General features: G+C 39.4%; 11 protein-coding genes and 2 long non-coding RNA genes across 15 annotated transcripts; 5 read left to right on the forward strand and 8 right to left on the reverse strand.

Moving 5' to 3' along the window:
- The first annotated feature begins 3,751 nt into the window (after positions 1–3,751).
- Positions 3,752–4,836, forward strand: LOC134203718 (trypsin alpha-3-like). Its single transcript, XM_062678578.1, has 4 exons — positions 3,752–4,116; positions 4,183–4,413; positions 4,481–4,584; positions 4,644–4,836. Exons 1-4 carry the CDS (start codon positions 3,814–3,816, stop codon positions 4,834–4,836), a joined length of 831 nt encoding a protein of 276 aa, XP_062534562.1. The 5' UTR covers positions 3,752–3,813.
- Positions 4,837–27,623: 22,787 nt separating this feature from the next.
- Positions 27,624–28,734, reverse strand: LOC134203705 (trypsin alpha-4-like). Its single transcript, XM_062678568.1, has 4 exons — positions 28,397–28,734; positions 28,102–28,332; positions 27,934–28,037; positions 27,624–27,868 (listed from the first exon to the last, which is right to left on the reverse strand). Exons 1-4 carry the CDS (start codon positions 28,694–28,696, stop codon positions 27,676–27,678), a joined length of 828 nt encoding a protein of 275 aa, XP_062534552.1. The 5' UTR covers positions 28,697–28,734; the 3' UTR covers positions 27,624–27,675.
- A 25,131-nt stretch (positions 28,735–53,865) lies between these two features.
- LOC134203700 (trypsin beta-like) lies at positions 53,866–55,249 on the forward strand. The gene is made up of 4 exons (XM_062678561.1): positions 53,866–54,040; positions 54,103–54,377; positions 54,555–54,874; positions 54,935–55,249. The coding sequence occupies exons 1-4, from the start codon at positions 53,986–53,988 to the stop codon at positions 55,125–55,127; spliced, it is 843 nt and encodes a 280-aa protein (XP_062534545.1). The 5' UTR covers positions 53,866–53,985; the 3' UTR covers positions 55,128–55,249.
- A 10,358-nt stretch (positions 55,250–65,607) lies between these two features.
- Positions 65,608–74,494, reverse strand: LOC134203706 (chymotrypsin-2-like). The gene is made up of 4 exons (XM_062678569.1): positions 74,348–74,494; positions 73,992–74,281; positions 73,409–73,740; positions 65,608–65,905 (listed from the first exon to the last, which is right to left on the reverse strand). The coding sequence occupies exons 1-4, from the start codon at positions 74,415–74,417 to the stop codon at positions 65,710–65,712; spliced, it is 888 nt and encodes a 295-aa protein (XP_062534553.1). The 5' UTR covers positions 74,418–74,494; the 3' UTR covers positions 65,608–65,709.
- Positions 74,495–85,231: 10,737 nt separating this feature from the next.
- On the reverse strand, positions 85,232–91,244 carry LOC134203721 (glycerophosphodiester phosphodiesterase 1-like). Its single transcript, XM_062678582.1, has 5 exons — positions 90,850–91,244; positions 90,603–90,775; positions 90,161–90,359; positions 85,751–85,935; positions 85,232–85,683 (listed from the first exon to the last, which is right to left on the reverse strand). Exons 1-5 carry the CDS (start codon positions 91,171–91,173, stop codon positions 85,521–85,523), a joined length of 1,044 nt encoding a protein of 347 aa, XP_062534566.1. The 5' UTR covers positions 91,174–91,244; the 3' UTR covers positions 85,232–85,520.
- Positions 91,245–108,611: 17,367 nt separating this feature from the next.
- On the forward strand, positions 108,612–109,459 carry LOC134203714 (uncharacterized). The gene is made up of 3 exons (XR_009977679.1): positions 108,612–108,754; positions 108,822–109,039; positions 109,141–109,459. It is a non-coding gene; the product is annotated as an uncharacterized LOC134203714 (long non-coding RNA).
- Positions 109,460–115,757: 6,298 nt separating this feature from the next.
- On the reverse strand, positions 115,758–117,200 carry LOC134203702 (putative nuclease HARBI1). Of its 2 annotated transcripts, none has more exons than XM_062678564.1 (4): positions 117,018–117,200; positions 116,518–116,956; positions 116,313–116,457; positions 115,758–116,199 (listed from the first exon to the last, which is right to left on the reverse strand). In XM_062678564.1, the coding sequence occupies exons 1-4, from the start codon at positions 117,134–117,136 to the stop codon at positions 115,829–115,831; spliced, it is 1,074 nt and encodes a 357-aa protein (XP_062534548.1). In that variant the 5' UTR covers positions 117,137–117,200; the 3' UTR covers positions 115,758–115,828. The 2 variants fall into 2 exon arrangements, with proteins under 2 accessions (XP_062534548.1, XP_062534547.1); XM_062678563.1 differs by having other exon boundaries at positions 116,262–116,457.
- Positions 117,201–120,066: 2,866 nt separating this feature from the next.
- LOC134203711 (uncharacterized) lies at positions 120,067–132,105 on the reverse strand. The gene is made up of 7 exons (XM_062678574.1): positions 132,054–132,105; positions 131,884–131,985; positions 131,349–131,821; positions 131,121–131,289; positions 130,569–130,756; positions 120,852–121,011; positions 120,067–120,792 (listed from the first exon to the last, which is right to left on the reverse strand). The coding sequence occupies exons 1-7, from the start codon at positions 132,103–132,105 to the stop codon at positions 120,326–120,328; spliced, it is 1,611 nt and encodes a 536-aa protein (XP_062534558.1). The 3' UTR covers positions 120,067–120,325.
- On the forward strand, positions 127,956–129,822 carry LOC134203698 (uncharacterized). The gene is made up of 3 exons (XR_009977678.1): positions 127,956–127,988; positions 128,045–128,353; positions 129,693–129,822. It is a non-coding gene; the product is annotated as an uncharacterized LOC134203698 (long non-coding RNA).
- A 6,548-nt stretch (positions 132,106–138,653) lies between the features above and the next one.
- LOC134203709 (uncharacterized) lies at positions 138,654–186,106 on the forward strand. Its single transcript, XM_062678570.1, is given in 6 exon segments — positions 138,654–139,709; positions 140,021–140,670; positions 144,279–145,337; positions 180,435–181,895; positions 181,898–182,459; positions 185,656–186,106. Coding segments are annotated over 6 exon segments (4,602 nt in total). The 5' UTR covers positions 138,654–138,922; the 3' UTR covers positions 185,739–186,106.
- Positions 186,107–186,279: 173 nt separating this feature from the next.
- LOC134203710 (bifunctional 3'-phosphoadenosine 5'-phosphosulfate synthase-like) lies at positions 186,280–242,228 on the reverse strand. Of its 2 annotated transcripts, none has more exons than XM_062678573.1 (4): positions 241,837–242,228; positions 193,322–194,804; positions 186,774–186,925; positions 186,280–186,702 (listed from the first exon to the last, which is right to left on the reverse strand). In XM_062678573.1, the coding sequence occupies exons 1-4, from the start codon at positions 241,873–241,875 to the stop codon at positions 186,490–186,492; spliced, it is 1,887 nt and encodes a 628-aa protein (XP_062534557.1). In that variant the 5' UTR covers positions 241,876–242,228; the 3' UTR covers positions 186,280–186,489. The 2 variants fall into 2 exon arrangements, with proteins under 2 accessions (XP_062534557.1, XP_062534556.1); XM_062678572.1 differs by lacking the exon at positions 241,837–242,228 and adding an exon at positions 217,438–218,154.
- Positions 242,229–252,453: 10,225 nt separating this feature from the next.
- Positions 252,454–253,560, reverse strand: LOC134203720 (uncharacterized). The gene is made up of 4 exons (XM_062678580.1): positions 253,495–253,560; positions 253,048–253,175; positions 252,891–252,984; positions 252,454–252,787 (listed from the first exon to the last, which is right to left on the reverse strand). The coding sequence occupies exons 1-4, from the start codon at positions 253,558–253,560 to the stop codon at positions 252,596–252,598; spliced, it is 480 nt and encodes a 159-aa protein (XP_062534564.1). The 3' UTR covers positions 252,454–252,595.
- A 3,688-nt stretch (positions 253,561–257,248) lies between these two features.
- LOC134203699 (UTP--glucose-1-phosphate uridylyltransferase-like) lies at positions 257,249–263,049 on the reverse strand. Its single transcript, XM_062678560.1, is given in 4 exon segments — positions 257,249–257,941; positions 257,944–258,305; positions 258,647–259,272; positions 262,933–263,049. Coding segments are annotated over 4 exon segments (1,611 nt in total). The 5' UTR covers positions 263,035–263,049; the 3' UTR covers positions 257,249–257,420.
- Positions 263,050–271,630: the final 8,581 nt, after the last annotated feature.

Consider the following 271,630-nt stretch of genomic DNA (forward strand, 5'->3'; position numbering starts at 1 on the left):
TTTAAATGGGTGTTGATACTTTTAAATCCGGAAAATTCCGAATTAGCGAGATCCGGACTAACGAGTCGTCAGGCTAGCGAGGTCCGGATAAGCGGGGGGATACTGTACTGTTAAAATAATTTCTATTGTAATTCTTTTGGAATTTTTATCAGGGTGGCTTAAACTTAAAATAATGCTTTGCGCCAAGTGCTTTCCTCAACTTGGCCACCTCCCGAGTTACGTTACTCAAACTCAAGAAATTATGCAAGGTGAAAAACCGAATTAGATGACGAAACGGACCGGAAAGCAATCGAAGCAATCTTTCAGCGATTTTTTCAACTACAAGGAACTAAAACAGAACTACTCGATCTTCTTACTATAAATTCATGGGGTTTATTTGTTTCGGGTTGAACACATATTTGGAATTGGTACGGAAATGTAAATGTTTCTCTAGATCATGGCCATGTCTACACACTAGTCACATACCTGCGCAGGTTTTCTTCTTCGTCGACTTGCTGGGTTTCGCCGGTGCGATGGCGGCGAACCGGTTCGGAACGGTGGTGTCGAACCTGTTCGTGGCGATGGCGGCAAAACTGTCCTTAGTGAAGGCGGCGACAGAAGAATTGCCTAGCTACAGGGTGGTGCGCAGCTGATGAGCACGTGCAAGTATGGCCGAACTAATGTTGCGAAGTGGGTGTCGGCTGGACGGAAGACCTCCGATTTTCTCGTGAGAGCTGCGTCGACGGATGTCGCGCCTCCCGGGTTGATCTCCCCTCCGGACAAGGGCCAACGTACCTCCGCACGGCTTCGCTTTTTACGGCTATGACCTCCCGTGATGGAATGAATCCGGCGCTGTGGTACGCTATTGGCGACATATTCCACGCACCGAGGTCTCCGAACGGTCCGTAGGATTTGGAACGTTTTGGACCACCGTCGATTAATTGGCGATCGTCGGTACACTTTACGCACGAAACTTCACCATACTTTGTTTCGCTACTCCGAAGGGCGGGCCTTGACGAGCACAAGGACTCCACAAAAACTCCTCTAAACGATCAAACGGCGAAAATGCCGCAAACCCTTTTCGTCGACTCCGAAATTCCAGCCGTACCAAAAAAATCGAAACGCCATGGAAGTTCAACGCGAAACATAAATTAACATTTAAACAAATAACGAGTAGTTCGACAAAAAATTACCTTTTTTTGGTACACTACACTTTTTAAAATAGAAATTTGCGTGAGTCGGCTACACCGACAACAGAATGAAATCTAAAGGACGAACGAAACAACTAGTTACAATCACGTACGAGATCACGGCAATCGCTTTAATTACCTCGACAAACTGAGCTGTCCTCGGACTCTTTAATAGAAATACTTAGAGCTCGCAAGACTTCTAAATGCCAGCCGTTATGGAAGCGAAGTGAACGAGTTTGAGTTTGTTCTTGAACAAAAAACCTTCTGCAACATTTAACTCATTATTTAGCAATTGCGCCAATTTAAATTTCAAATGGTGACATAGAGTTCGCGCCTTCGGAGACATCGAGCTAACTTTACTACATTGAACATTACAAAGTTTCGTTGCCATATTGAATATGGTTGTCGTCATAGTACTCAAATATCACAACATATAGTTGAGACACAAACCATGTCGACGAATTGCTTTCTCGTTAACACGTACCGAATTTAATTTGAATTTGAACATTTACTTTTTACTTAAAAAGAAAAAACGTCAAAAGCTACAAATATTAAATTCAACTAAAACAGACGACACGTAAAAACTATCAGACTCAATAACAATAATAAAAATTAATTTCAAAAACTTATATACACTTGATTTTGCTTAAAAAGATAAAAAAGTCTGAAGATACGAATATTTACGTAATTTAAAACGGTAAAAAAACGTAAAACGTTACAACGCATCTTACTTTCTTATAAACATAAGAGAGCAGATGCGTGTTTTGGTTGAAAGATCATTTAAGATTACCTTTGTTTGGGTCCCATCTCACTGCTCAATCTCTGGTAATGAGAAGGCAGACTCGCTGGCAAAGGTGGGCGTACAGGAAGGTGAGCTTTATGATAGACAATTCTCCAGCAACGAGTTTTTCCCATTAGTCCGTCAGAGTACTCTTCAAAGCTGGCAAAGGAATTGGACACATGACGAACTATTTTCCATATTTCCCAAAGTTTCTGCCCGAGCGTGGTTCAGAGGTGGGAACTAGGGTTGTGGTACCGGTAGTACCGGTTTGAAAAATACCGGGAATACCGGCGATTTTCGGTACCGAAAATACTGGTACCAAACACCAACACCATGGTGTAGATCGTTGGGGCAAGTGTGCATAATTTCCTGAAGCATGTTCCCTCGATTGTAATTTTAAAACTACTGGAAATTCGGCTGAAAAAGGTTGAAGAAGGTGAAATTGCGTATTTCAATCTTCGGATGCTTTTCTGATTCTCATATCTCTAATTTTTACAGATTCTAAAGCTTACTCAGCCCCTACCCATTAAGATCATTATCATACATAGTTTCAAGAATATCTTCATATATTTTTGATATTATGATTCCATAGATCATATAAATCTTTAATATTTCCAAATTCCTTAGACCCTCTAGGCTAGGCTGTTCAAATGCTTCAATTTCCTAATGTTTCTGCGTTATTTAGAGTCTAATAAACTCATTTTTTGATCTCCCAGAAGACCTCGATTCATTATTGATAACAGAAATTGTCTACATTTCATACAAATCTACATGTCATACAAATTATTCATCGGACCCTTTTCTAGACATCCCTTTTACTACAGATTTCATAGATTCACCATATTTTACTGATTTATTTATTTATAGGGTTAAGGCAGGCATTTTAGTCTTATGGTCATAGTATCAAATATCAATAAAATAGAAGCTTTTTTGCCAAATTCATCCGTACCCAATCGTAAGCTTGGGCGAAACGTTCTGCTATAGTGGAGTTCTAGCAAAATGACGTTGCTTTCATTGATTTTATCCCCTATGACGATGGACGGAAATACCTACCGTGTCCCCAATAGAATGTGTGATGTTTTCCAGAATACCTGAAAATGCGGGATAAGTAAGCTGAATCCGTGACTGTCCCGCATAATCTAAGCGTTACGTAATTTATGGATGTTGTTGTTGATGGATCCCGAGGTAAGAACCATTGATCACACTTTCTAAATAACTAATGAAAATAAATTAGGAAAACAAAACAATCACCCCAGCAACGAATCATTAAATTTGTAATAGGAAATATCCTATCCTAAACCAGATAGATTAAAGCAATTTTGGTAGCGGTCAAATGGCATATGAATTTCTATTTCTAAACGCGCAAAACTATCTGAATCGATTAGAAATTGCCAAAAGTTATACACATAACGTTCTGCGTAGTTATTCAGGTTCCATTTTCAGCCTTTCAATTGGTAAAACAAGACATACAACAATCCATATAAAAGGGTAATTAGGTATCGACAATAATCCCAACATGATTCTAAACAATTTCATACTTAGTGAATACGCCAGCACCCAGTCCACTGAACGCACAATCCAAAGTAACAGTGCTACTTAGGATTTTCCAAAACCCGGGAGCTAATCGACTAACAGATGATGAATTTGGGAAACCCATACGGAAAGGGCAGTAGATTTGAGAGATGACATCAGCTCACATGGATGTATTTTCCGTTTGCAGTGCATATCTAATCTCCACCAGAAAACCGAATTACATATAATTGTAATTGAAATCGTGTCACCTTAGAATGACGAAAATTCATATAAATATAAATTCGCCTATTTCTTAAGTATCATTAAGTAGTAGAATTGAGTCAAAGTAAGATGACGAAAGTACTCATAGTTATTGCATTATACCTTGCAACAGTAGCTGCAGGTCCTGAGGAGGACATTTGGTTGCAGTTCAATAAACGTATGCCAAATGCATACTATGGATTGAAGGAACCCATTGTGAGGCCTCCCATTACTGGACGAGTTGTCGGAGGTATTGATGCCAACATTGCGGACTTCCTGTATCAACTTTCGTTGCGCTACAATGGATTCCATGCCTGTGGAGCTTCGATCATTTCTAACCAATGGGCTCTTTCGGCTGCTCACTGTACTTATCCGTTGCCTAGTGTGGATATTGTAAGTTTCCTTGAAAACCTAATAAATCCATAATCTAATAAATACGACTTAAAATTGTTATCGTAGGTAAGCCTTCGTGGAGGCACCGCTAACCGCTTGCTTGGAGGCACCATATTCAGTGTTGATTTGATTATTAACCATCCTCAATACGTCGATGAGACTCTTGAAAACGATGTTTGTGTACTTCGCACTGTGCAAGCTTTGCAAGGATTGGATATTACTCCCATTCAGCTGGTGCCAGCTGAAACGTATTATCCGCATGGAACTCGCGCCGTCGTGTCAGGCTGGGGTCTCACGGTAAAACAGTATTCTTTGTTAAGCATTTAAAAGCAATTATTCATAAGATATCCTGAATTGTCCACAGAGCGTACCTGGGTCACTGCCAGTCACACTACAGATGGTTGACATCCCAGTGGTTGATCAAGCAACATGTCGCGCTGGGTGGCCAGAAGGATGGGTGACCGATGAGTAAGTGCCGCGCTGTGAATCATCGAAGTATGATGAATAACATAATTTTCTCATTCCAGTATGATTTGCGCCAGTGAGCCAAATCGTGATGCCTGCGATGGAGATAGCGGTGGCCCACTTGTTACTGGTGGACGACAAATTGGTATTGTTTCATGGGGCGCACTAAACTGTCTTGGTAACGAACCTGGGGTATATGCCCGAGTAGCTTTCCCGCTTATTCGTAACTGGATCACAGAAGTCACCGGAGTGTAAAAGCTTTTATTTTGCCAAGAGTTATTGAATAATAAAATGTATTTAATTTAAACACGTAAACACGTAAACATTCTTACATGAACTTGACCTGTCTTTCAAATTAATGTTTGCAAAAGCTTTCCACAGTGATCATTGAAAAGCTTTCTATGCATATAATAGTGGGGTATCCAGTTAGCCTTGCGAGCAAAAACGTAGGATTGCCAACCCAAAAATGACGTGTTCGTTTCTTGGTCTGGTTTATGATGTTTTCGGGTGGGAAATATTATCGACTCCCTGAGCATATTGTATCTATTTAACTTGTCACACAAGATACATACTCCTTCAAAGGGGCCATCGGTTGGCATAATCATAATCATGCAACGGTAGGGAAGCATGTAATTGTATGAACTAGTATGCCATGCATTCGTTCGGAACCAACCAAACATATTTCGAAATCGGTTCGAAATCAATAAGATATATGTTTTATAGAACGGGTTTTGAATAGGAACAAATTCTAGAATTAGAGGTGTGAGCCGCCGCGCCATGCCGCCCTGACTGTTTTTGGTATCGCACCGCCGCCGAAATTTTTGCATCGGCGCGTTGCTATTTAAAATCTGTAACGCCGCTGATTTTTTATTTTCTGGAAATCCTATGAAAATTTCAGTAATCCAGAGAAAATCCCATAACTTTTTGTTTGTGTAATGACAAATAATTTCCTTGAAAATTTCTTTACAGTTTTCCGTTTCCTCCTCACACACACATACACAGAGCTGCGAAAAGGTGAGTTGACATCTGGGAAGAAGCGACCTACACAGCTTCGGTCCTCACAAGTTCCAATCTCATGCTTCCACGGGTCTTCCGATAACAATCGACCGCCAGCTAAGGGTTTTGTACTTAGCTGGTAGTGCAGCCTGAGCACTATTGTCCTTCTGACATCAACTAGAGTGAGGGGGTGCGACCAAGAGGGATCAAGAAACATCGTCCCTAACCCCTAATTCCAAGGCGTTAAGCGACCCGTTCCGAAGGGATGCATGGCCAAGGGAGTGAAATACTGAGCTAGGCCTTTAACGGAGCCTGTGGGGTACCTGGGCACCCTCCACAGTAATTGTCCCTAACCGCGTCATGCTGGGCTCTGGCGTGATGGCCCTCGTTTCCCGAGCAACTCGTTGGTTAAAAATGGAAAACCAAGACAACTCTTCACTTAGTGTAGGCGACAATCCCTACGCAAGAGGTGGGTTGTTCAGGTCTCCGCCTAGGAGGCTGTTCCATTTACGGACCACTACATTGGCGACGAGGATGAATCAATTTTCATTCTTGTCAATTTTCAAGTCAAAATGAAGAACAGTAAAGTGAAGTCTAAACGTTGGCTTTCATATATGAAAATATTGAAAAAAAACGATGGATAAGGTAAAGCTGATTATTAAAAATTATGTCTGTATTCTGAATCACTAAAAACAACTAATGGAATAGAGAATAGTGATTATTATGTTGTGGAATTATAAAAAAAAATCCAGGATAACGAAGAGAAGACGTTTTCTAGTCCGTATACCTGGTAGTTGTGCGCAGGGAATGCTGAATTCCAGTCCGCAGATCAAACCCAGTGAAACGAAGAGAATGAGAGCATTCTGGTCCGTAAAACTGGTAGCTAGGCGAAGGGAATGTAGAATTCCAGTCCGCAGAAAACCCAGGAAAACGAAGGAGTAATTCAGTCCGTACACCTGGTAACGTTGCGCAGAGAATACTAAATTCTAGTCCGCAAGTGAAGAGGGAGACGAAGAGGGACCATGTGTAACCCTAGTCCGTCAAAAGACCAAATGTAGGAGAACCTTTGTTACTCAGCCCATTTGGCACCTGAAATTGAATTTTCAAATTTGTTAGAAAATTTTCATTGGCTACCATGGTTACAGCGAAAAAAACTGAAACGTCTGAAAATCCTGTGTTGATCGCAAACGAATTAAAATATTATTCTATTCTAGCAGTAAACTTAAGCACTACATGAGCGACCCATGTACTACTAAAAATGTTGATGACTATATAATAGGTAACTATCAAGCTATAGATATCCCACACTATTGGCTGGAACACAATGCACCTCCACTACACTGGTCAGGAAGCTTATTGGCTCTATATGTTCCGAAATGGAAATAGGATTGATATCGACGTATACATTTAAGGAACCGGTAAGTTTTAAATTGTTAAATTTAAGAAGTTCATAAAGCTCTGTAAGTCATAAATTATTTATATTAGTTGAACGCGTTTGAAATACTTATCTAACAAAAATGTGTATTAAATTTAAATATACAATCTAGGCATATTAATGTGCCTCCCCAACAAGTCATAAATTTTGTTGTAGCGAGTTTGTGATGGGCAAATGTGATTAAAAAAAACCTATGATTTGATAATGAAGAAAATGAATTAAATTAACTCAAAAGTAACAATAAAAAAATGCGAATACGAAAAAAAATACAGCAATTGACGTTTGTTTAAATGTTCAAACGAACGTAAATAAGAACGTTAGTTGGTTTATGTAAAAGCATATATAAAATGGTTTTGTAAAAAAAATTAAAAATTCAAGCTTAAATTAGGAGCATAGAAATTAAGAAAAAAAAAGATGATGTGGGCCAACTAGCCAACAGGAATACATGATTAACACTGATAGCTATCGATTAGTGTAATGGTTTGTGTACAGAGTTGATCATCAAGATTTTTGTTATGAATTAATAAATAGTCTCTCGTAGCAGATTTTTTTTTTTATTTCCAAACTTTGTTGAATGGTAAAATGCCATTATTTATTATTTATTCATATGGTGAAGTATAGAATAAACGAGGAGAGAAAGAGAAATTAGGTTTCATCAAAAAAGAAAATTAGTGTGCAACCAATTACAATGATACATGCAATTACTTACTTGTAAGGAAAGCCACCGTTTACAACGCAGTGATGACATTCGTTAATGATACCTATTTGTCTTTTCAATCATATTCTAAAATCAATATCAACATTTTAGACATCCTCTGCAACTGACTTCAATTATTAGGTCAAGCGTCTTATTTCTAGGAGTTAGGAAATCGTTATCGAGGCAACTGTACTCAACAAGAAATACAACATTCATGTTTAAAGTTCTAGCATCTAGCATGTACCAATAATATACAACGATGCTCAAATTATATTTAAAACTTTATTAAAACAAAGGAGAGATGTAGTAGACTAGATCACCAGAGTAGGCTACTTGGAATACATCACTCACTTGAAGTGTACTGACGAAGACAACGGTTGTGTTCCATTTACGGACCACTACAGAGGCCAGAGGCAACAGTCGGCAGCTCGGTGCGCAGCGCCAGCGTGGGCTTAACCTTCTCCCCGGCTACGCCGGTAGAGGTTATGGACGGCCCGTGGCTTGTGAAGGCGATGAACCGCAAACGCGATGGGCTTTCGGCCTTCAAGGTGGCGACGGAACAACTGGGCGCCATCATCGACTTTGCGTCATCGAAGCATAATATCAGTAAGGACCTCAAGGGGAGCTTGCTTAAACTTCGAAAGTCGATATTGGACCCCTAGCTGGAGAGGGCGGTCGGGACGGATGCGAACCCGTGAAATCCGTGGAGTCGAGGGCTACCCAGACTGAGGCTCAAGTATTCGCGTGCACGTCGGGGGTGACTGCTCCAACGGAGAAGACACAAAAACGGGGGAGACATTCTTCAGGGGATGAGCTCCCTGGGGGCCGCTCCAAAACGTGGAGGGTTACTACCCCGAACAAGGGTAGTGGGGCTGGGAAGCAGAACCCCGGCAAGGTACCTCCAAACCGGGGGAGGGAGGACCTGGAAAGGTCCGTCCACCCATGAAAGACGGTGGTAATGGATTACGGCAGGCTGAGAGCTCTCAGCCGCCCCAGACCAGGGAAATAGAGGGAGATGATGCCTCCTGGACCCTGGTCAAGAACAAGAGGAAACCAAAGACGCCAATCGCTCCAGGGGCGATGCCCTAGTCATCGAGACGGACGAGGCTAAGTACTCGGCGTCTTGAAGGCGATGAGGAGTACGTCGAATAAGACGTACCCGGACGGGCGAGATGATCTTCGAGCTGAAGCGGGGCGTCTCGCAAAAGGACACCACCTACAAAAAGTTGGCAGAGGAAGTCCTAGGCGAGACGTTCAAAGTGAGGGCACTCACAACGGAGGCGAATCTAAGGGTTAAAGACCTGGACGAGATCACCTGGTCGAAGAGCTCGTCACGGCACTGCGGCGACAGTGTGAAGTGGAGACGCCCACCGCAGCCGTTTGGCAAAGGTCCGGCAGGGACACAAGTAGCATTGGTTCGGCTATCTGCAGCGTACGCCTCCAAGGCAGGCAAGTTAGCGAGCGTCAAGGTATACCTTGTGGGCATATACAAGCAACTCGAAGTTTGCTTCAAGTGCCTGGAACCGGGGCACAAGCAATGGGACTGCAAAGGGCCTGACAGAACCAAGCTCAGCCGACGCTGCGGATTGGAGGGACATAAGGCACAATGCTGCAAGAACCCTCCCAAGTGATATGGACAACGGGGAAATACCAAATCCAAGAGTTGGTGTCTTCGACACACGAGGGCTTCGTCATTGCCAAAGTCAGCGGGGTCTTCTTCTGCAGCTGATATGCGCCTTCTCGATGGTCGATCGAGCAGTTCGGTCGTATGCTGGATTGTTTGACGGCTAACTTGATGGGGCGTAGGCCGGTGGTGATAGCGGGGTACTTCAACGCTTGGGCCGTGGAATGGGGAAGCCGTTCCACGAATCAACGGGGGCAGATCCTGCTGGAATCACAGGTCATGTGAGATGTGGACTTGGCCAATGTCGGTACCAAAAGTACCTACAGCTGGAACGGAGCCGAGTCGATTATCGACGTTACGTTCAGAGGGTAGATGATGACTACACTCACAGCGACCACCTGGCGGTTCGCCACAGTATCGACTATACGACCAGCATTCAGCGGACGGAAGAAGGGGCGAGGCCTAGCCCTCGTATGTGGAAGACATCTTACTTCGACGACGAGGTGTTTAAGGAAGCGCTCCGCCGCGAGCACAATACTCTCGGTCTGAGCGACGAGCAGCTGGTAACAGTATTCTCGCGTGCATGCGATGCCACTGTGCCTAGGAAAGTCCACTCTAGGAATGGGAGGCCACCGGCTTTCTGGTGGACTCAAGCAATAGGAGATCGTCAGTTGCATTCTAGAAAAAAAATCCGCTTGGGGCCCTTTCAAAACATTTTAACAACAGCCACTACACCTGATGGTATAATTGCAATATTTCCGTTATCAGGCGACAGGTGGTGTGCTGCGTGTTTGTATAAATGTAATATTGCATATACACTAGTGACATCTGCTGTTCGATATCGTAAGCTTTCAATGTTCCTTCCACACACACGAGGTGGAGAACAGTCTTGAAAAAATTGAAAGTATACAGCTAGAATTTAGTATGGAGGTACAATGAAATCTCTTCTATTGTTTAGAACTGTAAAACAAGTCGTGGGTACAAAAAATCTAAAAATTATTTGTTGCTCTTTGACCTAGCTTTCATATTGATGCGATGCGTAGTTGATGAGAACGGATGATTTGTCCATACAAGGAAATTCATTTTACTTTAAATGTTGTGGCGCCATCTCGTTCAAACGGCACCTTTGTCTTTGCCTTATTGCGAACCTGCGCCGCCCCTGCCTACGGGCACGGAGGCGGATGCGACGAGCACGCACAAAAGAGGAGCGTGTTGAACGACGGGTGGCGTTCGTGGCTGCTCGAGTCGCTCTGAAGACTGAGATTATATCAAGCAAAAAAGCCTACTCGAGGGCCTGTTTCAAAGTGCCAACGCGAATCCATGGGGTGACGCATATAGGGTCGTAATGGCCAAGACACGTGGGGCGATGCCCCCACAGAGCAGTCTCCAAAGATGCTGGAGAGGATCATCGCGGGGCTCTTCCCATGGCATGACCCTTTGTGGAGCTGTCAGGGGCCAGGGTGGCCGACGAGGGAAGAGTAACCGTGGTGGAACTTACGGGGATTGTACAGTCCCTTAGTGTAGGTGTAGGACCGGATGGTATTCCGAACCTGGCCATCAAAGCGGCGAGATGTTCAGATCTGTCATGCAGAGATACCTGGACGAGGGAGTCTTTCCTGAAGAATGGAAAAGGCAGGGGGATCCGTCGGCATATAGACCAATATGCCTGCTTGATACGGCGGGGAAGGTGCTCGAGAAGATCATCCTCAACAGGTTGTTGATACGCACGGAGGGTGCGGATGGTCTATCGAGTAACCAGTTTGGCTTCCGAAAGGGTAAGTCGACCGTAGACGCTATCTTGTCGGTTACCAAATCCGCGGAGATAGCTATCCAGCGTAAGAGGAGGGGAGTTCGCTATTGTGCAGTAGTGACTCTCGACGTGAGGAATACATTCAACTGGCAGTTGGGCAGCTATTGCAGATGCGCTCCTGCGTCTTGGAATTCCCGAGTACCTGTACAAGATTCTCGGAAGCTACTTCCAGAATCGAGTACTGGTATACGACACGGAGGCGGGTCGGAAGTGCGTTGACATAACCTCAGGGGTTCCGCAAGGTTCCATACTGGGTCCGGTGTTATGGAACGTCATGTACGACGGTGTCTTGAGGTTGAAGTTCCCGGTGGGCGTGGTGATCGTCGGCTTCGCTGACGATATTACGCTGGAGGTCTACGGCGAATCGATCGAAGAGGTGGAGTTGACTGCAGCCCACTCGATCGCAATTGTGGAGGAGTGGATGAGTTCCAGGAAGTTAGAACTGGCTCACCACAAGACTGGGGTGGTTGTTGTTAACAACCGAAAGTCGGAGCAACAAGCGGTGATAAGAGCAGGCCACTGCGCGGTCACCTGTGAACGCTCCATCAAACTCTTGGGGGTAATGATCGACGATAAGCTCACCTTTGGTAGCCACGTCAATTACGCCTGCATGCGTGCCTCCACAGCTATAGTGGCATTGTCCCAGATGATGTCCAATAGCTCTGCGGTTTATGCCAGCAGCTTCTGGCTAGCGTCGCTCTGTCCATACTGAAGTATGGGGGGCCAGCTTGGGGCATGGCCCTGCGTATTAACTGCTACAGAACGAAGTTAGAAAGTACGTATAGGCGCATGTGCCTAAGAGTTGCGAGCGCGTACCGTACCGTGTCGCACGATGCACTTTGCGTCATCACCGGTATGATGCTTATTGACATCGTTATCGGTGAAGACATAGAGTGCTTCGAAATGCGCGGCACGAGAGGCATCCGTAGAACTGTGAGGTTGGCCTCAATGGTCAAATGGTAGCGTGCGTGGGACAGTTCCACTAAGGGTAGATGGACACATAGGTTGATACCGGAGATAGGTACGTGGGTCAAGAGGCGCCATGGGGAAATCCCTTTCCACCTGACCCAGGTCCTTACAGGCCATGGTTGCTTCAGACAGTACCTACACCGGTTCGGACACTCGGCCTCGCCCGTGAACATTATACCATTTCGATAACCTTTTGTATACAGTACTTTATGGTGCAGAACACCAATCAGGTTGGTTTTCCAAGAAGTCAAAACCATTACTTGAATTAATTTTGGGGCTGTGGGGTAAAAGTACGCAGGAACGGGTGGGGCAAGAGTACGCATGTGAATCTTCAAGTTCTGATGTCAAACCCGTATCTCCCGCCGAAATAAGACTACTTCATAAGCGTAGGGGAAGGTGCGTAGACTTGATCCCCGGGGAGACTTGATCACCCCCTGTTTTATCGAGAACTAAAGTAGTTTTGTTCTAGCGTATTTTTTAGTATAGATCCTCTAGACAAATGACCTTTATGTGGTGAGTTATTCTTTGGATTGACAACCTTGTTTATTCTGCAGGGCGGTTTGTATGTTTTGACCTTCCTAAAGATTTTTTTATTGGCCACGCAAAATTTGAACAACTTTTCATAACAATGACCAAAGTCTTTCATTTTTTCACAGCAACAAGCCATAAATATGCTTATTGATCTGTACTGATGAAAATATCAACATTCCATCAAAGTTTTGAGATATTAGGATTTGAAGTTATTGCCTCAATATGGGGACACTTGATCCCCCATTATTCTTCCGTACAAAAAATTGGCGAAAAAATTCAAAAAATATAAATCTGTTCTTAGGCTTCTAATTTTTTGTAGATTTGACGGTTTATATGAAGTGTTGGCAGGAAAAATTATTTATTGTGTAATCTCATAGAAAGGGGATTAAGTCTCTCCAAATTTTAAAATTGCATGTGCTGTCGAATTCAATAACAAAAATCGTTCATGTATACGCACAGCAACTCGATAATTCCGCGTATTTTGAAGGGAAAATATTTAAAAAATCTGAGGGCACCTTTCTAATTTTATCAAAGCAAGTTCTTGGAGAGGGATCAATTTCCCCCGAATATTTTCAAAGTCGATTATTGACAGCTCTCCAAAAAATCGATTGTGTATCAATAACAACAATAATTTAAGGACTGTCATACATTAGTAAAGTTAAATACAATATATCTTAGAGAGTCTGTGTGGAAATCGCATATGTTTATTTATATTTGGTTGTAATACATCGGAAATCAGAAAAGGGGATCAAGTCTACCCAGTCTCCCCTAGAGATCCTCAACTAAGAAAAAAAGGACATAAATCGAAAATTATCACAAGTTTTAAGGTTAAGTTGAAGTAATTTGGTGTTAGAAAAGACTCAGCGAACAAAGCACTGAAGCGAAATACAGTTAAACCTACATGAGTCAATAGTGAAAGGACCATCGACTCACGGAAATATCGAGATGTGGAAGAGAAAATCTTTGGTAAGCTGTTTGAAGGGACCATCACAGTAACCCAGAAAATCTTTTTTAATATGGCATAATTTGCTTCCATGAGTTGATATCGAGTCATAGAACATCGACTCATGGAGGTTTGACTGTAATAAAATTGCATTAGGACTTGTTTTACACATAAACATAGTAGGTAAGCACAATTTCATATAAATGATAATTTCATTTACAATGATATGGAAATGCTAATATCATCTTCCAAACTTGGACGTACATGTTCATGATAGCATTAGAGGCGAAAGTATAGAATTGATAGTTCCTACCCCTTAGGATACAGGAGCTTGGCAGAAGGGAAGGTCGTGATATGTGCCATCACAAATATTGCCCTCCGCTCGCTTTCAAATCGACTTCTATAAAAGCATTCTTCATGCCTGCCGTATCCTAACGGAACTATCAATTCCATACTTTCGCCTCTAATGCTATCATGAACATGTACGTCCAAGTTTGGAAGATGATATTAGCATTTCCATATCATTGTAAATCGTTTAACTTCACGTAGAAGTAACACACACGAAATCATTAATTTAATTTCATTTAATCAAAAGTAATATCCATAAATTACGCAACCCTTAGCTAGGAGGGGTTGCGAGATGTATGACGTACATAAAAATTTTAGAGGATTCATACAAAAAGTGTAAGATGGGGGGGAGGGTGATGAAATGGCCAAATTTTACGTTACGTGATTGGTGGACTTTCTTTAAGGAAGATTCCTTTGTTTACGCCACGCGAAACCTGATATATTTTTACTTCTGCAGTTTTTTGTATATAAAAAAACAATGGTTTTTCGTATAAAAGTTCACATTTCTAGGACCCCCTCCTCCTTTACGAGTTACGTAATCTTTAAACATTCCCGGATTTACTTTCTTTAAAGATCCATTAAATGTTATTAATTCTTATTTGTGTTAATAATATACCTAAAACATGATTGGATGAATGCGTACTCTTACCCCACCCGATGCGCACTCTTACCCTACCGGTGGCGTTTTTGACGTGTCTTGCAATAAGGGTTCTACTAAAACGAATACCAATAATTTCAATATTTTTTCTGCTGGGAAACATATAGGAAGAGACGAAGAGTATATGAATCATCGACATTGATTTGATATACAGAGGCTTGCTTCATAAGAGCCACATGATCGATTGAAAACTAAGTGCGTACTCTTGCCCCACTCTACTCTATTGTGCTAATATGGTTCAAAGTACCATTTTCTTTTTAACTTTTCAACCCAACCGTCGATCGTTATCAAATTCAATAGTGATCAACTATATATTGATCAACTATCAAGCTTTGCCCTCTGTCGAATGAAACTTGTTGCGAGAAAATCGGTTGAGGATTACTACATGAAAAGTTGTCTAATGTTTTTCGTAGCTTTTGTGTACACATACACACATACACACACATACACACGGACAGACAAACATTTGCCCAAGTTCCTCGAGATGAGTCGATTGGTATATAATACTATGTGTCCCCGAAGCTTCTATAAAAAGTTCGTTTTCGTAGTGAAATTCAACGTACTTCAACAGTATAAAATGGCAATGCGGCCCTCGATAGCAAGCATGCTGGGAATCACTGAACCAATCAACCAATGTATTATTGTATAGCATAATATATTCATGTAACGGTCTACGATATGGTTGACGACAAATGAAATAAAAATTAGGCAATTTGTTTGTTACTCGGTGCGCAGTTGATAAATTTATTACTGTAGAAATCAAATGTCATGAACTCAACCTGGGTTTCCCTCTCAAAGGCATCCTATAGGGTTAGGACTTTCCAACAAATTAAAAACTCAGTGATGATGACTTTGGATAATTCCATCGAAAACAGAAATACCGATTAACTTAACCTTATGAACGCGTAATTTCCATGTACATATCTAATCTCAAACTGGGAAAATCGGTTCCACTTGATATATGGATGTCTTGTCTTAATATAAATATAAATAAATAAAAATTCATCACAGAATCAAGTTTCAGATAGTAGTGGAATTTTGACCATGATGCACGCGTTCTTTTTGACACAGTACAGTAACTGGTTGCTTTATTGAAGTATTATGATGCCAACATCGAGAACTTACTTGTTCTGTGCGGCACCAATATGAATATAATTCCAGTTCGATAAATGCTACCTTAAACAAATGGATTATATTTGGATATTTGGATGATTTTTTGACTCCAAATCTGCTAACGCTAATCGAGACTTACTATCTTCAGTGCGACTCGTGCCATCGTACTAGGTTAGGGCCTCACGGTAAGTCATATCATTTTTATGGAACACTAAATTCAGTGTTCAATGTTTATCAATTATCTACATAGCGCACATGGATTATCAGTCATTTTGCAAATGGTATACATTGCTGTGAATAAATAGAAATCTTGTCGAGCTGTATAGATAACGAATGGGCAAATATTATACCACCACCAGAGCTTGATGGGGGTCCTGATTGCATCAAATTATCAAATTTCTAGCAAAAGGTTCGAGATGCTACGTTTTTTTTTTTATTTCCAACGTATCGGCCTGTGCTCTTGCCCTACTTCATGAAGTTAAAAGGGTACCGTACTACCGTCTCTCATAGAGTAAAGGAAGCCATGCAATTTTTGTCATGTTTTTTGCTTCCGGAGTATCGTACAGTTATCGCAATGGAGAAATGTTATTTTTATGTTCCACACTTATTAGGTCTGTCACCCACTACCATTAAATATGGGCAATCGAAGTTAATTTTAATGCTTAACGTTTGGTTTATTTTAACGAAATTTTGAGTAAGTAGCCTCATCGTATGTTATTTACACCGTGTGAGTGTCATTGCGAAATTTACAGTAGTTTCGAAAATACAGTCAAAGGCACGTGCGCGATAAAATTGTGCACACTAAACTCAACAATCTACATCTTATGAAAATATGTTAGTAATTCAAAGTCGTGCCAATTATCCCGGAATACACCAGAGTTTGGACAATACTGGGCAAGAATGAAATCATGAGCTTTAATATTCGTTAATAACACTAACGTTAGCTTTTTTATTCGTTAATAATACTTAACGATAACAATTTCGATTACTGGACTGATTTCAGATCAACTTCCAATAAACCCACATGTTTTGGTAGAAGCGCCAAAATAAAAAAAAAGTGTTGAAATCTAATTTTAGACGAATATTTTCCAGAATTTGGGAGACCATGCCAGAATTTGGGAGACCAGCTTGTTCTGAAGGTCGGATCACACTGCAGCACCTTTTTGATTTTTTGTTTCCTATTTTTGAAATAGGTAGTTAGGAGCGTAAAAAACCATGGGTTCTTTGGGAAAGTTGACCTTAGGTAAGGCAAAAAATCGACTGAGGTAATGACGTGAAAGCAGAATAAAATACAAAATCTTTAAGTGCATTTAAGAAAAATGTTTAAGCATTTGGCATTTTCGTTCTAAGTGATTCAATTTAACTATGAACTGAACACTCCTTAGCCGTGCGGTAAGACGCGCGGCTACAAAGCAAGACCATGCTGAGGGTGACTGGGTTCGATTCCCGGTGCCGGTCTAGGCAATTTTCGGATTGGAAATAGTCTCGACTTCCCTGGGCATAAAAGTATCATCGTGTTAGTGGAACTGTGGAAGTGCTTAATGAACACTAAGCTGCGAGGCGGCTCTGTCCCAGTGTAGGGATGGAAGGACAATAAGAAGAAGATGAACACTTTTTAGTGGGTATTTTGTAGAAATACTAGAATAAGAGATAGGCAGAGACACCATCTTGTCAATAAGCTTTTAGTAGAATGTCTTCACCGTCAAAAACGATTCTAGAACGGCCACAAAAAAAAACAAAAAAAAAATAAACTTTATCATTTCCATCAATTAGGGGATAATTTGTAAGAAGATGCACGTGCGTTCAACAATAGGCGAAGAAATTAGACGTTCAACATTTGGCGAATTACCCTATGTCTAAATAATTCTAAAACCTGCATAGTAACTCAAATTTATCCGCCAGTAGTGATGATGCCTTTCTTTATTCAATATATGTTGAATTCGAATAATGTTGTAAATGCAGTGCTTATTGAATACATTTCAGCGGTTAAAAGATTTGGTGCAATTCTAGTACAATGCTCGAGGAGGACTTGCAAGCACTCGGAGTATTCGAGAGACGGGTGCTTAGGACCATCTTTGACGGTGTGTGGCGGCCATGAGCTCGCCCAGCTCTACGGCGAACCCAGTATCCAGAAGGTAGCTAAAGCTGGAAGGGTACGATGGGCAGGGCATGCTGCAAGAATGCCGGACAGCAACCCTGCAAACATGGTGTTCGCATCCGATCCGGCAGGTACGAGACGACGTGGAGCACAGCGAGCGAGATGGGCAGTGAGTCAGTGAGTCAAGTGAGTCAAGATGAGCTATTTACAGTGAGTCAAGATGAGCTATTTATTTTTGTTTTGTGGAAAATTCCTAATTGTTTATGGAAATTTTGCATTATTTGTGGAAACTTTATATTTATTTGTTGCTTATACCCTGATTTCTTTATTGGCAATTTCCTGATTTTTTATGGAAAATTTCTAATTATTTATGGAAATTTTATTTTGCTGCCACTTCAAAACTTTTTAATGTGTGGCTCCAAATGGCTGGAGCGAAATGCGATGACAGCAGCTCTCGGTCGGTCCGTGTGCACGCCACGGAGATCTGACAAGAAAAAGCAGAGCCATGGCTTGCTGCTCACCGATTGACACGCTGATGGTAACTTACTCAAACCCCACAGTTTACTGCGAGGTATCAAATGCAGCGTACATACGGTCAAGTAGTTTGACCAACATTGACTCCACCCCTCTTCTAGTCAAGCATCGAATATGTTCTACAAACCGCGACACGAACACTCAATCTATTCGACCAACAACACACACGAACAACCGCGTGCCAATTTGAACACCAACCATCAAAAAATATGTGGAGGCTTGTGCGACTTCACTACAAACGGATAGGTCAAACCAAAATCAAACCGCTTTGATTCTTTCCAACCGAGCCGCCAACTGTCAAAATTTGATGGTTGTTCGAACAACACTCAGCGAACTGGACTATCGAAATTTATAACTGCAGCCTTAGGGAGCGTCAACAAATTACGTAACGCTTAGAGGGGGAGGGGGTTTGATCGAAGTGTGACGATCCATACAAAATTTTCAAATGTTTCATACAAAAAGTGTGACATTTTTTTATTTTGTTTATTTGTCAGTGTGTTTAAAAACTTGGGTTATTTTACAGTTCAGATGGAATTCAAGTGCATTTACATCAATAATATTATTTGAATGGTTAATAAAGCAAATGTAGTTATCAAACCACTTTGAAATTCTAATTCGTTGAGTTCGTCTGGTCCTGTCCAGCATTGGTCTCAAGTTCATTGAAAGACAGTCTCCGCCAGCCTCCTAGGGTTGTCGTCATTTCTTGCTGTAGAAAATTCCATGCTGCTTGTACCCTCTGACATTGGCTGTATTTGTGTTCCATGCACCGTTGCAATGCAGACAATACGACATTGTTGTTTCAAAAGGGCGAAAGTCGCAAACGTAAACAATGACTTATTCTGCAGATTTCAGGAAGATTAGAGACTTCTGGCGGTATTTTCCACTTCCGTTCGATAGAAGGCGCGGAGCGCCACCAGTTCCAAGTGCTTGTTAGCTGGGAGCGGTCCTAGTTGTTGAGGAATTTGCAGGAAAAGGCATTGTTTACGTTTGCGACATTGGCCCTTATGAAACAACCGTGTCGAATATTCGTTATCCGCCCTTCCGATAGTGTGTAGTGTAGAAGCTAGCGATATTATCCCTTTTCATTTACGATGAGATAAAGGCTACTTTTCTCTGTTGTAGAAAAGCTACGAGAATGAAGAGTGCTTCAGTTTTTTCTCCAATCAAATTCTGGGGGAAGTAGAACCACCCTCGGCATTTCGATTTGCTCAATATAGTGGTGATGGATGATAGCGAATGATGGATTTTGTATTAGCTGAGGGGAGAGCTGTTGCCAGATTAGCTTGAGATCAGGAAGATCAGCAGGAATGATTGTGTTGTTGAGATTGTTTGTAGGGGCAAGGGGGGTTGGAAATGCTCAATTTTTGCGTTTTGCAATTAATGGATCTTCCCTTATGAATCTTTGACTGACTATTACACCAACAGTGCTTCTTATACGCAGTTACCTTCCCGAGGATTCAAGCGTCGACGGGCGCGTGGTATACATACCGGCTTAACGACCCCAACGTTCATGGTTCTAACCCAGGATGCGCACTTCACTTTTTTTAAATGAAAATCATCATTCATACATACCGGCTTACCGACCCCGATGTTCAAGGTTCGAACCGTGTATTTGTTAATTGTTAATTTCTTTAGATTTTTGCCAATAAAAATGTGTGGGTTTTTATAAGTGTATCGAATCCTTGTGGTAAACTTTCATAAAGGGTTTGATTCAAAATCATACGTCTATTTTGCTCAGTGAACTTTTTTTTAATTCTTTATTATCGAGACTTTCAGTCTGAGGCTGGTTCGTCTCGCTCAGTGAACTGCACACACGGTCAAATAAAGCAACAACCGGGGCATTTTCTTAGGGGCGGAGTCAACGTTGGTCCAACGTGTTTGAGCGTGTGTACGCTACATAAGCCGAGTTACCATTTTTGCATCAGTATATCATGAAGTTAAGACGATGATATAATTTTAGCCCAAGGAAGTCAAAAAACTTCCAACCCGAAAACTTCCCAGACCTTACCGGGAATCGAACCCAGCCACCTATGGCGTGGTCTTGCTTTGTAGCTGCGTATTTTACCTCACGGCTAAGAAAGTTAAGTAACAAACGATTGTGTTTTTTCGCACTTGTATACAAGTTCGGGCTATGTCCAAGGGCTTGTCGATCCCTCCCCAGGCCATCTGCAAGTTGTGGGGCTTGCCTAGGATGTGGTGGGGTTTGACAGTGGGCCCTGTTAAACTCCTATAAAAAGCTACATGTATCCGCTAATAGGCCCCACCAAAACGACCTTGTGCCGCACAAAGCGCACATGCCCGAGTCATGGTGTCTGGTGGGACACAAAACAGACCTGACACGACGGCCCACCGACTTGGCAGGAGGTTTGCGCAGGCCTGTAAAATCAATAATTACGAACACCATAAGAGATAATACGACTCATTATAATCGTCAAATACCTAGGCGACGAATAAAGGATCACGATTGGAAACTTGGAACATGGAACTGCAAGTCACTAGGTTTCGCCGACTGCGAATGGATGATCTACGTTGAATTATATCCCCGAAACTTCGACGTCGTGGCGCTGCAGGGGGCTGGACAGGACAGAAAGTGTGGAAAAGCGGGCATCGAGTGGATACCTTATACCAAAGCTGTGGCACCACCAACGTGCTGGGAACCGGCTTCATAGTGCTGGGTAAGACGGCCCAAACGTGTGATCGGGTGACAGCCAATCAACGCAAGGATGTGCAAGGTGAGAATAAAAGGCCGTTTCTTGAACTATACCCGATCAAGAATGCATAAAAAATTATAACAAGGGGGAGTTATTTATTTCAGAAGAATAATGTAACAAAATGTGTTATAAAATTGGCTGGTTAGTTGTTAAAATAACAAAAATTATATCAAAATTCCCTCTAGCCGTAACATGATTATATCAGAGGTTGTTACCTTCATTTCAACATTATAACAACCATTGATATGATTATGAGGTACAAAAATCTACTTTCATGGTAATTGCCTACATCACGTATAAAAATGTGGTACGCTACTACCCGATCAAGAATGCATAACAAAATTATAACAAGGGGAGTTATTTATTTCAGAAAAATAATGTAACAAAATGTGTTATAAAATTGGCTAGTTAGTTGTTAAAATAACAAAAATTATATCAAAATTCCCTCTAGCCGTAACATAATTATATCAGAGGTTGTAACCTTCATTTCAACATTATAACAACTGTTGATATGATTATGAGGTACAAAAATCTACTGCCTACATCACGTATAAAAATGTGGTACGCTACAACGCCGGCTTTCCATCCATAATGTAGGCAATTAACTTTTTACTAGCTATTATCATCGAACATTGATTCAAGTTATACTGGAGGTGATTACCTCCGCTTTTTTTCAATATCAAAAAATGAAGGGAATTATTTTGTGTAAATATACATAACTAATGCTGTTATAATTTTGATATGAAATAAATCTGGCTGAAGACACATTTTTATCGAATTATCTAATTATAACACACGTTGTTTTAAATAACAACCATTGATAGAATTGAGTTATAATTTTGTTATGTATTCCTGATCGGGTACGCTACGGATTTCCATCCATAATGTAGGCAATTAACTTTGTACTAGCTATTAACATCGAACATTGATTCAAGTTATACTGGAGGTGATTACCTCCGCTTTTTTCCAATATCAAAAAAATGTAGGCAATTATTTTGTGTAAATATACATAACTAATGTTGTTATAATTTTGATACTGGCCGAAGTCACATTTTCATCGAATTATCTAATTATAACACACGTTTTTTTTAAATAACAACCATTGATAGAATTGAGTTATAATTTTGTTATGTATTCCTGATCGGGTAGCATCACAACGTGCACTGTCCAAACGAAGGGAGACCCGACGACGAGAAAGAAGCGTTCTACGCACAGCTGGAGCAGACATACGATGGATGCCAACTCCGGGACGTCAAAATCGTCATCGGCGACATGAACGCACAGGTAGGAAGAGAGGAAATGTATAGAAGAGAAGAATGCAGCATGGGCGAGATTCCTGCAACACCGCACGAGGGTGAACGAGGCACGATATGAACGGGCGCGGAACAGACAAAACTCGATTTTCCGGAGCAAAAAGCGTCAGCAGGAAGATCGAGACCGTGAAGAGACGGAGTAACTGTACCGCGCTAATAATACACGAAACTTCTATGAGAAGTTGAACCGTTCACGTAAGGGCCACGTGCCACAGCCCTATATGTGTAAGGACATAAACAAGAACCTTCTTACGAACGAGCGTGAGGTGATCCAAAGGTGGTGGCAGCACTATGAAGAACACCTGGATGGCGATGAGGCAGACGAAGATGGCGGTATGGTGATGAACCTGGGAGAACGCACGCAGGGCATAATTTTATAGGCACCGGATCTCCAGGAAATCCAGGAGGAGATTGGTCGGCTGAAGAACAACAAAGCCTCTGGGGAGCTATTTAAACACGGTGGTGAGGCACTGGCTAGAGCGCTACACTGGGTCATTACCAAGATTTGGGAGGAAGAAGTTTTGCGGCAGGAGTGGATGGAAGGTGTCGTGTGTCCCATCTACAAAAAGTGATAAGCTGGATTGTAGCAACTACCGCGCAATCTCATTGCTGAATGCCGCCTTCAAGACTCTCTTAAATTTTATGCTGTCGACTAGCACCTATTGCAAGAGAATTCGTGGGACAGTACCAGGCGGCTTTATGGGCGAACGCTCCACCACGGACCAGGTGTTCGCCATTCGCCAAGTACTGCAGAAATGCCGCGAATACAACGTGCCCACGCATAATATATGCATCGACCTCAAAGCCGCATATGATACAATCGATCGGGACCAGCTATGGCAGCTAATGCACGAAAACGGATTTCCGGATAAACTGACACGGTTGATCAAGGCGACGATAGATCGTAGTTCAAGTTTCAGGGGCATTCTCGAGTTCCTTCGAAACGTTCAAAGGGTTACGGCAAGGTGATGGTCTTTCGTGCTATTCAACATCGCTTTGGAAGGGGTAATACGAAGAGCAGGGATTAACACGAGTGGTACAATTTTCAATAAGTCCGTCCAGATGGAGGAAGCCTACATCAGCCTGAAGAGGGAAGCTAAGCGAATCAGACTAGTCATCAACACGTCAAAGACGAAGTATAAAACCAACGTGACTCACAACGATGGGAAACTACTGTATTTATCGGAACGGTGATTGTTCTCGCTCGTCAGCGATATGTGGGTTTGTGAATCTCTTACGGCTTCTTGACTTCAATCGAATGATAGGAAGGCGTCCTGCCAGCGACAGGATAATGGATCATTCAACAGTTAATGGTAATCGGAGAGTGGATCCAACGTTGCGGAGTGCTCAAACAATGGGATTCATAATGGCGGCGAGGGGGTCTCCAGTAGCCTTGCTAGCAAGGATGTAGGATTCCCAATCCGGAGATGGCGAGTTCGATTCTCGATCCGGTCTAGGATGTTTTCGGGTTGGAAACTATCTCGACACCCTGGGCATAGTGTATTCATTGTACTTACCACACATGATACATACTCAACTCATGCAATGCACTATGGGGGATCCCCATACAAGCGAGCGGTCAAAAATAAAATTGGACTTTTAAAGTGATTTTCCACTTAGTTTTAGCTGTGTATGGTCGAAATAGCATGAATATACAATTTCCAACCCCCCCCCCTTTGGGGATCGTCTATGAATTACGTAATTATTTTTTTCATAGGTTCGATTAACGTGACAAAGCAAACCTATTTGGGAAGTTGAAATTTCGTGCGTTTTCTTAAGGAGAAGGAAGGGGGCTGTACAAAAACTAAGTTCAGCAATTTATGGACATTATGGCGGCGATCATGTTAAATGACAGTAATTTCATGACATTCCGTGATATTTTTTTGTTCTCACTCTCATGCCTCACAATTTGTATTTAGAACAATTTGTTTGACAAAGTACTAGGATCTGAAGGATCATAAAGCATTAAATGTTAATCAAATAATCAGAATTGAAAATAACTTTTGAAAAAGGGTATTAGCAAATTAGAAATCGCAATCCCATGACATTTTTACGTGTACAAGTTATTCAAAAATGAGATTAATATATTCTCAAAAATGTGGACATTCATTGTGGAATGTAAGAATGCTCCATTCTTCCGAAAAGCAAAATTCTTTTAATTTAAATAACAACACTATTTGAATTACTTTTGATTTGTTTTCATGATTTCTACAAGTTATATACAGCATCATTCTTTTTCTGTGTCAAGGTTTAAGTCTTCAATGATATTTTCTTCAATTCCATCAACGATGGAAGATGAGATAAATTCATCTAAAGTATTAGAAGATAAAGAACTTTTGAAAATCTTCAAATATTACAAAATTACGCATGGCATAAGAATAACTAAGTGAAAAATTTTTTCCAACGTCTCCTCGTTATCCAAATCGAGCTTAAAATGGATCTGATTCATGTAAGGCACGAAGGAAAATGTCAACATTTGCCTCTCTTGATCATTTTCTTGCATTATGAGTTCTAAATTTCTTCAACTGTTTATATTGACTTTCCGCTGGTTGTTCAGCCAGTGAACCTCAAAGTGTAGATGAGTGAATAAATATTTCCCTACCATTAGCCAGACATTCATGAACACTAGCAGGAATTTCATACGCTCCGTTCTAACTAAGATATTGTTCGTCTTTACTTTTGCAATAAACATGTCGGGAATTATTGATTCCAGGAGATTTATAAATATTTACATATTATGAAATCTCATATTTAGTTCTCCATCAGTAGCTAATGAATAGCTCAGAAAATTAGGTTTAGAGAATGACTCAAACCACTCAAGCCCCAAACGCATTTCAGCGGAATGGCGACGGAAACGGTAAAATTTGACAGGAAATATATGAGCGAACTGTTAAATCCTTCCGTTACCGTTGTGCTGCATTGCATTGGGGGTTTTATTCATTTACTCCTTTGAAAAGTTAATTAAATGAGCTCAAATGGTTATAAATAAAGTCGAAGTTATTACCAATAAATGTATTTTGACCATACCCTTTGAGCGCATAGTTCAGTCTGACCCATTTTCAATAGGAAACGATGGGACTAGATTTCCGTCGAATGAAACTTGTTGGTGAGAAAATCGGACACAAATAAGTGTCTAAATGGCGATTGCGTTCTTTTGCGCACATACATACAGACGCGCATGCACACACATACAGACATCACCTCAATTCTTCGCGCTGAGTTAGTTGATATATACCACTAGGGGTCTCCGGGCCTTCTATCAAACATTCGTTTTGGAGTGAGCATACACCTTGGAGTACGAGAAAGGCAAAACACGGTAAAAAACAAATAAACAAAAAAATCAGAGTGACTTAACTCTGTTAATTGCAAATTCTGGCAAAAAATTCCTTCGGGACATTTTAGTCGAAGCTTTGTCCTTGATGTGTATCATAAAAGAACCCGGGGATTCCTTGAGGAAAAAAAGTTCTTCACTATCAAAGTTGAAAATAGCGTCGTTTTTGAAAAATATTGCTTCCGCATTTTTTCAATTTTTTTCACAGTGTAACCATTAGTTTTTGCACACCATTTAAAAGCTTATACAATAACCTTTGTAATGATGTATTAACATTGAAGAAAAAACATTTAAAAAATATTTCAATAAATAGTTGAAAATAAAATATTTTTTCAGAAAATTTGCTAACTTTTTTACCCATTTCTGACTTTGCCACCTTATATCTTTGGAACTAGTGCACCTAGAGACTTCAAATTCAGAATTTCTCTTAATTAGAGTATTGACAATGGAGAGAAAATATTTTAAAATAATTCGGAAGACATGACATTTTCGATTAATGACCGCCCGAAATCCTATAGTGCAATGGTGGGCATAGGGAAGATTTCAATCAATAACTGGGGAAATACTAATAGTATACTAAGTTGAAAAGCCAGCCAAGTGCCAGTTGGAATGTAGAGCATTTGAAGAAGAAGAAGAAGAAAAATGGCGGCGATCATACAATGGGGTACTTTCGTCTCCTATTGCTGCCAATGTTGAGGATTTATTCGTCTGTAGTAGGGGAGTACGGGGCAAAATGGCATCACTCATAAAATTACTTATATAATCTTTTAACAGACATTTATGAAAGAATATTACCGTTGCAATTCAATATTTGCTATTCATTATTGAGCTGCAAAGGAAAAAAAATAAGCAAAATCCCTTCATTTTCTCGAATTTTACGAGTTGCGATTCTCCCACCTAACCCGTAAGATTGTCGTTCAATCCATTAAGACAAAACAAACAACCATGCGTTCACCATTATATGCAAATGAGTCATTTTACACCACATATTTTAAATACGTTTGATATTAATAAAAGCTTGTTGTTTTCGATAGGAGATCATTGTTTTGTAAATTTTGTAAAAAAAAAGCCGTCAGTATCAGTATCAATTCGATAGTAATCTTAGATTAACTTTCCAATTTATACATATCACGATCCACATGAAATTTATTCTATTCAACTTTCCCATAGCATCCTACATTCAACATATTGATTTTTAGGTTAAGGTTTATTAACACTTCTAACATTTTTTAGCTTTATTTAGGTTTTTTTTCTCAACTTACATCTCTTTTTACCATTAATAAACTTTGGCTAACGCTTGACTTTGTTCATAACCCTTATAACTTTATTAACACTTCTAACATTTTTTAGCTTTATTTAGGTTTTTTTTCTCAACTTACATCTCTTTTTACCATTAATAAACTTTGGCTAACGCTTGACTTTGTTCATAACCCTTATAACTTTTAATGAATAACAATTAACACTAACCGATAAAAATGAATCAGCTGTCACGTGGCGAAAATCAATCGGACAATAACTCGGCGAAACTGGTTCTCGACAGCTATGCAACGGGCACAATGAGGCAAGTTTTGCAGTGAGCAAGTTAAATCCATCAGGTGGCATATTGGCGGACCCTACATAGACTGCGTGGTTGACTGTACTACGGAAGCCATACCTTAGTCTGAATGAATAAATAATAAATTACAAACTCCTCCTCTTCTGGAACTGACGTGATAGGTAAATGAAACGGTAAGTACTTTGGAAGTGACAACATTGGCATTGTGATGACTTGTTTTGCTTCCATAGACTACAGTGGAATCACAATAAAACCTGGAATGTTATGTTACCAAAAGTTCAAAAATATCGGTCAATCGCTTCGCATTCCCCAAAGGTTTCAACTATGGTAAGTCAATACACTGATGTCATCAATATAAAGCATTACATTACATTCATCCATTATGTACATATTAAATTTAATTTTATTCTGCTAATCTGTCAAAACTTTTAAACTCCGGTAATTTCAGTAATGAAGTTGCGAATAGCAGGATAAGCAACACGAGCGTAAACTCCGGGCTCATTGCCCAAGCAGTTGGATGCTCCCCAAGACACGAGACCGATCTGGCGACCTCCGGTTACCAATGGACCACCGCTGTCTCCGTTGCAAGCATCGCGCCCTGGCTCACTAGCGCACAGCATACTGAAAGATTGGAAAACGTGTTAGCTCACTTTGCCCAATATCGCTACATAAACTCACAAACTTACTCGTCAGTAACCCAACCAGCTGGCCAACCCGCTATGCAAGTTGCCTGATCAATGACTGGGATGTCCACCATTTGTAGAATCGTGGGAAGCGATCCAGGGACACTCTAAATAATTGGAAAATTATTTCACACCACAAACTTATGAACAGTATTTCGGTTAGTGTCATACCGTCAAACCCCATCCGGACAGCACAGCACGCGTACCTCCTGGGTAATAAGTATCGGCCGGTACTAGAGGAATGGTTTGGATATTCACTCCCTCTAGTGGGTCCACAGTACGCAGCACGCAAACATCCAATTCAATGTTCCATGGGTTGTAGTCCGGGTGGTTGACGATTTCTGCGACCGCAAAGACCACACCTCCATCAAGACGGCTGGAGCTACCGCCGAAGAGAGTAATCTGTAAAATTCATTGCACTTAGAGTTGAACACATCGAAACCAAAGTAGAAGAACTTCTACTTACTATGCTAACATCGGGCAACGGGTGAGTGCAGTGAGCAGCAGATAGAGCCCAATTAGAAGAGATAACCGACGCACCGCAACTGTGAGAACCGCCGCGTCGCAGTGAAAGCTGGTATGGGAAATACTGAATATCGGCATCGATGCCTCCGACGACTCTTCCGGTCACGGGCTCTCGCGGGATCGGTTCCTTCAGAGAATAGTAGGCACCTGGCATGCGCCTATTGTACTGCAGCCAAAGGTCCTCTTCCGGACCGGCAGAAACCGCGGCGAAGCACAGCGCCAAAATTGCGAAAACTTTCATCTTGTCGAAGTGCTGATTCCGACTGTGAGCACCTATGTTCGATTTCTTACTTATTTATAACGTTTTGAGTAATGTGCCTCGATTGAACAAATTAATCTGAATTGTAACCGTCGATAAGATATTGAAACTTCCTGGCTCGAAGAGTTAATTCGTAAAATGATAAACTATGTATGACTTATTGATTACATCCCCCACCTGGAACATTGTCGTTCTCTACTCAATGCCCATTAACCACTTTCAAAGCCATGCACTGTGAAGTTCTTCAGCCAAGTGCATTGTTGTAGAATTCATACATTAAGTGCTAAATGCATTATGCTCACAGAAATCAAGAATGGGTTTCATCCCGTGAAATTCACACATCGAACCCACCCACTTTCAACTCGGTCTCGACTCGAGTCGCTAATCTCGCAGCTGAGCCACGCAAGACCCAGATAAACTATGTGCTCACGACCTAATTGGGGGATTTCCAATCAGTGCCTACAGGAGCTGAAATCCGAAACAACACTTGAAATTTCACTATACATATGTCAACTTCGCAATCCAAATATTTAGGGTGGTTGCACCAGTTGTGGTAAGAACACTTAACGTATGAATAATAGATTCGATTATGGCAACACGCTAGACATTTTCATGTATCGAGGACCCGAGGATTAGTACCCATATACTGCGTGTTTGGCGACGTGCAGTACTGAAACGAGGTGAACGGAGAAGACTTTTATTTACTGTTCAGGCCACGCCGGCCTTAGCCTGAGTAAATCTATATATCTATCTATGTACATAAAAATGAATTTCTGTCTGTCTGACCCTTATAGACACGGAAACTACTGAACTGATAGGCGTGAAAATTTAAATGCAGAGGTTTTTGGGACCGGAGAAGGTCTTTAAAATGGTTCGAGACCCCTCCCCGCGCTATAATAGATGGGGAGGCTCCCATACAAATTAAACACACATTTCTGTATAACTCTTTTATCTGGTTCACTCGGTGAACAGATTCAGGACAAGGGTTCCTTAGATATTGAGAACTTCTGCAGTAAATTCAATGCCGTCGTGGATAAAGTTCCGAAGAGTAATATGAAGATCTGGATGGACGACTTTAATGCGAAGATCGGATCCGATAATTCGAACTATGAGCACATTATGTTAGCGTCTCGGAGCAATGAGCGAAAAAGTAGAGCTATTTGCAGAATTCTGTGTTTTGACGATATGCTGATTGGGGGATCGCTGTACCCCATCGACCAATTTTAAACGCCGCGTAGGTCTACTCGTGGAGCGTAAAAGACCAATGGACTGCCATCAATAACACCTTTATCGCCAACAGCGAGAATAATCTGGAAAAACTACTCACCCAGAGAAAACAATGGATCACCAAGGAGGAAGTGAGACGCTCCACGGGAAAAGTAAGCGTTGGCGGAAGGAAGGAAATAAAGGTGCATTAACAGGGAGAAATTGCCTCCTCTTTTGACGTCTTTGACGTCCTCTTTTGACGTCCTCCAGTGGGCATCCATCATATGTCTCCCTTCGTGTGAGCAGTGCACGTTGATGATGCTATAATTGAATAAACGGCTTTTATCCTCAGCTTGCACATCCTTGCGTTGATTGGCTGCCACCCAATCACGCGTTGACGCATCTTGGCCAAAACTATGACGCCGGTTTCCTTCGGTAGAATGTAACCGCTCAATACCCGATTTTCCACACTTTCTGTCCTGTCCAGCAGATTTCCTGCAGCGCTTCGACGTCAAAGTTGCGGGGATGTAATTCATCGTAGATTACCCTGTCGCAAACTGCGAAGCCTAACGACTTGCAGTTCCATGTTCCAAGCTTCCAATCGTGATCCTTTTTTGTCGCCTAGGTCGTTGCCGAATGTATCGAGTCGCATTCTCTTCTATGTTGTTCGTAATGATTGTTTGTAAAGACGGCATATTGGGCCTGCGCAAACCTCCTGTTCCGTCGGAGGGCCGTCGTGTAAGGTCTGTTTAGCGTCCCAGCTCACACCAGGACTTGGCCTAGTGCGCTTGTGCACGGTTGCTTTGGCGGAGCCTACTTGCGGATACATGTAGCTTTTTATAGAAGTTTAACAGAGCCCACTGTCAAACTCCATCAAGGCATGCACCACAACTCGCAGATGGCCTGGAGAGGGATCGTCAAGCCCTTGGACATAGTCTCTGCTGCCCCTGTGTGTACATAGTGTACATCAACAGATGCCTGCGATTCATAATGCGAGCATGGTGGCCTTCCAATTGGATCTAAACCAACGGGCTCCATTATCGGTGTTACCAGAGGCCGCTAGCAAGGAAAATTCGGTCGTTCACATTTAACTAAGTGGCGGAATCGGAATCTTCTAACAAGCATTAGGTTGGAACCCAGCAGGACATCAGAAGCAACAGAAGTTGACCAAGATGTCCATGGCGGTGTTAACAAATAAATAATAGAAAGCAACCAGATCCTATCAGGCAACAGGTTCACGCGGTAAAGATAGTAGGGGAAGGAGGGGGGGAGCAATATGCCCTTGCTAAGCAAACACTGCTTTATTTTCTTATTTGTAAGGCTGTTCATTGGTATTTTTACATTATGCAACAGTTAAACAAGATAGCTAGTTGATGCCATTCAACAATTGACAAAAATCTCAATCATATTGATAATATTCACATTTCAAAAAGGTGGTGATATTCTGTTGCCGGAAAACTCATGAGGCAAAACGCCTTTTAACTGGCAGCTCCTAGAGAACAAAGCATCACGCGTCGGCGAATGAGCATTCTGGTATGGATAGGTCGTGGAGACGAAAGTACATTGTAGGTTAGTGCCACTAGGGCGTTTTGCCTCGCCAAAATGTTAGATGTTTCTTCAAAATGTGGAAATTTTCGGTTTTTCCGACCTTCCCATACACTATTTTGAAACTTTTTTCGCCTAACCTACATAATTTTAGATCTAGTTTTGTTACGGCCATCTTAATGACGCTAAATATGAGGGAAACCACAAAAGGCGTTTTGCCTGGGGGCGTTTTGGGGCCTTTTCCCCTGCGGACTTCAAAAGTACTGCATAAATAGGTAGGACACGAAATGATCAAGGAATGATTCCGCTACCATCGTCGGGGGTGACTGTGGAAAGCTGCTGTCATCGTATTTCGCTTTAGCCATTTGGAGCCACATATTTTGGCGATCCTGTAAGGCTGTTTTTTATGAGAGTAGAAGGGGAATGTGGGGTTTAATTAAGTTACCATCAGCGTGTGCTCTTTTTGCCAGATCTCCGTGGCCTGCACACGGAGACGGAAAGCTGCTGTCATCGTATTTCGCTCAAGTCAATTGGAGCCACATAGTGACAAAGGGTCAAATGGGGGTAAGCACGGGCCACTGTTTGAACAACTTAGAATGCTTATGAAATATATTGAATGTATCTGATGGCAAAAAGACTAAATTATAAGAGACTTCACATTGTCGGTGTGAGCAATGACCCATTCTCACCTCCCAAACCAATTGTAACCTCCGATGGAGGTACTGATTGTTTTCGAACAGTACGGAGCTGGCAAGTAGAGAAAATTTCGTAACGCCAATAACGCCTGCTATGTAAAGTGAATGGAGCTGAAACTTTTCCGCATTTCTCCCATAGGGTAAATCACTACTTGGGCCTATGGACCCGGTTCCCGGCTCACTGCACAGAAAACTAATGATTTACACTGTTTGGAAGCCGTAGGCTTAAGATTGATAATTTTTAAAAAGTCTCCCATTTATTTTTCACAATACTCAATTACTCAATATTTTCCAATCACTTATTTTACTCCTAATTGATCCAATTGTAGAAAATAAAAATGTCGGTTTCAAAATTTTGCTCTCCGATGCCACACCACTGAGCCGAAGTGATTCTTTCAACTTCTACAAAACGGTATCATCAAATAAACACCTACCTGAAAATCGTCACAGTGCTCGATACAATCATTGCTTCAAGCTTTTAATCACCACACCATAATGCTAAACACACGCACTTCAATCTTATCACTAGAATCACTATCACTAGAACTTATATAAACATACTAGAATACATTTGAAAATGTATTCTCAAACCGAACAAAAATTCACCTCGGCCCAAGAACTTCTAGCCGCACCGTGCTGCCAAGAAGCCAGGATTATGAAAATGATCCTTCATCGTTAATAGGAAAACTGTCTAATACGTTGACGCTATCATGTTATTTATAATTCTCTCGATTGCAAAAGGTGAAAAAAATATTGTTTTTAAGTATTTGGAAGAAATTTGGATGAGTAAATATATCTTTTCAACCAAATAAAAATGATTATGAATAATACCATCTGGCATCTTGTTGTCGTGGAACGTGCATATTTTTGTTTACGTCGCATTTTCTACCGTCCCGAGAGAGAATGAGAGTAAAATGTTGAGAGATTGAGTAAAATTTTGCTTAGGCCGGGAACTGGTTTTTATGTATGCCGGAATGGCAAATCACTACACGTAAAAAAAATTAATGTTGTTTATTATTAATATTTCTAATACTTTTTTGCCAGAGCAGGCGCTTAATGACATGTATAAGAAAAAACTTATACATCGCATTGGTCACATACATTCGGAAACTTATACTTTTCATTAACTTATGAATGTTATAAGCTTTTTGATATGGGATCATTCATTAGGTGGCATAATGAAGAGTATAAGTATTTTCGAATGGTTTTTTGCCATAACATATAAGGTTATTTTTTTACGTGTATGCCTGAAATGAGTGCTGCACCTCGTTTATTTAAATCAAATAAAAGCTTTTTTGAACGATATTTAGCACGAATAGCTATTTTTTAAGCAGAAGTGAACCCCATTGCAGTATTATACAGCCCACAAAATTCAGGTCTGTTGCTTCCTGTCATAAATATCAAATCAAATATCAATCAAATAATGCAGTCGTACGCATGTTAGGCCGGGAATGGGGTAAGAAACCCTACTTGGTCAGCTGTCGAATTTACTTAGAGAGTAAATTCCTTGCCGATCAATGGAAAGGAATTGGTTTTCGCAAGATAGGACAAGAAATGGTCAAGGAATGTTTCCGCTACTGACCTTCCTTGAGCAGTACGGTGCTGACTCCGGAGCCCAATAATTGCACTAATAGCATGATTATGCGAGGACTTGAAGGGGAAGGTCTATCCTATACGCTATATACTAAAATATAGGAGAAAAAAAATACTTATTTTTTATTAAAAGTGGGACAACTCTAAATTTTGAGTAATCGTTTTTTTGACGAAAATTGAGTAAAGCTTCCTTGGAAAAAAAAGTGACTGCAAATTGCATCACAATTGTACTAAGTCGCTGAGTAGATGAAGTTTAGAGTGAATATGACCTCAAGGGGACGTACACTAATTACGTAAGCACTTATGGGGGGAGGGGGGTCTGGCATTTTCTTACGTTCCATAAAAAAAATGATTTGTATGGGAAAAATCATACATGGCGGGGGGGGGTTGGGTTTTGAAAAAAAACAGAATTAGTGTACGGGCCCAACTCCTCGAAATGATCGATTATTAGTCCTCAAGAACTAAGCACAGTTCTTAACCCCGTTACAAAACCAACAATATTAGTTTGGGCGGAATAGAAATCATATCGGATTATCGCATACGTCCTATGTCATAATCATTACGTACGATATTTGCCACAATGAACACGTCAGCCGTTCCGTATTTCAGGGGATTAGCTTACGAAATTGGAAAACACGCCGTTGCATGTACACGAAAAGATAACACCTGCAGTTGGGTTGATAACGAATCGCAGACAATCGACAAGCGATTTGTCAAAAAGACTTATCACGGTTGTAACTTAATTGCCACCGTTCGGTCCAGTTACCCTCGTATTTGTCTATAAACCTGTCTAGAGTCCAATCACAAACCAGATATGCAACTCATAACAAACTGTAAATTTCAAAGTGGACAATTTTAGACGATATATTCAAGACGATAGAAAACGACAGAAAAGCATGGCCTGCTGCTCTAACTCATGCTCGGTACTCATTTAAGCTCGTCTTGGCCTGAGATGTCTTGACCACTCGGTTCGGTAGTGTTTTAAAATCAAGGGTGAACCACATAAACAACAAACATGCCTATCTGCTTCGTGGTGTAATAGTTACGCTGTCTTGTATCGGATTTTAATGAGGTGAACTTGGTGGTCTATCATTTATCAGGTATAATAAATTTAGCTCATAAGATGACGTGTTCACATCCATTTGAGGGTTATGCTTCGCTTCTTCATAGGCGTTCTTATCACCTACTTGATGATGTAAGAATGCGAAAAGAAGTAAAACCGCAAATTGATCAAATAGATCTTGATCAGGGATTGAATCCAAAAGATAATGAAAAAGTCTCTCACTTATCATCACTGTGTACATATACGATATGTATGTAAACCGTGAGAGATTTTAAGATAAAGAACTGATCCGGGAGGCTATGAATACTGAAAGGCCATGCCAAGTTATCATATTTACATTCATATACATATCATTATGATACTTTTTATGCCCAGGGAAGTCAAGACAATTTCCAATCCGAAAATTTGCCTAGACCGGTACCGGGATTCGAACCCAGCCACCCTCAGCATGGTCTTGCTTTGTAGCCGCGCATCTTACCGCACGTACGTTCGTGACGTACTTTGTGGATGGCCCCTCAGAAAGGATAATCCTCCGGAAAATGTTTGGTGTCAGACCCTGCAAGCCATCCTTTAAACGAGGACCGCAAACAATCGACGAGGACCGCAAATTTAGGACGGTTTTAAATCGCTCTATTTCTCTACTTAAACAATATGTACGGATACCTAAATATGCTATTCATATTGTTTTAGGTTCATTTCCTGCCAATGCGATGGTAATTTCGACTGATTTCAAAATGGTTCATACCATGATACGCTTTTCACTAGTTCAAACCATTATTGGATACCCAATCTAAATATCGGGGCCAAAACAGAAAATTTTCCGAATTGTGAACAGCCGTTCATGGTTCTTGCTTCTTGTTTCTTACCGAATGCCCATGTTTCTTGTTTCTTTCCGAATGCCCAGGGAAGTCGAACAAGTAAGTGCAGTGCGTGTTTTGGTAGCCGCAAAAATAATTTAATATCTATTTGGTGTTTTGTGGCACATGCGCATGTATTGCGTTTTGCTCCGGTCGAAACAAGCGCGATCTTGAATAGTTTGCAGTAGTTATCAAACAAGTAAGTACAATGCCTGTATTAGTCGTTGCAAAAATGATAAATTATCTAAAATTATGCAATCGAGCAAGTGTGTGCACTATTTCTTTTAGTCGTCGCGAAGTTGTTAAGACATCGAATCAGTCTTCGGAAAAATACGTTAGACACGCGTTGATTTTCCGTTTTTGTATCATTATAAATATGGCATCGTTCAAAAGCAATAATTAGTCGCTTACCATGGCGATTTCCAATATATTTCCTTCCCAACTAACATACTATTCCTTTCCAGTGCGCTCATGGAGATGCAGAGGATTCCTCGGTTTCTTGTAGCAATGAGCGGCAAAATAATTTTCCTCCCCTTATCCTAATTGACTGTGAGGACGTGGTCGGCATCGTTCTTCTTCTGCTTATTGGCATTACATTCCCCACTGGGACATTGCCGCCTCGCTGCTTAGTGTTCATTCAGCATTTCCTCAGTTATTAACCGCGAGGTTTCTAAGCCAAGTTACCATTTTTGCATTCGTATATCATTCCCAGGGAAGTCGAGACAATTTCCAAACCGAAAATTACGTAGACCGACACCGGGAATCGAACCCAGCCACCCTCAGCATGGTCTTGCTCTATAGCCGCGCATGTTACCGCTAGACTGAGGAGGCCCCGGCATCGTATTGGTCTTGAATTAAAGAAACTACAAAGCATGTACAGTGAGAATAGCTTTCTAGTCCCGAGAAAACTATTTAATTTGTGATCTGTACATATTTGTTGTTTCTCGGCCAATCACGACTAGCAACTACGATGGGTAAGTCAATCAAGCTAAGCTAAGCTGCTTTCTCCGTTTTTTCTTCTTTCTTCTTGTTTGTTTTCTTTCATTTTTCATTCTTCTTTAATAATTCTTGGTTCTTTTTCTTTTTTCTTCTTCTTTTTTCTCAATTTTTAAAAGCAGTGGTTTGAATATTCTTGTTACAATTCACAATAGGAAAAAAAGAAGGTACTTATAGCCAAAATTATAAATAGGTAAAATTATAAATGGTGGTATTCATCACAGTGGCGTAGCCCAAGGGGGATGGTTTGGACTGAATAGGACTTATTAAACTAACAAGGGAGGTACAATATATTCAATAAGCGTCATAGTGTGCCATCAATAAAATAAAATTTCATTTATTTGATATTTCGTTAATAATTCTTTAATAATGATAAAAGGTATTGTGTAGGCTGACCATACGTACCGTATTTAACGGGACAGTCCCGTATTTTGGATTTTATTGTGCTGTCCCGTCGTAATTGAAAAAATCCTTAATTTGTCCCGTTTTTCATTAATTCTTCTAAAGGGCTCCAAAAGATTATTCAAACAAATTCAATATTTTAGGCAGGAATCTAAAACTAAATACAAAGGAAGTGGACGAAACCCATCTAAAAAGTGTGAGATGCTATGTTATCATTTTTGGTTTTAAAAAGAATGCTATCTATGCGGTTATGCATTTTACATGGATCGACTTTTCTTAAGGTTTTTACCAATTCTAGACCAACATTTGAAAAGGGCGTAACAGCCAAAATTTATTCCTTCTGATTCTTTGTCCACATATATAGCTGTATATGTAGACGAAGAATCAGTTGGAATAAATTTTGGCTGTTACGCCCTTTTCAAATGTTGGTCTAGAATTAATGACAACAGACGTTTCTTCGAGAGATTTTTTTTATACAATTTGATTTCAATTACTTTTTTTACTTATTCCGAAGGCATTAAAATTTGCCAAACTTCATCAGTGGATTGAACAGAACCGGTAACTTGGTAGAAAAGTATATCCTGAAAATCAGGAGCAAGCATTCTAATTTCCAGATTAAGTTCATTATCGATTTTTTTAATCTTGCGAAAAATCTGCACGCATATTTTTCAATCGTTTGATTCTTTGAGAAACATTAAGAATCTGAGTCTTTCTAAATAATTATGAATATCTCGAAATCATCCCCTGTAAAAAAACGACGACATTAAAAAATAGTTTATAAATCAGCTGATCAAAATCGAGCTTAAGGCAGTTCCAAACCGATGGAAAATTTTGTAGGATTTCAGTCTTAACGTACTTTAATGCTTGTTTACAGATCAAGAGCTCGTGGGATCACATTGTAGAAAATTAGAATTTTAGCCCGATTTAAAATTTTTTTTTTTTTTTTTTTTTTTATCTTTATTAGAGTGATTTTTCATATGAAATATAAGTTCATCACTAGCCCGATTTAAAATACAATACGGCGGAAATCTCCGAGAGTTACTTTTTGCGACAAAATTGTGAGATGGGGAAGTTTCCGAGGTGTGAGCCTACTTTTAGCGACATTTAAATCTATTTCGCTCAAAAAGGACTGTGAATTGATTAGATTAGTTGACATTTTTTCACATGCGTCAACAATATTCATGGAAATAATCAAAATTACAATGTTCTTTCCTTGTTGAGATTCTTGTTATTCTTATCCGCAGATTGAGCCTCACTCATATTCATGGAAAGGGTTTGACACAGGAAATCAATAATCACTATTTCTCTTTTCGAATTTGTCCTTTGACATTTTTTTCTCTTAAAATTATTTTTTCTTATCTCTCTAACGTCCAGACCGGCCTTAGGCAGGGTACTTTGACTATTTTATGTTATTTTCAATTGTTCAGAATTATAAAAGTTTTTGAGTATGGTCAGTAATGAAATCCTTAATGCATGTTTAAGAGTAGATTAATATAAAATTTTAAAATTCCATAATTTTTTTTTAAATGTTGAAGAAATGCGTATTTTTTTGTTCCTTCGTGTTTTTGTCTAAACCCCTTTGAAGAGTGAAATATTTGTATAGTATTTATCTACAACTAACTTAAAACAATAGAAGGTTATAGTGGTGAATGATTCACTCTAAATATTTTCTTAAATTTTACACGGAAAATGAAAATTAAGCCCATAAATTTTCAAATTTCTACAACTCTTGCATTTTGTCATTTGGTTTTTTACATGTCCCGTTTGGCGAGTGCGTTTGTCCCGTTTTTTCACCGAAAAGATCTGGTCAGCCTAGTATTGACACACTAATCATCTAACACGTTATGGTTAAATCTATAATTCGCTTATATTATGTAGTAACGTCAAAATTGTTAATTTTGAACCACTTCCATTTCTGCATAACACTTTTTGTATGAAAAAAAGATTTTTTTCTTGAATTAGGCGCAACGTTAAGAAATAACCCTCGTCTTTAAAACGTCACGTAAATTGTGTTCGTCTCCAAATTCATTAAAGTGGCATTTTTGGAGTGTATCGCGGCACTGAACTCTCCATTATTATTGAGTAACTAAAAAAATGAAATATTATCAAAAAACCTGATTAATCCCCCTGGCGGTAATGTTGTCTTTCTCGTGCATTATAAAAAATGTATTTTGGTCATAACTTTTGAGCCCATAGAATGTTGTTCTATTGTTGCCTATTTTCAATAGGAAACAATGAAACAAGATTCTTTGACGATTGAAACTTGTTGTGAGTAAATCGGTTTAGGATAATACACACATACAGACATTTACACAAACGTACACACAGACATCACCTCAATTCGCCGAACTGAGTCGATCGGTATACAACACTATGGGGGTTCGGGCTTTTTTTAAATGCTTTTGGAGCAATCATTCAGCTTCTGCGTTTACTTATTATATGTGAAAGGCAGAAATGGGCAATTTTCCAAATTCATGTTTCTCACAAAATGGTTCATTTGGCAGAATTTTATTTATGGGCCTCAAAGCTTAAAAGTTCAACAGTGTAGTACATGATTTTTTTTTGTTGGGGCGTAGAACCACTGCGTCCATTGAGTTGAACTTTTGTGGTATACCCCTAATTACTCTTAACTATGTATTCGCATCTTGTAGGTTGAACACCATTTGTCAAGTAAACAACCTAAGACGCGTCTTTTCCTAGTCCGGTATAATTGAGTTAATAAAACCCACTACCTTTCCAGGATTTGCAGTCCAAATACCTCCTGGTTGCATAAAGCCACTATTTAGAAATTTAGATCAAACCTTGTACAATGCATCACAACTGCAAAGCAGATGCTCCGAGGTTTCACGTTCCATGTTACAGAAACGACAGATATCATTCTGAATCTGGCCAATATTTTTCAAGTGATGTCTGCTCGGGCAGTGTCCTGTTATTAGGCCAGTGAAGGTGCAAAGAGCTCTCTTGCTGAGCTCCAAGAGCTTTTCGGTTACTTTAACATTGGGAATTATAAATCTCTTTGATTGAGCACACTTTTCGGCAACCAACCAGTTGGTCATCAACCTTTGTGCTTCCCAGGATTTCAATTCCATTTTTATAGTACAGTATGATATACCGCAGAAAGGTTCTGGGCCAATAAACTGTGTGTTTGAACCTCGTTTTGCAAGCTCGTCTGCCTTTTCATTACCTTTAATGCCACAGTGTCCTGGAACCCAGTACAGATTTACGGAGTTCTCTTGACACACTTTTCGCTATGGAAGAATGCAGTCCCAGACAAGTTTTGATGTACATTTAAAGCTACTCAATGCTTTGAGTGCCGCTTGACTATCTGTGAAGATACAAATATTTGCATATCTATATTTCTTCTCTACACAGATATTAGCACATTTTATTATAGCAAAAATCTCCGCTTGGAACACCGTTGGTTAGTTTCCCAATGCCACTGAGATCGATATCCCAGCCCCAGGGCCGAAGATTCCTGCTCCCGTTTTTGTTCCTATTTTTGAGCCATCTGTGTAGAATTTTGTGGAACCGTCCCGAACAGTGGGACCTCCGACTTCCTAGTCCATACGTGATGGCTCACGTATGTTATAAGGAATGTCATAGTTCTCCACAGGTTTCATCCAGTCTCCACTCATATTCATCACTGGCCCATATGAAAAATTTTGTGAGATACTCAAGTGGCCCACTAAATTGCCTGACTTGAATAACTTCAATCGTTTAAGTTTTTGCATATTCTTCTCCGCTTCTAACTGCACGAATTCATACAATGGTAGCAGATTAAGAATTGCATCTAACGATTTTGAAGGAGTGCTACGCATCGCTCCCGTTATAGCAATGGACACTAACCTTTGCAGTTTTGTCGGCTTCTTCTGTACAGTAGCCTCTTTTGTTTTTGGCCACCATACAAGAGCAGCATATGTCAGTTTTGGACGAATAATGGAAGTATAAATCCACTTTATCATTTTTGGTCTTAAGCCCCATTTTCTTCCAAATGTTTTAGAGCATATCCAGAAGGCACTAGTTGCCTTTCCGATCGCACACTCAATATGAGCATTCCAGTTAAGTTTAGAATCCAGAATGCTCCCAGGTATTTGACCTGTTCACTAAGCTGAATTTCTAGTCCTCCAAGCTTTAGAGCTTTTAGATCAAGTTTCCTTTTCCTAGTGAATGGTACAATTACAATTTTTGACGGAGTAATGCTAAGGCCTTCCTGAATACACCACGATTGGGTAAAATTTAGAGCCCATTGCATTCTTTCAGAAATGATATTGTCGAATTTCCCCCTCACTATAATGACAATATCGTCAGCAAAGCCAAAGCCAAACCTCGAAACCTTTTTCTTCTAAGCTTCCTAGAAGATCGTCTACAACTAAGGGCCACATTAGTGGTGAGAGGACCCCTCCTTGAGGGCAACCTTTTGTTGCCCATACTGTAAGAGACGAACTTCCCAGCTCTGAAGAGATTTCTCTTTTTGCAAGCATGGTGTGAATCCATTTGATAATGTTCGTGTCGAAGTTTCTTTTCTTCATAGCACGATCCATTGATGAATAAGAAGCGTTATCGAAAGCTCCTTCAATGTCCAAGAAAGAACAAAATGCTATTTCTTTTACCGAAAGTGCTTTTTCCACTTTAGATACCACTGTATGAAGTGCCGTGATTGTTGGCTTACCGGACTGGTAAGCAAACTGGAACTTAGACAGTAGATGTTTAATCATGTAATTTGAGTTGATATAAGCACTCAACACCTTTTCCATAGTTTTCAACAGAACTGATGAAAAACTAATGGGCCTGAATGATTTAGGATGCGTCTTATCTCGCTTTCCTACTTTTGGTATGAAAATAACTTTTACTTTCCTCCATGAAGATGTAATATAATTGAGTCTTAGACTTGCCTTGAAAATCTCAATTAACGGCGGAATCAGCACTGATTCTCCGTATTGAAGCATTGCTGGAATTATTCCGTCCGGTCCGGCAGATTTATAAGGCTCAAAAGATCTCACTGCATTCTCTACCCTGACTTTCGTAAATATATCGTCAGCCAAGGCTTGTGCAACATTTTTCGCATCATCAGACATTTTAGTTGTTCTTGCTGAACATCTTTGACTTTCAAACGAGCCACTTAGTACATGATACCAACGCCTAATGCTCTACCGATGTGCATGTGCTAAACAGCAACTGTTGAAAAGCAGCAACTTTTTGACAATCATAATCTAGATGAAAATCTAGTGTTGACTACGATAAATATTACGATGCCTATCACATTTATATGATTCAAGTACTATGTTGTTGTACATACATATTCCGTGTATAGTAGAAAATCGAAAATTTGTTTTCAATAAAATGAAATATCTGCAGTTATCAGACGTCGCAACTCATTTCTGATTAGTGCGCATGATAGTACATCCATGCGTGCATGATGCGCACTACTAATGAAATATTTCAAATTGTCGCGACTCGCGTCGCAGCGCGAGTGCTCAATCGCGCGGTCCGGTTTGGTGCCGGCCCGACAATATGTAGCTTGAGTCTTATATGGAAACTTTTTGTAATTGTTCCGATAATGTTTATACACGACTGGTATGACGGCGAATGTGAGCAGTTAGTGGAAGAGAAGAATGCAGCATGGGCGAGATTGCTGCAACACCGCACGAGGGCGAACGAGGCACGATATAAACAGGCGCGGAACAGACAAAACTCGATTTTCCGGAGGAAAAAGCGCCAGCAGGAAGATCGAGACCGTGAAGAAACGGAGCAACTATACCGCGCTAATAACACACGAAAGTTCTATGAGAAGTTAAACCGTTCACGTAAGGGCCACGTGCCACAGCCTGATATGTGTAAGGACATAAACGGGAACCTTCTTACGAACGAGCGTGAGGTGATCCAAAGGTGGCGGCAGCACTACGAAGAGCACCTGAATGGCGATGTGGCAGACGAAGATGGCGGTATGGTGATGGACCTGGGAGAACGCGCGCAGGACATAATTCTACCGGCTCCGGATCTCCAGGAAATCCAGGAGGAGATTGGCCGGCTGAAGAACAACAAAGCCCCTGGGGTTGACCAACTACCAGGAGAGCTATTTAAACACGGTGGTGAGGCACTGGCTAGAGCGCTGCACTGGGTCATTACCAAGATTTGGGAGGAGGAAGTTTGCCGCAGGAGTGGATGGAAGGTGTCGTGTGTCCCATCTACAAAAAGGGCGATAAGCTGGATTGAAGCAACTGCCACGCAATCACATTACTGAACGCCTCCTACAAGGTACTCTCCCCAAATTTTATGCCGTCGACTAGCACCAACTGCAAGGGAGCTCGGGGGGCAGTACCAGGCGGGTTTTATGCGCGAACGATCCACCACGGACCAGGTGTTCGCCATTCGCCAAGTACTGCAGAAATGCCGCGAATACAACGTGCACACACATCATCTATACATCGACTTCAAAGCCACATATGATGATACAATCGATCGGGACCAGCTTATTGCAGCTAATGCACGAACACGGTTTTCCGGATAAACTGACACGATTGATCAAAGCGACGATGGATCGGGTGATGTGCGTAGTTCGAGTTTCAGGGGCATTCTCGAGTCCCTTCGAAACCCGCAGAGGGTTACGGCAAGGTGATGGTCTTTCGTGTTTGCTATTCAACGTCGCTTTGGAAGGGGTAATACGAAGAGCAGGGATTAACACGAGTGGTACAATTTTCAATAAGTCCGTCCAGCTATTTGGTTTCGCCGACGACATAGATATTATGGCACGTAACTTTGAGAAGATGGAGGAAGCCTACATCAGACTGAAGAGGGAAGCTAAGCGGATCGGACTAGTCATCAACACGTCGAAGACGAAGTACATGATAGGCAGAGGTTCAAAAGAAGACAATGTGAGCCACCCACCGCGAGTTTGCATCGGTGGTGACGAAATCGAGGTGGTAGAAGAATTTGTGTACTTGGGCTCACTGGTGACTGCCGAAAATGACACCAGCAGAGAAATTCGGAGACGCATAGTGGCTGGAAATCGTACACTGAAATCAAACCAGCATTATATTTTATGTGCGTGAATCATATAAAAAAGAATCGACTGGAGTTATCACGATTTCATGTGCTGCATTTGAAATTCAATAATCAACAGAGATAATTAATAACTGACTATATGCAATATAAAAGTTATCTATTTACATACCATTGGATCTACCAATAAGTTTTATGTGCAATGGCCGATGGTTGATTACTATCAACATCTGCATTTAAAACTCAATAGCGAACTAATAATAGACTTCTTTATGTTGGAATCGAGGTTGGAATGCTGGCGGTTGGATATTTTTTTCTCTGGCGACAAAATGTAAGTAAATTCAGTTTAGCATCCAAAATATCTTTTAAAGAGTTTTCATTTTTAGTTTCGTTGCAGTTCCCGCCTTGGACGTCTGTGCCCATGTTTCACAAGCACCAAGAGGAAAAAAATGCATACCAGGTTGTTGCCTGTTTTTGGTCGATAAACTGAAGAAGATCCCGAAGAAGTGCTAGTGAATAGAGCAACTTTACGATTGTCGATTGGATCGAGAAGCATACCTGGTGGTGGAGCATGTTCGTGCAGGAAGTGTCTATGGAAATTCTGGAGGACATGTTTCATCAAGTATCAGCAATCAGACACCGAGTCTCCTCCAAACAGAGGAGTTGCAATCCTTCCTTTACATCAGGGATAGCCACGGTTCATCGGTTCCTTCCTTTACATCAGGGATAGCCACCAACGCAACAGCCGCCCAACAGTTCTACGGGTTCTTCTCCTTCGGGATCGATTCTCTCTCAGCCCTGGCAGCATTCCCCATAGCTGCACTCCAACAGTGGATACCATCCAACGCCCGACTATACAAGAGATGCTTTGCAGAACCACAACGGCAGTTTTGGTTTCTCTTTTTCTTGTTGCTAGTGCCAATCTGGGAACTGTGCTATGCAAGTAATTATATCATCAATTGATTTATTTAGCATGATAAAATTAATAAAAATATTTATTTGAATACATTGTTTTTTATTTGTTTGTTTTGTAATCGAAAAATAAATTCACAATGCGTTTGGTTTATAAAGCAGGGCACACGAATAATATTTGCAGTTGCATTTAAAGTATATTGGAAAGGCCAAATAATTTATATTTGATGAGCATTTATTTTATGTGTGCTTTGCACATAAAAATGAAGGGCCACCAAAATTTCAACTTTTATGTGCATGATTCATAAAAATTATTTGCAAAGCTTGATTGCAAAAATATATGTGCGTTGCACATAAAATTTAGATGGTAATTAAGCTCAGTGTACGTACTTTGGACTCCGCAAGACGCTCCGATCGAATAGAGTTCGCCGCCGTACCAAACTGACAATCTACAAAACGCTAATTAGACCGGTAGTCCTCTACGGACACGAGACCTGGACGATGCTCTTGGAGGACCAACGCGCACTTGGAGTTTTCGAAAGGAAAGTGCTGCGTACCATCTATGGTGGGGTGCAGTTGGCGGACGGTACGTGGAGGAGGCTAATGAACCACGAATTGCATCAGCTGTTGGGAGAACCATCCATCGTTCACACCGCGAAAATCGGACGACTGCGATGGGCCGGGCACGTAGCCAGAATGTCGGGCAGTAACCCGGTGAAAATGGTTCTCGACAACGATCCGACGGGCACAAGAAGGCGAGGTGCGCAGCGGGCAAGGTGGATCGATCAGGTGGAAGATGACTTGCGGACCCTCCGTAGACTGCGTGGTTGGCGACGTGTAGCCATGGACCGAGCAGAATGGAGAAGACTCTTATATACCGCACAGGCCACTTCGGCCTTAGTCTGAATAAATAATAAATAATAATGATAATGTTTATACATAAAACGATTGCACAGTATCCCAAACGATTCTGCCAACATATTAACGATGATGAAATGTCAAAATCAACATTTCGCCACTAGAGCTGAGTTATTTTCATTTGTTTGAAGTTTAATTGTTTTTTCAATGTTTTTGAGAGATACGGAGCATAAATCGGCAGGATTTATAAAACGGGAAATAACAGCACTTATGCTATTGGTATCAAATCACATCGGATAGATTGAAGTAAGTAGAAATGAAATTTATTTTATCGCTGAGATTTGGTCAACGCGCAGAAGTGAAAACTATTTACGTACAACGCGCTTTCGTATACGATTTTTATGACAACACGTAGGGACACGGCAGGTATTCCGTCCATCGTCATAGGGGCTAAAACCATCGAAAGGAACGTCCTTTAGCTAGAACTCCACTATAGCAGAACGTATCTCCTGAGCTTACGATTTGATACGAATGAGTTTGTCAAAAAAGTTTATCTTTTATTGGTTTTCGAGACTATGACGAACAGACGAAAATACCTGCCTGAACCCTGTGTGGGTATACGATATTTGCGATTCAATCTGATTAACTGGATATTGTTTATATTATTTTACGATTTTTTTTAACACAATCGTTAATATTCCATATGCAGGTATTACATACGATAGTAATCATATTTGGGCTATTTTTATAAGTAATCATTTACGAGTGCGATCAAATATGCTGCCCAAATGGTCCCGCTCCCTATGTTACTTTTGAGACGAAAATATGGCAACGCTGCCCGTTTTCTCCAAAAACGGAAAAATGTCATTTCTAGAAGGAACCAGTTTGAACGTCCCCTACCATAAACATATTTGTTATAAGCTGTAAATTTAACACGCTCAAATCAAACATTTGCCTTTTGGTAGTTTTGGCCACTCCTTTATACGGAGCTGTCAAAATCTATCAACAGATGATAGACCCGTCGATTGGCCTAGGATCAGCTTTGAAAAAATCATTAGCTGAAGCAAAACTAAAAACTACGAGCATTAACTCTCAGCATTGTTATTTAGTAGAAAAACATTGTGTCTCTTTCTCTCTTATTGCACTCCATTTTGCTTCCCGGATAAAAAATACAATAGACACATTCCAGTGTAACGCGACACCATGAGGAGTCGACTTTCAGTGAAAAATTAGATCGGCATGCGAAAACTAACTTCGGGGACAAATGATTAAACAGGTTTAAAATTATCCTCACTAAATTTCCTTTCTGATGGTATATAAATTTTAAAATTTTTCGCTTTGAATATGATTTATTTAACGCGCTGCATTTCGTAACGCGACACCATCGCTGAAATGCACTTTTTTGCAATTGGCAATGCAAGTGCGTTTTTCAGCTCTGGTATAAGGTTTGGAATCTCGGTTTATTCCAAGCATTTCTCGTATACATTAATAGAAATGAGAATGTGAATTCAAATTACGGATAAAAACGGATATTATATGAAAAATTGCTGGATTGATTTAAAACCCGCCGCGTTACGCTGATCAACAAACAGTGTTCTGCAAATGGTGTCGCGTTACGCGAACGTGTTTATCGTTGATGGAGTACAGAATTTCAGTCGATCTCGATGCGGCAAGTTGCGTTTGACGTGGAATATTATCACATTATCTATCGTTGAATTTAGTTCGTGTAAGTGGTCGCAATCTGGAGTTTCGGCTATTAAGGTTTTAGGGACTAATCGGCCCGAATTCGGTACTGAACCAAAACCATTCACGTTACATATCCAGTTTTCAAAACGAAATCAATGCTAATGGGTTCACTGATTTTTAAATAAGTCACACCCAGGTATGATCAGGATCGGTTTTTCAATACGCGGTCAGATGATCGATCCCCCTAGAATCCCCCATTTTGAAAGGTGATGATGACCCAAGCAAATCAGAAATGTTGAAGATGCACCTTTCTGTCGTTTTTTACTCTTCGTTTCTACTGGAACGTGGTCTATTTTCAACTTTTTATTTTTACCCTTTCAAAGACATTGGTGTATGTTTCATGCCTCAACAAATGTTCATTACAAGAGAGTGCACTACTTGCGTGCATTTTAAATCTTTACGCTCTAGAGCTTGCTCTAGAGTCAATACTTTAAGTAAAATGAGAATTGCCGATACCTCCCATTTAAATTACACGGTCTGTCACGTGAGACGTGTCAGATTCGACAATTCTCGAGTCATTCAAGACGCATAATTGGCACAATTGTTGTATATTCAAGTTCAAAGTGAAATTCATTCGAATGTCTAATATAATTTGTCTTTATTAAGGACATTCCTCAAGGAATCCAAAATTAAATGCCCTCGTGTTTACAAGGGCACCCCACTCAACAATAAAGCAACGCACAACTGCCATGTCCGTGAAACGATAGAAGGAAACCGTGTTCAGGAGCAAATTGTTCGTTACGTATAGACGATTGCACGAGCCAAAAACTCCATATAAAAAAAATGTAAACATTGCCCTCATGAAACTTCACTCGCCATTTGAACACGGGTAAAAAAAATTGTCGATGACGTCATGATGCAATGGTTCATACTCTTATGAGTACCTGATAATGTTGAGTGCGAAGATGTGTGAGAGATGTTTAAAAAAGCCTCACAATCTATTCAAACAAAAAATAATTGAGCCCTAGTTTCACGGGGGTTATTTATGGACGACCCCTATGAGTTCTACGAAACAACCAAATTTGCAATTTCAATTTTTCGTAACATTTCTTATATGGGAACTCGTTTTTTTAGTATGAACAGAACCAAATGACACACCCCGTTCCACCCCCTATTTTGTTACGCTACTCATGTATAAACCCTAACATACAAAATAGAAACTTTTTTCACATTATGATCCATTATGATACTGTATACATAAACCGAAAGCCGTATATCCCTCATTCCAGAAGCACACTGAATTCGCGAAACGCGACACCATATTTTTGTACCTAGTGTAACTACATAAATAATGATCCGGTTTTGGATCTTAATATATGAAAAGAAAGCTTTTGACGAGTACTAAGAGAATCCAAAATTATCCAATGTGTGTACTTTTTGTATAGTATCAATAATACGACTATTTTTGTAACGCGATACCATTTGAATGTCACAAAAATATAAATATTTCATGAAAACAAAAATATTCGAAACAATACAATTGGTACAAAAAATGTCATTATCAGCTCTACTTTCTCATGTATTCATTAATACATTTGAACCCAAATAGGTACGATGGAGCACATTAAAAAAAATGATTACGAAGTCTTTTTCTCATGCTAATAGTCTATTACTTTGATTGGCTGTTAAACTATGTTCCTAAACCAATTTTCAGTGGAAAAATGTTTTTTTTTATAATTCAATATATATGTTTTCGTGTCATTTTGATACTGGACCTTAATTTTCAGTTTGAAATGTTGGTCCTTTGGCATAGAAGCGCGTGGAACGTGTCAATAGAGTTGCAATAAAATATCATAAAAATACAATAAACTTTAGTGATGAACATTAAGATATAGAGATCGAAGTGTGCCACGCTCGCGAATTGACGCGTTTATTTTTCCTCTAATTTGCTCCCGTCACTTTTTTCGGATGTTGAATGTTTTTTTTTTTTGGTTTTTGTAATACAAATGATTGAAAAAAGAATTAATAGAAGTGAAGTACGCGTTTTTTATGCGAAAGTGTGATATTATGTAAGAGTCGAAAGACCGAAGTGATCCTGATACTTGCAGTTCCAGTTCAAGGAAACCATAAAGATAAGTTTTAAATTTTCTTTCGTTCTACTTTCAACAGCAAACATTAAACAAATTATTTGGTTGCATTATTGTTCTGCTTAATTTTTGATACAGCCTGTGCTCAGGCCTCAAAGTTCCTCAAAACACGGGTGGCGCGACTTTTGCTGTCGCTGAGCGATTGTCGATGTGACACACACTTCCATACCAATGACAGAGTCGTAGTCGCCGGGCGATCGCTTCGCGTGTGTTTGGGGGAGCCCTCAAAGCGGTGGGCCCATCTTTGGCACGGGGTAGCCAAGTTTGATATGCTGTTGCTTTGCTCCCCAATGATCGATTGAGTTGAGGTTTTGGGCGAAACCTATAGGAAAGCCGCTCGTTAGGAGGGTCGCTGAGTCTGGTTGTTTGGGTAGCGGCAGTTTTTGATTATGACATACTGGCCAATCCAAATGTCATGTCCTACAATTCGTATTTTTATATAATACCCAACTATACATTACGTACAACTGATACACACAACTGATCATTTACTCATGTAGGGTAACCACAGCTTATATCGGCACCATGAACATTAAATTTCCATAACTACACAAAATAAGTTTTGTCAATTTCATTATAAAAGGTTCATTTATTCTAGAATTTTCGGAACTGATTTAGAACGACCTCTGTATGTGCAGCTACGTGCATTGTAGTTACAGTTTGAATGGATGTGACGGAGCCTATAGGCCTGTTGGCAATATCTGTCGCTAAAAACAAAAGTTCAAACAAACAAAATTGGTCGCTCTTTTCATATATTGTCAATATTTTGATTTCCTTTTTTTCATGTATGCTCTATATATTTAACAAATTTTGTTTTCTAGTTTTCTATCAACAAAGAGGAATATTTCGTAATTAAGAAATACAAGCTTGGTGTATTTTGATATATTCATGCTCTTCTTTTCAATGGCTGTAGATATAGAACTCATGTTTGATAAATTAAACACGATTCATATATGTTAAATATATTATATACGGAATAATACATAATAAAACACGTACAAATTCAATCTGGATTTCTAGAGAGTATGATTTAAAAAAAACTTTTTCAAGACTTCCCAAGCAACCAGAAGTTCAGATTGTACTTAAATATGTTCCTATTGAGTTCCAAGCACCTTAACAGAACTTAACAGAATTAAAGCACCGAAGCCTCTTCAATTTTTTTTTACAAATTATGTAGTTATGGTCCATGTCACTATAATAGATGTTAGTGGCTCCTTTTGTGCTGTAATTGCTTATTTAGGATATTTGAAAATCAAACATTTATCTTAGATGTAAACATTTTAAAGTAAATACAAAACTGGGTCATTCTTTCTTTTACTTTTTATCTTTTTCCAGGCTATTTGTTTGAAAGTATCCTGACAACTTTCTAGTTTGGAGTCAATAGTAGGAACATTTAGAGTCTGAAAAGGCCAAACACTGGGAAATAAGACGCTTTGTTTGTTAAAGTCAAGCTTCATCTTTTTTACGGCTTTCCACAACATCTGTAAACTTTCTATATTCGTATAATACACATTGCATTTTTTTTAAATAATTAGAGTAAAACTAAAAAGATTGTCTGGTTTCAAGCATTTTTCTCTTTTTCGTATTTAAAAAAAATCTTTGAATGGTTCGTTATTATAACTAACGACTTACGTTAGCATTAAAATCTTGATCAATACAAAGCATGCTTTTTTATCTTTTTGAGGTTGCATGGGTCGCATCACTTACCAAGGTGAATCCTGATCTGTGCAACTACTTACCCCATCCAACTAGCATAAATCCCTCCTGTGACAACTGTGGAGATGCAGAGGTGATCTCGGTCTCTAGTAACAACAGATGTCACACCAACTATTCCTTCCCATCCCAGATGACCGTAAGGACGTGGCCGGCGCCGTTATCGATCCATTAATTACTGAACTCTCGACCTGTGTACATTGAGGTTGGAGAGCTAATCCCAAGCCCCAACTATTGGTTCCCTGTGCAATTTCGATTGTTCTGATCAATCACGGAGTAGCAACTACGAATTGTGCGGTCATCAAGCTCAAGCTCAAGCTCAATAAACTTTAGTGATGAACATTAAATTCTATTGTTTTAATCTTCTTTTTATTGGCATTACATCCCCACAATGGGACAGAGCCGCCTCGCAGCTTAGTGTTCATTATGCACTTCCACAGTTATTAACTGCGAGGTTTCTAAGCCGGGTTACCATTTTTGCATTCGTATATCATGAGGCTAGCACGATGATACTTTTATGCCCAGGGAAGTCGAGACAATTTTCAATCCGAAAATTGCCTAGACCGGCACCGGGAATCGAACCCAGCCACCCTCAGCATGGTCTTGCTTTGTAGCCGCGCGTCTTACCTCACGGCTAAGGAGGGCCCCTATTGTTTTAATATCATACCAATTAAAATGCCATATTGTTATTTCAATAGGCGTACAATAAAAACTATTGCCAGTAAAATGTTGCCAACAGAATTACAATAAATTTAATTGTAATGGCATAAATTTGTTCGAGAAAAAATCGATTTTTTTTTATTATAAAGATACATAGCAACTCCTATTTTCTATTGTAAAACTGCCATTTACAATAGGCTTTATGGTGGAAAACAATATTCTTCAATGTTATTCTATTGTGAGCCACAATAGAGTTTACCGTAATTACAATTAATTTCAGCGTACTGTTACAATAATTTCTATTGTAATTCTATTGGGATTTTTATTAGGGCGGAAGCCTCCTTTCAAGAGGCCCGGAAGCCTACTTTCCAGAGGCCCAGAGGCTTCCTTTCAGGAGGCCCAAAAGTCTTCTTTCAAAAGTCCTGGAAACCTCCTTTCAAAATGACCGGAAGCCTCCGTTCAAGATGCCCGGAAGCCTCTTTTCAAGAGGCTCGAAAGTCTCCTTTCAAGAGTTCTGGAAACTTCCTAAAAGGCGCGAAAGCCTACTTCCAAGAGGCTCGCATGCCCTCAAAAGTCATAAAAGTCCTGTAGGATGTTTAAACTAAATTTGTACTGGGAAGTTGCTCGGAATAATGAAAATTTGAGCCAACTTCACGAAGAGCCATATATTCCGTTAGTTTTAAGGTCTATTTTTCATATCTCTTATAAGTTACGCTTCTTTTCATTCACGGAAAAAAATAGGGGATACCTCAATTAATGCGAAAGCTCCGCGGGGTACCTCTCAAGAAAAAGGTTGAGAACCACTGGTCTAGGTGATTGACGTTGCTAACCGCACGGCCACGATGCCCACAATGTGATGGAATAGAAATCTATCCGTATGCGCGTGAAGGGCACCACCAACGCTAGGTGGATTAACCTGGGTGTTATATTTTGCATGGAGCGCAAGAAAATGTTATAGCTCATACCCCCAAAAGTTATTACATAATTTGTAGACGGCCCATAATCAAATATATTGTGCCACTTTATACAAGTGATGTATAAAGTGATTCCGCCCTAATGTAGACTGAAACATGTGCAGCACATTGACGCTCTACTCAATTGCCTGCTTAACGTTGTGCCTTATCTGTGGGCAATTAAATAATTCGTTGCAACCCATTCAATTCCAAAATTGGGATTGTGTCTTATTCTGAGATCATAGATTGTCTAGTCACCATTATTATCAGCATTCAGTTGTACATATACAAAAACATTAATTCATTCGTTTTATTTCAAATAAAAAAAATTAAAAAATGATTAAATTTGGTTGGAATAATGTTCTATATTGATCGAGAATAATAGTGTAACAAGTTGCCATTGTACATTAGACACATACACATGATTCGTGGTTAAAAATCAATAAACTGCAAGCGCTCAAAGGGCCCATCCACAAAGTATATCACGCCTCCAGTGGGAGGGAGGTTCAGAGTAACGTGACGGTCCAAACAAAAATTTTAGAGGTTTGTTACAAAAAGCGTGACGTGGGGGGGTGAAAATCACCAATATTTGTGTGACGTACTTACGGATCTTCCCAAAGATACGAGTTTCATCTTCGGTTTTCTTTGTTAGCTGGATCATGTGATAAAGACAATTACCGAATGATTAAACTCATGAACAAAGCTAAAATCATGTTCGTTACCTGTTTGCAAATTAAAAAATTTAAAATTCAGTTATCAGCAAGTTTGGCTCTAGTATTGTATCAAAAATGCAGTCAAATATTACCGCATTAGATGGGGGTTTCAAAAACTAAACCATTGAGCGCCAATGGGCGATTTCTTTCTCGTAAATTAATCTTGAACAAATAGTTTCCTCGGTCTCATCCCTATCTTAGTCCACGAAAATCTGCCAAACGAATAAGTTGTCTTTCTTTCGGTTGATTATCAGAATAATTTGTGAAATCGTCATGCATACCGTGTTTCTGGTTTTGTGTCTAGCATCGCTAGTGGGAGGAAATAGTCGTGAGTGAATTCATAAAGACATATGTAGTTTACAAATGAAATATTTATTTCCTAATTGGCAGAGCTAACTATTGAAGAGGTGTTGGCTCGAGTGAACCGTCTTCCCCAGGCATTGGCGAATGTCGTATCCAGAGCAACAAATGAGGTCCATCTAAAGTCAATCGAAATCGATAACAGCAATAGGATAGTTGGTGGGGAAGAGACTACCATCGAAGAATATCCATATCAAGTCGCCCTAATGTATCAAGGTCGGCAGATTTGCGGTGGTTCGATAATAGCCGATTCATGGGTCCTTACTGCAGCACACTGCTTGGACTGGGCGCCACTCAATGCCGATGTAAGAATAGCGATGAGAAAAAAAATACTAATTTGCTCTTAATAACAAAAAAGTATGTTACTACAATATCAACGCATAGAATTATTATCATCAGTTTTTTCTCTAGAATACTAAGTCTTTTTAATTAAAGATATGCCTAAAGATCCTCAATAATTCAAATCCATAACTTATTTTCAGCTATCGATACGCTCTGGAAGCTCCTCACGTTCAAGGGGAGGCACTATCCATACCGTATACTACTACCACATCCACGAGGAGTACAACCCACTGGATTATCCAAGGGATGTTGCCACAGTCCGCGTTAGATTTCCATTCAGTGCAACAACAAGTGCGGTCTTACCAATTGCAAGCACAGTATGGATTTCCGGAGAGGCTACCGTAACTGGATGGGGAAAGAACGCGGATGGTTTAATTCCTGACAATTTGGCAAAAGTAACGATCCCCGTGGTCAGCCAAGCAACTTGTAACACAACGTGGGACGGACTGATAACAGACGAGTGCGTCAACTTTTGTGATATAAATTTTTACCACTCTTTAATAAACATCCATTGTTTTAGCATGATATGTGCCGGTGATATGGGAGTTGACTCGTGTGACGGAGATAGCGGTGGGCCCGCTGTTCAAAGTGGTATCCAGTATGGCATTGTGTCATGGGGTGCCACCACTTGCGGCACTGGACTTCCTGGAGTATATACAAATATAGCGCATCCTGCAATTAGAAATTTTATCAAACGAACAACTATGAAGTGAAAATAATACTGTCAAATTTGTCTGAACTGAACAAAGATTTGAAATCGTATTCTAGTAGGGCAAAGGATTATTTCGGCCACTTAGTTTTGTATTAATAGAAAGTTGAAGGAACATTTTGCTGTACCTGAAAATGTACTCATAAAACTATTACCGCAAAAACTACCAGAAAACCCACTAAGAATTAATTTGGACATTCATCCTTCAGAGAACCTCTTTGTAGGCCTTTGTATTTTTCTCAGAAAATCCTTCGGAACTTCCTCCAGGAAGTCCTTGAGGACTGGTTATTCCTTCAGTAAACAATACAAAACTCCTGTAGGAATAATTCCGGAAAGAATTATAATTTGGAGGAATTTTCATAGAAACTGTTGAGTTTGGTAGTCATATGGCTACCCTTTCTGCCTCATGCGCAGGAGGTCGTGGGTTCAATCCCAGACCAGTTCCTTATTTTCTACTGTGTATCTTTCCATATATTTCTCATGTTCTAGCAATCGCTAGAACTGAAAAAACGCTTTCATTTTCATACCATTTCCATCTTCTTTCCTATTCCTACAAAACTTGACATGTTCTAACAGGTAACTACACGGGTAAAAATCCGTTCCCGGAAATGAGAAAATAATTCATGATTTCATGAATCCAGCGTGTTTTCATGTTATAAAAATACACCATGAATATAAATCATGATTTATTTTCGCGTAACGCAACCAATGCGTTACGATTTGGTTGTTGAGATCGAAAAATAAAAAAAAAAGTTCAACAGGAGTTTTGAACTCGAGTGCACTGAGTGAGAGTCCGGCGTGCTACCTTTCATCCGTTCTCCTTTCTTAGGAAGGGAGTGTTCGAAGTATAACCGGTTATGCATTTTGTCGACTGTTGAAAATTGCGTAGTACCATGAAAAATGTTCCTGAAATCATGAATTATAATCATGATTTCATGAACTGGCATGATTCATGATTTCATGATTTTTTATTCATGATTTCAAGATTTTTTATTCATGATTGTGGGTATGCATTTGTTTCCATGTGTAAGAATTCGAAATGAACGAAAAAGCTCGTTTCGGCATCCAATAAGAACATACGCCACCCTTTCATTACTATCACATTGACAGCCTGTTAACCAAGACAACCCTCAGCCATAGAACAAAATTCCAATAAAATTCCACATGAGCTTGTGGCAAGTGCAGAGGGGCTCTCGGCTTTTAATGGGCGAATGACCATGAGGACGTGGCCAGCGCCGTCTATCGACCATGTAAAATACTAGAGCTCTCGGACTGTACACATTGAGGTTGGAGAGCAATTCCCATCCATGCGTTACTGTACAATTGCGATTGTCCTGGTCAATCACGGAGTAGCAACTACGAAATGCACGGTCGTCATGCTCATGCTAATTTTTCTAAGGGACAAATCCATCCATTGGTTACTGCACAATTGCGATTGTTCTGATCAATCACGGAGTAGCAACTACGAAATTCACGGTCATCATGCTCATGCTCATTTTTCAAAAGGAATTTGCGAAGAAATTTCCAAAGGTTTTTGAGAGTTACACTTGTTTTCAATTAAAAAAGAACACTTAAACAAAGGTTTTATAAAATTGAACGAATTTACGAAATTTCAGAAGTTTCCCAAAAGAATTTCCGAAGAGATTCCCGAAAAAAATCATAACAAAAATTCCAAAACAAATTTTTGAAGGTCTACAGGAGTTTCTAGGAGAGTTGCTAAAGGAATTGCTACAGAAAATTCGGAAAAAAAATCCTTGAGATAGTTCTAAATAAATTCCAAAGGGAAATTTCGAAAGAATACCAAAAATATCTTCCTAGAGTTTCCGAAGAAATTCTTTGAGGAATCACTGGAAGAATTTCTATTAAAAATTCCTAAAAGAAATTGCCGAAGGAATTTCTAAAAAAACTCCTGAAGGAGAAATTTCGGAAAGATTTTCCGAAGAAATACTTAAAAGTAAATTCTTGGAGGAAGTCCTGAATGAATTCATTAGGGAAATTTTAAATTAATTCTTAGAATTCCTTTTTCGAATTTGCTGAGGAATATCATGAGGAATTTCCAAACGAACTTCCGAAGTACTTTCCAATGAACTTATGTGCTGTGATGCGGCAATGTCATAATGGAGGATGTAATGTAAACTTTTGCTGTGAACGTAGGGTAGAACGGTCCAAAATGCACCCCTTAAGCCTTTCCGATGTTTTCGCCCATATAAACAAAAATACCCAACCATTTCAACGTATAGGTGCAACATTTACAAACCCAGCTACATTTCACATTGATCTCTCATACAAAACAACAAGGTTTTAATGACTTTCTAAATCATTTGAAAAATATTTTAAAAATGGGCCTGGGGCAAAACGCCCGAATGGTGGTGTAAAATGACTCAATTGCATGCAAAATGATGGTGAACGCATGGTTGTTTGTTTTTTCTTAATGGATTGAACTACAATCTTACGGATGTGGCGGAAGAATGACAAATCGTTAAATTTAAGTAAATATGAAGGGATTTTGCTAAATTTTTCCAATGGAGCTCAATGATGGATAACTAATTATGAATTGTAATGGTAATATTCCTTCATAAATGTACTACAACAGATTATATGAGTGATTTTATGAGTGAGGCCATTTTGCCCCAGGGGTGCATTTTGGACCGTTTTCCCCTACAAGCTACTAGGATGTTCACCCCACAAGTCTAGCAGTAGCTAGCAATTGTACAAAAAACCATGATACCGTCGTTCGGGGTGACATTGGGCCTAGGGGGTAAGATTGGGCCAAAAACGAAAAATGTTTCCACTCCTAATATCTCAGAAACTGTTACGAATTTTGATGAAAACTTCAAACGGTTCGAAATTATAGTAAAATTCACGTCTAGGAAATCACAAAACAAATTCCAAGAACTAATTGTGCTCGTACCATAATGCTTGGAATTTGAATGTAAAACTATTGATCGAATGAACCCGTATTAAAATAGTGTCAGTAATGCCCCATAAATCTATTACATAACCAGTTTTTAGATCGATGGATACCTGGCTATTATGTTACGATAATCTGTTGTTGTTTTATCGAATTTTATGAACATTTATATAGCGGTTCTGGTTTTTCGTAGCAACGAGCAATGCACGCTGAAAAGGGGTGAGATTGGGCCAAGCCTTCGGTTGATTTGCCATACACAGTTGGTAAGAGCCGTAATGTAGGCAATTATTTTTAATGAACGATTGAATCGTTGCATCGTCACCGCTGAATTTTATTGTACTTGGCCCAATGTCACCCCCTGTGAGGGGTGAGAATGGGCCAATTTTAAACAACATATAACTTTGAAGAATTTCCCTCATTTATTATTTTTTCTCCACACAGTGGTAAATTCATTGTTCAAGTTTGTACCAAACTAATTAAAACTTGATTCCAATATTAACTACTAGAGCTTTGTAACATTTACTTGGAGCATACCACATTTTGGCCCAATGACACCCCCGTTGGCGGTATTCATAAAAAGCATGATATGCCTTGCTGCGTGAATTTTTTTTTCTCAGCTCAAAACTTTTCACGCCGATTCACGCCGCCACCGCCTCCGAATTGCTTACGGCGTGACTTCGCCGCCGCCGATGTAAAAATGGCCTTACGCCGCCGCCTTTCACGAAAACTTCGGCGCACAGGTCTATTAGTGAGTAGGTGCATTTTTTTAAAGAAAATCGGCCTTTGCAGAACCAGCATTTTATGAAAACTAAGGGTTTGGTAGTTTTATTTGATTTTGTTTGGATTCTGATTTTGGTTTTGTTGCTGTTAATTATTAAACAGGCTCATTATTGAAAATAAATCAGTTCTTTTCAGGACTACCATTTTATTCAAGAGAACCGAGACGAATTTTGATCAAAGTGCCAAATCGCTTGGCGATGGCAGAAAATTGCCGTCTGTATAGCTGAATCACTGGCGCTTGTCGGAGGCGGACGCTGCAAAAAATTATTTGAATGGATGAGTTTTGATTTTGCTGCGCATAATAGGAAATAAATCGATCCTTTTTTCTTACCACCATTATATATAAGGGAAAGTTGGAAGAATATTTTTCAAATTATAAAACACAACCGCAGAGAATTCATGACGTCTAGTGAAAGATAAACATTTTCATCTCTAATATTAATTCATGCCGCATGGAACGCCTATTATGGGCAGCAGGGACTATGTCCAAGGGCTTGACGATCCCTCCCCAGGCCATCTGCGAGTTGTGGCGCCTGCCTAGGATGTGGTGGGGTTTGAGAGTGGGCCCTGTTAAACCTCTATAAAAAGCTACATGTATCCTCAAGTAGGCTCCACCAAAGCGACCGTGTGCCGCTCAAAGCGCACAAGCCCAAGTCCTGGTGTTAGGTGAGACGCTAAGCAGCCCTGACACGACGGCCCTCCGACGAGACAGGAGGTTTGCGCAGGCCCAATAAGCCGCCTGGAAAACCAATAATTACGAACAATATAAGAGATAATATTTCAGTAAAAAACGGCTACTCAGTCTAAATTTAGTAAAACGAGTTTGTTATTTACCCAACGTTTCGACACGGGAATTGTGTCTTCCCGTGTCGAAACGTTGGGTAAATAACATACTCGTTTTACTAAATTTAGACTGAGTAGCCGTTTTTTACTAAAATACAAAAGAAACAGTCGTCACACAAACAGTATAAGAGATAATGCGACTCGATATAATCGGCAAAGACCTAGGCGACGAATAAAAGATCACGATTGGAAGCTTGGAACATGGAACTGCAAGTTGCTAGGTTTCGCAGGTTGCGACAGGATGATCTACGATGAATTACATCCCCGCAACTTCGACGCCGTAGCGCTGCAGGAGATTTGCTGGACAGGACGGAAAGTGAGCGGGCATCGGGCGGCTACCTTCTACCAAAGCTGTGGCACCACCAACGTGCTGGGAACCGGCTTCATAGTGCTGGGTAATATGCGCAACGCGTGATTGGGTGGCAGCCAATCAACGCAAGGATGTGCAAGCTGAGGATAAAAAGCCGTTTCTTCAACTATAGCATCATCAACGTGCACTGCCCACACGGCCACACGAAGGGTGACCCGACGACGAGAAAGAAGCGTTCTACGCACAGCTGGAGCAGACATACGATGGATGCTCACTGCGGGACGTCAAAATCGTCCTCGGTGACATGTACGCGCAGGTAGGAAGGGAGGAAATGTATAGACCGGTCATCGGACCGGATAGTCTGCACACCGTATCGAATGACAACGGCCAACGATGCATAAACTTCGCAGCCTCCCGCGGAATGGTAGTCCGAAGCACCTTCTTTCCCCGCAAAAGTATCCACAAGGCCACATGGAGATCACCTAACTAAGAAACGGAAAACCAAATCGACCACGTTCTAATCGACGGTAAATTCTTCTCCGACATCACGAACGTACGCACTTACCGCATTGCGAATATTGAATCCGACCACTACCTCGTTGCAGTATGCATGTGCTCAAATCTCTCGACCGTGTACAACACGCGTCGAAGTCGGACGCCACGGCTTAACATTGGGCGGCTACAAGACGGTAGACTAGCCCAAGAATACGCGCAGCAGCTGGAAGTGGCACTCCCAACGGAAGAGCAGCTAGGCGCAGCGTCTCTTGAAGATGGCTGGAGAGATATTCGATCCACCATTGGTAGCACCGCAACCGCTGCACTTGGCACGGTGCCCCCGGATCAGAGAAACGACTGGTATGACGGCGAATGTGAGCAGTTCGTAGAAGAGAAGAATGCAGCATGGGCAAGATTGCTGCAACACCGCACGAGGACGAACGAGGCACGATATTAACAAAAGCGGAACAGACAAAACTCGATTTTCCGGAGGAAAAAGCGTCAGCAGGAAGATCGAGACCGTGAAAAGACGGATCAACTGTACCGCGCTTATAACACACGAAAGTTCTATGAGAAGATGAACCGTTCACGTAGGGGCAACGTTCCACAGCCTGATATGTGTGACGTAAGGACATAAACGGGAACCTTCTTACGAACGAGCGTGAGGTGGTCCAAAGGTGGCGGCAGCACTACGAAGGGCGATGTGGCAGACGAAGATGGCGGTATGGGGATAGATCTGGGGGCACGCACGCAGGATATAATTCTACCGGCTCCGGATCTCCAGGAAATCCAGGAGGAGATTGGCCGGCTGAAGAACAACAAAGCCCCTGGGGTTGACCAACTACCAGGAGAACTATTTAAACACGGTGGTGAGGCACTGGCTAGAGCGCTGCACTGGATCATTACCAAGGTTTGGGAGGAGGAAGTTTTGCCGCAGTAGTGGATGGAAGGCGTCGTGTGTCCCATCTACAAAAAGGGCGATAAGCTGGATTGTAGCAACTACCGCGCGATCACATTGCTGAACGCCGCATACAAGGTACTCTCCCAAATTGTATGCCGTCGACTAGCACCAATTGCAAGGGAGTTCGTTGGGGAGTACCAGGCGGGTTTTATGGGCGAACGCTCCTCCACGGACCATGTGTTCGCCATTCGCCAAGTACTGCAGAAATGCCACGAATACAACATGCCCACCACACATCATCTATTCATCGACTTCAAAGCCGCATATGATACAATCGATAAGGACCATCTATGGCAGCTAATGCACGAAAACGGATTTCCGGATAAACTGACACGGTTGATCAAAGCGACGATGGATCGGGTGATGTGCGTAGTTTCGAGTTTCAGGGGCATTCTCGAGTCCCTTCGAAACCCGCAGAGGGTTACGGCAAGGTGATGGTCTTTCGTGTCTGCTATTCAACATCGCTTTGGAAGGGGTAATACGAAGAGCAGGGATTAACACGAGTGGTACAATTTTCAATAAGTCCGTCCAGCTATTTGGTTTCGCCGACGACATAGATATTATGGCACGTAACTTTGAGAAGATGGAGAAACCCTGCATCAGACTGAAGAGGGAAGCCAAGCGGATCGGACTAGTCATCAACACGTCGAAGACGAAGTACATGATAGGAAGAGGTTCAAGAGAAGACAACGTGAGCCACCCACCGCGAGTTGGCATCGGTGGTGATGAAATCGAGGTGGTAGAAGAATTTGTGTACTTGGGCTCACTGGTGACTGCCGAAAATGATACCAGCAGAGAAATTCGGAGACGTATAGTGGCTGGAAATCGTACATACTTTGGACTCCGCAAGACGCTCCGATCGAATAGAGTTCGTCGCCGTACCAAACTGACAATCTACAAAACGCTCATTAGACCGGTAGTCCTCTACGGACACAAGACCTGGACGATGCTCGTGGAGGACCAACGCGCACTCGGAGTTTTCGAAAGGAAAGTGCTGCGTACCATCTATGGTGGGGTGCAGATGGCGGACGGTACGTGGAGGAGGCGAATGAACCACGAGTTGCATCAGCTGTTGGGAGAACCATCCATCGTTTACACCGCGAAAATCGGACGATTGCGGTGGGCCGGGCACGTAGCCAGAATGTCGGACAATAACCCGGTGAAAATGATCCGACAACGATCCGACGGGCACAAGAAGGCGAGGTGCGCAGCGGGCAAGGTGGATCGATCAGGTGGAAGATGACTTGCGGACCCTCCGTAGACTGCGTGGTTGGCGACGTGTAGCCATGGATCGAGCCGAATGGAGAAGACTCTTATATACCGCACAGGCCACTTCGGCCTTAGTCGGAATAAATAATAATAATAATGGAACGCCTATTACAGCCACCTTAGCGTCAGTAGACATATTCAGAATTTCAAAATAAATAGTTTACACTTTCGAAGTAATCCTACGTGGTGTCCTTAGTATTATGTTAAATTTGGAATCTTATTGGCTCACCCGAAAGATTATTAGTGGAACTTGGACAGTAGGTATTCGATGTAATATATTTCATTTTATGCAAAAACTTTAATTAAAATTGCACATTCTGTCCAAAACAGATTTGAATATTTTACTCTCAATTTCTGAACAATAAAACGATTTTCCGGAGGAAAAAGCGTCAGCAGGAAGATCGAGACCGTGAAAAGACGGAGCAACTGTACCGCGCTTATAACACACGAAAGTTCTATGAGAAGTTGAACCGTTCACGTAGAGGCCACGTGCCACAGCCTGATATGTGTAAAGACATAAACGGGAACCTTCTTACGAACGAGCGTGAGGTGATCCAAAGGTGGCGGTAGCACTACGAATGGCGATGTGGCAGACGAAGATGGCGGTATGGTGATGGACCTGGGGGAACGCGCGCAGGACATAATTCTACCGGCTCCGGATCTCCAGGAAATCCAGGAGGAGATTGGCTGGCTGAAGAACAACAAAGCCCCTGGGGTTGACCAACTACCAGGAGAGCTATTTAAACACGGTGGTGAGGCACTGGCTAGAGCGCTGCACTGGGTCATTACCAAGATTTGGGAGGAGGAAGTTTTGCCGCAGGAGTGGATGGAAGGGGTCGTGTGTCCCATCTACAAATCGGGCGATAAGCTGGATTGTAGCAACTACCGCGCAATCACATTGCTGAACGCCGCCTACAAGGTACTCTCCCAAATTTTATGCCGTCGACTAGCACCAACTGCAAGGAAGTTCGTGGGGCAGTACCAGGCGGGTTTTATGGGCGAACGTTCCACCACGGACCAGGTGTTCGCCATTCGCCAAATACTGCAGAAATGCCACGAATACAACATGCCCACCACACATCATCTATTCATCGACTTCAAAGCCGCATATGATACAATCGATAAGGACCATCTATGGCAGCTAATGCACGAAAACGGATTTCTGGATAAACTGACACGGTTGATCAAAGCGACGATGGATCGGGTGATGTGCGTAGTTTCGAGTTTCAGGGGCATTCTCGAGTCCCTTCGAAACCCGCAGAGGGTTACGGCAAGGTGATGGTCTTTCGTGTCTGCTATTCAACATCGCTTTGGAAGGGGTAATACGAAGAGCAGGGATTAACATGAGTGGTACAATTTTCAATAAGTCCGTCCAGCTATTTGGCTTCACCGACGACATAGATATTATGGCACGTAACTTTGAGAAGATGGAGAAACCCTACATTAGACTGAAGAGGGATGCCAAGCGGATCGGACTATTCATCAACACGTCGAAAACGAAGTACATGATAGGAAGAGGTTCAAGAGAAGACAATGTGAGCCACCCACCGTGAGTTGGCATCGGTGGTGACGAAATCGAGGTGGTAGAAGAATTTGTGTACTTGGGCTCACTGGTGACTGCCGAAAATGATACCAGCAGAGAAATTTGGAGACGTATAGTGGCTGGAAATCGTACATACTTTGGACTCCGCAAGACGCTCCGATCGAATAGAGTTCGTCGCCGTACCAAACTGACAATCTACAAAACGCTCATTAGACCGGTAGTCCTCTACGGACACGAGACCTGGACGATGCTCGTAGAGGACCAACGCGCACTCGGAGTTTTCGAAAGGAAAGTGCTGCGTACCATCTATGGTGGGGTGCAGATGGCGGACGGTACGTGGAGGAGGCGAATGAACCACGAGTTGCATCAGCTGTTGGGAGAACCATCCATCGTTTACACCGCGAAAATCGGACGATTGCGGTGGGCCGGGCACGTAGCCAGAATGTCGGACAATAACCCGGTGAAAATGATCCGACAACGATCCGACGGGCACAAGAAGGCGAGGTGCGCAGCGGGCAAGGTGGATCGATCAGGTGGAAGATGACTTGCGGACCCTCCGTAGACTGCGTGGTTGGCGACGTGTAGCCATGGATCGAGCCGAATGGAGAAGACTCTTATATACCGCACAGGCCACTTCGGCCTTAGTCGGAATAAATAATAATAATAATGGAACGCCTATTACAGCCACCTTAGCGTCAGTAGACATATTCAGAATTTCAAAATAAATAGTTTACACTTTCGAAGTAATCCTACGTGGTGTCCTTAGTATTATGTTAAATTTGGAATCTTTTTGGCTCACCCGAAAGATTATTAGTGGAACTTGGACAGTAGGTATTTGATGTAATATATTTCATTTTATGCAAAAACTTTAATTAAAATTGCACATTCTGTCGAAAACCGATTTGAATATTTTACTCTCAATTTCTGAACAATAAAACGTTAAATTTTAAAAACAAGCATGGGAACAAAACTCAGAATCTATACTTTTTTAGCATTTTTTTTTTTCAAATACGGGGTAAATCTTGATATGATTACAATTGATTTAATAACGGAACACCTGTATGACTCACATATGTATGTAATGTACGCCAAAAGTTTGAGTGCGATATTGTGTATCCGGAATAAATTTATACCGCTTTTTATACCGAAGTTGGATTTTTCTCCAGATACAGGCAACTTTCCCAACTTCGGAAGTAGTGCGCTGGATTTGCCTAAAGATGCGCTAAACAACGCATCAATTAGTTTGACAAATAAAACTTCGGAAGAAAGTTCGGTTCGGAAGTCCCGACTTCCGAATTCTAACTTGGTGCTACGCCGACAATATATGCCCTGGAGTCGACGGCCTCTTTGAAATAATTATCAGTCATTTCTTTGTTTACATTCTTTTATTTATATGCCATATCAACCACCACCTGTTATTATTCATAGAGATAAAATGTACTCATAAAAAGTTGGTCATCTGATTCCGGTATATCTATACGCCGGTATTTTCTCGAATAAAGCTGCGAATCTCAGGATCGGCAATATTGGTAAACACTGCTGGCATAGCAATGGCACAAGCTGTGGATCCCCATGACACAATACCCATCTGGTAGCCGTCACATATCAGTGGTCCTCCGCTATCCCCATTGCAGGTGTCCTCGCCAATCACACCTCCAGCGCATATCATACTGCAATACAGAAACATTATTTTATGATTGTAAAAAATTTAAATTAGTAAATGGATCAACTTAGTTGCATTAAATTGTGAACAAATTAGGAGGCATATGACGAATGACCATTCATAATCAACATTGTGAAGCTATTACCACGGCATGGATCTAAGGTAGCAGTGATCGTGTCTTTCCCAATTACAACCAATAATGTAGGGGAAGAGGCCCCAAAACGCCCCCCGAGGCAAAACGCCTTTTGTGGTTTCCCTCATGTTTACCGTCATTAAGATGACCGTAACAAAACTAGATCTGAAATTATGTAGGTTAAGCAAAAAAAGTTTCAAAATAGTGCATGGGAAGGTCGGAAAAACCGAAAATTTCCACATTTTGAAGAAACATCTAACATTTTGGCGAGGCAAAACGCCCTAATGGCAAAAACCTACAATGTACTTGCGTCTCCACGTACTATCCATACCAGAATGCTGATTCGCCGACGCATTGTGCTTTGTTCCCTAGGAGCTGCCAGCTAAAAGGCGTTTTGCCTCATGAGTTTTCCGGCAACCGGATATCACCACTTTTTTGAAATGTGAATATTATCAATATGATTGAGATTTTTGACAATTTTCGAAAGGCATCAACTAGCTATATTGTTTAACTGTTGCGTGAGGTAGAAACACCCATGAAAATCGTTATAGCTAAGGCATAGAAGCAGTCTATGCTTAGCTAGGGCATATTGCCCCTCCTTCCCCTATCTTTCTAGGGGTAAGATTATGTCTTCGCTACACAGGAAGTGTGGAGGTCGGATAACATTTAAACAGGTCTTTTATAGGGTATTTGTTCCATTATTGATAACATGCTTCTATATCAATAACATTCGCAAAACAGACAATTTGTGGCCTGTTCACTGCTGCCCGAGCAGGAGAAATTGACTCAATAATACCGAATTCTGTTATGGATACCATACTCTGTTATGAACTATGCCTGCATAAAAGGTAAAATACCAAAGAAATAATACCAAAAACTGCCTGCTGGAACCGTTCCCAGTTTACTCGGTGGTAGTTTCGTCGGGTAGTGATCCGCCACCACCGGGTAGTGATCCGAGTTGAGCTCCTGGTAGACGACTGGCTGCGGCTGCGAAATGTGGTCGTTCATGTTGGTTATGTACAGCTACGGGTCGATTGTTGCATGGACTCCGGACTGACTCAACCGAGTGGGGGAATCCGGATCGTATCGTGGCCTTCCTCCATGTCGTTGCTCCAGATGGTGCCGTGTCATAGACTGGAATTGATTCAATACAAATACGTTTGGTGTGCCTATGCGGCCTATGCAGATCTGTTTAAATTTTGTTACATATGTCACAAATATTTTAAAATTGACCCCTGACTTTATATTTGTTAAGTTTTTCTTTGTAAGCATAAATATCATTCATATTCATATCATGTCTAATGAGAGCTCGGAATATATTTCAATCGCTTTCGAACTCATGTTTGGCGTCCATTCAGCTAATTCAACCAACGTAAAAGATATTTTAGTAAGAAGATAAATAAAAGCTGGAACTCCGCAAAGGAAGTAAAGTTAGTTGTAAATAAGCTTAAAGGCTTCCCCAGACCTAAGCGATTTTATCACCGCGATGGCGACAACTAGTCGCTGCAGGCAATGTTCTATTTACGCTTCCATACCAACGGCAACAGAATCGCTGTCGCTAAGCGCTAGAATCGCATCGCGAATGTCGCATCGCGTGTGTTTGGGGGAACCTTATTTCCAATAAAATTCCGCATGAACTTGTGACGAGTGCAGAGGTGTTCTCGGCTTGAAGTGGGCGAGTGATTGCATCATCATTTCTTTCCCATCCCCGATAAACCGTGAGGACGTGGCTAGCTCTGTTATCGGCTATTTAAAATACTAGTGCTCTCGAACTGTGCACATTGAGGTTGGAGAGCAAATCCCATTCTTCCATCCATTGGTTCCCTGTGCAGTTGTGATTGTTCTAGTCAATCACGAAGTAGCAACTATGAAATGCACGGTCATCATGCCTATAAACTGGCCCAGCTTAGTACGGGGAGAAAAAAATGTTATCGAATTTCACTTGGCAGGATTGTGTCTTTTGGTGAGAAAATCAATCTCTCAAAATTTAAGCTCAATCGCTTGTTGCATAAGCTGGCGCATTTGATTTGAAGTTTGTATGGGGATTTCTGTCAAAATATATGAGAAAATACACCTCCGTCACTCATTAGATCTGGTAATTGGTTCTGATTGCTCGATTGGGCTCAGAATTGCAAAAAGGGCAGTTGGTATGTTACATAACAATTTCACAGAACATTGTACGATGATTAAATGAACTTTTACTTAGCTTTCGGCTGTTTTATTTGGAGCTGGATTGCGTAATTTTGGATTTATTTATTGAATCAGCCGAAAACTATATAAAAGTTCATATAAAAAGGCGCCGTTGCTGATGAAGCAAGTGTGTAGGAGCCGGACAATACTAAATACTCATCCTACTTGGTTGGCATTTGTACAAGTTAGTTCTGAAAATGTATTGCGAGAGTTCGGCTGGTGCCCGGTGCTGGGAACTTGGTTTCATCAGTACCCGCTAAGCTGCGGAGGACGACGGAGGTCCTACATAGCTTAGTAAGGAAAGCACCGGTCTAGCGTACTGGTTTCGTGGGATCAAACCCCACCGAAGGGGCGGTTACCCTCCAATACCTTTTCCGAACTAAATCTATCACATGTTGTGCATATGCATAATCGAGTTTCAGACAATGATATGTTCGACAAAGTTCTAGGATCTTTTAAGCATTAAATGTCAATAAAAATTCGAATTGTTAATAACTACTGAAATAAGTTATTAGCAAATTAGTAATTGCAATCCCACGACATTTTATTGACATTCCCCGTCACTGAATTCGCCTGTGACATACTTATGGATTTTCTTATAATTTTGAAACGGCGACCTTTTGAAGAAAAGTTTGAAATTCGACTAAAAAAACATTACAAAACCGGGAAAACCACTTAGAAGAAGCTATAGTCATACAGCACCAAATCAATAGCTATAAAAAGTACACTACAGGGGTCGTACACTTATAACGTGAGATTTTTTTCTGGGTTTTTTGACCAGCCCCCCCCCCCCCCTTCCCCAATGTACAGCAACGTGGTTGTCAATGCGTGGGTCATTACTCCATTTCTTTAGACCCGCGTTAGGGGACCACTTAGCAGTATTGCACATCATTCAAACTTCGGGATTTTTAGTGAGCACATATTTGTCGTATCACAGCAGCCGAATGTTACTTTTCCGCCTGAACCGCACAAAACGAACCGACCACTTCAAAATTCGTCAATAGACTGATGATCATCTCGGGGATGAATTTTCATCTCGCATCGCATGATTCAAATAGAATCTCTAACACTCACACATGCAAGATCTTGCTCTTGCTTGGTCAAATTCCTCTATGTGACACAAAAACATTAACCCATGCAAACGTTAACTCTCCCTCTCTCTTGAATATTCGAATTGGGGTGCATGCATACTTGCATTTCGAATCATTCATCTTGTTCTAGCTTATGTAAGTCCATTCACTACACTGATTCGAATCAATCTGTCTCGTATGGGAAATATTATACTTGTTCAATAAAATTGGGCGTTTTCTATTTTGAATATCAAATTAATTCAAGGAATTTCACATATTGTCCTCATTAAAATCAACACTCGAATCTTGCACTCACCATAGACTCTACATTCGTCCCCTTCTGTACTTATAAGGCTTAGTTAATAGTGTTCCATATATATGCTCCCATAAAAATAACATACAAGTAAACACAATATACTTTATTCCATTTTTGTTTTGTTTTTTAAACAAAACAATAGGATTTTTCATTTATTCTATCATCTTTTTTCCTTATCATTGTGTACTCACTCTGGTCAAGTCAAGTACAGGACACTGGAAACGGACCTCTCTTGAGGTCGCAATACGTATCTGTAGATATTACAATGTGGTGCTCTAACAACTTTCTTCCAATTTTGTATATTTTGTATTTTGCATATTATAATCATTTAAATCCTACTCTTATTCAATCCAAAACCAAAATAAATGTATATATACTACAAAATCAATCCAAAAATAATCCATTCGAACTCATCCTGGATTCAGCTCAAATTTCAATTTAAACAAAATTATATATGAGTTCAGAGACAACTAATCAATGCAATAGGATTCGAATTCAATTTAAACAAATCAAAATTAAACATTATTTCGACTTTTCACAAAAATGACTAGTGTTGCATGGATTTATTCCAATCAAATCGGATTCAATCGTAATACAAGTCTCTATATGTCTTTTATCATCGTCATTTTGTAAAACAATATGTTTTAAATATTCGAAATTAAATAATTATATGCTGTTTCTGCGATTAGCAAATAAAATCGCCAGTTTTGCGCGGAATAATTCAAATATCATTCCAAAATCCAGTATAGTAAATCCAATCCATCCCGAATTCAAACCAACTGACTTCAATCCATCGGAATTGAAATATAAATGTAATAAAACATATTTGTAATTCGAATACTTCTTTCTGATTACCATGCAATCATGCATATCTGTTCATTTTATCTTAATCCAATTTAAATCAAATTTAAATCAATCTAATTCATTATAAATTATATACAAATTCATTAAATCCAAATCCACTTCAAATCTCGAATCGAATGCCTAATTCAACAATACAAGTCCAACCGAATCCAAGCCGATTATAATGTAAGTTTTATCATAATATCTTAATTAACTTAAAAAAAACAAAATATTTTTTGTTCAAACTAATTCTAGGAACTTTTTTCAAATGGGCGGAATTTATTCTGACCTTGATTTTTGGAATGACGATTGTGCTCTTAATTCAAACTATTTTAGTCAACTAACGTACTCAACAGAAAGAATAGATTGCGATCTATCAGGTAGTAACGTCAGTTGCACGAAATATGCTGAATAGAGAGAGTAGGAGTCGTTTCAAATTTCAAGGTCAAATACAGTTACGCCTATTTGAAAAAAGTTCCTAGAATTCATATTCAATAATTATTATGCGCTGTATTTCTGGTTAAATTTAATCAATATTAAATTTGCATATCGAAGCTTCTACATCGAGTTTCAACCACAAATGATATTAGGAATTCAGATCCTTTACTGTGAAACAAAACACTTTTCATCTTCTATTCAACCCCTTATCCGTATTCAATCCCAACATACGAACTTTCAGTTTTTCATGCAACAATCCAAATCCAACGTCAAGACGATATCTGTGTATACATCCAACACAAACTCAATGAAACTTCAACTCAGAATTAAATTCAACCCACAATAAAACCAGTTATATTTTGAATCTACTTTAAAATCAATCCATACTCAACAAAAATATAGTACAATGTTTTTTTCACAATCCAATGTCATCAAGCTTTGAACTTAAACCTCATTCGCCTGCATCTACGCCTTACCATCAATAAACTTGCATTGCAAACAATGCTCAAATTCCAATAACTGTACACTCTCTTAGCTCCCACACATGTTGTGTGACACAACCTTCCGCCTTGCATGAATTGATTCAAACCGACACCAATCCAAATGCGTTCGGACTTGGTCGAAGTCGTACGCAACAACAAAATTACCATCCGATTATCTTAAACTGCCTACCAGCTTTCAGGCTACTTACTTTCTTTTGCCACTTTATCCTGGTTCAACGTTCAATGTGCAACTCTACATTTTTTTTAATGTGACAGGATTCTTAACATCGATCATCATTTACGTTCTACTATTTAATTCACCTACTGCTCTTGATCATAGAATTTCGAATTTTGCATCAGTGCCCACTCCTCTGCACAACTTCTTTATTTAACCATTTTGAAACACGCAGGGCACCTACTCGTCCTGCGTAGTGCTGGATCCCACTCGTCCGCACAATAGAGGTAATAAACTATAGAGGACGCTTGTCGCTGTCGTCACTGGCGAAACATCTTTTGCTGGCGAGGATAGGGCACTAAATGTCAACAAAGGAAAAATCAGAACGTTTTGACAGTTAGGTACCCAACATGTTTGGGGACGATAACAAAGGGAACCGCAGCGACAATCGTCCTCTATAGTTTATTACCTCTATTGTCCGCACATTTTCTCCATTTTACTTTTTTTTTTCCTTTTTATTGCAAACGGGAACCCACTCGTGCCGAATGCTTTTTTTTAAACAGGATCCCACTCGTCCTGCATTTTAAATTTCGTGCCGGAACCCACTCGTCCGCACTTTTTTTTCTTTCTATAATGCAAGGAACCCACTCGTTCTTGCATCGTGCTGGATCCCACTCGTCCGCACATTTTTTTTTATTTTTTTGTTTTTTTTTTGCAAACGGGAACCCACTCGTGCCGAATGCGATATTCTCTTTCATATTTCTTTTTTTTTTAATCATAAATTGTAGTAACCTACCGTCCACGCTATGTCGTATCACAGCAGCCGAATGTTACTTTTCCGCCTGAACCGCACAAAACGAACCGACCACTTCAAAATTCGTCAATAGACTGATGATCATCTCGGGGATGAATTTTCATCTCGCATGATTCAAATAGAATCTCTAACACTCACACATGCAAGATCTTGCTCTTGCTTGGTCAAATTCCTCTATGTGACACAAAAACATTAAAGCTATCAGTACACTGTTTGTCATAGACGAATCCAAGTAAAAATAAGAAGAAGACACACGACGGTGTTAACTTTGACAGATCCTACAGCACAGCATAGGAAGATCATTTTAAAATGCTTATAATAAATTCTATACAAATTGTAATTAAAATCTGAATAATGTAGGGTTCGGAAAAAGTTCTGAATTACATATTCGGAAGTTTATCTCATTTTTTTGAATATTTTCCAAAAATGTATCTATCATACAGTTCAGAACTTTTTCCGTATCATGCTTCAATCAGATTTTAATTACTTTTTATCTAGAATTTATTATAAGCATTTTAAAATGATCTTCCTATGCTGTGCTGTAGGATCTGTTAAAGTTAACACCGTCGTGTGTCTTCTTCTTATTTTTACTTGGATTCGTCTATAATGACAAATATTTGTCAAGTCAGCCTGATATCCATGTCGATTTCTGGTCAGTCTGACAGATATCCGGATAAACTTGACAAATATTTGTCATCATGACAAACAATGTACTGAGGGCTTAACCCATGCAAACGTTAACTCTCCCTCTCTCTTGAATATTCGAATTGGGGTGCATGCATACTTGCATTTCGAATCATTCATTTTGTTCTAGCTTATGTAAGTCCATTCACTACACTGATTCGAATCAATCTGTCTCGTATGGGAAATATTATACTTGTTCAATAAAATTGGGCGTTTTCTATTTTGAATATCAAATTAATTCAAGGAATTTCACATATTGTCCTCATTAAAATCAACACTCGAATCTTGCACTCACCATAGACTCTACAATATTTACAAAACAAAATAGTAATTCCGAGAAGTTCTGGGATAGTGATTGGCCTCACCTGTCAGTAATCTTTTCAATCCACATTTTTCGGCAAATATCAGTCGGCTGAATCAACACTCGAAGCTCTTGGAGAATGGTCGGTATATAGCCATTCACATCCATGCCCCATCCAATTACCACTGCCAGCTCATCAGGACAGCTCACCGTAATGCTACTATCTATTAAGGAAGCTGCACTTAGGGAGTCTACAAAAAAATTCTCGGCAATTTGTACAACCGCCACATCGTAGACAAATGTTTCGGAATCATATTTTTCGTGAAGAATCAACTGCACTGCATGAAAAATATATCCACCAGCCAACCTATGCGGGCTGCCACCACGAAATGTTATCTGCATCAGAAAAGAAACCATGAATTATGAATTCTGTTAAGTGTAGTTTAGTAAAGTAATTGAACAACTCAGTTGAATTCAATTGTTTCCCCAAACGATAATAGTGTTCAATTTTTTTTAAATTCAAATGAGTTTAATGCGGGTGTTAAATCGTAAAATTCGCATTTAAGTGACTTTATCGATTCACCTGAATTCTCCACTTCGGTTGTTATATTCAATATATCAGTTCTTTTTTTTAATATCCAATTTACCCAAGAAGCCGAACTTCCATCATCTAGGCAGTGCGCTGCGGTAAGAGCCCATTTATTTGCAATAATCGTAGCACCACAGATATGTACTCCACCATTTCTCAGCGACAATTGGTAGGGATACAGCTCGATAGCGGTTGAGTCCCCTCCTACAATGAAGGGCTGTGTATCTGTCGAGGAATCGTATGAAACAGGGTCCGCGATCACCGGATTTGGAGGCCACAATGAGTATTTGCGAAGAAGTGTAAACAGAGCCGGTGTTCTTCGATGATGTTGTATATATATTGCGTCATCTATGGTTAGAAAACAATTCACTTCATACATCGACACGAACTTCACAACATTAGATATTTAATTACCGAATATAGAACCACGAATGCTGGTACTAACAGTTAAAAGCAACACACAATAGCCGATCCGAAACTTCATTGTAACGTTGATAATGAATCGCAAGCGCAAACCTCCTACCGGCCGGAAAATTTGCGACTAATAAGTAGTTCAGCAGATGTTCCATACCGTAGCCTGAGTATTTTTTTTTTAATTGTTGGGCGGCCATACAGAGTATCCTATAGATATCCCATTCCCCGGTATTATTCAGGTTATCTATGGTTTATTCAAACAAGGTGCAATAAAGCGTCTTAAATAGCTCTCGTCACTGTTTAGTGACCATGCGTAGACATTCCAGCTTCACCAGTGAATACATAATGCCGTTCAAACCCCCACAGGAAATAATGTGTTGGGTAAATATTTGAGCGGCTCGGTTGTATGAGACAATAAGACTTAGCTGAAGCTATGAATGAACGAGCAAAGTTGTCAGACCGTATGAAAATGTACCAACTTAAAATACAAAAATTAAAAATTTAAAAAAAATCTTTCGAATGCACCTCATTTGTTCGAATCGTTTTCCCAGTTGATTTTGCTGCCGTTGTAAACGAGAATGTGGATTCACTTTCGTTCGGAAGACCATATAAACAAGAATATTGGTGATATGGTGAGTACTTTCAGCAGAGTCGCCTTTCGGTCTCATGCAAAGGTTTTGAGATGAGAAAATTATTTAGAGCTTTTTAGTGGTATGTCTTCACTTGTCATAAGACGATTCAGTACTAGTTATCCTATTAAACCCTCTCTTTCCACTACTTTTTTCAACGATTTCAATAGGAAGGAATCATCTATCTAAAAATGCTGGAACAAAAGTTATTTGGTATAGCTAAAATTAGTGGAAAACGAAAAAAAAGGTTTTGATTGTAAATCAATAATTACTTGATTGTTTTCAATAGTCTCACTATTTTTGCTCAAAATTGATTATATTTGCAGTCTAATGAAACCATAAAGTTGTGCCAAATACTGCTTTTTGTTGTTGAAATAATTTAATGAATGTTGGAAGGTGCAAATTTGATGGAGGTCTACAGCTACCATGTGCAGGGAAAGGTTAAGTCCACCATTTGAGTGTAAATAACATTACAGATGCGCAGCGCCGTAGCGTGTGGTGAAATACCCCCTTCTACAGGGGGCACCCAATTTGAGATAAATTCACACAATTTATGCATACAAAAAGGCCAGTGTCTTATCCATTCAGCACGGTTCATGGCTCCACGTCGCCAACCACTCAGTCTGTGCGCCTCGCCGTTTTGTGTTCGTCGGATCGCTGTCGAGAACCATTTTCACCGGATTACTGTCCGACATTCTGACTAGGTGCTCGACCCACCGCAGTCGTTCGATTTGAAAGGTGTGAACGATGGGTGGTTTTATCAACAGCTGATGCAACTCGTGATTCATTCGACTGCTCCACGTACCGTCCGCCATCTGCACCCCACCATAGAACGTACGATTTTCTGCCACAATGCTTCTCCGAATTTCTCTGCTGCTATCGTTATCGGAGGTCACCAATGAGCCCAAGTACATGAATTCTTCAACCACCTCGATATCGGCACCACCAATAACTCTATTTATTTCCTACAGGTGGCTTACAATGTCCTCTCTTCAGCCTCTTCCTATCATGTACTTCGACTTCGACGTATTGATGACTAGTCCAATCCATTTAGCACAGAGAAACAGACGTCTCACTCAACACATGTTCCATCGTTCACCTTTTAAACGGTGGATTCAAATTTTTGTAGGTGGTCAATCGGCCACCGATGGCGCTTCCATCGGATTTGCTTGTGTTTGACGTTTGCACTACCGCCATCTGGTTGCCGTTTGACCACAATAACACTGCATTTAGCACTGGGCGATAATGCTTCCGTGACGATGATTTTGATTGCATTTTGTTCTAAGTGAGACGTCTGTTTCTCTGTGCATTTAGCTTCCCTTTTCAGTCTAGTGTAGGCTTCCTCCATCCTCTCAAAGTTAGACCGTTACAAATTTCCACGCCCGTTTGTATCATGCCTTGTTTGCGATCGTGCGGTTTTGCAGCAATCTCGCCCGTGCTACATTCTTCTCCTCAACTAACTGCTCACATCCAAGAAACGACTGGTATTACGACGATACCAGTCGTTTCTTCGATCCGCGGGCATCATTCCTAGTGCAGCAGTTGCGGTGCTGCCAATAGCGGATCGAATATCTGTTGGAAAAGCTGCGCCTAGCTGCTCTTCCGTTGGGAGTACCACTTCCAGCTAGCCTACAGTCTTGAAGCTGCTCAATGTTTAGCCGCGGCGTTTGACGCGTGTTGTACACGGTCGAGAGTTTTGAGCGCAGGCATACTGCAACGAGGTAGTGGTCGGATGCAATATTCGCACTGTGGTAAGTGCGGACGTTCGTATGTCGGAGAATAATTTATCGTCGAATCGATACGATATGCAGACTATCCGGTCCGATCACCGATCTATACATTTCCTCCCTTCCTACCTGAGCGTTCATGTCACCGGGCAGGGGGCATCCATCATATGTCTGCTCCAGCTGCGCATAGAATGCTTCTTTCTCGTCGTCGGATTTCCCTCCATGTGGGCAGAGCACGTTGTTGATTATATCTTGCACATCCTTGCGTTGATTGGCTGCCACACGATTATGAGTTGGCGTATCTTCCTCAGCACTATGATGTCGGTTTCCAGCTTGTTTGTGGTGCCACAGCTTTGGTAGAAGTTAGCCGCTCGATGCCCGCTTTTCCACACTTCCTGTCCAGTCCAGCAGATTTCCTGCAGCGCTACGACGTCGAAGGTGCAGGAATGTAATTCATCGTAGTGTGGATGTAATATCCTCTCGCAACCTGCGAAACCTATTGACTTACAGTTTCATGTTCCAACCTTCCGATCGTGATCCTTTATTCGTCACCAAGGTCCTTTTCGATTGTTTCGAGTCGTATTATCTTCTATGTCGTTCGTAATTATTTGTTTTACGGGCGGGTTATACTACCGTCGGACGCATGAATGTCACATGTTACAAACGAGAAAAATGAGAAAAACGCATTTGAAGTTTCAAAATGCATTCATCCTATTATTACAAAATTTCGCTTTTTTATTGACTTTAACTCAATAATCCAAAGAATATTCATATTCGTTGGGACAGACTCAAACATTGCCAAAAACAACCATTTTTTCCACGTTTTTTCAATCAAAATCCGAATGTCACATTTATGCCGCGAAATTCACTGGCCAGGCGAAACATGTACGCATATTTGTCACACCGTGAACTGAGAGATAGTTGTTGTTGATTTGTTTTTACATTTCGCGGGCGACGATTGTATTTCTTTGGTGTGATTTTTCGCTGTAGAAGTGGAACCGGAAATGGAATATCCAATACAGATGGCGAGGAATCGGAAGTCCGATTTAAAAAATGACACATGTGAGGTGATCGTTTTCCGTTTGCGGAGCCGGCAAACGTTCCATTACCAGTCCCAGAGGTTGACCAACCGGTTCTTAGCGGCAGTAGCGTAGTTTCCTTACCAAGGACAAGGACATGCACTGCATCTTCAACGTCCAAAGGAATCATGACTATCTTATTGAGATGATGTTGACAAAATGTTACCAGGTGAAGCAGTTTTTTCTGTGGATTTGCAAAAAGTTCTCAATTATTTATAAGTTATGAACTTATGTTCCATTAGGTCATACAGCTTCCACGGTTGGTTGGATTGGATTGTTCAAGAGCATTATTATCAATTCAGTAGAGAACCGAATTATAGCCGCTAATGAAGATGGGTTTTTCTCACAAGCCATACGTTAAACCTAACTTCGGAAGTGGTGCGCTGTTTTCATTTGGTGATGCGCTATATAGCGCACCACTTCCGAAATCAGCTTTAACGTATGGATTGTGAGAAAAATCCAACTTCGTTAGCGGCTATAACTCGGTTTTCTACTGAATTGATAATATTATCTCGTAAAGGCTGCTGGTCTTTAATAAGAGCTTTACGCCTGTTGGCCCCTACATACGAGCATTCCCATTGTCTGCGTGCATTTGGTCCGAGTCAATTAATGGTCGCACAGCCAACGAAATCCCTAGCTGTTTTTTTTTTTCAAAGTTATTATGAAGTACGCTGACCTGAAGACCATTATCTTTTGGCTGGACAATTGTTGTTCGCAAAATAAGAACTGAAATTTATTCAACACATTACCCTACTGATAAACAGTAATGAAATTCAGGTCGAGCGCGGTCGAGGTGGAGGCCGTTCATGTTATACTTGGAGAGGTTCTAGACAATATAATACCTCCCCTCTTCTTTCATAGACAACCGTCCTTATAAATTCTGAAAGTAGGTAAAGACCTTGCATACTTACCAGCCATACCCTTCTAAACTACCCACGTGTATTGTGGATAACCCTAAAATAATGGAATTTTTCACGGACGGTCCTCAGGACACATCACGCAGTGCTACACGGAGAAAAAACTTTGGTAAAATCAACCATATTCACGTTTACTTCAACCAAAAATTTAGGTTGAATAATGCACAAGCAAAATTATAGTTTGATTTAATCACTTTGATTGGTTGAAACAAACTAAAATTCAATATTGTTGATTTGGCAGCTTTTCGAATGAAACAAACAAACATTGGTTTGAAACAACCAACATGTTGGTTGTTACGTTTGACAGCTTTCGAAACAACCCAAAATAATGGTAATTTTAAACAAGAAAATCAAAGTTGAACCAACCATATATTAGTTTAATTTAATGAAGGCGATATGGTTGAAACAACCAACCGGTTGGTAGGCGAGCTTTTTGTTTTTTATTTATTTTTCATATTAATGGATACAAAGAAAACAATTTACAAAGTTTATTTAAATTATTTAATAGGAAAAAAAACTTACACATATTTAAAACAAATGATATTTGATGGTAAATACAATAAAACAAAATAAAATATTAATATTGATTCCTCCGATGTGCACAACAATCCGTCTCATCATCTGTTTCCTGAGGTCCGGAAAATATTTCACCTTTGAGAAGAGAGATATAATTATTCGTCGTTGAACTACACTTTGTTCCGTTCATTTTTTACCTGATTCATGCACATCCAGATGCACACATAATTAATAACACATATATGTAACACATCGAACCGAGTACAATCCATTTTTATTTCAATGCTGGAAAAAGATAAAAAATCTCATTGTATTAAAGAATGATCTTGTAAGATAACAAAATACATACTTACAACAAGCAACGAGTCGAAGAACATAATTTTTGAAAATTTCATAATATACTCACAACATTTTTCTACTTGAACTAAAAGGCATTTTGTACACGGTTAGAAAAAAGTACCTAATATTAGGTACTTTTCACTCAAATCGGGGGTTCAGTGTGGGAACCCAAAATTAAGTATTTTTTTCTTGAAATTAAGTGAAATTCACTTAATATTAAGTAAAATATCCAGTTTTCCGCGAGCGGTAATGGCCGCCAGCTTGCTTGCGGTTCAGTCTCTGATTTGACGTGTCTGGAGGTCAACTGCACCCACCGCTCCGAGCATTCTGACCAATGTTGCGTATAAGAAGGTGCTGATTCAGTGAATTTAAGCCTTCTTATACACCACATTGATCAAAATGCTCGAATGGTGGGTGCAGTTGACCTCCAGAAACGTCAAATCAGAGACTAACCCGCAGGCAAGCTGGCGGCCATTACCGCTCGCGGAAAACTGGATACTTAATTTTAAATTGAAATTAACCAAAAGTTAGGTAAATTTCACTCAACTTTTGTAAACTTGAGATTACTCAACGTTGGGTTCCCACACTTTAATGCCCTTGTTGAGTGGTTTTATTTATTTATTTATTTATTTATTTAATCTTCAACTTATTGTTGTACAGATTGAAACTTATACTATATGGAGGATCCTTCGTTTATATGTAGACTTACTTAAGCCGAAATCATACACTTCACTGGTTTCATTAAATGCACGGCAGCACGAATTCCACGCTTTGTTAAAGCTATAGTTTGTGCTACGGGTAGATTGCCTTAGGAGCGGGTTTTGACTTAGTTGTCGTTGAGGAGCATGAAAGTTTACTTGGCTTAGAAGAGCGCTGCATTCAACATCCCCGTTGAGAAGTCCATAAACATAGAGCCGTTGTAGAAGTTTTCTCCTAGATGCCAATGTCTCCAGAGAAATTAGCCGGCATCTTTCTTCATAAGGTGGTAAGTTGGCGAAATAATTCCAGGGCAGCACACGTAAAGCGTATCGGATAAAATTCCGTTGGATAGCTTCTATTCGGTCGGTTTGTGTGACGTGGTAGGGTGCCCAAACAACTACAGCGTATTCCAGCAGGCTACGAACGACGCCACAATATATAGATTTGAGCGCGTAAACATCCTGGAAAGCGTTTGTATTCCTTTTAACAAAGCCTCAACAGAGCATAAGCTTTAGCTGTTACCGTCGTGATGTGCTCATTGAATCTCACTTTGAGTCTATTACTACTCCCAGGTCCTTAACCGTGCTAACTCGGAGAAGATTGTTGTTTCCCATTGAATAATCAACATGCAGGGATTACGCAAGCGGTTGAAAGAAATGACACTACATTTGGAAATGTTAACCTGCATGCCATTCAGAGTGCACCAGTAAAGGAGAGAGTCTATGTCTTGCTGGAGTGCACAACAATCAAGATTAGATCTAATCACACGAAATATTTCCAGATCATCGGCAAACATAAGTTTCGAGGATTTCAGACGAGTTGAGAGGTCGTTGACAAATAGGATGAAGATTAACGGTCTTAAATGACTTCCCTGGGGAACCCCTGATGGTATTTCGAAGCTGGGCGAACTGATTCCATTGATACTGATGAAGGCGATCAATCAAATACGACTGCAGCCATTGTGTAGCCCAGTCCGGTAGTCCCATACGTTTCATTTTGTCGACAACGAGCCCATGAGGAACCTTATCGAACGCCTTGCTAAAGTCCACGTAGATGCAATCGACTTGTCGTCTTTTCTCGATTGACTTAATCAATGAGTTGACAAACACCATGAGGTTAGTGGTTGTAGATCGTTTCCGCATGAATCCATGTTGATGCTCGGTAATCATTGGACGAATCGCGTGGTACATAACATCATAGACCATTTTTTCGAGCACTTTGGGTAAACAGTTTAGAATAGAAATTCCACGATAATTCTCCACGTTATGTATATTCCCCGACTTGTGTATAGGTGTAATTGATGCAACCTTCCACGCTGACGGGAACACTCCACTGTTGAGGGAACGGTTGAATATGATTGAAACTGGCGAAGCTAAAGGCGCAGCAAATTGCTTGATGAACGATGGCGGTAAACGGTCAGGGCCGGGGCATTTCGAAGCATCCACATATGAAAGAACTTTCTGGACTTCATCAACTGAAACATTCAATTGCGGCAGATGAATATTGTAATGTGCTAAACTACTCATCCAATCCCGATGTTCTTCAGGTGAATGAGCAGGGGGGACATTCGAAAACACGTTCTTGAAGAATTCAGCGAATAGGTTGGCAGCACCTTCCGCATTATCGGCGTTGGTTTCCTTGAAGTAGACATTCTGTGGGACACCGTTATTCCGTCTAAGCTTTTTCACATATGACCAGAACGACGACGGATCTCGTTTTGCATTTGATTCGTTGCGCTGTATGTATTCGTAGAAAACTCTGTTCAGCTGGGATGAATAGTGCTCTTCATTTTATGACAACAAGGGGAAGAGGGAGGGAAATGCAAGAGAAAAAAAGTACCTAAAATTAGGTACTTTTTTCTAACCGTGTATAGCAATCTTAAGATTGAATTTTGTTGTTGTAACCAAGAATTTTGTTGTTTCAAACTCAAGCGATTATTCTCCGTGTATGTGTCTTTTTGTGTGATTGTTATATCTGTTTTTTAGTGTGACAACAGGGATGGGAAAAATCAAATTTTCAAAAACGAGGATGATCAACACTCTCAACACGCGATCTTACTTTTTAATTATCAAGTAAACATTATTAAATTAAACATAGAATATAAGTTATACATTGCGTGTAATAAAGAAATAAGAATTAAGATATAGTACCAGCTCTCGTCTTATCGCAAGCGAATTTATTTTGTCTGTAGCACCGTATCCTATAATATTTCGGTTTTTACCTGTAAGGTTCCTAAGCAGATTTATTTACTTATTACCAGACTAAGGCCGGAGTGGTCTGTGCAATACATAGAAGTCTTCTCCATTCAGCTCGGTCCATGGCCACCTTGCTCGCTGTGCACCTCGCCTTCTTGTTCCCGTCGGATTGTTGTCGAGAACCATTTTCACCGGATCACTGTCCGACATTCTGGCTACGTGTTCGGCCCACCGCAGTCTTCCGATTTTCGCGGTGTGAACGATGGATGGTTCTCCCAACAGCTGATGCAACTCGTGGTTCATTCGCCTCCTCAATGTACCGTCCGCCATCTGCACCCCACCATAGATGGTACGCAGCACTATCCTTTTAAAATCTCCCAGTGCGCGTTGGTCCTCTACGAGCATCGTCCAGGTCTCGTATCCGTAAAGGACTACCGGTCCAATAAGGGTTTTGTAGATAATCGGTTTGGTACTCTATTCGATCGGAGCGTTTTGCGGTGTCCAAAGTACGTACGATTTCCTGCCATGATGCGTCTCCGAATTTCTCTGCTGGTATCGTTATCGGAGGTCACCAGTGAGCCCAAGTACACGAGTTCTCCAACCACCTCGATTTCGTTACCACCAATACAAACTCGTGGCGGGTGGCTTACGTTGTCCTCTCTTGAGCCTCTTACTATCATGTACTTCGTCTTCGACGTCTTGATGACTAGTCCAATCCGTTCAGCTTCGCTTTTCAGTCTGATGTAGGCTTCCTTTATCCTCTCAAAGTTACGTGCCATAATATCAATGTCGTCGGCGAAAACAAATAACTGGACGGACTTATTGAAAATAGTACCGCTCATGTTGATCCCTGCCCTTCGTATTACAGTAGACGTTCGATAACTGCAAGTCATTTAACTGCAATGCTTTTTAACTGCAATTCGATAGTTGCAACAGTTTTGCAGTTATCGGACCCCTAAACTTCAAACTGATGTCAAACTCAATGACAGCTGCATCGCGCTGCACATTCAGATGCACTTTTAATGCATATGACGTCGATTGATAACCGTTTGACGTCCAGAATGCGTTGCAGTTATCAAACGGCTACTGTACCCCTTCCAAAGCGATTTTGAATAGCAGACACGAAAGACCATCACCTTGCCGTAACCCTCTGCACGTTTCGAAGGGACTCGAGAATGCCCCTGAAACTCGAACTACGCACATCACCCGATCCATCGTCGCCTTGATCAACCGTATCAGTTTATCCGGAAATCCGTTTTCGTGCATTAGCTGCCATAGCTGGTCCCGATCGATTGTATATCATATGCGGCTTTGAAGTCGATAAATAGATGATGTGTGGACACGTTGTATTCGCGGCATTTCTGCAATACCTGACGTACGGCGAACACCTGATCTGTGGTAGAGCGTTCACCAATAAATCCCGCCTGGTACTGCCCCACGAACTCTCTTGCAATTGGTGTTAGTCGGCGCCATTAAATTTGGGAGAGTACCTTGTAGGCGGCGTTCAGCAATGTGATTACACGGTGGTTGCTACAATCCAGCTTATCGCCCTTTTTGTAGATGGGACACACGACACCTTCCATCCACTCCTGCGGCAGAACTTCATCCTCCCAAACCTTGGTAATTACCCAGTGCAGCGCTCTAGCAAGTGCCCTCTCCACCGTGTTTAAACAGCTTTCCTGGTAGTTTTTCAACTAGTTCTAAGCATATAATAACAGCTTGATCTAATCGAGGGATACTATCTTCATTTGTGCAAATATATTATCAATCCAAAAGCGTTACGAAAGGATGTTAGAATGTGTTTCATACAATTAATTGTGTCCTTCAATAATCCAACTACTGTCATCTTTTAAAACATTAAAACACATATTTACAGCTTTATTTTTTCATATATTTTGATACAAAACAAATGTGTAAACGTCAGCTTGAAAAAGAATACTATTTTCAATATATTTTCTGCACTGTAAATTAAAGAGGGAGATGACATGTGTGCCGAACGCCGTACGTTGGCAGTCTTCTTCTCATCGTTTTGGTACTTCTGATTTTGGTATCCACTCTCTGGCTGGTGTACCCTACTTCAGCTTTTTATTTAGTACGGATAGTTATGCTACGTTGCTTCATTCAAACTTCGTCAATTAGCAAATCAGTTGAATTCACTCGCCCAGTCAAAATGTAGCATTAAACATTTACTGATGAATACTTGCTAATATTGGCTAACGGGTTTTCAAGCCTTTTTCATTTTACATAGCAATTTTATGTCCAACAAAATCTATCGAACCCTCCGATGATTTGTGATTAAAAATTGAAGTAAATTGAAAACAAAATCATCGGATCATTGTTGGGTAGACGAATATTTCATGATTTCAACTCCCTGAAACTGAACAAATTTATAAAACCTAAACTGTATTTTTTCGTAAATTTATTCGAAATCGTAATTCGTATGAGTATAGTACGGTCTAGTTAGGTAAAAGAAAAAAGAGAGGTGATGACAATATCTTATTTTCAATCACACAGGTGTATAGCCTTAACACAGAGAAACAGACGTCTCACTTAGAACAAAATGCAATCAAAATCATCGTCACGGAAGCATTATCGCCCAGTGCTAAATGCAGTGTGTGTGGTCAAACGGCAACCAGATGGCGGTAGTGTGCAAACGTCAAACACAAGCAAATCCGATGGAAGCGCCATCGGTGGCCGATTGACCACCTACAAAAATTTGAATCCACCGTTTAAAAGGTGAACGAAGGAACCTGTGTTGAGTGAGACGTCTGTTTCTCTGTGGCCTTAACTAATCCACATGAATATCTCTTCAGCGAGACTCTCATCGATAAATAGTAAAATGGTCTTACAATTAAACATAAATATACTATTAAAAAAAAATCAGCTGCTTAAAAAGGAACACAAAACTTTACATAAAGCTTCCAAGAAATGCTTATCGAGATGGCCTCTAGAATGGATGATACACACTACGTCTCACACGCTGCACTCGTGTTTTTTTTTTTCACACACTATTTTGACTCGACGATGCTTTACCACTATGTAAACCTACTTAGGCAGTAGCTGAACCTTCAATTACTTGCGCTTCCCTCGAAAAATCACCTGAGGTTCTGAGCGTAGTGAATCGGTCAGATATTGAGTTTTCGTTACTTGCTGGAAATATCGCTTCTCGTTCGGTGAGTTGATCGTGTAAACTATGGGCCGGACGCCCACGTTGTGCCATAATGTCGATATTTGCCTAGAACGGGTAAAAGGTGTTTTCTTCAAATGGAATTTCCAGTAACAAACAAAAAAAACTCGCTTACGCATTGAATTCGTCTTTGTGAATGAACACCAAGCTGATTCCGATAACTGGAGATATTATGTTACGAAAGATTGCCCCATAGACCGACATCAGAATAGTGGAAGCATTGAGGTATTGCTGGGTTGTCGAAAGTGACGACTTTTCCATCCATAGTCCACAAACGAGATCAGGGCAGTGCTGTCGCAACTAAAATACAATGAATGTGGTAATTATTGGCCTTTTAAAATAGGAAGCTATGCAAATTTCAATTTTGTAACCCTACAAACACACACACACACACTTAAAATAAATCGCCGAATTCGGTAAAATTTTACCGAAATCTCAACAGCAGAACTGTTCGGTAAATAATTGAACTGATTTTCGGTGATTTTGACAGTTGAGCAATGGAAAAAATTACAAAAAATCAGTAAAATGAATTACCGAACAGTTCTGGTGTTGAGATTTCGGTAAAATTTTACCGAAAACGGTGAAATGAGTTAAGTGTGCACACACACACAATTCAAACAAGTTTTTAGTACTCATTATTATTATTATTATTTCTCAGATTAAGACCAGAGTGGCCTGAGCAGTAAATAAAAGTCTCCTCCATTCAACTCGGTCCATAGCTGCACATCACGCTTCGACTTGAAATGTGTAAAGATTTTACAAGTAAAGAGAAGTGTATTAATTCACACTCGAGAGCGTTTACACGTGCGTGTGGTTAAAGCCAGAAGAAACATCGATAAGACGATCCCCACCGATGTGTATCCAAATGAGTGTCTAGTATAGGAACGAAATGCGTTCATATTTTATTTATGCACTTGTTCTCGCACCGGTTGTTTATATCAAGGTTGTTGAAGTGCAATCATGCTTCGCACCGGTGGTGAATATCCGGTTGCTATTGAGGCAAACACGGAAATAAATAAAATCAGGAAAAAGTTATTATTTATTTTCAAATCTTTCAGAACGCGCTCCAACTTTTGTAATATAAATATGTGCGTAATGCATTTTGTGATTATTAGATTAGCTAGACACACATCTGATAGGTGGCACTAGCTTATATGCAATAATTTAGTGAGGTGGATATCTCGAGATTTATAAGACTTAGAAAGATTTTGTCTTCTACAAAGTTGTTCGGGTAGCCATAACATTTATGATGGAGACTAGTTTAGTTTGGAATTCATACGCATAGCGGCGCTAGTGTATGAGAAATAACCTGTGAGGTTAAATATTTCTAAATCCGTTAGAGTTAGAATGTGACCATCTTCTACAAAGTTATCCGAATTATCTGTTAGGTTGGTTATTATGTAAGATTTAAAAGGGTAGTCCAAACCAGAAGTTTAGTTTGAAACCGCAATACTCGCTGGCGATCGAGTTGAGTCGAATCCAGTCAAGTACGAGACACTGAAGATGGCCTTACTGTAGAAGTCGAAATAAGTATCTCTCAAAGGTACAACCAAGTGGTGGAATTAAATGGAATTGTACGAACTCGTCTTATGGCAAGTAGCTTTGTAGAATACGGCAATATTCTGAAAATTCCAGATTTTGAGATATTTAACCTATCAGTTTATTTCTTATACACTAGCGTCGCTAAGCGATTGTGTTTAAAACTAAACTTGCTCGCATCATGACGGTTTTCACCACCCGAACAACTTTGTGGAATACGGCAATATTCTAAAAATTTCAGTTTTCGAAATATCTAACCTAGTAGGTTATTTCTTATACACTAGCGCCACCAAGCGGTTATATCTTAATCTAAACCTGCGTTGGTCATAATGGTTTTGACCACCCGAACAACTTTGTAGAAGGCGGCAATATTCTAAAAATTCCAGATTTCGAGATATCAAACCTATCAGGTTATTTCATATGCACTAGCGCCGCCAAGCGGTTGTATTATTAACTAAACTTGCTTTCGTCATGATGGTTTTGACTACCCGAACAACTTTGTAGAAGACGCCAATATTCTAAAAGTTCCAGATTTCGAGATATCAAACCTATCAGGTTATTTCATATGCACTAGCGCCGCCAATCAGTTGAAATCCAAACTAACCTGACCTCCATCACAATGGTTTTGATGATGAATAACCGAACAATTTTTCAAAAGACGGCACATTTTTTATTTATGCGTTACTCTATATTTCCGTGTGATGGTTTGGCAACGGTTGGAGCGGGTCGCCAAATTTGCCAACTCGCTATTCACCGAAGGTTGCGTTTACATTTCCCAAACCCGTTTACCAACGACCGGTGCAAGTTCGCGTCATGATAGAGGTTGCTATTTTGGCTTTATTTACGCACTGGTGGGGATCGTCTAAAGAGTGATTTTCGGTCGCGTGTGTTTTACTGTTGTATGTAGAAAAAGTCTATATTTGGGCACTCACAACAACTTATTTGCATGGAAGCCTAAATGTATGCATTTTGGTAAGCAGCATATTATCATTTTCCTGTACTCTTTACACTTGTGGGTTTGTGTGATGAAAGTGGGTATTACGCACGCTCTTTCATACAAAGTGAAAATGTATTTCTACACGATATTGCGCAGATTCCGCCTTATTAGACTCCTGCGCGAAAATTATTTGCGTGAATATTTTCCCCGTGTCAGACACACAAATGAATTAACATTGTTTGCTGTTTGTTTTAGTAAACAAAAACACGTGTCCGATGAATAACAACCACAAACAAAACAATTACAAAGATAGCTTGAATGTATTGGTGTGCACGCTGAAAATTAAAAGCAAAACGAAGTTGCGCCAGAGTCTAAAAATTGATGCAATGGGCAATACACTCGGAATAGTTTTTACACTTTCACTTAAATACTCGGTCGAGCTCGGTGAACCAAGCCCCGCAGTCTCCGATCTATCCTCCTTGCTCAGTGCACACCTAGCATTCTTGTGTCGGTCAGATCGTTTTTGAGAAACATTTTCAGTGGATTTGGGACCGCTGGCTCTTGGTACGCCGTCGATTGTAGCGGCTATCTATCGTACTGCTCCAATCTTGTTCTTCTTCTTTGTGGAACATCTTTTACTGACAAATATAGGGTGCGAGTAATCTGGTAAGAATGCATCCCCATGATTAATGCTGTCCAATGAGCAGCTTGAAGTAACTCGGAGTTATTCCCATCCCGCTTATGTTTATTTGTTGACAAAAAAGAACGAGCAGGACGAAAGAAACTTCGAGCTACTTCAAGCCGATTCTGGATATCGTGCAACAAACTCTTTTTGCTAGCTTTTTGCCAGGAGAAACATGTTAAACATCTTAACAATCTATTCATCCAGATTTTATCCACTGCTGCTCTACCACACAAACAACAATTAATATCCCATCCCCATTGCACCTAACTGTTTGCTGACACGTAGCAGGTGCTGTCGGTCCGAATGCCGGGACCATTGGTGAGACGATATCTTTCTTTTTCTTTACTGCATTCAGAACGCGCCTTATTCGAGCGCTTATTTCTCCGAGCTGTAGATATGCGTTGTTACACGAACATTCATACTACATTTCTGCCGCCTGACGTTTCTTGCACTGTATGCTCCATATGGATTGCTCCCGAGTCCCTTTGCTTGCTGGTTAGATCACTCACGTTGATCGTCGTGTCATGGGCTCGTGCATCTTCGATGCGGCTATTATACTGCCCTTCCTCACGATGGTCAGGTTCTGGTGTCGATTATCTGCCTTGTACTGCGAGTAATGAATAAGTGAATGTGCAGGAAAACGTCCCAGTCGCTTTCCACGCCATGTGATTCGTTCGGTGGACTGCATGTAAGGTATTTAATTACCTGATAATATAACGGGTGGATCAGTTCACTTTGTTCCATGCTTTGTTGGATTTCGACACATCACACACCACGTCCGACTTACAAACCAGCTGAAAACGTATGATTTTCTGAGGGCCCGTTCTGGATATTTCTATGGAAGTCATTCTTTTCTGTGTTCGAGAGTGTGAGAACTTTCGTGTAGTTTTGTCGAACTTGCTTCATTACAACAAAGTCTTGTTGTGTCCCAGAACAAAAATACGTAACACGTTACAGGCGTAACATGTTACAGGCGCACAGTCTGCACGACTCATAATGGTTACATTATGGTGCAGCATTTCTTCCAGCTTTTAGTACCAGCGAAGTATTAGTTTACAGCTTCACTATAAAAATAAATTGCCAAGATGTTGCCTTCAGTTAGTAGTTTGTCGAGTGCAGCAAAAGCATTTTGTTAAATACTCGAGCAGCTCTCTGAACGACCGTAATGTAGACATAATGAAATATAGCTTAAAAATGAGTAGTCACTTATCAACTTATCCTAACTGAGATCCATTAGCACACTCATTCCCAATACTTCATCATGCTGAAATTTCGTGATACGTACGCTCTTTTCCGAAAGAGTTTCCGCCAAGAGGAGTGTTTTGCTGAGAGGGCAGTTCAAGCGACATGATTAATCAACCTACCTGATAAATAGCAATCGGTGATGAACAGCAGAACACAATACGTTTCGTTAGAAGTGAATTGTTTCCAATGGCCTCTCGAACAAGCTCTATCAGTTTAGCATTGGTATGTGATGCTAGCAGAAACACGGTCAACTCATTAGTCTCCAACAGTTTAAGCAACCTCTCAAACGTAAGTATCTTCTCTGATTGAAAATGTTGCCTGAAATTAATAAAAAATCATTTCAATACACGAAAAATTGTTTGGTATAGTACAGCAAACATATACTTTGAAGCAAGGATAATTAATGTTTGCATCCAAGGGTCAAAGATTGTTATTTAACCATGCTAATCTTTTCGATCACATTCACATAGATCGATGACTTGTTTTACCGTATATTTTCGCATTGCTCAATTACTGATCTATACTCATTCTTCTATCTGTAACACGATATAAACTGCTTACCCTAAAGGATGATGTTCTGAAATATTGAAGTTTTCCAGAGCACTCAACTTCAACTTATGAATGGGTTCATTTATATTAGCTTTCTCCAAAGTCGTTCGGCTCAGCACTATCAGATGTCCATCGCTTGTGATGTTGAGATCAAGAAGTATATTGTAGCACTTCTGTGACAAGCACTGGAAATACACAAATTAATTTAATCCTAACCGATTGAAAGTCACATTGTGCTAACTATGGAAATGACTCATACGTGATTTATGGCTGCGAGAGAGTTCTCAGGAGCATCGAAAGCCCCACCTCTGCTGACTATCGGCCAGTACAGCACCTCAGATCCGACGAGTTTTTCACTTCGGTGCAACAACGACTGCACAATTTCACTAGCCGGACATTTCAGCTTAACAAATTTGGAAGCTATGCAAACTAAGAAAAAGAGCAGCATAAGCCACGGGATTCCAATCGAGGCAAAATTGCAGCAAAGCCACAGTGCGTTGAACAGAAATGTGAGGCATGTTGTTAAGAACCAAAATAGCTGGTAAATCATCTTCAAAGCTTTCAAGATTGTCGAGAAATACATGCAGACGAGATTTCGCTCGGTGCAATACGATTGTATTAAACAGTGAAGCTGGTTTCAATTCAAGAACACCACATTTTATTTTCCTATGCGAATTTTTTGCTTTTCTGTGCGAGAAGTAATTGAACACTATTTCCCGTTAATGATCTATGCTAAAAGTTATTTAGCTTCTGTCAAGAAGTATTGAATAAAATGAGATGGACTACATTTTTGCAGTATCTTTCTAATCACGTTGAAATGAAACGAAGCTATATAATCACTGCGCATGTTTGTCAAGCAAACAAAACTTGCTAGTGCTCACTTTGTATGTGTGTGCTCTTTTTGCAAAGCTACACAGAAAAAAATAAAGTACCAAAAAAAGTTTTAAAAAACTCATCTTTGAGTACGAAGTTCACTTTTTTAACTCGCTAGAAGGTAAAAAGCATCATTATCGATCGCAAGCATTTTAATTACCCGCGCAGCGCGGTCATCTTAGTTTCGTCACTCGTTCCCGTATCGGTCAATATTTTCGGCTCTCAATTTGGTTGCTGTATTCCGTAGCAGTCACGTTTGACAATTGACAGTTTATCAAATAATAGCAGCGCTCTTACCGCGCTACCAAATTTGGTCACCTGTCAGTCGCGCTACTGTTATAGCAGCGCGTTTAGTAGCGACAGGTATTGCGCATAAGCCCCAAAATTTTATTTCCACCTTTGGGTTTCCGCGCCGAGCACTCAGCGCCAGACTCGGCGACAAGGAGATAGTGGTCAAGTTGGTACTCCTGATTTTTTGACAACTGATGTCGATTGGTTGTGTGAGTGCCCCGGTGTCAAAAAATAGAGCTTTTAGCTGAAAATTTAGTTGTCAAATGCGCGTTTTGACAGAAATATAGATGTATAAGTGAATAAAATGTGCAAATGCTCTATCGCGGAAGCAGTCGCTGAAGACAAATGTCAATGGTTTCAGTGTCGAAACGAAAAGTTTCAATGTAAAAAGCAATAAATAAAGTGTCAAGTAATGATACTGCGCTGCCAAACGGCTAATACTCGCGCCCAGCATTGGCGTAACTACAAGGGGGCTAGGGGTGGCTTCAGCCCCACCTAGGATCTTGCTAGCCCCCCCTAGAAAATTTGTTACTTTGCATAAGTAAATGCAGTAAATGTAGAAAATGAATTGTATTCATTATCCCTCCCTTCGAAACACTACAGCAATTTGAATCTATTCGATCAAGTTTTTGAACTTCGGGCATTGTTTGGGAAAATATTTTCAAGATTTTGAAATTTCTAAGACTTTGATTGAACAAAAAAAATTCAAATATAGAGAAAACGTGAAATTTTGGTCAAGTTGTTTTGATTTCAAATGGCATATATTTCTTAGGTTACCGTAGATTTTCTAACAAATCCTGAGTTTACAATGGAATCGGGTCTTAAAATGAAGAATCGATATTCGATTTTCTTTCAGGGAACGACGAAGTTAATCATCCTAAACGCGTCAGTTTTTCCTTTGACACAAACATCGAAAGGAACATTGTTTAATTGGGTCCTAAAGCCTTACCTCGTTTATAGTTGCAAACGATCGTGCAACGGCCAAGAATACTTGAACCGATGTTATAAAAAATCTGGTAAAAGTCTAAATCAGTGAAAATAATATTTTTTATGTTTAATACATTTTGAGGCAAATATTGGCCTGTGCACCATTTCAGAACGAATCAACCATCAGCCCAAAACGTCAGGCCCATTACACGCTTAGTTCACTTTACCTATTTATGGGTACTTGATTCACCCATATTTAGGTACATCATAGTTATGGATAAAATATACCAATAAAGTCAGTAAAATTCACTTATAATGTTGGTGAAGCAGCATTTACCTACACTGAAAACAGCGATGCGGTTAAAATTACCATTTTGATGGTTTAAATTAAATGCACAACACCACTTGATTTGTGCAGACTACATTCTTCAGTCATTTCAAACGGAAGAAATTGTTAAATTTACTATGGATGTGCAAAGCGGGTTGACAGCGAAAATACCATGTCCATGGTTAAAATAACAATGAAATACAATGAAATTGACTATTACTCTGCTTTGAAATTGACGATGGATGTGTAGTCGATTGAGAACCAAAATAAATAAACAAAGTAGACAAGAAAATTCAATCAAAATCACATGGATTTGTAAAAATGCGTAATATCATATGTTTTCGGGTTGTTTATTAGTTATTTTTCCATAAATTACTAAATGCTGAGTTGTAAGTTCGTATTTCGACGTCATCATGTTTCTCATGATTGTTTCTCATCAGCGCATAGATTCTCCGAGGGGAACATTCTAAAGATTATCCTCCTGAATCCTTTGCAAGATTTGTGATTCTGGAAATCCGAACGCAAATATGTTACTAATAGTTAATAACAACAGAAATTATACATTCACTGTCATAATTATAACTTACCAATCATATTTTTAGAACCTATTCAGCGGTAGCATTTCTCCTATTTTAAGCATGTAACCTGTAAATGATTTTTTTTCAGCCCTAACAAAAGTGCGAAATGCCGAAATCCTAGGCTTAAAATATCCATACGTACCTTGATGTGGTATAGTTTTCAATTCGCCATGAATAATTTATTTATTTTTCCCAATTTGAGCAATTTTAAAATGGTTTTTCTGCAGAGCTCCTAATAATGTAAATAATATGGCGTCTTCTGCACTTTTTTCCAGGCGACCGCAGTACCATGAATTTTTGTTAATAATACCATGGACTGTCAACAGCATGGTATTTTTAACAAACATGCAGTCAATTTAATTGCATTTCTATTTAATATAAACACATTTCGAAATAGTTATTTTAACAATAGTTCCATAGTTGAAATTACTACAAAATTTATCTCAGTGTATATATGTGTAAATGAACTTACCCATATTTGGATGAAAAAAATAACATTTTCTTTCAGTCGAGATCATCATGGACCAGTGTGAACCTCGGTGTGATTAATTTGAATTATTCGATTCCTCTTTATTTGGCATAATTGCATCTAAATATGTGTTTTATTGGCTGGTGAGTATTTAACTAAGTATTTAATAATTGTCTATATGGCGGAGGCACATTACTTTTACCTTTCATGAACATTTTCTTTTTGAATTTCAGATTCTGTTTCCGCCCGAGCATTGACCGCCGCGCAGCAGTGGAAACGAACATGTGGATTTATATTTATCGACGGCCACAATTAAGCGACAGATATTATTCTAATGACAAATCATTACACTGTATGGTGTGCCGAATATCTGCGTATTTGAGCTATCGTGGTCAACAATCATCGGGGCCGACGATGCCGGCCGCGGAAACATCAGCAGCACAAAACTGGACACAATAAGGCACAACATCAGCTATGTTAGGCTCTGTCTCATTTGGAGAATTAAACTTAAAAGTGACAGTTGGAAAATTAGCAAATAACCCAGTCATAAGAATGGTTGGTGCTACCCAGCAATTCCAATAGGACATCGATGGAAAATGATTCGATATCTGTCAAAAGTAATCTTGCTCTGCGAGCAGGGTTATTTGATAATTATTGAAATGTCACTTTTGAGTTTAATTTCAGTTTAATTATCCAATTGAGACAGACCCTTAGCAATAAGTCGCCAGCACGAGCACCACTACTGATTCTGGAAATTAAATCCGTAACGGCCTTTTTAGATTGTTCTACATAGGAAGAAGCCAAGAAAATTACAACATAAAACATCTCCCACACGTATTATTAACCCTTTTAATCAGTTTATTATTGTATTGAAATGTATCTTAAACATAACACAAATAAAAATGATTTTTATCACGTATAATTGTATAAACTTTTTTTGCAATTAAAAAGAAATCGAAACATACAAAATGCAATTTTGAGTCCCTAACAAAAACGATCCCCAGGTAAAAGCTCAAGAAAGTACCTAGATTTGGGTAATATTCACTGTTCCTAACGAAACACCCAAATATGGGTAAATGGTGATTCACCCATATCTAGGTATGTGCACTTTTTGGTGATTTTAGGTACTCTTCACCCATATTTGGGTGAACTGAAGTAAGCGTGATTAACTGTCAAAGGTTGAGTCAAGTGCCCTGCGGTGTTCTACTAGTGCGTTTGAATCCTTACGTCAAACAAGACCGAAAATGTCGAGGAAGCATTTTTCATCTATTTTCAAATTTCAAATTAAACAATGTTCCTTTCAATTTTGGGTCAAAAGAAAAACTGACGCATTCAGGATGATTAACTTCATCGTTCCCTGAAATAAAATCGAATATCGGTTCTTCATTTTAGGACCCAATTTGAAATTTAAAAATAGGTGAAAAATGCTTCATCGACATTTTCAGTCTTGTTTGACAAAAGATATTTTAGTTACTAGATAAAGATTGTCGCTACGGTTCTCTTTGTTCTACTGTCCGAAACATGTGTGGTACATAGAGTAGAGTGGGGCAAGAGTACGCACTTAGTTTTCAATCGATCATGTGGCCCGTATGAAGCAAGCTTCTGCATATCAAATCAGTGTCGATGATTCATATACTCTTCCTTTATGTTACCCAGTGGAAAAAATATTGAAATTATTGAGATTCGTTTTAGTAGAACTCTTATTGCAAGACAAGTGAAAACGCACCTCTTACCCCACCGGTGGGGTAAAAGTGCGTATCGGGTGGGGTAAGAGTACGCATTTATCCAATCATGTGCTTTAAGTATATATTAACACAAATAACAGTTAATAACATTTAATTGATGTTCAATGAGCATATATTAGGGAATGTTTAAAGATTGCGTAACTCTTCTAGGGGGAGGGGGTCCTAAAAATGTGCACTTTCATACGAAAAACCATTGTTTTTTATTGTATACAAAAACCTACAGAGGTAAAAATATATATCAGGTTTCGCGTGGCGTATACAAAGGCATTTTCCTTAGGGGCAAGCCAGAGTAAACGCGACGTGCGATGCGACGCGACGCGACAGTGCAATTTGACAGCCTGTTGATAATGATTGTTATTCTTTTACGTGAGTCGCGTCGCATCGCATCGCTCGTCGCGTTCACTCTGGCTTGCCCCTTAAAGAAAGTCCAACAATCACGTAACGTAAAATTTGGCTATTTCAGCACCCCTCCCCCTATCTTAAACTATTTGTATGAATCCTCTAAACATTATATGGATCGTCACACATCTCGCAACCCCTCCCAGCTAATCGTTGCGTAATTTATGAATGTTTCTTTTGATGAAATGAAATTATCATTTAGATGATATTGTGTTTCGTACTATGTTTAGGTGTACAACAAGTAGGGGGGGAGGGGTGATGAAATAGTCAAATTTTACGTTACGTGATTGGTGGACTTTCTTTAAGGAAAATGCCTTTGTATACGCCACGCGAAACCTGATATATATTTTTACCTCTGTAGTTTTTTGTATATGTAAAAAACAATGGTTTTTCGTATGAAAGTGCACATTTTTAGGACCCCCTCCCCCTTTAAGAGTTACGTAATCTTTAAACATTCCTTAATATATGCTCATTAAACATCAATTAAATGTTAACAACCCTTATTTGGGTTAATTCATACTTAAAGCACATGATTGGATAAATGCGTACTCTTACCTCTACACCTGATGCGCACTTTTACCCCACCGGTGGGGTAAGAGTGCGTTTTTCACTTGTCTTGCAATAAGGGTTCTACTAAAACGAATCTCAATAATTTCAATATTTTTTCCACTGGGTAACATAAAGGAAGAGTATATGAATCATCGACACTGATTTGATATGCAGAAGCTTGCTTCATACGGGCCACATGATCGATTGAAAACTAAGTGCGTACTCTTGCCCCACTCTACTCTACTAATGCAATTTCATTATTTCGCTTCAGTGATTTGTTCGCTAAGTCCTTTCTAACACCGAATTACTTCAACTTATCCTAAAAACTTGTGATAATTTCGAATTCTGTCCCTTTTTTTCTTAGTTGTGGATCTTTACGCTTTGGAAGAAGTCTTATTTCGGCCGGAGATACGGGTTTGACATCATAACTTGAAAATTCATATGCGTACTCTTGCCCCACCGGTTCCTGCGTACTTTTACCCCACAGTCTAAAAAATTATTCAAGTAATGTTATGGAAACTCATATGTGAATATGTACGTTATGTGGAAGATATTGATTTGAAAAATGTATTGGAGGTAACCACTTTCCCTTCGATGGGACTCGAACCCATGACCCTACAGTACGCTAGACTGGTGCTTTAACCAACTAAGCTACGAAGGACCTCCGTCGGCCTTCGCAACCTAGCGGCTACTGAACGAGCTCGAGATTCCCAAATTGGACGCATAGTCAAATCACTCGCAATCCATTTCTCAAGCCAATACTTCCACATGTGTATTGTACACGTCCACATTAGAGGAGCGTGAGTATTTAGAATGTCTGGCGGCTATACACATTCTTCATCAGCAACGGTACTGATCAAGTGAGGTTGTGTAAGCATTTGCCAGTCGGTCGTCAAGCTCAGACCTGACCGCATTGCGTAGGCAAGAGCACGCAATCCAGCATCTGGGACGTTCCACTTCACGTTACACTGCAATGTTCTCATGGACGCAATCAGGTTCACACACTGAAGTCTGAACAACTGTTGCATGTTTCAAGTCGGTAGTCGAACAATCAGGTTCAGTTCAATCAAAGCACTGCCTATTTAACTTTGATTGAACTGAACCTGAGTTGCGTGCTCTGCCTACGCAATGCGGTCGGGTCTGAGCTTGACGACCGACTGGCAAAATGCTTACACAACCTCACTTGATCAGTACTGCTGCTGATGAAGAATGTGTATAGCCGCCAGACATTCTAAATACTCACGCTCCTCTAATGTGAAAGTATTGGCTTGAGAAATGGATTGCGAGTGATTTGACTATGCGTCCAATTTGGGGAATCTCGAGCTCGTTCAGTAGCTGCCAGGGTTGCGAAGGCCGACGGAGGTCCTTCGTAGCTCCGTTGGTTAAAGCACCCGTCTAGCGTACTGTAGGGTCATGGGTTCGAGTCCCATCGAAGGGAAAGTGGTTACCTCCAATACATTTTTCAAATCAATATCTTCCACATAACGTACATATTCACATATGAGTTTCCATAACATTGTAAATTAACGTCCAAGTCGGGTGGTTTAATCCCCTGAAATAGGCAATTAACTTTGATTGAACTGAACCAGAGTTGCGTGCTCTGTTCTACGCAATGCGGTCGGGTCTGAGCTTGACGACCGACTGGCAAATGCTTACACAACCTCACTTGATCAGTACTGTTGCTGATGAAGAATGTGTATAGCCGCCAGACATTCTAAATACTCACGCTCCTCTAATGTGGACGTACAATACACATGTGGAAGTATTGGCTTGATAAATGGATTGCGAGTGATTTGACTATGCGTCCAATTTGGGAATCTCGAGCTCGTTCAGTAGCCGCTAGGTTGCGAAGGCCGACGGAGGTCCTTCGTAGCTTAGTTGGTTAAAGCACCAGTCTAGCGTACTGTAGGGTCATGGGTTCGAGTCCCATCGAAGGGAAAAGTGGTTACCTCCAACACATTTTTCAAATCAATATCTTCCACATAACGTACATATTCACATATGAGTTTCCATAACATTGTAAATTAACGTCCAAGTCGGGTGGTTTAATCCCCGGAAATAGGCAATTAACTTTGATTGAACTGAACCTGAGTTGCGTGCTCTTGCCCACGCAATGCGGTCGGGTCTGAGCTTGACGACCGACTGGCAAATGCTTACACAACCTCACTTGATCAGTACCGTTGCTGATGAAGAATGTGTATAGCCGCCAGACATTCTAAATACTCACGCTCCTCTAATGTGGACGTGTACAATACACATGTGGAAGTATTGGCTTGAGAAATGGATTGCGAGTGATTTGACTATGCGTCCAATTTGGGAATCTCGAGCTCGTTCAGTAGTTGCCAGGTTGCGAAGGCCGACGGAGGTCCTTCGTAGCTTAGTTGGTTAAAGCACCAGTCTAGCGTACTGTAGGGTCATGGGTTCGAGTCCCATCGAAGGGAAAGTGGTTACCTCCAATACATTTTTCAAATCAATATCTTCCACATAACGTACATATTCACATATGAGTTTCCATAACATTGTAAATTAACGTCCAAGTCGGGTGGTTTAATCCCCGATAATAGGCAATTAACTTTGATTGAACTGAACCTGAGTTGCGTGCTCTTGCCTACGCAATGCGGTCGGGTCTGAGTTTGACGACCGACTGGCAAATAGCTTACACAACCTCACTTGATCAGTACCGTTGCTGATGAAGAATGTGTATAGCCGCCAGACATTCTAAATACTCACGCTCCTTTAATGTGGACGTGTACAATACACATGTGGAAGTATTGGCTTGAGAAATGGATTGCGAGTGATTTGACTATGCGTCCAATTTGGGAATCTCGAGCTCGTTCAGTAGCCGCTAGGTTGCGAAGGCCGACGGAGGTCCTTCGTAGCTTAGTTGGTTAAAGCACCAGTCTAGCGTACTGTAGGGTCATGGGTTCGAGTCCCATCGAAGGGAAAGTGGTTACCTCCAATACATTTTTCAAATCAATATCTTCCACATAACGTACATATTCACATATGAGTTTCCATAACATTGTAAATTAACGTCCAAGTCGGGTGGTTTAATCCCCGGAAATAGGCAATTAACTTTGATTGAACTGATTCAAGTAATGGTTTTGACTTCTTGGAAAACCTACCGGATTGGTGTTCTGTACCATAAAGTACTCTATATACAATAGGTTATCGAAATGGTATAATGTTCACCTGATTGAACGTATATGTGGTAATGAAATACTAGTTGCGGAAACCCAATTATTTTTAGCAAAATTACCAAAAAGTTATCTAACTCCATATCTCCCTTGTTGTTTATTCAAATCGTTAACAATTACACATGATAATAGTTGGCCAGAATACCTGTCAAACTGATGCAGTGCTGCTAGTTTATCTTTTTTTATTACTTCAAAAAATCGAAAACGTACTCTTACCCCACGCGCACTCTTGCCCCACTCTACTCTACCTGTCAAATCGTAATTTTTAATTTTTAACACAAATCTGAAGGGAGCGGAAAGCAAGGATGTTTATATTTAGAAATTATATTCAAACATAGGCAACATTATTTATTCAAGTTTCGTTTATTTTCATTATAAAGGCCCAATGCCCATGTATAAAGACGCTATAAGTGCATGCTGCGCAGGTATGCATCGACCCGGCTTTACCGCTTTTTCCCGGTGCACACCTGCGTCTTTAAATTTGATTCAATTCATTTTTCTTCTTTATATTTCCTGATTTCCTTCACTTTTGATGAGGTATTTGGACTGTCAGTTGCCTCGAGAAATGGATTCCTTCCGCTGGTGGAGAACTGCCGCATGCTGTTCAAAAGAAGTTCCCGAAGTATATGTACACAGAGCCAAAAAAAGTTGTGTTTTTAACATTTTCTAATTTTATTTTAAAAGTAAGGAAAATATGGTACTTTTGAGTGCTAAAATAATTAAATTAAATGTTAAATAGTTGATCTGAAAGTTTTTTCTCTTTGTGAAATTGTGATTTTTCACAGTGAGTTCAATCGAAATAACATTTGCAAAATTAATCAAATCAACTTCCATATTCCATGTTTCTGGCAACCATGACAACAAGAACTGGCAGCCCACAACAATCTGTCATCAGAAAAGGAAACGAGAAAAGTTGTTTATCGAAAACGGCAATTTTATTTCTGGTGAATGGAGAACCATTTGGGAGAAAAGCAAGACCCATCGGAAAACGATCGTGATTAGCGTCAGGAGAAAGGATCATCATCGTAGCCCAGTTCGCCTTACATCCATCCAGCCTGCTGAGCCGACGGCTTTTGAAAATGTCGAAACGAAGCAGCGAAAGGGACCCAAAAAAAAACGACAAGCTACAAATAAGCATCTAGCTTGAATTATTGTTTATTTGTGATATTCGTAGCTGAATAAAATGTATGCTGAATAATTCGCTAGACGGATTTCATTTCAGCATTTAATCTAACTAATATTCGACATGACCTATTTATTTGTTTACTACCTTTATTTGAAGTCAAACTAACGTTTTCGTTTTATCACATTTCAGCACATTGGGGAAGTTTAACAGTGTGCTGAACTAATGATTTTTAAAGTTCTCTGTTCGACTATGATGTGATGCTCTGAAAGGGTGGTCGAATTGAGTTTGAATAGTAAGTTAATAAGCAAGCATTTAGACATCCTTCTTAACCTTTGTCCTTCTTAACCATTGGATTTCCCATTTATCTGATCTATCGCACAGTGGAAAAAAACATGCTTTTTCAGTTTGAGAGAAAATCTGGATTCTAGATCTGGAAAATTTGATTTACAGGAAAAATAGATACTGAATAATACAAATAGACATAAATAAATCAATTAAGACAATAAAAAGACAATAAAATAATTATTTATTTTCAAGACATGCTTTTTATATTCGTGATTTATTAAGCTGTCGGAGATTATAACAAACAAAACTGCTAGAGCAATAAAAAAATCATGCATTCATGCGGAAATAAATTTACTAAAAGCCGGATATAACGCCGTTGAATAACGTCGGAAAATTATTGAATCTTTGATGTGTGGTATCAAAAGATATTTAGTTACCAGATAAAGATTGTCCCTTCGGTTCCGTTTGTTCTGCTGTCCAAAACATGTGTGGTACCTAATTGTCAAATCGTATGTATTTTTCAATCATTGACATTTAGATCCACTATCCTCGCCATGAAAGATGTTCCGGACAGCGACGACAGCGATAATCTTTATCTGGTAACTAAAATATCTTTTGTGGAATCCCAATATCATCGCATGGATGTTGATCTTTATTGGAATAATCTTAGCATTTGACAATCATATCGCAACCGTTTATCAAGAGCTTCTGAGGAAAGCCTAATAGGTATACAGTGATCGTTCGCTAATTGGGGCACGACCTCACCCCAACTAGCGAATGCCGTTCGCTAATTGGGGCGGTTTGACAAGCGTCAATGTTGTTTACTTTTTGCATTGAACAAAAGAAAATTTTACGCGCCAGAAAATATCGATCCCGCCAAACACGGAAACAAAACGTCAACGCGTTTTTGACATCACATTCTGACGTTTAGCTGCTTTTTAATTGGGTTTCGCCCCAATTAGCGAACCCCCAACTAAAAAGCGCCCCAACTAGAAAAACCCCAATTAGCGAACGTTCACTGTACTTTGATTTTATTTTCATAAATTCATAAATAGCATTGGGAATGGATTTTATTTTATCGTTTATCGACATTATTTTTACGTATCTTTCCTAGTGTGCGAAGGTTATGACTGGCTGAACAATGGTTGAAATAAAAATCTTGTTCAGTTATTTACAAACTGTAGTTTGACAGATCGACTTATTGAATAAGAGTCCAATAGGAGATCGTCAGTTGCGTTCTAGCAAAAATTCCGCTTGAGGCCCTTCCTAAATATTTTAACAACAGCCACTACACCTGACGGTATAATTGCAATATTTTCATTATCAGGCGACAGGTGGTGTTGCTGTGTGTTTGTATCAATGTAACATTGCATATACACTAATGACATCTGCTGTTCGATATCGTAAGCTTTCAATGTTCCTTCCACACACACGAGGTGGAGAACAGTCTTGAAGAAATTGAAAGTATACAGCTAGAATTTAGTATGGAGGTACAATGAAATCTCTTTTATTGTTTAGAACTGTAAAACAAGTCGTGGGAACAAAAAATCTAAAAATTATTTGTTGCTTTTTGACCTAGGTTTCATATTGATGCGATGCGTAGTTAATGAGAACGGATGATTTGTCCATACAAGGAAATTCATTTTACTTTAAATGTTGTGGCGCCATCTCGTTCAAACAGCACCTTTGTCTTTGCCTTATTATGATTCATATTCAGCAATAAGATTATTTATGTTATGCATTGAGTTAGCCATATCTAACAAATCAAGGATGGCGCGGATGACAACGTTACCGGCGGATGATCAAATGACAGCAGTTCGAGACCCGATTTAGGAAAATTTTAAAATGATTATATGAAAATAGCAATTGCTTCAAAATACGCTCATTGGAGATCTTGATGATGTTACCTTCTATGCATTATTATTTTCGAAGAATTCACATGTAGCTGAATTGAGGCTTAGTAAAATGCATATTAAAGGTTTAACGAATCAGTTAATAAAGTTGTTTTTCAAAATGAGATGTTGTAGTTGTATAACTTCGCCAAAATTGTGTGAACAAAGCTTGAACAGATGTTGTGATAAGAAATAGTACAGACATAATTCAACACAGCGCTGAATTAAATCATCACACTGATGTTAGTTCAACTAGTGAATGTTTGTTGGGGACACAGTTGGCCGGTCAAGCCGAACTGCTTTTTCCAACCCGGCCATCCCGGCCGACAGCTTCAACAACACCGGCGAGATGGTCTACTGGAAAAAAACATCCGTTTGCATAATTGGGTGCTGACGATGACACCACGTCAAAGTACTCGTCTACTGACATCGACGGAAAGGAACCACCGCGGTTGGGTGGCTGACAAGGCCGGCGCTACGTTGTGCAAAAAAGTGATGCACACTCTTTCCGATGATCACGACAATCATAACGGCGGGGGTGACAAAGGACGAGATGTTCAGAGCCAAGACGAATAAAATGTGCACAATCCTGGTGCCTACTCGAACCGAGGCGGCTGAGGTATGACGGCGATTTCAGCGCAAACAAGAAATGAAGGCAGATTTATAATAATGTAAATAGACACACGAATGAAATGATAATAAATAAATAAAATTTGAACATGTAATCAATTTTAAAAATGTAACAGTTTTTATAGTACTGTATTCAAATGGAGAGCGCACACCAGTTGTTGTTTTGAAAATATCACTAGTTGATTCTAGAGTAAAATACGCATTTAGTTTTAAGAGGGATATGTCATTTTGAAAAGTTGACTCTTGTCGAAATTCTTACCAATGTGACATTTTTGATGTAGTGGATTTAACAGTCTTGTACTTTCTACTGAAAATCACTAACTGATTTTCTTGATTTTACCAACGTTTCTTTTAATTTTACCAACGATTTTTTTTGTGTGTACCTGATCCAACCTGATCCGTTGAGAAAAAAAATGTAAGGATCGAAGAGATAGTGAATCTTGAGGAAAATGGAAAACCATGAGAATCAAGATGAGAATTCATTTTGGTTACTTACCGTTTAGTCAATTCCGCTTCTGATATAGTAAAGATGATCAAATTCGTTGATAATCCGACTAGCAGATTTTGCCGTCTGACGCTTTTTGTTGTTATTTTTGCCTTATAACAAGCTTTTTAAATTGTATACAATATGTGTGCAGCATATTATTTTCTATTCAATGCACTTTAAATTCATTCAACTCAATATTGCGTTTTAAATAGCTTAGCCATATTTTTTATTAGGCGCATATAAATCCTAAATTACACTCAGCGAACTGGACTATCGAAATTCATAACTGGCGCCTTATGAATCTTCGACTGATTATTCCACCAACAGTGATTCTTATACGCAGTTACCTTCCTGAGTAATCAAGCGTCGATGGGCGTGTAGTCTACATACCGGCCTCCCGACCCCGACGTCCATGGTTCGAACCCAGTCTGCCGCACTTCACTTTTTTTCAAATGAAAATCATCATTCATAAGGCAACTTATTGAAATTCATACCGATTCCTTGTGGCAAATTTTCATAAGGCGTTTGATTGAAAATCATACGTCCATTTTCCTCAGTGTATGCCTTCAGTTAAGGTTTCAAGTGCGAATCCATTTAAAATATATCATTTGATTTATTTGAGTGTAGGCTTCCTCCATCCTCTCAAAGTTACGTGCCATGATATCAATGTCGTCGGCGAAACCAAATAACTGGACGGACCTCGTGAAAATCGTACCACTCGTGTCAATCCCTGCCCTTCGTATTACTCCCTCCAAAGCGATGTTGAATAGCAGACACGAGAGACCATCACCTTGCCGTAACCTGGGTGGTGCGGATAGAATCGATTTGGTTGTCAAACTGAAGCCAAAATTTTCTATTGTGCCGGAGCCAAACATTGAAGATTGTGGTTATGTTCGTTTCTGATCTAATATTGAGAAGTATTGTAATTATTTGGGGAAAAAATAAAAATAAACTTTGTTTGAGTTTTGTTTTCTTTGTAACAAATATTCTCACATTATATTTCGAGTGGAAAATTAGTAGGAATGCAACTAAAAAGCACTCGTTATGAAATTTCATGAGATTCAGCAGCTGATTGGAGCACGAATGTATGTAAATAATCGTAAAGTCATGTAGAGTCTAGTGCATTTGTGCGCCCTCACGCAGCGTGGAAAGAGAAATTCGAAGAGCGGGAAATGTTTGACAACCAAGTAACTGCAAAATAATTTTGTTTATGGGAGTGATTTCAAAATATCCCTCTACTCGCTTGAGGGCAGAAAAGCGACTCTATCCGCAGCACCCAGGCCGTAACCCTCTACGCGTTTCGAAGGGACTCGAGAATGCCCCTGAAACTCGAACTACGCACATCACCCGATCCATCGTCGCTCAAAATGTATTAAACACAAAAATATTGTTTATACTGATTTAGAATTTTACCAGAATTTTTATAACATCGATTCAAGTATTCTTGACCGATGCACTATCGTTTGCAACCATAAATGAGGTAGGGCTTTAGGACCCAATTCCCCCATTGGCTTCAGGAAATTAACATTGTTCAGCATCTATTTCACTGGTTTTCCGTGCGAAAAAGCGATATTTAGATGAAATTTCGAGGAAATGAGTTTGTTCAAGAAGACGAGCGTTACAATGCGTTACGCTTAAAAGTATACATCACTGAAAATCTTAGAACGTACACAATAAATTTTTGTCGAAATTGTGAATTTAAAACGCAGGAATCTTCTCATTGATGCATGCCAATCGAAAGATAAACTTGGCTTCGACTAAATTTACCAGGATAAATTAGAAATTCGACTTTGAAGAGACTAAATTGGGGGTGTCCAAAATGTGTACATTTGGGGGTCCAACATATGTTGCACTGTCCAAAACGAAAAAAAGAAAATTTTCATTTCAGAAAATGGCAAATTTCACTGATTTATCAATAACTGAAGCTCATTTCGAATTTCTATTTCATAAAAAAAAACTTTCATCTTTGAAATGGTGTCATTTCCGCCCATATAGAACCTGTGTTTCAAAAGATATAATCATATATTGAGATGCACTTCCTCTAGGGGTCCAAAATAGGACAGTTACCCTAACGCTTGAGCAGTGCTTTATTTTTGTCCAATGGTACATTGTTCTAAATATAACATCTGAGGCTAGAGAGTGAAATCTCTCCAAAATGTCACGTGTCATTTGACATAGGCTGTGAACCATTCCACCGATTCGTTTAACTTTTAGTTAAAATTTGACAGTTCGATGATTATTTCGCCGTGGTTAAAAATAACCCTGCTCCGGAGCATGGTTAGATTTGACAGTTCAATAGTTAAACTTTGTTCGCGAGAAAATTGGAGCCAAATCCATTTCGTTCCGAATAACTATCAATCTGTCAAAACTCAAATGGGTCGGCTTCGGAGTAAAATTTTAACCACGATGGGAAAATAACCATCGAAGTGTCAAATTTTAACTAAAAGTTAAACGAATCGGTGGAATGGTCCCGGTCCCATTTAAAACGCACGGGGACCAGAATCCAGCGGAAAATTTTCCCGAGGTGTAAGGTATAGCCTTTCGTTTTTAATTAAATCATTGACGAATTCGTCAATGATTAAATTGCTTCTAGAATATTTGGGAAGAGTTTTAAAAACTTTTTCGTATGGTTTCCCGTGGAAATTTTTTCGATTATCATATTTCTGCTTCTTCTTCTACATGCAACATCAAAACGCCAATGGAATATTCCATATAAATATTTCATATGAAAGAGATCCCGAATAAAAAATACAGTAGAATAACAATACAATTTATTGTAACACTACTATTAATAACATTAAATTGGCAATAGATTATATTGTAAATGAAACCATAGAAATACATTAGAATGCATTGTTATGAACCATTTACTCAAATGTAAATGAAGTTTTCGCAATAGAATGTACGGGTTGTTAAGTATCGTAACTATACAAAATCTGAGATTTTTCCATACATTTTTTTCGTCACACAATAGAGTGTATGGTTAATATATTGTTGAAATATCTAAACAAAACTGTTCAAAATACAATGATTTGTATTGTATTTGTATAGTAAAACAATACGATTTTTGATTTCTCAGTAGTGACAGCTTTACTGCCCGCATAATGAAAAACGACATACCATGCAGTCAAAATTACATATGCGTTATAAGATATATTGTCACTATTCACTTCATTGTTAGCATACAATTTTAAGCTTGATTTACCATACCAACCCTACATCAACACTTACTGTTAATACATAACATGCTGTCAATGTGTAATTATATAGTTATTCAATTGTACATCTACCAACTGATGTATGGTACATCGAAAATTTTGTTCGAAAAAACGACCGGATTTGAATGTTAATTATACTTAACCGCCCATTACCCATATGGTCGTTTGGCCGTTTACCATCTGAGCTACTGTTGAAACAGTATATGAGACTGTCCATTTATGGTTAACTACTATTAGTGAGACAATCGCTGCAATAACACTTATTCTCTTCAATTATAACAGATGCAGTCTACGTATGGTCCATGATTATGCGGGTGGTCAACAATGCAATTCAAAGGGAAAAAATGCACATTTGGCGCTATGAGGCAAATATTGTTGTATAGTTTATATGCAATGTAAAGAAACGTTTCAAAAGTTATCAATGTATGTATCTTACGTATACGAAAAATATACGAAAACGTTTCAAAAACAATTGTAAGTACAGTATACCCCCGCTGATCCGACAAATGTATGGCCGGACTATCGAGGTTTCTCTCGTTAATCCGACTGTCAAATCCATACAAATTAACCAAAACAAAATCACAGCACAAATTTGAAAACTGACAGCATAATGTGTTTAAATGGGTATTGATACTTTTTAATCCGGAAAATTGCGAATTAGCGAGATCCGGACTAACGAGCCGTCGGATTAGCGAGGTCCGGATAAGCGGGGGGATACCAACAATCAATATGAAACTGGCGATTTTTTTGGGATTCCAATTTCGTATGCTATGAACGGTCTTCGGTACCCAGTCATGAAAGCGTCGCTTCAAACGTAATCTATTGATGCCCCTTTAGAACAAATTTTAGCACTGCTGTCATAGCAACATTTTCGTAGGTTGTTTTTTCTTCAAACAAAAACAATCCACAAAAATGGAAACTGATGAAGGCAGAGACCATTACTTACATGGAGTAGTGGCCATTTTCAGATCTCGTGGAAGTGACTGTGTCTGTACACGGGATGTGTGACGAGTTGTTCACGGGGTTAACCGGATGTTGAACTGCAGCCAATACACTGACGGACTCGCCATCCGAAGATTCGGCAGCGACTGAGAACGCGGATGATGGGCACCGAACTAAAACACCATAATCTTTACTGCAGATGCCTGTGCTGAGCAGGATGAGAACAAAGTATTTTCTTTTTTCAATTGAATAGTAAAAAATGATTGTGAATAAGTGATTTTGATCTATTTTACAGAGGTTGATGAAGTGCAATCCAATATACAGATTGATTTACTCGAGAGCGTAAAGCAATAATCAATCAATCGGCCATTTGCATAGAGAAGAAATGTTTCTCACAATGAAGGTATTAGGAGTGTTTATTTGAAGAAGATTCTGACGTTCGTGCTTTGTGAGGTGGTGCTTCGGACAGCGGCTAGAACCGATCCGCGTAAAATTCTTGAAATTACCACAATGGTGAGTTAAGAAGGGGTAATCCTCGGGGTAATCGATTACTTCGATCCAGGGTGTATGGTGAGGAAAGTAATTTTATTAACCTAACGCATTTCTGTTTGTAGAGCGTCCAAAACTTCACTATGTGTATGGCATTCGAACTCAGGTCATGACATATACCGTTTTCGAGACCAGAGCATGCACCCCAGGCAAGTGCACACACCATGATTTGTGTCGCCGCAATACACGAGGAAGATTCGCCAGGAAGTGCTATGCCTAAGAACATCACGGAAAGGGTCAAAGTGGTCATTCCGGTGAAAAGTTTCAATTCGTACTGAAAGCTGAACGCTGCGACAATTAATGACCATTAACGTTCATAATTGAATTGCATTTCTTAATGTACAAGAATGAAAAGTAGAATATAAAATTAACCATTTCATGGAACAAAACAATTTATTTTGACTTTTTTAAAAAGACAGAATCACCGTCTTCGACCAGAGGTCGCACAGACTGAACACTTAACATCTAGCATTAGACAACGGACAAGGACATTTACACAACACCCAGTGGACCACAATTTAATTTGACTTTTTTAAAAATACAGAATCACCGTCTTCGACCAGAGGTCGCACAGACTGAACACTTAACATCTAGCATTAGACAACGGACAAGGACATTTACACAACACCCAGTGGACCAGTGGAGAACTTTTCGCTTTACGAAAAGTTTTCTCCTTACCGGGGTGAGAATCGAACCCACACTCCACAGCACATGCGTTTATACGATTGACGTCGCTAACCGCACGGCCACGGAGCCGTGTAGCAATATATGTAAATGAAAGTTTATACATCTTGTTTTTTTGACAGTATTTTGTTGATACAAATATAAAAACACGTTTAGTTTTAAGGGTCTGTCTCATTTGGAGAATTAAACTGTAAAAGTGACATTTCAATAATTATCGAATAACCCTACTCGCAGAGCATGATTACTTTTGACAGATATCGAATCATTTTGTATCGCTGTCTTATTCGAATTGCTGGGTAGCACTAAAGTAACTACACAGAAAGAAAAGGTGCAGTGAAAATTACTATTATAGAGGGTTAAATTAAACGCTACACACCCACGATTTTCAGCTGACAATTCAATTGTTTTATTAGAACTAAAAGAACAGTAATATCTACTATGTTGGAATATTTCTACTTCCAATGCTTTTTACCATGTTTATGGTAATTCTGCCTTTTGTGCGGCATGTGATTCTACTATGAAGGTATTTAAATTTACAATAATAGTTTTTACTGTTACTCTTCGGTTTATGGTATATTTAAACGCATTTGTTACATTACATAACACTATTGTATTGTGATGATGAATTATACATTTGTTCGAATTGATACCAAAAATTCTCTAGTAATTACTTAGAGTAAAATAACTTATTGGATATAGCAATTTAAATTGAATTTCTAACTGAAACTTGATTAAAAAAAATTTCCAAAATATAGATTGTTATTATATTCATGGTATTTAAATTCTATTTAAATTCTAATATGCTGTTCAATTTGATATTAGAAAACATTTGATATCAATTGTAACACCTGTATTATCATACATAATAGTAATCGAAAGGCTTTGATTTATTTCGTGGTTTTTATTTGCAAATTTATATAAAAAACTTCTTTAGCCTTATAAATTTCCTTACATCTACATTATATACGTGTATTGGTGGACCATCAAACAATGACACATTACAAATTTCAAAAGTGTTTGGATTTCATGCACTTCAATTGACGCGAAATGGTATGAGTAATCACCAACATACCATTCTTTACAAACCAATAATAGTTCGTTTTCAAATACAAGCAAATCTTTGATTTCATATAATTCAATTCTGCGCATGTTATGTTCAGATTTAGTAACAAAATCTCCAATCTTATACTCTGTACCTTTGTATGTTGCAACTTTACAAATGTAAAATGCATCAGAAATCAAGTTTTCTGGACGATATCGCATTATAATAAGGTAATTCATTTATTTTAATATGCAATGCATTTTTATATGAAATGTTTTGCTTGGTCTCTCCCATATTTATCATATTTTGCATAAAGAACAAATTAGCCTTAATACATAATGTACGACATATGTTTTTTCTTGATGTGATGTTGCGACTATATTGCTTAAACATTTGATGCATGGCCTCGAATCTAAAACTCCATGTATACCTAGGAGGACCAACCTTTTTAATGACATCAACATAATGCAATAGTATATGAAATTTTGGCTTCAACTTCGCACCGAATAATTGCTGATAGTGCGTATGGTGGTACATAATCTGTTCATGTAGTATGCTTAACATTTCATTATTGAAACGTGGGAGTAGCACTATATCTACTAATTCAACTAATGACATCATAAAATTCCAAACTTTGTCGTGCTGTGGAATCAAATCTCCAAAACTTCATGGAAAATATCGAACTAAAAGCATCATCTCACGTGCGGTCATTTTGTATGAGGATAATTTAATTTGTTGGTGTGTAATAGTCTTGATTGTCTTTTGTTTCTCAGTCCTGCCATAATCAAACATTTTTATGCGATAATTGATTATACTCAATGAGATTCTTAGCGTTTTAATCATATGTTCAAAAACAAGCGTGAGATCGTAAGCACATATACCATGCGAGAAGAAATCGTGCATGACGTCAACAGCAACAAAGTCTCCAGCATGATAATGCTGAAGCCTATTGAAGCCACATTCCTCTTTAATTCCTGACTCTTTGGAACTTTTAGTTAAATCAATAGCATAATTTTCCTTATTACGGATTAAGTTGGGATCTAAAATGACAGTTGTCTTGCATTCATTCTTATTCAGTGTACAAAATCTGCAGTACAACAGTGAGTTGAAAGATGTGACATACCCCATAAGTTGGTTTATACCTAAATTATCACCCAGAATAGCCATTAGCACGAAGTACACTCTTACAGGTTTATTCTCTATATTTAGTTCAATGCCATCCTTTTCAAGCTCAATTAATATATTTACAAGGTCCTTTAATGCTGTCGATGGTCCACGTTCTGCAATGTCAGTAGCTTTTACGAATCCAGCAATGAAAATACAACTTAATCGCGATAAATAATGAGATGGTGGCCCTTATTACGAACGTCACTTCACGGTGAAAACGAAGTGGAATGAGCACACCCCTACTACGGGAATCACCCAAGTGATGAAAAATAAAAAAGTTCATCCAAAGTGACAACTGGATGAACTCGGGGCTATTATGGTTGCCACGTCACCCGCATTTTAGCGAAAAAAATGACATGTACCGTGGAAAGTTGTCACCTTCGTTTTCAAACGTGAAAAGCAGTCGCATATAATGGAGTAAGTTGAAAAATGATTGTTTAGCAATTATATTTAGATTATTAATTATTTAAATTATTACAGGAAGAAAAAGACAAACAAACGCCAGTTTTCCCGGCTTGTGTCCTTCATGGAGGAAAATCCCGAGCTGGCTAGAGGAAGCAAATTCATAGCGCGGGATTCGGTTACTTCCCTATGGTGGAAGATAACGGATTCCTTGAACAGTTTGGGCCCTCCAAATCGTTCCGTTGCAGCCTGGCAAAAGGTATTTGCTTATATTTTGCTGAAATTTTGGACCGGCAATTTTGTTTATCTTATAATAGGTTTGACTGACAAAAAATTGCAACTGAGACGAAAGTTGCAGCACAACAAGACCGAGCTGACGGCCACTGGAGGTGGGCCAAATAGCCTGCATTCTTTCAACGATCTGGAAGAAACCATAATTCGCCTCCTTTCGCTGGAGAGAGCAGTTAATCATAATGGTAATATAATAGAATATTTCATAATTTATTAACATATCTAATAATCTCTTTTCTAATAAATTTAGGGTCTGTTTTCGGTACGCAGTTGGCATCCGGTCAAGCACCCGGTTCATCTGGAATGGATGAAAACCAAAACTTAGCCGAGGTATCAACTGGCGAGCCGCAGGCTATGGAAGACGAGGAGCCTGCACGGGACAATGCAGCTCGACAAGATGAGTCAAGAGGTCAGTCGATTGGATGAGGACGTGGACGTGGACGAACAACCAAACGTAATTTCCGAAAAGCAGACTGACGATCTCTGCAAGATAAAACGCCATGTATCGGATTGCGCACGATATGCGCGTAAATCGTACGATTTGCACGAGAAGCGATTTGCGCTTGAAACAAACCGATTTGAGCTGGAAGAGGAAAAATTTCGATTCAAAAAGCAGATGATTCTGGATAAGGAGAAGAATAGAAATCAGCAGCTAGATTACCAGTTGCAGATGCTGCAATACAAAAAGCAGAAGCTCGACTTTGAGATGAGACGAAAGTCTGAGATACCTGAAGTTAGAGACGAAAGTGACGATGAGTAGATTACTTCTTGCTTTGTTATTGTTCTCCTTTTTCTGTAATAATTTAATTTAAGCAATTAGTATTTTAACGTCATTGTTTTGAAGACATAAAAATAAAAATGAGAACGCTGAAAACTTTTCATACTCACTGTAATATTTAGTACTATTCCTTACTATATTTATTCAGTTATGAACTCTCTAAAATACTAAAAAAACATTTTAATAAAGAATTTAAAAAATATACTATTTTTATTATTTAGTATTTTCTCCGATATTTTGCTCTGAACGATATTTGCTCTGAACGGCGTATTCCTATCTCGTTTCCTATCCACGTTTCCGGGCCAAGAACATTATTTACACGCTTTAAATAAATCACAGATTTCTATGACGTTGATGCAAAAACGAATTGAATTCTGATCTTTGTATCACTGGGAGTATGTATCATATCATAAATGCTGACGTGTTTTTATTTATACGTGTAGATCCAAAACCACTCCAGTTATATCTAGAATGATCATGAAAATAAACTTGATAAAACTCAATTATCCGAAGGAAAAAACGCCAGCACACTGAAAATAATATAAACATTCATACTACTGGTTTCACACATGAATCTGCACTTATTGAAAAGTATGTGGATGTAACGTGTATTTCCAGTCGCATATGTCAAAAAATGTAACGCGTGATATTATTGGAGAACAACATGAATTGAAATGCGAAACACGTTAAATTTATATGGATTGCTCTCGTTGATAAAATGAAAGGAAGCGTTTTAGGATTTAATCCTAACATAAGGCAAATCGTAGATAAACATCAATAAAACAATGCATGTAATATATTGAACGAATAATTTATTGACCAGCTTATTTTTTTCTAAACACTGACAGTTATAAACAGTATAGCTCACATGATGTAATCTAATGCAGCGAAGAAGTGGCAGCGGCAGGAGTTTGTTGGAAATTTTGAGCTGGCTGGCCAGACATACCTTTTCCGTGGCCGTCTCACTGCATTACGATAGAGGTTTTGCCGGATAAATATTTAACGTTGACTCGATGTGGCTGGTCACAAGGGATTCAAATAGATCTGATATATGGCTGAGTAGATGCTGACCTGTGAAGTAAATTATTCTTCAACATATTTTCCAAAAATACGAACGGAAGCTTAAACTTACCTTATGCTAATAGAATATATTATAACTTTGTAATGCTGTATTTAATAACTAACTAAATCATTGTTTAAACTAAACTTCAGGCAGGCGCCATGATGTTAATTTCTTAAATCGATCGTCAACTAGATCGATGTTCTAAACACGTTAATTTCGGCAGTGATAACTAGTGGTGTGGATTCAAATTCATTTCTTAAAAGTATAACGTGTATCACTAGTGAAAATTCACAGTGAAAAAACACGTTAGATTCACGTTCAAAAGAACATTATTCTAGCGTGTAGATTATTTTCAGTGCAGGAATAATGCACGAAGATTCTATGAGAAGTTAAACCATTCACGTAAGGACTCCACAAAACGCTCCAATCGAAGAATAATCGCCGCCGTATCAAACTGACTATCTACAAAACGCTCATTAGACAGGTAGTCCTCTGCAAACACACCTGGACAATGCTCGTGGAGAACCAAGGCGCACTTGAAGTCTTCGAATGGAAAGTTTTGCGAGCTATCTATGACGGGATGCAGAAGGGACGATACGCTTCATGGAGGAGGCGAATGAACCACGAGATGCATCAGCTGTTGGGAGAACCTTGGTACTAACCGCAAATATCGGAAGACTACTACGGGCCAGGCAAGTAGTCAGAATGTCGGATAATAATCCGGTGAAAATGGTTTCCGACAACGATCCCGCACAAGAAAGCGAAGTGAGCAACTAGCAAGGTGGACGGACCCTCCGTAGACTGTGTGGTTGGCGACTTACAGCCATGGACCGTGCTGAACGTAGACGACTGTTATGTACTGCAGAGGCCACTCGTGTCTTAGACTGAATAAATATAAATATTACGCCGAACAAGAAACCAACGATGGGAAGGAGCGATGCTATTCTAAAAGTAGGGGCGCTATTATAGGGATAGCGATGAGGACTCCCGTGGATGTAGAATAAATAGTCTACATCTGGCATGATATTTAAAAAAGGACTATGTTATTTTTATGAACAAAATTGTGTATGTCAATGGAGAGCTTATTTCAATCCACCAGTACAAACTAACAGATCAGAGTTCTCTTTTCCTGCAGGTAATGTTGGTTTGGATTGGTGAGTGTATTGAAATTTTTGTTTACAAAATATAGATAGACCCTTTTAACATGTTACGCCAGACATCTCCCTCAGAATATAATGATTGGACTCGAAATATGTATGGTTGAATAATTAGTTTTAATTTTATCCTTTTTTGTTTGTATTCAAGAAGCAGCAACAACAAGGCAGTTCACAAAATGTTATTCAAAATTTGTTCTCTGATTCTTACTCCCTCATTTTGATTTCCGTTAACATCACGCAAATCTAAATCTTCTCCTTCATCTGCTAATTCCGGTTCGTCGTAATCCATTTTATGTTGAATGCGGAGATTATGTAGGGCAACACAAACGTTGATAATCTGTGTGGCTTTTTCAGGTGTATAATGAAGTTGTCTTGCTCCTAATAAACACCGGAACGTATTCTTGGCCACTCCAATGGACCGTTCCACGGTGATTCGGGTTTTAGAATGTATGTCATTGAACCTAGTGTGTCGTTCGGTGGTATTGGCACCTGTACGGAAAGGTGTTATGAGAAATGGTTTCAAAGGGTAACCAGCATCACCTGTAATTATTAAATTATAGATTTAATTTCACAAACATTACATTATTTACGTTGTGCGTTACGATTAGATAGTTTTGTATCCATTTCAATATATTCAATAACTAATTTATTACCGAGTAACCAGGAGCTCCTCTCCCCGTTGTTGTACCTTTGTAATAACAGCTGATTTAATGAACTGCCGTTCCATACAAAAGAATCGTGGGAGGATCCTGGATGATTAGCATCGAGATAGCGGATCATTAAGTTATTATCACAAACCTGTAAAATTTGCAAATATTAGCATGAGAGAATGAGGTCTAAAGCATTGATTCAACTTACCAACAAAACATTCAGACTGTGAAATTCTTTCCGATTATAATACAGATGTTTATCGCGAGCCGGTGGGATGATGCTTATGTGGGTTCCATCTATGCATCCAATTACTCCTGGAAATCCAGTTTTCTGGTAGAAGGCCAGTTTAATGGCATTTGTTTCTCGATCTTCGGACGGAAACTGGATAACAGTAGGACACACTTCATTTTCAATGATGTCCAATACAATTTGCAGCACTTTTGACATTGTTGGTTGTGCCAAGCCAATATATCGGTCGTTTCCCACACCTTTCTGGTAATTACCTTCTGCAAAAAATCTCAACGATGCCGCTAACATGACCGTTGGAGAAACAGACGTGGACAATTGAACTGGGTTGATTTTTGCAGTAATGATTTCCAGAAGGTATACAAAAATATCCTTTGAAACTCTGAACAGTCGGATGAATCTGGGGGATGAGTTTCAATGTACACTTCCGATTAAGCTAACAAAGTATTTTCAAAACTTACGATTTTTCTGTTTGATCAAGCGGATTCGAGTTATCCCTGATCCGCCTACGTTCTGCTGCCAGGTTAGCATAATCCTCCTCGTCCTCACTGTCGGTTTCGAACCACAATTCTACACTCATTATTGAAAAATAATTTCCACAAAGTTGAACTTTTAATCAATATTCAAATCAAAACATCAGCTAAAGAAATGACAGCTCATGTAGCCGATGTCACTGCTTCTTTTTTTTTTTTTTTTTTTCTTTTATATCATCAACAGACTACAGTTAGCCCTAATGATGTATGTAAAAACTAATTAATACTAAAAAACGCACATAGTCAAGAAAATATAACATAGTAGCATTGTCAAGATAAAAAATTAAAACAAATAAAATGCAGCCTTATCACATACAATCAACGAAAAAATTCAGAAAATCTACGACGAAGAACATTCCGCGTCAAGTTGAAGTCGAACATGGAAGAAACTCTATTAAACGTTCTCTGGAGGCCGTAGATTGCAGTTTCTGCACCGTAGTTAGTGCGACGAAAGGGGAGCCTCAGCATCGAATTGTTCCGTAGCGGTCTTGGTTGAACGTTCATGTTCACTTGTTGTAAAATTCTTTCGCAATCTATTCTTCCTTGAAGTACATCAGCTACACATAGGGCTCTGCCCACATCCCGGCGGATACGCAGTGGCTCTAAGGCAATCAAGCGACAGCGCTCTTCGTAACTAGGAAGATGCAGCGGGTCTCTCCAGTTTAGTCTTCGAAGCGCAAACCGCAAGAAACGCCGTTGAATAGATTCAATACGTTCTACGCCGTTGTTGTAATACGGGCTCCATACTGACGAACAATACTCTAGTGTAGAGCGCACCAAAGAACAGTACAGCGATTTCAGACAATAGACGTTCGTAAAATTTTTCGCCGTTTTCATGACAAAGCCCAGGGTTCTAGACGCTTTGTCGACAACGTATGAAAGGTGGTGTGAAAATGTCAGTTTTGAGTCTAAAACCACACCCAAATCCTTCACGTGATTCACTCGTTCGAGTGTAGTTCCCAGCAAATGGTAATTGAAGATAATCGGCTCTTTTTTGCGTGAAAATGTGATAACGGAACATTTTGTCGGATTAACAACCATCCGGTTCGTAGTGCACCAATCAGCGAAAGCATTGATTTGACCTTGGAGAGTATGACAATCAGTAACCGAGCAGATACGTAGGAATATCTTGAGATCATCGGCAAATGATAATCGTGGACCCTTAACAGCGTGATGGACATCATTGAAGTACATGATAAAAATCAGCGGTCCTAAATGGCTGCCTTGTGGTATACCCGACGTTGCACGAAAGTACGTTGATCGGTTGTCGCCTAATGCGACCGTTAATTGGCGGTCAGTAAGATACGAGCGAAACCATTTCAAAAGATCCCCACCGATACCTAATCGGTCCAGTTTTGCGATCGCGATGTCATGATTCAGCTTATCGAACGCAGCAGAAAGGTCTGTGTAGATCACATCCGTTTGGGCCCGAGTGTTCATACTTTCCGTGATGTACGAGGTTAGACACAGTAAATTCGTAGTTGTGGAGCGCCCAGTTACAAAGCCATGCTGGTCTGTGTTGATGTGTTGCTTGCAGTGTGCACTGACGTAATCAATGATAACAAGTTCAAAAAGCTTCGATACGGCGCATAACGATGTAATTCCCCTGTAGTTATTAACATCGCGCTTGTTACCCTTTTTATATACAGGGAACATTTCGGCTATTTTCCAACAGGAAGGGAATACTCCGCTGGAGATTGAAAGCTGGAAAATCTTTTGAACTGGAGCCAGTAGCCATTCGATACTTCTTTTAATAAAACAGGATGGCACCCCATCAGGACCGGGCTTATAAGAACCCTTGAGTTGAGATGCGGCTTTAGTAATAAGTTCAGCACTCACGTCAATGCTAACCAGCTGTTGGTTAGCCAAGCGGACGTTCTCGGCTGCGGAGTTGATGGAGTCGGCGGACAGTAGCTCTTCTTCGAACACACTGGAAAATTTAGCCGAAAAAAGGTTGCAAATGTCCTGTTGCGTGTCAGCAGTTTCGTCATTGAGAAACATGGATGAAGGCAATCCGCTTTCCTTGCGCTGTTCATTTATGTAATTCCAGAAAGATTTCGGGTGAGTTTTTAGGCGTTGTTGGATCCTTCTTTGATAGGGCTTCAGGGCTATTCTGAACATCACATCACTGTCGCTGTCACTTCACGGAGTTCATTTTGATCACTTCACTGTACGTGACAACGATAATAGGTCTAACAAGGTGAAGTGATGTGTGTATGGAGTGCAAGTGAACGTGAAAGTGACAACGATAATAAGTACCGGTATTGTTGGTAAACTGTAATACAGACCACACACTTTGTGGGTTCCAGAATGAGCTCCTATTGCATCATTCAGCTCTGCTTCATCAGAGTACAGGAACAAAGGAATGACCAATTGTTCACCGTACATAGGCTTTATTGCTTTCCATAACGTTCCATTAACAACATTCGATATGTCGTTAGTCTGCTCTAGTTTTGTCATATTATGCATCGTTTGCTCTAACATGGATGATGTTTCAAAAAACTTTTTTAGTTGGAATTTTATTGGCGCCAGGCAACCTTTCGACACAACGTTCCCTTCTTCATCTTTATATTGAATTTCTTGAGGAACTTCTAGCATATTTAAATTTTCTAATTGGGTATTCAACCTATACTCCGTGCATATGAAATTAAAAGGATCTCGCAAATCACTTAGAAGCTCAGCGTTCATAGGATCTTCTCTAATATCTGCTATTTTGCTAATGGCATCTAGTATTGGTACAACAATGTCTTCGGTAATGTTATGTTGCAGTTCGATGGCATCTTTCCTAGTAAGATTTTTTTTGCTAAGTAAACTTATTGTAAAACTTAAAAAGAACTCTCTTAACCCACTTCTTATTTCTAATATTTCTTCTTCTTTGCATTTTAATGGCCTATCGTTATCATTATCATCTACTGTATTATCTCTCGTAGCGTGATCATCTTCAATCGCTTTACTCGATAGTACTTCTGTTACGTCGCAACTTTCAGGTTGATGAGTCGCGATAATATCAACTCCATCTTCAGGATGTTTTTGTACACAAGCGCTGCTTGTTTGAAACGGCGAAAAATGACGAGATGTTATGTGGCGTTTGAAGCGATGCACATCTTTGAAAATCGTTGTAGGTTTACATGCAGTGCACTTAAAATTCGCAATGCTGGGAACTCCATGTTCCACTTGAATATGTTGCAGTAAATTATCGACGTTGGGAAAGAAGTTGTGGCAGAGGTAACAGTCCATTACTTATCTCCTCCGTGGAGAGATTCTAAATATGCGATTAATTGAAGCAGCTGATTATTCTTGGACTTCCTTCTATATTCGATTCCGTAGAAGAACCGGGTTACGAAGCCCCAGAATGCTTCGCAACTATCTGGAAAACGATAGTCAAGCACGTGCTTCAGCTTGATGATGACATCCAAGCTACGCAAAAGAGACGGCAATTTATACTCAAACTTTCCGGTTACGACATAGAATGCTTCAATGTGTTCAATGCTGCCTATAGCATAAATGCGTGGAGTCATTTGAACTTTTGCTGTTTCGCATTCCTGTCGCAGCGCACGGAGATCTTCAATATACTCGTCGTAGGTTTGCAATAGACAACAGACGTCAAATTGTGCCTGTAGTATTGTTGGAAGCTTTCTACCACTGCTTCGTGTTGGTTTGACAACAGCTTGAAATACGTAGCATACGACCAAATCACGACTATCTGAAACGGGTACAAATATTTAATTTTCAATTCAATTTTGATTCTCAAACTACTTTTACCTTGATAATGGAAATCTGCTAGAGAGTCAAGAAGCTGTCGTGAATGGTCATCTTCAATCTCGATGTTTCGGATGTAGTTTAAGAAATGATCGGAGAACAGGTTCCATTCATTGAACAATTTCTCAGAATTTCCGAAAAGATAGTTAAAGTCTGAATCGATCTGTAAAAAAAGGGTTTTTTTTAAATGATGTAATAGTATTTTTTTTTAAACTTTATTAATGTGTGTTTTTTAATATGTAATAGTATTGATTATGTTATAATTATACAATTTCTTTCAATAACTTGTTCAGATGACGAAGTTTTTTACAACTCAACCGATCGACGTGAAAATGTGTATGCAGGGGTTTTTGACTCGTGCCGCAGCGCGAGTGCACAATCGCACGGTCCAGTTTGGTGGCGGCGCGACAATACATCGTCTCTCTCGAGAATGAGATTTCAGTGCGATCAAATGAAATCGAACCGTAGAGCGGATTAATTGTAAATACAAAAAAATGTTTGTGCGTTTTGGCGTGAAGATTTGTTGTGGTGCAAGCTCGTGTTATATTGAAGTGGGCAGTATCAAAATGCAAAATTCACTTGTGAGAAAATTGAAAGCAATCAACCTGAGTCAGGACTTAATTTTCAAAAGTAGCCCTTTTAAAGATGCTTTGAATTTTGAATATAGGATAAAGGGCCATTAGGGCAGCACCCTCCATACCCGTTCATTACTCGAACTAGATATTTGGTTTTTAGTATATGCTTTGTAATTATAGATCATCAAAACAAAACAAAACAAAAAATCAAGACATTTGGTTGGCCGAGTTATTAACGTTGCCGACGAGAATCGGGAGTGACAGGGAATGATCTGCTTATTTATGACTCACATATCAATATCAAATTTTTGCAAATGCTCTAAGGAGGCATCTTCGAGCTTGTTGTTAAGGCACTACCAAAGCACTTTTCTAATTACTACAATGATTAAGATTAAAACTATCCTAGGTGGCCGCAGTAATCCTATAAGCAGACGTTCTGAAGGGTCATATATATGATCGATTTTAGGGCATGGAGATCATTGCAATTCATGCTGCTTAAAAAATGTTCCATCACTTCGTTTTGTTCACAATATTGTTGGATTGCTCAGATGTGGTGCTGAAGCTGCAGATCGAGCCCATGATGTTAGATTATTTGTAATATTTAAGTGCCTCTACAGTACATCACGAACTTTTACCAAAACAAATCTTCGCCCTAGGAGTTTTACGGGCGCAGCTTTCTTAACGCAACCGGAACTATTTAACTTGAAACTACATATTCAAATGCTGCTGGAAGTCAGTACGGATTTATTCCCTTTCACGAATGGCTTTTGAGCTGGATTTTTAATGGACAATTACACAATATACAATTTCTAGTATCTCACATCGTAGCTCGGAAAGCAGCATTTTATCCACTATCATCCTGATTTCGCTAATGCTCATGAATAGTTGGTGTTGTTCTGAATGATTCACGAGCCAGGAATGATTAAATTTATTACTATATTTAAACAAAATTAACTTCACCGAAAACTAATGACCAGTACGTGTCATTTTGTGAACTTAATGAAAACAATTTTGAACTGTCACTCTGAAGTTCAAAAAGGGGTATTCAAATATTACGTTGCGCAATAGGAGGCACGGGTTGGTTTGATTTTTGTAATGCTACGTTTAGATCTGAATATTTAAGCAGCTATTTATACGAAATTAGGTGTTTAGACGATAATGCTATAACGTTGAATTCAATTGAATTGCCAAAATTTTAACTTATTTAACTTTCTTTTCGTTTAAGTGAGTTGAATGACGGTGCTTAGACATAGATATAATTATCAAGATGTTGGGGTCGGAGCAAATTAGTACTCATTTCATGGTTCCTGTGTACTAAGCTCTTTGGTACCCATCGGTACCCAGTAAAACTAAGCAATCCAAATTGAATTTAAATTTGTTCTAATTTTTTACCGTAGTCATGGGTATTTGTCGCATTTGTTTATTTATTATTTTGGTCGATGTCGGTGGTGTTTTAGGAACAGATTGGAGATAAATTTATGATTTGCTTCGTCATTTAATAGTTTCGCTTTCTTTTAGGTTGAATCATTGGCCATATGATATAGGGACAAAAGGACAAAGACAAAAAGTATGCCACTACAGTGATTATCTTCGAAGCTGATAAGCAACTTTCCACAGTGCATATTGAATTCTTCGTGGTTTCAAAACGAATTACAGCCAATCTATATAACAAATTAATCGATTTTAGCAGTTGATTCAATTAATGGAAATATCCAATTATGGAATATTTACCGAAGTTAAATCCAGCAGAAGCTTTTACAAGACTGGACTGAGAAAACCATGACCTGTTCGGGCGGAACTCAATTGCGGAATTCACTGATCAGGACCAACTTATTCGCTTTAATTCTTCTCGGGATGTTTTCGGGAGTGACGAGTGCTTTTCTGTTCGCAACTTGGCCACTTATTTCTGGAAATCCCACCACTGGTGAACTGATCTCGTAACGCTTCACTGATTACGTAGTTGTTTAAACTTGAAATCCTAGTCTGAAGCAATCGATGTCTAATTTGTTTTGAATCGTCGTCTCAAATGAACAACCACCTAGTTTCCGAATTGTCTTTATATATGTTCTTCGGAAATTACACACAAAAATTCTTGAAATATCATTTATAGATTTTTGAAATTGAACTTTCTTACTCCTAACTCTATTACCTATTCTTCTATGGTCTTTACGTAGACTAGTTTTATGTGGGCAACGGAGCTATTCAAACTCCACTCAGATGTGTGTACTGTGTATACATCGCTTATTAGAGGTCAACTTTTCAACTCGTGATCGGTACCACTACAGTGCATTATAGCTCAAAACCTATGGACACGTTCGATAGCTTACATTTGCTCCTACTGCCTTTATACCTCAAATAACTTGTTCAAATGTTTCCATACCTTCGGTGCATTACAGTAGCAAGTGGATTTTGCCCCAAAAATAGAACTACATAAGGCTGAGCTACTAATGAAGCGCCTCAGAATCACCCTCAGAACAGTTAGTTACAAGTAAAACTAATCTGGATTGAACAGCATACGGAAAGATCGAGGAATTTTCGAAGCCATACCAGCATTTCCCTTTGTATATTTGTTCTGGTTTTCAAGATAGGGTACTGTACAAAATTGTAAAGGAATAAACTAATCAAGGAGACAACGGAACGCACGACTTCTTGTATGTTTGGAAGAGGCTTCCTATTATTTTGAATTCCCAAATTACATACGATGACAGAGCATTTACTAGAGCAGTGATTGAAGTAAACACTATAGCTGTACGAAAAGGTTTGATAGCAACTAGATGCATATGTGCCCAAGAAAGAATCAACGAAGTTCAACCCTCTATTAACCTTGTCTCATCTAGCCACCCTATAACCAGAGACCGGCGGAGTGAAAAACTGTCGAAATGGCAACGTATGAAAATGCATGAAATCGTGAAAATAATATTGGCATCACTTGAACTTTTTGCTTGCTTCTTATGGATGCAAAAAGTAAACAAATCGATTTGGAACCGCTTTTGACGGTTCGATTGGAAACAAGATGGCGTCTTCGCCGATCTCTTATTGTAGTATTTCTAGTCTCATCCATTGCAAACCGCAAGATTTGACAGATAGCTCATACATTTTCTGTTATATCTATCCAGCTGCTTCGTTCGTCATTCCATTGCATTGCATTTTCTGCAAGCTGCTGTCATGCTATTGTTTAGCCCATCGCCAAATCGTAGCCAGGATGTCCCGACCACATTTTTTTTTTCATACTAATTTTCAATGATGACAGCGGTCTATGTCTATTGATGATGATGACACCGCGCTTGTTACAGGCTCGATTTTCTGGCTTAAGTGTTGTTTACCGTTGTTACCGTTGAGACATTTGATTCCTAGCCGTATTGTACAAATAAAAATCGATTTTAATCGGTCACAAAAAGTTTAATAGATTATGTATACAGGAAAAGAAGTTGTTGAACCTAAAAATGAAAAGACAACATATTATTTGCATGCGCACTTCAGAACTGATGTAGAAATAGTAAAATTAAAATAGAAACAATTTCAATTGTTTTTAAAGACGCGCATATACTGCCGATACTCTGCCAAATAGCAAAACAGATTGCCATATGTATAATAGTATACTGCCACAAATAGAAGGAGGTGTGAGTTTAACGTAGTACAAAAAACTACTAGGGTCGCAGAAAGTAAGATTTGCTTCACGTCTTTTCCTCCAATTTTTCTCTTTAACCGAAACTTTTCCTATTGCAAGGAGCAGAAGTTTGTTTGTAAAGTGTACTGAAACTTGTTTAACACTTAAAGAGTTAAAGATTCGCTACACGTAATTCGATTTGGTATCGAATGAACGAGTCCGGTAGGGACACAAACATTAATTTCCCTCTAGTAACCTTCTAACCTCATTTTTGTACCCACCAACTAATCACGTTGTTAGCATTCAACAGTGTTATCTGCAAGGTTAACTGCCTAATGAGAGTCAGAAGAAGCTTCTATCCGTTAGCATTAGCCTGAATCTACAGAGCCACTCAAATCATCTGACAATTGCATCGCGGCCCTCTTGACCCGAGAGTCCGGAGTATCATCAAGTACCGGAAAAGGCGCCCTGCAATATCCGCTGTTTGGAATCAACATCTACCGTGACATATCTTGGAACCAAATACGTTTCGGCGTCAGCTCCAATACACACACGTTATAAAACGACAAGTCTAATAAATATTGAAAATCTCAATCGCAATCACAAATTAGACTGGGACGCTTTCTTCTGGTGAGTTCGGATGGCTTGGCTTATTCCACGCGGTCAATCGTTGTCGACAACCTGGTCGTAAATTGAAGAGCGTTATCCCTCATTGACTTATACTTCTCCGTGACGTCTCAGGCGGTCAACATAGTTGAACTATGAACCTCCCAGGTAACCAAAAGTTCCAAGAGTACGTTTTTCGCTTAAGGTCACTCCTGACGGAATCCAAGATTAAAAGTGCTCGCGTATTCGGGGGCACACCACTCGATACGGAAGCAACGCACAACTGTCATTTTTATTATTTAACGCATGCTGCGACGCAGCAAAGCTAAATTAACAAAAATAACAGTTGTGCGCCGCCTCTGAATCGAGTGGTGTGCCCCCGAAAACGCGAGCACTTTTAATCTTGGATTCCGTCAGGAGTGACCTTAATCAGTTTCACTGAGCTGCTTAAGCGAAAAACGTATTTTTAAAGAAACTTTAGGTTACTTGGGTAGGGCGGTTGTATAACAGCATTGCCTTTGTAAGGACTCCATAAAGTTTATTATGGGAAGGTAAGAAGGAAGTGTGTGCCATTGAATTGATCACGATCTTAGTCTCGCGCACATTAAGAGCCGGCAAACTTGAATTTCCTTCCCATTTTATTCAACAAAGGCTCTCTTTTTGTTCGTTTGAAGCTTCCAAGTTTTCGTCTAGAGAAAAATAAATATTTGGAGAGTTAATGTCCACCTGCAAGACTGTAAATTAAATTAATGAATAGATTCACACAATGATCAATTTTAAAGATATGTATCAATAAATAAATCCGGCAACGATTTGCAGGCATCGTCTTGATTTTTTTTGTTTTGGCCGATTGTTAATTGAAAAAAACAACCCATGAGACAACCATGGTAACTGTACTAAAACCGATTTGAAAGGGACTTTCAATAAATTACGTACACTGGCAGAAATAAAATTAGGATTTTCATAACTATTGCCTTATGAAACCGCATGAGTTCATTAGAAATCGATTTCATAAGGCCCCTACGAAATTGTTATGTTTAAGTATGAATTTCATAATATACCTTATGAAATTCATTGGTCAATATTGTGTAAAAACTTAAAAGAGCTTATGAAATTATCTTGTGGTTTTGGTCGTGTTCATTTTCTTCTTTCAAATAACTGTCACATTGTTGTTCATTTGTCGTTGATTTTATTCAAGTTTTCTCCGTGATTTTATAGTGATAAATCGGGTTGAAAAAGAAATCTTAAATTCCGTATGTTGGAAACGGGTGGTGAGTGATGTAATGGAAGAACTGCATGGAATTCCAGCAAAGCTCACAGCAGGAACTGCCAATATAAACCATCTGGTGCACATCCTCTATCGTGACCCGAATGACTTCCTCTTCAATTAGTATGGCGGAAATTGGATTAGGTTCGTAACGCCATGGCCCTAGCGGCGACGGTACCGGTTATATCCGTTATACCAGTGAACAATCTCGCCCGAATCAGTGGAAGTTGCCAACCGACAAAGATTTGGAACACGATCTGGTTTCTCTTGTACAACTATAACAACAGCCAAATCCACACTTTCCACTATTAGATCATGTGGTTTACAATGAGATAAGTGAGTATTCTCGCAGTTATTACCTGATGTTATCTAACTACATATAATGCAAATAACAAATTCCCATCATTATCATATTCATAGTAGGTACTTGGTACACCGGTAGTGGAGGATGGAGAGAGATGGCCAGCTTCCTAGACCCATGCTGCACGTATAGATTGACCTGGTAATCAAGATACATCTGCCTGTGAAATACGAATATGAGACATATTTTCAGACTACTAATGAAGAATTGTCACACCAATATCTCAGCCGTCTATGACCCGATTTGAACTCTTTTGGGCTTAAACAGAAGCTGTGATATTGCCATTTAAGGCGGCAAATCAAATCTGCAGTCTTTTTGTATTTTTTAAAAATTGTTAAATTTCCAGAAATATCCCTTTTTACCCTTCTTACATCCTAAGAAGGGTATAAAGATCGCTTGAAAAACCGACTTTTTATCCGAGGCTCGGAGACCGAAGTCGTATATACCAATCAACTCAGCTCGACGAACTGAGCATATGTATGTATGTGTGTGTGTGTGCGTGTGTGCGTGTGTGCGTATGTGTGTGCGTTACAAAAATCTCACACCAAGATCTCAGCCGTCCGTGGACCGATTTACACGATTTTAACACTAAACGAAAGCTATGACTTTGTCATTGTACGAGTTCAATTTTTTTTGCAATCGGACATTTGGTTCCAGAGATATGTGAGAAATACGAACATGAAGTGCATTTGTCTCTGAGTTTGGACCTGGAAAACGATGAAAGGTTCGTATGCTATTTAGTAAACAAATTGAAAATAATAATTCGTTATATTTCTTTAGGGTACTCAAATCGAGGAACCTGGACGTACATTGTTTTGGCAAAGGATTCAAACTTGTTTGCCAAAAGCAGCAAGCCAATCTCAACCGATTCGATCAGCTGGTGCTTGTTTATTTGGAGCTTCAATCCGAGTATCAACAATTGCTCGAGTTTGATTTTTAAGCTTGGTGGTAATCAAAATACTTGGTCCCATTCCGGAGGCTCCGATTGATGCAGAATTGGTTTGGCCAGCGGCACTGGTGGTGGCAAAACTTATCGTGCTCAAAAGTAGCGCACTAGTGGTTCTGACCAGTCAAATGTTCGTTCAACAGGTAAGCAATCAGTCTTGAGAGTAATTTTGAAATCATATAACAAGCTTCATTTCAAAAGGCTAGTATCCTAGGCTTATGAGCCCCGCACATAGGATAGAATTGCGTTGTGTTTGACACATTTCCCATGGGAAAATTGTCAAACGCAACGCAAACGTATCCTATGCGCGGGGCTCTTTAGGGTGAAGCCAGAGTAGACGCGACAGTTCATTGATAATTATTGTTGTTCTTTACCGTGAGTCGCGTCGCGTCGCATCGCACGCCGCGTTTACTCTGGCGGGCACCTTATGGCTGCGACAAGCGTGCAAAGACAGTATAGAAATAGTTATAGAATCATGCAACCGTTTTCAGTACTTGAATGTATGGCCAAATGATCCTAATTTCATTATGATTATTTTTATTTTATTTATTTTATTCCAAACGGTCTTTATGCCAAAACATTGGTGTACCAACTCGTCTTGTGATAAAGTCCACTAACGTACTATCTATTCCTTACGAGGCGAACCGGTCCAGGGCCGAAAACCTCATTAATAAAGATATTAGTAGTAGCACAGAGAACAGACGTTGAAGCTGCACTCGCCATGTTGTGATAACTTTTTACTGTTCATTTTGAATTAACTTTGGAATGTCGCCGTTTTCCCGTGCATAATTAGCGCTAGCGTCATAAAAAAATGCCACTGTGCGCTAGTGTCGTTATGCATGTAAGAGCATACCAGCGCCATCGTGTTGTCAAAATGAGATTGTGAGTTGCAATGTCGACGTCGATGGCGTTGAGGTTCGGTGTATTTGTTTACACATGTTTTGCAAGAAATTTTGTTCGAGCCTCCATGTCTGTTCTCTGTGGTAGTAGTACTATCTATTCGTTTTAGCTTTACGGGGCTTGCATGGTTTGAATAATTTATGTAATATAAGTACAAGGTGCATGGGGTACAACAAATCTGCAATTTGGCCAGTGTCGTACGTTTTACAACAATGCGATTATATGCTAACAATGAAGTGAATAGAGACAATATATCTTATAACGCATATGTAATTTTGACTGTATGGTATGTCGTTTTTCATTATGCGGGGTCTGTCTGTCTGGGTAAGGAAAAGTTACTCACGAGGTCACTAATTTTTGGGCAATTGACCTCAACCTATTTACTCACAATAAGATGCACCTATTCGGCATCGACGGGGGTCCTTACAATGTGTATAAATGAATGCTGCTATAGCATTATAATAGGATCTACCCTCGGATCTACCCTACTATCCAACTATCAGTACTCTTCTTGACTTTTATGCAATCGAGAAACGCATTATTACCGCTAGATGGATGATTCAAGATTTGTTTATATTTCAGATGCTAGTGTACCAGTGTGCCGATGTACCAATACCGACGTCCTAGTGGGAAACATTTTCGTGTAATATTATAAAAAAAATAGACAATGGTTTCAATTATTTAATTATTTATCTGTAATAAAAATGTCTAAAGTATATTAAAACTATAATTATTTACTAAAAACCATATATTTTAATCCGATGAATCATGTATAAAAATATATTGATATCGTAAGAATTTCATAAAATTAACTTATGGAATTTCATAAGGTTGCTTTATGGAATTAGTAAGGTAAACATAAGATAAACATATATGTTGATTATGAACCTGGTTCATCCAAAGTTCATTCTGGTTCATAAGGCTACCTTATGTTTTTCAAAGTGATTCCTTGTGGCTAATTTTCATAAGGGAAACTTATAAACATCGGAAGGTTATTTACGTGAGTGTACTGCCTACTGATGACATTTCTGGGGACCGTGGGTCGTTCATAGTCTATGAAACTGGAACCATTAAAAATCGCCAGTTTCACATTGATTGTTGGTTTAGATGTTCAATTCGAGTGACTTGTTCAATTCTCCTGCCTTGTTTAAGCTTGACATAAATTTGAATTCTAATCAATTGTCTTCCCTTGGCTAATCTAAACGTAACATCACATATGGGAGGATCTATCCTTACTAGAAAGTGGGTGGCGGTAGAAAACTGACAACGATACGTATTTTGGGAATGCATTTTGTGCGATGGTATACGAATACCACAGGTCAGTAACAATAGTGTTACTAAATGTAACATCTATGTACTATAAAACAGAAATAAATGACAGACAGCTATCAGTGGAATATGTTTCAACATATGAATGTTGCAAAGTATTCATCGTTTAGTCAGATTTTATATCCTTACCAACAGATATCCAGTTTCATCGAGGATTCTAGGCCATTCAGATAGTACATCTGCCTTTTCAATATCAGCTTCATTGATAATTGAACGCAAACGCAATGACACTGATTGTTTCCACTTAATCTGAACGTCCTCAGCCGGAGCGAAGTTATTGCGAAGCCAGTTCTTCAGTACTGTTTGCTTTGTGATGTCTACAAATAGGAAAATGTTAAATGTTAGTGTGTTATAATGTTTGTTAATGATACAATACAGCAGTGATTTACTGGTTGGGTCATGGCTAACATTAAATCACTTCGCTAGTAGAGCCATGACACTAAAAGCTTGTCAAAATTCAGGCTTAGCGTACTTGCGCTGGGATTAACTTTAATAAATATAGTTTGTAGGCTACAAATCATGTACTTAATTAACTAGCATGGTCTCATTGAATTCAAATGATGACGGTGTCAATCGGCGAACAAAATTCCTCCGTAAACCAATCAGTTAATCAAGGTACATCAAATATAATTTTATCTATGGATATTTTATATAGATCAATATATACATTAACTTTCTTACCGTCTTCAGAAAGATGCAGTGCAGCATACTTTGCTTCTTGAAAATTGCTTTCCGTTTCCTTAGGAACCTTAACCAATCTTTTCTTATTCCGATTGTAAAAGCGATCGTAGATTAATCCGGATGGGTGTTTTTTATCAGCTTTGGCGTCCCGGGGATTATAGTAGATCACCTGTTAAGATAAAAACTTCAAATTCAACTGAATTATATGCAACTATTATAGAAACTTACCGCTAGCTCTGTTGTAAAACGCGCAGCTATTAGTTGAGCAAATTTGGCCATGTCAGGTAACGGAAAATACAGCTCGTTGGCGATGTAATAATCGACAATCGTGTGAGCCAAATATTTTCTATGGGTAGCATCGAGGCACTGGTGATTATGGAAATGTTTTACAACAATTTTACCTTTCTCATTGCGACTGAGAATGTCATTGAACAATTCCGTTGTTACTGTAGTCGGCAATAGACGATGTTTCAGTTGGTTTGATTGTGATAGCAATGTTCTTGGGACTTCCACTGTGTTTACCTCCGGCGAATTTTGTTGTGCGCTTGATGTGCTTGCTGTTTGGTATAAAACGCTGTCTTGCCACAAAACCAACTTTTGTCGAAGGGCACACTTATGCCCGGTCCATTTGGCCACTGAAAAAACGTCGTCCAACGACCTATCGTCCATTCCTTTCAGGTACTCAACTGAGAATCCATGTTCTGTAGACGGATTATGAAATTTTTAATCATATTTATCTAATAAAAACTTGATATTTACTTACGGATGAGAATGGCGTAGATTGATGGGCTCAAATTCCATTTTGTAATTAGTTCCTGCAATTTCGGGTCATGGTTTTCCTCTGTGAGCGATTCAGAAGTTTTCAGTGTGAAATTTATCATTTAGAAATATTCATATCCAAGAAATGCTTACCTTCATCAATATCCGGATTATCGGTATCGCCCATCAGTATATTCACTGTTTCTATTTTTAAAAGATCACTCATTTTAATTTTTTTATCAGGAGCATTAATCGAGACAAGTGCGAAGAAAATCTTTTTCACTTTGAATCAAAGAAAATGGCGTTCAGTCAACTTTTAGCACAGACAATTACCATGTTTTTGGTAAAGCTGAACAGAATACACTTTCAGCTGAAAATCGTCGGTTCAATACGCTTGACTTAAGGTTGGTATCGTGTTCAAAAGAAATTCCTTTTTCTATCCCAATACCATGTTAAATTCCGTTTACTGAATCGGAAAAGTAAAAAGTTGAAAAGAAATTTCTTCAACAGTATCCACCTGAAAAGAACAAAAATCAAAAAGGGAATTTGTAAGGTTCCCACGCAAACTAATGGGAGCTGTCACTTTACTTTCAGAAAAATAGTCTGCTCGATTATTCCGCAAGTAAAAGTGACATTTTGCTCCTTGCATATCAGTTGTCAAAATTTCGCTTGGTAATATTGCACAAAATTCCGTAACCTCTCTACTTTTTAAGTGGATACTGGCCTTTAACCGCAAACATTGTAAGAAAATAAACAAGGAGGTGGGATGATTCGATTACAGCAAATGCACATGGCGCATGTTACCATAAAAATAGTATTTTCCATGAGCAAAGGGGTAGTTATTTTAAAAATAGAATATATTTATTCTGACCAATAGATATATGAGTTGAACTCGAATGAAGCATGGTATGCTGTACTATAATGTGGTAAAGTTGACTACATATTCTGTTGTTATCACAATTTTGACGCACAGTAATTTTGAGAACACTATTATTGTCGTATTTACTAAATACTTTTTTTCTGTGTAGATATAAAGTCTGGCGAAGACACTGACTGGTCACCAATGGAACTATCATTTGCGGGATCCAATCGAACATGACGCTTCAAATGGGCTTGAAGCAATGGAGAGTATTGAGATAGTGCTAATAAATATATTGGAAAATTATTCCAAAAATATAAAAAGCTACACTCTGGAAAAAATAAATGCCAAATAGGTTAAAAGTCATACTAACTGGCTATTCGCCTGGTTGACCCCGCCTTAGTTTAAGTTCGCACTATACCGCGTTAGTATAACTTGGATTTATGGTGAGTAATGTATAAGATGGATTTAATCAACATTAGTTTAACTTCATTTGGCTAGTATTTTAGCTGGATTCTGCATTGATCAGATGTTTTGTTTTATTCATAACATAATGGAAATACAAATACGATCGTAAATATAAGCTTTTATTTCGCATTTACATTATTTATAAAGACATATGGAAACTAAATCTTAACTAATAGTTACTACTCAGGCACAAAATACCGTTTGGGTACTCATTTAAGCTCGCTGGAAAGATCATGAAAGACAGCATTATCTGCCGCGTTGCGGTTTCATAGAATTTGGATCAATCCTGCCGCGGCATTTCGTAGTCCAACTGGAAATCGTTTATCCGATGATTGCTGCCTAGTTTTCGGAGGCGGCATTATCAATGCTCCGGCATTGCCTAAAAGGAAACATTTTGACCTTAGGTTCTTTGGAATTGGAACGCAAAAGAAAGCGTGGACTGATGTTATATTTGTTCTGCACAACTTACCTTTCGCGCAAGTGACGCGCTTGCAATCGCCATGCATTTTAAAATTTTAAAATAAGTTTCACTTCTGATTTTAATGAGCGTTTATTTTAGAAGTTGAAAATTGTCAACACCAAATATACTTGAGAAAATACTTCCTCGCAAATCTTTGATAGTTAATTTGTATACTGCGATAGTATACAATTTAAACTGAGCAATAAATAAATCTCATTAATACTAAAATAGTATACATTTTATCCTATAAATGATTTCATTAATTTCTTAGTGTACAAAGTCCAAATAAAAAGGTAAAGGAATTCGTTCTTGGATTTACTAGTTGAACAACATTCTATTTGATTTTTCGCGAATAAAATGTGGAAAAAGTGTTTTTGCTTTGTGGAAGCAACATATAAAAGCTAATAGTCGTGCGAGAGCTTGAACTTTTTCAAGAGCTGCGAAAATCTAACAAGAATTTTTCTGATTGGAAAATCTCACGCTTTTCACTCTGCCATACTTTATATCTAGTAACTTTAGGTAGCACTATAGTGCCATGCTATATAGCCATTCTCATGACCGGGTTATTTGCTGATTTTCGAACTGTCACTTTTAAGTTTAATTCTCCAAATTAGACAGACCCAGACCAGACCAGTGGGTTCTGGTTAAAGGAAAGTTTTTGCATTGGCAAATTCAACAGTCCTTTACTTTCTACTGAGAATCACTTATTCATTTTCTAAATTTTACCAACGATTTGTTGTGTGTATTATAGTTACAGCTTAGCAAATTGTAAATTGCAATTTTTTTTAAAAATATCCAGCTTTCCACGCTAGCCATAATGGCGGCTGCTATAAATAAATCTGACAGTAACTGCTTCCGACGCTCAGCCGACGCTGAACTGTAATCGACGCTAGTTGTATCTCAGCAACCATTTTCACATTGTTTATTGATTGTTATCGGAAAAAGCAAGACTCGGAAGAAATCGTTTTTTTTGTAATAAGCTTCTGATAATTTCAAACTTGTAATGCCACCAAAATAATACGCATTTTCGTTTTAGGTTGAAGCCATTTTCCCATACAACAGTTAACAGTTGTTAAGTAGAGTTTCACTGAATGAACAATGCAATTAATGTCAACCCGTTTTAGCATTTAAACCAGAGTAGTTCTGAGGGGGAATGGGTCACTGTTTCAACCAATTAGAATACTTGTAGATTGGATTGAATACATCTGAGGGCAAGAAGACTAAAATATAAGAGACCTTTTTGAACGATTTTGCTCAACGACCTCCAGACTACCGGTGAAAGCGATGACCCATTCTCACCCCTAGACCCATTGTCACCCCCAATGGCGATATGTTTATATTTAAAACAATGTATCCAATATACAAGCCTAGGAATGGAATTAAAAGTAGTTTATTTCAATAATCAAGTGAACTAAGTGGAAATTGCAGTACTGAGTAGAGACGAGAGTAGAAAGTTCTCATTTAAATTTAATTATGCTGCTTGGCGTGGACGACGTTTATTGAGTCTAAACTGTATTCCTCATATGCAACAGAACTCAAAATTTTGCCACTAAAATCCTAGCACATCAAATTTTACGCACATCTGCAATAAGCTGCTCATCAGATTTCTTCAAGATTGATTTTCATTTATTACTTGGTAATCCAGTGGAGCTAGGTGTACCTGTTCATCTGATTAAAGTCGAAATATCTCAAAACTGCTCGGGTCAGAATACTAAAATGCTGCACTGCTTGCAAATCTGAGTTTGGGATATTTATATACCTAAATACCCAAATTCAATTTCAACAGGGACGTCTTGAAATTGATAGGACAATTTCTCCAACCTAAAAAGAAAAGCGTATCAATTTGGGACTTGAAGAACTACTTTTCTAATTATCAGAAGCTTGTAACAAATTGTTTTCTCATAAATATTTTCTTCGAGACTTTCGTTTTCTGCTGTAGGTTTTCGGATAACAAAAAATATATAAACAATGTGAAAATCGTCGCTAAGATACGACTAGCGTCGATTACAGATCAGCGTCGGAAGCAGTTACTGTCAGATTTGTTTATAGAAGCCGCCATTATGGCTAGCGTGGAAAGCTGGAAATTCGTTATTTTTATTTTATTTTATTATTAGTATACTAAACCAATACGCCTAATACTCAGATGATGTTTGATGGTTGAGTAGACGTATATTTTTGCTTTGCACGTATATTTTTTACCGTTTTATACCGGACCGTTTTATCTGGGATTACTTGTTGACAGCGCAATAAAACCTTTGGTTCGATGCCCATGTAGCGCCTATTCAATGGTTCGTGCTCGTGGTGTTTTTAGGAAAAAACGGTAATGCTGTGTCGGTGTACCCCTGCGTTAAAATAACGCTACGTGGGCATCTACCTTTTTTCGGCAACTTACCGCCCTGAACAGAACCGAGAGAAAGTTATCGCCTCCTTGAAAATTATTAGGGTTCCCCCAAACACACGCGTCGCGACAGTCGCAACGCGATTCTATCGCTTGGCGACAGCGATTCTGTCGCCATTGGTATGGAAGCATAAACAAATATTGGCTGCAGTGACCCAACGATTGAATCGCGGCGATGAAATCGTTAAGGTCTGGGGGAGCCTATAAGTTGTCACGGTTTGCCGATGCCGGTGCACTTTCTTTTCCAGTCCCTGAACACAGTGAATGATGTTGAGCTTATCTTGTGATTAAATAAATAAAAGAGTTAACGTAAATGTTTACTCCCTATGATCATTGAAATCATAAGGGAACGTTTCGGACCGAAATAACAGAACAAGTAACGTCGATTGTTCTCGACGGGAAGATATGCTTTGGGGCATTTAAATCGAAAGAGTTTTTGTGTGTTTTTCGCGTAGTATGAGGTCTCGGCTTTTGTCACGGTGAAGTTTAGTCGATTTTTCGGTTGAAGTGTGACAATGGTGACGAATAAACAGACACGCAACTCAAAAATTTTTGCAAATACTAGGGAATTCAGATCCAATTGACACTGGAGTAAAACGAGATAAGTGAACGCATGAAACAGAATATCGTTGAGAAGGCATGCTGGAGACAAGGTGAATACAAACCTAATAAGAAGCCTGGCTGGAGGATTCTGGGTTCTGGTGTTAAGCAGCACGTCATTCGATTACAGTGAACGTTCGCTAATTGGGGTTTTTCTAGTTGGGGCGTTTTTTAGTTGGGGGTTCGCTAATTGGGGCGAAACCCAATTAAAAAGCAGCTAAACGTCAGAATCTGATGTCAAAAACGCGTTGACGTTTTGTTTCCGTGTTTGGCGGGATCAATTTTTTCTGGCGCGTAAAATTTTCCTTTGTTCAACGCAAAAAGTAAACAACATCGACGCTTGTCAAAACGCCCCAATTAGCGAACGGCATTCGCTAGTTGGGGTGAGGTCGTGCCCCAATTAGCGAACGATTACTGTAGTGAGAATTGAGAAAGCCGGCTATATCGAACCTTCATGTTTTCGAAACGATGTATTTATCCATGTACCGAAGGATTTGTGAAAAAAGCTCGATGTTAAAAACTGGGTGGGGATCTTCGTCGGATACGCTCATAATAAGTATCGTGTCTGGGATTGGATGAAAAATACGATCGCCACAGTACGAGATTTCGACATTGTGGAGATTTAGCGTTCGGTCCGGATTGGGGGCAAACCTTTTAATGTGAACTCCTTTTGTACATCAGTGTTGTAAGAGTTGATCTAAAACAAATAAAAATATTGCAGTCTAGGAAAATCAATATTCAATTAAATCAAATTGTATTCCTTGGCACTTGGCACTCAGTCCTTGACTATCCGCAAAGCATAGGAAAATAATAAACAACTAGCATGATAACCTTGACAACAGTAGAAAATAAAAACATTTCATTTTTATGTTGAAGCGTTGCTTTGTTTTACTGGGTACCGAAATATTAGTACATAGAACCAGAAAATGAGTACTAACTTGCTCTGACCCCAACATCTTGATTATTATATCTATGGGGATACTGTATTGCTACATTAGAGAAATATGTTGATGTATTGTATCCTCAGCGTTGATACAATCTGTGCAACCATCAAGAAACAATGTATCCTATTGTATACCGTATATTGTATGGTAATTCAATTGTTTACACTATTGAACCAATAGTACATTTTTATCCGGGATGCCAGATTGAAAACAACATATGGGTTGTTCACGCAAAAAAATGTTGCGGTCGAAACTACCATTCCGAGGGTTAATTTAAGAATACGCACCGACGATTTTCAGCAGACAACAAACCCGTTTGATTTTACCATGCGCGCAGTAAAAATCAACTGTGGTCCTGGTGGAATGTTGTTGCATGAACTGAATCAGTGGTGAATTTGTCCGAATGCGTGGTTAATTTAACTGAAAATTTGTGGTTGTTTTAAAAACATGGCGTAGTCTACAAAATAGTAACCGTTACCATGGATTTTTTTTCTGTGTTTGTTCCTGAGACGAGACCTGCAAAGACTCTTGTTTTGACACTTGTTCTTCTTTTCATCACAGTTGACCATCGAGTTTCTACTGTTTACTTGACTGTTTCACCTAAGCCCCAGGTGGACCCTTCTGAGCACAATAAAAGTGTATCTAATTCACGAAATAGTTAATTCATTTTCATAAGGATTTTTATACCGGGAACAAAACACAGGTTTATTACTGATTATTAACAAGCTAAACGGAAGGTTTGGAATACTCGTTAAAGTAAAAAGTCTTGGTAAAACAAAATGATGTGGAATATTTTATTTGGGATACCAATACTTTCACTCAAAAAGCTGCTGGTTGCACCTGACAGTTCGTGACAGCAGTTGACTGGCAGCAGCTGAAGTTACATTTTTCCTCTTTGCAGGTCTCGTCTCAGGTTTGTTCTACCCGTGCACTTTAAAACTCACTTTTGAATAGTTTATTTCTTTCGTGTACAAGGCCATCGAGTTTCAATCGTCCGATTAAAATTCGATGGGCATTCTGCGCCATCTTTTGTTTGGCATTTTGACAAGAAAAGTGCGTGAAAAAAACTTTCGTGGTGCGAGACATTTTCGGATCGCGAGTGTTTTCCTGATGAAATTTTCTCTAATTTCGATGCGTTTATAGACATTGCGATCCGTTTTACTGACTTATCGCGCGCGGAAATGTTTTAATCATCCAAATACATCGGCGCGTGTGGAAACGTTCAGTGACGGTGGTAAAATAAAGTCTAGGTTTGGATCCGGCACTTTGTGTTTTAAATTTCAGTAAGCCAAGAAATTGGGCGGAAGTTTGAAAATGTCGGATGAAAACAGTACCGGTGCCAGTGAACTGACAAAAGAAGACTCCCCGGAGCCAAACGAATTGGATTCGTCAGATACCAAAGGCGATGACACTGTGCCTAATGATCAAGGAGAAGGAACAAGTGAAGAGAATGTCGATGAGAAGGCATTGGATAAAGAAGAAGTGAAATCAACACAAGATCTTCCGGAAGAGCATTCTGAGGAGGACAAATTAATGGAAGTGCCAGGTAACAATGATCTTCCTAAAGTTAAAAATGAAATGGTAGACGATTTTTACGACAAATTGAGCGTCAGTAGTCCTGAACCAGGCGAACTACCCGATGATGATGACGGGATGCGGATTCGTTCCAAGGAGATCAAACCGGAACCACATAATGATAGTGGCACCGAAGATAAATGTACAACTCCAGATATAGATGCTTCCTTGAAAATCAAAACCGAAAGCGACAAAACCGACAAAATCAAAAGAGAATCCCATTCGTTGGAAAACAGCTGGGAGGAAGACTCCAAAAACCCAGAAGCTGTCACAGGAAGCCCCGAATACTATTCTGATATAGGTGAAGATGTGCCGTCGCCTCCGAAGACGCCTGAGCCAAAACCGGTGGACAAATTCGAGCTCGAACCACCAGCCAAAAAGCTGGCGAGTATTTTCGAGAAAAAAGTGAAGAAAGAAGACGGAGGTAGTTCCGATGGAATATTACAAGAAAAGTTGAAGCAATATTTCGGACACAGTGAATTTAAGAGTACACTGCAGAAGGAAGCAATTCAAACAATAATTACAAGTAAGTAGAGCGCATGCATCACGATTCATCACTGAAAAGAGCATTGCGTTGCGTATAACTGATTTATCAGTATATTTTATAATTTTATGCTATTTTTATTGATAAACGTTTTTGAATTAAATATTTTGAGAACACAGAACTCAAATTATTATGCGTAATATGGGAAATAATCCCGCTAAAGATTCAAAGATTTTATTTTCCCTATCTGTGGATTCCAAATGGTTTATTTATTTTTCAATGTGCTTTATTTGAAAGTCGATATCCCGCTTTAAATTTTTTCAAACAATATTTCAACACCTTCTTTTTTCTAGGAACACGGGATGTTTACGTATCGATGCCAACGGGTTCAGGAAAATCATTATGTTTTCAACTTCCCGGTGTAATGCAGGACAACCGAGTCACAATAGTTTTCTCGCCGCTACTGGCTCTGATCAAAGATCAGCTCGATACGTTGGCTAAGTTGAAAATTCCAGCGGATTCAATCAATTCCAAAATGAGCAACAAGGACCGTGATCGCGTACTCAACGATCTGAAAAGTATTCGCACCGACATACGATTTCTATATATCACGCCAGAGCAGGCCAACACGTCTACCTTCAAAGAGCTCATGAAGATGTTGGTCAAACACAAAAAAGTAGCGTATGTCGTCGTCGATGAGGCACATTGCGTCAGCGAATGGGGCCACGACTTTCGCCCTGACTATCTCAAGCTGGGCCACCTACGATCAGAGTATCCGTCGATTCCATGGATTGCATTGACTGCAACCGCTTCCAAGAAGGTTGTCGAAGACATTTTCAAAAACTTGAGGCTCAAAGAGCCAATAGCAAAGTTTAAAACTTCTTGCTTCCGGAAGAATCTCTTCTACGATGTTGTGTTCAAGAACTCAATTCAGGATGATTACATCCATTTGCGGGATTACATCGAGAGCATCTTGGACAAAGACGATAAGGATGTCAAACCGGTAAGTAAATTATTTATTTTTTGCTAACTGGCGCGAGGAGGTAGCAAGGGCGGGCATAGAAAGATGTTTATTTTGACAATGCTTTGTATCAGGTGAGATGTTGAAGATTTACTCGCAACCAACCTACCTGGATACCTGGTTGGCTACAGCATCGTTACGCCTATGCCTGGCGTATTGTAGAGCTCTTTAATCGTCGGTTTTGGGCGATGTTCCTCCAGTTTCTCCGAACGTTCAGGGTCCCCAGGTTCGATTCCACCGCGTGCAGCCAGCGTGTTCGTGGCCTTCCACGAAGTCGCCGGCCCCTATCTGGTTCTCTGTTGAATATTGTTTTTGCTATTCTTTCTTCCGACATTCTCACTAAGTGACCAGTCCACTGACTGCCGTATTTTATACGATTCACAATATTTTCTTCTTTGTATACTTGATACAGCTTATGATTCATGCGTCTGCGCCACACACTATTTTCTAGTTTCCCTTCGAGTATTGTAACGTTAATGCTTCATGTCCATAAAGGGCCACTGGTAGAATAAGAGTTTTTTATAGAGTAAATTTCGTTTTCGTCTGCATGCTGCGGGACCTAAGCTGGTTACGTAATCCGTAAATAACTCTATTCGCAGCAGCAATACGTCTTTTCACCTCACGGGAAACTTCATTGTTACATGTCACAAGCGTTCCACTAGGTCTTCCTCTATCTCTACCTGCCACCATGTACTTTGTCTTGGTAGAATTAATGGGTAAGCCTATCATCGTCGTCTCCCTCTTCAGTGGGACAAAAGCCTTCACTACTGCCCTGCGATCGATTCCAATAAGGTTGATGTCGTCCACAAATCCCAGGAGCATATGCGACCGTGTGATGATAGTGCCGTTCCTCTGCACGCCAGATCTCCTAATAGCGCCCTCGAGTGCAATGTTGCACAATAATTCGAAAGTGCATCACCCTGCTTCAATCCGTCTAAGGTCACAAACTAGGTTGACCCTTCATCTGCAATCCGAATACTTGATTTCGAGCCATCCAGCGTTGCACGTATCAGTCTAATCAGTTTCGCCGGAAAACCATGTTCTGACATTATCTGCCACAGCTCATTTCATTCATTTATTTAGTCTACATCTAAACAGATAACACTGAATCAACAATTTGACGCCACAATACACGGTTCGAGGCCGCATCTCTCCATCCTCGAATACGCCCCACGCTCGCCAAGTCGTTTTGCACCTGGTCTGCCCATCTCGCTCGCTGCGCTCCACGCCGTCTCGTACCTGCCAGATCGAAAGCGAACACCATCTTTGCAGGGTTGTTGTCCGTCATTCTTGCAACATGTCCTGCCCATCGTACCCTTCCGGCTTTAGCTACCTTCTGGATACTGGGTTCGCCGTAGAGTTAGGCGAGCTCGTGGTTCATTCTTCGCCGCCACACACCGTCTTCTTGCACACCGCCCAAGATGGTCCTAAGCACCCGTCTCTCGAATACTCCGAGTGCTTGCAAGTCCTCCTCGAGCATTGTCCATGTTTCATGTCTGCAGAGGACAACCGGTCTTGTACATGACACATTTGGTGCGGTGGCGAATCTTTTTTGACCGCAGTTTCTTCTGGAGCCCGTAGTAGGCCCGACTTCCACAGATGTTGCGCCTTCGTATTTCACGACTAACATTGTTATCAGCCGTTAGCAAGGATCCGAGGTAGACGAATTCCACCCCGTCTATCGTAACTGCTTCCCAGGCGAGCCCGGTTCCGCCCACAAGCATGTACTTTGTCTTTGACGAATTCACTACCAGTCCAACTTTTGTTGCTTCACGTTTCAGGCGGGTGTACAGTTCTGCCACCTTTGCAAATGTTCGGCCGACAATGTCCATGTCATCCGCGAAACAAATAAATTGACTGGATTTGTTGAAAATCGTACCCCGGCTGTTACACCCGGCTCTCCGCATGACACCTTCTAGCGCAATGTTGAACAACAGGCACGAAAGTCCATCATTTTGTCTTAGTCCCCGGCGCGATTCGAACGAACTGGAGTGTTCGCCCGAAATCTTCACACAGTTTTGCACACCATCCACCGTTGCTTTGATCAGTCTGGTAAGCTTCCCAGGGAACAACCACAGCTTCCCAGGGAACACCTCAAGCGGTCTCAGTCTGTTAAACAGGATACGCGACAGGATTTTGTACGCCGAGTTCAAAAGGGTGATCCCTCTGTAATTGGCACAATATACAATTGGCACTGACTCTTTCCTAAGAATTGGGCATATGAGGCCATCTAACCAGCCGGAAAGCAGTTCTTCATTCTCCAATATTTTCTGGATAATGTGGTGGATTGAGAAGATTGAGAAGCTCGCCCGGGATCTCGTCCTTCCCAGTACCTTTACTGTTTTTCAGCTCGTTTCGAGACTTCTTAACCTCGTCCAGCGTTGGTGGTTCCACAGTTTGACTGTCGCCGACTATGTCCATCCTGCTTCTTAATACACCTTCATTTTCACCGTTCAACAAATCTTCGAAGTGCTCCTTCCACTTGGCTGCCACCATAGTCTTGTCTGTTGGCAAATTCCCCTCTCGGCCATTGCACATGGCGGGCACTGGCGCAGTCTTATGCCGCGCGCCATTGACAGTTGCGTAAAACCTCCGCATATCGATTCTATCCATGTTCTTCTGCGCTTCAGCTATCACACTCTCTTCGTGTTGCCTTTTTTTCCTGCGGTGGATTCGTTTCTCTTCTGCCCTTGCTACACTGTACCGCTCTCTGTTGGAACGGGTACGAGCCACTAGCATTCGACTCCTAGCAACATTTTTCTCGTCCGACACCCGCTGGTACTCCTCATCAAACCAACCATTTCATTTCAGCTTCGTGGATATTTTCCGACAATCTGTTGACGTCGCCAGATCCGGTGGCATCTCCTATCCGCTCGTCCAGCTTCTGGTTCTTCAGATCAGCAACTCCTTCAACTGACAAGCGTTGGATATTGAAACGCATCGTTCTGTTGTTTCGTGAATTCGTGACGCTGGAAAGTCGCGCCTGAATTTTTGGAACTACAGGGTAGTGATCCGATTCAATGTTCGGACCTCTGAAAGACTTTACATCTATGACATCCGAGAAATATCGTCCGTCGATCAGCACGTGGTCTATCTGTGAGAAAGTGTCTCCACTCGGATGTTGCCAGGTGTTTTTTGCAGACATTCTTACGTGCGAAGTAGGTACTGCTTATTGCCATCCCTCTAGCAGCAGCAAAGGTTACAAGTCGCAGACCATTATCGTTGGTAGCGGAATGAAGGCTTTCCGTACCAATGACAGGGAAACAGAAAATTTCTCTTCCGATCTGCGCATTTGCATCCCCGATGACAATCTTTATATCGTGTGTTGGGCACTCTCCGTAGGCCTTATCAAGGCTCACATAGAACTCATTCTTCAAGTCATCAGGCTTATCGTTCGTTGGGGCATAAATGCTGATCAGGAAGAATTTGCTCTTCATTCTTAACACGCAAATGCGGTCACTTATCGGCTCCCACCGGATAAAACGCTTCATCTGCTTCCTGATCACCATGAAGCCAACTCCTCGTTCTGCTAATAAAACAAACTAGTTAAAAAATACATTTTATTACAATCATTATTTTTTTTCTTTCAGAGCAAAAAGGCATGCGGTATTATCTATTGCCGCACACGTGAAACGACGGAACGGGTAGCTAACAGCCTTACGAAGCTTGGCCTCAAAACTGCGGCTTACCATGCGGGTTTAAAACAATCTGAACGCGTTGCCGTACAGGAAGACTGGATGGACGGTAAATATGCCGCCATTTCAGCCACAATCAGTTTCGGAATGGGTGTGGATAAAGGTTCCGTCCGATTTGTTATTCACTGGGACATTCCACAGAGTGTGGCTTCGTACTATCAGGAGTCCGGGCGAGCGGGTCGCGATGGGAAGAAATCTTTCTGTCGCGTGTATCACTGTCGAGATCAGTGCAAATCGATCGACTTCCTTCTGCAGCAAGATCTGCAGAAAACTAAAGGCTCATCAAAGGAGGAAAAGGCTAAACTGGCTGTGAAGAATTTTGAAAAAATCGTCCAATACTGCGAATCGGCAAACTGTCGACATAGACTATTTTCGGATTTTTTTGGCGATGACCCACCCGATTGCGACAACATGTGCGATGTTTGTAGTAACCCGAAAAAGGTTGAAAAAGCCATCGAAACGTTCCAAAAATTATCGGTTTCTGGAAAACTGAAAACTATAATCGGGTACGATGACGACTGTTCGGATTTATATGAAGGTGGTCGCAAGGGCTTCGAGGAAGCTTATATGGCCGAGGAAGGAGAAGGCGATGAAGGGTTACGTGAGCAACGCGCCAAACGGGAATCGGAATTATTAATTCAAAAGCAATTTGCTCTAAGAAAAGCTTCTGCCGCTAAGGAATTAGAAATGCACAAATCCGCATCTATCAGTCGGGTTAAATTCGCACTGCAAACTACAGTTAAGGTCAACGGACTGACGATTGCTTCCCGCGAAAGCAACTTGACCATGTTGGCTGATCTACTTAAAACGAATGTCGAAGCATGTAAAGACACTGATCCGCCGGAGCATGAGCTGGTGTACAAAGACTTTGAAGATATTGCAATGGAGATGGAATATGAAGCATTTACCACCAACACTGTTGCGAGCCTGTACAGGAGATCCATAGTGAAACATGTAAGTACGTCAGATAATAAAAATTTGCGCTTTGATGTTGCATGAAGAAGAATAAGCAGCAAGATGGTAATCGAAAAAAAAAACTCCACGGGAAAGCATATGAAGAAGTTTTTAAAACTCTTCTCAATATTTTTAAAAGGAATTTAATTAATAGATGATTGTATGTCATACCCCAGAAACCCATTGCCCAGAAAGTGATTCTCCAGAAATTAATTCCCCTGGAGCACTACTCCCCAGAAAACCATTCCCCAGAAAGACATTCCCCAGAATGCCCCCATCCCCCGTAAGACATTCCCCAGAATGCACCATTTCCTAGATTAGACTAAATACCACAAAAAAAAGTTCGTATTAATACTAAATATGAACGGGGCTACCTTAAATGGCATAATGTCATTTGGAATAATACCGTTTGGAATAAGTCCGTTTGGCATTCCTGAAAAATGTGATTTTTTAAAGTTTTTTTTCAAATGCGTACTTTGAATGAAGGAATGATCTACTCATTAGATTTCTTCCAACCAAATGCGTGCATGCTTTCTCGTTATAATTAGAAATCGTGTGCTTTAAAAGATGGAATCATCAGCTCATTTGTCTTATTCCGTTCGTATGCGTAGAAAAGAAATCATATACGTTTCGACTTTCGCGATCTTTTGAAAAATTTATCATCTAGTCTTCTGCATTCTTTCGAAAAAAGGCATACTTTTGAAGGAGTGATTTACTCTTTTGCCGGGCAAATGCATACTTTTACAGGAGTCATCTATTCTTTTGCCTTTTTAGGGCAAATGCATACTTTTAAAGAAGGAGCCATCATCCCGGGCAAATGCATACTTTTAAAAAAGGAATCATCCACTCTTTTGCCTTATTTCGGGCAAATGTGTACTTTTAAAGAAGGAGTCATCTACTTTTTTGTCTTATTCTAGGTAAATACATACTTCTAAAAATGGAATTCATATAATCTTACGACCTATTGCATTTGATACTCTTTTCAACGATTATGCCAAATGGCCTCGAGGTACCCAACAATTTATGAAAAATGGCCTTAAGACCTTTAAGTCGTTATGCCAAATGGCATTATACCTAACGGCATTATGGCATATTGGCTTCCTCCAATATGAACAATGAACATAATGAATTATATTGCCGGCGTAGCACTTTGAATTCGGAAGTCGGGATTTCCGAACCGAACTTTCTTCCGAAGTTTTATCTGTCAAACTAATTGATTGGTTGTTTAGCGCATCTTTAGGGGAATCCAGCGCACTACTTCCGAAGTTGGGAATGTTGCCTGTATTTGAAGAAAAATCCAACTTCGGTATAAAAAGTTTTCTAACTTTGTTCCGGATAGACAATATGTTCCTTCTTATTATATGGCAGCATATGTTGTTTTGCCTAATTCCGGGCAAATGCGTGCTTCAATATAAGTATTTTTGAATAGAAATATAGTATCTAGTATTTTTAATTTATATAAATGACAGTGAAAGACATAGTTTTTTAGACTGGTACCTTTTTTTGGAAAACGGGTCATTCTGGGTTTTTGGTTTCTAGGGAATGGGTCATTCGGGTTTTTTTTTCTGGGGAATGGGTCATTCTGGGGATTTCTTTTCGGTGAAATGGTGCATTCTGAGGAATATAATTCTGGAGAATTGGTCGTTCTGGGAAATACCATTCTGGGGAACTGATTCTGGGGATTGGTCTTCTGCGCATTGCCCTACAACCAAAACGATAAGAAGTACGGGGTTGGACTTTCCTTATAAGTGTAATATCACAAAATATAAATTCATATAAAAAAAAATCTGTTTATTATACAGAAGAAGAAAAGTCCAACCCCGTACTGTTTATCGTTTCAAATTAAATTGCGTTTAGAATGTTTGAGAAGAGTTTAAAAGTTTCTTCGTATGCTTTCCCGTTGCGATTTTTCGATTATCATCTTTCTGCTTCTTCTTCTTCTTCATGCAACATCAAAGCACCAACTGAAATAGTTTATTATAGAATAATAATATATGCTATACACGGTAAACAGACTATACTCTTTTGGCAATATAAAGCATTTAGCTTATATGTCAAAATAAGCATAATTTTTACTCATTTTATACTAGTAAAAAATGTGTAATTTTTACTCCGCATATAGAAGGATAATGAGTACTTTTTACCCCTACAGTCCTTTGTATGGATTTGATTTTGAAAATTGGAGTTTTCTCAACTTAGATTATTTTTATTAGAAAACAAAGGACAGTCATAAATTAAAATCCATATTTATTTCCAAAAATTCATTATTACTTCGTTGTTACTTAGCCTTCGATTCGGCAACTAAACCTTTTTTCTGCTTTCTTGGGAGCCCACGGCAGCTTTTAGTAACAGTGGCATCTTGACTTCTCTCCGTTGGGGTAGGCCGCTGACCTGCTCTGACACGTCGCAGATCGCGGTGGTAGCGGTTATTGTTGACGATATTCTAGAGTCTAGAATATCGTCTAGATGATATTCTAGAGTCTAGCGTTACCTTATTATTTATTTTATTTATTCAGACTAAGGCCGAAGTGGCCTGTGCGGTATATAAGAGTCTTCTCCATTCGGCTCGGTCCATGGCTACACGTCGCCAACCACGCAGTCTACGGAGGGTCCGCAAGTCATCTTCCACCTGATCGATCCACCTTGCCCGCTGCGCACCTCGCCTTCTTGTGCCCGTCGGATCGTTGTCGAGAACCATTTTCACCGGGTTACTGTCCGACATTCTGGCTACGTGCCCGGCCCATCGCAGTCGTCCGATTTTCGCGGTGTGAACGATGGATGGTTCTCCCAACAGCTGATGCAATTCGTGGTTCATTCGCCTCCTCCACGTACCGTCCGCCATCTGCACCCCACCATAGATGGTACGCAGCACTTTCCTTTCGAAAACTCAAGTGCGCGTTGGTCCTCCACGAGCATCGTCCAGGTCTCGTGTCCGTAGAGGACTACCGGTCTAATTAGCGTTTTGTAGATTGTCAGTTTGGTACGGCGGCGAACTCTATTCGATCGGAGCGTCTTGCGGAGTCAAAGTACGTACGATTTCCAGCCACTATGCGTCTCCGAATTTCTCTGCTGGTGTCATTTTCGGCAGTCACCAGTGAGCCCAAGTACACAAATTCTTCTACCACCTCGATTTCGTCACCACCGATGCAAACTCGCGGTGGGTGGCTCACATTGTCTTCTCTTGAACCTCTTCCTATCATGTACTTCGTCTTCGACGTGTTGATGACTAGTCCGATCCGCTTAGCTTCCCTCTTCAGTCTGATGTAGGCTTCCTCCATCTTCTCAAAGTTACGTGCCATAATATCTATGTCGTCGGCGAAGCCAAATAGCTGGACGGACTTATTGAAAATTGTACCACTCGTGTTAATCCCTGCTCTTCGTATTACACCTTCCAAAGCGATGTTGAATAGCAAACACGAAAGACCATCACCTTGCCGTAACCCTCTGCGGGTTTCGAAGGGACTCGAGAATGCCCCTGAAACTCGAACTACGCACATCACCCGATCCATCGTCGCTTTGATCAACCGTGTCAGTTTATCCGGAAAACCATGTTCGTGCATTAGCTGCCATAGCTGGTCCCGATCGATTGTATCATATGCGGCTTTGAAGTCGATGAATAGATGATGTGTGGGCACGTTGTATTCGCGGCATTTCTGCAGTACTTGGCGAATGGCAAACACCTGGTCCGTGGTGGAGCGTTCGCCCATAAAACCCGCCTGGTACTGCCCCACGAACTCCCTTGCAGTTGGTGCTAGTCGACGGCATAAAATTTGGGAGAGTACCTTGTAGGCGGCGTTCAGCAATGTGATTGCGCGGTAGTTGCTACAATCCAGCTTATCGCCCTTTTTGTAGATGGGACACACGACACCTTCCATCCACTCCTGCGGCAAAACTTCCTCCTCCCAAATCTTGGTAATGACCCAGTTCAGCGCTCTAGCCAGTGCCTCACCACCGTGTTTAAATAGCTCTCCTGGTAGTTGGTCAACCCCAGGGGCTTTGTTGTTCTTGAGCCGGCCAATCTCCTCCTGGATTTCCTGGAGATCCGGAGCCGGTAGAATTAAGTCCTGCGCGCGTTCTCCCAGGTCCATCACCATACCGCCATCTTCGTCTGCCACATCGCCATTCAGGTGTTCTTCGTAGTGCTGCCGCCACCTTTGGATCACCTCACGCTCGTTCGTAAGAAGGTTTCCGTTTAAGTCCTTACACATATCGGGCTGTGGCACGTGGCCCTTACGTGAACGGTTTAACTTCTCATAGAACTTTCGTGTGTTATTAGCGCGGTACAGTTGCTCCGTTTCTTCACGGTCTCGATCTTCCTGCTGGCGCTTTTTCCTCCGGAAAATCGAGTTTTGTCTGTTCCGCGCCTGTTTATATCGTGCCTCGTTCGCCCTCGTGTGGTGTTGCAGCAATCTCGCCCATGCTGCATTCTTCTCTTCCACTAACTGCTCACATTCGCCGTCATACCAGTCGTTTCTCTGATCCGGGGGCACCGTGCCAAGTGCAGCGGTTGCGGTGCTACCAATGGCGGATCGAATATCTCTCCAGCCATCTTCAAGAGATGCTGCGCCTAGCTGCTCTTCCGTTGGAAGTGCCACTTCCAGCTGCTGCGCGTATTCTTGGGCTAGTCTACCGTCTTGTAGCCGCCCAATGTTAAGCCGCGGCGTCCGACTTCGACGCGTGTTGTACACCGTCGAGAGTTTTGAGTGCAGGCATACTGCAACGAGGTAGTGGTCGGATTCAATATTCGCACTGCGGTAAGTGCGGACGTTCGTGATGTCGGAGAAGAATTTACCGTCGATTAGAACGTGGTCGATTTGGTTTTCCGTTTCTTGGTTAGGTGATCTCCATGTGGCCTTGTGGATATTTTGCGGGGAAAGAAGGTGCTTCGGACTACCATTCCGCGGGAGGCTGCGAAGTTTATGCATCGTTGGCCGTTGTCATTCGATACGGTGTGCAGACTATCCGGTCCGATGACCGGTCTATACATTCCTCCCTTCCTACCTGTGCGTTCATGTCACCGATGACGATTTTAACGTCCCGCAGTGGGCATCCATCGTATATCTGCTCCAGCTGTGCGTAGAACGCTTCTTTCTCGTCGTCGGGTCTCCCTTCGTGTGGGCAGTGCACGTTGATGATGCTATAGTTGAAGAAACGGCCTTTAATCCTCAGCTTGCACATCCTTGCGTTGATTGGCTGCCACCCAATCACGCGTTGGCGCATCTTACCCAGCACTATGAAGCCGGCTCCCAGCTCGTTGGTGGTGCCACAGCTTTGGTAGAAGGTAGCCGCTCGATGCCCGCTTTTCCACACTTTCTGTCCTGTCCAGCAAATCTCCTGCAGCGCCACGACGTCGAAGTTGCGGGGATGTAATTCATCGTAGATCATCCTGTCGCAACCTGCGAAACCTAGCGACTTGCAATTCCATGTTCCAAGCTTCCAATCGTGATCCTGTATTCGTCGCCTAGGTCTTTGCCGATTATATCGAGTCGCATTATCTCTTATATTGTTCGTAATGATTGGTTTTCTAGGCGGCTTATTGGGCCTGCGCAAACCTCCTGTCTCGTCGGAGGGCCGTCGTGTCAGGGCTGTTTAGCGTCCCACCTAACACCAGGACTTGGGCTTGTGCGCTTTGAGCGGCACACGGTCGCTTTGGTGGAGCCTACTTGCGGATACATGCAGCTTTTTATAGAGGTTTAACAGGGCCCATAGACATAGTCCCTGCTGCCCTGGCGTTACCTTAACTAGAATATTAAACGGATTATGTTTTGAATTTCAAACGGATTCTGTTTAGAATCTCGACAGAAATTTGCTCAGAATCTTGGGTGGATGTTTCTTAGAATCTTGAGCGGATGCTGCTTAGAAGCCCATATGGGATTTTTCTCAGAACCCTTCGTTATTTGCTACAACAAGACAATAAACGTCAACCATTAAAAAACAGGTTATCGACATATGATCATTTGGAAATATTTTCTGCCAACTGAGCTTAGAAGATGCTGGAAAAAGGGTACTAAAGACTGAAAGTCAGCTAGGGTATCTGTTCCATTTTTAATAACATGCTCCTATATCAATAACATTCGCAAAACAGGCAATTTAATCTCAATTTGTGTTACATTTTGTTGTTATCCGTCGTGCTCACCGCTGAAAAAAAAATCACAAAAAAAATTAAACAATTTGCGCACCATTTCTTTGTTTTCGAATGGTTTTGATTTGGGTACATGGTATGAATTCAAGGAGCAGTTCACCTATATGCAATATGAACTTAAAAACAAATGTAAGACGAGCCCGGTGGTCTAGTGGCTACCGCTTCTGCCTTATAATCAGGAAGCCGTGGGTTGAATTCCAGGCTCGTCCATTTCCTACCTTGTATTTTTTTCTTAGTTCTTTCTGTGTTTCACGTTCTACCAAAACAACGATTCCAACTGTTATAACCTTTCACACAATCCCAAAACCTCCCGTGGCCCCTATGAGCGGTCGTAGAGTTCTCTTCATCTTTCTTAAGGTGATTATACAATGAAGCCATGCGGTGAATTTTAAATTCACCACACGGTTTTCTACTACTATTATCAAAAGTTCAAATCTAGCGTAAACATTTTTGTACAATCGAAATAATTTATTGGCTTTTTTCGGTGATAATTATACTACTCAAAGCGAAAGGGAGTAGATGAAAGTAATGAAGATACAGATTCGATTGACACCGCATGCGAAATGAAAAACTGAAGATTAGCAGGCCATAGAAACTGCAATCATTGTTGAATTCATTTTCACATCCGCTGCTGCGTCAATCGAATCTGTATCTTCATTACTTTCATCTACTCCCTTGATCACCGAAAAAGCCAATAAATTAATTTCGATAAAGTGATCAAAGCTTTCCTAATTATAGAATCCAATTGGCAAAAAATTGATGAAATACAGTTCGAATAAGATCCAATTTGGGCGAAGTATGAGCTTGCCAGAGTTATGCGTGAAGAGATTTAGCATGCTCTTGTATGAATCTCTGAAAATATGTCACGAATCAATAGAACTGTTTACGCTTGCCGAACAGCACATTAGCAGGTTGAAATCGCTGTTATTTTGCCTGTCTTGGTACAGTTTTCACCACGCCGTTCCTGGGTAGACGTTAGGCAGAATAACAGCGATTTCAACAATGATTGTTCTCATATACAGCCCTCTGCTAATCTTCCGTTTCTATTCATTTCACAATTGCCGCTCGGTTGCGTTGTCAATCGAATCTGTATCTTCATTACTTACTCCTTTCGCTTTGAGTAGTATAATTATCACCGAAAAAAGCCAATAAATTATTTCGATAAAGTCACGCGGTGATCAAAGCTTTCCTAATTATTTTTGTACAATGCTGAAATTAAAGTCGAGTGTTTAGCATAAGTAAGCAAAAGATCTACGGATGTTTCATCTCCATGGACATTGTAGTTCTCTCAATTCGTGCTCTTGAAAAATCACTAGAAAAAGCACGTGGTTTCCAAGATGGCCTATCTGTGGCTTTCTTGTATAACCATCTTAAGTAGGTGTCCAACTAACCATCCTTCCCCTTCCTAAGCATTCGCAAGGACGTGGCCAGGGCAGATCTCGACTATTGGAGAGTGCATTGCTTCTATCTAACGGATGAAAGCGGAGCGTGAGTATTTAGAATGTCTGGCGACTATACACATTCTTCATCAGCATTTATTGTACTGATCAAGTGAGGTTGTGTGTGCTATTTGCCAGTCGGTCGTCAAGCTCAGATCCGGCCGCATTGCGTAAGCAAAAGCACGCAAATCAGGTTCAGTTCAATCAAAGTTATTTGCCTATATTCCGGGTATTAAACCAGCCGACTTGGACATTATTTTCAATATTTTGAAAACTCATATGTTAATATGTACATTATGTAGAAGATGTTGATTTGAAAAATGTATCCACCCTGAAAAAAATGTCCATAACGCGAATAAATTCAATATCTCGGTTCGGGACTGGCGGATTGCGCTGAATTTTTTTTGCCGCAAATCGTAGAGCTTTCTGGGGAATCGTGCAAATGTGGTTAAGTTCACCGCACGAAGCCGCAAGACCTCGTTTTGCCCTAATGCCCTTATGAGCAATATTTTAGCCTTTTTAGTCGCGTGGTGGACAAAAATAACTCCACTCGGTTCCCTGGAACATTCCAGATCAGACATGAAGGGGGAAGGAAGAATACTGGAGCTTGGCAGAAGGAAGGTCGTGCGATATGTGCCACCACAAATATTGCCCTCCGCTCGCTTTCAAATCGACTTCTATAAAAAACATTCTTCATGCCTGCCGTATCCTAACGGAACTATCAATTCTATACTTTCGCCTATAATTCTATCATGAATATGTACGTCTAAGTTTGGAAGATGATATTAGTATTTCCATATCATTGTAAATCGTTTAACTTCACGTACAAGTAATACACTCAAATCATTAATTAGCAACAGATGTCGTTAGTGTTTGAACGACGATGAATTTGATGAGTGAATTTTCAATGTGTTATGTCTGTTTGTCTGTGTTTATATGGCCGTTTCTTTCATTGCGTTTCCCTTTTAAGTATTTTTCTCTTTTCTTTTACGCATTATTATATGTTATTTCCAAAAGACATCACACTTAAAATAAATCGCCGAATTCGGTAAAATTTTACCGAAATCTCAACAGCAGAACTGTTCGGTAAATAATTTTACTGATTTTCGGTGATTTTGACAGTTCAACAATGGAAAAAATTACAGAAAATCTGTAAAATAATTACCGAACAGTTCTGCTGTTGAGATTTCGGTAAAATTTACCGAATACTGCGAAATGAGTTAAGTGTGATATACATTATTGTCAATATGATAATTAGATGTGTGAACTTTGTCATCAAGATACACTATATCATAGGGGGGAAGCAGGGACTTTGTCCAAAGGCTTGACGACCCCTCCCCATGGCCACTGCGAGTTAGACCGGGACCATCGTCCCTAACCCCTAATCCCAAGGCGTTAAGCGACCCGTGCCGAGGGGATGCATAGCCAGGGGGGTGAAATAATGAGCTAGGCCTTTAACGGAGCCTGTGGGGTAAATGGGCACCCTCCACAGTAATTGTCCCTTACCGCGTCATGCTGGGCTCTGGCGTGGTGGACCTCTTTTCCCGAGGAACTCGTGGGACCAAAATGAAAAACCAAGGCAATTCTTCAACTAGTGGTAGTAGTGTAGGCGACAACCCCTTCGCAAGAGGTGGGTTGTTCAGGTCTCCGCCTAGGAGGCCAGAAGCAATAGTCGGCAGCTCAGTGCGCAGCGCCAGCGTGGGTCACTTAACCTTCATCTCGGCTAAAAAAAACGCCGGTAGAGGTTATTGACGGCCTATGGCTTGTGGAGGCGATGAACCGCAAACACGATGGGCTTTCGACCTTCGAGGTGGCGACGGAACAGCTAGACGCCATCATCGACTTTGCGTCATCGAAGCATAATATTAGTAAGGACCTCAAGAGGAGCTTGCTGAAACTTCGAAAGTCGATGTTGGACGTCAAGCTGGAGAGGACGGTGGGTTCGGCCAAGTCTAAACCCGTAAAATCCGTGGAGTCGAGGTCTACCCAGACTGAGGCCCAAGGATTCGCGGACTCGGGCAAGGTCGAATCGACCGAGGGCGTGCCAGCGAAGACGATGGTGCCAAAGTCTACCCAGACTGAGGCTCAAGTATTCGCGGGCACATCGGGGGTGACTGCTCCAACGGAGCAGAGGAAACCGAAGACGTCAAGGGCCGAAAAGAAGGCCTAGGCGAATGAGGGTAGCAAGAAGTCTATAGGGTAGGCGCCAATCGCTCCAGGTGCGATGCCCTAGTCATCAAGACGGACGAGGCTAGGTACTCGGACGTCTTGAAGGCGATGAGGAGTGACGTCAAACTCGGTGAACTCGGCGCCGACGCGACGTACGTCGAATAAGACGTACCCGGATGGGCGAGATGATCCTCGAGCTGAAGTGGGGCGTCTTGCAAAAGGGCGCCGCCTACAAGAAGTTGGCGGAGAAAGTCCTGGGCGAGACGGCCAAGGTGAGGGCACTCACGACGGAGGTGAATCTAAGGGTTAAAGACCTGGACGAGATCACCGAAGTCGAAGAGCTCGTCACGGCACTGCGGCGACAGTGTGAAGTGGAGACGTCCACCGCAGCCGTTCGGCTACGGAAAGGTCCGGCATGAACACAGGTAGCATTGATTCGGCTATCTACAGCAGACGCCTCCAAGGTAGTCAAGTTAGGGAGCGTCAAGGTGGGATGGTCGGTGTGCCCTGTCTTGATATCAGAAAAATATCTAACTCAGTTCCTGTTTTGTTTTAATTTATTTGAGATATCAAAATAAAAATATCCAAATTAGTTTGGCTTTTGGTGTTGAATTATTTCATTTCATTATTAATCAGTCTTATTCGATAACTGATAATAGAAAATAGTTTTATCTCGATTTCTGCTTATCACGTAATAAATAAGCTTCTTGTAGCTCGAAGCCACTTTGATGGCTGCAGAATGATCGTCGTGCAGGAGATACCTACCTTTGTTCAAGTAGTCGATCTGCAAATTATAAAAAAGTAACATGCGCACGAAACTTTGGAGCATTTTGGAATTCTTTTTTATTTCCTTATGACAGTGCAAATGGTATGATCCTAAAATATAGAACAGGGAACAATCACTCAGTTGTACAAATATACAAAAAATATATTATGAACGAACAGGTTTTGTCATTTTAGGCAATAATACCAGAATCATCAATAGTTATAAATTGGCATTCGCGGATTTGGTACCTAAAAAAAGCGGTAAAGTTAAAATATGACGAACGATTAAAATTTACAATTTTTGCCTCCATAAAAACAGGTGAGCTGAATATTTCAAAATTAGAATTTAGTTATCATGACAGACTTCAAATTAATCATGTACCATATAGAACAAATTAATCTTGTAAACTCTTAGGGTATGACGACTCATACATCAGAATAAATGATCAATTTTTACAATTTTTAGACAATAATCACTGACATGGACAACACTGTTTACGTTGTTGGACGAAAATTGGAAATTGATCAAATTTATGAAAATATGTTTATGTAGGTATAAACTAGGACATTTGTTAAGTTTAAAAAAGATTGATGATAACATTCGACATTGCGTTACTATTACTATAAAATTAGAACACAAAGTTTGCAAGTTCAACACTCATATACGTTAAAATAAATAAATTTAAATCAACAAAAATTCAAAGAAGAGTTTATATTTTTTTTTTCAATCCGTAAGAAAAATCTTCATATACCGTTGAACGAAAAATAATTTCTATTCATATAGAAGATAGGGATCGTAATTTTATTATGTATTATATTTTTCTGGATTTTTCAACTGCCCTTTCCCAATGTTAGATTTTCTTCAATAAGGCCGATACAAATATTTAAAATCTATTTTGTCGCCCCCCCCCCTCGGATTTTTTTGCCAAAAAATAATATTTTAACGGGGCAAAAAAATAAAATTCGGATAATTTTGAGTATTTTCAAAATATTCTTAAACAAATCCGAGGAGTTTTTTAATTTTTTTTTTCATTTTAATATTTATTTTTTACTAGCAGACCCAACGAACTTTGTTTCGCCTAAAATTGATTTATTCTCTGATTAGTTCTCGAGTTAAGCAGAAAAGTGTGTTCCTTTTGTATGGGAGCCCCCCTTTCCAAAAGGGGGAGGGGTCTCAAACCATCTTAAGAACCTTCCCCGACCCCAAAAACCTCTGCATGTAAATTTTCACGCCGATCGGTTCAGTAGTTTCCGAGTCTATAAGGGTCAGACAGACAGAAATTCATTTTTATGTATATAGAAGAAGAAGATATATAGATTATCCCCCCCTTGACCTTACGGAGACCAGTAGGACAAAAAGTTAATTAAATATTTGTAACGGCCTAACTTTGTTGCAAATAACTTTTCATTCATACGAACATGAAAATTACAGACCCCTCCTCCCTCTTTAAGCTGTCACGTAATAAGTATACGGCCTCAAAGATGTTTTCATGCGGTTTATAAAATACGGACTCTATTTATTATTCTCAGTTATCAAAATATGATATTTGCTAGAGTACTCTGCAATTCTATATCAAAATATGTTATAGTTATGATATCAAAAACTCAATTTGTTATCATTTTGATAATATTTTGATAGCGGACTCTGCTCGGGTATACAGCGTTTGCAAGAGCTGTAATTTAGGCAATTATTTATTATGTGTATCACACTAAGGCAAAACCAATCGATTAAATCGGGAAAGGCATCGTCAACGCCAGGTGGATGATCCTGGCTTTATTTTAATCAAAATAATTCAACTTTAGTCTTGTTAAACTAAAATTAAATGAAATTTCTAACTCGAATGAAACTATTTTCGGCTAAAATCGGTTCAATAAACTTTTTAAAATTGACGTCCTGTATGAAAAGATATTTTAGTTACTAGATAAAGATTGTCGCTTCGGTTCCCTTTGTTCTGCTGTCCGGAACATGTTGGGTATACCAAGCTGTCAAATCGTATGGATTTACTTTCTTTGACATTTAGCTCCCCTATCCTCGCCAGCAAAAGATGTTCCGGACAGCGACGACAGCGACAATCTTTATGTAGTAACTAAAATATCTTTTCCTGTATGCCTTACCGGGTGAAATAAAAAGCATCACCACATTTTGTTTTCGCGCTGCGCTGAGAGCCAATAGGGTATCAGTAGCTTGGGAAATACCCATTATATACGTAACGCAAAAATAGCAATTTTTAACCCTTCCTGTTACATTTTTTTTTTGTACGAAGCATCCTTAAATCTTATATATAGGGGGAATGACGGATTTGTCAGGTTTTGTTCTATTATTGTCAGGGGTTTTTTTTATGACTGATTATGCTCAAATTTGGCCTAAACATTCTTTGCATATCAAAGAATATTGTGGCCAAATTTCATAAAATTTGGTCGACAAAAAACCCCCTTGCCAATAATAGAACAAAACCTGCCAAAGCCGCCTTTCCCCTAATAAAAATAAAATGGTCTGTGTTCGTATCCGCATAACTCGAAAACGGCTGAATGGATTTTCTCCATTCCTTCAGTAAATATGTCCGTTATCGTTTTCGACGGATTTATATGATATTTGTTCATGCAAAAATGACGAGTAAGGGTGGAGAAATTATGAAAAACTAAAATTATGATATTTCGCATGGGCAGCTCAGAACGCGAATTTTCGCCTACTATGCAGGACAACGTCTGCCGAGTCGACTACACGCAAAAAAATGTTGCGGTTGAAACTACCATTCCGAGGGTTAATTTAAGAATACGCACCGACGATTTTCAGCAGACAACAAAACCGTTTGATTTTACCATGCGCGCAGTAAAAATCAACTGTGGTCGTGGTGGAATGTTGTTACATGAACTGAATCAGTGGTGAATTTGTCCGAATGCATGGTGAATTTAACTGAAAATTTGTGGTTGTTTTAAAAACAGTGCATAGTCTACAAAATAGTAATTGTTACCATGGAATTTTTTTCTGTGTAGTCTTATATATAAAAATGAAATCAAGACAAAATTTTCAAAACGACTTATCTGCTTTTGTAAACAAAGATTCAAACGACGATTTGACGAATCTGATAGCTCTCCCACGCAAACTAACACCATCAACAGGTAGCGGAAACCTTCACCTTCCTATTGGTGGTGTTGGTTTGCGTGGGAGAGCTATCAGATTCGTCAAATCGATGTTTGAATCTTTGTTTACAAAAGCAGATAAGTCGTTTTGAAAATTTTGTCTTGAAATGGTCTGTGTTCGTATCCGCATAACTCGAAAACGGCTGGATGGATTTTTTTCATTTCTTCAGCAGAAACATTCGTTATATTTCCCGACGGGTTTATATGATATTTCCTAATGCGAAAATTACAAGTAAAGTTGAGCAAATCGTGAAAAACTAAAATTAAGATTCGTATGGAAACTTTGCATGGGCAGTTCGGAAAGCGCATTTTCGCCTACTATGCAGGACAACGTCTACCGGGTCGACTAGTTTGACATAAACGTCGTTTTTCACGAAACTGTTTTCCCTTCTCTACGCGTCACATAATAAATGAACGTTCCCTAAGGCTATCACAAAATTCTCACGAACACGAACACACGGTTTGGGGTTGAAAATATTCACATTTCATTTTGCCGCGACAGCCACTCGTCAAACTTAAAAGAGTGTATAGGCACTTACGTACCTACCTACGTAGGTACACGTACACGATCGCAGTAAGCTCAATTTATTGTACAGTTTAGGTCCTGTTTGGTCTATTGTTTTATTTGATAGCAAGTGATCGACGTGTTGAGCCAACTTCTAAAACACAATTTCTAATAGTTTACAATTTTGTATTCAGTTCTTATAATAACTATAATAATACGCGTTCAATTTAAGTTGCATGTATACCAAAAATCTTATCGAAGTTTGATACAGTAGTATCACTACAGTGCGGAACACTTAGAACCGTCGATCAAATGATTGTTTCCTTCCAAACAGGTTAGTTTTTCTTAACATACCTATTTATTTTATGAAAGTATCTTAGCTAGGGCTCTTCGCATACATTGCAGATCCTTAAATCTAGCCACGCCAGTTGAATTACTTGTCGAGACTGAGGCAGCTTCCCAAATAATATTTTCGATGTCACGTCATAAACAATGGACCTTATTCATGACGATGCTTCCATACCTTACATCATCATCAAGAAGAATATGCTCGGAAACAGTGTATACGACAATCCTGATTTATTCACCTAGTGATGATATTGACTTTCTCGTTAATAGCTGAGACACCAAAGTCTGTGATGAAAAGTAATGTTCGTTTTAACTTTGAGGTGCATCAATCAATCTTAAACAAAAATCAGTACCGTAACCTACTCTAATTCCGCCCATCGCCTAATACAGTGGTTTTATAAAAAATCAGAACCTGGCTATCGTGGACATCACATTATTTGGTGAAATGCGCGGAATTAGGCCAGGTCGCGGTACAGTGTAATAGGAATAAAAGTGAGCTGGCACAGTTTCATAAACCAATCTTTAAGACTAAGGGGCGTTTTCTTCACCTCCGCTTAACTCGTAAGCGGTGCTTACCCATACGTTTAAACCAGGTTTAAGCACTAAGCGGAGGTGAAGAAATTGACCTAAGAAAAAAAATTATAAGTATTCTGCCCATGATTTTATAGTTGACATAACAACCATTGCACTTTTGCCTGTGTTCCGAATATTTTGGGGAGAAACATCGCAAATTTAAACAATTTCAACCAGTAAGCACTTAAATGAGATTTAGAACAAGCAACGTATCGGGGTTGAATTATCCTAGTAAACGCGTAATAAGTCAAATTCGCTGAAATTTCGAATGGTAACGAAACTATGAAGCAGTATTGTTAATTTACATTATCATAATCTATATACATAAAAATGAATTTCTGTCTGTCTGAACCTTATTGACTCGGAAACTACTGAACCGATGGGCGTGAAAATTTGTATGCAAAGGTTTTTGGGGCCGGGGAAGGTTCTTGAGATGGTTCGAGACCTCTCCCCGCTTTGGAAAGGGGGGTTCTTAACTCGAGAATTAATCAAGCAAATGGAACCAAATCTTGCATGTGGAGGAAATGAAAGAGAAAGTATATTTCTGTAATGGTTCGAACCCCTCCCCCCCCCTTCTGGAAAGGGGATCTCCCATACAAATGGGAAAGAAATTTCTGCATAACTCAAGAACTAATCAGAGAATTAATCAATTTTAGGCGAAACGAAGTTCGTCGGGCCTGCTAGTTGATTATAATATCAATGCTTCTGAAATATAGTTTTACAGAATGTTTTGTTCCTGAAAAGATTGATCCACCTAGCGGTAACGATGCCTTTCTCGATTCAATCGTTTAGTTCCGCCTTAGTGTGACACAGCTTTTTAACGAACTTGTAATATTTTGGGAAAACGGGAAAAAGGGAAAACGAGCATCATTTTATATCAATTCATTTGTATGTTTGCCATATGATATCCTCAGTTAATTCGTGATCAATTGAATCTGTAGAACGGAAGCTTGGGCAGCAAAATGGTTATTGTGGAGCTTGGTGCGATTTGGGAGAAACCCCGGCCACATAAAAATAAACACGAGTGTCCATTATAGGAATATTTTGAGGAAGTCCACAATAGGGAAGAAGAAAGTCCCGAAACGTAACACGAAAATCGAATGAAGTGTCGACTATAGGGAAGCAATTTCCTATTATGGACCCCCAGGGGATCTACTATAGGGCGTGTTCAGTCAGACTTTAAAATGTTAGTTTCCACGAATAACGTCGTGTATTTGAGTGTTTTCCCGAGCAAAGCTTGAGAGCAAATAGATAACTGATTTTGTTGTTGTGAAATCGTCTAATTTTGATAACTCAAGTTGATATCCTTTTGGTCGTTTTAACGGTTAAAAGATCAAAATCTACAGCAGAAAAATCTTACTGTGACATCAAATCGAAAACTATTCCTGCTATCGATGAGACCAAATCGAAAACTAAGTTTGATATTGGTTCCGATAACAAAATTAGTACACAGTTTGCTGTCAGATGATACAATTTAGAAATCTACAGCAATCATTATGATTCATATTTGAAAACAAATTATGATTTCAATTTGATGTCAAAATCAAAATATGTTTTCTATATGCTCTCATTATGTTTTCAGACTTTGCTCGGGTTGTGTATGTATCGTGAAGAGGAGATGCAGATCTTGTTATTAGATATCAAGCAGAATGAATATTTTGAAATTTTCTACTCCTTATGACAGGAAGAGCACAGTTCCGCTACTAGGGGGTCCACTATTGGGCATTTTACCCTATCCTGTTGAGGCTATAGACCAGGGATTGCAGAAATCGCTCTCAATAGAAAACGAACAACGATAAAAGAGAGGTGAAAACATCTTCGAATCATAACAAGCTACGATAACTAAACTATCGCATTTGTATACTGCCGCTAACCGCAAGTCAGACTTATCTGTATATGGGCGCCATATACAGATAAGTCTGACTTGCGGTTAGCGGCAGTATACAAGTTAGATAAAAACTGATTCGGATAGGCGGCCCCCACCAAGGGGGCTTGATAAAACGCTTTGTTCTCGCTCATGTCATGTTGGGGACCATATTTTTTTGTACAGCTGTGGCCAGGGAAACAAGCGATCTAAACGCGGTTTAATCGCGATGACACTGGAAGCATCGATCTTGCTTAATGATCTTGACCTGGCTTAATGGTCAAATGAGTCATTTACATGCGAGGTGAACCGGTCCAGGTCCGAAAACCTCATTAATAAAGATAATAATAATAATAAGTCATTTACTTATGTTCTTAATTGTATTATTGTTCCATCCTTAAAACTGGCGTCGGGAGTTGGTGGTACAAGTAGGACATGTCCTACGCATGAATTTGCCTGGGTGGGACAGTCAAAGCATTGTCCAACCCATGATTATGGTAAAAACATACGAAGTCATTGACTGGCAAGAATCTGTGCGTTATCAAATGGTGATTTCAAAGTTAATCAGAGTCTTTAGAATAATCATAGACGTTTCTGGAATTCTAAAGGAATAGAGTTTGTTTGAAAGATTGTTTTTCAGGACTTTAGACGCTTTATAATCCCGGTAGTGCTCATGATGTCTAAAGCAAGGATGTTTTCGATCATTTAGCAATCCGTGCTCAATCATTTAATAGTTTGTCAATAACTCATACCACAGGCTAAATTCCAAAATGTGTTGTACGCTGGACTTTTAGCGTGAAGGTTTTTTTACAACTCTACCTAACAAGTCATTATTTTAATTCAACTAAAAACGAAGTTAAAACGCTAGTTGCAATCACTTATAACAGATGATAACAAAATATCAATCATTTGAATATTTATGAACCCATTGAATATTTATAAAAAAAATTCTTTGATCCATGACCTCTACTGGAAGCTTGGAAAATGTTTTACAATCGTAGGAATTCAAAGATGTATGTCATGCTTCTGAGCAATCCTTACACAATCTTGGAAAAACAATATTTGTCAAATTATGTACCGGAATTTGTCAAATTATGTACCGTATTCTGTCCGCAAATATCCTTTCCAGTCCTGATTATTTTTAGAGCTGATGAAGTTGCTGCCGCAAGGATATCTGTCTCTTTTTGAGATGGATGGACATGGGACAGTAACTGTTAAGCTTTTAGCGGCAATATTGGTAAATTGTGCATCGATTCCGGACACAAACTCATTGATCTTGTGGCAACCGCTACTGCCTTCAAACAGGAGGTGGTGGGTTCGATCGCAAGCTCATTCATTTATTAATCTGTTTGTCTTAGTTCTTTCTGTGTTTCACGTTAGACCTGAACGAATCCTACTGTTATACCTTCCACACTAACAGCTCCAAAACTCCCGTGGCAACTATGAGAGGTCGTAGAGTTCTCTGCACCTCTGTGGTAACAGATGCAGCTCTTTGTGGAAACGGATGGAAGTGATGCTACTCTCATACCAATGTTTAGGTTTGTAACACCCACGAATTTGTGCGAATCGATTAGATCTAAAGCTTAAACCAGAAATCGACATTTCCAATTTGTCCTACTCACGACTCAGAACGTGGATGCGCCTCTGATCCTTGAAAATCTTATTTTTCCTTTCAATCTGAAATAATCATTTATTTATTTGCTCAGACTAAGGCCGGAGTAGCCTGTGCAGTACATAAAAGTCTTCTTTCTCCATTCGGTTCGTTCCATGGCTGCACGTCGCACAGAAGAACTAGAACAAATTCGTGGACAAAACCCAAAAAAAATTGCAACATTTACACATTCTTATATTTTTTTTTAGATTCTTAAAAACATTCTGCATACTATAGCTGTTTCAGAAGTGATCCAAAACTTTGTAAAAAAATATAATTAGGGCTCAAAAATGAGGTATATTGAATTGGATTTTATCTACTTTATTTGTGGAGTATTTGGAAAATCTGATTTTTACACAACATAAATGTTATCAACAAGCTATTATTAGTACACAATGAGTAGATTATAATTGTATGTCTCCATTTTGTTCCATATGGTTCCATATGGCTCCATTTTGTTTATGATCAAATTATAAATTTTATGTTTCAGGTGATGACCACTTGAAAATCAGTATTTTCTCTATTTTTTATGTTTTTCTTTAGAGGAAAAGTTAATCCGGCAAAGATAAATCACTTGGGTGTAACTTCAAGATATGGACTAAGCATTCCACGTGAAAACCCGTCCGCAAACGTCCGCAAATTAGATTCTGAGCTATTTGAATAAAATGCGATTTTTCATCATTATAAAACAAAATTTTAACATTTGTTCATAAATTACCACATATAACGAATCCAGGAAAAAAAGTAAATAGCATGCTATTTAGCATGCATTTTGTCAAGACAAATAGAATAATGGGTCTCCCATGAGTTGCGTTGATATCTTTTTTCTATTGAAATCGCTTATCTATAAATTCTGCATAGTAGAGAAATCTGTTACAACCTAGATTTAGGATGAACCCGAAAATTGAAATGATCATAATTTATGAACGGTGCCTTATTATGATAGTTTCGTCATGGCTAGCTATGATATTTTGGGGGCTTCGACTCGGACATGGCAATCGTTTTTGTTTCAAGCCATGGTATTGCGGATCTTTTCAAAATTTTCCATTTTACGGATTCCGCAAAGTTCTTCCGCATCTGTCAAAGTTCTACCGCAAGCCTGCAGATCTACGACACACTGAAACAAAAACCTGGTATTTGGCGTTGTCATCGTAGAGTGCCATGCCAAACAACAGAGAAAAAGTATGAAGTGACAGCTGCGGTAGTTTTAATATTCAACCGGAAAGAGGAAAGTTTTCTCTGGAACAGCAATATATAGAATACAGATGATTTATATTTTTTACTACAGGCTTCACCTTTTCAGACCCGAATTTTTAACGTTAAGGTTTAAGTTAAGGAGAAAAGAGTGTTCAAGCAAAAAACAGTGTTTACTTTTGTGCATGCGAATTTATACAACCATTTTTCATCTGGGGTATTGTGCATGGGTTAAAATAGGTTAAATGTTTTTTTTCCTATGTAAATGTTAGAAAATCCCTTTAAGGATAGAGCTTTAACTACGGGTTTCTTGCTACTTTGTGAAAATATAGCCATTTTAGAATCGTTCATGTAGCGGAAGCAAGAGATTTTACATAAAACGCGAGGTTTTATTTGAAAACATATGTATTTTAACATTTTTATTTGGTTTTACACTGTTAGGTGGATAGATTTAGCCAAAAAATTGCATTTTCCTGCATAATTGGCAATTATAACTTCGTCCTAGGAATATCAGGCCCAAATAACCGCGTAAATTTTTAAGTTAAGGATTAAGTTAAGGAGAAAAGAGTGTTCAAGCAAAAAACAGTGTTTACTTTTGTGCATGCGAATTTATACAACCATTTTTCATCTGGGGTATTGTGCATGGGTTAAAATAGGTTAAATGTTTTTTTTCCTATGTAAATGTTAGAAAATCCCTTTAAGGATAGAGCTTTAACTACGGGTTTCTTGCTACTTTGTGAAAATATAGCCATTTTAGAATCGTTCATGTAGCGGAAGCAAGAGATTTTACATAAAACGCGAGGTTTTATTTGAAAACATATGTATTTTAACATTTTTATTTGGTTTTACACTGTTAGGTGGATAGATTTAGCCAAAAAATTGCATTTTCCTGCATAATTGGCAATTATAACTTCGTCCTAGGAATATCAGGCCCAAATAACCGCAAAAATAGTTTTGGCCAAGAATTGGCTTATTTACTCGTATGTGCGTCGCCAAGCACGCAGTTTACGGAGGGTCATACACCTGATCGATCCACCTTGCTCACTGCGCACCTCGTCTTGTGCCCGTCGGATCGTTGTCGGATGTTTTACCGGATTACTATCGGACTTTCTGGCTACGTGCCCGACCCATCGCAGTCGTCCGATTTTCGCGGTGTGAATGATGGATGGTTCTCCCAACAGCTGCTCCAACTCGTGGTTCATTTGCCTACTCCACGCCGTCCGCCATTTGCACCCCACCATAGATGGTACGCAGAACTTTCCTTTCGAAAACTCCAAGTGCGCGTTGGTCCTCCACGAACATCGTCCAGGTCCTATGTCCGTAGTGGACTTCCGGTTGATTGAGCGTTTTGTATTGTCGGCCTAGCACCAAATTAGAATTTGGAAGTCGGGACTTCCGAACCGAACTTTCTTCTCAGAAGTTTTATCTGTCAAACTAATTGGCGCGTTGTTTAGCTCATCTTTAGGCGAATCCTGCGCACTATTTCCGAAGTTGGGTAGGTTTCCTGTATCTGGATAAAATCCTTCGGTATAAGAAGCGTACGAACTTTGTTCCGGATAGAAAATAGATAGTCAGTTTGGTACGGCGGCGAACTCTTGCGGAGTCAAAGTATGTACGGTTTCCAGCCACAATGCTTCTCCGAATCAGTGTTGGTAGAATCATGCTCAAATCTCAATCACCGAAGCCCCACGCACAAGCTAAATCGCTTGCAAATCTGCAGGAAGAGCATCGCGCTTGAGTTTTCCCGCAGAATCGCATCGTTTCGCTCATTCGCCGAAAATGATTTCGCTCCAAAAGTGTCAATACCCAATTGAAGCGTATTTTATATTTACGTATGGATTTGTTATCCATTGTTTTAAGCAAAGAAAGTTATTCCGATCAATTGAACGAATAAGAACACACACAAATCACGCAATGATGCAAATCGCGAGTTAAATCATGGACGATTCTCTGGGCCATGAGTCGAGTGAGGTTTGCCTAGAGCTTGATTTGAATCGTGGATGAGATTTGAGAATTTGAGTTTTTACCAACACTGCTCCGAATTTCACTGCTGGTATCATTTTTGGCAATCACCAGTAAGCCTATCATGTACTTCGTCTTCGACGTGGTGATGACTAGTACAAATCGGTTAGCTTCGCTCTTCAATCTGATGTAGGCCAAATTGACCCTTCTTTCCCCTATGCACTATGTTCCAACAAATTTGAACAAAATTGGCTACTCTCATTCTCACTACTAACACGGAACAGACGTTGAAGTTGCCCTCACTATGTTGTGTGGAACGTTATACCGTTCGTTTTGAAATGTTTTGCAATGCCGCCGTTATCTTGTGCTGATCCAGATCCAGCACTAGCATAATGCAACGTACACACCAGTCAAGCAGTTTGACGAACATTGACTCCGCCCCCAAGTATCGATTGGGCTGACATTTTGGCAGTGAATTGAATCTGTTGAATTTTACATATATCAAGAGTCAAGTTGTTTGATTCATTCGTAAAAAATTACATACTAAGTCAAACTGTTCAAAATACTATTATTATTTATTTATTCAGACTAAGGCCGAAGTGGCCTGTGCAGTATATAAGAGTCTTCTCCATTCGTCTCGGTCCATGGCTACGCGTCGCCAACCACGTAGTCTACGGAGGTTCCGCAAGTCATCTTCCACCTGATCGATCCACCTTGCCCGCTGCGCACCTCGCCTTCTTGTGCCCGTCGGATCGTTGTCGAGAACCATTTTCACCGGGTTACTGTCCGACATTCTGGCTACGTGCCCGGCCCACCGCAGTAATCCGATTTTCGCGGTGTGAACGATGGATGATTCTCCCAGCAGCTCATGCAACTCGTGGTTCATTCGCCACCTCCACGTACCGTCCGCCATCTGCATCCCTCCATAGATGGTACGCAGCACTTATCTTTCGAAAACTTCAAATGCGCGTCCAAAATAATAATTTTAATTTTTTCCAACCGAGCCGCCAACTGTCAAATGGTTGTTCGAACAACTTCACACACGTTCAAACAAAGCCGCAACCGAAGCGTTTTCTTGGGGGCGGAGTCAATGTTCGTCAAACTGCTTGACTGGTGTGCTGCCGTGAATCGCATATTTGTCCCATATGAATAGGAAACCCAGCAAAGATGGGACAGATATGCGATTCACGGCAGTGTGTACGTTGCATAATAAAAAATTGGCACTGCGCGCTAGTGTCGTTTTGTGTGCATGAGTACATCAGCACCATCGCGTTGTCAGTATGAGATTATAAGTTGCAATGTCGACGTTAGAGGTGTTGATCGTTGATGTTCGGTTTGATTGCATACACATTATTTCAGAGAAACTGTGTTCGAGCCTGAATGTCTGTTCTCTGTGCTACTATCTCTTTTAGGCACATCGCTCATAACATTTGGAACAATTATGTTACGGAAACTTGTATACTTGAATTTATTATAAACAACAACAGCAAAATAGATCTATTTCTGTAAAACGAGGAAGTGATAAGCGAAACCTCATTTCACTACTGAGCATCCGGATAAATCCAGATTGCAGTATTCTGGTGCACAACATGTGATATTCAACAGACGAACGTTCCCCTACCCAGACTAATTATCACCCCACGGAATGGTATATAAAAAATACGTGAGAGGTTGGTTTTATAAGATAAGGGGGGCGCAGTATTTGCGTCACACATCATAATGTCGTGAAAAATAATCAGCATGACTATTAAGAACCTTGATTAATCCACCATGTGATGTTGGTGCCACTATCGTACATTTGGAAAGTCTTATAAGAAAAGTCATAAATAGAACTGTTAGGTGAATAAGTAACATTAATGTAATTAATGTAATCAATTAGTAACAGTATGTAAACATTTCGTGAACTTCACTTCACCAGCTCTCTTTTCCTCCTATCAAGGAATTTATTAATGATACGATGGCTTATTAAGGTGGATACTAGAACGTAGTAATAGTAGTAGTAGTACGGCAATACTAGCTTATGTCTGAGTAAGTTGAAACGATGCATATAAAAAAATATTTCCGCAGGCAAATATCTGGAGAACAGTTGAGTGCAGGGATTGAATCAAAGAGATAATGAAACATCTCTTACTAATCCTCTCTGTATGCATATAAATACTATATGCAGCTTACCGTGAGAGACTTTTTTCGCAAGCTGTCATGATAAAGAACTGATTCGGAAGGCTATACCCCATGATAAATTTCTTTTAAAAAGCTCCAAACGCGGGGGCACTGGTTCTGAGAATGTATTTCAACTTGTTTTACAAAGCTGTGTGGTCTCTAAAACAAAATGAGCGTGAACAAAGCGTTTCATCAGAGAGCGATTTCTGCAAACCCTGATTAAGTGGAAAGATATAAACGTGTATGTAAGTGCTGGTAGACTTTAAGTAGATTACAGCAATAATGCGATTTCCAGATATGACGTTTGAATTACGCTAACGTTAAAAAAAATACGTTAAAATATCAAAAATTAAAACTGCTATTATTTTGGACGCGTATTTGAAGTTTTCGAAAGATAAGTGCTGCGTACCATCTATGGAGGGATGCAGATGGCGGACGGTACGTGGAGGTGGCGAATGAACCACGAGTTGCATGAGCTGCTGGGAGAATCATCCATCGTTCACACCGCGAAAATCGGACTACTGCGGTGGGCCGGGCACGTAGCCAGAATGTCGGACAGTAACCCGGTGAAAATGGTTCTCGACAACGATCCGACGGGCACAAGAAGGCGAGGTGCGCAGCGGGCAAGGTGGATCGATCAGGTGGAAGATGACTTGCGGAACCTCCGTAGACTGCGTGGTTGGCGACGCGTAGCCATGGACCGAGACGAATGGAGAAGACTCTTATATACCGCACAGGCCACTTCGGCCTTAGTCTGAATAAATAAATAATAATAGTATTTTGAACAGTTTGACTTAGTATGTAATTTTTTACGAATGAATCAAACAACTTGACTCTTGATATATGTAAAATTCAACAGATTCAATTCACTGCCAAAATGTCAGCCCAATCGATCATCGGGTAACCAGTGTTGGTAAAAACTCAAAATCTCAAAACTCATGGATGATTCAAATCAAGCGTGAGTTGAAACGCACCCAACTCAGCACCTAAAAACTCATGGATGAGTTGAATCATCGTAGGTTTTCTTGATGCGTTTTAGCATGAAAAATTCAAGCGTGATGCATTCCTTTAAAATCGCAGACGATTTCGTTCGCACGGGAGCGCTCGTTGATTGAGATTCATGAGTGATTTTACCAACACTGCGGGGAACAAAGTTACAGCGTGCCAAAGTTGGCAAGGAAAGATACAAAGTGCTAGAATGGAATGGGATTAAACCCACGACCTCCTGCCTATGAAGCAGAATTGGTAGCCATATAACCACCAGGCCCGTTTCGAGCAATAGAGGGGGCGATTGAACAAAAAGTTGTGAAAAAAAAAATTCTATGCTAAGAACAAATCAATACCTAATTTTTAAAACGACTTATATGCTTTTGTAAACAACAAAGATTCAATAGTCGATTTGGTGAATCTGATAGCATTGGTTTGCCTGGCAGTATTATCAGATTCGTCAAATCGATATTTGAATCTTTGTTTACAAACACAGATAAGTCTTTTTGAAAATTTGGTATTGAAATGTAACAATAATTCCTTGATAATGTTACAATATATGTAACCGAATCGTCGGATAAAAGCGTAAAACCCGTTTTTGCTAATAGGAAATAAATATACGGGATTCCACGTCGAATGCAAAAGTCTTTCGATTATGGATAAATGCTCGAAAAATGTAATTATTCCGTAAAATCAATAAAGTATTCTTACCTCACAGATGCTCTAACCCTACCTTACTCTATGGTGTATCTGGAATGAGGATGTGTTTTTTATTGTCAGACAATATTTACACCCTGATGTAGAAATTTAATCTTATCTGCATAATATCGCCTTGATGAAAATAATAACTTCATAACATCAATTATTTGGGATGCGAGTTATATTGTTAGTACCACCTCTCAGTATTAGTCATAATCTTGTTAAATTATTTGTTTCTAGGGAGTGATTTTTCGTTACTAGCATGTGCAAAACTGTCACATAGCCAACTAACAATAGGGGTATTCACGTAGCGCTTGGTATTCAGTGTATTTCTTGTATACGTGGTATATTTAGCCAAACATTTACGAGCTGGTATTTCTTTCAAAGGAAATCAGACTTACGCGACTGTATGCCGATACACTTCGATTTTGATGTGTATTCGTTTACACCGATTTAGAATACCATGTTCAAGGGGATTGATATGATATTTTCCAGAAAATAATTAACAAACGTGGAATCTTGCTCTTAATAATCGAGGTTCGGCAAGTTCCTATGTGCGTACCGCTTTGGGTTGTACATGACATTTGAGCAAGGCTGCTTTTCTCATTCTTATATGCTGCGTTTTGACAGGGCAAGTGAATTAAACAACTCAGCTGAATTGAATTGACTTGCCAAAAGTTGCACATATTCAACTTTCTTTTCGTTCAAGTGAATTGAATGCAGTGGTAAACATTTAGCAAATACGCCTTGTGAAAAATACCACCCTACGTGAATACCCTTAATGTGTTGTGAATAGTAAATCATTGCAAGAATTTTAGGCCTACTTTAAGGGGATACGGGAAGCACAAACAATCATCAAATCGTCATCATTTTCATCATTGAATGCTTAATTGTTTTTCTAATTTTGAACCAAGTCACTAAAAAGTCACTATTTGCATCCAAAAGTCACTAAAGTCATTATTTTTCGTAAAATGGTCACTAAAGTCACTATTTTCGCACCGCCGTTTGCAAAAAAAAACTTCAAAATAAAAATTTGTACCTACCGTTATCATCAACTAGATCAAATGCAAATCTGTTAGCAAAATATATAAATTTGAGAAATTGCACCTATAAAGCTGTTATTGAGAAGCGACTCCACGTTTGAAGTCTATGCTTACCCAATTATTTGAATATTTTCAACCCATTATTGAATGCATTAAGTATACTCTTGAGCACTCATTTAACAAGCATTATAAGGGTAAGAACTTCACTTGTGGTCATTTTTCATCGTTTCTAAATATCCATTTTTTGTCACGTCAATTTTGACATAATTCGGAGATATCTCTGCGACGAACCACACGGCATGATACATACCATCATTTTTCGATTTTTTGTCAGTTAGCTCCTTTCTTAAATTATTGGAGGTTTTATATTGTTTTCATAGCATTCATCTAGAAAGAAGCAGGGACTATAAAAAAAACTCGAAACACAAAAATGTTGGATTTTATTCCGTAAGATTATTCCGTACGATTTTTTTTCATGGATTCTCATTTCTTGGCGAAGTTTTTACAAGAATTAACGTTGCAATACTCGCGGAAATTTCTGAAAGACAACAGGAATGTCTGTAAAATATTCCGCCTTGAATTTATGATAAGAAAGAATTTCCGGAAGCTTTTGTGCTGACATTCGTCATCGGATTTCTGTTAAAATTACATAAGAATTGAAGTGTTTCCGCACAATTTCTGGGAAAATGATCCTTGAAATTTCCACAAAAATTTAAATTCTGTTGAAATTTCTGAAAAAAATCTTCAGAGTTTTCCAGAGCTATTTCTGCACCAAATTCAAGATTTTGGATCACATTTTACGAAACTTAGCAACTTTTTTAGGTTCTGAATTATTTCTCTCTGGATTTACCATATTTTTAAATGAATTCAAATAATTTGTACACAGATTTTTTTTTTTTAAAACGAATTTAGATTATTTTATTACCTAATTTTCATGTAAGTTTGTCTAATTATCAACAATTATAACAAAGCTGCAATCATAATTTAATATAAAATATAAAACGTTGATTATAGACATAATTTTGACTGCTTCATTTTTGATTGCTAAGTTTCGGAACGTAGGTGAACAGGACCATCTAGAAGGGATGTGATACTTATTGATATTTTCTTTGCTCTTTTTCAATGTGGTAAAATCATGTAAAAAATTGGAGACAAGCCAGCCTAGTATTAAAAGTCTCCTTAATAAAGATTTTTAAAAAAATGTAAAAAATCAGTTTTATTATATGAAGCGCACTGGAAGAGAAAACGTTCAGTAAATTGTGGTAACAAAAATTGATATTTTTCGCGTAGTTGGCAGGCGGCGCAGATTTGGCACCGGGCGAAAATTAGGTATGGTAAAATTCATGTTATATCTGAGTCCTGGTAATTTTTTTTAGTAACATCGGTTCACGGGCAACCGAGATCAGGGGCTCGAATGGCAAATGGTAAATGGGCACTGTATGTATTTAAATTTGTTATCTTGTCTTGTCTTAGCATATGCACAGCCAGTATTGAGAAGCATCCTGGAAATGTCGGTTTTGTTTCCGAGCACTTTCTTATCAGCATTAATATTTGCAGCGTTTCATAAATATGACACAAATATTAAAACGGCCAGGCCCACCGTGCAGGCTTGAAATTGGGAGATAATTCATAACTCCCCGGCAATCAGATTATTCAGTAATGAATAACATGATGATCAATAATGATCAACAAAAAGTTTTGAATTCACGAAAGGAAGAAACGGGGACATCCGTACCAACCATTCTAAATTCAAGGGGTATATGAAAAGGTGACGTTGGGAGTGACATTGCTAAGAAGATTAGTGTCACTCCTTGCTGATCAAACTTCTAGGGATTTAAATTTGTTATTATTAAAAATGTTATTATTAATTATTAAAAATCACTCTCCCTAGTTACGGTGAAGATGGGCACGGCCAGCAGTAGTAGTCCTCATGCTTATCTATTTTTTGTCTTTTCTTGATTTCTGATATCATTCTAGATAAGGATTTGAAAAAAATATGATACTTATCACTAGTGAGCTGAGGTGCATTTGCATTGTCACTGTGTAACTCGTAGTAGATTGGAAGCTAAACATTAGTTTCCAATCTACTACGAGTTACACAGTGACAATGCTAATGCAACTCAGCTCACTACCTGTTCAATACTTCATACAAAAGTCACTATTTGGTCACTTTTTCTGCATCTGAAAATCACTATTTGGTCACTTTTTTCGTCATCGTTGGTCTCTAAGTCACTATTTTGAACGGCATTTATCGCTACCAGCCCTGTAATGGCATCATGCACTGTGCCACCAAAGTACTCTTTAATGGGTAAAAAAGTACCCATTATGAAGTTAAATAGTTCAACTCATTAAAAGAGTAAACGTCGTTTACTCATTAATGAGTAAACCGTTTGTACGTCAAATTGACGAGTGATTTTTACCCACTATTGAACAACAGCTTACCTGGAAAATGTGTAAAATTTACCCCTTATTGTTTTTAGGAACAGCTACAAGAATTAAATATTCCATCAATCGAATAGTAAAAGCAATTATTTTTGGGAATATAATCGTAATGTTTATTAAAAGTATAAACGGCATTATAATATACATGAACTATAACATGTGTACACACATGTATTGTTTTTGCACTGATAAATTGGGATCTCACTCATCTTTTCCCAACTGTATATGATCATAGCTTTTATGACTGCTAAGAACATTCATTTTGCACTACCATCATAGTAGATAGCGATACATTCACAGGCGGCACGAATATTGTCACATGATACGAACGACTCGCGGGTAATACATTCATTGCCATGAATGGCATGTGTCTACAACACTATAATTGTCACAAGAGAATATTGTACAACATTCTGTCCGGTACAAACAATGTGACATGATAATAGCAGCAAAAATGTACTGTACGAATCACTGTTTGGAACTTCAACGGCTGTTATCTCAGTATGCGAAAAAACGGTATGGGACTGATATGCGAGTGGGGGCCAGGGTAGTAATAGAGATGGGCAAAACAGCTCATTGCAGTGAGCGGATCTGATCCGTTCAGCTCATTGAAAAGAGTCAGCTCTTTGGATCAGCTCTTCAGTTCTTTATTGCTACATATATTAAAACATAATTGTTATTATTATTATAATATTATTATTTTAATTTTAATTATTGTTCAAAAATTTGAAAATTTGTGTCATTCATATATTTATTCATTCATTCATCATTCATCTATTTACCTCACTTTGAAATTTTTAAAATGTTAAGCTATAGTGAGGTAATAATTTCTATTGAAAAACCGACAATTTTAAACTAATAACATTTATTACGCTTTTTCTGGCCGTCTAGTTTTGAAGTCTAGGAGTTCATTTAGAATCATCACATTTATTTCTATACAAGAACTAACTCAACATTTCATAATTCTGAGTTACATTTTGTTGATAACGTTTCTCAAATCGTTAATTTGAATAATTCAGTCCCTAAGTCTTTGATATGTATATGAACCATATCACGTGTCATAAGTTTTCTCTTCATACTGGGTGCAGTAAATCAATGTCTTGTTTTTTGGGGAATATAATCGTAATGTTTATTAAAAGTATAAACGGCATTATAATATACATGAACTATAACATGTGTACATGAACTATAACATGTGTATTTTCCAACAAGTTCTTCATCAAAACAGAATGCCACTGAAGTTTTGATTTACTGTCAAAATTTCAATCGCATGAAAAGCCCAGCTAAAATGAAGGAAATTCATAATAACATCTTAAGCTCGTCCTTCTCGGTTATTTTGGCAACTGAAACCAGCTGGGATGAAAGCGTGAATAGTGAAGAACTTTTTGGAAGCAGCTTTAACGTATTCAGGGACGATCGCGATTTCTTAGAATCAAAAAAAAAGTCTGGCAGTGGAGTTCTAATCGCAATCTCTATCAATTTTGATTCAGAAATAATAACTACCAAAAAATATAAGAACTTTGAGCATGTTTGGGTGAAATCTAACATTGCAGGAGAAACCCATGTTTTCTCCTCTGTGTATTTCCCACCGGAACATGCGCAAACAACATCTTATGAAAGTTTTTTAAAAACTGCAGAAGAAATTTTATCGGGACTTCCACCTGAAGTCAAAGTACATATTTACGGAGACTTTAACCAACGCACCGTTGACTTTATTCCGGATTCAGAGAACGAACAAATTCTACTTCCAGTCGCTGGGGAAAATGAAACACTTATGTTTATATTTGACAGAACTGCTAGCCTAGGACTTAACCAAATCAATCACATTAAAATCAACAGAACTGTTACCTTGATCTCCTACTAACCAATATTCAAGAAGATTTCTGTGTGACTAAATCATTGAATCCCTTATGGAAAAACGAAACATTCCACACGGCAATCGAATACTCTGTGTTCATTCATGAATATAAAAAACCCAGCGACTGTGACTTTGAAGAAGTCCTTGAATACAACAAAGCAAATTATGACAACATAAGACATAAGCTAAGTAGATTTAACTGGAAGCAAATTTTAGAGAATGAAGGTAATATTGAATCTTCCGTTGATGTCTTTTATAACATTATTTTTGATATTATTATTGACGAGGTCCCAAAAAGAAGAAAACGACGGAGCGGAAATTCAAAATATCCAATTTGGTACAATAGGCAAATAAAAAATTTAAAGAATCGATTTTACATAAAACTTACAAGCTAGACAAGACGAATGAAAATTTGGGAAAATATTTGAACATCTGCGATCAATTAAAATTAGCAATTGATGTAGCATTTGAAGAACACAACACGAAAACAGAAAACGAAATAAAGTCATGTCCAAAGAACTTCTTCAATTACGTAAAATCAAAATTAAAATCAGACAATTTTCCGTCAACCATGTATTTAGACGAACGCGTCGGTAATTGCTCGGAAGATATCTGTAATCTTTTGGAGATTTCTTCCAAGAAATATACACCACCTTTTCGGGACAAGATTGCGACCTTGTTTTTTTGCGCCTATCCCAGAATTCGCTAGGGATATCGGTGTTAATCAGATCATGGTGAACGATATTCTAAACGCTTTAAAAACTTAGATGCATCTAAAGACCCTGGTCCTGATGGTATTCCACCGATATTTATGAAGAGTCTGGCTAAAGAGATGACTGCACCTTTGTTTTGGCTCTTCAGATTGTCATTGGAATCCGGAAATTTTCCCAGGGTATGGAAAAGCTCCTATCTTGTGCCTATCTTCAAATCAGGCAAAAATCTGACATTCGTAATTACCGTGGAATAGCCATTATCTCTTGCATTCCCAAACTTTTTGAATCCATTATCAATGAAAAATTATTTTCACAACTTAAAAACAGAATTACGAATATGCAGTATGGATTTTCAAAGGTCGCTCTACCGCTACAAATTTAATAGAATTCATTGACTATTCTCTTAATGCAATGGATAATGGTAACTACGTGGAAGCTCTATACACTGACTTTAGCAAGGCGTTTGATCGCATTGACATTCCAATGTTACTCTTCAAATTGCAAAAAATTGGAATTGAGCCAGGACTCCTTAGATGGCTTGAATCTTATCTCACAGACCGGCAACAAATAATAAAATTTAACGGAAAGAAATCCAATCCCATTCAAGTCACTTCAGGAGTTCCACAAGGCTCTCATCTTGGCCCTCTTTTATTTATATTGTATGTAAATGACATTACCTTCATTCTCAAAAATATAAAGATTTTTAATTTATGCCGATGACATAAAGCTATTTATGGAAATAAAAATGAAGACGACATAATCATATTCCAGAATGAAATACACATGTTCTATACATGGTGCAAAAAGCCTATTGCAACTGAATGTTAAGAAATGCAACATAATATCATTCAGCAGAAAAAGAATAACACCAAATACACAAATTGTATTAGGGAACAATACTGTAGAAAGACACGAAAGAGTTAGGGATTTAGGAATGATTTTAGATTCGAAACTAACTCTTGTTGATCACTATAACACAATCATCCACAAAGCTAATAATATGCTAGGCTTTATCAAGCGTTTTTGCTTCAACTTTCAGGATCCCTACACAATCAAAACACTATATATTTCATATGTACGATCTATACTGGAATATTGTAGCATTGTATGGTCGCCTTATACAACCACACATGAAGAAAGAATAGAGTCAGTACAAAAACAATTTCTATTATACGCTCTTCGTAAATTAGGTTGGACGTCATTTCCTCTTCCATCTTATGAAGCACGTTGCATGCTTATAAATATACAAACTTTGAAAGAGCGTCGAGAATGTGCAACGGTTTCATTTGTTAACGATATAGTTTCTCAACGTGTTGATTCAACTGAAATTTTATCGAAATTTAACTTTTACATACCTTCTCGGCTACTTCGACATAGAACATTATTGTTAACCAACCACTGCTGAACTAATTACGCCAAATTTGGGCCTCTCATCCGAATGATGGCCGTTTACAATCAACACTGCGAAACTATTGACTTAACAATGTCTCGGCATAACATTAGACAGTATTTCCAAAGAACAAACATTACAAATCCAGCAATATAAATTCAAAATCAAAATTATACATCACTTTACTAAAAAAAACCTATTATTTAATTATACTATAGCATTACAAAAACAAACATGTATATGTATATGTACTAGTCTACGTTGGTTGACGAAATAAAATAAATAAATAAATTTGCGCGTGCTTCTAACCATGCGTAGTTGACATTTTCATACAAGCGAGCCCATTCATCTAATATATGTATTGGTTCCCGAAATGTGAGTGAACTAAAAACAAGAGGGTAAAAAAATACAGAGCACGGTGCTACAAACAAACAGTGTGCACATGTAGCATGCTGCAGTATGCTGGCGGGAAAACCCGTCGCAAGCAAAAGATCCGCTCCGTGCAAGACACAGCTCCCAGTTCGGTTCGTTTGATTTGAACCACATGGTTCGCTCGCTAGAATCGGTCGCGACTAATCCGAATTGAGATCCGTGTCGCACGGATTTGAGCTGGTAGCGTCACATGTTATTTTTGCTTGTGTATAGTGTATTTCTTATTCCTCTCTGCAGCAGAAATGATTTATGTTGCTTGGCTAGATGGTGTTGTCGCTTGGCTTGATAGTGCTTTAGGTGCAGATAATAAACAATCGGCACGTGCGCGGTACTGGACTGGAATGCTCATACAAGCTCGCTTGTGTTGTGTACCGCGAGCGTGATATTTTCGTTTGTGTTGAACAAAATACAACAGCGCGCGTACTGGAGTGCGTACGCTCGAGGGAGTTTCTCTAGGCGCGTGTTTGACAATGATTTCATCAATTTAAAGTAAGCTTCTGAGCTAGGTTTCTTTAAAAAAGATCCATGGCTCATCAGCTCAATGTAAGGAAGCGAATCTTTCGAACAGCTCCTGAGCGGAGCGTCCATCTCTAGGTAGTATACATTATTGTCAATATGATAATTCTCGCGTGATTTTTGAAAACGTCGTAAGTCCAAATGAGAGACTCTCTTTCATTACGCTCTCTTTTGCTTATATCTAGGCTAGCTTAAAATTTGTTGCAATATTTTCACCTCAGCACACTAGACAAAGCTATTTTCTTCAGGTCGGTGCTGGAAAATCCCATGTAAATGTTAGTATGGCTTTGTAATAATCGAAAGAGAAAGTAAACAAAGAGAGCCTCTCTTTTGGACTTACGACGTTTTCAAAAATCACGCGAGAATTAGACGTTTAAATGTTTGCATTTGCCCGGTATAAGGCAAAGTGTGTTGTTTCGCCTTCTTTAAATGTTCGCATTTGCCTGGTATAAAGTAAAATGTTATGTTTTGCTTTCTTTAAATGTTTGCATTTGCCCGGTATAATGCGAAGTGCGTTGTTTTGCCTTCTTTATATTGCGCATTTGCAAATATGTTTTGCTTCAAAATATTATTTTTGTTGCGATTTGAATTTATACAAGTCTGGTATAAACTCAATGATTATTCGCTTTATATAATAATTAGGTGAATTTTGAGGCTTTACAAAGCTAAAGAACACATTATTGAACTACTTGAAACATTATTAAAATAAACCTGCGAATTGGTATTGACCGCGAAATAGTACTAACCGCGGAATGGTATACCGCCAAATAATATAAACCGCGAAATGTTATACCGCGATATGATACTGAACGCGAACTGGTACGCCGCGAAATGGTTAACCGCGGAATGTTTTACCGCGAAATGTCGTACAATCAATAATTCATTTAATTATTTAGCTATAATATTTACCTAAGCCTTTCATTGAATCACTTTTATTATTTTCTATTTTTTTTTTTTTTGAGTTATAGTTTGGTGGTTTGGTGCAAATTGGTCAACTGACTGAAAAGTTAATCAATTTTTACTCAATTTGTTATACTTTTTATAACAATGCTAGTCCCGGAAGGTTAATCATGGAATATAACATCTATGTCTTTTTTATTCCAGATAACCGCCATAAAAGCTACAACTTCGTCCGGCATGTTACATCCAGATCTGAAACACTATACTCCAAAACCCCGTAATTCCGTGGGAGGTGAGTTCAAGACCATCGAAGCTGACCTGAAGCGTAAATACGGAGACGAAATTGTCGATGAACTACGTGAAACCGAGGAACGTCGTTCCAGTGGCCACCGTGGTAGTACAAGCAATGGTGACCGCCGGCGAGGTGGCGGAAAGTTTAGCAACTCAGGGCGCGATGGAATGAATCAAACTTCGCTCAATTCGTTTTTCTCTAAGAAGGGCACGGGTGCAACCAGTAACAATGCTGGATCATCAAGTTTGGCAACCCTGGACGATAATGATATGTGGGATGATACAGAATCGGCTGGACCGAGTACTGTGGTGGAAGCTAAACCGGTGAACGAGAAAGCTGATCTTAGTGCATCACGACGGTCACCTTCAATAGAAATTGTTTCCAGTGATTATTCTCACCGATCAAGAGATTCAAAAGATGATTGGGACCGCGAAGAGCACAGGCCTAAAAAGAGGAAAACTAGTACCAAATCAAGAGATGCATCTAGCGATCGTTCGCGAACACCAAGAGAAAAATCCCGTGAGAAGTCACGGGGGAGATCTAAAGGAAAATCTCACCATCGATCAAGAGATAGATCGAGGTCCCGTGAGCGACACTCATATCGTTCGGGAAGATCACATTCAAGAGATTATGATGACGATCGACGACGGCATAGAAAATCAAGAAGTAGAACTGAAGAGGAAGATGAATACAAAGATAGGAGATCCCGCAAAAGATACGCAAACGAGTACGAAGAAAGACCCCCTACAAAACGACCTCCTTCTCCTATAGAAGAATTTTCCTATGGTAAACCGAAACGCGTATCTCATTATGATCGACCGTCTCATAATGAATTCAAATCATCCTATGGAAGTGATCGACCCTCTCCGGTTCCATACCAAAATGATTTCAAATCATCTTATGGAGGAGAGCGACGCTCTCCGATTCCCCACCAAAAGGAATTTAAAGCTTCTTATGGAGTAGAGCGACCCTCCCCACTTCCTCCTCAAAAAGAATTCAAACCATCCTTTGGAGGTGGAAAAAAGTTCAATAGTTATGAACCAACTTCAGCCACTAGCAATTCGTTGCTTTCAAATGATGACATGTGGGATGATGATACTCCGTCGAACACAAAAGAATCGACGACAAACAAGGTATCTGATTATGCTCCTCCTCCTCCACCACCTCCAACGACAGCGAAAACGCCTCCTCCGCCGCCTCCTGCTAGTGGAGAATCCAGTTATTCCTCCGCATACTCAACCTACAACCAAACAAGCACGCAATCTGCCTATCAGCCACCTCCTCCACCTGTAATATCTCCTTCTAGAGAAAAGCCATCTTCCAAGAAAAGCTACGATTATTTGTTTGAAGCCCTGCAGAGAAACCTCCCAGTCAATATGAGCATAAAAAATCGTCAACCTCAACTTCAAATATCACCGCCGCATCAATACCCGTAAAATCCATAACAGCTGCCCAGTTCAATACCGCGGCTCAGATCCATGCCACTTTGCAGAAACTGAACGCTGCAATGTCTAACGCGGCTCGAAATGGCTCTACTTCATCGTCCTCGCCATCAACATCTTCACTGGCGGCCACCCTAGCGGCTATGAAAAAGACATCATCCACCGCTACCACCAGCGCGTCATCGCTGAATAACAGCAGCAGCAGTAGTAGCAACGCTAGCACCAGTAACGCCACTATTGCATCATCCTCTAGCTCTTCTACCTCTACCGTAACGGCACCAGCCGTGACTGTCGTTAAGCACACTAATCCCGAAGCGAGCGGCAAAATGCAAAACATACAACTAGAGCAGGAGAAAATTTCCAAGAAAAACCTAGCTGACGTCGTTATTCGCTTCCTAATGCCGTACTACCGTCAACAGAAAATAAAATCTAAGGAACTCTTCAAGGGGCTGGCGCGGAATATCTCTCACAAGTTTTACGATGTCGAAGTCGTTGGTAAGTTTATTACACATTATTCAAAATTGATTTAAAAATGCTCATAGTTTGCCTTAAATTTGCAAAATGTCGAATGTATGAGAATGAAAAAAGTGCTTTTTGACTCTCCAGCAAGAAAAAGGCAAAACAAATGTTCGCGAGTATTTTGCCAACTTCTCGCTATAAGGGGTAGGCTCAAAGTTTTCCACCAAAAAATGTCCATGACGCGAATAAATTCAATAGTTGTTTTCCAGCACTTCGGCAAAGATAAACTTCTTAAAGAAGACTTGAAAATAATAAACAACTAATCCTAACGAGCACACAAAACGTTTTCATTATGTCGTTCGGCATACCGTGCTGTGCCCTTATTCCGTTCACCTAAGACAATGCGCTATGTCTAAAAGCTCTAAAAAATAGCCGTTTAGTATTTTGAAGCTGCAATTTCGCTACATAGTGTCAATTTCTATGTACAATTGAAAATAAAATATGTTGGGATGCATTCATAGCTTGTCATAAGACGAGATACAATTAAGTGGTGGAATTCAATGGGATTGTCTTCTTCTTCTTCTTCTTCTTGGCATTACATCCCCACACTGGGACAGAGCCGCCTCGCAGCTTAGTGTTCATCAAGCACTTCCACAGTTATTAACTGCGAGGTTTCTAAGCCAAGTTACCATTTTTGCATTCGTATATCATGAGGCTAACACGATGATACTTTTATGCCCAGGGAAGTCGAGACAATTTCCAATCCGAAAATTGCCTAGACCGGCACCGGGAATCGAACCCAGCCACCCTCAGCATGGTCTTGCTTTGTGGCCGCGCGTTTTACCGCACGGCTAAGGAGGGCCCTCATGGGACCCAATGGGATTGTACAAACTCGTCTTATGACAAGTGAAGACATTCCACTGAAAAGCTCAAAATAGTTTTCTTAACAAAATGCATTCATAGACTTAGCCTCCAATAGTGAAAACAAAATTGACCAATTATGTGGTCCTAATTCCAATCATCGGAAATGGCATTGTTCCTAATTCCGTTCACTCGTGTTCCTAATTCCAATCACCCGAAAAACATTTGATTTCTTGAAGATGCTAATACCAGGCATCATTTTTCTCACAAATTCATCTTTTCACTTATTATAATATGTGTTGCAAATAAAAAGCTTAAAATGTAATTTTCTTCCAAATTTTAAATACAATGAATGATATTTCCTTTGTATAGCCAAGTTGACTGTTTTTTCGTTTGTTTCACTTACCATTCGAGATATATTCAACATGAACATTGATGCTAGCTGCCCAGTTCCATTTGGTACCACAGAAAGGACAGATACGATTCCTTATCGGAGTTTTACACCTTATCCTTAACGTAATTTTTACTAGAGCCTGAATACTAGGCCTTTAATTCTGACCTGAACCTTCCAAAACAATGTCTTTATTGGTTTGGAATTGTTCGTACCACTGTTTCGTTCAAATTGAATATTCTATAAAGTTCCGGTTCTTTAAAGAAATTCGCCAAGAGTTTCCGGATAAAGCTTTTAAACAAGAACGCCACAATTAAATGGATTGTGCTGTTTAAAACTGTCCGTATTCTTCGGAAACCCTTTCTTAACATTGTCCAGCATTCACTTAATAAATCATCATTAAATCATTAGATGCGAGTTGAACCGGCCCAGGGCCGAAAACCTCATTAATAAAGATTAACTAAACTAAACTAAAAAACTAAACTAAATTAACTAAACAAACTGTATTTTCCCGGCACGAGTTGAAAAAGGTCCCATAACCTTTTCGCGTAGAGTCGTTAACGGAATTCCTTTCGGTCTACCTGGTTGCGGGATAGAATTTCAATTGTTCACCATTCATATGGCTTCATGTACGATGTACCTTTTCTTGCTCATAGATTATATTCTCAAACACGGAATTTTCAGAATCCATCTTCCAAACCCAATGAACGGAATAAGGAACGAGTAGATTTAGATGTACCCTTATTCCGGTCAAGATATTTTTCACTTTTCAGCATTTTCTATCGGAAAAATACAGACAACAATTTGGTAATACGCTATAATGTTACCTGTTTTGTCTTGTTATGCTGCTGTGTTTAAAATCCAGGGCCAATTTTTACTTAAAAATGCTTAAATATTATGACAAACGTTCTTAGCAAGTGGATTAATGAAAACAGACAACATGTCGCTCGTAGTGACGACCAACAAATTTTGTTTAAATTTTCAATATTAATCGCTAAAAATGACGCTGGTTTTTATTTCATTTCATGCATACATAACCATAGAAAAGTACAAGGATATTTTTCTGTTGTTTTTAAACAAAAACTCTCTATTATTTATCATTTTGTCTTGCGTGAACGGAATTTGGCGCTGATTGGAATAAGGGCACAGAACGGTATAAAAGTACGATATCATTTCTGCGATATTTACCACAGACCATTAACGTACATATTTTTAAAAATTCGTGTACGGTTTCTTATATAAAAGTAGAGTATTCTTCATCTGAATACAAACCTACCATTGCCTTCAATTTAATGTAGACACTGAATATCACCTATCTCAAACATTAATAAATGTGGAGTAAATTATTTGATGAATCAATAAACACTTTTAAACCGTAAATATCACTACACAAGGAAATGATTCTTTTTCCAGTAGTAATTTGTAAAACAGTAATTCAATTGAATTGAATATGATTCAATTATATATATATATGTTTTATTGTAAATGTGCTTTTAAGTTCATCATTTGAGATTGTTTGGCACTGTTTTAGGTAGTTTTCTGTCTTCTGAATATACGCGGTATTAGGCATATTTACAACACAAGTCAAACGTCGAACACTATTTTCTTCATTTTTTTATGAGTTGAAGTACAAAACATATTTTTTCCTTCAAATGTATTAAATATTGATTAAAGCGACATAGTTTCAAGGGTGATTGTTGCAAATTAAATTTTATGTAGCGAATTTATTGTGGACACACGGTAATAGGGCATGTCACGGTATATAATGCAGATGTTTCCTCGCATTATGACTTCAAGTACAAAATTCTGCCACTAGAAGATCCATTATTCGCCATTTCACCCTTTATAAGATAATGTTATTATTTAATAATAAAATATACTTTTGCATACAGTTTATAAGAAAATTAGTATATGAGACAATTGTTGCGTAAATAATTTTATTAGATACATTAAAAACTCTTTTTTATCATTTTTTTACAGTGGATCGTAAGGTGAAGAAATACATTGACGACCTGATGACACACAAAGGTGTGATAGCAAGCGAAGCAGATTTCCCTAATTAACACACGACCACCCCCGAGGAGCCGGTTAAGCCACAAATCCCATGTAAATAAGTTTCATACAGTAACAACCAATTGATGCTTTCATTTCACTCATAATGCACGGCAAACAGGTAAGACTAGTGACAACGCCGTGCGTGCTTCATGGTGCATCTAGCTCTAGTGTGAATGATAATTAGTAGTTGGATATCGTAGCATCGAAAGATTTATGAACCTTATATCTTGTAGAACAAGAAGTACGTTTGATAAAACTCGACACTTACCATCCGTAAATCTGTATAGCGTAGGGAAACATTTCAATATTTATTGTTGATGGATTTATTTCTTTCTTAAATAAATAAATATAGTTGTATCATTTCGTGGTAGTGTAACCGAATCTTAAAGTTAAATGGTCTGTATATGCTAGATAACTGGGCAACTGAATGCATTCGAATCTTAGCAAATATCAAGATAAGACAACAGAACGACCGACCTACATGATTAGATACAATAAAATTGAGTCATTCGGAAATAATTGAAAAAAAAAACTTTACATTTTATCCCATTTAGTGTTTCAAATAGTTTATTCATCCGAACAAACCTGCTTCCATTACACAACTGAATACAATAATATAACAGTAATAATCTATGTTAAAACAATCGACATAAATATATAATTAAAAAAATAAAATATGTGTTCTACACAATAGTTCGTGTGCATAAAATATTTGTTAATATATAAGTTCACTTTAATTGACATCTTTAAAGTACGTCATCAATTATCTCCGCTCTTTAGCGATTGGTAGTACTCAGATAGAATCTTCCACGCCTTAGGTTCCATGAACCCATTCGGCGGATCCTGTCCATTGCGTGCCAACGTTCGCATTCTAGTGCCGGAAATGAAATCAAAATCACTCTTCCTGTTAGGATCGAAAAATGCCATCTGGGAAACAGATTTATCGTAGGCTGCTACGCGGAATGGTAGGATCTGTGCAACAGGGTAAGAATATATTTAGAAACGTTCGCAATGATTCATTACAAAATGAAGCGAAAACTCACCTCAATGCTATCCAATCCAGGTGACATTTTAAGTACCCTGGCACCATGGGTACCTTCGTATAAGTTGCCGTCAGGATACATTTCCTTGTCGGGATGCGGCATTCCAGCTGGGTCCCGTCCTACGATGTAGAAGTTAGCACCGGCATTCATTCCTAAGGAAATGAAAAAAAAGGAAACAATTTAAAACTACACAGAAGTAATACGCTACTACATAGAGGATTAGTTTTAAACTAATAACTAACTAATAAATAAATGATTGATGTCATTGACACATTCCATTTTCTTAGTCTAGACTGCACTATGGGGCCTGTTGATTCCTTTATCACCCCTACTGAAATATCATCCTTATAAACAATCCCCAAACAAACTTCACAAAAAACTGAATAAATGAGTTCTGTTCCATTTGTCTAGTGAATCGCTCGCTTTTGATTGTTTCTTGGACCGAAAACAAAACTTATAATAAAATTACAGTCCATTCTTAAGATCGCGAGCATTTTGGTCCTTCGACGGCCGAATGTGCAAGATCCCGGTGAAGTGGGCCAGTAAAAGGAAAGCTAAGGCGTGTGTGGTGTGCAGTAAAATCACTACACTGAAAGAATTAATAACGTAGTTTCTATCTGATTTTCATATAGAAGATTTCTAATTGAAAATCCAATAGCTTCTAATTGAAAATCATATAGATCCAGTGAGATAAAATGAAATTTGTTTGTCACATTGATACTATCCATGGCTATCTATCAATGTTATCAATGGCTTTCAAAATAAAATTTATGCGCTACCTCCATAGTAATTTGAGTAAATAAGGGCTTAGCCCTCCCTAGAAAAAAAATTAGCCTCCCTAGGACTTGAAAAGTTAATTGGCTTTGATATCAGTTTTCTACATATATAAAATTTTGAATTACTAAAAAAGTTTAAAGATCACAACCAGAGAATTTTTTGACTGCCTTCAAACCAATGAATGCGAATTTGCATAGTTTTTTTTTACAAAATGCATGTTATTAGTAGAATTCGATGCTGCAAATGAGACGGGAAAGTCGTTCGCTTGGAAACTCATCCGAGCCAACCGAAAACATACATATGGTGTTGAAGACCTGAACATCTTCAGCAAAAACATTCGGACATTATTCTACCGAATGTTAGCGAAACTGCAGCAGCACAAACAACCTATCACTACCGAATGGAAAAGTCTTGTCTGTTGCCGATTCCCACGAACAGCAATCAATCTTCTTTATGCTAATTTGTTGAAGCAGATTATAATAACGCTGGCGACAGAGTACAGTGATCATTCCCTAATTGGAGCACGGGCTCAAACCAACAGACGAATATCGAGGTTTGACCCAATTAAAAAGCGTCCTTAGGAAACTCTACTGCAAAAGATGCAGCACTGCATCGAGCTCAACTACAGAAGTGGTTTTCATCGAAGCGACGAAAAATGGGCGGCTATCGAAACAAACAGCGGAAAAAATAAAGAAAGTCCCTTCGCCTCATAGCACATGAGCCTGATCGTTAAAATAAGAGTGGTAAGATGCTCGATAATTTTTGAAAAGAAACTAAAAATAGAGAAAACAGATGGAACGGCTATAGCCAACCCCCCCCCCCCCCCCCAAAGATATATCGGGGCTAGTTACGACAAAGAGAAGATTCATTGATTACGTAACGCAAAAATGAACCATTTTCAACCCCCCTCCACACTGTCAACTTTTTGTATGGAGCATCTGAAAAATTTGTATGAGTCTTCACACTTCGGCAACCCCCTTCTCCCATCCAAGCGTTACGTAATTTATGGATGCTCCCAAAGGGAAAAGTTGATCGAGTTCGAGGGACTTCACAATGGCTTGATCATCAGGTTGAGTATGGTGCTGTGTCAGGCAACATCCGCTTTCATAACTCCTTCTTAACTTCGCCCACTGCTTCTCTGGTGGAGCTTCTGAAACCAGCGCAGCAGGTGATCTACCCAGCTCCTTTAACTCGATGTTTATCGATGCATGAAGAGCCACTTCTTAAATCACCGACGTTAAAAAGTGTGAGACAATCCAGAGAGGGATGATTCAAATATGACGTCCACTACTTTTTGAGATTTCTAGACCCCCCTTCCTCCTCTGTCACGCTTTTTTGTATACCTTGTATATGTAGTGTCACAAAATCTTAGACCCCCTCCCCCCCTAAAACCTGTGACATCATTGTTGAACGACCCCAGAGCGCCAGTCGCACGTCGGTTCGTCGGTGCTTAAACTGTATCAGCTGAGAAACTGCTTGGTTGTAAAGTCACTAGATATCTATAGTGACTTTACTTGTTTGGTCAGTCGGGCAGCGGGCGTTATTGGATCAGGATTCGATTTCCTGGGGCATCATAATATGATCTGTTTTTCTTCTTCTTCTTATTGGCATTACATTCCCACACTGGGACAGAGCCACCTCGCAGCTTAGTGTTCATTAAGCACACAGTAATTAACTGCGAGGTTTCTAAGCCAGGTTTCCATTTTTGCATTCGTATATTATGAGGCTAGCACGATGATACTAAGGAGGTCCCTGTTTGTTTACTTCTCACGTTATTTTTAGTTTGCCTCTGCTGTTGCTGTTTCTCGGGATTTGCTGTGTCGTTGATGATTTTGATGTTAACATTGTCAGTTGGGGCTTTTATTCCATGTCATTGTCTTTAGGGGAAGGTCCTTCCGAATGTTCTGATTCTGAATACGTAAACCCCGGATTGTCTCAAGTTTTCGTCTCATTGTTCCCTTCCTTCTTTCTTGGAGGAGAGAGGGCTTCGTTTTTTTTTGCTCCTGGTGTGTTTTCAAAAGATTTTTCAATTTTATGTAGATTCCTTTCAGTATTTCGAGTTCATTTGTTGAAGATTTTTGTTGATTTCTTGAATAGAACTTTCCATCGCTTCTTTGTATTGTTTGATATTAGCTTCGAACTGCGTTTTCATATACTGCCCATAAATTTATAACAGTCCCATGTAGATAGGAAATCAAGCAAACGTGGGACCGTTATGAATTTATGGGCAGTATAGGCTTGTAAGGTTTCAGCCAAATTTTGCCGTTACTGCTTTAGCTGGGTAGTTTTGTTTGCTTGGGTTTTTTTCATTCAGTTCGATTTGTTCATCCTGTTGAATAGTAGACTGCCCATAAATTCGTAACAGTCTCATGTTTGCTTGATTTCCTATCTACATGGGACTGTTATGAATTTATGGGCAGTAGAGAATTTTACCAATGCATGCATCATGCACTTAATACAAATCACTTACTTGTGTACCGAACTTAAGGTACTTGCAGCATCTAAGTGGGTTCGGGTACCACGGTCGCGTTTCCAGAAGAAAGTAGATAAATTTTATTTACTTGGGTAGGGTGGTTCCTTTCACGGTAAGTACAAACATGGCAGTCTGGGTTTTGTTATCAATCAGTCTTTTTAGCATTTATTTATTTATTTAAGGCCTACATCAACAGACTACTTATGTCCTAATGATGGTAATAAAAATATAAGTATACATATCGTCAAAATCGTCAAAAAGTATACATATCGTCAAAAACAAACACTAAAACAGCTATCTATTGCGAAGTGAAAAAAAATACGCAGAGCAAATCGTAGGAAGCGTAGTTGCACGGACTCAATTCGTTCGGCACCGTTCGTATAATTGAGATTCCAAACGGCGGAGCAATACTCCAGTATCGACCGCACCAGTGAGCAATACAAAGACTTTAGACAGTAAATGTTGCGTGACGTTGGTTATTCGCTGGTCAGCCATAACACCGAGACAGTCACTCTGCCTGCCCCTGTTCTCAAAACCGTCCCATGTCAGTTTTCTTCAACTTCAGTAATAAGCATTTGAATTTTTCAAACTCGTTTTACATGAAGAAATACAAAAAAAATCTAATAAATTGATAAAACCTGCAATCTTTCTTTCATAATTATATTTGTTTTTTTTTGTCCCAAATTGTATCAAAATCTGTATTGTGACTGTCATGCGAATAAATATCAAAATGAGATAACACAAGTGGGTTTTGATTTTTTAATTTCTTGAACGAAGATTATTATTTTATCAGTTTTTTTTAGATGAGGTCATTTTTGGCTTATTTCTGAAAGAAAATTAAATTCGTCAAAATTCGATATGGGACTTTTATGCGAATCGCGGCAGAACACGAGTTTAATGTTTGTGCTCGTAGATATTCACGATGATTCCATCGGTTACCTTTTTAATTTTTGCCTAATACCGTGAAGCATCCTAATTGTGCACACTTAAGATCTGACAAAGTTAAAACGTTCATTGAAAAACATAAGTGGCCATTTAGGAACATTTGCTACTGACCGAACGAATAGCTATTACTATCCAAAATATCAAACGAAGCTGTTAAAATAGGGTCTGATATAATTTTCAACTATTTTTCCGCAAGCTTTAATTCTTTATAAGTTCATCATAACATTGGTTCAAACCTGTACAAACTACAGCGGCAAATAGGACAACCTTCACAAAGATGTTGCAGGGGTAAATAGTAAAATTATTGGTTTGCATCGTTATACGAAGAGTTTTTTATCACATGGCATGTATGCGGGTAAAATGAACACTTGTATCAAACTTACAGAAATTTATGATAAAAGTTGTGCAATTGTGAAGCGGAAGTTGAAGAAACAAACCATATCAAATAACCAAGATAAAACTTTGAATATAGAAACTTAATTTTAAAATAAATGATATTTTAAAACTTTTTTCCTTCTTTTTATTATATTGATGATTAAGAGCTTTTCAAAAGATATACCAGATTTTTCAAAAGGTTCTCATGATCTCAATTAGTTGTATATACAGTGCTAGAGTTAAAAAAGATAATTAAATGTTTCAAAAGGGTTTTAGAAGCGATGTTCATTTTACCACCAGGCAGTGTTCATTTTACCCGCACTATTTTTGAATATGCGAAATTTCGATGTTTTTTATTTCGACGAAAAACTATATAAAACAATGTTTATTAGCGAAAAAATTGTTCAGTGCAATAAGAATATGAGTTAAATTGTTGGGCCAAGTGGTTAAACTGGCAAATTATCCTTGTTTTATAATTGAATTCAACGCGTTTCCTTAACGTGTTCATTTTACCACATGTTTCCCTATGAATCTGAAACCGTTGTATGCTCCTTATTTCGCGCATAAAAATAGGATAGTTCCTTATTTCGCGCAAAAATGTTCCTAACTTCGCTCATGATTGGAATTGAATATCGTTATTGGTTTGATGAAATATAATCAGTTAACCAATAGAAGCATGCATCCATCCATTGTTCAAAATATGCAGATAACGGTATCAGACACCGTCAGTGACCCATTCTTTAGCCCCTATATTTCGACCCTCTGGTGCTTTGCTTAGATTTTACTTCATGAATTTTAGTTGACACAAGTCATAATTCCTAATATATCGTTTTCTTCAGAAATATAAACCGTATTTTAGGAAAAAAGGCATTGTATGAGCCATGTTTAACTGGTGTATTAAAAAAAGTTTCAATTTTAGAGATATCATGTATGAAAGTCTTAAATTCCGCTATCTCTTACATAGGACATCTTCAAACATGTGTTTCATATAAGACATCTTCAATATTATATAAGGGTTGCTGACGCTCAATCACCTTTCCCTTTCAAGCGCATTGAAAAGATGTGGTTTGTTTTCATCGGGAAACGTTTCCCGATGAAAACAAACCCTATCCTTCGTAGGCGCTTGAAAGAGAGAGGTGATTGAACGTCAGCAACCTCTATAGCCACTTTTGTACAGTAAAATCATTTGTTTACTTGGGTCATGTTCTTCGTCTCTGTGCTAAGCATAAGCAAATATGGCGGTCGATAGAAGGACCAAATTGAAATAATTTTATTTGGTGTACTAAACCAAGTTTGTTTTTCAAATTCTTTCGTGAAAAACACTTAACAACAATGATAGTTTGTAATCCTTAGTTTGTCGCGAAAGGCGAATTTTGATTCATACTTACGGCCATATTTTGTACCATCTTTTAGAATGGGATCTAAGTAATGAAATGGATGGTTTGAGCACAACAAATTTTATGAAGTGAATGGCCGTCTTTTGTTCAAGTTCAATACAATATCCAAATCAAACCTGAATTCAAAACTAATCCAACTAAAATTAAAATAAATTCCAAATCCAGATCCAATCCTAATCCAATTCACATCCAAACCAAATCCAATATCCAAATACAGTTCAAATCCAATCCAATTTCAATTGAAAATCAAATTCAATTCAAATCCAATTCAATCCAATACAGATCCAATCAAATAGAAAAATTGATGAGATTTTGGAAAATACAATGATGGGGAATAAATCTATTTATTATGATACATATGTTCAATCCAACGCGAAATAATTTTTATCCAATTTCTAAAATTCATTGCATTTGGTACCGGGTAGGTCGAAAGCAATATAGGATTATGCTAGGAGGGTCGCATATCTAAAAAGGGGGGGACCTTTGCTCTATACTGAACTGTGAACTGTAGGAATATCCCAACAAAACCGAAGTTATATATGTTCAAATTTATATGTATTACAATAAAAATAAATACTCACTGGATTTAGCATGCCACTGCACCTCAGTTGGACCGGCATACATCATAGGCGACGGAAAGATAGCCAACACTGTATGTTCCCGTTTGAGCACACCTGAGTCCAAAACGGCTTGATGCTGCGCCATTCGAACCGGCAATGGAACATCATCATCCTTCGTCCATCCACCCAGTGGATGTAACATTAGTACGGGGTTTTTAAAGCCTCGCTCCAGCAGTTGACGTCTGCAGTCGCTCATCAACAGTGCATGTCCGTTATGTATAGGATTACGTAATTGAAAAGCGAATATTGCATCCGCTTTGATTTCATTGAATCTTTCACGAAGCTCATTTGGAGTTAGTCGGTAATTATCCAATCCATCATTCCAGCGAATCTTCTCCAAAACGTCCACTTCTCCGCCTACTAAATATTGTCCAGATTCCATTATCATTTTTATATACGGATGGTTTGCATTTGACGTGCCAAACTGCCTGGCGCATCGTTCTTCCTTCCTTTGGAAATAAAACTCTGGCTTTCTAAGAACAGCAACGATGCGGCCTTCGTACGATAATGACAAAGCACTAACGCCCTCGAGTTTATTCTTATCATCTTCACTAACCGATAATACTATTGGAATGGACTGATTCTCTCGCATTGTCTCATCTTCACTTAACATGCAGTTAAAGTGCAATGCTTGCAGATATTCCTTTTCGCGCATGAAACCTTTGAGTGGATGGGCCCAGCCCTCTGCTAATACTTGTAACCATTGAAGTTCAACGGTCGTTATCGGAATCGATGGCAGTGTCTTAGCTTCCGCTTCTACATCAGCTTTTAAGTGGTCCGGAACGAACAACTCCGGGATAGGTTCATCCTCTTTGATGAACTTTGGTATTATATTTTCATCTTCTAGAAGTTTAATTACTTTGAACGTTGATTGTCTCACCGTCAACCCTTCGGTAGGAACTGATAGATCTGGGGATTCTGGGGCTTCGTAGGCTTGTGTTACACCGGTAAATCCCTGAATGGAACCTGCTCGAGCTTTCTTATATAAGCCCTTCACATCACGTGTCTCGCACACCTCCAGGGGAGTATCTACATGAATTTCAAAAAATTTCAAATCTGCATCCTTATGAATCCGTCGAGCCATTTCGCGATCTTCTGCAAACGGTGAGACAAAACTACATATTGACACCACCCCACTGTCGGCAAACAGCTTGGCGACCTCTGCCACCCGTCGAATATTTTCCTCCCGTTCTGCTTGGGAGAATCCCAGATTTTTGTTCAGACCCGTCCTGATGTTGTCCCCATCGAGACCGTATGCGGGTATGCCTTTCGAAACTAGGTAGTCCTCTAGTTCGAATGCAATGGATGTTTTGCCGGCACCGCTCAGCCCGGTCAGCCAAACTGTACATCCCCGGAAACCGCGACACAAACCCAGATTGTTGCCACGGGTCTCGCGCGTTACGTGATGCTTCTGCTCGGTGACATTGGTTGCGACTTGAAGGCACTGTGGAAAGAAAATGAATAAACATAATTACTTACAACGTATTAGCGTTTAATCACAAGCACAAATGAGAAATCAACAACAATGCAAAGTCGTATATGATACCGTACAAGATGATACAATACCAATTGATTGACGAGATACGTCAATTTCTTGCTCTACTGTGACATAACAAGAACATAGGTAATATTCGAACTTGAGTGATACTTGGTTTACATAAATAATATCTTCACAAGGCTTGTCCCCTGCACCTCAAATCCTTACAGGCTTTTAGCTCTCGATGCAGACTGTTTTATAAACCCACAGATACACCCTCGATTTGTCGAGGATAATAGTATATAGAGGGGAACTGTTCGGTACTTCATCTAATAGCTCCCAAGTTCATCTCATCAAAAACGAAGTAATGAAAAGGAATTTGATTTGTTTCTTATTTTTGTGATTTTTTTTCAGCAGTAAGCACGCATGTTAGCAGAAAGAAGCGACGATACTTGTGCTGTATTTCTTTGTTTTGCGATAAGATCGATAAGATGAATATATTTCGCTAAACTTTTCAAAAGGAACTAAGTAACATTTTTTTATGAATTAATTCGAATACCTACTGCAATCAATAGACCAAGTTTTTGATTGCAATATGCACTCAAATAGGGGCCCTCCTTAGCCGTGCGGTAAGACGCGCGGCTACAAAGCAAGACCATGCTGAGGGTGGCTGGGTTCGATTCCCGGTGCCGGTCTAGGCAATTTTCGGATTGAAAATTGTCTCGACTTTCCTGGGCATAAAAGTATCATCGTGCTAGCCTCATGATATACGAATGCAAAAATGGTAACCTGGCTTAGAAACCTCGCAGTTAATAACTGTGGAAGTGCTTAATGAACACTAAGCTGCGAGGCGGCTCTGTCCCAGTGTGGGATGTAATGCCAATAAGAAGAAGAAGATGTACTCAAATAATAAATGTTATTTAGGTCCTTTTGAAAACTTAAGGTGGTTATACAACAAAGCCACAAATCGGCCATCTTGGAAACCACGTGCTTTTTCTAGTGATTTTTCAAGAGCACGAATTGAGAGAACCAGATGGGAATGAAACATCCATAGATTGTTTGCTTACTCATGCTAAACAATCGACTTTAATTTCAGCATTGTACGACAATTATTACGCTAGATTTGAACTTTTGATAATAGGAGTAGAAACCCGTGTGGTGAATTTGAAATTCACCACAGGGCCCTATTGTATAATCACCTTAAGCGATATATGTTTAATGAGATGGAAAACAGAACAGTTCCTATATGAAGCAGTATGGGTCCCTGGGTCTTTTGACAAAAGCTTGTTTTTGGTCTTAATGTACACTTATGTATACAATAAATACAAAAATGTTTTGTATTAATAATAATAAGAACACACTCGTGCATGCAAACACACATTAACTTCAATGAGTTTGCATAAACGATGAAAAGATAGGAAAACCGTTTTGGGGGTAATGTCGACCATTCAAATTTATAATCTCTATCTGCGCAATGTCATGAAGGGGGACCGTTATTTTGAGTAATGAGCACCTGATAATTCTATTTATGGACATGCGATATTAACCTTTCAGCATGCGTGCGATTCATGTACCACTGTCGTTCATGCTCTGTAGCTCAAGCGATGTTTTTCCGTTTGTGATGTACAACAGCGCGTGCTTGAGTGCTAAAATACACGTTTTCATATGCAGTCTCATGCTTTAATGAAATTTTCCCCATATTGAATAAAAAGAAAAAAATATAGTCGACCCTTTTTGAGTGTAAAAGGAACCATTGACTCAAGAATATACAAGGCATCAAATCGAAATATCTACTGCCTACATTTTTTTTCGTAATGTCTTTAAATCAGCTTCAGCGCTCTTGATGCGAAGGACACTACGCATGGAACTTAGGGGAAAGTGGGCAAGATGGCCACCCTAAGCGGTAACCCTTGTAAACTAGTGAAACTCTTTCAAAATCTGCTGATTTGTCCATGAAACACCTTCATGATGACCGTTCTTTGACATAAGTATAAATATACACTGAATAATGACGTTTCAGTATCATATAAACTGGTTTTAAAAAAGGTGTTTTATGATGCCTATATTTACCATATGGGGCGATATGACCACCCCTCGGGGCAAGATGAGCAAGGCCTAAAAATTATATTAAAAAATTGCTAAATTTATTTAGAACAGGGTACTCTTTTCCTGCACTTCTATGGATTATGTACACATGATGTTCCACTTGAAAATGTCGAATTCCATGTTTTGACCACTGGCTCTACGATATCAAAATTTGCCAAAAGCTGATTTTTTACAATTAAAACTATGTATATTCGTTATTATAAATCATCTTTGATTCAGGCAGAAACTCTTTTGATCATTTTTAAAATGCATTTAAGGGTTAGGCGACTCTTAACCCTGGAGATGACCTTGTTTCTAATACAGTTGGCAATACCGCCCCAAGCCGACATATATACAAAGATTTATATCCTATCGATCATTATGACTGTGAATCTCCTCAAATTATTATTGTAGATAGGCTATAGTTATATAAATGCCTTGGTAAATATCAATTTGTGCTAAAAAATCAGAAATTTAGGCTTCAATCCTTAAATAATGTAACCACAAAATTATAAGAAAAATCGAATTTCAACTAAACCATCTTCAAATCAATATTCCAAAACAAGTGAGATTGTCAAAGCGCGTTTTTCAGTTGTACAGCCCTTTTACATTATTGTTCATCATCCCTCGTAATAATAATGTGAATATAATGCTCACTTAAGTCATACTTAACGTTGGCTGTCTTGCCCCATATGGCGATCTTACCCTACTTTCCCTATTTGCGCATCAAGATCTTTCCTTAAAACTAAAGTCTTACGATTTATTTTGAATTTGTAACGTTTGAACTATCCTTTAATTTTGCCTAGGAATAAATACTCTAAATAAGGAATTTGGAGCATGCATCGGACCGGACACACCTCTAGTAAAAGTCCCATGTGTTGGGCCACATGCGCCAACGTGTGATTGGGTGGCAGCCAAACGCAAAGATTCACAGGCTGAAGCCCCCCACGCAATACAGCGGAACGGCAATGGAAATGGCAAAATTGTTAGCCCATAGTTTTTCTGTCAAATTTTCTGTTTCCATCGCCGTTCCGCTGAATTGCGTTTGGGAATTAAAGACTGTTTCTTCAACTATAGCATCAACAACGTTCCCATGAGCAGAAAATGAAAACAAACTGAAAACTTATTTTGATATTTTGATACTTTCATTTGCAATATCAAATTTTGGTGACCCTGTGGTCGAGTTAATAGTAATCACATCAAAAGTTGAGAACTAAATGTTGTATCCAAATAAACAAAAACAAACTTATTTTGATATTGGGCATTTTTTCTACGGTTTACAAAATAAGTTTTCATAATGATAATGACTATATCGAGCAAAAACAAAAATAAATATCTCAATTTGATATTATTTTGATGCATGGATCATATAGTGATAACAAAATTCTGATATCTTATTTAGTTACTCGTTTGATCGAACACATATTATGCGATATCAAGATTTATAAACTAGATTTATTATTACTTAGTTATTTTCTATAAGTCTTGATATCAGAAAAATATCTAATTCCGTTCTTGTTTCGTTTTAATTTATTTGAGATGATATCAAAATAAAAATATCAAAATTAGTTTGACTTTTGGTGTCGAATCATTTTATTTCATTATTATTCAGTCTTATTCGATAACTGATAATAGGAAATAATTTTATCTTGATTTATTGCTTATGACGTAATGAATAAGTTTCTTGTAGTTCAAAGCCCCTTTGATGGCTGCAGAATGATCGTCGTGCAGGAGGTGCCTTTGTTCGAGTAGTCAATCTATAAAATATAAAAAAGCAGCATGCGCACGAAACTTTGAAGCATTTTGGAATTCTTCTCTATTTCTTTATGAAAGTGCAAATGGTATGATTCTAAAATATAGAACTGGGGAAAATCACCTAGTTGTAAAAAAATCCAAAAAATATACAGGGTTGTTACGACTACGCGGATTTCGCGATTTTCGCGGATTTCGCGGTTTTCGAGAATTTGGCGCGGATTTACATAACGATTTTAAGGTTTCGCGCGGATTTGGCGCGGATTTAGTTTTAGGAAAAAAATTAATAAATTAAATGCTAGATCTAAGGATATTTATTTGAAAATTAGTTCTATGTCTATCTAGTTGGACTTTATTTTAATTAGCAAATGTTGTTGAGAACAAAACTTACGTTTGACAGCTATTGATTTTATTTTTCGAATATGTCCAAGCCCTTATCGCAAGGTATGTATTAAACTCTTGAGCATTCTTTGAATAAATGTTATGAAGAGAAGGACGCCACTTGTTGCCATATTTAATTCATACTGGAATATCGCAAAACATTGAAGGACATGAAAACCCATTTTCGCCTTGTCAATTTCTTTGTAATTCCAAGTCATTTGTTAGTTTCTGATTGATTATTTCTTTTACGATGAACCACTTAGCATGATATGTTATCATTTATCAAAAGTTTTTTCATCAGGAATTCCTTAATAGTGTTAGAACATTTTATATTGTTTTCATGACATTCATCTAGAACGAATAAGGGTTTATACAACAATAGAAAACACAAAATGTTCTTTGATTGTTCGATTTGATGCAGATGCCTCCTTTTAATAGGTGCGTCCGCAGAAAGACGTTCAAAAATTAGAAGATGATTCTCAAAAGTTATTTCTGAAGGTTTTTGGCGATATTTTTGGATAACTCCGATGGCATTTTTACAGGATTATCAACAAAAAACGAAGAAACATCCTAAAAATAATTCTCAAGCACTCTATGAGGATTCTTGTAAATAAATTTCCACAACCTAAAGATGATTTTTGCAGCATTTAAAATCCAAAAAATTATAAAGATTTTTTTGGAGGAACTTCCGCCAAATTTCTTCAATTTCTGCAAGAATTTCCAAAGCGATATTCGCAGGAATTCATGAAGAGATTTCCGCAAATAGGCTCTGAAGATTCTCGGCAGGTTATTATTAAAGAATTTACTTGAACTTACGAAAAAATTTCCCAATGAATTTTCGAAAAATTTCCCAGGGGAGCTTTTGTACAATTATGGAGCAACTTCTGCAGCAGATCCAAGAGCAGTTGAGTTTCTGCAAACATTTCCAATAAAATATCTGAGCAAACTACCGGAAGATTATCCTAGGATGAATCTGCACACGATTGATGAATTTCTAGAGGAATACTCGGAGAAGTTTTCGCAGATATTCTCGGAGATTTTGGCTGAAATTCCGGTATGGTCAAAAAATTGCAAATTAATTTCCACTAAAAATGTTGTCGGAATTTATGCTTGAACTCTTAGAGAAACTTGTTGCAAGAATTAAAGGACAATAAGCACAAATAACGTACTATTTTTTTTTTCTAAAGTTCACGCAAATTATTCTTCCGAATTCCCAAAGTAATTTCTGCTGAAAATTCTGAAAAAAATTCTCAGAAATTTCCGAAGGAATTTACGCTTGAAACTCAGTATTCTGACTGGAAAATCAACGGAGTTTTTTGAAACGAATTCAAATAATTGTTTTACAGACGTTTTGTTTAAAACCGGAGCTGCATTGTCAAATTCTTTAATCTGTACGCAAGTTTGTCTTGTGATCAATAATACACCAAAGTTGCATAATTCAGAAAAAATACGGTTTCGGCAGATTTTTTATTGTTTGCCAAATTTATCTATAATCAATCATGATCAAATATGACCTGAACATTCTTTGTATATCAATGAGTCTTGTGCCGAATTTTACAAAGTTCGATCAACAAAAAATCAACTGACAATAATGGAACAAAACATGCCAAAACCATCATCTCATTAAATACAATTTTGAAAAGCGGTGCTTATTGAAATAGCTTCGGCTGTTAAGTTCTTGTTCACTTAGCTTCAGTACTTCTAGTAACGAATAGGGCCATCTAGAGTGGTTGTAATACCCCGGGTAGAAGCTGTGATATTGATATCAATACATGATATGAACTTGTTTGAAATAAGAGTAAAAATAACAAGCGAAAATATAAAAAAAATATCATAAAAATATCAGGTTTTGCCATTAACAAGAACTTATCAATATCTTGAGCTATTAGTTTGCTCTTGTTAATGGCAAAGCCTGATATTTTTATGATATTTTGGTGCAATTTTTTGTTATTTTCGTTTGCTATTTTTACTCTTATTTCAAACAAGTTCATATCATGTTTTGTTATCAATATCATTGTTTTACTGTTAATGAGCTATTATCGTCTACCCGGGACTAACTGCGGGTTACTTAATATGTAGAGGAAATTCTAATAGAATGCTAAATTGAATAGCAGGCCAAGTTCCTGCTGGAATGTATAATCATTGAAGAATAATAATTATAAAAAACGAACTTGAAAAGAAGACGTTCAGTAAGTTTTGATTAAAAAATTGATATTTTACGCGTATTTGCTTAGAATTTAGTTTTAAGTCGCACGTAATTGTCGCGAAATGGATTTGATGTCGCGCGGAAATGGCGCGGATTTGATTTTAGTCGGCGCGGATTTGGCGCGGAAAATATTTCAGGATCTCCGTAACAACCCTGAATATATTATGAACGAACAGGTTTTGTCATTTTAGGCAATAATACCAGAATCATCAATAGTTCTAAATTGACATTCGCGGATTTGGTACCTAAAAAAAGTGGTAAAGTTCAAATATGACGAACGATTAATATTTACAATTTCCACCTCCATAAAAACAGGTGAGCTGAATATTTCAAAATTAGAATTTTGTTATCATGACAGATTTCAATTTAATCGTGTACAATATCGAACAAATGAATCTTGTAAACTGTTAGGGTATGACGATTCATACATCAGAATAGATGATCAATTTTACGCATAGAGACAATATTAACTGACATGGACAACACTGTTTACGTTGTTGGACGAGAATTGGAAATTAATCAAATTTATGAAAATATGTTTATGTATACCTATAGGTATAAACTATAGTAAACAATACGACATTTGTTAAGTTGAAAAAAGATTGATGATAACATTCGAAATTTCGTTAGTATTACTATGGAATTAGAGCACAAAGTGTACAATTTAATATCAGTTTGCAAGTTTGACACTCATTTAGATTTAAATAAATAAATTTTAATCAACAAAAATTAAAAGACTTTCAATGCATTGACTTTATATTTTATCTTTTCAATGCGTAAGAAAAATCTTCATATAGAGGGGACCAGGGGGCAGATTGGACACCCCCAATATTCTTGCTAATTCAATCATTTATCTACTTTCAATGCAGCGAACTCTATAATCCTTTCACAAACAACTAATTCATAGCGTAGAAGTCATTGTTTTATCTTCTTAGCGCATACATTTGACAAAAAAGTGAGCCAGTATGGTGGATAAGAGCATGCATAGATAATGTAATGCTTAGAGGAGAGACGATTGGAAAGGGGTCTTGCAATAAGTGTGAAGATCCATATAAAAAAATTATATGCTTCATACAAAAAGTTTCACATACATGTATGAGGCCGACTAAAAGTGGCAAATTTTTGCTTTACGTAATCAATCTTCTATTCACCATGGAATCAAAATAGAAAACGATCATATATGACCTCGCTTAAGACGAGGGAAATAGATTTTCGGATGTTGATGATCCAAACACAATTTTAGGTGTCTCATACAAAAACATGACAGAAAGATGAACAATTGGGTAATATTTTTGTTGGATGATCCGTAAAATAGGTTTATTTATTTATTCAGACTAAGGCCGAAGTGGCCTGTGCGGTATATAAGAGTCTTCTCCATTCGGCTCGGTCCATGGCTACACGTCGCCAACCACGCAGTCTACGGAGGGTCCGCAAGTCATCTTCCACCTGATCGATCCACCTTGCCCGCTGCGCACCTCGCCTTCTTGTGCCCGTCGGATCGTTGTCGAGAACCATTTTCACCGGGTTACTGTCCGACATTCTGGCTACGTGCCCGGCCCATCGCAGTCGTCCGATTTTCGCGGTGTGAACGATGGATGGTTCTCCCAACAGCTGATGCAATTCGTGGTTCATTCGCCTCCTCCACGTACCGTCCGCCATCTGCACCCCACCATAGATGGTACGCAGCACTTTCCTTTCGAAAACTCCAAGTGCGCGTTGGTCCTCCACGAGCATCGTCCAGGTCTCGTGTCCGTAGAGGACTACCGGTCTAATGAGCGTTTTATAGATTGTCAGTTTGGTACGGCGGCGAACTCTATTCGATCGGAGCGTCTTGTGGAGTCCAAAGTACGTACGATTTCCAGCCACTATGCGTCTCCGAATTTCTCTGCTGGTGTCATTTTCGGCAGTCACCAGTGAGCCCAAGTACACAAATTCTTCTACCACCTCGATTTCGTCACCACCGTTGCAAACTCGCGGTGGGTGGCTCACATTGTCTTCTCTTGAACCTCTTCCTATCATGTACTTCGTCTTCGACGTGTTGATGACTAGTCCGATCCGCTTAGCTTCCCTCTTCAGTCTGATGTAGGCTTCCTCCATCTTCTCAAAGTTACGTGCCATAATATCTATGTCGTCGGCGAAACCAAATAGCTGGACGGACTTATTGAAAATTGTACCACTCGTGTTAATCCCTACTCTTCGTATTCCCCTTCCAAAGCGATATTGAATAGCAGACACGAAAGACCATCACCTTGCCGTAACCCTCTGCGGGTTTTGAAGGGACTCGAGAATGCCCCTGAAACTCGAACTACGCACATCACCCGATCCATCGTCGCTTTGATCAACCGTGTCAGTTTATCCGGAAAACCGTGTTCGTGCATTAGCTGCCATAGCTGGTCCCGATCGATTGTATCATATGCGGCTTTGAAGTCGATGAATAGATGATGTGGGCACGTTGTATTCGCGGCATTTCTGCAGTACTTGGCGAATGGCGAACACCTGGTCCGTGGTGGAGCGTTCGCCCATAAAACCCGCCTGGTACTGCCCCACGAACTCCCTTGCAGTTGGTGCTAGTCGACGGCATAAAATTTGGGAGAGTACCTTGTAGGCGGCGTTCAGCAATGTGATTGCGCGGTAGTTGCTACAATCCAGCTTATCGCCCTTTTTGTAGATGGGACACACGACCCCTTCCATCCACTCCTGCGGCAAAACTTCCTCCTCCCAAATCTTGGTAATGACCCAGTGCAGCGCTCTAGCCAGTGCCTCACCACCGTGTTTAAATAGCTCTCCTGGTAGTTGGTCAACTCCAGGCTTTGTTGTTCTTCAGCCGGCCAATCTCCTCCTGGATTTCCTGGAGATCCGGAGCCGGTAGAATTATGTCCTGCGCGCGTTCTCCCAGGTCCATCACCATACCGCCATCTTCGTCTGCCACATCGCCATTCAGGTGTTCTTCGTAGTGCTGCCGCCACCTTTGAATCACCTCACGCTCGTTCGTAAGAAGATTCCCGTTTATGTCCTTACACATATCAGGCTGTGGCACGTGGCCCTTACGTGAACGGTTTAACTTCTCATAGAACTTTCGTGTGTTATTAGCGCGGTACAGTTGCTCCGTTTCCTCACGGTCTCGATCTTCCTGCTGGCGCTTTTTCCTCCGGAAAATCGAGTTTTGTCTGTTCCGCGCCTGTTTATATCGTGCCTCGTTCGCCCTCGTGCGGTGTTGCAGCAATCTCGCCCATGCTGCATTCTTCTCTTCCACTAACTGCTCACATTCGCCGTCATACCAGTCGTTTTTCTGATCCGGGGGCACCGTGCCAAGTGCAGCGGTTGCGGTGCTTCCAATGGCGGATCGAATATCTCTCCAGCCATCTTCAAGAGACGCTGCGCCTAGCTGCTCTTCCGTTGGAAGTGCCACTTCCAGCTGTCGCGCGTATTCTTGGGCTAGTCTACCGTCTTGTAGCCGCCCAATGTTAAGCCGCGGCGTCCGACTTCGACGCGTGTTGTACACCGTCCAGAGTTTTGAGCGCAGGCATACTGCAACGAGGTAGTGGTCGGATTCAATATTCGCACTGCGGTAAGTGCGGACGTTCGTGATGTCGGAGAAGAATTTACCGTCGATTAGAACGTGGTCGATTTGGTTTTCCGTTTCTTGGTTAGGTGATCTCCATGTGGCCTTGTGGATATTTTTGCGGGGAAAGAAGGTGCTTCGGACTACCATTCCGCGGGAGGCGGCGAAGTTTATGCATCGTTGGCCGTTGTCATTCGATACGGTGTGCAGACTATCCGGTCCGATGACCGGTCTATACATTTCCTCCCTTCCTACCTGCGCGTTCATGTCACCGATGACGATTTTGACGTCCCGCAGTGGGCATCCATCGTATGTCTGCTCCAGCTGTGCGTAGAACGCTTCTTTCTCGTCGTCGGGTCTCCCTTCGTGTGGGCAGTGCACGTTGATGATGCTATAGTTGAAGAAACTCATCCTCAGCTTGCACATCCTTGCGTTGATTGGCTGCCACCCAATCACGCGTTGGCGCATCTTACCCAGCACTATGAAGCCTCAGCTTGCACATCCTTGCGTTGATTGGCTGCCACCCAATCACGCGTTGGCGCATCTTACCCAGCACTATGAAGCCGGTTCCCAGCTCGTTGGTGGTGCCACAGCTTTGGTAGAAGGTAGCCGCTCGATGCCCGCTTTTCCACACTTTCTGTCCTGTCCAGCAAATCTCCTGCAGCGCCACGACGTCGAAGTTGCGGGGATGTAATTCATCGTAGATCATCCTGTCGCAACCTGCGAAACCTAGCGACTTGCAATTCCATGTTCCAAGCTTCCAATCGTGATCCTGTATTCGTCGCCTAGGTCTTTGCCGATTATATCGAGTCGCATTATCTCTTATATTGTTCGTAATGATTGGTTTTCTAGGCGGCTTATTGGGCCTGCGCAAACCCCCTGTCTCGTCGGAGGGCCGTCGTGTCAGGGCTGTTTAGCATCCCACCTAACATCAGGACTTGGGCTTGTGCGCTTTGAGCGGCACACGGTCGCTTTGGTGGGGCCTACTTGCGGATACATGCAGCTTTTTATAGAGGTTTAACAGGGCCCACTGTCAAACCCCACCACATCCTAGGCAAGCCCCACAACTCGCAGATGGCCTGGGGAGGGATCGTCAAGCCCTTGGACATAGTCCCTGCTGCCCGCGATATAGGTACGATGGCATATAATCACGAGTAAGATAATTTTCTTCATATTTTATAAGGGTGTCCATACTGCCCATGGGGGTGTCCAATCTGCCCCACTACCTTCCCGAGAGTAGTGAAAAATTAACTATTACAAATCGTCCTATTTGATTGAAATTGCTTTATTTTCAATACGATTCAAAACAGAAGGTAGTTAACGAGTAATAGTATTATGTAATTGCTAGAAATTCGAATTATATTCAATTTAAATCACCTAATATTGATTAAAACCTTAGGGTGTCCATATTGCCCCTTGTTCCCCTACCGTTGAACGGAAAATAATTTCCATTCATATAGAAAGGGATCGTACTTTTATTATGTGTGATTTTTTTCAACCACCCTTTCCAATATTAGATTTCCTTCAATAACTTTTTGCAAATAACTTTTCATTCATAGGAACGTAAAATAACAGACCCTCCTTCCTCTTTAAGCTGTCGAGTAATAAGTATACGGCCTCATATATGTTTTCATTCGGTTTATAGAATACGGACTCTATTTATTATTTTCAGTTATCAAAATAATATCAAAATATGATATTTGGTAGAGTACTCTGCAATTCTATATTAGAATATGTTATAGTTATGATATCAAAAACTTTGGCAGTAATTGAGCAGTAATTGTTTTGGCAGTAAGTGCTTGTTTACAAAAGCTTGTATCGCTCAAGTCGCAAATCCCTCCGGATATACACAACTGGAGCAGACATACGAAGGATGTCCACTGCGAGTCGTGAAAATCGTCATCGACGACATGAACTCTCAAATAGGAAGGGAGGAAATGAACAGGGCCGGAGAGTCTGTACAATGCCAAACGATACATAAACTTTAAAACATTCGTATTCGTGGCCCATCATCAAACAAAGCTCTTGATACATATTTTTAGATTATTACAAAACTGACAACACTGCTAGCCTAAATGTTTTTATTGGTACAATATGATAACAATATCTTGGGTAAAGACAATCAAGCGTTAGTTAGATAACCATAGCTGTTGTTGTCTCACATTCATGATACCAGATTTCGACGGAAATGTTATCAGTTGATTGCCTGTTTAAAAGCGTCAAGGATATACTGGGATAAGAGCCGAATTATATGTAGCTTTCTGTTTCGAGTTTCCAATAGAGTGATATTCATTTTAACATTGCAATTTAAAACGACAATACTACAATAATTCCGCGCATTGTAAAACTTCACAGGGTTATATCTATATGGTTGTTTAGTGGTCAATGAGAGAATCGAAGGACCACTCCATTCTTCTACTTTGTATCTTTTTCTATGGAGACTGGGAGATCCATACGTAATGCATTTCCAACCTTCGGGAGATTTATGTCGTCACAAATATTACCATCCGCTCGCTTTCCAATACACTTCTACAAAAAAAATCTTCATGTTTGCCGTATCGGAACTATCAAATCTGTACTTACGCCTTTAATTATATTATGTACATGTACGTCTAAGTTTGGAAGATGATATTAACATTTCCATATTGTAAAAATAGTTGACTTTTAACGAAACCTAAGCAGCACAATTTTCTTGTAAGCAATTATACTGCAACTGCAAAATAAAATGCAGAAGAGTGATTTCTGAATGGCTAAATCATACTATTTTTTAATTGTATTAGTTTGATTTTATATTAAAGTAAAAGTTCTTTTTGGTTCTGCAGAATTATCCATATCGCGATTTTTTTTATGCAAAATCTCATCATTTGTTGTAAATGAAATATAGATATTGTCACAAATTTGTAATTAAAATTTTGAATAGAATTATATAAACTTTTTGAAATGGCAGCAAAGCTTATTGTTTGATTACTTTTAGATATTTTACATGTTTACTCATGATAATTATTAAAATTCATATTTATTTGCGTCCACCAATGCATTATCAGAAGCAGGACCTTTCAAGACTGAATTTGCTATTCAACTTGTGAACATATTTAAATCAAAAACTCATCTCTTATTGCAAAATTTTTGGAATGAATTAGACTTCTTGCAAAGGTGCAATAGCGTTTGTTTTTTACGTTAAAAAATGCATAATTTTTTAACATCTCCTCGCAATTATTCAAACCATTCGAGAATTTGATATGATGATGATGATGATGGTCCCGCCACATATCCCTATAAAGGTTTGAGCTAAACGATTTATCTTTAAGATAATTAATTGAATTTCATATAATAAAAATTTCATCAGATTTGAAAAAAAAACCAAAACGAGCTGATTACCATTACAGATATGAATTAAATGCATAACATTCCATTATTATCCAGCAAAAAAAATAAGAAAAAAACGGTTGTGTTCATCTACTGATTCTTATAAGCATCGTTGGTGATACTCCGAGTTTATACTACTATTGTACTAGACCAACATTTGAAAAAGGCGTAACAGCTAAAATTTATTCTTTCCGATTCCTCGTCTACATACAAAGCTATATCCATAGACAAAAAACTGAAGAGAATAAATGTTAGCGGAAAACGGATTTCCGCATGTTTAAATGTTAATTTAGAAATATTTCTTGTGGAAATTGTATGTGAAGATTCCATAGAATTTTTTGTGGTAATACCGAAAAATTTCTAATGAAAATTTCAACAATTTTCCAGGAATTCCATCAAGAATTCATCCAGATATTCCTCCAAAATGAGGAATTCCTGGGATAAGTTACTGTGGAGCTTCTAGAGGAATTTTGAAAAAATGAAGGAGGAAGTCTGAATGAATTCTCGAAGTAAGCCTGAATGAATTCGAGAATTTTTGGAGAAACTTCGAAGGAATCCCTGGTCTTCTGCAGGCATTTTCGGAGGAGAGAAACTCCCGCAGCATGTTTCGAAGAAATTCCTGGATCAGCAGCAGCAGCAGTTCTTAAACAGTGAACATCATTAAAACGCCTTGGTATTCGAAAAATTAACCCCATAATATGGGAGGCTCTTGAGACTATGAAAGCAACATGTTCATGAAATGTTAGCTTATTAGTGTCTAACTATACTAGTCGAAGTCGTTCAAATTTCGCAACCCCGATTTTGTGTTTGATTTTGTCAAAAGCCGATGAGAAGTCAGCATATATTAAATCGACTTGTTGTCCTTTCTTAAGCGCTTGCATAATAATCGAAGAGTAGGTAATCGAGTTAGTTTTTAACCTCTTACTTATTACCTTTCTTGAACACAGGGAAATGTATGATTTTTTTCAATATTCCAAGAAAATTACTGAACGTAATGATAAAATAAATAGAATTGACAAAAATAAGATAACGACAAACTTGTAGCGCTCTTTTTGAGAATAGAATATCTGGAGGAAATATTCCTAGAAGAATACCAGACGAAATTCCTGGAGGATTGTTCAGAGGATGCCCTGAGATGAAATCCTGGAGGAATTCCCTAATGTAAACCTGGAGGCATTCTCAGAGAACTACCTAAAAGTATTCCACTATTCCAAGAGGAATTTACAAAGGAATTCCAGAATGAAATCATGGGAGAATTCCATAATGGAACTCCTGGAGGAATTTTCGGAGAAAAATATGAAAGAATTCGGAGATATTTTCGAGGAAATGCCTGAGGATTTTCTGGGAGAAATCGAAGAGACTTGGAAGAATTCCTGGAGAAATATATCTAGAACATATCTCCCGGTGGAATTCCAGGTGGAACTACTTAAGAACTTTCTAGTTCTGGAGTATAATCAAAGAGTTTTCTTCATAAATTTCTGAAGGAATTCTCGAATACATTCCTGAAAGATTTTACGGAGATATTTCTAGAAAAACAGCAGTAAAATTTTTGGAAAAAAATCTTGGCCGGCTGTTATTGCCTGATTTACAAAATTGCACGCGGCGAACCCTTCATGAAAGGTACCGCCGCGCTTTCTACCCTGTTTACTTGATTCTTATGGGTGAATAGCATTGCAGTGTATCGTTTGGCGCGGCCGTACCTTTCGACAGTCATTCGCCGCGTGAAGTTTTGTGCAAGTACCCATTTGGGAACATTAAAAACGCCGCGCAGTGTATCATATCCAGAAAATCTGACAATACATATACGCATAATAAGATAAAAGATAACATTCTTTTTACTTTTACGAACCAACTATCAAAGAACCAATGAAATATAATTCTATAAAACACCACCAACACCAACCAACCAAGCTCACAACCCTTGTCTGTGGATTGGAACCTAGCCTTGCATAAGAGGAAAAATACCAAAAACTTACATGCAGACTACTTGAGGCATAACATGCTTAGGTATTTCAATACCAAAGGAATAATAATTTGTCTTGCATTTGGTATTGAGCATCCATCCCAAGATGAATATGTACTAGGTTTCCCAATCTACCAGATTTATGGGAGAGAAAAAGGTGGGGGTGAAAAATTCATTTTCAGCGCAAAACGTAAACAAACTCGCTAGCTCCCTATACTAAAATCCAAGATGGCTGAATCGATAATTTGGCAGATTGGAACACCTAGCAGTGTATTCATCTTGATCCATCCAGCCTGCGCTCTGGTTCATGTTCATATTAACAAGTGCACGTTCGAGCCCGAAGCGAATGTTCATTCGAGTGCGGCAGCATGGATAAACTTTTGCGCGGGGCCGCACCTTGAACTGTGCAATTACTACCCAGCAAACACAAGACCGTATTGTGTCGCCAGCACTAAATTGTATTCCGACTTCCGACGTTTTACTTCCGAACTTACTTCCGACATCATGAACGTCAGAACAAAATTTGAAATTGCTACCAACACATTGTCGGAAGAGCGTTTGGAAGTGTGGAAATAGACTTCCGAACTTCAATTTGGTGCCAGCGACGTTGTCAGCGACAAAAAAAGCTCGATTTTGTGACAGATAACACCGTGCAGTGCTGCATATTTATTTTATTTTTCCATGTGAATCTCGTCGGAAGTGGGCCTTGCTGCCAGCTCACCAGCGTCATATAAACAGTTTTGGTCTAAATGCACAATATATTATAGCGAATAAGTGTACAAAGTGGAGGCCATATACGTACACTTTACAAGCAGTCAAATGGAGGCATGCGCCTATATCGCCTCCACCTTGTATACTTATTCGCTATTATTGTTTTTTGGTGGGGCACCACTAAGCGCAAGAACAATAGCCTTCGAGAACAATAGTGTGATTGCATTGCTTGGTGCCCCATCTCTGTCTCCGCCAGTGGTGTGAACGCCTTTGCGTGTTATCAAAAAAAAAAACGAAAATAAAGCTTTAGGGTAACGGTACCAATAGTGGAGGTATTAGTAGATCCACAAAAGAAAATATTTTTTAAAAATTGATAATTATGGGAAATTTATTGCTTTATTATCTTATTCAATAGATATACTAATAAATTTGCTAACAAAAATGAGATAGATGTCATTTAACATTAACAATTACCAAATATTGCTTGCACCACTATGGGTACACTGTTCCTTTAGTGGCGGTAACAATTAATTTTGGTTCCTATAGTGGTGCTATCCATTGGTTTCTTATGAGACTCGCCACTATTGGTACAGTTGCACCACTATAGGTGGAAGGGTGTCAATTTTGTTAAGGAAAATCATTGTTTTCAATAGTTTTTCAAGCGAAATATTAAGGTAAGTTGCATTTAAAAGGATATTTAAAGCACGACGCATCAACTGAAACCATCGTAAAGTGTATAAATATGATAAATCTCATTAAAACCCCACTACCTCCACTATTGGTGCTACCTCCACTAAGGGTACGGTTACCCTATTTATTTTTGCCTTTCTCGTATACAAAGTATACGTAAAATCTATAGGATCACTCCAATAGAAGGCTCAGAGACCCATAGTGTTATATTCCAATCGACTCAGCTCGACGATTTGAGGTGATGCGATGATGTGCACAAAAATGTAAGACACACTTTTTGGTACTTAGCATTATCCGATTTGCTTGCTACAAGTATTGAAAATTGACTCGATCAACCATTGGGCCCCACTTGGAAAAAAATCAAAATCGAAAAAAAAACTCCAAAAACCGCTGCAATGTTCTCAAATGAACGCAAATAGATATCAATTGAAGGAAGAAGAAAGGCATCACCAACCCTAGGAGGATTAATCTGGGTTTCTGAAGTTAACATTAATTTGTTTAAGTGAGATGAAAAATGGAACATAATTGTTTTCTTAACACTATAAAATATTCAAAATATTATGAACTCGATTTGGTACACCAAGTGAAATCGTTAGTCATACTCCGAATGTTTTATTCATTAATTCGTTAATCTTAATCTTTATTCATTGTCAAAAATGTAATAATCATTAATCATAATCTTTAATCATAGAGTTGAATAATTTAATCATAACCAATTCAATCATTCATTAGGAGCACTATGGCTTTTACGTATACTTATTTTACGAGAAAGGCAAAAATGAGGATAAAAGGTAAAAGAAATATAAAAAATATATTTTCTATTAAGATTTCATGAGCAAATAAATCGTAGAAGTTTTAAATCCTTGAGTATGCAGGTATGCACTGAATTTGATAAATCGCCCCAATAACATTGAACTGCAATGAGTTTGCACAAGCGTACTGCAGATAAGAAAACGATTTCAGGGCCAACGTCGATCATTTAAATTACTTATCTCTACTTGCGTAATGTTAAGAATATGTTGGAATTTTGAACATCCGATGGGTCCAATTGGTGACGTGCCGCTTCCAATGTGGCATCGGATGACATGTTATCACACAATTAAACTCTCCAATGAAAACCACCATGGACAGGATTAATTTTAGGCGATTGGGTCTTTTCCGATAATTGATAAACGAGTTTGGACAAATTACCCACCATGGGTTTACAAGTTACAAGAAATGTCATATTATGAGTATGATAACGGCGTGCTTGGTGGTCTATCGAGCGGAACCGATTGTATTCTAATAAAGTATAGGGAGACGGCAGGTATTTTCGTCTGTTCGTCATAGTCTCGAAAACCAATAAAAAAGACGCTTTTTTGTAAAACTCATGCGTACCAAATCGTAAGCTCAGGAGAAACGTTCTGCTATAGTGGATTTCTAGCAAATGTACGTTGCTTTCATTGGTTTTAGCCCCTATGACGATGGACGGAAATACCTGCCGTGTCCCTACGTTCCATGAAATTGAATTCATTCAACCTTAATATAGTTTTCAACTTTCCTTGTAGAGATGAGCCAACCGAGGGCTGCATATCTCTCTTATAAAGACACACACAAAACTTTCGTTTCACGACCGGAAAATCACCTTCGATGAATTTTTCACATTAGTTCGTCAGGAAGCCTTAAACAGCTGGCAACAGAAATGGACAAATGGGGAGTTGAGAAGATGGCTGTATTCAATTCGCCGCAGGTGTCGAAGCGTCCATGGTTCAAAAAAAATGAATATGGGACGAGACTTCATTCGAACCATGTGTAGTCTAATGTCCAATCACTACACTTTAAATGCACATCTTTTCAGAGTGGGGCTCTCGGAAAGGAATTTCTGTGTTTGCGGCGAGGATTACCAGGACATTGATCATGTCGTGTGGACGTGTGAAGAGCATCGTGGCCCCAGATCTACGCTAACTGAACATTTCCGGGTCCGAAGACAACAAGAAAAAAGCCTACTAGAGAAGTGTTGTCGGGTATTGATCGCGAGTACATGTTCCTTGTCCACCAATTTATGAAAGTTGCTGATGTAATACTGTAACCATAGTCTGCCCATCTCCTTGTCTTAAGTACCCCATTATGAATCTCTTGTTGTGCATTTTCTGTCGTTAATCCCTTCCAAATAAACGATTAATAAAACTTTTGTTGAGGCCTCCTGGAATCCAAAACTCAATTCACTCGCATTTCCTAGGGCACATCACTCAATACCGAAGCAATGTCACCAAATTGAAAGACTAAAATAATGAATATTTTCTCCAAAACACCGATGAAGTTGGAAGGGTATACATTTGTAGCCTCTTCCTTGATTATTGGTGCTCAATGCATATAAGAGCTATTAAACTTTGTAATTTAAATTCAAAAGTAACATGTCAGATATCTTTGAAAATCAAATAGAATAGCAATAGCAAGAATTAGCAACGAAAATGCTTTCATTGGCAACCAGGCTTGTAAAATGTCATCTGCATTTCATTTGACTAATTTGTTCATAACTTTCTTTAGAAACCAAATTTAATCCATAATTTTAGATGTACTCATAACGCTTGAGTAGGGCTATATTTTTGTCCAAGGGTACATTGCTCTAAATATAACATCTGAGGCTGGAGAGTGAAAACTCTCCAAAATGTCACGTGTCATTTGACATAATGTCATTTGAATGACATTTTGCCTCCCACGCCTCAGATTACATATTTACAGCAATGTCTTGTTAGACAAAGTTGTAGGCACATTTAAGCGCTATAAGTTCGTCATACATCATGAATTGATAGCTACCTTCTGAGAAAGTTCTGGGAAAATTATACAAACGAATGCAAATGACATTTTACAACACTGTAATGGCAACCAGACATTAAAGATGAATTCTGTTAATATATTAGTGCCATTTTCTGTTTGTTTGGGGTTCTATCACAAATTACTTAACGCTAAATTTGATGAATTTGGACCACCTCCCTACCCCACGTTTTTGTATGAAAAGTTTAATTATTTTGTATGGACCGTAACGCTCGGCCTGACCCCCTCCCTCCCCCCCCAGAGTTGCGTAATTTGTGAAAGGCCCCTTATAATTATCACTGGACAAACTCACGCTCATCTGACTCAACTCAAATTGGGTCAATTTTCTGAAAGAGGAAAAACGGACGATCCAAAACCAGAGCGTATGTAATTAAGAGTGGCGACCCTGTCAGAATTATAACAAAATTCATCTGTCATTCCCATACAAAATCGTGTTCCAAACGAGCAGGAGACCTGTCAAATGAGGCACATGTCGCCACTCTTAATTACATACACTCTGTCCAAAACAATAGTACAAGTTTAGGTTCGTTCACCAATAACGCCACGTAATGCTAAATTTGGCGAATTTACCCTCCCGATCGTAACACTTTTTGTATGAAAGGTTTATTTTTTGTGTGAATCGTAATGCTCGGTCTGTCCCCTCCCTACCCTTACGGCATTACTTAATTTATGAATAGTTCTTTTAGTATTCGTGTGCTGTTTTCGGGGTTAACTATTATTTTTTCAAATATTTCAATTTCAACGCAAGAAATCTATTCAGAAGAAGCCTAAACATTGAATTGTGTGTTTGGAGCTGAGTTACGCAAATGGTCTGTACCAGTAAGCTAAATCTAAGATATCCCTTCAAACAGGTCACTCAAATTAATCGCATGATAAAATGCATGTGCAAAACTCGCATAGAAGTCATCGAGTGGGAAAATTTTTTATTCCAAATGCGCTTAATGCAAACAGCAGATAATGAAACTGTTGAACCATTAATCTTCGTAATACATTTTATGTGCAATGGTTTTGTGGGGTATACCCCGTTAGGCACAAGTACGTTAGGCATAAGGACGTTAGACATATGGACGTTAGGCATGATGTTCGTTAGGCATATAATGACCCAAAGAACAGCCCATGACATAAAGAAGGCAGAATTATGCCAATGTCTATTATGCCTAATGTACATTACGCCTAACGTCCGTCATGCCTGAAGTCCATTATACCTAACGTCCTTATGCCCAACGTCGCGGACCCGGTTTTGGGCCTGTTTTTACACATATGTAAGCCCGTTTCATGTGTTTATCCTGTTTTTGCAGAATATGTGGCAGATTTTTGAAGGCTAAACAATGTGGAATTATGTAAAAGTTTCGGCGCTCTCAATTCAAAGAATCCGACATGAATTCGTCGAATTAGTTATTTGTTCCTTGTCGCAATATCCCTATGTCCTTTTTAGTTCAAATCTATGAACAAGGACCTGGTATCTAGCGAAACGGACATAATGATTGGACAGCGTTGGAAATAAGCTACAATCGGGCGAAGGCTTATGTACAATTTTCTTCGAAGCACGTCAGAAGTTTTGATCTGTTGGATGAAAACGAGAATGATTCGCGTCTATGACTACAACAGTGCTAAAACTTTCTGCATCTTTAACATCTATTGACTTTTTTTCAATCGTGTAATTATCATTTATTTTTCTAGGTTTTGCCTACAGCAATACGAAAAAAAAAACATTAGCAAAAATAATGAAATTTCATCGATTCAATCTCAATAATTTGTATGTGCATCCCATTACCCTTTTAGGAAGTAATCCGTTTGCATATGAAATTCATAATGACTGGATCTACAAGATTTTATAAGCACCGCACATATTTTGTAAAAGCAAAACCAACTGATCAAAATTTGATTTCAAGACATATATAAGAAATATGCAGTTTTTTTCTGAGTGTAGTAAGCCCACTAACGATGGACCAACTTTAATCAAATTTCACAATTGATTGAATGACACAGTCATATTTAACTTTGAATTTACAAATAGGGACACGGCAGGTATTTTCGTCTGTTCGTCATAGTCTCGAAAACCAATAAAAGAGACGCTTTTTTGTAAAACTCATACGTACCAAATCATAAGCTCAGGAGAAACGTTCTGCTATAGTGGAGTTCTAGCAAATGTACGTTGCTTTCGTGGGTTTTAGCCCCTACGACGATGGACGGAAATACCTGCCGTGTCCCTAATTGCTTTTTTCAGTTTTGGTAAAAGTTATACACGAATATGGAGAAATGATAACTATACCACAATATATTGCAATTACCATAAGATACGATAAGATACGTTTTAAATAACTGTACCAGTGATACCAATCACACCAACAAGAGCGTGTACTATTTACAGCCATGGTGAATCACTTAATGCCAAGTTGAGCTAAGATGTTGAATTATTTGCCGAGTGGAATAACTAACAACATAGGCGGATTTCTTCGGCAGCACAGTGGTAAAAACCACGCAGAAGGTATTCTGGTTTCGAATCGACAAACAATTTTATTCACTCAATCGATTCTTTACTTTATTTTTAAGTTTAACTTTTCCAAAGAACCCATATTTTTTTATGCCTCTAAGTATTTTCAAAATTTAAAACAAAAAATCAAAAACGTGACTGTTTCGCTTTTGTTTTCGATTTTTAAAATAGTTAGAGGCTTAAAAAATATGGGCTCTTCGGTAGAGTTGACCTTAAATAAGCCAAAGAATCGACTGAAACAATAAAAAGAGATACAGTTTTTAAAGGGAAAAGTCAATTCGAATTGGAATTACGAAAATATTTTTGCAAAAATATAAGATCAAAAGTAAATTAATTGCGGTAACAAAATAAAGTTTGGCAGTGAAATAATATAAGTAATAAGTTGACTTGGTTCATATAAAACCCAGCATCCCAAAACATATCTAGTTTGATACATTTACATAAGTTTTCTTCTAATGATAAACAGCTCATGGCACGTTACTACTCATTACGAACCGGTCATCATACTATAGAAGTGTTATGAACGTAACGAGTATACTAAAGTATAAATGCGCAAAAACGGCTCAATATAATTACCTCACTTGTGCTACCATCGCAGTCTTTATGCTTGCTGCAGCGTGATTTAACCACCTGGCCGTTCTCGTAGTTAACGTTGCTTAAAATCACGTTGTTATTAGCATTGGGTACTTTTCTGCGTTTGACAAACATGTCGGCTGTATTTACTCCTTTCACTCTTTTGTACTTGACTTCCGCGAATAGCAATTATTATTTCATATGTCCGAATGTCTAAAAATTGCAAATCATGCTTTGCTTGACCTAAACTGAGTCAGGAACCCAAGATGGATTGTATGCATATACAACACAGAAGTGCGGGGTTAAAACTCTCACTCTTATCACACTGGTTGTCGGTGTCTTCGACGATTTTTGATGCGCAGCTTTTGAAAACAACAATAAAATAAACCGATGCGATGTAACGATGAGCGGCAGATTTCAACAACGGCAGTTGAACTATCAAAAGTTCAACGACGTGTTAGCACTCCCAGGCGAACAAATGGAACGACGAACCGACCAAACACTTAACACCCAATTATGGGAGGACAAACTTTCATAACGCACAAAGTAATGATTGGTGTTTTATGGTAAAGAGTTCCATATGAATATCGAAGATGAAAGCAATCAAAATCTCATTTAAAAATGATCAAATGATCAAGCCCTGCAGCAAACTGCACACAGTACACTACGCGCGGACAGAGTACACTTTCTCTAAACGGTGTCTTTTCGACGACTAACTTCGATGGTGCTGTCGAGCGGAGCTTTTAATCGCGATGTCAGCTGCTCGATGGTAGCACTCGCCGCTCATTCATGGAGCAGCTTGAATCCATCATTTATGTGTCGGTCGATTATAAAGAATATACTCGAGGAATCTGCGATAATGATAAATGCATGACGATGTACTCTGCACACTTGTACGACACGTAAACGGCAGTACCAACAAACTTTGAAAGTGTGTTCGGAAAACAGTAGATTCCAATAGGAAGACTATTTTGAATTCAATATTGGTACACGACTAACTGGGTTTTGTTGATTTAATTTTGATTGATTTTAACGCAGCTGCATGTTTAAGATCTCACACATGATTTGACGTGAATGTCAAATAACCTGGAAAAGCATCTATGTTATGTTTTTCGCTCCCATAAGTGTAAGTTTTGTCGCCAAACTCCGATAGTGTCAGACAATGTCAATCCAATATCGTGTACTAGCATCGATTTAATCATTGGGCCATTATGTAACTCAAATGATTCTGAAGCTGGCTCTGAATTTAGTTCAGGTAGGTATAGAGAAATTTTTGAGCAAAAGTCCAAGAAGTAGCGGTATGCATATTTTAAAACGCCGAATACATTCTACCGGATTTATAGCACTTGTTCCTAAACTGAGAGTCGTGAACTGATAGTTAGTGAGTCACGAAATTTAGCGGCTATATCGATTTGCCATAATAAAACATGTCATATCACTTCGACAGTCATTTGGTATTATTACATACTTAAAAAGAGCAGCAGGCACTATGCTTTAGAGGACTTGGCGACCCTTCCTCCGGTCACTACGAATTGTAAAGCTTGCCTAGGATATGGTAAGGTTTTGAAAGTGGACTCTATTGAACTTCTATAAAAAGCTTCATGTGTCCACAAACAGGCCCTATCAAAGACACCATGTGCCGCAGGCCTAAGATGCTTATAAATTTAATCTTTTCGAACAACATAAGAGATAGGGGAAAGTGGGGCAAGATGACCACCCTAAGCGGTGATCTTTGTAGAATAGTCTTGCCCCATTTTCCTCTAATACGAATCGATATAATAAACATGGAACTTTGCAAGACAGGCAACTTTCACGCCACGACAGGAAATTTGCTGGACAGGAAGTGTAGAACGTGGACATCCGACCGGTAATCGGAGCGAATAGTCCGCAGGCCGTATCTGACAAAGGTAAACAATTTATAGAGTTTGCATCCGCCAGCGAAGTGGCAGTCCGAAGCACCTTACCTCCAGCAAGACTATCGACCAGATCACAGGGAGGTAACCTAACCAGGTAACGGAAGACCAAATCGACCACTATTTCAGTTAAGCATGATTGCTCTTCAAGCTCTTGACGATATACACCACGACTCGAAGTCAAATGCCGCGGCCAAACATTGGGCGGCTACAAGACTAACCCAAGACTGCGCTGCAACTGGGTGTGACACAAAAAACATATTTCTAGTTGTCATTGTTCATTTTCTAATCATTACGAGGTATATAGAATAAAAAACACAATTTTTAAGAAAACTTGGATTGCAGCGTTCTCGTAAAAGCGAAAATATGCGCAATCAAATCACTCATTATAAAGTTTTACTAGTGTTTATAATTCATTTTTCCATTTACTGATGAGTGAATAGGTATAACGCTTCAATATTTTACGATTCTCTTATCTAGGGTATATACTTTCATATGATTAACAATTTCATAACGATTAATGGCCATCCTTTTCCCCATAGTGTGTTGGTCGACTAAAAAACAACAAAGCCTTTGTGTTGACCAACTGCCAGGATAGATAACGAACAATGATAAAAGAGAGGCAAAAACTGTTCCGAATCATAACAAGCCATGATAATAAATTTTTCAAACTTTTATTCAAGTGCGAAAAAACAGAATTGGTTAGGCAGCCTCCACATAAAAATGGTGATTCTCGCTTTGTTTTCGCTCCTTTCGTGTTGGTTACTGCATAGCTGTGTAAAACAAATTGAAATGGTATAATCAAAGTTAATTGCCTATTTCTGGGGATTAAACCACCCGACTTGGACGTTAATTTACAATGTTATGAAAACTCATATGTGAATATGTACGTTATGTGGAAGATATTGATTTGAAAAATGTATTGGAGGTAACCACTTTCTGTTCGATGGGACTCGAACTCATGACCCTACCGTACGCTAGGCTGATGCTTTAACCAACTAAGCTACGAAGGATCTCCGTCGGCCTTCGCAACCTAGCGGCTACTGAACGAGCTCGAGATTCCCAAATTGGACGCATAGTCAAATCACTCGTAATCCAGGGAAAGGGAAAGTGGTTAGCTCCAATACATTTTCCAAATCAATATCTTCCACATAACGTACATATTCACATATGAGTTTTCATAACATTGTAAATTAACGTCCAAGTCGGGTGGCTTCATCTCCAGAAATCTTTTATCTTTTTATCTTTTATTGAGCGGGAAAAGCCAGCGGGAGGGGAGTTAAGAATGCATTTCACTCCTTCTCCCGTAGGCATAGAAAGAGAAATAGGAAACTTTGATTGGAAAACTTTGATTGAACTGAACCTGAGTTGCGTGCTCTTGCCTACGCAATGCGGTCGGGTCTGAGCTTGACGACCGACTGGCAAATAGCTTACACACCCTCACTTGATTAGATTAGTACAGTTGCTGATGAAGAATGTGTGTAGCCGCCAGACATTCTAAATAGGGGAAGGGGGGGCAAAATGCCCTAGCTAAGCAAACACTGATTTATTGTCTTATTTGTAACGCTATTCATGGGTATGTTTACATTATGCAACAGTTAAACAAGATAGCTAGTTGCTGCCATTCAAAAATTGACAAAAATCTCAATCATATTGATAATATTCACATTTCAAAAAAGTGGTGATATTGTGTTGCCGGAAAACTCATGAGGCAAAACGCCTTTTAGTTGGCAACTACTAGGGAACAAAGTACCATGCGTCGGCGAATCAGCATTCTGGTATGGATAGTGCGTGGAGACGCAAGTACATTGTAGGTTAGCGCCACTAGGGCGTTCTGCCTCGCCAAAATGTTAGATGTTTCTTCAAAATGTGGAAATTTTCAGTTTTTCCGACCTTCCCATACACTATTTTGAAACTTTTTTCGCCTAACCTACATAATTTTAGATCTAGTTTTGTTACGGCCATCTTAATGACGGTAAATATGACGGAAACCACAAAAGGCGTTTTGCATCGGGGGGGCGTTTTGGGGCCTCTTCCCCTACTCACGCTCCTCTAATGTGAACGTGTATTATACACATGTGGAAGTGTTGACTTGAGAAATGGATTGCGAGTGATTTGCGTCCAATTTGGGAATCTCGAGCTCGTTCAGTAGCCGCTAGGTTGCGAAGGCCGACGGAGGTCCTTCGTAGCTTAGTTGGTTAAAACACCAGTCTAGCGTACTGTAGGGTCATGGGTTCGAGTCCCATCGAAGGGAAAGTGGTTACCTCCAATCTTCTTCTTCTTATTGGCATTACATCCCCACACTGGGACAGAGCCGCCTCGCAGCTAAGTGTTCATTAAGCACTTCCACAGTTATTAACTGCGAGGTTTCTAAGCCAGTTTAGGGGTCGTACACTTTTTACGTAAGCAATTTTTCTGGGTTTTTCGACCCCCCTCCCCCCATGTAAGATTTTTTTCATACAAATGATTTTTTATTTATATGGAGCGTAAGATATTGACCAACCCCCCCTGCCCCCATGAGTGCTTACGTAATATGTGTACGGCCCCTTACCATTTTTGCATTCGTATATCATGAGGCTAACACGATGATACTTTTATGCCCAGGGAAGTCGAAACAATTCGAAAATTGCCTAGACCGGCACCGGGAATCGAACCCAGCCACCCTCAGCATGGTCTTGCTTTGTAGCCGCGCGTCTTACCGAACGGCTAAGGAGGGTTACCTCCATCCAATACATTTTCCAAATCAATATCTTCCACATAACGTACATATTCACATATGAGTTTTTATAACATTGTAAATTAAAGTTGAAATGCATCATCAGAGCCAGTGCTCCCCGCATTTGGAGCTTTTTAAAAGAAATTTATCTTGGGGTATAGCCTCCCGAATTAGTTCGCTATCATGACAGCTTGCGAAAAAGTCTCGCGGTATGCTACATATCGTATATGTATACAGAGATGATAAGTGAGAGACTCTTTCTCTTTAGGATTCAATCCCTGGCCAGGAGTGAACACCAAGATTTGGTAGGAGGAGGTTTTGCTGCAGGAGTGGATGAGAGGTGTCGTGTGTCTGCTGAACACCGCCTACAAGATACTCTCGCAAATTTAATGCCGTAGACTAGCACTAATTTCAAGAGCGTTCGTGGGAAGTATCAGGCGGTATTCACGACTAAACGTTCTAACACGGACCAGGTGTTCGTTGTACGCCAGATATTGCACACATGCCGCGGATACAACGTTCCTACACATCTTCTGTTCATTAACTTCAAAGCCTCATATGATAACATCGATCGAGTTCAGCTGGCAGTTGATGCACGAACATGAGCTTTTGGATATATTGATACGGTTGGTCAAAGCGACGATGGATCGGGTGATGTGCTTAGTTTGTGTTTCAGGGTCCCTTTGTATTGCGCATAGGGTTACGGCAAGGCGGTGGTCTTTCCGTGCCTGCTATGTAACATCGCTTTGGAGAGGGTAAAACGAAGTAATAGAAGAAGTTAATGTTATGGCACTTAACTTTGAGAAGACGGACCAAACTAAAGAGGGAAGATAAGGAGATCGGAGTTGTCAACAATACGTCGAATACGAAGTACATGATAGGAAGAGGTTCAAGAGAGGACAACATTAGCCAACCACTCCCAGTTTGTACTAGTGGCAGTGAATCGAAATTTGACCAGTGCGAACGCCTCCGATAAGCCTTCGTTTTTGTTCAACTATATAGCATCCACAACGTGCACTTCTTACACGAAGGGAGACCCGATGACGAGAAAGAAGTGTTCTATGCACAGCTGGAGCAGACATACGATGGATGTGCATTGCTGGAAGTCATAATTTTCTCTACATATGAAAAAATCTCCAAAAAATATGAAATCTGTTTCCCAAAGACACTATATATCTGCAACTAATAGTTTAGGCGCAAATATTGTTGTCTCGCTGGATTCGACTCTGGGACCATTGTGCATTGTGTGACTGATAAGCGGTCGAAATTTACAACTCAGAAACAAAAGAAACAAGATTGCGCTTGCTAGTGCAGCTAGCAAATTTTTTGCTCGCAAAACTGAAAAGGTTTTCAGGTTGCAGTGTTGCATAGCATAGCATAGCATAATTACGGTGCACTTCGTAGATTGGACACTAGTGACACTCATGTTTTTCTTTTCTATTGAAATCCTTATTCAGATTGCTATCAGGAATCAAGGTGGGTTTGGTCCTTGATTCCAAATTCCAATCTGGGATAAAAATCACAAAAGCATGAGGATTACTACTCCTGACCGCGCCCATCTTCACCGTAACTTGGGAGGGAAAGGAAGTGTTGATGTAGTAGGGGAAGGTGGTCGGTTGTCGGCACCCCATCGTAACTTTTGACACAAAACAGGTATGGTCATTTTAACATTTGCCATACGTGTGCTATGTAAGCACGATTTTGTTGTGCTCATTTTCGAAGCACAGAGAAAACATTTTTTTTTGGCAAGTGAAAACCCAAGTTTTTTTTGCTCATTTGTCAAGTGTTCAAAACGATCGAAATGGTGAGCGCATTACGTATTTGTAAAGCAAATTTACTCTATTTTGTGATTCAATATTGAATGCCACCGTAGCGGTCGCAATTTAACTATTGTTTTCACTTTTCAAAAGGGTTACTTATTTCGGTTGTCAGCACCCAGGTGATTATCGGGGGAAATCATCAGTTTATTGCCTAATTTTAGGCTATAAGCCAAGTTGTTAGCAAAACTTACAATTTTTAAATCTTGATAAAATGTGTATAATGTAGGGGAACGGTTCGGCACTTCATCTCATAGCTCCCATCAAAATACAAAGCAAAGGTATTTGATTTGTTTATTTTTGTGATTGTTTTAGCAGTGAGCACGCATGTTAGCAAAAAGAAGCGACAAGTTTGGTGCTGTATTTCTCTGTTTTGCGATGAGATGAATATATGTACAGTGAGATGGGAAACGGAACAATTCCCCTACTTGAATGTGATGAATTTTATTGCTATTGATTCTAATAGGTCATTTATCTAAATCTGATATTGGCGGCGTGAGTGCCGAATTAGTGTCAAACGACATGTCATGACATTCCGTGACATTTTTTTTAAATTTCGCTCTCATGGGTTAGACTTTGTATTTAGAATAATGATCTGTTCGACAAAGTTTTAGGATCTTTTGAGCATTAAATAGTAAAAACTTGTCATAACTTCTGAAAAAAGTTTTTAACAAATTAGTAATTGCAATCCCACGACATTTTTTTGACATTTCCCGTCACTGCTCGCGACACTCTCAAAGAAATTTTTCCAAAACGTAAACAATGCTTAAGGTGGGGATGATGCATAACGCACTACTGAAGAAAGCCCATTATAAAACTTAGAATAGGCAATTACTTGATTGGTATTTTGCATAAACAGTTAGAATTCTACATACTATCTGATTTTGATGTCTACGTTGAAGTTTCATGATTGATACGTGCGTTTGATTCCACTCTTCCCTATATCGATCAGCTGTTGTGAATCTTCTCAACACTATCACGTGTTTCTACTTCCCGAGTTGAAAGAATACTTTTTCGGTATCATATTACAGATCAAAATACTATATCTATATCAAATATCAATATCATATATCAATAATCAAATATCAAATATCAATATCAAAATTCTTATCGACATCTTCTTGTCATTTTTCACCAAAGGGGTACCTCTCAAGAAAAAGGTTGCGAACCGCTGCACTAGAGCATACCACAACGATAGGACGTTTTACCCTAAATCTGATCAATCAATTTATTTTCATGATTCCCAAAGACAAAGAAATGTCTCTCTTATTTTCACCCAACGAGAAGCAGCCTTCCTAGCAAGTGGTAAAAATCGTCAGTAAAGAATGTTCATCTCTAATTCAAATCTACTTGGTTACAAACCTTCATTATTAAAGTTGCTAAAATGACTGCCAAAAAATCCCCGATGCTCAATCCATACATTCAAGATCTTCCAGTAAACGCAGGCATAAAATTTACTGGTAATATTTTAGATGTAGGTATATTGATTCGTTCAATATATATTTGGTGCCATTTGTATTCTTCAAGGATATGCAATATGCATATCATGCTGCTTAAGCATTATTATAGTTACTTGAGCATAGCTAGGATGAAAGATCCTAATTAAATAAATATTGATAATCAAAAAGAGAAACAATAATGCTGAAGGGGCGGTTCATTGATTGCGTTAGGTATTTTTCTATTTTTTTTAACTCGCTTGCATAACCAGTTTTTTGCAAACATATTTTCGTATGAAACGTAAGAGAATAGCAATTCTTCCTCTTCGCCCAACCGTAACTAATGCGTTATTAGTGAACGGCCCCTGGATTGTTTTGTTATATTCAGTAGTCTTCTGAGAAGATTACAGCGATCATTCGCTAATTATTTTTTTATATATTAGCGGGTCGATTAGCATTTTCTTATTAAATACTAACACTCTAGAACGTATACTTTTGTATTCTGCACAACACATTAGGATTTATAGTTTCCAATTTTTACAACACTGTCATTAAACTTACAATTGACGTTGTGTTAAAGGCTCCATCAAAAGTTGCAAGTAAACCACTCATGCGAGCAAATGAGATCACTCGCGATTGCAGCCTCTTGAAACGCGAATTTCGAGCCCGTGAAAGAGGCCATCCGAGCCTATAAAAGTAGGCTTCGACACCTCTTGAAAATAGGCCTCCGAGCCTCTAGAAATGCGGCTTTAAAGCCACTTAAAAAGCTTCTGAGTCTCTTGACTGTATGAATCCAAGCTTCTTGAAAGAATGATGAAGGGAAGCTTTCGAACCTCTTGAAAGAAGGATTGCGAGCCTCTTTAATAAAAAGCGGTATAAATTTGTTCCGTATAGACAATATTTACATGTACTTACATTAAAATATTCCAAAGTTTGCTTTTATCTGCATTTTCAAACACATGCTGAATCGTGTTGAATTGAATAGAAAAGTAAAATTTTGACAGATTAGCTTCACCGAATTTCGGTCAGAAATAAGTTTACCGGTCGCTTTGGCAAATTTTGTTGCCGAGTATTTGCAATCAGCGTGAAATACCGATGCTCGTCAGAAACCTGTCAATTTTCAACGAGATTTCAGTTAAGATAAGCTTTGCCGACCATGTTCGTTATTTTACTTTACCGAAATAAAATTTCGTGTTTAAGTGTGAACCAGACCAGAGTAGACGTCTCTACATACCCGGCTCTTGCTGCCTGTGTAGAATATGGCGTTATCCCCTTTGAGCATAAAGCGGAATAGGCGGTCTGCTACATAGCGAATGGATATATAGAGCACACCATGGGTTACGGGCAAGCTTGCTTCCTTGCTGACCAAGCAAACTTCATTAATCCCGCCTCCTTCTGAATTTTATGGAAATTCGGACCCGGAAGACTCGCTCTTCGTAGTGCTGCCGCCACCTTTGGATCACCTCACACTCATTCGTAAAGAAGGTTCCCGTTTATGTCCTTATATATATATATATATATCGGTCTGTAACACGTGACCGTTTTAACTTCTCATAGAAATTTCGTGCGTTATTAGCGCGGTACAGTTGCTCCGTCTTTTCACGGACTCGCCTTCCTCCGAAAAATCGCGATGTGTCTGTTTCGCACCCGTTTACCGTGGAAAATCAAAATGCGGACATAATCAAACTTCGGACACTCCAGTTTGTATAGGAGGCAAACATTTCCGAAACATTTCATTAGAATGTTTCATCCAGCTGAATCGAAAGGGCTCATAGTTTTAGCTTTATTGAGGATAGTTCCATTCTAGTAATCCATGTTAATACAAATAATTGAATGTCAGTCTGAGCTATCTAGTGATAATTATTTGCAATTGATCTTTTCAAAATTGTGTAATTTGATGTCCAAAGTTTGAAACGTTGTGTCCGAAATATGAATACAATATAAGCAGCGGAGTTTGAATAAAACAGAAAGCGTACTAACTAACCGTAATACAAAGATAAGCGATATATTTTATGGTTGTGATGGTAATTAGGACAATGAGACTTAAGGATAATCTTCATGGAATACAAATTTAAAAGTACTCGCGATTTAGAGGACACATCACTCAATACAAAAGCAAGGCACAATTTTTTTTTAACTTTAATTCCGTGATTTTTTATTTAGTGAGTATAAGTTCATCACGTACAACGCACAACTGTCATTTTATTATTTCACGCAAAATGACAGTTATGCGTTGCTTCCGTATTGAGTGGTGTGCCCTCGAAAACGCAAGTACTTTTAAATTTGGATGCCGTGAGGATTGTCCTCAAAATGTGTGTTAACAGACTGATTTCATAACAAAGTGCTTAAGTGTCCAAAACTTGAATTTGCACGGTACGTAGTGCTTCGTTCGCCCTCGTGCAGTGTAGCAGCAATCTCGCCCATGCAGATTCTTCTGTTCCACCTGGAGATGGACAAAACGGATCACTTTGATGAACGGATCAGATCTGGGTCATTCATTACAATGATCCGGATCTTTCATGCGGATCGGATCCTTAGACCAAACGCAAGAAGAATGCAAAATAGTGAAACGTTCGTCATTCAGGCTCACACTTTTGAACCGTAGGGGTAGCGGGGGTAAAGTGAACAGGTGGGGTAAAGTGGGTAACGGCTTGTTTATCCCCTATTTATGGATTTATCGTATAATTTTCCATGCTACACCATAAATTAAGCATTTCATGCTCTCCGAGCTATTTCAAATAATGAAATATCTATTTAGCAGCTAGATTTTAGCAAAATTATGCACGCTTTCGCAAAATGCTTGTTTGATGTAATTTAAGCACTGTTGCATTTAAGCCATGAAAACTCGGAGTTAGTAGTTCTAAACCAAAATATCGTTCACATCGTTCATTTTGCTTGTTATGAAGCAGAACTGGGTGGTGTAAGATAGTTTTTTAACTTTTTTCTTAGTTTAGGTGTTATTTGAAAAACATGTAGCTATGGGGGTAAATTGGTTATGTCGCCTAGGGGTAAAGTGAGCAATGTTCTGACAGAGAAATTTTTATTTTTAGCATGATGACCGTGCATTTCGTAGTTGCTACTCCGTGATCGACCAGAACAATCGCAATTGCACAGGGAACCAATAGATGGAAGCATGGGATCTGCACTCCAACCTCAATGTGCACAGTCCGAGAGCTCTAGTATTTTGGAAGGTCGATAACGGCGCTGGCCACGTCCTCACGGTCATCGGGGATGGGAAGGAATTGATGATGCAGTCACTCGCCCATTGCAAGCCGAGAACACCTCTGCACTCGCCACGAGTTCCTGCGGAATTTCATTGGAATCTGGGGGTTAGGTTTTTATGGCAGAGGTTCGTCTTGGTTAACGGGTTGCCAATGTGATAGTAATGAAAGGGTGGGTGTAGTATTCTATCTAATTGGATGTCGAAACGAACTTTTTCGCTCATTTCGAATTCTAACAGTTATCTGCTAGAACTAATCAAGAAAGAAGGTAGAAGATAGAAAGAAGAAGATAGAAACGGTATGAAAGCGATTGCTAGAACATGAGAAATATATGAAAAGATACAAAGTAGGAGAATGGAACGGGCCTGGGATTGAACCTACGACCTCCTGCGTATGAGGCAGAAGCGGTAGCCATATGACCACCAAGCCCGTTTGAGCAATGTTCTGACAGAGAAATGGAGATAAACTAGCTCAAATTTCAACCTTAATCGATTCGGTTGATAGTGGGATAATCAATCAGGGGTGAAGAAAAAGGGGATCTGGTCATTTACGCTCCACATATACATTTTCGTACAATTTCTACATTCCTGAGCGAATATTTCCATACAACGCACCTCGTTCATGGAAACATCCATATCTCAGATGATTGTCATCCGATCTGTGATGTCTATATATCAATCAACTCAATAAAAGCTCTAGTTTCTGTAAAAGAGTATAACAAGGGCCAACAACGAAGAATGAACCATGAGCTCGCCCAACTCTACGGCGAACCCAGTATCCAGAAGGTAGCTAAAGCCGGAAGGGTACGATGGGCAGGACATGTTGCAAGAATGCCGGACAGCAACCCTGCAAAGATGGTGTTCGCTTCCGATCCGGCAGGTACGAGACGGCGTGGAGCGCAGCGAGCGAAATGGGCAGACCAGGTGCAAAACGACTTGGCGAGCGTGGGGCGTATCCGAGGATGGAGAGATGCGGCCTCGAACCGTGCATTGTGGCGTCAAATTGTTGATTCAGTGTTATCTGTTTAAATGTTAACTAAATAAATTAAATGAAATGAAATGAATGAAAGGGCCAACATTTTATCCATTTTAATAATATAGGCGCACAAAATCTAGCATTTTTGACACGCCCTCAAATAATCCGGAATTTCTCCTGCGGCCAGAACATGATTTTTAACCCATTTTTCAAAACTAGATGAATTTCCTGGCGAACCATGCCAAAACCAAAGGAACCTGGTAATATTTCACTGAGCAATGGTGAATTGAATATTTAAAAAAATCCCGTCCTATCATTTTGACCAAGCCTGATACGTCTGCTTGTCTGTGATAAAACGAAGGGTAACATTTTGAATATTATTGAGAATATGTATTTGGTTTAAAATATTTTGATCGACTTATTTGCTTTATTTACAATATTGTTCACCGCCTGACCATTTTACCCCGCCCAAAACAAAATTGAACTTTTTTGGACTAATTTTAAATGATCAAAATAACATAGGGTAGAATACGGCATTGGCAGGGTGCGACAGTTGTTGGCACCCTCAACAATATTTGCGTTTTCCAGCAAACATACACTATTTATGAACATAATTTTGATTCAATCACACAATTTCAAGTCTAAGCTTTCATTTAAATAAGTTGTTTGTGTAGAAGTAACAAGATTTGATGTGTTAATCACCGAAACAAATTTGCACCTACGAAATCCTTGCCATTATTGCATTGCCAAAGAAAGCAGCGCACGAAAAGCAAACTGTTACTTACTTTTTTGGATCGCCTGTTTCTCCTCTTTATTGCGTTTGACACGACAAATTAAGTACGTACACTACTTTTTACACTTTATCACCACTTGATTATCACCACAAAGAGCAAATTTATGCAATATTTGCTCTATGTTTCACTAAATAAAATCGGGACTATTCGTTATCGTTTTCTTTGGCAGCAGCACACTTCGGAATAGAGCGGGAGAATGTGTTTGTGGGCATATCAAACACACGCTAAAAAGATACCACGCACAATTCTTCGTGATTTGATTTTAGGAAAAATACGAACAAAAAATCCGGCAATGGCATTTATTTAAAAAAAAGTGTTAAAATACAAATGCTTCTATTCAGATTTTTTCGCAGACCATGAATTATATCAAAAGTGATAGCAACACCGTAGTATTTTTACCCTTATGTGGCTGACAGGACCGTTTTCCTTTTGCAATTTCAATACTTTCCAAGCTCATCAAAAAAATCATAACCATCCCCGTTCCTACATAGCGCATTTCAACCATAAATAATTGCCTACTTTTAGGGTATTATTTATTATTCAATTGTGAAACGTAGTGTAAGAATGGGGTGGCTCCAGCGGCTGGATAGGACAGTGCTGCCCATTATTCAACATATGAAGACTCACGAGGTGGAATATATTGTTAATGTTAATATACTATACTACCAGAACTGACGAGCTTCGCATCACCTGAAACTGATTAATTATATATTTGTTACATTATTTAAAAGACGGTTAAGTATTCGAAATTCGTAAATTTGGATTCCATTTTTTAGATTAATTTTCGATTAAAGCAGAAATTTGTACTTCATTTGTATGGGAGTCCCCCTTCCAGAAAAGTATGGGTCTAATACCATCATAAGAATCTTCATCGTTTCCAAAAAAACCTCTACATACAAATGTTCATGCCGTTTCCTAGTCTATAAGGGCAGACAGACAAAAAATCATTCTTATGTGTATAGATTTGGTTTTACGTAGTTATGTCGAGCGGTCGTGTCTTGTACACAACCACCATGATTTTTTTTATGGAACAAACATATCATGTAAGGACCGCAAAGAGCAAGTTGTTTATTTGAAACTGGTTGATAGACTTTAGGCATTACAAAACTTTAAGACTCTAAGACTCTAAGGCATTACAAAAGACAAAAAATGTAAATCTTGGCAGCGAACAAAAAGCATATAAGTTCCCTTCTCTAAAATGGCCAACATTATTCAAATAGATTGAAAATGGTAAAAGTTATTAAACGGTCAATATCTGGGGTACCCTATCTGCCATTCACGTCTGTTTTTTGTTGGCCGCATAAGGGCTAAATTTGTTTTACAATGTGTTTAAATGCTTTTGCCTATTTGTCTACATGACATAAAATTGATGCCAAGGCTAAAAATTCATGTTTTGCCTTAAACCCGTTTTGATAAACAATAAAGTTTGTTCCAAAATTGAGTGAAGCGAGATGAGCGTGCGGCCGATTAATATGAATGAATTTTACTACTGGAGGATATAAACAACCAGCATTTGGCACCAATACATTACCAGTTTTCTACTTCCATGTCTAGTTGCTAAAGGGAGCAAACTCATTGCTGATAATAGAAATTGCTATGCCAACAGAAGAAACGTTAACCTGATACTTTATATTAAATTTACTGAGTTTGTGATAAAAGCTGTTATATTTAGTGAATACCAACCATCAAAGAAAGAGCATACAAATGTATACCAGTTGAACTGGACCTGTTTTTTAGTGTAATTATTCATTATTTTTATCATTCAATTTGGCGAATGACTGCCAAGAATAGGTATTTTCCCCTACTAAAATATTTTTTCAAATTTTTTTCACAACAGGCTTTTTTAACCAATAAGATAAGCTTCGACACACCTGCATTGAACAATGCAATTTCTTGATAGCCACTTGATAATCAGCAGCAGTTCTTAGGGTGTCCAATTAACCCCCACCACCCCTACTGACAACAACTTCACCCTTTCTTGTTTACAAGCATATGGATTACAAACAATGAACTTTTAATTTTATTATTTCTCTACAATTGGTCAAGCAATTTGCTGATTTGGTGAATCGGATCGTTTGAAAAATGATCCACGAATCATTCACTCACTTTAGAGAGCCGGATCATTTTAACGGTCCCGGATTCGCCATCATTCCAGTTGTTTCTTTGATCCGGTGGCACCGTGCCTAGGGCAGTGGTTGGGATGCATCCAATGGCGGAGAAAATATCTCTCTAGCCATCTTCAAAAAATTGGTGCGTGAGGACCTGATATTCACGTCATTTTTGGAGGATTTGCCGTACAGTAAAGATCTAGTCCGTTGTCGAGCGGCCGTCAACGAAGCCGGCTTGATAACTTCCCACGAACTCATTCACTAATGGTGACAGACGTCGGAAGATGATCTGGGATATCACTTTGTATGCGGCATGAAGGATGGTGATCGCTCAAAAGTTCTCACACTCCAGCATGTCGCTTTTCTTGTAGATGGGGCATATAACCCCTTCCTTCCACTTCTCGAGTAGCTGTTCAGTTTCCCTATCAGTTTGTGCAGGCAAGCGGCCATCCGAACCCATCTTGATGAGTTCAGCTCCGAAACCATCCCTACCTGCTGCTTTATTTGTCTTTAGTTATTGGATGGCAACTTCCCCCAAGGTGAGGCTGATTGGCTTCCATCGTCCGCTGAACTGACGTAGTCATATCCTTCGCTGCCTTGACTTTCACTGCCTGTACTCTCAGCTCCATTTAAATGTTCCTCGTAGTGCTGCTTCCACCTTTCGATTTCCACACGTTCGTACGTAAAGATGCTCCCATCATTTTCCCTGCACATTTCGGCACATTTCTGATAGAACTGGCGTGTTTCTTGAGAACGGCACAGCTATTCCATCTTCTCGCACTCCGCTTCTTCCAGGCAGCGTTTGTTCTCCTCCGGGTCTAATGTCTCCGCTTCCATCTATAACGTTCCACGTTTTGCCGGGTACCGGGTACCTTCTCCTCCAGAATCTGTCAGCACTCTTTGTAGATCCAATCGTTTTGTCGACTTCGTCCCACATACCCGACGTTGTTCTCCGCTGCGTCGCTAATGGCTGCTTTAACTGTATTCCAGCAGTTCTCAGGAGGGCCCCCATCGAGCTCACCATCTTCTGGCAACGCTGCCTCGAGATGCTGCGCGTATGCAGTGGCGATAGAGGGTTTGCTTCAGTCAGGTCGTACCGCGGTGGTCGTCAGTACCGAACATTGTTGATGACGGATAGTTTTGGTTGCAGTTTATCCATCACCATGGTCAGAGTCGATGTTAGCGCTACGATATGTCCTGACGTCGACAAGTACCGTCCATCAATCAGAAAGCGGTCGATTTGTGATTCTGTTTGCAGTGGTAATCTCCAGGTGTACCGATGTCAGCCGGTGCCCGCAGAACTTCCCTATAGTCGATCTAAAATTTTCCTCTTGGCCAACCTGAGCGTTCAAATCTCCTATGATGATTTTGACGTCACACACACACCAGCCCCGCCCGAGTGTCCGGTGTGCGCAGGTTTAGAGGAACTGGTGGAACACGTGTTGTTCGTGTGCCCACGTTTTCGCACAATGCGTAACCACATGCTTGCCACATGTGGTTTGGACACTACCTCGGTCAACCTAGTTCGGAGGATGTGTAAAGATGAATTTGGCTGGAACGCCGTTTTATCGGCTACACTACGTCTCGGAGCCTAGGTGGAGGTGGCGCGTGGACTCGACGAATGGCTAGTTCAGGCGGATACCGGTGCCCTGTGGTCGAACTCGATCCTTTTTATCAAACAAGTGTCCGCGCGAAGAACAACATGGTATCGTCGCTTTCGCGGCGTTGGTCAACCCGGCGGGTTCCGAGCCCGAGGAAGGGTCCTCGTCCAGGCTGGGGCAGGCGTAGGCACTGCGTCGGCAAGTACCGCTGTGCGTTGGCGAATAGGCCCTATCGCAGAGAGGTCAATTTGGGGTGCACGCGGCATCATCATTTTTGATACCAGTCGTGCAGAGGGAACCAGGCGCGAAGTCGACCCTTCCCACCTTCCGAGGACATAGGGCGTGGTAAGGCCACCTGGAAAGCCGGCAATGCACTGGCACGATACCATGGCGTTCTTCTAAAAAAACGAGCAACGATGTTCGATGCTGCAAAGACACACAGCTAACCTCGAGGGTGCGTTGTGCACTAGCTCCCTTTGAAGCATACCGAAAGGACGATGGGCTTGGCGGCAATGGAAACGGTTTAGCGAGTCGGGGATTCCTTAAATCGATGCTGGCAGCCTAAAAGCTTTCGGCGCGGAGTCACGAAGTGAAATGATCTTGGTTCTGAGACGCGGAGCGCAATTTAGCGGTACGAACTATAGGAAGCTGGCCCTCCAGTGCACGCAACTGGACGAGATCGGACAACGTCGTCTCTGCCTCAGAGAGCAGTGCAGTACAAAGGTCAGGAAGACCTCTATACGTCTAAGAGGATATCCCTTTGGCACGCAGGTACCCTATCATAAGTTACCAGTCGCGGAAGTCAAAAAGGTCATGAAGCAAGGGAAGTTGAAGATCGGCTAATCATTATGCCCAGTAAACAAACTCCAGCTGCTTTTAGTGGACAGGTGCTATCGGTGCTAGGAGTCAGGCCACAATTCTGTGGAGTTTATAGTGAGAATGAGAAATGCAAATCAATGACAGTTGCATTGCGCTGCTCAACCGTTTGACTATATAGTTTATATATATATATATATATATATATATATATATATATATATATATATATATATATATATATATATATATATATATATACTGCGTTACAGTTATCGAACTGCATTCAATACTGCATTTGAACTGCAATGAATATCTAACAAATTTGGTAGTCTTATTTACACTAGGTACCAAATGCATTGATTTTGTGAAATTAGATAAAAATGAGTTTGCGTTAGATTGGACAAATTACAAGAAATTGCTTTATATCCCATCATTGTATTTGTCAAAAATTCGTCAATTTTTTTGGATTGGATATGGATTAGAATAGATTGAATTGAATTTGGGGTGGATTTGGATTGGATTTGAAATTTATTCGGATTGAATTTGAAATGGATTTCAATTTGATTAGGATTGGATTAGATTTGAATTAGATTTGGATTGGATTTTACATAGATTTGGATTTGATTTAGATCGGATTCGAATTGGATTTTGGAATAGTTTTGGATTGGGTTCGGGGCTTATATTTGGATTGTATAGGACTTATTTCTACTTGCCCAAATATCGTATAGCAAAAAAAGGCCGTTGACCTCGTCAGGTTTGTTGTGCTTTAATCATTCAATCATTAGTTAGATCCTAATTCAAAATATGGAATAGATTTGTGGGACAAAATAGTAACAAAATTATGAATTAAGATTTGTCTTTCGCGACCCACCACTGAACAGCCCACGACCCCCCTGGGGGTCGCGACCCACAGTTTGGGAACCTCTGGTTTAGAGAAATCTATATAAAATGAGATTAATAAACCGCACAACAGCGGACCGAATCGATTTGCCACTCTTCACCGTGTGAACAGCCACATTTCAATTGGTCAATGGTCATTTTTTCTGTTCCAATCGCAGTAATGTGGTATTGTTAGTTATCCGGTATTGTGATAATATTCTTGTATTCGGCAGCTGAAATTGAAATTGTTCGCATATTAAGGCCTAATATCTTGCTCTGTGCAGGTACGCCCATATTGCCCCACAGAGAGCGGTCTTGAAAAAAAAAGTTTTTTTTAATAAATTCAAATTTGTATCAGTACAAACATGTAGAGTAGAGTGGGGCAAGAGTACGCACTTAGTTTTCAATCGATCATGTGGCCCTTATAAAGCAAGCTTCTGCATATCAAATCAGTGTCGATGATTCATATACTCTTCCTTTATGTTACCCAGTGGAAAAAATATTGAAATTATTGAGATTCGTTTTAGTAGAACCCTTATTGCAAGACAAGTGAAAAACGCATTCTTACCCCACCGGTGGGGTAAAAGTGCGCATCGGGTGGGGTAAGAGTACGCATTTATCCAATCATGTGCTTTAAATATATATTAACACAAATAAGAGTTAATAACATTTAATTGATGTTTAATGAACATATTTTAGGGAATGTTTAAAGATTACGTAACTCTTAAAGGAGGGGGGTCCTAAAAACGTGCACTTTCATACGAAAGACCATTGTTTTTTGTATATACAAAAAACTACAGAGGTAAAAATATATATCAGGTTTCACGTGGCGTATACAAAGGAATTTTCCTTAAAGACAGTCCACCAATCACGTAACGTAAAATTTGGCTATTTCATCACCCCTCCCCCTATATTACACTTTTTTATGAATCCTCTAAAAATTATATGGATCGTCATACATCTCGCAACCCCTCCCAGATAAGATAAACGTTGCGTAATTTATTAATGTTTCTTTTGATTAAATAAAATTATCATTTAGATGAAATTGTGTTTTCGTACTATGTTTAGGTGTACAACAAGTCCTAATACAATTTCATTATTTCGCTTCAGCGCTTGGATCGCTAAGTCCTTTCTAACACCGAATTACTTCAACTTATCCTAAAAACTTGTTCTTCTTCTTCTTCTTCTTCAATGGCTCTACATTCCAACTGGAACTTGGCCTAGCTTTTCAACTTAGTATTCTATTAGCATTTCCTCAGTTATTAATTGAAAGCTTTTCTATGCCCGCCATTGCATGAGTATGTATCTTGTGTGGCAAGTACAATGGATACACTATGCCCAGGGTGTCGAGAATGTTTCCAACCCGAAAACATCCTAGACCGGACCGAGAATCGAACTCGCCATCTCCGGATTGGCAATCCTACGGCTTTGCTTGCAAGGCTACTGGAGACCCCTAAAACTTGTTATAATTTCGAATTATGTCCCTTTTTTCTTAGTTGTGAATCTTTACGCTTTGGAAGAAGTCCTATTTCGGCCGGAGATACGGGTTTGACATCAGAACTTGAAGATTCATATGCGTACTCTTGCCCCATCGGTTCCTGCGTACTTTTACCCCACAGTCCCAAAAATTATTCAAGTAATGGTTTTGACTTCTTGGAAAACCAACCGGATTGATGTTCTGCACCATAAAGTACGTTATACGATAGGTTATCGAAAAGGTGTAATGTTGACCTGATTGAACGTTTTTATTTTTTATTTATTCAGACTAAGGCCGAAGTGGCCTGTGCGGTATATAAGAGTCTTCTCCATTCGGCTCGGTCCATGGCTACACGTCGCCAACCACGCAGTCTACGGAGGGTCCGCAAGTCATATTCCACCTGATCGATCCACCTTGCCCGCTGCGCACCTCGCCTTCTTGTGCCCGTCGGATCGTTGTCGAGAACCATTTTCACCGGGTTACTGTCCGACATTCTGGCTACGTGCCCGGCCCATCGCAGTCGTCCGATTTTCGCGGTGTGAACGATGGATGGTTCTCCCAACAGCTGATGCAATTCGTGGTTCATTCGCCTCCTCCACGTACCATCCGCCATCTGCACCCCACCATAGATGGTACGCAGCACTTTCCTTTCGAAAACTCCAAGTGCGCGTTGGTCCTCCACGAGCATCATCCAGGTCTCGTGTCCGTAGAGGACTACCGGTCTAATTAGCGTTTTGTAGATTGTCAGTTTGGTACGGCGGCGAACTCTATTCGATCGGAGCGTCTTGCGGAGTCCAAAGTACGTACGATTTCCAGCCACTATGCGTCTCCGAATTTCTCTGCTGGTATCATTTTCGGCAGTCACCAGTGAGCCCAAGTACACAAATTCTTCTACCACCTCGATTTCGTCACCACCGATGCAAACTCGCGGTGGGTGGCTCACATTGTCTTCTCTTGAACCTCTTCCTATCATGTACTTCGTTTTCGACGTGTTGATGACTAGTCCGATCCGCTTAGCTTCCCTCTTCAGTCTGATGTAGGTTTCCTCCATCTTCTCAAAGTTACGTGCCATAATATCTATGTCGTCGGCGAAACCAAATAGCTGGACGGACTTATTGAAAATTGTACCACTCGTGTTAATCCCTGCTCTTCGTATTACCCTTCCAAAGCGATGTTGAATAGCAAACACGAAAGACCATCACCTTGCCGTAACCCTCTGCGGGTTTCGACGGGACTCGAGAATGCCCCTGAAACTCGAACTACGCACATCACCCGATCCATCGTCGCTTTGATCAACCGTGTCAGTTTATCCGGAAAACCGTGTTCGTGCATTAGCTGCCATAGCTGGTCCCGATCGATTGTATCATATGCGGCTTTGAAGTCGATGAATAGATGATGTGTGGGCACGTTGTATTCGCGGCATTTCTGCAGTACTTGGCGAATGGCGAACACCTGGTCCGTGGTGGAGCGTTCGCCCATAAAACCCGCCTGGTACTGCCCCACGAACTCCCTTGCAGTTGGTGCTAGTCGACGGCATAAAATTTGGGAGAGTACCTTGTAGGCGGCGTTCAGCAATGTGATTGCGCGGTAGTTGCTACAATCCAGCTTATCGCCCTTTTTGTAGATGGGACACACGACACCTTCCATCCACTCCTGCGGCAAAACTTCCTCCTCCCAAATCTTGGTAATGAGCCAGTGCAGCGCTCTAGCCAGTGCCTCACCACCGTGTTTAAATAGCTCTCCTGGTAGTTGGTCAACCCCAGGGGCTTTGTTGTTCTTCAGCCGTCCAATCTCCTCCTGGATTTCCTGGAGATCCGGAGCCGGTAGAATTCTATCCTGCGCGCGTTCTCCCAGGTCCATCACCATACCGCCATCTTCGTCTGCCACATCGCCATTCAGGTGTTCTTCGTAGTGCTGCCGCCACCTTTGGATCACCTCACGCTCGTTCGTAAGAAGGTTCCCGTTTATGTCCTTACACATATCAGGCTGTGGCACGTGACCCTTACGTGAACGGTTTAACTTCTCATAGAACTTTCGTGTGTTATTAGCGCGGTACAGTTGCTCCGTTTCCTGATTGAACGTATATATGGTAATGAAACACTAGTTGCGGTAACCCAATTATTTTTAGCAAAATGACCAAAAAATTATCTAACTCCATATCTCCTTTGTTTATTCAAATCGTTTACAATTACACATGATAATAGTTGGCCAGAATACCTGCCAAACTGATGCAGTGCTGCTAGTTTATCTTTTTGTATTACTTCAAAAAATCGAAACCATACTCTTACCCCACGCGCACTCTTGCCCCACTCTACTCTATGTACAAAATTCAAATTTAACAAATCTTTTGATTGTGATGAATTTTTGACCTGTATTTTAATCAGTTTCGTTTCAAAACCTTACATGTTAGAATTGATAATATAACTTTTACATAAAACTTGTTAATAAGCTCAAATTGAGGGTGTCTCATATTGCCACGTATGTTCATATTACCCCTACTACCCCTATAAGGTGAAGGCGATTACGACGTGCACTGATTTCAGGGAATGTAAGATTGGAGACATTTATATTGTGTATATCTCCCTAAACTTATAATGCTTCGATTTGTCATGTTATATGCATATTATAGGCGAACAATAGTGCTGCGTTGTATGATGTTTGTGTATAGGTCAGGGCTTGAGAATATCTATCGAAAGTCCAAAAAGACATAATCTTATTCTAAAATGAGTTTGTCTTAATGATGAACATTTGCTGCACACATTATTTGAAAAAAAAGGTTACGTCGAACACTTTGACTTGTTTACTTAACTTGAAAAAAAAAACTAAAAATTGTAAAAATTGAATTTGAATTTATATTGATTATATATGAAATCACCAAATATATATATATATTTTAGCTTTGAGCGTATTACCAACGCTACATCGAGGTTTTTTGTCCCAATCCGAACAATTTGAATTCCACACAGATTTCGAGATATCCAATAAAACTTCGGTTCAATCAAAGTTTATTGACTATTTTCCGGGTATTGGAGCACAACACTTTGACATTAATTTACAATGTTCTGAAAACTCAGATGTGACTTATAAACCAAAACCATGATTTTTGATTTTCTTGCATATACGATTACCTTGCAAATAATTCTTCATGCTAGGTGAAATTCCGTTCTTGATATTTCTTAAGAAGCACATTTAATGCTATTTTTGCACCATAATGGTTTTTAAGTTTTTTGTTTGGTGCCGCTACCATGCAGAGTGTTTTGCTCTAATTTCTGAGCCCTTCACTTTATATTGTTTAATTAGAAAATCTGGCTTCAAGTTGTTTTTAGTTCATATTCTTACTAGGTTTTCAATATAACGCATAGCAGAACTACTCTGACTAACAAATTTAATCAAATCCGCTGATGTTACTAGCTTTGAGCAAACGGCTTAAAAGCCAGATGTGCAGCCGGTAATGCGAGTAAACGGCGCGATTTTTGTTTTACATGAAAATTTGTAGATTTGGAATGGTTTTTCAAATCTAAATTTGCAGTTATAATACAGCCATTTACGTATAGCATTGACATGTTTTTGGTAATGAAAGGAGTTTCTACATGAATCACTGAATTAAATTAGTGAATCTCATTTTTCTCGGTTCAACATTGTTGGCTTTTCGGTCCTAATCATGTGTTGCTCAAGAATGTACATTACGTGGCAGATTATGATTTGGAAAATGTATTGGAGATAACCACTTTCCTTCGATATGACTCAAACCTACGAACCTCAATACGCTAGACTGGTGTTTTTTCAGCCAACTAAGCTACGAAGAACCTCCGTCGGCCTTTGCAACTTAGCAAAATTTATTCAGTAGCAAACAAAAGAAAGTCATCTACAAACGACTGTGCAACCGGTCAGTAAATCAAAACGTATTTTGAAGAGAAGAAAAAAGATTATCTTTACTATAAACAAGCCAATATTTTTGCGAATTGATTCCTGAACAGCAATTCAACAATTCAAAATGAATTCTGTCCTGAATTATTTTAGTTGATTGGAAGAGAAATGTTGGATTTGAATAAGTATGGAAGGAGGAGTTATAGTGGCGGTAAACTGTTCCGATACTAAAGTTGGAAAATTGTAGAAGACAATGTAGCATGTAGCATGTTATAAAACTCTCGATCTGTAAATTAAATAAACAGTTGTTATCTAAAATCCTATAGCTATAGCTGAACATAATCTGTGCATATTTTTTCTAAGAAAGAATATTTATCTCGGGTGATTAGTTTCAGAATCGACATTTTGTGCTATTTTAAAATTGCCTTGCTGTCCAAACCCGTGACATTTTTTTAATCGTCCTATACTGCCGTGAATCGCATATCTGTCCCATTTTTGCTGGGTTTCCTATTCATATGGAACAAAATATGCGATTCACGGCAGTATAGCATAGCTTCCCAAAGTTGGGGAGTCGCGACCACCTTCCATAAGATTACATACACAGGCTGGGGGGTCGCGACGCACCACACTATGTCCTATACGAATTACAAATTTCTATTGCTGGGATATCACCTATAGTGGTGATAGTAAGTAGTTTAAATAGTAGTTGGTATCAGGTTGGTATATAGAACTTATTAATATTGAATGAAAAGTTGCGATCAACATTGTGTTTCACTAACCGTTTTTTGTTTCTTCGTTTCTTTTCCTGCTTCACTCATCTTCTTTATGTTAAAAGTCCACAATCACTTCCTGGTGAACTTTTTGTCAGTATCCACTTGATGCTACGCACTACTCAGCTTCAATCGTCTTATAAAAGCACCTATTGACCTATATGCCGTATGTTTCGCGATAAGCAAATGGAAGTATTGCACAGAATTACTCGATTTTCTATATTTTTTGACTGCGACCGAATAATAAGCCCTGCAGTTACAACGAGACCACCACTACGAATGATTTGAAACCGCAATTTACCGGGATTTCTTCACGTTCAGGAAACAATTTCACACGTACTCGACCGGGAAAACTGCTGACGATGATACATCATCCAGTGAAGAAAGTTTCATTCACAAAACCTGAGCACAAATGACAAAACGTAAACATTATTAAACTAGGAGTGGGCGATCTCGATCCGTTTTTTCCTGGATCGATTTTTTAAACCCAATTAATCGATTTTTTGAATCGATTTATTCTGGCTAATTTTTTGGCAGCTAAAATTAATCATTATGCTACGTTTAGACAAGGTATTGTCGGCGTAGCACCAACTTAGAATTCGGAAGTCGTTGTTTAGCGCATCTTTAGGGGAATCCACGGCACTACTTCCGAAGTTGGGAAAGTTGCCTGTATCTGGAGAAAAATCCAACTTCGGTATAAAAAGCGGTATAAATTTATTCCGGATACACAATAAGTGAATAACAAGTCGCTTGAATCGAACGCGAACTGAACGTGTGTTGAGGTTGACCGAAGTTTGACAATCCATACAAAAAATTTAGGTGATTCATACATAAAGTGTGACATAGGAGGGAGGGGCTAATTAATAATTAATGGATCTTCTTAATGGTAATTAATGGATCTTCCTATAATAGGGAAGAAGAACGTCCCGAAACGGGACATGAAAATCAAATGAAGTGTCGACTATCCAGTATTTTGCGCTCGATAATGGCGGCAGAATGAGTGCCTTTTGACATTCAAGAGGTAGAAAATATTTACATATTTTAATCAATGTAGGCCTTGATTCATTGTAAAATATTGCCACTCATCTGTTATCAACAAATATAATATGCCAAATATGTTCCATTGTATTATTCAAGTAATTGGTAATTCTCCTATGGAGTTTTGTTAATAATTTATTTTATTTTCTAGCATAACTGCAACTTCTAGAACGGAGGGCTCGATCGGTAATTCACTGGCGTCGGTCTATGTTACTAGCCGCGGGGCTTTGTAAGCATCCCAATGATGGCCGTATCAATGTTAGGAAGGGTTTGATAAACACGTTCAGCCGGGGCTCGCGGCAGCAGGTTTAATAATTCCGAAGTGCATATGATTACGACTCTGGAGGCGGTTCAGATCGTGGACCTCGGGGGGCTCCGTTTGATGGACCAACGTAGCTAGATACACCATTCAGAGGCACGTGAATGACTACGGAATGGCAACCTCGAATACGCGGACCATTATGACCGTTCACCTGCACTTCAGCTGCGTGAATAAACTTGAGGCTAGTTTGACCACAATAGTTCCGATTCGGAACTTCTGAAACTTTCCGGTTAGACATTTGGGAAAATAAAACTCAATTCAATCGTCACCGAAATGTGCTTTTCTAGGTTAAAAATGCCCATTCTACTATTTTGATGCTTCTCGATTCGCAAGTTCACATCAACTGCCACACCAAGCTTTCACAAACAACTTCCCGCCCAAACCAATAATTGCTTTCCACTTCTTGCATACTTGAACTGGATCAATAGTTCTCGTCACCCACTCGGCAACCAAATATGTAATGTAATCGAACATGGTGCGCCTCGCGCATATATCGACTGAACCATGCGTATCAATATAAAACAATCGTTGGGAGTTCGTAAATCAACTTCACAATATGATATTTGTTTGGAATAGTCAAGGACCTTCCCAACGTATTCTTTACTTCACCTTTTTCAAACTTGCCAGTTTAACCAAAATTAAGTTGAAACTTCTTAACAATACTCTATTTTGCCGTAATAATGATTTGTTTGTTACCCGCCGTAATCATAAATTATTTGTTACACGCCTGTAACAATCTAGTGGTGCCAAGTTGATCAAGATGAATAAGTGGATGAGCATGGGAAATACAGGGAAATGCTAGAGGTGTCTGTCTAAGTCATCTAAGTACATGCAAATCAGTGACCATAATGTTCAAAAGTCCTCTTAAAGTATTGCTTGATTTCAGTAAGTCGAGCGTAATGAATCCATTCCTGGATATCGTCTCACCCAGGTGTCTGTGTGCAGATTTCGTTTCCCTTAAAATCACTGATTATAAGGTACACTGGGGGAAGTGGAAAAGGAAAAATCGATAGTGCATGTTTGAATTAGTGTAAAACCAGTTTAAATGATCCAAATGCGTTCAATCAAAATGGGTTATCAAAAACAGTCAATTTTGCACCAACTGTGCGGTAATTCATACCATTTTGGTCGCTTGAAATTTATGGAAATAGATTTTAAAATTAGGAGTTGTTTTTCCACTTACCCTAGTGGGATGGGGTAAGTGGAAAACCCATGTTACCTTGACCTTCAGTAGTGATGAGTAGTTACATATAACTAAAATTTATACGATAATTGCTCTGAATATGTTTTGTGGAATAATTTCATTACCTTAACGGAATAGATCCTCAAGGAATTCTCGTAATAGCTAGGGGAGGGCTGGTTTTGCCTTCTCGAACACTAAGTGTACATAAAATCTATATGTTCTCAAAAAAGATGAACTTTCTTAAGGAAAAATGGGACTTCTTATAAACTAATTAACTTAGTTTAACGAATTGAGAATGTGCGTATTTGTATGTATGTGTGTGCGCAAAGCACGTACAAAATTATCAGCTATTCTTAATATATTAATATATTTAATATATAATATATTTACCTATCAGTGCTATTTTTAACTTTCTTATACATTTTTTTTCATATGTAAAACATGTGAGAGGCATCAATACCGATAGGTGGATTAATCACGCATTTTCTCATTTATATTAGTCCAATCACCACTGGAATCATAATGATAACAAAGAAGGAACATATTAAGATTCACAGCTATCGAAATAAACCCTAGAGGGAAGAAACAATTGCGTAAATGAAACATTATCCACTTCCCCCGCAGTGTTTGATACCTGGGGTAAGTGTAAAATCTTTGAATTATTTGCTTTCTTGGTACAAACCACTACCAATTGAATGGGATTATTTTAATTGTATTATAATGGTCACCTGTGATATAAATTCACTTGAAAAAGGGGCAATTGGTCCAAATGAGAATTGATTTTATGAATGCAAAAATCAACTTTTCGCGGAACCTAAAAATACAGTTCAAGCGTTAACCGTGTTAGTGTATGTATTATACAAATTTCAACATAGTATTAGTATGAGCATCAAAGTAAATTCTTGCATAATGTTATGATGTGGTAAAAACTGTAAAGTATGTACAATTCCAATTTTTCGAGTCGATTTTTACACATACCCCCTTTTTCCACTTCCCCCAGTGTATCTTATACATTATTAACATTATTCTGTTTCTTCTACTATTCCTAGAAAAAACAATAAAATTATTTAAAAAAAGAATGATGAAAGTTCAAACCCATGTGTAACGTGAAGGAAATATTTGACAATTCGTTTGTTTGTTGATACCGGGTGAGTGCCAATGTTTTGCAATGAGTCGAGGCCTGCATTGATTGAAATATGTAAATATTTTCTACCTCCAGAATGTCAAAAAGGCACTCACCAGGCCGCCATTATCGAGCGCAAAATACTGGATATGGACCCCCAGGGAGTCTACTATAGGGCGAATTCAGTCAGACTTAAAAATGGTAATTTCTACGAATATCGTCTTGTATTTGAGTGTTTTATGTATATGTATCATGAAGAGGAGATGCAGAACATGGTATTAGATATCAAATAGAATTAATATGTTGAAAATTTCTACTCCTTATGACAAAAAGAGCAACATTTCGCTACTAGGGGGTCCATTATTGGGCATTTTATTCTACATTAAATCACCCCTGAGACGATCCCCACCAGTGCGTAAATAAAGCCAAAATAGCAACCTCTATCATGACGTGAACTCGCACCGGTCGTTGGTAAACGGGTTTGGGAAATGTAAACGCAACCTTCGGTGAATAGCGAGTTGGCAAATTTGGCGACCCGCTCCAACCGTTGCCAAACCATCACACGGAAATATAAAGTAACCCATAAATAAAAAATCTGCCGTCTGCTGAAAAATTGTTCGGGTACTCATCATCAAAACCATTGTTATGGAGGTCAGTTTAGTTTGGATTTCAACTGATTGGCGGTGCTAGTGCATATCTGGGTGGTGCGGATAGAATCGATTTGGTTGTCAAACTGAAGCCAAAATTTTCTATTGTGCCGGAGCCAAACATTGAAGATTGTGGTTATGTTCGTTTCTGATCTAATATTGAGAAGTATTGTTATTATTTTGGGAAAAAATAAAAATAAACTTTGTTTGAGTTTTGTATTCTTTGTAACAAATATTCTCACATTATATTTCGAGTGGAAAATTAGTGGGAATGTAATTAAAAAGGACTCGTTACGAAATTTCACGAGATTCAGCAGCTGATTGGAGCATCAATGTATGTAAACAATCGTAAAGTCATGTAGAGTCTAGCGCATTTGTGCGCCCTCGTGCAGCGTGGAAAGAGAAATTAGAAGAGCGGGAAATGTTTGACAGCCAAGTAACTGCAAAATAATTTAGTTTATGGAAGTGATTTCAAAATATCCCTCTGCTCGCTTGAGCGCAGAAAAGCGGCTCTATCCGCAGCACCCAGGTGCATATGAAATAACCTGATAGGTTAGATATCTCGAAATCTGGAATTTTTAGAATATTGGCGTCTTCTACAAAGTTGTTCGGGTGGTCAAAACCATCATGACGAAATCAAGTTTAATTTGAAATACAACCCCTTGGCGGCGCTAGTGAATTAGAAATAACCTAAAAGGTTAGATATTTCGATAGTTGAAATCTTAAGAATATTGCCGTCTTCTACAAAATTGTTCGGATGATTAAAACCATCATGACGAAAGTAAGTTTAGTTAATAATACAACCGCTTGGCGGCGCTAGTGTATTGGAAATAACCTGAAATGTCAGGTATCTCAAAATATGTAATTTTTAGAATATTGCCGCCTTCTACAAAGTTGTTCGGGTGGTCAAAACCATTATGATCAACGCAGGTTTAGATTAAGATATAACCGCTTGGTGGAGCTAGTGTATAAGAAATAACCTGCTAGGTTAGATATTTCGAAAACTGAAATTTTTAGAATATTGCCGTATTCCAAAAAGTTGTTCGGGTGGTGAAAACCGTCATGATGCAAGCAAGTTTAGTTTTAAACACAATCGCTTAGCGGCGCTAGTGTATAAGAAATAAACTGATAGGTTAAATATATCAAAATCTGGAATTTTCAGAATATTGCCGTATTCTACAAAGTAACTTGCCATAAGACGAGTTCGTACAATTCCATTTAATTCCACCACTTGGTTGTACCTTTGACAGATACTACAGTAAGACCATCTTCAGTGTTTCGTACTTGACTCGATTCAACTCAACTCGAACGCCAATGAGTATTGCGGTTTCAAACTAAACTTCTGGTTTTGACTACCCTTTCAAATCTTACATAATAACCAACCTAACAGATAATTCGGATAACTTTGTAGAAGATGGCCACTTTCTAACTCTAACGGATTTAGAAATATTAAACCTAACAGGTTATTTCTCATACATTAGCGCCGCTATGCGTATAATTTCCAAACTAAACTAGTCTCCATCATAAATGTTATGGCTACCCGAACAACTTTGTAGAAGACAAAATCTTTCTAGCCCCAAACGCAATACAACGGAACGGCGACGGAACCGGAAAATTTGACAGTTAGCCCATATATTTTCTGTCAAATTTGCCGTTTCCGTCGCCGTTCCGTTATATTGCGTTTGGGGCTTAAGCCGTTTGGCAGCGCAGTATCATTACTTGACACTTTACCGGTCACTACTAAACGCGCTGCTGTAACAGTAGCGCGACTGACAGGTGACCAAATTTGGTAGCGCGATAAGAGCGCTGCTATTTGATGAACTGTCAACTGTCAAACGTTACCGGTACGGAATACAGCAACCAAATTGAGAGCCGAAAATAGTGACCGATACGGAAACGAATGACGAAACAGAAATGGAAGCGCTGCGCGGGTGATTAAAATGCTCGCGACCGATAATGATGCTCTTATAGATCTCGAGATATCCACCTCACTAAATTATTGCATATAAGCTAGCGCCACCTAGCAGATGTGTGTCTAGCTAATCTGATTATCACAAAATGCATTACGCACATATTTATATTACAAAAGTTGGAGCGCCTTCTGAAAGATTTGAAAATAAATAGTATTTTTTTACTGATTTTATTTATTTCCGTGTTTGCCTCAATAGCAACCGGATATTCACCACCGGTGCGAAGCATGATTGCACTTCAACAACCTTGATAGAAACAACCGGTGCGAGAACAAGTGCATAAATAAAATATGAACGCATTTCGTTCCTATATTATCTATCCGGAATAAATTTATACCGCTTTTTTATACCGAAGTTGAATTTTTCTCCAGATGCAGGCATCTTATCCAACTTCGGAAGTATTGCGCTGGATTCGCCTAAGAGTGAAATCAGGAGTCATTCAGTTCCATTCCAAATTTTCGACCACTATTCTAGTTTGAATCTGGAGCCAAATCGAACAAACTCGCTGGTTTCGCCAGCAGTGTTCTATTCATGTTTTTCAAATTTTCAATTAAATGAAATCATCATGTTGGCGCCAATAAAGGCGTCGTAATTGCAACGTGGATTGATCCGTAGATAAAATGACGCATTCATACACCAATACAATTGGAAAATATTTGAATCTCGTGATTCAATCGTGGTTCAAATCTGCAGAAAATAGAACGGAGCGTTATACCAGTTTTATTTTTTGACATTTGACTGGTATAAAAAAATGAATCTAAAACAGCTGCTGGGAAAATAAATGTTTCAGATTCATATTCATACTGACAGCCCCGAACGATTTAAATCACTGCTGATTTTACCCTAAAGATGCGCTGAACAACGCATCAATTAGTTTGACAAATAAAACTTCGGAAGAAAGTTCGGTTCGGAAGTCCCGACTTCCGAATTCTAACTTGGTGCTACGCCGACAATACTACACTCAGAAATTAATAAATACTATATAGATTAAAAGTCATACTAACTGGCTATTCGCCTAGTTGACCCCGCATTAGTTTAAACTTGGTCAATACTCACATAGTATAAATTCAATTTATTAGCGCATAGTATAACTTTCCAGTATATGAAAATAGTATAATGATGTTTTAATGATTTTGGTTTTGTTTTTGATCTGTCAGAAACATTAAATAAAAAATCCATTTCATTTTATTTTAATAAAATTTCAGTTCTATTATATTTTATTCATAAAAAGCATAAGTTAATGAGTCCCATAATATTTTAACGGAAGTGCCTAATATTGATCAGCAGATTCGACGATTATGACAAAGTTGTGCACTTAAATTGCACATGCTGAAATCGTTTCACAACGAGGACATTCACCAGCTCAATCGTATTCCCGAAACTCAGCAGCGATCAATCATATGGACTCAAAAATGGCAGCATAATGCGGCACCTCGAGCTGCTTCGAATCCTTACTTCCCTCCGCCATTCGCAGAATCTCCTCTTGCTCCGGTGTTTATGCTTGGCCAAGACTTTTTCCTCCGTCGCCTTGCTTAGTGGAATTGTACGTCTGGGTAAATCGCTTTAGATACCCAGTATCCTTGAGTCGTGGTACATCGCAGACAATTTTGACCATGAATCATTTCCCTTGAGTATACAGCGCATTACCGTATAGAATTTTTTCCTGTTTTTGTCTCGGTTCTCGGTTCTGCTGTTCCAGTGCCGTCGGTTTGAAGTACCATTCTAAGTCCTCTGACTCTCGCTCTACCCGATCAGGTTAGGTTTTGCCTGCGTCCGTTTAATCTATTCCGCCGCCCGCAGGCTTTCGCGGTGGCCTATGCCACTTTTTGAACCTCTCCGTGTTGGTCATGGTGATAATCATTGGATTCATTACTGCTGCGACCAATAAATACGATCATTTCAGGTTTCGTCCTGTCGCAACTCGTGTGCTGAAAACTTTGGCCTAGAAGCACCTGCAAAAGGAAAATATTTCATGTTTAATTAACACAATCAACATAGTTTGCAACAGAATGATATCGATAAACTTACGTTTGAATATTTGAATATTATTCGCCAAACGCTGCAGAACCTTAATTTTGTTGAACGAACATAAAGCCTCGCAGAAAAATGCCACTAAACTTTTCAGAGAAAACTTAATACAATTTTAAATTTTAAAGCACAAATCAGACATAGTATAAATTTTAATCTTTTATAGTATACTTTTTATACTATGCTATGTTTAAAAGCGACAAATCACAAAAATGATTAAAATTTAAACTGTTTTTGTTTATTCTTAATTCTGAGTGTACACATCGGTGGGGATCACCCCCCTGGCGTCCTATACTACCACAAGGGGTTTGACAATAGCCACCATGTCCACGGACGGTAGCTCATTACCGTCCGTTGTTATTGTACGAAAATAAACATTATGTGTTTTGTTTACTATTTGTTTTGGTTAAATCTGAAAATTGTTTTCGAAATAATTTGCAAGATTTCCATCTTTGACCATGGGAATTATGTTATTTGATGATAAAATATAATAAACTAACGAATTGGAGTGAATCGATAGGTGAAATCAAACGCTACACGAAATCATATTTCGTAACTTGTTCTCCCGCTCCGAATCAAACAAAAGATATTATTATTGTTTATACTGTGATGAGCAACACAGTTGAAATGGTCCGGGGATGCAATTCGAACAACATTCAATAGTGAAATTGAAATGAGATAAATGGTGTACAGAAAGATGTTTTAGGATTATATTTACATGCCCATAATAGCTGGTATTATTTTTGAATAATTTGAAAATATGTAGCCAACAATAGTTTGGATAAAATGTAGTTGCTTGTAAACGCACGATTCGGGAGAAGTACTTTTCAAAATGTATGCTGGACATATTCATGAAGATGTTCGCTACGCTGAAAAGCATGTCTTGCCACGGGGTTGGTGGGGATCGTCTGAGAATCGTACACGGTTAGAAAAAAGTACCTAATATTAGGTACTTTTCACTCAAATCGGGGGTTCAGTGTGGGAACCCAAAATTAAGTAATTTTTTCTTGAAATTAAATAAAATTCACTTAATATTAAGTAAAATATACTTAATTTTAAATAGAAACTAACCAAAAGTTGAGTGAATTTAACTCAACTTTTGTAAACATGAGATTACTCAACGTTGGGTTCCCACACTTTAATGCCCTTGTTGAGTGGTTTTGCTCTTCATTTTATAACAACAAAGGAAAGATGGAGGGAGATGCAAGAGAAAAAAAGTACCTAAAATTAGGTACTTTTTTCTAACCGTGTATACGATTCATCCGAATCGTTTTTTTTTTTGGGGTACGCCCATTCCTATATTAAACGTCATGACGCAGATCGCTCATTACGTTTCATACACATAAACATATTTCTACCCATAATGAAGTACAAACAAACTCAAAATTAATGTCGTTTTGTGCACTCATAAATATAACTTAATTCATGTACACGGTAATACAAGAATACTCATTTTAGAAGAACTTTTCAATTAAAGAGTATAAATACCCTGCTTGAAACAACTATTCTTTGCATTGTGAATTCGCGACTTTAGTAAAAATTTGCGTTCCAGCAGGCGGTAAGGAACAAAATTAAACAATTGTTCAACACCGAGTTCCAATTGGCCGGTAAAGATTGGTTTCACGGCTTCCGTAAACGCCACCCTGAACCCGTATTCCTAAGCCAACATCCGCGGCTCGCGATGCAGGATATGTGTCCTTTTTGGCCCTGTAGGGTAGCCTTCTTGCTCCGGGCCTTTTTTTTTCAATGAAAAAACAACAACAAAAATGTTCATATTTTGTTCACTTTTATCATGATATGATTCATATGATAAAAGATGTAGTTTCGTTGATAGCAATCTACATCCCGAATAAAAAGGAATCATACTACTATTTTTCTAGTTATCGTTTTTTGAGTATAAAAAATCATTGTTGAATTTTTTATGGAATCATTTGAAATATTGTACGGTTATTATGCGATGAATGATATTTACGATAACCTTTACAATATTTTGATTTTGGATTATACATTGAATGGGTTGTTAAGTATCGTTACCATTCAAAAACATCAACTTTTGCTTATATTTTTGTAGAGCAATTTTACAATGAATCATTAGTTTATCTTCGCTTTTTGTTTCTAGTGATTATTACGATTATGATTATATTCAATAAAGACTTTAAATAGTATGATTTTTTCAACGATTCAGCAGTCAATCCAAATTAAAAGCTGTGCAATAACCTTTCAATATTATGATTATGTTATTACAATGTGTATAATATTATTTCACACATCATTGTACGTATTTGGGGGGTTTTCAGTTTTTAAAATAAGCCATTTTTTTTCTTTATATTTTATTGGTTATCTAATATAGCTCTTTAACTTAATATGATTTAATTTATTTTATTATAAATTAAATTTGTTTATTTTTCATCTTTTTAAATGATCATTAAATGTTATGTTATATTCGAGACGAGCCAGTCACGGGCTGCAAGTCTTATAAATAAAGAATGTAAATGTTCTTTTATTGCGAATGGTCGCGCTGCATTTCCAGAGATAACATAAAGGGCAACTGACATCGGCCCAATGAAGTTGGAAGCTGGTTGAAAGGTTATTGATCGTGCCAGACTCATTGTGCTCGAGACTTGGTGTATCCATCAGAGCTCCGGAATCCTGGAACGATGTGTCGTAAAACCATTCAGTTATTAGATCGGTATCATTATTTTAAGCATCGAACACTGCATATTAAAGAATATCCATAATAGAAGATTCTTACCTTGCATTCATATTCTTGCGGTTCCGCCGAGTCTTCTAGCGCAGTGGCGGAACACTGTTTTGAGATTTTCACTTGAAGTGGGAAACGGATGTTTCTAGGAACAAACAAAAATGGAAAATTAAACTTACTTCACTATTGTATATTATTTCTCACTTACATGCATTTCAGTCCCTTTAAATAAGTATTTGCATGATTTTCACTTGTAAATTTGAAAAAACTATCTAATGGCCGTTGGTTCAAATGGACCCGACAAAAACTCCCGTTGGCAGAAATGTCTTTATTACACTGAAAATAAAATTTACCTCATTTCTGCCTTCGTGTGTGAATAGCAACCCAAATCATATCATGAATGATTTTGTTCTATTCGGATTATTTTTCATTTCCCATTCTAGTAATCATTATTGCAACATGTATAATCCGTCAACAATTTTGTATGGTCAGGTAATTAAAAGTTTTAATCATATGATTGTCCATGTATCATACAGTTTATGATGATTAAAAGTGGAATGGAAAACTTATAATACTAACTGTTCAGCGTACGATTTATTTCTATGCGGGATTACATTTTACGTACGATAAACGTTTGATTTAGTGGTGTTTTTACCATAAAATAGTTCAAAATGGTTAGGGTGACCTTGCCCCGGGTTCCCCCACTTCTGCTAAGTCCCATGAGTAATGAGATACTTGACCATATAATGTAATCTAGCTTTTTGTAATTAATTATACACTCAAAATAATCTAAACGTTGTTTCCACCTGAATTTTCAGGTACATTTTACGTGCACAAGTAGCTGCAAAAGCTTCAGAAAAATTCAGGTGAAACTTACGTGACCGGTGAATTCTATCCAAAACTCAGGTAGAACTTACCTGATTTTCACGTAGAATGAGAATTCTATCAAAAAATCAGGTAAAAGTTACGTGAATTTCAGGTGGGAAAAATCTACGTACTTTTTCAGGTGGAAACAACGTGCAGATTTTTTTGGGTGTAAGTAAGCATCATTGGAGCTAATACAGCCTGTTGATGTATCATATGAACAAATAAATAAACAAACTGTCATATAATTTTTGTGACATAAAAATCCATGTAAAAAATTAAAAGAAGCATTGTAATGCATGAAATGAGGGTTAATTTATAAGTTTTTGAGAGATTAAAATTTGAAAATGCTTGCAAAGGAATAAATAATAAGCTAAATAAATAGCTTTGATTTGGCGTAATATTATTGTGGTTTCTTGGGTTCATATCAAGATGTGGAAACATAAATAAATAGGTTTGAATTTTCAAACATCTAGAACAATTTAGGTATGTTATTTGTCCAGTTTTCTGAAACAGAAGGCAATATTAAGTTTATTTCTAATAATCTTGTAATCTTGTAATATCAACGCACCCTCTGACCATAGCCTATCTGCGTTGTATTTAAATACCGCTGAGCGATACGTCTACTGGGCAACACGTCCGGTGTGCAGTGCACTAAGATCTCCTTAGATGCAACCGGACCGAGATCTTACTTAAGGCTCCGAATTGTCCGTTTCGTTGTGATATGTTGCCATAAAATAGAAATATATGCACTTGCTTTTCTAATCTACGGGAATATTTAAATTTACTAATGATATTGATTAGTGACAAGTAAATTCATTCATCGATCAGATTAGAACGAGCTCAGTGCAATTAAAATATAAACGCAATACTTATCTGCAATTCACAGAAGATGTTGGGATTGTCCTTGAAGTAATCACGTTGTGAACACAGACTTCCTGTATTGACGGTGGTTGTTATGAATATGAATACCACTGCTGATACCGGAACTATAAGATTTTCTTCATCACTGGTCGTCTGGAAAGAGGTAGATAAAAGAATTGGGCCGCTTTCACTCGCCGGCCCGCAAAACATTAGTAAGTAATTAATCTTAATACAAAAGACAAAAATACAGTTCTAATAATTCTGTCTTATTAATGGATATCACACATGCCCATCTGATACTCAACTTAACCAAAAACATATCCTCAATACTTAATAAAACGATAACTGTATATAGTTTCTATTATTGTCCATATATACCTACTATTCAATCTAGGATTCCAAATCGGATAAATTAATTCAGTTCCTAACTAAAAGCTTATCCTCAACGCTTTGGCTGTCAATAGTCTCCACAATATGAACCTTGAAGGTTATAACTTTGTTCAATCCTACATCTGTTTATATTAAAACTCAATCCTAACTGCCCCGAAACCGCTTTCAACACTTAACTGCCCTGAGCACAGCCACTACATGCGACCCACAGGACCCCAATCGAGGACGGCCTACACTATATCGTTGTGAGCTTACACCTCTCCTGGGCTGAGCAACGCTGAAAAACATGCTCCTAACGTTTGATGCCTAAAAAATAAAAATAATTAAACTAATTACATTAAATCTTACACTTTTGATCGAACCCGGCTGACATTCGCGTTAAACAATGTGTTCCATGAGTGCTGATCACTCATGATAACGCCCCGAATCGGTGAATAAAATGCAGTTTAACGCAGAGTTTAAACCCTCTCTTGCGCTAAGTAATGCTGAAAACCTAACTTCTAGGAATTTGATTCGTAGAAACAAATTATACTGAAATTGGTGCGTGGCAAAATAAGTTATACTATTAGCTAATTTAGTTGAACCCTGACTACCCCACATTATACTGGCCCGTTTGGAGTCATCCAGTGGCACTTGGTCTTAGCATTCGTTTTCTTTTTAAATTCTATAACAATTGACCACGCTTACCCCCATATTAGTATTATGTAGAACGAATGCTTGACTATTACTATACTAAGTATAGTAAAAGACCGGAAGTAATAATTGGGCCAGCCACCACCAATATTAAGTTTATTTCTAATAAAAAATCAAAATCGGCATGAGACTCTTATGCGAATTGGAGCAGTAAAATAGGCAATTAATTTTGGTATGTATCACGCTACGGCGAGACCAAAATATCGAGATAGGCATAATCACCGCTGGAACATAAATTAGAGTGTATCATGAAGAGTACATATCCCTCTGTATCTGTTCATTTCATACTTGTAATTTTTTTGTGATCGGTATATATCTGGTTCTCTGTTGAATATTGTTTTCGCTATTCTTTCTTGCGACATTCGCACTAAGTGACCAGCCCACTGAAGACTGCCGTATTTTATACGATTCACAATATTTTCTTCTTTGTATACTTGATACAGCTTATGATTCATGCGTCTGCGCCACACACCATTTTCTAGTTTCCCTCCAAGTATTGTACGAAGCACTTTTCGCTCGAAAACACCGAAAACTCTCCGGTCCGCTTTTTTAATGTCCATGCTTCATGTCCATAAGGGGCCATCCACAAAGTACGTCACGCTCTTAGGGGGAGGTTCCGAGCAGCGTAACGATTCATACAAAAATTCTAGAGGTTTAATACAAAAAGTGTGACGAATGGGGGAGGGGGTTGAAAATCGTCGATTTTTGCGTGACGTACTTTATGGATCTTCTTTAAAGGGCAACTGGTAGAATACGAGTTTTGTATATAGCATATTTCGTTTCCGTCTGCATATCGCGGGACCTAAGCTGGTTACGTAATCCGTAAAAGGCCTTATCCGCAGCAGCAATACGTCTTTTCACTTCAAGGTAAACATAATTGTCACATGTCACAAGTGTTCCAGGGTAAACAAATTTTTCAACAACTTCAAACACATCCCCATAACGCACTACCTCAGCACCAACACCAACAGCACTAGGTCTTCCGCTATCTCTACCTGCCACTATGTACTTTGTCTTGGTAGAGTTAATGGTTAAGCCTATCCTCGCCGTCTCCCTCTTCAGTGGGACAAAAGCCTCCACTACTGCTCTGCGATCGATTCTAATGAGGTCGATGTCGTCCGCAAAGCCCAGGAGCATATGCGACCGTGTGATGATAGTGCCGTTCCTCTGCACGCCAGATCTCCTAATAGAGTGCAATGTTGAACAATAAATTCGAAAGTGTATCACCCTGCTTCAATCCGTCTAAGGTTACAAACGAGGTTGACACTTCGTCTGCAATCCGGATACTTGATTTCGAGACATCCATCGTTGCACGTATTAGTCTAATCAGTTCCGCCGGAAAACCAAGTTCGGACATGCTCGCTGAACTTTGAATGCTTGACATTTCGGATTAATTGACTCAGGCTACAGTTACTGAACTATGTACTACAAACATTTTATTCAAAAGCTTTAAAAACAAAATTATAAACAAATCTACACACGATAACAAAATATCAATAAAACTTTGTTTTGTTGTTTTCATCTATGTATAAGTTATATTTAAAACCCTAAATGTTTAATTCTCATCAGATGAAACTTCGCCTGTAAATATAAAATGTTTCTTAAATGAAAAAGTTCAAAACTTTTGCACATATTATTGCTACACTGGGTGACATAATTGCTTTTAAGAAGCTCTTTAAATATGTTTTCTATGGTGCGCTTTATGTCGGCGTTCTCTCACAGCAGATATACGATGTTGGGCCTCATTAGAAACGACACGGAAACACCTGATTAGTGATCAAGAATGCGCATATTACCAGACACAATTTTGTTCTCTAAAATTGCTCCAGCCGGAATATCTATACGATCACCATGGTTGGCAATGATGATCACAGTACCACGGAGGGACACACCGCGACCAAATGTCACATCTCCAGACACCGTAAGGTGATCCAATTCTATCAAGTCAGGGATATTAGCGAAACGGCCGAGGAATTCTTTGACTTTGCTAAAATGATTGTCTCCAAGTTTGACCAAGGGTGTCGTGGGGAACATACGTTGTGGTGACATAACTAGTGATCCGTACTTCAAGCTGTACAGGTTCGACATAACCAAAAGCAGATCGGATGTTTTCTTGACAGGCAAGAAACGAGATCGTGGTACATTGATACCAATGCCGCCATCGAAACATTTCATGGCCGCACCGACAGCGGTCTCCAATTGGATCACTCGCATTCCATTATCCAGCGTTTTGTTGTTCACGATGATTTCCATATTCATAGTTCGTGCATTCAGCACACGATCAATGGACTCAAACGAGCCCAAATAGTGTTGGTGTTGAAAAATTTGAACGTCTTTACGGACTTGAAATCGTCCACGTGTTCCTTAGGGACCTGAGCAATTTCCAGCAACCGCAATTTGTTCTCGTACTGAATCAAAGTACCACCCTTAACGTCGGCGCGAGTTTTGTCAGTGACCTCCATAACGAACTCGATTGGTTTGTTTCCTTGACGATCATCACCCAGCAAACGATTTAGGATGTTAATATCTACCGTCGCACCCAAGTTATCGATATTTGACAGGAAACAATATTCGCGTCCTTCGTCAAGGAACTTTTTGAGCAGTCCCGAGTTTTGGAACGATTGGTAGAAATCTCCGTGACCTGGGGGGTACCACCTGGAATAATAGATATTTGTAATGAAATATGCTTAAATTATGAATTTATCATAATAATGGGGATATTGCAACGTATGTTTGGAGTAAAATTACAAATGGGCAAGAATGTTTAAATACCGCACGAAAAAACACGGAGGGTTTTCAACTAAATGATGGAAGCAATAAAGACCTATATAAGCTTCGAATTAAACTCTATTTGAAAAGTTAATTCTAAGATAAACAATAAAATAAACAAGATACTAGTTATACTAAAGTAAAAAAACTAATCTTGCCTTGCGTGAATGATTATTCGATTTAAATTCGGAAAACGAAGGAAACACAGCTAAAATAACAATACTCACGCTTCGATATCACTTTCGATGTTGAAATCCTTTGCAACCGGCAGCAACGAGTCGCGACTGATACGTGGGTAGCAACTCTGATTGAATGTGTAGATCTGAACCTGGAAGCCTTTGTACTTGCGAATGACCTTCTCCGTGTCATCATCGGTATTGAAAGAATTCATCAACACCAACGGTACGTTGGCACTGTATGTTTTGTTCAAGTGTTCAATCTGCTGCACTGTTAAATCAAGGAATGTTAGATCATTCCGCACGGGAATCACACTCTTTGGCCCGTGACAACCCATAGAAGTACCTAGGCCGCCATTCAATTTGATTACGACCAATTTGTCCAACATTTGACGAATTTCGGATTCCTGAGGCGTTCTCAGACTGGAGTAATCCTTGACAGCATCTTGTGGTAACTTTTGAATTCGATCCCATTCCACGGAAGGGCCATCTTCCTGCAGAAATCGATGGAAAAGTGCTTCAAAGCCGCACATTTCTTTCTGCAAAATCTGTTTCTTCGCATCATCGCCGGTTTGCAATAGATTGTCCAAGTCCTTTCGCAACCGAATTAATGCGTCGCGCTTTGTTGCTTCGTGAAATTCTTTGGTGTCTGAAGGGACACGTTGGTGTCCCCGGACCTACAAACAGAGGATAAGAAAGGTATATAAGTTAGAGCAAAATATTAAAATAACAAATAATAAATTCTATTTAATCAACAAGTTGTAGTTTTCTCACTCTTCCTCGTGCAAAGGAGGAGTTCATCCAAATCGGGACGAAAAATTGGGGCATTGAATGTACTGCCGTCATACGCATAATTGTTCCATGTTTGCTGGGATTCCCATGTATATGGGACAGTTATGCGTACAGCGGCAGTTTTATTCCTGACGGATTCTGTACCTGCAGAAAGCATTGGTCAGCAACTAATTTCTAGTTTCTGGGGAAAGCATAAAACATGATGAAAGTAAATGTCACTTTAAAATGTAAGGCGCAGGTGACGAACTAGTTTATTAAAAATTAAAAGTTACCAACTTGTACAAATTAAAGCTGGGGAAAAAAAACTGCAAGGAGGAAACGTCCCAGTGGAAGATGTTATGCCAAGTTATAAACATTGTAGCAATGGAAATCATAATATGATTTATTCAGATTGTGTTAAGCAGAGTATTATTTCAATCCGATATAATCATCACCGATTGCATCAAATAGAAAAAAAAGTAGAAGGTTGTAGCAAAGACACGACCGCAAATTGAATGTAGAATTACGTATAATACGGGGTGGATTCAAAATTCGATACTCGAGTTACTGGCTTTTCCTTCCTGACCTCTTTTCGTGACGGTCCAAAATTTGAAACTTTGGAATGATTCCCCTATCTTACCGAAGGACGTAATTCTACGTCAAAACTTTCATACAGTTAAAGCTATTGATCTAATAACAAACCTTAAATGTTTAACTCTTTCTAATGCGTACGAAATTGTATTGAATTGAAAATTTACATCTCCTTCTATTAGGCTTTCTGCGAGCGTGTACGCACACGCACATTTCACTCACACTTTTTTTTTCTTTGTCTGTCATATAGAGCTCGGACCTCACTAACACTTTTACTCAGTTTGTTTGCAACCACGAGCAGCTGTCACGGCAAAATCAAATGGGATTGTTTGCAACCACAACCGTGCGTTCGTGTTGGTGAGAAATGTCGGCGAGACCCTAATTGGAATTTCAGTAAACCTGTCTAACAATTGTACATCTCGACAACTGGCCACTGGCCAGTGGAGATATATCAGCTTCCACACTGATATTCTTCCCTCCCCCTTCATACGGGAGCTTGGCAGAAGGAAGGTCGTGCGATATGTGCCATCACAAATATTGCCCTCCGCTCGCTTTCAAATCGACTTCTATAAAAACATTCTTCATGCCTGCCGTATCCCTAACGGAACTATCAATTCTATACTTTCGCCTCTAATGCTATCATGAACATGTACGTCCAAGTTTGGAAGATGATATTAGCATTTCCATATCAAGAATATTTTATAACTAACTACATGCAATATAAATGCAATCTATTTTCATACCATTGGTTCTGCCAATAAATTGTATGTGCAATCATCGATAGTTGATAACTATCAACATCTGCATATAAACCTCAATAGCGAACTAATAGACTTGTTAGTGTTGGAATCGAGCTTGGAAAACTGATGGTTGGATCAATATTTTCTTTGGCGACAAAATGTAAGCGAATTCAGTTTAACTTCTCAAATATCTACTAATGAGTTTTCATTTTTCAGTATCGTTCAAATTCCAGCGGTGGACGTGCGCGCACCATGTTTGACCAGCACCAGTACCGCTTAATTGATTTCCGTTATGTTATTTTCCATGTGGAAAAAATGGCATGACAGCTTGTTGTTGCCTGTTTCTAGTCGATAAATTGGAGGATGATTCGGAGAAGTGCAAGGATATTATCACAAAAAGGCATGACCTGTGCTGAAAAATCAAAAGTTTACATCCTTAGGGAATTGTCCCAAAGAATTACGCCAAACATTCGACTCACTGTAGTGAGAACCAGATATTATGGCTGTGGAGTTAATTGACCTAGCTAGTGAGTGGATCAATTTCACGATGGCCGGTTGAACCGGGAAGCAGCCTAATTATCTAAAGTGGTGTGACATGCAACTCGCCAAATCTGGCCAACACTTCACGGGACGGGTTTTATGGAAGGTAGACTGCGGTTCTTGAGACATTCCTACTTGTACAGCTTCAAGTCCATCGTCTTATTCGTCACAAACACTTAGGTCTTTGCTCCACAGCTGCCTATCCCTTGCCAAAATCATGTTTTTTTTGCAATTTTGTCCAAAAAGCAAATATAAACATCGCAGGAACTACTCCTCGTGCCGTCGCCATGTGGAATTTTTGGCTAGGAAGCTGTTCCAAATCCATTTTGACGTAGGTTCCATCGTCAATGAGCAGGATTATAAACGTGGGTGTGCACATTTTTTTCTCTCCTTTCGGCTAGGTAGACAAACCGCTGTAAAAGAATTCTTGCAGCGGTCACTTTCCGTGCCGCTGCAATACAATGATTCTGGATTCTAAATGGACATAGCTTTAAGCAGTGTATGTAATTAAGAGTGGCGACATGTGCCGCATTTGACAGGTCTCTTGCTCGTTTGGAACACGATTTTGTATGGGAATGGCAGATGAATTTTGTTCCAATTCTGACAGTGTCGCCACTCTTAATTACTTAATTACGGGTTCCCCCAAACACACGCGACGCGACAGTCGCGACGCGATTCTATCGCTTGGCGACAGCGATTCTGTCGCCATTGATATGGGAGCGTAAATAGAACATTGCCTGCAGCGACCCAACGATAGAATCGCGGCGGCTAGTTGTCGCCGTCGCGGCGTTCAAATCGCTTAGGTCTGCCGGATCCTTTATTCCTATACAGGGAGTTTTGCATCCCCCAGAACACGAAGATCTCATTTTTTTCAAAAAATCCAAGAATTCGATTTTCGACTTTTCCTTTGGTCCCCCTTGGGAAAATTTTCATTGGTAAACATTTCAAAACTTGATGATTTTTAGGCACCCCTAAATCATGTTCAATTGAGTTCATATTTTGGGGTAATGAAACTTGTGAGCAACAGCAATGTCGTTTTTTGAAATTCGATGATTTTGTCCCATACATTCCATTGGCACCCTATTGTCTATGCCTGCAATTGCATGAGTATATCTAGTGTGGCAAGTACGATTGATACACTTCGCGCAGGGAGTCGAGAATGTGTCTCACCCGAAACATCCTAGGCCGGACCGAGAATCGAACTTGCCTGTTCTGTTTGGCAATCCTACGCCCTTGCTCGCAAGAATAACTGAAGATCCCTGTTAGCATAACTAAAATTCTAAATAATTCCCAAACCCAGTATAGTGAAGGAAGGCGAAATCTTTCGTTAAAAAGCCATCTCACAATAAAAGGTTGATCTTGTTATCTGAAACAACCTAAATCTATCGAATCATCAATTGAGTAAAACCAGTAAAACACAAAAAATACAACCAATTCAATTGAAAGAGCGAGAGAACTAATGAGAAAATTCTAATCACGTGGAGCTGGTTATCACTGCACACTTGACATTCAATGATTAACGAATATAATTCGACCCCTGAACTAGCTGTGATGCATCCAGTAGAGATCTACCATGATAATGATTGAAGCAGCACAACTAATTACACTGCAGTCACTAGAACTCAACATCGCGAATGTGTTGGTAAGAAAACAATAATACCTAATCACAACGAGTCTAGGAAAAGTTATACTAACTTGACCATTCCCAACAGTTTGGTTCAGCATCTTGAACTGCCTCTCGTTTGTAGTCAGCACACATGTTGCTTCTGGGTATAGAGTGGCGCAAGAGTTGTCCATTTTCAAGATGAATGAATAAAACAGCACTGTCTTTATGTTCCAGTTTGTTCCACTACGGTACTGCACAACAACGTCCTACTGATTCAAAAACCTTCCAGTAACTGAGAACCACGCACCAGACGTACAAATACAAATTGCTTTCGCAGCTTGCCTAATTTAAATTATAACTTTGCGGAGAATCGACGGTAGTATCAGCTAGTAGGTATATGCGAGGGCCAAACTAACTGCCACAGTGAACTGCTGTCGAAATGACCTCGTAGAAAGCAAAGATATTCCCGCGCGTGATAAAGCTGCTGGCGCTTATGTTTTACAAATGTATGCACTGATTTGGATGGAGTATACTGCCGTGAATCGCAAATCAGTCCCATCTGTATGTGGATGCTGTATACAGATGGGACTGACTTGCGATTCACGGCAGTATATTTATATTGGTACACTCCGGAACCATAAGCATTACTGGAACTGGTATCGTGAGTGAATCTGACCGAATATTTGATTGATGTTTATGTAAGCCCATTTAGACTACAAGCTTTTTAATAAATAGTATCTTGATATGCATTATAATCGAAGAAAATTAAATGTGTGAACTTTGACACAAAGACTTTTCATCAATGGGCTATTATAAAGTTGAAAAAAATTTGGACTGAAAAACAATCAAAGACTATTGTGTACACATACTAAAATTTTTAACGCATTGACAGAATGACAGGACACCACACTCCTTTTATGTACATATATCAGAAACCTGACCCAACAAAATGAATTGAGATAACGATAGCAATGATGACGAAGCAATTTCAGTGTCATTTTCCACTGTCCTATCGTCTAGCTAAGATAAGTTCAGACAACGCTGAAAATATGCTACATCATTTGCGTGACGCAAATTTCAGGTAGTCGAACTGAAATTCATCATCGTTATACCGCAATATGTAGTAACATCAGCTTAGTTATAAGCGAAAACAAAACAGCCGTTAGGATGCTTAGCTGTAAACAACGTGTTGAAAGTATAGAGGAATAGATCTTCAAAAATGGGCGTGTCATAATTTAAACTAAAAAAAACTGGACACTGAATTGTGAAATAGGTAGCCCTTTGCATTTTTTGCTTGAAATCGAAAACGAAATAAAAAATAATTGTTATTTTTAGACGCATGACTATGCTCGGTAACTCAGAATCGCAATGTTGTGAAATAATATGAATCGGTTCAACCTTAGGTAAATGAATGGCAAAAAAATTGGAATGTGCACTGGGTTATCTTCTATATAGGAGAAATGGCGGCTTTGGCAGCTTTTGTTCTATTATTGTCAGGGGGGTTTTTGTTGATTAAATTTCATGAAATTTTGCCACTTTATTCTTTGATATGCAAAGATTTTTTAGGCCAAATTTGAGCATAATTAGTTTAGTAAAAACTTAATTCACCGAGTAGTGATATTGCCTTTCTCGCATTTAGCCAAGACACCAACCTTATATGGTGCTAATATGGGTCGATGTACCATTTTCTTTATAACTTTTAGGCGCAACGGTCTATCGTTATGAAAATCAATAGTGATCAACTAGAGTTTGTCGCCCGTCGAATGCAACTTGTTGCGAGGAAATCGGTTAAGAATTACTATACGAAAAGTTGGCTAATGTTTTTCGGTTTTCGTGTGCACACACACACACACACATACACACGGACAGACAGACATTTGTTCAGCTCGACGAGCTGAGTCGATTGGTATATAACACTATGGGTCTCTGAGGCTTCTATAAAAAGTTCGTTTTCGGAGTGAAATGATAGCCTTTCGGTACAACTCAACTCGGCTCCTCCCCCTTCATAAAGAGAGAGGGGGGGGGCTCATACAAGTAAAACATCAATTTCTTTACAACTCGAGGAATAATCAAGCAAATGGAACCAAATCTGGCATGTGGAGGTTTTGGAACGGAAGATATGTTTCGAAACCCGTCCCCCTTCTGGAAAGCACAAATGAAACAGAAATTTCTGCATAACTCGAGAACTAATCAGAAAGTAATTCACTTTTAGGTGAAACGAAGTTCATCGGGTCTGCAAGTTCAATAATAAAACCTGAATCTGCCTCCAACACAACTTGGAATTCAGAAACAGAAATTTCTGCATATCTCGAGAACTAATCAGAAAGTAATTCACTTTTAGGTGAAACGAAGTTCATCGGGTCTGCAAGTTCAATAATAAAACCTGAATCTGCCTCCAACACAACTTGGAATTCAAATCATGAACTTTAGTATTTAGTTTATTAAACCTAGATAAGACAAGACTAAACTCAGTAGAATCCCATTGGGTTACAAAAATTAAACGTATTTAATTAAACTTCAATTCTGAATTGAATGATCTGTTCGCGTGCAATTAATGCGATTTGCTCAATTCGTTTGCCTACTCTAAACCAAATATTAAATTTAATTGACTTTCCAAAAGTTGAACGTACACATACACAGCCAATATCAGCAAAAATTTCGTCGAAAATCGAACAGCCAAGATCTCGGTAAAATTTCTAAACTCTGTACACTGGGGTTGGTTTTAAGGCATTTTATTTGCGGTTTTGATTTACGGCGAATATATCCCTCGCGTAAAAATAGACTTTAGTGTAGTTCCTTGACGATACTTCAGCCATATCTCATCGGAATTCAGCAGGGATTGAATCCTAAAGAGAAAGAGCAAGTCTCTCACTTATCATCTCTGTATACATATACGATATGACCGCGAGAAACTTTTTTCGCAAGCTGTCATGATAGAGAACTGATTCGGGATACTATACCCCATGATAAATTTCTTTTAAAAAGCTCCAAATACGGGGAGCACTGGCTCTGATGATGCATTTCAACTTGTTCTACACACCTGTGCAGTAACCAACACGAAAGGAGCGAAAACAAAGCGAGAATCACCTTTTTTCTATAGAGGCTGCCTATCCGATTCTGTTTTTTTTTCGCACTTGTATACAAGTTTGATACATTTGTTATCATGGCTTGTTATGATTCGGAACAGTTTTTGCCTCTCTTTTATCGTTGTTCGTTATCTATTGAGAGCGATTTCTGCAAACCCTGGAATTCAGCTTAAATATATTTGAACAAGATTTCGCTAACGATTACCAAAGACTTAGTAAAATTTACCAAAATATTGATAATTTTTTATGGATATTTGTCGAAATTTTGCAGAGATCTCAGTTGTTGGATTTTTTTAAATGTCGGACTTACTCAAATAGTGTGAGGCATAATAAATCACTGGGCTGCAAAATTGTCGGTTGACATCAAGGAAGGAGCGCCCAACATAGCTCAGGTCCCCACAAGTACCTATATCACGCCGACCGACCCGGCAACAAAATAAGGGCTATGATTAGAAACTCGGTACCTGGAATGTCAGGACCCTAAATGAACCTGGACAAGTGAGCCTTCTGGCTAGTGAACTGCAGAAGGTTGGAGTGAACGTGGCCGCTTTTCAAGAAGTCCGATGGCCTAAATCCTCAGAACGTGAATTCCGAGCTGTGGTCCCCACACCAACACTGCATTCAAGTATAATATCTATCACAGCGGCGGCGAAAAAGCAGAGCATGGAGTTGGTTTCGCAGTGATGGGCAAGCAGATGAAGCGAGTGATGCGGTGGAAACTCATAGCGAAAGAATCTGTGTGTTGAGGATACGTGGCAAATTCTCCAATTACAACCTAATCAATGTTTACGCACCGACAAACGATAAATCCGACGACGTGAAGGACACGTTTTATGTCTTGATAAAGTCTATGGAGAGTGCCCAAAGTATGACGTGAAAATTGTTATCGGTCGCTAGAGAGGACTTTTTCCGTCCCACAATCGGCAGGGAGAGCCTTCTCTCCGCTACCAATGCAACGGCCTACGGCTAGTAAATTTCGCTGCTACCAGAGGGATGGCCATAAGTAGCACCTACTTTGCACGAAAGAACATCCGAAAGCACACCTGGAGACACCCAAAGTATGAAACTTGCAATCAGATAGGCCATGTTCTGGTGGATAAGCGCCATTTGTCGCGTAACATTTGAAAAGGGCCTTCAGCCAAAACGTAAACATTGAGAAAATGCCGTTCGAAAAAAATGCATAACAATTTCTATTCCTATTTCCCAAGTTTATGATATTTTAAGCATCAAAAACTCCTAAAAACTCCCCCCGTAACGCTGGATAGACACCTTTGCGTGGTGTGTTACGGTGTAAGATCTACCACGGTCACATTGTCAGCTACAGGCAAATCCTGACCCAACGAATACCTTCCCCAATATGCAACTCGTGGTACTTATGAGAGTGTCGCTGAGTCGGGGGCCTCTCGTTAAGTAAGTACTACACCAACATGTGATTTTTATCCTAGATTGAAATCAAGGACCACACCCACCTTGATTTCTGATAGCAATCTGCATAAGGATTTTAAAAGAAAAACATAAGTATCACTAGTGTCCAATCTACGAAGTACACCGTAACTATGATATGCTATGCTATGCTTAAGCATCAAAAACTCCTAAAAGCACATAATCAACACTATCTATCCATCCATAACCTTAATTGCATTGAAAACATGCAAAAATGTGTGGAAATCGTTAAAATAAAATTTTAAACCGTCTAAGACGAATTAAGTACTGTCCATTTAATTCCACCAGTTAATTTTCGTTATCTTTGCAGATACGTATTTCGACCACAACTGTGTGGTCGTCTTCAGTGTCTTGTACTTGACTCGACTTGCGACTTGAGTCGAGTCAAGTACAAGACACTGAAGACGACCACACAGTTGTGGTGGAAATACGTATCTGCAAAGATAACGAAAATTAACTGGTGGAATTAAATGGACAGTACTTAATTCGTCTTAGACGGTTTAATACATTCCACTAAACGAGCTTAATATATTTTTCTGAAAATTTTAAGTTTATTTTCATTTTTCCTCCGGAATAGGCCTTCTTGATAAAGTCATTCTGCATTTGTCATTCATAGACCTTTTGTTTATGGCATTTTTTGAAAGTAAACACGGGATAAGGGTTTTCGGGAGGGGAAAATTTCTCTCTCCGAGGTCGGGCCGATGACGGTTCGGAAAAAAATCTCGTTATCCGTCCGAAGTTGGAGAAGGCTTATCCCAGACAGAAAAAAACGAGTGGCTTGGCTGTTTTTTAGGGTGGGCCTACACATATTTTGAAAATAACACGTTGTAGGTTCAATCAAAAATTAGTTTTTTTTAAAGTAATTTAATTGAAGATGCGGAACATTTTTATATTATTAGTAGCTATTAGAGGATGCTATTGGGTTGACCAACTACCAGGAGAGCTATTTAAACACGGTGGTGAGGCACTGGCTAGAGCGCTGCACTGGGTCATTACCAAGATTTGGGAGGAGGAAGTTTTGCCGCAGGAGTGGATGGAAGGTGTCGTGTGTCCCATCTACAAAAAGGGCGATAAGCTGGATTGTAGCAACTACCGCGCAATCACATTGCTGAACGCCGCCTACAAGGTACTCTCCCAAATTTTATGCCGTCGACTAGCACCAACTGCAAGGGAATTCGTGGGGCAGTACCAGGCGGGTTTTATGGGCGAACGCTCCACCACGGACCAGGTGTTCGCCATTCGTCAAGTACTGCAGAAATGCCGCGAATACAACGTGCCCACACATCATCTATTCATCGACTTCAAAGCCGCATATGATACAATCGATCGGGACCAGCTATGGCAGCTAATGCACGAACACGGTTTTCCGGATAAACTGACACGGTTGATCAAAGCGACGATGGATCGGGTGATGTGCGTAGTTCGAGTTTCAGGGGCATTCTCGAGTCCCTTCGAAACCCGCAGAGGGTTACGGCAAGGTGATGGTCTTTCGTGTTTGCTATTCAACATCGCTTTGGAAGGGGTAATACGAAGAGCAGGGATTAACACGAGTGGTACAATTTTCAATAAGTCCGTCCAGCTATTTGGTTTCGCCGACGACATAGATATTATGGCACGTAACTTTGAGAAGATGGAGGAAGCCTACATCAGACTAAAGAGGGAAGCTAAGCGGATCGGACTAGTCATCAACACGTCGAAGACGAAGTACATGATAGGAAGAGGTTCAAGAGAAGACAATGTGAGCCACCCACCGCGAGTTTGCATCGGTGGTGACGAAATCGAGGTGGTAGAAGAATTTGTGTACTTGGGCTCACTGGTGACTGCCGAAAATGACACCAGCAGAGAAATTCGGAGACGCATAGTGGCTGGAAATCGTACGTACTTTGGACTCCGCAAGACGCGATCGGAGCGGAGAGTTCGCCGCCGTACCAAACTGACAATCTACAAAACGCTAATTAGACCGGTAGTCCTCTACGGACACGAGACCTGGACGATGCTCGTGGAGGACCAACGCGCACTTGGAGTTTTCGAAAGGAAAGTGCTGCGTACCATCTATGGTGGGGTACAGATGGCGGACGGTACGTGGAGGAGGCGAATGAACCACGAATTGCATCAGCTGTTGGGAGAACCATCCATCGTTCACACCGCGAAAATCGGAAGACTGCGGTGGGCCGGGCACGTAGCCAGAATGTCGGACAGTAATCCGGTGAAAATGGTTCTCGACAACGATCCGACGGGAACAAGAAGGCGAGGTGCACAGCGGGCAAGGTGGATCGATCAGGTGGAAGATGACTTGCGGACCCTCCGTAGACTGCGTGGTTGGCGACGTGTAGCCATGGACCGAGCCGAATGGAGAAGACTCTTATATACCGCACAGGCCACTTCGGCCTTAGTCTGATTAAATAATAAAATATAGAGGATGCTATCGAATGATGTTAAAATTGAATTTGTTTACTTTTTATTGTAGGCCCTAATCAATTGTCAAGCGAGATTTCTCGGATGTTATCGAGTTGCGGACATTCAGAGGTCCGAACATTGATTCTGATCACTACCTCATTGTCAGTAAAATTCGATCACGGTTGTCAACTATATCGAACGCAAGATTACAGCGAACGATGCGTTACAATATTCAGCAATTGTCGGTGGCAGGAGTACTGCTAGTAGCTCGACGAACGGATAAGTGCAATCAACGTTAGCGACAACATCAACGATCACTCTAACTTTCACCTACTCAGTGACTGAGTAAAATTGTATTGCCATCTCTTTTCTTCCCACGGAAATTTCACTCAGTTTCCGTCAAAAGCAGGATTACTCATAGTTTTGAGTTGTCCTGCTTTTGACGGAAATTGAGAAAAATTTCCGTGGGATAGAAAGAGAGAGCAATACAATTTTACTCAGTCACTGAGTATGTGAAAGTTAGCGTGATCTATGGGAGTCGATCCATGGAGCGGTGAGCTCAACAGCACGAGTAGTGGTAGGCACTGCACAGAGGCGGGTTGGTTCGATGTGGAGTGTCAGAGAGTGAGACACGAGAAGAACATTGTCAGAAGCCAGATGTTGGTGTCGGGTACCCGATCAAATAGAGCTCGGTACAAGGAAGCAAGAGCAGCCGAAAAACGAACCCACCGCAGGAAAAAAAGAGTATGAAGAATGTGATTGACGAGGCAGGAAAAAATGGAGCAGAATGATATGCGGTGTTTTTTTTATGAGACTGTCATTCCGCCATGTGGAACGACCAAGAAAGGAATTTGCTGACAGATAAAACCGAAGTGGCTGCCGAACCGAACCTGGTGGAAGCGAGACTTTGTTGAATAGTGGAAGTGACGGTGCATCGGTGAACAGAATAAATGTTACCAACGATGGACAAGCTGTGGAGTCGCCTACACTAGATGAGGTTAGAAATGCTATTAAAGAGCTGGAACACAATAAGGCTGCGGGTAAGGACCAGCTCCCGGCTGAGCTTCTCAAACATGGCAGTGAGCAGCTTTATGAAATTCTGCAACATATTATGTCGAAAATATGGGAAGACGAGAAATTACCTGTTAGGTGGTTGGACGACCTCATTTGCCCTCTCTTTAAAAAAGGGCACAGACTAGAGTGCACCAATTTCTGATGAATAACCCTCCTTAATTCGGCGTACAAAATTATGTCCCGTTTTCTGTTCAACAGATTGATACCGCTTGAAGAGTCCTTCGTCAGCGATTATCAGGCAGGTTTTCGTGAGAGCCGATCAACGACGGATAAAATGTTTACACTGAGACAAATTCTTCAATTCCAAAAACCTCCCGTGGCACCTATGAGAGGTCGTAGAGTTCTCTGCATCTTTCTTAAGTAGGTGTCCAACTGTCCAACTAACCATCCTTCCCCTTCCTCAGCATTCGCAAGGACGTGGCCAGGAAGTCCCGTAGTCTGGAAGCGAAGACAAATTTCGGGCTGTATACTACTCTGATTCTTCCGGTGGCTTTATACGGCCATGAAACATGGACGTTAAAGGAAGCTGATCGGAGAGCTTTCGGTTTGAGCGTAAGGTACTTCGGACAATACTCGGCGGTAAACAGGACAACGATATCTGGCGGCGTCGCATGAATCACGAGTTGCACCAAGTGTATAAAGGGCTGGATATTATTAAGCTTATACAACACGGCAGACTACGGTGGGCTGGACACGTTGTTCGTATGCCGGAGGGGAGGGCGGTTCGTCGATTGTTGATACAGAAAGAGTTCACTTTGAAGTTTTCTGTTTGTTCTATGATGTCTAT

Source organism: Armigeres subalbatus, unplaced genomic scaffold (assembly GCF_024139115.2).
Source record: "Armigeres subalbatus isolate Guangzhou_Male unplaced genomic scaffold, GZ_Asu_2 Contig207, whole genome shotgun sequence".
In the NCBI taxonomy this organism is placed as follows: Eukaryota; Metazoa; Arthropoda; class Insecta; order Diptera; family Culicidae; genus Armigeres; species Armigeres subalbatus.

Excerpts from the sequence above, each read along its gene's own strand:
- LOC134203706 (XM_062678569.1), bottom strand. The coding sequence starts at position 74,417 with ATGAAGTTTCGGATCGGCTATTGTGTGTTGCTTTTAACTGTTAGTACC. Across the intron at positions 74,282-74,347 it reads CATTCGTGGTTCTATATTCG|ATGACGCAATATATATACAA; the intron begins GTAATTAAATAT and ends TTCTAACCATAG. Across the intron at positions 73,741-73,991 it reads ATGGAAGTTCGGCTTCTTGG|ATAACATTTCGTGGTGGCAG; the intron begins GTAAATTGGATA and ends TTTCTGATGCAG.
- LOC134203710 (XM_062678572.1), bottom strand. The coding sequence starts at position 217,569 with ATGTTTGTCAAACGCAGAAAAGTACCCAATGCTAATAACAACGTGATT. Across the intron at positions 194,805-217,437 it reads GCGATGGTAGCACAAGTGAG|TGCCTTCAAGTCGCAACCAA; the intron begins GTAATTATATTG and ends TTCTTTCCACAG. Across the intron at positions 186,703-186,773 it reads CTGGATTGGATAGCATTGAG|ATCCTACCATTCCGCGTAGC; the intron begins GTGAGTTTTCGC and ends CCTGTTGCACAG.
- LOC134203702 (XM_062678563.1), bottom strand. The coding sequence starts at position 117,136 with ATGAGTGTAGAATTGTGGTTCGAAACCGACAGTGAGGACGAGGAGGAT. Across the intron at positions 116,957-117,017 it reads CTTGATCAAACAGAAAAATC|ATTCATCCGACTGTTCAGAG; the intron begins GTAAGTTTTGAA and ends CTCATCCCCCAG. Across the intron at positions 116,200-116,261 it reads GGATACAAAACTATCTAATC|GTGATGCTGGTTACCCTTTG; the intron begins GTAACGCACAAC and ends TAATAATTACAG.
- LOC134203720 (XM_062678580.1), bottom strand. The coding sequence starts at position 253,560 with ATGGGACTTAGCAGAAGTGGGGGAACCCGGGGCAAGGTCACCCTAACC. Across the intron at positions 253,176-253,494 it reads CCATTTTGAACTATTTTATG|TGTAATAAAGACATTTCTGC; the intron begins GTAAAAACACCA and ends TTTTATTTTCAG. Across the intron at positions 252,788-252,890 it reads CGCAAGAATATGAATGCAAG|GATTCCGGAGCTCTGATGGA; the intron begins GTAAGAATCTTC and ends ACATCGTTCCAG.
- LOC134203700 (XM_062678561.1), top strand. The coding sequence starts at position 53,986 with ATGCATACCGTGTTTCTGGTTTTGTGTCTAGCATCGCTAGTGGGAGGA. Across the intron at positions 54,041-54,102 it reads GCTAGTGGGAGGAAATAGTC|AGCTAACTATTGAAGAGGTG; the intron begins GTGAGTGAATTC and ends CCTAATTGGCAG. Across the intron at positions 54,378-54,554 it reads GGGCGCCACTCAATGCCGAT|CTATCGATACGCTCTGGAAG; the intron begins GTAAGAATAGCG and ends ACTTATTTTCAG.
- LOC134203711 (XM_062678574.1), bottom strand. The coding sequence starts at position 132,105 with ATGAGTGATCTTTTAAAAATAGAAACAGTGAATATACTGATGGGCGAT. Across the intron at positions 131,986-132,053 it reads TATACTGATGGGCGATACCG|TGAAAACTTCTGAATCGCTC; the intron begins ATAATCCGGATA and ends TAAATTTCACAC. Across the intron at positions 131,822-131,883 it reads AATCTACGCCATTCTCATCC|AACATGGATTCTCAGTTGAG; the intron begins GTAAGTAAATAT and ends ATCCGTCTACAG.
- LOC134203718 (XM_062678578.1), top strand. The coding sequence starts at position 3,814 with ATGACGAAAGTACTCATAGTTATTGCATTATACCTTGCAACAGTAGCT. Across the intron at positions 4,117-4,182 it reads CGTTGCCTAGTGTGGATATT|GTAAGCCTTCGTGGAGGCAC; the intron begins GTAAGTTTCCTT and ends TTGTTATCGTAG. Across the intron at positions 4,414-4,480 it reads TGTCAGGCTGGGGTCTCACG|AGCGTACCTGGGTCACTGCC; the intron begins GTAAAACAGTAT and ends AATTGTCCACAG.
- LOC134203721 (XM_062678582.1), bottom strand. The coding sequence starts at position 91,173 with ATGTATTTCTCGACAATCTTGAAAGCTTTGAAGATGATTTACCAGCTA. Across the intron at positions 90,776-90,849 it reads CTCTCGCAGCCATAAATCAC|TGCTTGTCACAGAAGTGCTA; the intron begins GTATGAGTCATT and ends GTGTATTTCCAG. Across the intron at positions 85,684-85,750 it reads CACAAAGACGAATTCAATGC|GCAAATATCGACATTATGGC; the intron begins GTAAGCGAGTTT and ends TACCCGTTCTAG.
- LOC134203705 (XM_062678568.1), bottom strand. The coding sequence starts at position 28,696 with ATGAAAGTTTTCGCAATTTTGGCGCTGTGCTTCGCCGCGGTTTCTGCC. Across the intron at positions 28,333-28,396 it reads CGTTGCCCGATGTTAGCATA|ATTACTCTCTTCGGCGGTAG; the intron begins GTAAGTAGAAGT and ends TGAATTTTACAG. Across the intron at positions 28,038-28,101 it reads TGTCCGGATGGGGTTTGACG|AGTGTCCCTGGATCGCTTCC; the intron begins GTATGACACTAA and ends CCAATTATTTAG.